Source organism: Hyaena hyaena, unplaced genomic scaffold, assembly GCF_003009895.1.
Source record: "Hyaena hyaena isolate Hyena2069 unplaced genomic scaffold, ASM300989v1 scaffold_379, whole genome shotgun sequence".
In the NCBI taxonomy this organism is placed as follows: Eukaryota; Metazoa; Chordata; class Mammalia; order Carnivora; family Hyaenidae; genus Hyaena; species Hyaena hyaena.
This window is the reverse complement of record NW_024081011.1, coordinates 1,061,499-1,349,856: the sequence shown is the minus strand read 5'-3', so window position 1 is coordinate 1,349,856 and position 288,358 is coordinate 1,061,499. Positions and strand designations below refer to the sequence as shown.

General features: G+C 41.3%; 2 protein-coding genes, 1 long non-coding RNA gene and 1 pseudogene across 9 annotated transcripts in view; 3 read left to right on the top strand and 1 right to left on the bottom strand.

Annotated features, from left to right (window-relative positions):
• Nucleotides 1-28,002, bottom strand: part of XPNPEP1 (X-prolyl aminopeptidase 1) — a 58,153-nt gene extending 30,151 nt beyond the window's left edge. The window contains exons 1-4 of one of the 2 annotated variants that reach the window (XM_039250719.1): nucleotides 27,912-28,002; nucleotides 16,381-16,469; nucleotides 10,810-10,934; nucleotides 160-223 (exon numbers count right to left, since the gene is read on the bottom strand). In XM_039250719.1, the coding sequence (XP_039106650.1) occupies nucleotides 160-223; nucleotides 10,810-10,934; nucleotides 16,381-16,469; nucleotides 27,912-27,943 (310 nt within the window). In that variant the 5' untranslated portion in view covers nucleotides 27,944-28,002. The remainder of the gene's footprint in view (nucleotides 1-159; nucleotides 224-10,809; nucleotides 10,935-16,380; nucleotides 16,470-27,911) is intronic. The other variant, XM_039250720.1, reaches the window with a different exon arrangement.
• Nucleotides 28,003-101,064: 73,062 nt separating this feature from the next.
• LOC120244292 lies at nucleotides 101,065-101,273 on the top strand (annotated as a pseudogene).
• Nucleotides 101,274-106,348: 5,075 nt separating this feature from the next.
• On the top strand, nucleotides 106,349-231,508 carry ADD3 (adducin 3). Of its 6 annotated transcripts, none has more exons than XM_039250711.1 (15): nucleotides 106,349-106,405; nucleotides 202,968-203,190; nucleotides 213,096-213,234; nucleotides 216,920-217,071; nucleotides 218,016-218,096; nucleotides 219,152-219,301; nucleotides 219,712-219,855; nucleotides 219,968-220,066; nucleotides 221,391-221,573; nucleotides 222,160-222,417; nucleotides 223,719-223,838; nucleotides 224,514-224,600; nucleotides 226,875-226,998; nucleotides 228,553-228,648; nucleotides 229,286-231,508. In XM_039250711.1, the coding sequence occupies exons 2-15, from the start codon at nucleotides 202,996-202,998 to the stop codon at nucleotides 229,576-229,578; spliced, it is 2,121 nt and encodes a 706-aa protein (XP_039106642.1). In that variant the 5' UTR covers nucleotides 106,349-106,405; nucleotides 202,968-202,995; the 3' UTR covers nucleotides 229,579-231,508. The 6 variants fall into 6 exon arrangements, with proteins under 6 accessions (XP_039106642.1, XP_039106640.1, XP_039106643.1 ...); XM_039250709.1 differs by lacking the exon at nucleotides 106,349-106,405 and adding an exon at nucleotides 108,309-108,583; XM_039250712.1 differs by lacking the exon at nucleotides 106,349-106,405 and adding an exon at nucleotides 157,662-157,769.
• A 4,847-nt stretch (nucleotides 231,509-236,355) lies between these two features.
• On the top strand, nucleotides 236,356-237,811 carry LOC120244307. Its single transcript, XR_005531524.1, has 3 exons — nucleotides 236,356-236,550; nucleotides 237,313-237,442; nucleotides 237,655-237,811. It is a non-coding gene; the product is annotated as an uncharacterized LOC120244307 (long non-coding RNA).
• Nucleotides 237,812-288,358: the final 50,547 nt, after the last annotated feature.

Genomic DNA, 288,358 nt, shown 5'->3' with positions numbered 1-288,358 from the left:
AGAGGATGCTGGGAGTTCACACCTTTCTGCGGACGCTCAAGGGGGAGTGTCCGGTTTGCATTCTCTTTTTGGTCTTATCACAGGCCGAAGCTTGGTCCCGTTATTATTGGGAAGGGAACAAAAGTACAGAAGGAACAGACAGAAAAGCTGGCAACTCACCCGCAGAGCCATCAAATCCAGAGATGAAGGCCCGCCGACAGTCACACGGGGCAATATACTCGCTCTGGAAAACAAAAGGGAGGACAAAATGGACCTCACCCAGTCACATGCCAACTGCTCTCCACACGCTCAGCTATGCGCAAGGGCCCGCAGGGACACAGGCTGACGGACCTTCCAGGAACAGACAGTCTAGCTAAAAAGTCAAAATGCTTTCTTTTTAAAAATTTTTTTAATGTTTTATTTATTCCCGAGAGAGAGAAAGGCAGCATGAGTAGGGGAGGGTCAGAGAGAGAAGGAGACACAGAATCAGAAGCAGGCTCTGAGCTGGCTGTCAGCACAGAGCCTGACGCGGGGCTCGAACCCACGAACCGTGAGATCATGACCTGAGCCGAAGTTGGACGCTTAACTGACTGAGCCACCCAGGCGCCCCATAAAAAGTCAAAATTTTTTCAAAAGAAAAAGTATTAGTGCATATTCCAGAAGACCCTAATTAATTAAGGGCTAAAAGAGATGCTCCCGCTAGCCTCTATTTCTTCTTCTGGAGAACAGAGAGCATCAAGATGAAACAGAGCAAAATCGCTCTTTCCTTACAGAGATCTTGAAAAACAAACCAGTAGCCTCTCCCTTCCTTGCCACTGGCATTCAGGCATCTGTTATTTTTCCGAAAAGAAAGGCTGAATTTCTGTTTTGGGTGCCAATACTTCTCTCACTTAGATCTGCTTGGCATTGGCTCGTTTCTGAACTTCCTGAAGCGTGTGTTCCCCTCCAAGGTAGCAGCCCCAATTGCTCCCACGCAGACCCTGTCCCTTCCTGTTGGGGAATAAATGGAAACACTTCCTCAAATCCAGGAGGCGTCAGCAAAAGGAAATATCATGTCCCAAACCAGGTTTTTCCCCCCCCCTTGCCTCTAAACGGAAGGGGTTAGAGACTGGGGAACACGGAAGGTTCTCATTCCTGCGCAGAGGGCACAGGGGCATGGCATGCCACTTCTGGTGACAGCCCATGAAACACAGACAGTGAAGGAACCTCCCCAAGGTCACACACGTAGCAGAGGCAGGATCCGAACCCGGGCTGAGGCGCCAGGCCATGCTGCTCCCACGTGACACATTCTCCGCTCCAGGATACACCGAAGTGTGATGATGGACTCTTTAAGCAACTTGCCCACTCGCAGGTCACCAGCACGGCCAGGATCTGGCGAGCGCGCCTCCCCGGCTGCCGCTCCTTCTACCATTAGTGGGTTTCTCCCGCGCTAACGAGGCCGGCAGCGCTCGGGAAGCTGAGGATGGAGAACGGGGCTGCTGGACCAAGGCGTTTGAGGTCAACACAATGACGGGGTGAGAAGGCGTCCATGTCTTGCTCCTGCGCCTTTCACCAAGGCAGCTGCGGTCACAGCCTCAAACCAGCCATGGGAGCTCTACCCATGGAGATGCCGGAGGGCCAGCGGAGGGTGCCGTCACGGCTCGAGGCCGCCCCCGGCCTCCAGCAGGCCCAGCTCTGTGGCCTGCAACAAGTCTCCCTGGGCCTCTCAGGCTCAGTTCCGTTTCTAAAACGGGTCCCTTCAGACTGCTGAGAGCGACACCAGGCACGAGCCTTGTCCCCAAACCATCGAGGAACACTTAACGGGCAGCACGAGGAACACAGAAGGGACTGGCCGCCAGCAGCATTTATGACCTGCCGGATTCTCATTTGGTTATTAACCCAGCAATCGCTGGTTGCAGAACTAAAGGGGGAAAAAAGGCAAAAATGGAGGGTGCCTATCAAATTCTTCTCCTAGGATTGCTGGGAGGAACAGTAAGTTAATGTTTAAAACAGAAAACTTCCCAGAAACCGGAGACTGCTGCATACATGCAAAGCAACAGATAGTATCAGTTTCTTCCTAAATGGTGAAAAAGCATCCAAGAGGCCGGGAAAACCAAGTAAACAAAAATAAATCTTGTACTAAAAATCACAGAACACGATGGAGAAGCCACAGGGGATGCTTCTGATGGAGAGGAGGGTCCCCTGATTGGGGCTCACCCAGCTGTGACAGACAGTGAGATTGCCAGCAGAGGGCTGGCAGAGAAGATACTACTCATCTCGGCCCAGCTAGACTCTCCACTCAGGGATTTGCTCTCGAGGAATGCCCTCGTCACCCCCCCATGCGGGCAGGGCGAGAGGAGGGACAGGGCCTCTCAAAGGAGCTCTCCATTGGCAAAGGCAGGAGGCAGGTTTCTCCAAAGGAAGGTGGAATTAACAGCAGGTGGACATGTTTGGTTTGGGATCAAGACGAGGTCTGGGCAAGAATGTCTAGACATGACCTAAGTAGTCTACATGCCAGGAAGCCGTCACTGACCAAAGCTGTCACCTCCACACCAACAGGCTAGGCAGAGGGCAGACGAGCACTGGGCCTGGGCCTCCCACTCTTCCCCCAGCAATGAAGCTGGCAAAACCCGAGAACACTCTCCCCAGAGAACAGCAAAAAGGTCTAAAATAAGCCAAAGCCTTAGCATGCTGGGAAAGGGCACAAGGAAGTAGGGCTATTGGCTTTCTCTCCAAAACCACCATTTCTCTCCACCTGAGACCAGCACTCAGTCCAAGCCTCCATCATCTCTTCCTGGACCACAAACCCTACCACCCATGCTTCACACACACAAAGTGAGCTTTCCAAAATGTCTGTTTGCACCATGTTAGCATCCTGCTCAAAACTCATCATAGCTTCCCATCACACTTATAAAACCCAAACCCCACCCCATCCCCAATGCACTGCTTGATCAGACCCTGCCGTCCTCTCAGAACTCCCCTCCACTCTCCCAGTCACCCAAGATGTTCAAGCCACCTCGCCTGCTTTCTGCACTCTGTACTTCTCAAGCTCATTCCTGCTTCAGGGCCTTTGCACATGCTCTTCCTTGTGCCTATCAAAGTCTCTCTCTGATCATGGCAAGTGGCCAGCCCTTGCAGATCACATGTCACCTCCACAGAGATGGCTTGTCTGGACTATCCAAAGTGGCCACCTCGCCTTTACCTCTCCGTATAGCACATTTTTCTAGATGCTTCTCTTCTTGAACTTTCTAACACTGTTATTGCATTATCCTGCCCCAACATTAAGTTGCATGAGATGGGGGTATTTGTCTTTTTTTTTTCACTGTCCCTGTCCCTATCATGGTACAGGTAACACATAGTAGGTCCTCAACAAACATTTGCTGACTAAATGAACAAGCACAAGGAAACATGAACCATTTTCCTTCAACCTAGTTAAAACCTTAGCCATCTCTCTGAAGATGGAGGAAGGGATACAACCCAAGGAATGCAGGTGGCCTCTAGAAACTGGAAAAGGCAAGGAAATAAGATTCTCCTCTTGAGCCTCCAGAAAAAAACATAGCCCTACTGACCCTCTGTAGACTTCAGACCTCCAGAACTGTAAGATAATAGATCTGTGGTATAGTAAGCCACTAAGTTTGTGGTAATTTGTTACAGCAGCAGTAGGAAGCTAATACATTATCACGGCCAGAAGCGATGGTTAACTGGGGTTTCAAAGTCAAATGTCTTAGGGTCAGGCAAGTAAACTAAACAAGTAAAGCAGGATAAGGCAGTAACTTTTCCAGAGAGAACAGCACCTCTCAGCCCTGACTCCTGTTATGCCAGAATGCAGGCCACGTGTTGCCAACCCTCAGTAATTCAGGAGGGGTTAAATATCTGTGTGTTCATAAGAAGTCACCCAACTTTTAAGTATTGGCATCTAATTCAAACAATGTAAATAATACACAGCCACATAAAGCACATCTGTGGACAAGAAGAAAAAAAAAAAAAAGCCTTAGCCATCTCTCAAAATCCAGCTCAAACATGCCCTCTTCCCCAAAGTTTTCTGACCCACTCCAGAGACTGCCCATGTCAGCATTTTACTAACATTTGTCCAAGTCCACCTTGAGTGATGAGAACAGATACTATTAGCTGCCTTTACTAAACCCCTACTGTAATGTCAACAACTATATTTCCATCTTGGACTTCATTTCCCATGCCCCCTTGCATCTAAGTGGAGTCACATGAGTAGCTGTCACCAATGAAATGTGGGGCCAAGGTGATGTCTGGATCTGGACAGTAAAAAAATGGGTGTGCCCTCTCCATACTCTTCCCCCTTCTAGCAGCTGGAATGGTGGCGTCAGAGGATGAAAAGAGCCTGAAGCTCTGAATTGCTCTCTTACTAGTAGAAGAAAGTCACCCACCACCCAGGAACACCCACTCGAGACTGCTACATAAACAAGAGATAAGCCTCCACAGTACCAGGTCACTGAAACTTTGAGATGTTACCATAGCTAGCATTACTCTAATTAATACAGTGGAGTGGATAAAATCACTCTGTGATAAAAATCACTGCTCCACCCTAGGAGAGAGTCTGTTTAAGAAATACAAAACAGGAAGCCAACTCCAGGAAGAATGGGAGTAGGACAGAGTTTAGGAAAATCTGATTCAAGTCTTCCAGAAGGAGGAACCGTAAAAATAGCCAAAAACCCAAGTTGGCAGAGTCACCTCTGACAGAACATGACCCTTTGATTAAATACGCCCAGGAACAGACTATGAAGCCTTACAGATGGGGAGGACAAAGAATTTGGATTTCTTAAAGACAGTGCTGGCACAGCTCTGGTCCCAACCACTGATTCTCCTGGTCTGAGGCCAATGGCGCCCACGAATCTCAATGTTTGACTTAGATGGTACATGAAAGCACCCAGATTACCAGAAAGAATGGACAATTCCTCACCTCAAAAGTCCCCCTGGGCCCAAACTCATGATACCACAACCCCTGTTCTGGGTTTACAAAGAAAGGACCCCTCAGAGTTGCAGAGGACAGTGAGAACCAGACCCCTGGAGTGCCGGGCCCCTGTGTAATTACGCATTTGGGGTGCATTTTCTCTCTAGCATGGAACAGTGTGTGGGTGTGTGTATTTGTGTTTTGGAAGGTACACAAAAGACAGAATTCAAGATTTTCCTTCATTCTCCAATATTCTCCCTTCCCCACCCATAGGAGAAATTCCATCAACTCTGAATCTAGCCTGAAATGAAACAATTAGGAACAAGAGCCACAGAGAACAGCGGCCTCTCTATTACTGAGAAGGCTGCTGCGGCAGGTCACAACAAAGCCAAGCCTTCCTCCTTATCCTCACGGTCCTGGCAAGGTCCCAGAGTCCCACTTAGCAGTCACTCCAACTCTGCCCCACCTCTCCACAGGAACTGAAACAAGGGACTCGGGACTTCTCGTTTGTTTCTCTGGACGGCATCACAAACCCTCTCGAGTTCCAACCTTCCCCAAACCCTCTGCCATCTGTCTCTCCGGTCCAAACTCAATCTGTGTTCTATTGCTTCTCCTCCAATCTTTCCCCTCTTCTCTGTTCCGAAGGCCGGCGCCATGTCCCAGCCCTCTGTCTGACTCCGGGATCCTACAATGGCCTCCCAATGGCTTCTCAGTCTCTAGTACCTTCCTTCTCCAATCCGCACTAACCACTGATCCTTCTGATTGATCATGCCGCTCACTTGTTCAAAAACCCTCAATGGGTCCTGACTATCTGACAAAAACTTAAATTCCTGACTCTCGGTTTCCTCATCCAGGGAGAAGCCATCCAATTCTGATATTCCGGGATATTTAGCAGGATGATGTGGTTTGGCCAGCCTCACTGCCATTCCCGAAGTTTAGCAAGGAATTGCTTTGGGTGTATTAGGCACACATTAGGGTACTGGGCCAGAAACAGCTTTATAATGATCAAAAACAAAACCAAAAACCCAAATTGGCTGACTAACAGCACCCAGAACCAAGATTATCAAGATAAACTTGGCCTGTCTTGGCTACAAGAATATCCCCTACTAGTAAACAGATAGATTATATTCTAACTCCAGGCAGAATAAAACAAACTGAAATACCAACCATAAAAAGCTTGTAACACCCCTTAGCCAGAAACTTTCAACTTTTAACTCCAAGAACACTCACAGATCCAGTCTTTTGCACACCGGAAGCCTCTCCTGGAGGTGAAGGCTCACAAATAAAGTAGAACCGTTAGGAGTCTTTTTTATTTTAAGCAGGCTTCACACCCAGTGCGGAGCCTAACATGGGGCTTGAACTCGTGACCCTGAGACCAAGACCTGAGCAGAGTTCAAGAGTCAGACGGTAAACCAGCAGAGCCACCCAGGCACCCCAAACTGTTAGGAATCTTTGGCTGGGACTTGGGCTGGCTTCCTCACATGCCACCAGCAACCCCTGTTCTGGATGGATCTTCTACTTTTCCTATACTCACATCCCACATTCTCTCGCCTCCCTCTTCACCCACATTTGCATGCAGAACCCTAGTCTACAGTGCTTTCCCCTCTTGACACAAGGATCTCCCTTACCTCTCACCTCTTCAATCCAGTTCTAATCCATCGTGGCATGAAAAGTGTTGTGAGTCAATGGACCAAGGAATTCCATGGAACACTGAGTCCCCTTAGCCTACCCCTAAGATGACTGTGGGAAATCCATGGACATTTAAGTCTAGAAAATGCTGAATACTTCCTCCTCTCCTTAGAGTTGCACAGTAAAGTGCAACTTTACAAAGGCCCTGAGAAGTCCAGCAGTTAAGAAACTGTTCAAATGGGCAAAGGACTCAAACAGACATTTTGAGTCCAAAATGTCCAAAAAGACATACAGAGGGCCAACAAGCATATGAAAAGATGCTCAACATCACTAACCATCAGGAAAATGCAAATCAAAACCACAGTTAATAAAAATGCAGTATTATCTCATATCTGTTAGGATTCCGCTACGGGGGGAAGAAGCAGAAAATAAGTGTTGGGAAGTGTGTGGAGAAATTGGAACCCTCATGTACAGTGTTGGTGAAAATGTAAAAGGGCACAGCCACCATGGAAAGCAGTATGGAGGTTCCTCAAAAAATTAAAAAACATTACTGGGGACCCTGGCTTGCTCAGTCTGTAAAGCGTGCAATCCTTGATCTTGGGGACATGAATTCAAGCCCCACATTGGGGTTAAGAGTTTGGTTAAAAAAATTAGCGGCGCCTGGATGGTTCAGTTGGTTAAGTGTCTGACTTAGGCTCAGGTCATGAACTCGCAGTTGATGAGATTGAGCCCTGTGTTGGGCTCTGTGCTGACAGCTCAGAGCCTGGAGCCTGCTTCGGATCCTGCATCTCCCTCTCTCTCTGTGTTCCTCTCCCATTCACACTTTGTCTCCCTCTGTCTCTCTCTTTCTCTCTCTCTCTCAAAAATAAATAAAGGTTTAAAAAATAAAAAAAGGATAATTACTATATGATCCAGCAATCCCACTTGTGGGTATAAATCCAAAAAAACTGAAAACTGGATCTCAAAGAGAGATTTACACACCCATGTTCCCTGCGGCATTATTCACAAAAGCCAAGAACTGGAAGCAACCCAAATGTTCAATAGATGAACAGTGTTTTTAAATGTGGCATATTAAAAAAAAAAATGTGGTATAGGGGCACCTGGGTGGCTCAATTGGTTAAGTGTCCGACTCTTGACCTCGGCTCAAGTCATGATCTCACAGTTCCTAGGTTCAAGCCCTACACGGAGGTCTGTGTGGACCACGTCAAGCCTGCTTGTGATTCTGTCTCTCCTCTCCACCCCTCCCCTACTTGTGTTCTCTCTCGTGTTTTCTCTCTTTCTCTCTCTCTCTCCCTCTCTCCCTCCTTCCCCTTTAAAATAAAAATAAACTTCAGGGGCACCTGGGTGGCTCAGTCGGTTAAGCATATGACTTCAGCTCAGGTCATGATCTCAGTCCCGTGTGTTCGAGTCCCGAGTTGGGCTCTGTACTGACAGCTCTGAGCCTGGAGCCTGCTTTACATTCTATGTCTCCCTCTCTCTGACCCTCCCCCCGCTTGCACTCTGTCTGTCTCTCAAAATAAAAGACAATAAATTTTTTTTAATAAATAAACTTTAAAAAATGTGGCATATACATATAATGAATTATCATTCAGCCTCTAGAAAGGAAATCCTATCATAAGCTACACCATGGATGAACCTTAATACGTTATGCAAAGTGAAATAAGCCAGTCACAAGAAACCAATCCTGTATGATTCCATTTATATGAGGTATATAAAGTAGTCAACTCTTAGAAACAGAAAGTAGAGTGGTGAGTGGTGGGAGGTGGGAGTGAGGGGTTGTTCAATGGGTACAGAGTTTCAGTTCTGTAAGATGATAAAGTTCTAGAGATCTATTACACAACAATGTGCATAGAGTTAACACTATTGTACTCTATGCTTAAAAACAGGACAATAAATTTTATGTTAAACTTTTTTATCGTAAAGATGAAAAGAAACTGTTCAGCTCATTTGACTGTACTCTTAACCACTGAACACACTTTTTGCAGAACATCTTATGAGACACAACAGGAAAACTACAGAATACCATTTGGGGAACACTGCTCTAAACATCAAAGTACATCAAATTATCCAATGCCTTTGATTACTCATTTCAGCCCTTCATTGCTCCTGAGGCCAGGAAATCTTACATTTCCAGGCAGGGGTCCAAGCTTCATGCTGGCCCAGGTTGACACTGGCCTGATATTGTCACAACCATGTGGTCTGGCACCCTTAAGGAGGGGCAGAAAGGAGGCTGGTTGAAGCAGACATCTTTTGAGAACTTGGCTCATCTTACAGTAAAACTCTTACGTGCCACCCCCACATCATGGTAGACCCTCACCAGTCATCACCAGTCATGTCTGCACCACATGCCATCCCACATATGTGTACACACGTGCGCAAACGCAAACACACACACACACACACACACACACACACACACACACACACACAAGGATAAACACCAAACTACTATGCTAATCAAGTTCTCACCCAGGACTCTGGACTTGGGATTAAGGTTCTGGCTCAATCTGTTATCTTAAAAGTAAAAGATCAAAAGACACAAATGTGGGAACATTGGCTGGCCCGGTTTACTGTCTACCATGTTCCCTAAGAAAGGGAGAAACTGAACTATGGCAAGAACTGAAACCCTTCCCACCTCACGTGTTCCTGGCCAGCTGCATTTGTGCCCTTGGGTTCCACGAGCCACTCCACCTGAGGCGCTGACATTGCACAAATCCAGAGCCTACCAATCACAACCTAGAGTTCTGCTGTTGCAGTGGCCCTGCCCCTAAACCCTTATAAAGCCTTTTATTGCTCAAAGGACCTCAGGACGGTTTCTGTTACCACCTCAGAGAACACCAGCTGTACCTCCCACTTTTGCTCATTACCTCCCTGGGCTTGTGCAGGGGAACCTGCCATGTTGTTTCAGAAAAGCACTCCAACCTTCCCTGCTCAGCTCCTCAGCCTTTGTCCGCACTAATCTGCCTGCCTAGAATCCTGTCCGTCCTTCCTCTGTTTATCCAACTCTACCCAACCTTCCACATCCAGTGCAAATGCCTCCCCTGCTCGTGAAGCCCTCGGTCATCTTCCCCTCACCCACAAACCTGTATAGCGCTCCGTCCAGATTTTCTTGATGGCATTGCCACATTCCACCTTGTAACACAGACGCAGGTATACATATCTTTACTCCAGTACTCAACTGTATGTTCTTGGGAGCATTACCATTGTCATCTTTGTGTCACGTACCACACCTAAGGCAGTGCCTCACACATAAGCAAAGGCTATAAAGACAGGTATGTATAGATGACTCCATGGGAGAACAGTACTTTGTATATTGTCTCATCCCTCTACTAAACCATCAACATAGTTAGGGCAGGAATTCAATCTTAAATTCATCTCTGTAGGGGCGCCTGGGCGGCTCGGTCAGTTGAGCATCTGACTTCAGCTCAGGTCATGATCTCGCAGATCACGAGTTTGAGCCCTGCGTCGAGCTCTGTGCTGACAGCTCGGAGCCTGGAGCCTGCTACAGATTTCGTGTCTCCCTCTCTCTCTGCCCCTCCCCATTCATGTTCTGTCTCTGTCTCTCAAAAATAAATAAATATTTAAAAAAATTTTTTTTAAATTCATCTCTGTAATCCTGCAGTACCATGACCATGGAATAGGCATTCCAACACTTGCTGGCTGAATGACCTAAAGGAGTAGATACTAGAATGCTTTCACCCTCTGCCCTTCAGCCCCATCACATGCAATCGCCACCTCTCCAAACCCAACTCTCCCATATTTAGGTCACTAGTGTTCTCAGAGGTAAAGGGCACTACTGAGCAACTTCCATCAAAGGCAGCAGTTGCAGGGGGAAAGAGGGTGTTATTTGGAACTATCCCTAAAACCTGCTAGGGGAGAATCCGTGACAACTTTCTGGCTGCTCTTCTGGCCATGTCAGAGGGACGGGACAGTCTTCACGGGGAGAAGGGAGACAGGAACAGACAATTCTGCTAAGGATAAGGTGCAACAGAGGAGATGAGGTTAAGTGTGTCAGCAACAGAAAGGTCCAGATCTCTGTACCTTCATTTGTCCGTTAATGCTTCCACAAGTTATTAAAAGCTGGCTATATTCACTGGAAATAAGGAAGTCTGGGCCAATCTACAAGCATTCAGTGAGACCCTACTAGACACAAGTCCCTGGTGCCAAGCCCCGGAGGACACACTCAGCTGTGGACTGACAACTAGAAACCTACAAACACACTGGGGGCGATGGAGGGAAAGAATGACAACAGAGGACAGGCTGATGAGATCCAGCACCAGCCCATGTCCACTCAGTACCTGGTGGGCGTCCCCCGACGGGATGATGTAGGCCTGGATCGGCTCTGTCACATACTCTGTGTTCCTCATGGCTTGTCGCAGCTGCCGAAGCAGCTCTGATGTTACTTTCGGAGCCATTCTGCCGTCTGCAACAACAGGAGAGTGTGTTCCAAAACCAGCCTGCCCTGGGCAACTCAGTACTAGTTCAAAGGCAGCCTCAGCAATGCACCCGCTAGCTGCCCCACCCCAGCTGCATTTTCAAACTGACCACACACACCCCCACCCCACCCCAACACCAGAGATCCCAGAAACTCTACAGTTTACAGTTCTTAAACACCACTTCCCAATAGCCATCTGCGGCAAGAAAAGCTGAGCTACTAATACTCATTTCCAAATTGATCAGTTACCTCTTTCATTTCCAGGACTATATTCTAAAGAGATAAACAGATACACAAAGATACCTGTTTATCTTTGTTGACAGCAAAAAAAAAAAAAAAAAAAAAAGAAGAAAATAAATAATTGGGTAAATGAACCATAATACATACAATAGGACACTACAAAATCATTAAAAGTTACACAGACCAAAAGAAAAAAATTACACACCTATATTTAACTGTCAGAGACACCAAAAACACTGGTGGTTGACTAAAAACAAATTACAAAAGAAGATGTACAGATTATTCTTTTTTTTTTAAGTTATTTATTTATTTATTTTTTAATGTTTTATTTATTTCTAGGAGAGAGAGAGAGAGAGAGCGTGAGCAGGGGAGGGTCAGAGAGAGAGGGAGTCACAGACTGAAACAGGCTCCAGGCTCTGAGCTGGCAGTCAGCACAGAGCCCGACGCGGGGCTCGAACCCACGAACCGCGACATCATGACCTAAGCGAAAGTCGGACGCTTAACCAACTAAGCCACCCAGGCGCCCCCAGATTATTCTTATTTGAAAATTTGTACGTGTATATTCAGAGAGAAGTTTCTAAAAGGCCAGTCACTTAAGTGTTAATTAGTGGTTACCTTTGAACTGCTTAAGTTTGACTGTATTAAAAGAAGTATGGTTTAGGGGCACCTGGTTTAGGGGCTCAGTCCGTTAAGCATCCAACTCTTGATCTCAGCTTAGGTTGTGATCTTGCGGTTCGTGAGATGGAGTCCTGAGCATCAGGCTCTGCACTGAGCCTCCTTGGAATTCTGTCTCCCTCTCTCTCTGCCCCTATCCGACTCATGCCGTCTCTCTCTCAAAATAAATAAAACTTAAAATATCATATTACAATATTTTTGTTAAATAGCCAACCACAGATTAGGAGATCAGTCCACTACAAGTTAAAAGCCTAAGTCACATGATCTGCTGAATACCTACTATCAGCTGGGTGTGTAACACTGAGGACTCAGTGGTCTGTGTTTGCCTCTCTAAAATATGGTGGGAGCAGAGTAGACCCAGGGTCTCCCAAATGAGCCCTGAAAAAGTCCCAGGGGTCCCCAAGAGTCTATCCCAATAAACTAGAGCTGGAGTCACCAGCTCAAGAAAATACAAAATTGAAACAAAAATATGAAAATCATTTTTAAAAGAAAATGTTAAATGTAGTCTTACTAGAAATTCTTATACTCTTACTAATCTGTAGTAACAAAATTATCAAAAGAATTACTCAAGTCCAAAGAAATTATCCAAAGTAACACTCAAATCAAAGTGTATTCTTGCCTCCTGGTTAGTACAAGAGACTATTTCTATGTGATAAAGGACAGATAATGCAAACTTTCAAATCACCTTAGCTGGTTTAAAAAAAAAAAAAAAAAAACTTTACTCAAAAAATACTGACATCAGCGAACAGTTCTGATAACTCACACATATGATAACTACAGATACATGAGTAGATAATGACTATATCATAGTTATTAATCCTGTGGGCATATAACAAAACAACTTCACAAAAAGCCAATTATAAAACAGGGACCATACATATTTTTCTACATCCCATACACTGGCACAAAACTGTACTATTAGAATTCAAGTAGAATAATGAGTTTTTCCAGCTCAGTTTTTAAATAGATTTTACTTTTTTAGAGCAGTTACAGATTCACAGGAAAAGTGAGCAGAAAATACAGAGAGTTCCCATATACCTCCCTTTTCCAACATACACATAGCCTCCCCCACAACCAAGATTCTCCATCAATGGAGCCAGACAGCATTATGCTAAGTGAAATAAGTCAGTCAGAGAAAGACAAAAACCATATGATTTCACTCATGTGTAGAATTTAAGAAACAAAACAAATGTACACGGGGGGTGGTGGGAAAGAGAGGAATACCAAGAAACAGACTCTTAACTATACAGAAAAAACTGATGGTGACCAGAGGGGAGGCTGGGGGAAGGTCGGGTGGGATCATAGTAAATAGGTGATGGGGATGAAGGGGAGAGTCATGATGAGCACTGGGTATTGTAAGTAAGTGCTCAATCACTAAACTGTACACCTGAAACTAATATCACGCCGTATGTTACCTAACTGGAATTTAAGTAAAAACTTGAAAAAAGTGACCTTATCAGCCACTGACTTCATCAATAAAGTCAACAGAACGAACAGCAAACACAAAATTCTCAGTTACAAACTGAAAATCATCAAAGGCCAAATGGAACTGGTCAAGGACGTCCTCTGCTTCAGGGACACCGTAACCTGCCTCCTCACCATCAGATTCTTTTTTTTTTTTTTTTTTAATATTTTTATTTATTTCTAGGAGAGAGAAAGAGAGAGACAGCGTGAACGGGAGGGTCAGAGAGAGAGGGAGTCACAGACTGAAACAGGCTCCAGGCTCCAAGCTGGCAGTCAGCACAGAGCCCGACGCGGGGCCCGAACCCACGAACCGCGAGATCATGACCTAAGCAAAAGTCGGACGCTTCACCGACTAAGCCACCCAGGCGCCCCTCCTCACCACCAGATTCTGACTTTCATCACCATCTCCCGCCTCATCCTCACCTTCTCTCTCTTGACTGGCCTCCTCAGAAACATCAGCACTGCATGCCTTACTCTACTACGGTGCCATGCCACACTTCCCTACACAATGCCACCTGCCATCACCACCTTCCGGGCTCCCTCCTCCTCTTCCTTCACATTTGGTTGGTGTCCTTGGTCAGATGCAGCCACTTCTCTGTCACCCGTATCAGACACAAAGAAAGAAATCCCAACACCGCAACCCACGGTTAGGACGTGGTAAGCAGCAGCAGCAGCCACAGCAAAGGTGAAGAAGACAGTGACGGGCAATGGCTAAAGCAATTGGCAGGGGCACTGAAGACAGCTTCCATGCACAAAGATGGCTGGAGCAGCTGTGGCCACAGGCACAACAGGCCTTGTAAGCGACTGAATGGGTGTGCAGCTGGCTAAGGAGGGGACGAAGCTGGTGCAATTACAAGACCCAGCCACAGAGGCGGCAGCGGTTGAAAAGGCAGCCACGATGGAGGAGATGAGAGTCACGGCTGGTTACCCTCGCCAGGTGATTTTTTTGAGGATTAGATAGGTAACTCTATACGTAGGATTCATAGAGTGAAATACACAATTAACTATGAAAGCAATGTGATAAATAGTGCAACAGGGGTAGATATTGCTTCTCCTTAAGATAGGGACCATGTCATCCTCATTCCTGAATCCATGTACCTAGCCCAGCACCTAGCACACACATATGCTTTCTCAAAGATGGCTGAGTCAAGGTCACAACTTTGTGTCATGATCTTTTATCAATCAGACTTACTATAACCAACAGCAAAGAACTTTCCATGAAAGAAGAAAGCTAGGATCTTAGAAGATGTCATATGACAGCACCTGCTCACTCCACATTCCATTACTTTTAGAAATCTAGAAGCAACCAAGAGTTAATCAGGGCGTACAGGAAGAAAGAAGCCAAGAGCAACAAGCCTAGTCCATGATGTAACATTAGCCCATACGCTGCCAGGTATTTTTAAATCATGCTTTAAAGAGAATGACTCATTTAAAAGTCTCTTGTACATGTGGGCCTGCTTTCAGAAATGAGTCCCTAAACCTTCAGCCTTTATCATAAACAAAACTTTTCACTGCTTAGAAGTACATGAAAAGCACACCATACATATTTACCTCACTGGGTGGCTAGGGGAATCTAACTTGACATCATGTGTTAGACCACCATGTAGAGCATCTAGTTACTTTATAAAAGCTCATGAAATATTATTTGAGTCTGGATCTGAAGCACCAGCTGGGTTTCCTCCACGCCTTGTTATAAGAATACAAGGGGCTGGTTTACTCCAATTTCAGCATCTTAGCACATGCATAAATGCCAGGCTGCTCTTCCAGCATCAAGAGCTTTAGAGGCAGTGGTTTCCTTCTCTGTCTCACTGCTGGGTGAGGACCAAGGGCTTTACACACATTAGTGGTTAGTTCTCACAATAACCCTCCAAGGGAGATTTCACTATTCTCATTGTATCAAGGAATAGGAGGTAAATACTTGCCCCAGTCAACTGGATCACCAAGCACCAAGACCCAATATCTATCCAATTCCCAAGTCTATGCTCTATTATAACATATTATCTAGGGAACGTAATAGAGGCTCTCTTAAAAGTATTCTAAGACCAATGGAATCAAACAAGTGGGTTCTAGTTTCCAGCTGGGATCAGCAACCTCAGACAACTGATGTTCCCTGAATCTCTATTTCTTCATACCTAATAAAGAGAAGTTCTCTTTAAACTCTAAATGTGATCATTCGTTCACTTTTTCCCTTTACTTACTTTTTCTCATTCCTTCTTCCTTCTTCCTCTCCTCCTTCCTAATATGACCCAAAATATATACTCTGGTTTCTCTTCAGATCCTAGAAATCTTTCACCTTTTACAAAGTGTGTTGCATACATTTACCTCTATTTTTAAAGAAAAGGGACCTGACTGCATGAAACTATAGCATTGCTCTTCCAGGGAGAGATCAGACACGGCTTATGTGCTCCAGGTGATCAATTTTTTTCAGTCAACTAAAAGGAAATGCTGTAGTTCTCCTGGGTGGTCCTCAGAAAAGCACTAGCTTTCAAGGGATAGAAATATACTAATATACCACTTTTCAGAATTCAGGATTCTGGCAACCCAACAATACAACCAGCCAGTTCTGGGAAAAGAGTATGGTTCCAGAAATTTCTCCCAAAAAGATTTTCCTGAAATTACATTCAACTTATACAGCAGAGCACTGTACTACAAACTTTTCTCATTTCATAATCTTATGACAAAAACTGGAAGCCACTCTCCAAGGCAGTCAATGAAAGCTCACATTAGAGAGGGGAAAAACCAAAAGAGGCCACTTTCAAAAATAACCTATCTCCTCCTCCACCACCACCCAATCCCCAGAAATAGGAAATATGAAAACTAAAATTTTCTCATGTGTTACCTAAAAACAGTGGTAAGTATATAGAGAAATGGTAAGCAACTACCCAGAAGCCAGAAGACAAAATGGGGTTTAATTTCCACATCTGTATCTGTCCCCTAAGTCCCAACCATGAGCAATTATTAATCCTTTAACCCTCTTCTCTTCTACTTGGGTTACAGTATGGGGACCTAAAATTCTTTTGAGATGTTCCATCTAATTAATAGGCAAAATTATTACCTGTTTCCGTGCCTGGGTCACCAGAGTGTGTCACCTCGTTAGGCTCAATTATTCTTAAGTTTTTCAGCTGAAAATCCTGGTGATTTGCCCTTAAGAAGAGAAAGAACAGGATATTGCACTTTGACCATAGGAAACGTGGCAAGGCTTGTTTAGAGAGGAGATCTACTTGACTTAGCAATTTTCCTTCGTGAGTCAGAAGGACTCTCACCCTGGCATCGAAACGAAATAAGTAAAAGTTTCAGATAAAACTTGAAGCTAAAACAGCACCATGGCAGGCAAACCTTCTCGGATCTAACCTCCTAATTCATGAATTCTCTTCAGCTATACCTAGTAGTGCAATTAAGTTATTCCTCCTAACTAGTCTAAAAAGATTTTATTTGCAATGACTATAATTTTCACATGTACAATTTGTATTTGGTTCTTATTCTTTTTTTTTTTTAATATATAGAGAGAGAGACCAGAGAACAGAATGAAAGAAAGAGAATTTATCTTAAAGCAGGCTCCATGCCACCATGGAGCCCAAGCCCAAGACCCTGGGATCATGACCTGAGTCAAAATCAAGAGTCGGACACTCAATGACCAAGCCACCCAGGCACTCCTGGTTTTCTTTTTTTTTAATTTGCCTGCTCTTACTTCATGGCGTCCCATTCTTTCACTGTGGTTTCTATTCCTTCTCCTAACTTCAATTATTTGGGGCCCTTATTTTATAATTCACTTCAGACTTTCCATTAGAAGGTCTTGGGGGCAACTAATCTTTGACAAAGCAGAAAAGAATATCAATGGAATAAAAGTCTCTTCAGCAAATGGTGTTGGGAAAACTGGACAATGACATGCAGAAGAAGGAACCTGGACCACTTTCTTACACCATACACAAAAACAAACTCAAAATGGATGTAAGACCAAAACATAAGACAGGAGGCCATCAAAATCTTAGAGAAAGCAGGCAAAAACCTTTTTGACCTCAGCTGCAGCAACTTACCTCTTACTCAACACATCTCTGGAGGCAAGGGAAACAAAAGCAAAAATGAACTATTGGGACTTCATAAAGATAAGAAGCCTCTTTCTGCACAGCAAAGGAAATAATCAGTAAAACTAAAAGGCAACTGACGGAATGGGAGAAGGTATTTGCAAATGACACGTCAGATTAAAAGATTAGTATCCAAAATCTATAAAGAACTTATCAAACTCAACACCCGAAAAACAAATAATGCAGTGAAGAAATGGGCAAAAGACACGAATAGACACTTCTCCAAAGACATCCAGATGGCAAACAGATACATGAAAAAATGCTCAACATCACTTATCATCAGGGAAATACAAATCAAACCAACAATGAGATGCCACCTCACACCTGTCAGAATGGCTAAAATTAACAACTCAGGCAACAACAGATGTTTGGCGAGGATGCAGAGAAAGACGATCTCTTTTGCACTGCTGGTGGGAATGCAAACTGGTGCAGCCACTCTGGAAAACAGCATGGAGGTTCCTCAAGAAGTTAAAAATAGAACTACCCTATGACCCAGCAATTGCACTACTAGGTATTTACCCAAAGGATACAGAGTGCTGTTTCAAAGGGGCACATGAGCCCCAATGTTTATTGCCCAAGTACAGAAAGAGCCCAAATGTCCACTGACAGAGGAATGGATAAAGATGTGGTGTATGTGTGTATATATATATATATATGTATATATATATATATTTATGTATATATATATGTATTTATATATATATTTATGTATATATATATATGTATTTATATATATATTTATGTATATATATATATGTATTTATATATATATATATACACACACACACACACACACGCACAATGAGGTATTACTCAGCTATCAAAAAGAATTCTTGCCATTTGCAACAACACAGATGGAACTAGAGTATATTATGCTAAGTGAAATTAGTCAGAGAAAGCAAATATATGACTTCTCATATGTGAAATTTAAGATACATTTAAAACAAATCAACATAAAGGAATGGAAGCAAAAATATTAAAAAACAGGGAGGGAGATAAACCATAAGAGACTCTTAAATATAAAAAACAAATTGAGGGTTGCTGGAGGGGTCTTGGGCGGGCAGATGGGCTTAAATGTGTGAGGGGTATTAAGGAGGACATTTGTTGGGATGAGCACTGGGTGTTGTATGTAAGTGATGAATCACTAAATTCTATGCCTGAAATCATTATTACACTATATGTTAACTAACTTGGATGTAAATTTAAAAAAACTAAAAATTAAATAAAAAAAGAAGGTCTTGGGATAGTAAACTTCAAGTTTTCTGGGTCTGCTGGCTTCCTCTTAGTAAGTTATTCCTTGTGTGTTTTGTCATCTTTTATTAAGAGCCTATCTCCAGTAGAAACGATTTTATCTGTGAAAATTAGACATGTCCTGGTTGTACCAGCACTACTGTCACTGCTCTTTGCTTATGAGACTAATTTCCACTTTAATTTCTTAGCTAGGAGATTTACACAAGTCTCCTATCCCCGTATAGGGAAAGTCTGATGCTCTGGACCCCAAGTATGAAGGCCTATAGAGTCTGATAACCTTCCCAGGCTCAGCTTACCAGCTACCATTAAAGCTTTAAGTTCCCCTAAATTTCTGGCACCTGAGGATTTCTCTTTCTTTCAAGACTCTTCTATAATTGAGGCCCTACTCTAGACACAACAATGAACAAAACAGACAACATCTCTGACCTCAGGAAGTTTACGTGGCTATGGGGATAGGGACTCGATGATGCTGAAAGAAAAGGATCCAGGAGGAGAGGCAACAGACACAAAACAAGAACACAGTTTGTCAAGGAGTATGTGTTCTGTAAAGAAAAGTAAAACAGGGCAAGGGGAAGAGTGTCAGAGAGGTAAAGGGAAAGGGTTATTTTACATGGGGTTGCTAGGCAAGATCTCTTCGCTAACAGATGACATTTTAGCAGAGTCCTAAAAAAAGTAAGGGATCAAGCCATGTGAATGACTAAGAACATTCCAGAAAAGGGGACTAGTAAGTGCAAAGGCCCTAAGGCAGGAGTATGCCTGGTATACATCAGAGAAAGCAAGAAGGCCAGGGTAGTATGCTGGCAGGTGGGGAGGTAAATGGTTAGGAGACAAGATCAGAGAGGCAACAAGAAGCCTGCTGTGGGTCATACAAAGGATTTGGGTTTTATTCAGCTATAAACTTGAAGGTAATTTTGTTACAATTTTACCACATTTTTATGTATTAGTAGAGGAAGAGGAGCCCACATTAGCTCAATCCACTACACAGCCAGAACCAGAAGACCAGACATTTTCACCAACCATTCCAGGCCTACTCTCTGATGGCTGCTACTTTAATTTTGTTGGACAGAATGAGATGTTCTGTATTGTGAATCACACATTCTTTCATTAAAAAGACATGTCAATATTTCTTATAAATCTAAGTGCAAATATCTTCAGCAAAACCGAATACATTAACATATAAAAATGATCATATACCACCACCAAGTGGGATTTATCCCATGAATGCAAGTTTGGTTCAACATACAAAAATTAATGTAATACACAATATCAATAGAATAAAGAATGAAAGCTGCATGATCACATCAATAGACACAGAAAAAGCATTCTGACAAAATCCAACACCTCTTCATGATAAAAGTACTCGGTAAACTAGAAGAGAAATTCCTCAACCTGATCAAGAATATTACAAAAATCCACATCTAACATAATCTTTTTTTAATGTTTATTTATTTTTGAGAAAGAGAGAGAGAGAGAGAGAGAGAGTACGAGCAGGGGAGTGGCAGAGAGAGAGGGAGACACAGAATCCAAAGCAGGTGCCAGGCACTGAGCTGTCAGCACAGAGCCCGACGGGGAGCTGGAACTCAAGAGCTGCAAGATCATGATTTGAGCCGAAGTCAGACACTTAAGCAACTGAGCTACCCAGGGGCCCCAACAGCTAACATCGTCTTTAATGTTAAAAGGCTGAATGCTTTCTGCCTAAGATCAAGACAAAGCTGTCCAATCTTGCTACTTAAGTCAACACTATACTGGTGACTCTATTCAGGGCAATTAGGCAAACACTGAAATACAAGGCATCTAAATTAGAAAAGAAGTAAAATTGGGGCGCCTGGGTGGCTCAGTTGGTTAAGCGTCTGACTTCGGCTCAGGTCATGATCTGATCTTGCGGTTTGTGAGTTCAAGCCCCACATCGGGCTCTGTGCTGACAGCTCAGAGCCTGGAGCCTGCTTCAGATTCTGTATCTCCCTCTCTCTCTGTTCCTTCCCTGCTCGCACTCTATCTTTCAAAAATATAATAAAGAATAAAAGAAATTTGGGGTGCCTGGGGGGCTCAGTCAGTTCAGCATCCGACTTCAGCTCAGGTCATGATCTAACAGTTCATGGGTTCGAGCCCCGCATTGGTTTCTGTGCTGACAGCTCAGAGTCTGGAGCCTGTTTCAGATTCTGTGTTGCCCTCTCTCTCTCTGCCCCACATCCACTCGTGCTCTGTCTCTCTCTTTCTCAAAATTAAATAAAACCAAAAAAAAACTTTTTTAAGAATTTAAAAAAAATTTTAAAAAGAAGTAAAATTACCTCTACTTGCAAATGGCATTATCTTCAATATAAAAAATCTTAAAGAATCTACACAAAAAAATTAGAACAAAGAAGCTCATCAAGACTGCAGGATACAAAATCAATATATAGTAATTAGCTGAATTTCTATATACTTGTAAATGAACAATCCAAAAATGAAATTAAGAAAAATTCATTTACAACAGCTCAAAAGAATAAGTACCTAAGAATATATTTAACAAAATAGATGCAAAGCTTATACTCTGAAAACTACAAAACCACTGTAAAAGAAATTAAAATAGACCTAAATCAATGGAAAGACAATCTACTTCACAAGTTGAAGGCTCAGTACTGTTAAAATGGCAATACTCCCCCAAAATAATCTAGAGGCAATCCCTATCAAATTGCAGCTAGCTTGTATATGCAAAAATTGACAAGCAAATCCTATAATTTATATGGAAATGTAAGGAATCCAGAATAGCCACATCAATCTAAAAAAACAACGTTGATTTCAAAACTAATAAAACTACAGTAATCAAGACAGTGTGGTATTAGCAAAAGGTACTGGCATATAGATCAATGAAACAGAATTAGCTCAGAAATAAACTCTCACACTTATACCCAATTTTTGACAACAGCGCCAAAACTATTCAATGGAGAAAATAAGAGTCTCTTCAGCAAATAATATTAGGACAACTGGCAATCCACATGCAAAAGAATGAAACTGAACCTCCACCCTCACACCAAAAATAAAAATTAACTCAAAATGGATCATAGACATAAATGTTTCTTGGAAGAATACATAGGCACAAATCTGCCTGACCTTGGATAAGGCAATGATTTCTTAGATATGACATCAAAAGTATAAGCAACCAAAGAAAACTGATACACTGGACTTTATTAATGACTTTTTTACTTCAGAGGATACCATCAAGAAAGCAAAAAAATGCGGCACCTGGCTGGTTCAGCTGATGAAGCATGAGACTCTTGACCTCAGGGTCATGAGTTGAGCCCCACAATGGGTGTGAAGACCACTTAAAATAAAATGGTAAAAAAAAAAAAAAAAAAAAAGAAGAAGAAAGAAAGAAAGAGAAAGTACAAAGACAACTGATAAAATGAGAGAAAATGTTTGCAACTCGTATTTGATTAGTCTAATATCCAGAGTATATAAAGAAGTATTGCGAAACACCTGGGTGCCTCAGTTGGCTGAACACCCAACTCATGATTTCTGCTCAGGTAATGAATGGGATCCAGCCCCATGTCCGGCTCCACACTGAGCATGGAGTCTATTTAAGAGTTTCTCTCTCTCGCTCTCTGTATCTCTCCCCGACTCACACTCTCTCTCTCTGAAAATAATATTAATAATAAATTAAATAAAATTTTTTATTTTAAAAATAAAAGAACTATTGCAACTCAATAATAAAAGACAACTCAGTTTTTTTTTTTTTTTTTTTTTTGAGAGAAAGAGAAAGAGAATGCACATGAATGGAGCAGAGAGAGAGGGAGAGAATCCCAAGCAGACTTCATGTCCATCGCAGAGCCCAATGTAGGGCTGGATCTCACAACCGGAGCTGAAATCAAGAGTCGGATGCTGATCCAATTGAGCCACCTGGCACCCATGACAACCCAATTTTAAAATGGTCAAGGGCATGTGAATAGTCATTTCCAAACACACATTTTTCCTAAGAAGATATACAAAGAGCAAATGAGCACATGAAAAGATTTTCAGTATCTTTATCCGTTAGAGAAATGCAAATGAAAATCACAATGAGATATAATTTCACATCCACTAGGAAGGTTATAATCAAAAAGAACAGAAAATGGGATGCTTGGGTGGCTCAGTCAGTTAAGCATCCAACTTCAGCTCAGGTCATGATCTCACGGTTCGTGGGTTCGAGCCCCACGTCAGGCTCTGTGCTGACAGCTAGCTCAGAGCCTGGCTGGTTTCAGATTCTGTACCTCCCTCTCTCTCTGACACTCCCCTGCTCACGTTGTATCTCTCTCAGAAATAAATAAAAAACATTAAAAAAAAAAAAAAAGAACAGAAATAACAAGTGTAGGAAAGGATGCGGAAAAATTGAACCCTCAGACTGTTGGTGGGAATATAAAATGGTGTAGTGAGTTTGGAAAACAGTCCAGCATTCCTCAAAAGGTTAAATACAGAATTATCCTATAACGGGGCACCTAGGTGACTCAGTCAGTTGAAGGTATGACTCTTGACCTCAGCTCAGCTCATGATCTCATGGTTCCTGGGATCAAGCCCGCACATCGGGCTCTGCACTGACAGCACATTACCTGTTTGGGATCCTCTTTCCCTCTTTCTCTGCCTCTCCCCCACTCACATACATATGCGCGCTCTCACACACTCTCTCTCTCTCTCTCAAAAAAATAAACATTTAGTAAAAAATAATAATAATAATTATCCTATGACCCAGCAATTCCACTCCTAGGTATGAAATATTAAAAACATAAGCCCACATAAAAACTTGTATATGAACCTTCATAGCAGCATGTTCATGATATCCACAAAGCAGAAACAACCCAAATGTCCATCAACTGATTAAAGGATAAATACCTGATCTATCCATACAATGGAATATTATTTGGCAATAAAAAGGAATCAAGTACTGATAACTTGCTACAGCATAGTAAACTCTGAAAATATTTTATGCTAAGTAAAAAAAAAAACCGGTCAAGGAAGACCATATGTTGTATGATTCTGTATGCAATGTCCAGGAACAGGCAAATTACCATAGAGACAGAAAGTAGACTGGCAATTGCCTACAGGTGGGGTAAAGTTGGAAGAAATGGGGAGCACCTGCCCATGTGTATAGGGTTTCTTCCGGCAGCGGGATAAAGATGTTCTAAAACTGCAGTGTTGGTGTACAACTCTAAGAATATTCTAAAAATCACTGAAATGCATATTTTATTTTAGTGTTTTATTTTATCTTTGAGAGAGACAAATAGACAGCGAGCGGGGGGAGGGGGGCGGGGGGGGAGAGACAAAGAGAGAGAGGGAGGCACAGAACCTGAAGCAGGCTCTGTGCTGTCAGCCAGAGAGTCTGATGCAGAGCTTGAACTCACGAACTGCAAGATTACGACCTGAGCGGAAGCTGGACGCTTAACAAACTGAGCCACCCAGGTATGTTTTAAATAGGTGACTAACATGGTACATGAATTATATCTCAAGAAAGCTGCTATAGTGTTTTACAAACAAGTGTTTTTCTTGGACAGAGATCCATGTGACAGTCTCACCTGATTTCTCTTGACTTTATGTACCCGTTTACCAGATGGTGAACCAAGGAAGTCAGTTTCTCTATACATTCAAAGTTAACTGGTCCCACAACCCAGTGAAGAAATGGGCAGAAGATATGAACAGACACTTCTCCAAAGAGGACATCCAGATGGCCAACAGACACATGAAACGATGCTCAGCATCCCTCCTCATCAGGGAAATACAAATCAAAACCACACTGAGATACCACCTCACGCCAGTCAGAGTGGCTAAAATGAGCAAATCAGAGAACTCTAGATGCTGGCGAGGATGTGGAGAAACGGGCACCCTCCTACACTGTTGGTGGGAATGTAAACTGGTGCAGCTCCTCTGGAAAACAGTGTGGAGGTTCCTCAGGAAACTAACACTAGAACTCCCCTATGACCCAGCAATAGCACTGCTAGGAATTTACCCAAGGGATACAGGAGTGCTGATGCATAGGAGCACATGTACCCCAATGTTCACAGCAGCACTCTCAACAAGAGCTAAAACATGGAAAGAGCCTAAGTGTCCATCAGCAGATGAATGGATCAAGAAGATGTGGTTTATCTATACCATGGAACACTACATGGCAATGAGAAACAATGAAATCTGGCCATGTGTAGCAACATGGATGGACCTTGAGGGTGTTATGCTGAGCGAAATAAGTCAGGCAGAGAAGGACAAATATCATATGTTTGCACGTATAGGAGGATTAGGAGGAACTTGACCGAGGAACAAGGGGGAGAAGAAGGGGGGAAATGGTGGGGGAAAGGGAGAGAGGCAAACCATGAGAGACTCTTGAATGCTGACAAAAACTGAGGACTGATGGATGTGGGGGGACAAGGGGGGAGGGGCATGGAGGAGGGCACTTGTGGGGATGAGCACTGAGTGTTATGTGGAAACTAATTTGACAATAAACTATTTGTAAAAAAAAAAAAAAGAAAAATATTCCTGAGCATGTAAAAAAAAAAAAAACAAAGTTAACTGGTCCCAGTGACTAATTAGGGCACAGGACAAGAGGGCTGGAGGGAGTTATTCAGAAGTAGCTCCATTCATTCACTTTTTACAAGAGAAGAAACAAAGATAACTTGCTACAGGTCAAACACCTCAGTAGCTGCAAAGTCAAGACAAAAAATCAGGTCTGACAGGTGAAGCTCATAGATTTTGAATTCAGTCTCACTCTCTGAGCATCACTACCTCCACCTTCCTATCAGGATCAAAGGGGCCATGAAGAAGCTAAACATTACAGTTGTTCTGTTCCTGCCATACCCTGGTCTGCAGAATCCAAGACCCAGCTACCCTTCACTTACTTGGACAGATACATTCCCAGGCTCTCAGCTGAAGCAGGGCTACCCTTAAATGTTAGGGGTACAGTGTACTTCAGGGACCATCCAACTCCACTCCCTCCCCTAGACAAAGGAACTGAGAAACAGAGACCAAATGACTTGCTCAAAGCCTCATAGCTAGTTGGGTGACAGAGCCAGTCTAGAATTACAGTCCAGGCCTCCCAACTCCCAACAGTGCTTCTTCGACCCATACCTTTTCAACATGCGGACATGCCACAAGGTGGGTAAGGGGAAAGAAGCGTGCAGAGAACTTCCTGTTTGATCTTTGCATAAGATGGAAAGGGCACATCTTTCTTTTTAAAGAAACCCCAGCAGGGCTGTGCTTACCCCCTTACCTGGGTCCGGGATGAGAATTATGCATGATTATCACTCAGGATGGGGCAAAACAAGGATCAAGATCCTCAATCACAACATGGGGCGCCTGGGTGGCTCAGTCAGTCAAGTGTCCAACTCTTGGTTTCAGCTCAGGTCATGATGTCACGGTTCGTGGGTTTGAGCCCCATGTCAAGCTCTGTGCTAGTGGTGTGGAGCCTGCTTAGAGAATCTCTCCCTCTCTCTGCCCCTCCCCCGCACACTGTCTCTCTGTCTCAAGATAAATAAAATAAACTTAAAAAAAAAAAAAGATGCTCAATCATGCCTATTAAGTTCACCTAAGAGCAGACTGAAACAAGTTTTAGGATGTGGAAGTGGGAAATGTGGTCATTTCCTACCCAAAATCCATCCCTCCCTCCTCCTTTTGGTCAAAGCACAATGGTTTCCATCTGAGACACTTCTCGTGTCCATTTTCAGTCCACAGAGTTGGGATAACTCTCATCCTCACCCACCAATTCTGGGACCCACGCCTGGGTAATCTATCTCTATGGTCACAACGACTGGTTTGGGGATAAACATAAGGTCAAGTCAGCCTACGGGAAATCAGATCTGGAACTTGTGCTCCAAGCATTCGGAAAGGCTCTATTTCTGCTGGGGCTGCTAGCTCAGAACCATCATACCTCCTATAAAGACAAAGCGTGCCTGAGAATGATGCCAACTTAAGAAAACAGAGCCAAGAGATGCAAAAAAAAAAGAGGACAAGTCGCATGCCAGTGTTGGTCTCCTGGACTCAGCTGCACTAGAAGCCAGCTCAATCCCTTTTTACCTAAGTCAGTTTTACCTGAAACGCAAGAAGTTCTCACTGTTACACTGAATAGCCCTCAAATTCCAGTAAGGGAGGGCTCTGGGGCAAATGGCCCTTCTCAGCCTCTCAGTGGCCTTCTGTGTGTGGAGGCTCTGACAGCTGATGCCAAAAGACCCTTCTGCCCCTAAAAAGTTGTGATTCTACAAATCTAATCTTGGTCCACAAAGCTATTTACATGCGTAGGATCTAATTCAGCATTAACCTAACCTCATTTCCAGCACTTAACATACTGGCAACTCCTTCCACACCAGGTTTGCCACAGGGCCCTACATCCTTCCACAAGCCAGATCTGCTTCTCTACTCATCCCAAGCATGGCATACCAAGGCCAAGGCCAGGTCAAGGTCAGTTTAGGATCTATTCACTCACAATCACAAGTACAAGCCATGGTCTGCGTTCAGCAAGCGGGCCTGGCCATGCTGCCAGGTGTATTTATTCAAGTCTCAACTGGTCTGAGGATGGCTGATCCCGTGGGCATGGCCAGGGAATTTGGCTTCCGGCCTTCGTGATCTCTGAACGTTTCTCAGTCTCCCACTCTGTTAGCTGCTGTAATAAGTATATCCTGGTTTTGGGAGGAGTATAAACTGAAATGTGTTTGAGAACGGGAGAGAGAGCCCAGGGCAGGTTGCTGGTGGGATCTTTCTAGAGATTATGCCAAAGTATACCCTTACACAGTCTCTGAAACCAACTGGGTGGGGATGGGCCTGCGGCTGCATATCTTCATGAAGGTTGAGGATGAGTAAGGCGAATTGCTGGTGTCACGATTGTTATTTGAGGATTATATTCCCCGGGAAGAGGGCGAGAGCAGGGGCTCTTCCACTTCCCAGGACACCCTGAGGTGCCTGGAGGGGCCAACTTCCTGCAACAGCTGGGGCCTTCCCGCTGGGCCGGGGAGAGAGGTGGGACGCGCCCACCGCCCCTCCGACAGAGCTCTGCAGCTCCGCGGACACGCTCATCCGGGAACCGGGATCCGGCTGCCCGAGGGTGCCCGCAGCCCTCCTGAAACGAAACGGAACTTGCCGGCTTGCATGGCTCCCTCCCCCTGCTCCTGCTCAGGGGTCTCCCGAAAGCCAAGGCCCTTGCCAGACTGTGGTGGGCCGCCTTCCGCTTCTCAACCCTCTCGTTGCAGCCCTCCGGGGTGCAACACGCGCGCCCGGGCCCCGGAATCACGCCCTGCCCAGACGCCGGCTACCCGGCAGAGTCCCTCACCTTACTCGCGGTGCCTTTCTGGAGGCTGCCATTCGGCGGTGACGTGCCCCGGCCCACGTCAGGGGAGCGCAGACCAGCTGATCACCCTGGGAAGAGCAGGAAGGAGCGAGGCGGGCGCGCAGGCTGCAGCAGCGCGAGCCGAGGGGCCACGCCCCCTTCTGTGGCGTGTGCCCGCGCCGTGGCCCCGCCCACCCTCAGGTCCCGCCCACAAGCCCGCAACTACCGGCGTACTGTCTGGGAGGCGGGAGGCAGGAAGTGTGACCGCGCTTCCACCCCAGCAGGCTTTGCCTCTTCCCCTGCAGCGAGTTAAGGGGAGGAGGCCGTGCCAGGGCGCATCGTTTCTGTTGGTTTTCTCGCCTTTTCCCAAAGAGGAAAAAGGGGGCTTTGCCGGCTAAAGGGACTGGGCCGCGAAGAGCTACCCTCCAGGGATGTTCCCGCCTTTAGGATGGCAGAGAGGAGGGGAAATGAGATCAGTTCCGATAGTATCCATAGTATCGCTGCAGTCTCACTGAGGCTTTAGAGATGTCCCCCCAAATCACTTCTTCAGGCAACTTCAAAATCCAGCTAGCCACTCCATTTGGAGAGCAAACGGGCACCTCAAACTTAACATATCTGAACCACGCTCCCGCCCAACGCACCAAAACTGTGCTCCATCAGTCTTGACCATCTCAGTCAGCGGCTACTCCATTCTTTCAGAGGCTCAGAACAACATCTTGGAGCCATCCCTGCCTTCTTCATTCAAACACTACATCCAATCGGTCAAAAAATCTTGTTGGCCTGTATTCAAAATAAATCACTTATCCCATCCCACAGGCCCCCCGCCTGGTCTGACACACTTGCGTAATTAATTACACTGGCCTCCCTACTGCCACCCGGCACAGTCTACCGGAAAAACTGCAGCCAGTGTTTCAATCCTTTGAAGTCTGAGATCACTTTGCTACTCTGCTTAGCACTTTCTGATGGTTCCTCATGTCATTCAAGCTAAAAGCTCTGCTTGATCTGCCCCTAATCTCACTTCCTTCTGTCCTCACCCTGCTCACTCTGCCCCAGCTAAACTCGCCTCCTTGCTATCCTTGAAGAAGCTGGCCACACTCATGCCTGTGGACTTGCTCTTCCTCCAAACGTTGCGACTCTCTTCCTCACCTTTCTCTCCTTGCCTTCAAATCTTTGCTTAGCACCTTCGCAAAGAGATCTACTCTGACAACCCTATTTAAAATGCATTCTCCCCACCACTCCTGATCCCCCTTACTCTGCTATATTTTTCCATAGTGCTTATCACCTTTTACTACAATAAAAATTTACTTGTGTGTATTGTATTGTGAGCCCTGTTAGCCACACACAAAGGCGCGCATGCGCGTACACACACACACACGTACACACGCGCGCACGCGCACACACAATTTAGCCATCAGTGCAGGGACTGTGTCTGTATTGTTTAATGATAAACAATTCCTCCCAGGTAGTAGGTTCTCATTGTATGTTTTCTGCAGGAACGAATGTGCAGTCCTCAACGGTAAGGGACCCTAGTGCTTAGAACAGCACCTGGCACAGAGTCAGTACTTAGGAAATATTTGCTAAGTGAAAGTGACCACGTTTTTATTTTTTATTTTTTTTTTTAATTTTTTTAATGTTTTATTTATTTCTAGGAGAGAGAGAGACAGCGTGAGCAGGGGAGGGTCAGAGAGAGAGGGAGTCACAGAGTGAAACAGGCTCCAGGCTCTGAGCTGGCAGTCAGCACAGAGCCCGACGCGGGGCTCGAACCCACGAACCGCGAGATCATGACCTAAGCGAAAGTCGGACGCTTAACCGACTGAGCCACCCAGGCGCCCCGAAAGTGACCACGTTTTTAAAAGGTGATCTATACTGGTTGCTTTGAACTTGAGGAAGGCCTAATACACTTATATCAAATAGGTTCTGCTGCCTATAAGAACTTAAAGTTCTGGTTCTTATTCAGTAAGCATTTAGAGAAGCTAAATTAGGCCCTGTAGAAAAAATAGGAAAGAATTAAAAGATGTGGCGCCTTGAAAGGCAGCAGACAGCTGTTCCGTTTCCCCAAATTTCTAGAGCCAAAAAGAGAGAGATTGTAAATAAAATGACTGGTTCCAGACCACATCTGATAGATGGTGGCAAAGATCAAGTTGTAAGAGAAAAAAGGAAATGTCAGAAAGACAGATAAGTGGGACATAAAAGAAACAGGTATTTCGTAATCACATTGTCTAGGAGGAGCCTGCTCAGAATTTACAGCATCTGGATTTAGAGGAGAAAGAGAAATACTCTATGTTCCCTAGACTGGATTTGAGTTCTGGTTTGCTGGAGAAAAAGGCACCCCTCCCCACTTTTAAACTTCTTCTGGGACAAACTCGGAGAGAAGTTATTGAACTGAATCGTCACAAAAGGAGAGAACACTCGGGTCACAGCAGACTCTTCTGACTCTTTGGTCCTCGCATACTTGAAGAGGTGGAACAGTCACTAACATTTACTGAACACTATGAGCCTGACCCACAACAACCCAATGAGTAGAGGACTGTTATCCTCATTTTACTAGTTAAGGAGACTGAGGTTTGCAGAGGTTAAGTCTCTTGACCAAGTGACTAGTCAGTGGTGGGGCTCTGTGGTCTGCATTCAGGCAGCAGGATGGATTCCTAGCCCCCAAACACTTAAACACGAAGGGAACTAGAGGTCACCTCATGTAACCTCCTAGCCCACACACTGGAAAGAGAGAGGCAGCCAGATTCATCATTCAAACTCAGACTGGATGGATCTTGGAGGAACCCAGAAACATTAAGTGTGTAAAAACATATTATAGGTTGAATTGTGTCCCCCCACACACAATTCATATGTTGAAACCCTAGCCCCCCAGTACCTCAAAATGTGATGGTATCTGGAAATAGAATCACTGCAGATATAATTATTAAATTTTTTTTAACGTTTATTTATCTTTGAGACAGAGAGAGACAGAGCACGAGCTGGGGAGGAGCAGAGAGAGAGGGAGACACAGAGTCCGAAACAGGCTCCAGGCTCTGAGCTGTCAGCACAGAGCCCGACGTGGGGCTCGAACCCATGGACCGTGAGATCATGACCTGAGCCGAAGTCAGATGCTCAACCGACTGAGCCACCCAGGCGCCCCGCAGATATAATTATTAAGATGAGGTCATACTGAAGTACTGGATCCCTAATCCCACATGACTGGTATCCTTATGAAAAGGGGAAATTTGGACACAGAGCACCAAGTGAAAATGAAGGCAGAGATCAGGGTGATACATGTCCATACAGGCCAAAGATTACGAGCAAACAACCAGGAATTGGAAGAGAGTCAGGGAACCCGTTCCCCTTCATGACCCTCAGAAGGGACCAACCCTGCTTTCATCGTCAAGTTTCAGCCTCCCTCCACAACCATGAGAACATAATGTTCTGTTTAAGGCATTCAGTTTGTGGCACCTTGTGACAAAAGCCCCAGGAAACAATACAGATGGGTTCTAAATGTTCAAGTGCATGAATGATGGGACTGTTTATTGGCCACATAATATTCATCCATTCTCTTCTGGTAACAATCCTTGTCCTTCCCTCCGAAGACCCATCCTGTCTTCCTTCCCTTGTTCCCTCACTCTCAATCTATGTTATTCTGGGGCAACACTTGGGATTCCAGGAGTCTTTCGTGACCTAGGCATGAGCTGCATCGAAGGACCAAGCGATGGCTATGGGACTAGAACAATGGAATTTTCATGCTGAGCCCTGGAACAGAGTTGTTTCCCTCCACCAGGCAAGAACCTGGATCCACGTTCTCTGGAGATGCTGCCTCTACATGCAACACGTGAGTAGCACCAAAGCAGCAGAAGGCAGAGCAAAGAGTGCAGAAGAGAAGCAGAAACTTCATAGCCGTCTCTGAGCCCTGAACCCTGCCATGCCCAGAACCAAATCTCCCACTGGACTTTTCACAGGTCAGCCAAAACATTTCCCTTTGTGTTTAAGTCAGTGTGACATGGATTTGCTGTTCAATGGCCTGGAAAAACTCCTCACTGAATCATTTAAGTAAGTTAGAGTCCATCTGTACAACTGAATTTATTTTATGTATGACGTAGATATAATTTTATTAATTTTGTAGTTATTTTTCTTTTAATGTTTTTATTCATTTTTGAGAGATAGAGAGATACAGAGCACTAATGAGAGAGGGGCAGAGAGAGAAAGGGAGACACAGAATCTGAAGCAGGCTCCAGGCTCTGAGCTGTCAGCACAGAGCCCAATGTGGGGCTTGAACCCATGAACCATGAAATCATGACCTGAGCCAAAGTTGGACGCTTAACCAACTGAGCCACCCAGGTGCCCTTAATTTTACTAATATTGATAGTTAATCATGAACTAAGAAATGGAAAAAGCAGCTTACAAAACAATGTAAAATCCCATTTTTATAAGTATATATACACATATATTTCTTCTAATGTAGATACGTTTTTTTTTTTTAGAATAAGAAGAAAATAACTTACAAAATGTTAACAATGTTTATCTTGAGGTGGCAGAATTTGGAATGATCTTAATTTTGCTCTGCTTCTTTGTTTTAAGATTGGTTTTGTTATTTAAAAAAAAAACTCAAAATACTACTCATTTCTCTGACCCTTTCTCCTTTAAAGACAGAATGAAGGAACTGTTCCATTCTCCAAATCTGAGTGCATCAAACATAGTAGTTCTCCAGTATCCAACTTGATAACTGGTTGATGGCCTGATCATTGATGGGGGAAAGCAGGCAACATCCCTTTTGATAAACCCGCTAATGAAAGGACTGAAAAACTAAAAATTCTTGGAGGATATCAAACAAAATTACAACCTCAGAGGAAGGGTTTAACCTTTTCAAACATTTCAATTTGTACTAATAAAATTGATAGTTATAGAACCAGTGATGAGTAAGGCTCTCATAAATTGTTACAATATGGCCTTATTGTTTTTTGTAAAGTTAACCAAAAGATAGGCTTGTGGTTACACCCTAGAAAGGAATGGGGGAAGAAAAGCCAACTTTAGGGATTGTAGCATCTGCCAAAACAATGTACTATAAATTAAGGGTGGGAGAATGCATTTGGCTCAGCTCAGAATCCAGTCACCCTTTGTATTCAATGAAAACTGAACTCAGACCTTTTGATATCTGAGTTCTATTTACTCTTGGCAAAGTTCAGTTCTTTGGTTCAAATTAAAAAAAATTTCTTTAACTTAAAGAGACTCAAAGGATTTCTTGGACATCAAATGGTTCTTGCACAAACAACATAATGATGAGCTAAGTGTAAATGAATCAGGAATATACAGAGTAAGTGACTGAAACATGCAGACCTTCCCATGATATAGCAAAAGAGGCTCAGGAAAGCACTATTTCCCTCTCTCTCTTTAAGGAGGATTCCTTTTTTACCATATTTTATCCTTTTCTCAAGAAGTCGTTGTAAAATGTGGGAAAGGGATGAGAGTATATCCAGCTGTTCCTGATGTTGACTTTTCACAATCCCTTCCTGGCTGTGCCTTGAAAGTTGGGCGTTGGATAGAAACAGCATGGCCTAGAGGTAAAGGTCAAGCAAGAGACAAGTTCTGGCCCTGGCTCTGCCACTAAATAGGCGTGTGACTTTAGAACCGGCAGATCACCCCCCTATCCAATTTCCTAGGAATTTGTGTTTGACCAGCTCCTTCCAGACCTGCTGTGCACTTGATCAAGTTCTAATCAAAAGACTCAAAGTTGGCGGCCTGGCAGATATGTTTTGTGTGGCTCTCACTATATTCCTTTTTTGGAAGAGTTTTATTGGGATATAATTCACTTTCACTTTCTATACTTTCCATACAATTTACCCACTTAAAGTATGCACCTCAATGGTTTTTAGTATATTCAATTTTAGAACATTTTCATTGCCCTAAAAAGAAACCCACATCCCTTAGCATTTACTTCCTATTTCTCTCCATCCTTTCTAACTCTAGGCAACCACTCATTTACTTTCTATAGATTTGCTTCTTATGGAGGTATCACATAAATGGATTTTTTTTCAATGTTTTTATTTATTTTTCAGAGAGAGACAGACAGAGCATGAGCATGGAAGGGGGAGAGAGAGGGAAACACAGAGTCCAAAGTAGGCTCAAGGCTCTGAGCCACCAGCATAGAGCCGGACACAGGGCTCAAACTCACGAACCATGAAATCATGACCTGAGCTGAAGCTGGACATTTAACTGACTGAGACACAGAATCTGAAGCAGGCTCTGTGCTGTCAGCAAAGAGCCCAATGCGGGCCTCAAACTCATGAACCTGAGCCAAAGTCAGACACTTAACCAACTGAACCACCCAGGTGCCCCACATAAATGGAATCTTACAGTATATGGTCTTTTGTAACTGGCCTCTTTCAGTTAGCATAATGTTTTTCAGGGTCTATCCATGTTGTAGTAATTCCTTTTTCTTCCCCAAATAATATTCCATGTAATTTTATTCATTCATCAGCCGATGGACATGTGGGTTGTTTCCACTTTTTCTGGATACTGTGAATAATGCCTCTATGAACGTTCATGCACAAGTTTTTGTGTGGACATGCTTTCATTTCTCTTGAGTATATACATAGGCATCGAAATACTGAGTCATTTGGTCACTCTATATTTCACCTTTTGAGGAAGTGCCAACCTGTTTTCTGAAGTGGCTCTACCATTATACATTCCCACCAACGATGGGTGAGGGTCCGAATTTCTTCACATCCTAATCAACACTTGCCATTACCTTTCTTTTCTATTTTAGTCATCTTGGTAGATATAAAATGGTATACCATGGTTTTGATTTGCATTTCCTGATAGCTAGTGATGTTGAGCTTCTTTTCACGTGCTTATTGGCCATTTATGTATCTTCATGGGAGAAATAGCTGTTTGATTCTTTGCCCCTTTTTAAATTGGCTTGTTTATTTCAGTATTGAGTTGTAAGCATTCTTTATATATTCTAGATGCAAGTCCCTCATCAGATACGTGATTTGCAAATATTTTCTCCCTTTCTGTGGGTTGTTGCATTTTTAAATTCCAGTTGGATAGCAACATTTAAAAATGGAAAGGTTTGCTATTTAAAAATCCCTATCTTCAGCTTCTTTTGGAAAGTCAGAAGACTGGTTTGGCAACACTGGCCCTTCCTTCTATGCAGCAACAAGCAACGTGAATAGGGCAGTGATTTCTCTCCGTAAGATGGGACTGGGCGTCCTCCCTTGGACCATGGAGCCTCTTCTATGTTACCTGTCAGGCCCCTAGAGACATCGCAGCCTGTGACTTTTGGAGAATTTGACAGAGCATGGCCAGAATTTCAACGGCACTGAAATTTTCCTTGCAATTGAGTTAAATCAAATACACCTTGCCAGATGTTTCGCCTTTGGCACTTAAACACAGAATGCCCTAAACTTTGCACCTACTAGCAAGTCCTTCACTCTTCCTGTTTAGTGATCTGGGTTTTGCAAGGCATGGGGCAACTCACTGGGGCTTGGCAACGTCTTCGGAATTCTGGAAGCCCTGTCGGTCGTGATGTCATGAGTGTCTCTTGCCATAATGCTTCCTCGTTAGTAACTCAAACGTGCCAAACTCAAGCAAATGGAATTTAAAAACAGAGTGATGGCCTGCCTGAGCTTCAAAACCCTGCATAAAAAAATCAGAAAAACGATTGCATGCTTAGGACCATAGCCAAGAATAAAAATCACAATTTCTGATTATTAAACATCCCTTCCTCTAATTATAATTTGCCTGCTAAAAGCAGCCCCTTCTCAGAATAAAATGAGGATCTCTAAAAATATGTATTGGTGGGGCACCTGGGGGGCTTAGTCGGTTGTGGGGCGTCTGACACTTGATTTCAGCTCAGGTCATGACCCCAGTGTTGGGGGGGTCAAGCCCTGCCTCAGGCTCCATGCGGAGTTTGAGATTCTCTCTCTCTCTCTTCCTCTGCCCCTCTCCTCTGCTCTTGCTCTCTCTTAAAAAAAAAAGAAAAGAAAAGTGGGGCACCTGGGTGGCTCAGTTGGTTAAGCATTCGACTTCGGCTCAGATCATGATCTCACGGTTCGTGGGTTCGAGCCCCGTGTCGGGCTTTGTGCTAACAGCCAGCTCAGAGCCTGGAGCCTGTTTCAGATTCTGTATCTCCCTCTCTCTCTGACCCTTCCCTGCTCACACTGTCTCTCTCTCTCTGAAATAAATAAAAATAAATACATTTAAGAAAAAGGAAAGAAAGAAAGAAATAGTTGCAAACACACAAAAATGAAGAGATTTCATCCCACCGCAAAGTATCTATTAAGATTGGGCTTGTAGTTCCTGCTAGAGTTTTGCAACAGACATGGTCAAGTTGAGCCATGCTACCTGCCTTGTTCCGGAAAGTACTGAGTTGAGGACTCTTAATCCAGATAATTGAGATATACGTGAAGCGTTAGTGCATTTGCTATCTGTACAAGGGCTCTAGGTAGTTTCACCATAAACATCTTTGCTGCAAGCATTTTGGCCACGTTAACTAATTAGCCATAAGACAATGTTGCTATAAAAGATAAAATCACAGGACACCTGGGTGGCTTAGTCAGATGAACATCTGACTCTTAGTTTCAGCTCAGGTCAAGGTCTCATAGTTTCATGAGTTCAAGTCTGATGTCAGGCTCTGTGCTGACCATGTGGAGGCTGCTCAGAATTCGCCCCCTCTCTCTACCATTCTCCCCTCGTGCTCTCTCTGTCTCTCTCAAAGTAAATAAAGTTAAAAAAAAATCACAAAAATAAACAGGACATTCAATAAAAAGGACATAATGAAACATGGAAGAGGAATAACCAAATTTAAAAGGCTGTTACAAAATGCCAAAGATATGAATATATTCGAAACATATAGTGTAGATTTATGGCAATACTGCACAAATAACTGATTTTGTGGACTGTACCTAAGCTCTTGTCTTCAAAGTCTTTTGTTTATAGTACTATATAGTTTTTTTTTTTACTCGTTAATTCATCTTTTCATTCAGCATCACACTTTTCCTTTTCTGCTAAAATTTCTTCCGTCATTAAGAGGGGTTGCCATTTCCAAATACAAGGATGGATATTTGTTACTGAGTTTGTGTTGCATTGTGAAAGCCTTCCCTACCGGTGTCACATGTCTGTTGATAGACGTCCCAAAGTTCTATGGGAAATATGGGTTCAAAAGTGTGCCAGGGCATCTGGGTGGCTCAGTCAGTTAAGCACCTGACTTTGGCTCAGGTCATGATCTCACAGTCCGTGGGCTCAAGCCCCACATCGGCCTCGGTGCTGACAGCTCAGAGCCTGGAGCCTGTTTCAGATTCTGTGTCTCCCTCTCTCTCTCTGCCCCTCCCCGACTCATGTGCTATCGCTCTCTGTCTCTGAAAAATAAACGTTAAAAAAAAATTTTTTTTAATGTGTGCCATTATATAGACCATTATGAGGGCTGAGATTTATATAACAAAAAAATGAGAGTACTGCATCAATTGAGAAATGAAACCAAATTGTCAACCAGTTATTTTTTTTTTCTTTTATGGCACAATTGCCTTATGGCCAATTACTTACACAGCAAAAATGTTTGTGGCAAAGGCGTCTACGGCAAAGATGCTTACAATGAAAATACCAGACGTGCTGCACCAGGGAGACAGACAAATACTGGTGAACAACTGAGATCTTTGCAGGCTTGGAGGGCTTCTCAGGGGGAGCAGATGACCAAAATACGAGCACCAGAGTGCAGAGAAAGGAAGAGGAGGAGGAGGCTGTTCACAAACAGCCTCTTGGCCCAAGTTCACAAAATAAGCAGCAGATGCTGCAAGACCTCCGCAGATTTCAAAGAGAAAGAAAGACAGTGTTGCTTCAGAGTACAAGTCCCCACAGGAGAAAGGCTGGGAACAGCATGCAGTCTGGGAGCTGGGGGGCCCTTCACCTCCTCCAGTGCAAGGAGCTCGGCCTTACTTGTTTCCAGAAAGTGCTCTCTAGTTTGCTCTGCTGTGCAGCACACCAATTCTTCTAATCAATTGCTAATTGGTGATTGAGAAAAAGGATACTTGACCCTACAGGCTATCTGAAGCCTAAAGGAATGCAAGAAAAGCACTTTGCACTGTATCTGGAGCCCAGAAAGAACACAAGAAATGTTAGCTCTGGTGAACTCTCACAGTGCATTTTAAAAATCTGGTATCTATACATCTTCATAAAATCACGACTGTCAAAACTGGAGGAGTCCTGGGAGACCTTCTAGTTTACTCAATGTAGGAGAAAAGTGGTTTCCTCCCCCCAGAAAGAGGTGATGGCCCTGACCAGTGTGTGGCCCTATCAATCTAGGGTTTTGTCAATGCTCCGATTGTGTAAAGCAAGGCTTGCCTGGGGATTGGAGGGTAGATTTGCCGTGGGGTAGGCCTCATTGTTATGCTGAAGAGTCACCTTTCTTGGCAGTTTTGGCTCCGTACTTAATAGTCAGAAGTTAAGAGGCCCCTGGGTAAGGCTCAGAGGCAAATGAGCTGGGAACTCATGGGGGAGGGAGTGATTTACATCCTCTCCCTCCCAGTCGCCAGAGCGTGTGAGGAGTGGGATGGACGGCTCTCAGGTTGGAGTTCAGCACAGCTGTAAAAACAGCTTGTCCCCACGGCGTCCCCCAGCCCTCTGGCACAAAAAAGCTATGGAGCGGCTGAAGGAAGTAAGAGCAAAGCAGGAACTGCTCGTAAGTGGAGAGAGTAAAATAAAACGTTTCTATTGTATGATCTCATCACCAACCAGGTCTTTCTTCCTTCCTTTAGAAATAGGTAGCATTGGAATTATGTGGGTGTTGAATATAAAATTTTTTTTAATATAACAGATTAAAAATCTCTAAAGAAGATTTTGTTGTATGTCACGATCACCAGTTCCCAGGGCTTATCAACTGCAGACAGGCTTTGGAAGTCTAAAAATCTTAAGCTGCTGCGCTGGGCAAGGTTCTGTCCACCCTCTGCCTCATAAATGCCCCTCCCTCTGGGCTATAGCCTCCCCTTCCATTTCCTCTTAGGGAACTTCCTTTATGCCTCAGGACCTTTGCACATTGTAAATGTCCCAAGGGGCTGCAGATTCCATGAAACAACAGTTGTGCTTGGATCACGAGGCTGGGACTGGCACAGAAGTTAAAGAAAGGAGGATTCCATGGGGCGCCCGGGTGGCGTAGTCGGTTAAGCATCCGACTTTTGCTCGGGTCATGATCTCGCGGTTCGTGGGTTCGAGCCCCGCGTCGGGCTCTGTGCTGACTGCCAGCTCAGAGCCTGGAGCCTGTTTCAGTCTGTGACTCCCTCTCTCTCTGACCCTCCCCTGCTCACGCTGTCTCTCTCTCTCTCTCTCCTAGAAATAAATAAAAAAAAAAAAAAAAAAAAAAAGAAAGGAGGATTCCAGCTCATCTCTCAGAGAAGCAGCGGGACAAACTGGAAGGAGCCTGGCTCTTAGAAGAGCTGACTCTGATGAGTGCTGAAATCAATGACCTCAGGAATCAATGCCCCAATGGGCCATAATTCATGGAGCTGAACTCTTATAACTTACGCACTTTCCTGTAAGCTTATTATACTTGAGTTAACACTTTGCTTAAAAATACTTTTAGAAGAAAATACAAGAGACTACCTTGGGGTAAGGAAGGATCCTGTGGTAACGACAATTTTCTTTAATAAGACACAAAGAACACAAATAATTAAGGGAAAAAATTGACTAATCAACCACATAAAACTTTTTTTTAATTAAGAGAGAAGCAGAAATAATAACAGCAGTGAACTTACAAATAGCTTCAGTATAATAAGGAATAACATTATGAATAGGTAACATTTATTTTGCCAAGAACTTTGCCAAGGCCTTTGCAAACATTACCCATTGTACCTTTTTAATGACCCTGTCAGGTCAGCACCGTGATCATCCCCTAGGCCTCTCCTCCTGGGGGTTGCCTCAACATGGCCAAGCTTGTTCCAGGCTCTGAACACAGTTTCCTCCATCTGGGAGTCCCTTCCTTTCCTCTTTTATCTAGTTCTGCTATCCTTTCAGGTCCACCCAGAGCCACACCTATTCTCCAAAGTCAACCTTTATCACTCTAGGCCAACACTGCCTACCAAAAATTTCTGCAAAGTAAAAATAATAATTTTGCACTGTCCAATATGGCGGCTACTAGCCACATGTGGCTACAGAACACCTACTGTGGGTGAGGATGACTGAGTAGCTAAGTTTTTCATTTTATTCCATTTTAACTGATTTACACATAAATATCCACATGTGTCTAGTGGTCATGCTCTGGACTATGCTGGGTCACTGTATTGCCTTGATTTTATTCCTCCTCCAAGAACTGAATACAAAGTTGGTTGGTTCTCTAAGTATTTTATGTGCATAAGTGTTGCCTTTGGGGCTGGACCATTAGCATAAGGAGGCAGTTACAGGTAGGAAAAAGCTACTTTTGTGGCCCTACTTTTGGTACACAGTGCTGAGCACAGAACAGGTTGGTCTCCTGCTAAACTCTGTTGTCATTTGGAGCAAGGAAAGGTAAAAATGCAAAGCCAAGAGCACCGGTGATCCAAAGTAGCTGATGCTCCACTATGGAGGGGTGAGGTTGGGGTGAGATGCAATTTCAGGGAAGAAGCTAATAGCTCCCGTTAGAGAAGCCAGTGCCTGGAGCCCAGATGAGGGCAGCTTTAGCCCTAGCCAAGTACTTAAATGCCTCTGAGACTCCTGCATTTCCTGGAAACCTCATTTTGCACCTCAGAAGTGGCTTACACTTTCAGTAAACACCCAGATCTGAGGCAGAGTGCAGAGATGGTTACATTGCGGCAGGGGGGAGGTAGCCCGAGCACCTCCAGGTGCTAACTCGAGGTGTTAACTGTGTAGCATTCCTGTGAGGCTGTGAACTCTCCCTCCCCTTCTCTGAAACACGCTCATTGAGATTTGCTCTCTGAAGTGTGGACTGAACAGCAGTGGTGGAAAGAGCAGGAGTCAGTCCAGGGATACCTCGATATGGGCCCTGCCCACCAGTCTGGGTGTTTTCCATGGGGACAAACAATAGGAAGGGGTCAGCAGGGGCGCTCCCCGTAAAGGAGAGGGGGCTCCCAGTCCCCTGAGACAGGAAGATGGAAGACCCGAAGGGGCTAAGGCCAACTGAAGAATGCTAATCAGATCCCCCCAAGGCACACACACTCCTGCAGGTCAAATGGAGATGTTGAAAAGAGGAAGTCTGAGTTGCAAGATAAAGATAAGTGTGAAAGCCAGATTTGGGGAGCCTGGACATTGCGGCAAGTAGTGTACATATTAGGCAGTCCGGGAGGTCCTTGTATGGAGTTTGAAGGGGCCCCAATATCTTCCTTTAGGGGAAGGGGGGAGGCGGAGAGGAGTGGAGAAAACTGCTATCACCCAGGCTGCCTGGACTGCCGCTAGAGGGTATCTGTGGGCTGGCAGGGGAGCAGTAAGGAACCTGGTACCTGGGGAGCTATCTGTCCCTACCCAATCTGGGAGAAGGAAGAACTTGGGGTGCATAGGCTGTGGTCTGCTGTCTATAGCAAATTCCAGCCCATACCTGCTTTGCCCACACCCGCCCCGTCCAGAGAAAAGAGCATCAATAGGTCTGATACAAAACGTACTTCCTCTCTAAGCCCCTATTAGGGAAAAGATAGCCGCCTCTGAATTCTGCCCTCTCTCCCTTGATCTTCAAAGACAGAGTATGCAGGGTGAGGTCCCCTGTCACTGCCACCACCGCCTCACTTCCCCTCTATCCTCCCTGACTCTCCTCCACTGACTGCATCCCTCCACAGAGGCCACCAATGACCTCTCAGCCTCAAACTGAACCGACACTGCTGAGGCCTCATCTAACTTGGCCCGCCTCCTTCATGAACGGCTCTTCCTCTGGGCCTTCTTGATACGGTGCGTGTTCCCTCAATTTCTCTAGCCTCCTGGGCCTCCCGGCTGCTTTTGTACTTGTTAGAGCTCCTTCTCACTCACCCTGCACTGCTCCTGGGCGCTGGCACCGCCCCTGGGCGCTCACCCGGAACCTACTTGCCTCCCTTGTCATGTCTTGAACTACCGCATCTACATCACCAGCTCAGACCGACTTTCTGCGTACTGTGTCCTTATTCCTAACTTTCTGCTCAACAGCATTGCCCATGTATTCTGCAGGCCCTTAAAACTCAACACATCCAAAACTAAAATTATACTCTCTGTCCTTGAAATTTGATTCTTTTGTCTTAACAAATATTTAATTCCATACTATTCATGAATAAAAAGCCAGAGCCTAATGATCTCATTTTTGCATTTATGTCCCTTCTTTTTGTTGACAGTACGTGGATTTCCATTCAGGCAAGATCCCTGTCCATCCCACCCCACCTCCAGCCCATGTGTGTCTGGGGAAGATGGTGCCAGGCATGGTCCCTCTTTACCAGCATATCCCATCCTCTGGGCCCAAAACTTTGGTTTAGGAATAAGTAGTACATCCTCCCCCTCTCTGAACCTCCCCTGCTCATGCAGTCTTTCTCTCTCTCAGAAATAAATAAAACATTTAAAAAAAAATTTTTTTTAAAGGGGCGCCTGGGTGGCTTAGTCAGTTAAGCGTCCGACTTCGGCTCAGGTTATGATCTCACAGTTCATGGGTTCGAACCCTGCCTCGGGCTCTGTGCTGACAGCTAGCTCAGAGCCTGGTGCCTGCTTTGGATTCTGTGTCTCCCTCTCTCTCTGACCCTCCCCTACTCACGCGCTCTCAATCTCTCTCTCTCTCTCTCTCTCTCAGAAATAAATAAAACATTTAAAAAAATGTTTTCTAAATGAAAAAAAAAAAAAAGGACTAAGTAGTACATGGCCCAGTTTAGGCTAGTGAGAAATGAGGAGATATTCTCTGGTGGAAAAAAACTGCCTCACCCTTATAAGTGTTGAACAACAAATGTTTTTGTCCTAAATGATGAAAATAAGGAAGCATGTGCCTCCCAGAACATTCTGTAAGCCATCTTATAAGACAGCCGGTCTTATGGTGAAGCAGAAAACCTAGAGGTCTGAGGAGAAAGACAAGAAACTGAATCTTTGGATCAAGCCTCACCTGAAGGCCACCTTACCATTGGGCTTATCAAAAACTTCCTTTTAATTTTAAGACTACCAGACCTGGATTTTCTGTTACTTGCAACCAAAAGTGCCCTAAGTGATACAACTAGTAATAAGCTCTCAGTAACTATTTGTTGACTCGAACTGAACCCTAAAAAAGCATTAATTGCGTTGACCTCCCAGCAACATAATGCCTTGATCCAGTTAAACTACATCTCATTAAGAAAGCACGTCACTGGCAGAGACTACTGGTTTTAGAGGTTTCCATGAAGAGTAGGCCTTACAAAGTGCCTTAAGTCACACCATGGAATAGCTAGTCATGCAGTCAACAAATGAGCCTGGTTTTCTCTCTCTTGTGTCCTTGTCTCTGAGTCCAGGTCATAAAACTTGTACTTCCTTCTACTGCCCTAGGTCACGACAAAGTTGGGAAATCAGAGACATTAAATTTTATAAGCTTTCTTTTCCCACAGCAAGTATGGATGCTATATATATGAAGCACACCTTAGTAATCTCTTCCTCACATACGGAGGGGTCTTTTCTTTCTTGGAAAACTTGTTAGAAGACCTCTTAGGTTGGCTTCTTACATTAAGAAAAACCTCTAACGAGGTATCAAAATCACAAACAAAACTTCAGCTCATGATGCCCATAGCAAACTTATCAAGCTATAAGAAAATCTGGAAAAAAGAGAGAGATGAAATAGAGGGTTGCCATCACACTTTTCTAACACACTGGTAAATCCCAACCCACTTGTGATAAGAGGTGTAAGTGTATTCTTATTAAAAATTGCCTAACTATCATGTTTACTATAGTGAACATCTGTTAGTTTCACCCACCCAGCCTCTGTTCTCCTGGTTCCTGGTAACAGCCCCTCAGTTTTCCTTTGGAATAGCACACACCCACTCTTAGGCTGCTTGATTCAGATAAAGCTGACCCTACCTCCATGCGGGATGAAGGTGGGGAGAGAAAATACAGTCCCTGCCAATCAGCACATCCCACTGGCCAAACCCAAGAGCTGATTCAGGAACAGCAGGCAGTACTTGCACGTCATTCCAATGAGTCTCAATCCCAGCATTTATGCTGGAACTATTCGGAAAATAAAGCTCTCTTTTCACAGAGAGTGCTAAACTGTGAGAATACAAGCCTAAGGCTTCCAGCAGTCGTTTATCACTCTTGAAGAGACTCTGTCTGAAAATGTCAATACAAAGAAAAGTAGAACCTAGAGATGGATAGTGTAAGTCCTAATGAAACCATTTGATCAAGCCCCTGGATCCAGCCATGACTGAAGCTTCTGGTCTTGGATGTTCTTTGATTATACATGTCTGTAAATTTTCTCTTTTGTTTAAGTCAATTTGGGTCAAGGTTTTATTATACATAAGGATCCTGAGTTGCATTTTTGGAAAATAAATTGAATGAAGTCAAGGTTACTCTCATAATAACATCTCTCCTGCTTACATTCTGATGTGCTTTCTTGAGTGAGAAAGAAAAGAGCCAACACCAGCAATGACATTTGACCTACAGTTTAGGTGCCTTTTGAAGTGAGAGACCAAAAATCTGAGCCTGCCAGAGTAATATTTCCTGTTCTTGACCACGATTCATGTGAGGGTCTTCACAAGACTAAGGCTGAAAACCTCTTTACTGTGTTATTTCATAGTTTCCTTCCAGATTGTGTAAATGACTTTTATCCTCATAGCATGTTTCTGTCTATAGCTTTTTGCAATTCGCAAAGCACTTTCCTGCTCAACACACAGGGACATTTGTACTTATACGACCCTATGCACCCTGCAGCAATTATGATACCACTTCACAGATGAAGAAACTGAACTTGAGAATGGTAAAGCGACCTGCCCAGCCCCAGAGCAGGAGAAATTCAGGTTTGCTCGTTCTAACCAGCAACCCTTCCTCCTCCTGTGAGGGCAAAATGAGATCATAAACAGGAAAGCACTTTGGAAAGAAGGAAACTCTATCGATGCCAGATGTATTACTATAAAGCCAAACTTAAGTACAGAATGACCTTGTTATCACCCCTGGAGTGAAGATGCTTACAGATTGGGCCTGCTTAATCTCCTGGTACCCTGGGGAGAGCCTCTGCAGCTTTCTCCAGCAGGGCTAAGTCTTGCGTGTCCCTGACATCACTTTCTCCAGAGGGGACCCATCGGGAAGAAAAGAGTGACATCTCCTTCATTCCTTGACAATATCACCCCCCCAATAATGCCCAACTCAGGCCAATCCAAACGTCAGAGGGTAATAGCATCGATGTCAAGATTCAAAATTTATAGACAGTGTGGACATGTGTGATGGTTTGTTTGGGGAAATGGATCCGTCATGTGCAAGATATATGGCGCCAGATAAAACATTCTGACAATATTACACGCTTGGGGATGGGGGTGCACGAGCATATTATTTTGAAAGCACACTGTTATGACATTTAAAAAATTCCAGAGTGAATGCTGAGCAGATCTAGAGGCTAATGCGATGTGGGGACGTGCAGCTGTGCTGAACCATGAAGAATGATCCGTTTTGCATCCCAAAGTGCAGTTTTCATTTTCCTCTCTCTCAAATCATGGAGTTCAGAGAATTTTAAGTAAGTTTGATGGGGATATATTTAAAAGCGGGTAATGTAGAAGTGATACTAAAGGCTCATTTTTGAAAGGTTGCAAATACAAATACTCTAAAATTAAGAATTTGTTCAAAATTGCAAAATTTTTAACCTGAGAGCCGGCAAATTGGAAACTCTTCTTATTCTCTTGCCAGCTGGCCAACATAAAAGGCTGCCATCCTTTGTTAGGAGGAGCCTTGGATCATGAGGTTTGTTTATTTTTTACTTACAAGAGGTCTCACAAAGTACAGCTCTCCTATAAAAAGCTTCCTTATACTCAGATGCACTGAATGTTTTAGAGGGCTTGTTATGTGTAGGCTTTCACATATCTGCTATTTTAAACTTCACACCAGGTAAATAATACCACCCTCACTTTCCAGAGGAGAAAATGGAGGCTTAGAGAATTTAAGTAACTTGCCCAAGGTTACTTGGGCAGGAGGATGCATGGTGAGGCTTCTAACCCCCCACGCCCAACTACCTCAACCCAGAAGAGATGGCAGACATTCATGCATGCATCTATTGATCTCCAGGCATGTGCAGGCCCTGAGCTAGGCACTGGGACGATGGGGACAGGAAGATTCCAGAACTGAGATTTCAGAGGGGCAGACAGCAGCAAAAGGTACAGGGACCAAAGTTCAAGCTGATTCCCGCAGACTTCAGTATCTGGAGATTAGTAAGACATAGGAGGTTGACCTGGGGATGTTCCTATCAACTGACCAACTGACCCACCTTCTCTCACTGAGTTCAGAGCCCTGAGAGACAACATCTGTTTAGGTCACTTAATCACTATTAACCCCCTCATGCAAAACTTTTATATCAGACTATCTTATAGTTTGTGGGCTAGCCTGTGGACTAGCTGCCTTTAGGACAGGTGTTCACCCCTGATCCAAACAGCTCTGACTTTGGGGGTGGGGTGGGGTGGGGGCGGGGTCTTCTGGTACGGAACCACCTGTGTATGCTTAAGAAAGAGCTTAAGACCATTTCTTCCGTACGGAACTGTAGATATCAGATTGCGAAATACAATATAAGACACACACCTAGATTTGAAGTTTAGATAAACTATGGATAAATCTGTAGTGTTAGTATGTCCCAGATACGGTGTGGGACTTACAGATACCATTTATCGCTTACCTGCTGTTTATATTTTAACAGGGTACCCTGTATTCTTACTGGAAAATCTGGCACCACAATATGGAGTTAGAGGGAGTTGCGGATGCCTAAGGCTTGGGCACTTCAAAAGAGAGAGGAAGTAGAAGAGCTAAGGTCACAGATTCAGAGAAAGGCATCCAGACTAAGTTGAAGATGAGGAAGAGGTATCAGGGACTGTAAGCTCAGGACTCCGCAGAGGGAATCCACAGCCGGGTGAACTGGTAGGTCCTGGGTACACACACCTCACGTAGAAAGTTACTGTCTTCGGGGCGCCTGGGTGGCTTAGTCGGTTAAGCGTCCGACTTTCGCTTAGGTCATGATCTCGCGGTTCGTGGGTTCGAGCCCCGCGTCGGGCTCTGTGCTGACTGCCAGCTCAGAGCCTGGAGCCTGTGTTTCAGTATGTGACTCCCTCTCTCTCTCTGACCCTCCCCTGCTCACGCTGTCTCTCTCTCTCTCTCTCTCTCTCTCTCTCCTAGAAATAAATAAAAACATTTAAAAAAAAATTTAAAAAAAAAAAGAAAGAAAGTTACTGTCTTCAACTGGCTTCTAAGTGACCTGCTTGCGCAATGTCAAGAAGGGGACACCGGAAGACAGGCAGGCAGAAAGAAGGGTTTTGCTTCTGGGTAATATGCTTATTTAGACAAAGGACCCAACCAGTACCCACCAACGGGAGGGGGATATTGTCCAGTTCCGAGGACAAGTAGGCTTACAAGATCTAGGCAGCATGCAGAACCCCAGCACAGAGAGTATAGAACAAAAAACTTAAGCAAAACCCCAGTGGTTTCAATTAGGCATAGGTAGTGCTGGGCCACAGTTCAGGGAGCAAGTGAGCCCCTGGATGAGCACTTTCATACTGGGCCCTGATGAGTACAACTAATTTGAAGCCCTCCTTCTGCAGACTGGAGCCTCCAGCCGACCGTCTGCCAAGATAACAGTGGGCTCAGGAACCAAAGAAGTTATAGCCACTGGTAGGTGGGCAACGGAGGGCTGACCCAGGCTGCTTCATTCATCCAACTTTCCCTTCCTAGGTGTCTAACCAGGCTGGACTTCCCAGGGCTGGGCCTGAGCCTAGAACCGAGAGGAGGAAAGTCTGAGATCTGAACAAGTGGGGAGCAAGAAACGCATACAAAACCACAGGTCAGCTAAGAAGATCTGGTGAGGTGTCAGGAACAGTTGGAGAGGCAAGGCCCAGTGAGACCTTCTGAGATGAATGTCCTCAGGGCCTGCATCAGACCCATGGGCCAGGAGGTAGGAGCAAAGGCCGTTGTGTGGTTTGGACTTTGGTTTGGCTTTTGATCCTTTTGCAACACAGTCCACACTTTATATACTGATGTCTACATTGGGCATAGAGCCTGCCTGAGATTCTCTCTCTGCCCCCCCCCCCCCCAAAAAAAAAAAAAAAAAAAAAAAAAAGACATCTCACTGTTAGTATTTCCAGAGTGCCAGATTGTTGATCTGTTCATATCCAAGAGCTTTTGTCTGGTTCCTGTTATAAGTAAAGAGGAAGGAGAGAGAGAGAGAAGAGTGGAAACTAAGGAGGTAAGTTCAGAGTGGGTGAGAGAAGTGGTGGGTGACTTAAAAATGGCAACATCTATCTACAGTTCCATTTAAGATTTTCACGACCATGGTTGTGAGCTCTTCCTCCATTTCTTCCTTTCCAGTTCTTCAGTATGAACTTTCATGCTCATAAATGATTGGTGTGAGGGGTGTATGTGATGCGTATGTGTGTGTGAGTCAGAAAAGGGTCTGAGTTTCACGTCTGGTCACTGTGGAACAGAATAGAGATGATTTGAGCTCAAGAAATCAAAAGGAAAAAGAATCCATAAGATCCAGTGGGAATTCAGAGACTTCATGGAAAAGGTTTTGGATACTCGCAGAACCAGGCATTGAGAGTTTATTCTAGTTTCATCTAGAAATCAAGGAAAAAGGAAATTCCAGTTAACATCTGGGCTACATATAGCAGAGCCATGACAGCCAGACTTCAGTGAGAGAGAAAGGGTTAAACAGACAGATAGAGGGAGAGAGAGAGAGACCATGTTGCTTCTTGGATTAATTAAGTAGGCTAAGCTGTGGTAACAAGTACACTTATAATTGTTCAAAAACAATAGTTTATTTTTTACTCACTCAACAGTTTGAAGACAACTCTTTTCCATGTGATGATTCAGAAACTCAGGCGCCTTCCAGCTTGTGGCTATACTGTCCCCAAGGGTCCAGGACTTCACCATTATGTATGTCCAGCCAACAGAAGGGAGATGAAGCAAGGTGGGGACACACAACCTTCTTGACCTGGAAATTTCCTGTATCATTTCCACTCACATTTTGTTGGCTAGAATTCACTCATACAGACACATCTAAACTGCATGTGTAGCCTGGGAATTGTGGTCTAGCTGTGCATTCAAGAAGAAGAAGAAATGGATTTTTAGTAAATAGTAAATAGTTGTCAATCTTTCAATCCTCCCTTCCAGACACAACTGTCCATTTGCACCCTCATCCCACATAGAAAGCCTACATCCATACCCTCCTTAAAGAAAACAACCCAGAGCTCCATTCAGTCACTGTGACAACTTCAAAATCTGGGACTCTGGAGAACACAAAGTCTCCTCAATCAGGTCTACATGTGGCTCCTGATGGTCCAACAATTATTAACTAAAGGACCCCGTTACCTGCTCCTCTAATCCCCATCTGCCATCGGGCAATAGGGACTTGGCAACTGCAATCAGACTCTCATTCAGAAAAGGGAAGAATGAGAAAGAGTCCTTTCTCATGCAACTTTAGAAACAAAGGACAAGCCTGACCAATTAAAGATGATTTCATCCCAGCTTGTGACTTCTTAGTAATACAATTCCCTACAAAATTTAGTAATTTTCTCATTTATTTGCTTCCTGTGGATTCCAAGTGCCAATAACCACACCCAAAACTTTTTCCTGTTTTGAAGCCTAAATTGTTTTTTTTTTCCACTCCTGTCCATAGCTTTCTCTCACCTTAGTGGCAGCTACCTTGAGGTCATCCGAATGACAGGCTTGAATGGAAAGGCTACATCCTCAATCTGATTTTTGCTGCAGGGGCTGAGCTGCTATATTTAACTGAGAATTCTTTTTTTTTAAGCTTTTTTTCAAGTTTATTTATTTTTGAAAGAGAGAAGGGGGGAGAATCCCAAGCAGGCTCTATGCCTTAGCACCAGCCTGACATGGAGTTTGATCCGATTAACCACAAGATCAAGACCTAAACCGAAACCAAGAGTCAGACACTTAACTGACTGAACCACCCAGGTGCCCCATATTTAACTGACAATTCTTAATGGGTTTTTGTCCTAAGTCTAGGATTAATTTTTTTTTTCTTTAGTCTTACTTCTTTCTGTTTGGAATCTAGAATCAATACACTTTTCCAGCTTTGGGGGCTGTCTTCATTCTCTTTCATTTCTGCTTATAAACTGGTCAGTTATTGCCAGGGGCCACATTTTTCTAGCAGCAAAACTTGTTATAAGCACCAAGGAGCTCAACTCTAACACACACTAACATTCTGTCTCTTTCTAATGGCTTCCCCTAGAGCTACGGGCTCATCTTGGTCTGCCTTCCAAATGATTGTAGGCAACAGTTTTAGCAAGTATTTTGACACTGCATAACATGGGTCACCAACCAACCAAACAAACAAACAAACATGGGTCACCATTTTTGCAGCCTACTCTATTTCCTTATCTCTCATGGCATAACTACTAAGTAAATGCCACCTATTTTAGGTGTTTCTTACATTAGCACTCCCTCTCTAACACTCATTTCTGTATTACTTAAGGCAGGTGAGCTATTAAAAATAGACCCAAACCATATAATGACTTGAGCAAAACCGCAATTTATTTCCACTCACATAACAGTCTGAGACAATTGTTCCTCTTTGCTGGGTAACTCCCTTGCACACAGTGATTCAGGAATCAGATTCCTTTGTGCTGTGGCTCTGCCCCTCCTAGAACTTCCTCATCAGATGCAACCAGTCTCAGAAGGTAAAGAGACAGTGAAGGGGCACACCTGCTTATCGAAAGGTTTGACCCAGAACTGCTCCACATAAGTTCTGTTGGCTAGAACACAGTCATGTGGCCGTACTCAATTACGAAGAAGCTGGGAGATTAGTCCCTGGCTGAGCAGCCATTTTCCATTTCTCCCCTAAATGTCTCTACACTTCCTACCTTCCTTGATGTAGCCTCTTCTCTCTCTTTAGTTGTGGAGTTTGTTCTGTCAAGTCTTCAGGTTGATTTCTTGGGTATTCAGAATGATTTGACAGTTATCTAGTTGTGTTCCAGGGACAAGACGAGCCTACCATCCCCCTCCTGCGTCACCATCTTAGCTCCCCTACTGAGCAGCTATTTTTTTCCAGTAACAACTCTGTAGTCCCAGGGATCTATAAACTATAGCTCTCAAGCCAAATCCAGCCCATTGCCTGTTTTTTATTTTTTTATTTTATTTTTTAAAAAATATTTTTATTTATTTCAAGGAGAGAGAGAGAGAGAGACAGCGTGACCAGGGGAGGGTCAGAGAGAGAGGGAGACACAGAATCTGAAACAGGCTCCAGGCTCTGAGCCAGCAGTCAGCACAGAGCCCGACGCGGGGCTCGAACCCACGAACCGCGAGATCATGACCTAGGCGAAAGTCGGACGCTTAACCGACTAAGCCACCCCCAGGCGCCCCTGCCTGTTTTTTAAATAAAATTTTATTGGAACATAGCCATGCTCATTTATTTACAGATTATCTAGGGCTGCTTTCACACTCTAACAACAGTGTCGAGTATCTGCAACTGAAACTATATGGCCCACAGTACCTAAAGTATTTCCTAATTGGCACCTTTACAGGAGAAGTTTGCTGGCCCCAGCTTTAGACTGCGGAGGCTGGGACTATTACGGCCACCTTGCCACCACGAGGGGGGTCTAGAACGGCCGGGGCCCACCACATGCCCGCTGAAAACAAGCCAATCAAACAGAAGGCAGAGCCTAGAGATGGCGAGGAACCAAGTCCCGTTGACCTAATTTGAGCCATGAAGCCAGCCCAGCCTTGGACTTTTTAGTTAGTTGATCAAATACACTTCCCTTGTCACTTAAACCAATTTGAATTTTTTTTTTTTTTTTATTTCTAGGAGAGAGAGAGAGAGACAGCGTGAGCAGGGGAGGGTCAGAGAGAGAGGAAGACACCGACTCTGAAATAGGCTCCAGGCTCTGAGCTCGCAGTCAGCACAGAGCCCGACGCGGGGCTCAAACCCACGAACCGCGAGATCATGACCTAAGCGAACGTCAGACACTTAACCGACTAAGCCACCAAGGCGCCCCTCACTTAAACCAATTTGAACCGGGTTTCTGTCTCAACAGAACGGACTTGACTGATAACCTCTCCCACCCCAGCAGTGGCAGGGAATGGTCTAGAAAGTGATGCTTATCTTATATTTAAAAGTAGTAGCAAAACTTCAGTCTAACTTAGCACACCAATGGGCCAGGCTTGAACTGTGGACAAGTGCTATTGAGGCGTAACCAACATGTGACACTTTCCCAATTTAGCCCTGAACCTATTGAATCACTGATCACTGGGAGCTTCCTTTGAATATTTCGTGTCTCTGTCTGAGTGGATCGAATTTCTCAAAGCAGGTGAATGTGAAAGGCAGGGGCTCAGCAAGGCAGCTGCTTAATCATCCCTCATCCCTAGGAGACCTTGGATAAAACCTGGATAAGAAACAAAGCAGAGATTTTTTTCAGTGCAGCCTGTCCTGGAAAGGCCCTGTGTCATCCACACAATGAAACATAATAAGCAGTCTCTCTTCCAGGATGAGCCCTCAGAGTTCTCTGCAGGTGCACTGGCAGAGCATGGAGGGGTTGGCAAAGGGCAGGTGGCTTTGTTCTCCCTGCCGCCTCCTCCTTAGATGTTGCTCATTACAGAGTGAGACGGTGGTGTTATATAACACGAACTCAGCCTGATTCCACCACTGTACAAGGAAGAGCAAAATACTCAATGTCCTCAACCAACACGCAGCAGACAGGACAACCATATGTAGGACTCTTCAGGCCTTGACAGATGGGCAGAACATCGAAGTCATAATACTCCCTGGACTTCCTGTGAGGTACCCCTTATTAAGGGAAACACTTGTTATATGATAAGAGTCTTGTAGAGTAGGTTAGCAAAGCCTGTGTTTCTAATAAGTCTTGGCATTGCCCAAGCAACCTCTCTCCATGGATCTCTAAGAGCTTTGCAAACATTTGCTGTAAAATAACGTTGCACATGCACGTACACACATACAACCGTACTTACTCTTTGGAATCTCCCTTGTGACTAAGTGAAAAGTAATTATACACACTCCCTTTTAATTAACAAACATGTACTCCTATAACCACGTATCTCCTGTGACATGAATAAGAAATACATCACACAAGAGATGGAAATGCGTCCGGATGCTTTTTAACCCTTTGTAAAAGTATGGGAACACTGCAAAAAATGTGATTTCTGAGGAAGTATGTAGGGCAAGAACGCTATACTCTAGTCAAGCACAAAAGACAGAAGCCCTGGAGGCTGTGAGTATGTGGACAGTTGATATCTGAGCTCAATCCTATGTGTCCAGGTCCCTTGGGGTCAATTAATGAGGTCTCAAGATTGGGAGCAGATCAGAGAAAGTTTGACTCAGGGAAGTAAGCACTATCTAGGCCAAAAGGAACGTTTAAATCATGGTCATCTAGGAGAAAAACACAGGTTGAAGCTAGAAATGTAGAGGTGATGGGTGAGGCAAGTTCATGTGTAGAAAAATAAGTCAGAACCTGAGAAGGTCAGGCAAGGAGGTCAAGTGCAAGGTAATCCAGGGGCAAATGGTCCAGCAAGTAATATGTATATAATGAGAGAGAGAAGAAAGAGAGATTTATTTTCAGAAACTGGCTCTGGCAACTGTGGGGGCTGACAACACTGGAATCTGTAGAGAAAGCCAGCAGGCTGGAAATTCAAGTAAGAGCTAGTACTGCTCAGGCTTGAGTGCGAAATGTGTAGGGCAGGCCAAGAGGATGCCAACTCAGGCAACATTTCTATGTTACAGTCTGGAGGCAGAATTCTTTCTTATCCAGGAAACCTTGGTCTCTGCCTTTTAGAGTTTCAAGAGATTAAATGAGGTCCCCCCACATCGTGGAGAGTAATCTGCTTTATTTAAAGTCAAGTGATTGCGTTAACCATGTCTACAAAGTACCCTCCCAGCAACATCTAGACTAGTGTTTGACCAAACAGCTGGGCACCATGGCCTACCCACTTTGACACACAAAATTAGCCATTGCGTTATGTTTAATGACACCCAACAGAACCAGGTGTTTACTAAGTTCTTTACATCATAGAGATTTAAGGCCAGGAGAGACTCAATAGATGAGGAATCTAAAAACCAGACAGAGGTGAAGAGTGACCCTTGGGCCATCCCAAAAGAGAGGCAAGGACTTAGGTCTCCTAAATCCCAGTCCAGTGCTTTTTCTCAAACTCTAGAGCTAGGCATCCTTAGCCCCAGTGCCAAAACCCACACAGTTTCTTTTTTGATCCAACTTGGTTGGGTGTAAAAACAGACCTACGCCTTTAAATTAGAGCCAGCTAGATCACATTCTAATCATCCAAATATCTAGTTCTTTAATAACTTCAGGAGGAAGTTAGGGATAGCAGAGGCTAAGGACAACAACAAAATGCAAGAGTTTCCAAGAGTCTGGAAAACATATGTGGACTTGGAGCCTTGCCCTTCTGGGTTTTAATTTTGAGTCAACCTCCTCTAAGCACCAATTACTCTGAGAATTCTCATTTGCACCTATGTTCATCTATCTGCAAAAATGAATTTCATCCACATGGGCCTACTTGTCAAGATAGGACTGTTCGCTTTTCCATTTGTTGGGGCTAAAATGGCAAAATCAAATTCTTTCTGGCTTTTTGTGAATGAAATAACAGCGCTCGCTGCGTGGAACCATCTGGCCCATGCACAGCATGGATTGTTTACATCAAACCCTGCCTGGCATTCCTCTGAGGTCAGAATCCTCCAATGGCTGCAGCCCCTCCAGGAAGTGCTCAGAGCAACAAAAAATTTGGCAGAAATAATCCACAAGAGCATCATGAATGCAAAAACCCTTTCCACAACAGAACAATTATCACACAGGCCAGGCACTTTTCTGTGGGAAACCAGGGTATACTTGAAGAGCTCACTCAGAGACCAAGGCAGAGAGAAACGATCTGCTACCATGTTCCCAATGTGGCTTGCTTTTATTTCTGTAAAATCACAGTTTGCGGTGTGTGGGCGTTACCATGCTGGTTTTTCCCCTAGCAGAAATAACAATCATGAAAACTTCCACACGGCACAGGAGCAAGTATTTGTCAATTTGAGTGGTATATATTGAATAATAATGGTTGTTAATTCAGTGCTTATTATGTGCCAAGGAATGTTCTGAGCATTTTATGTTAATTAACCCATTGAATCGTCACAGACCCCCTCTGAGATAGGTACCGTTATTATTCTCATCTTTTAACTGTGAAGATGACACAAAGAAAGGTTAAGTTAGAAGATTAAATTCCCTAAACAAGTGTCATAGTTCATCAATTCTAAAATTTTTGTCACATGTTAGCACCGCTGAAATTAGGATGTGCCCTACAAGTGATGGCGCATTAACGTTGTGTTCTAATTTAAGTGGGAGCTTTTTTTTCCTTTCTTTCTTAGTGATGCTTAAAACAGTGACATGACTTATGATCAATACATCTTAAATTTGATGAGATACGGATGGAGGGAGAGGCAGGGCAAAACTCAGGCAGTTTGGTTCTGGAGTCTATGATCTCAGATCATGAGAAGCAAAGGAGAAGCATAGGCTTTGATTTCAACCAGGAGTTCAGAAAGTGCCCTGAACCGGATTTTCAAGAAGACCACACCATTCACATAGCTTTCAAATTGGTCATTATAAAGCAAAACTTTACTTAGTTGATTTTGAAATGGAAAAAAAGCCACAGGCAGTCTAAAGTCAATTCTCGGGTCTTTTTATTTTTTTTAAATCCTCAATGCTTTTTGATACACAAAAAGCTCATACTGGTTCCTTCCTTCTGACACCCCCAGGAATTCTGATTTGCTGAACTTACCATCACCCTACTCAGTGTGAGAGTTTTTGGCCTGAAGAATATCCAAAAGTTTTCTTGTTCTGTGTACAATTATGCATGGGATATGATCCACCTTTCTCATTCCCTATCTTCTTGAGCATAATAATGTTCACATAGAACTAAACTTAGAATTAAGAAAAATTTGTTTTAATGTTTATTTATTATTTTGAGAAAGAGACAGAGACAGGGAGTGTGCAGGGGAGGGGCAGAGAGAGAGGGGGACACAGAACCCAAAGCAGGCTCCAGGCTCTGAGCTGTCAGTGCACAGCCCAATGCAGGGCTCAAACCCACAAACTGTGAGATCATGACCTGAGCCAAAATCAGACGCTTAACCAACTGAGCCACCCAGGCACCCCTAAACTTAGAACTTTTTAAAAAGAGGGAGGTGAATAAAAGAGTAGAGTGAGTTAGGATGTCTGTGTGTGTGTTGTTGTTGTTGTTGTTTGAGTTTCTTATTTACTTTTTCCTTAGTTTTATATTTGGGGTTGGTAGGAAGGAAATCACCATCTAAAAGAAGAAAGAAAATCTGTAATTTAAACCAATTTATTATTTCCAGTTTTTCCATCAACAAAACATTGATTTTTGTTGCCCAGGAAACTGGAGGGAGTTTCTGGAGAATTAATTACCTCATTCCAAACCCAGGGGTCACTAGGAACTCTCTTTTCAACTCTGTTTTCATAAGAAACAAAGGCCCTTCCTTGTAGCTCACCTGAGTCTCTCTCCAGCCTGAAACCTGAGCCTCTCCTCATTCCCGGGATTTCACACTTCCTGCTGCAAACCATATGTTAGGTTATAACGGGAAAACCCTACAGTTACAGTTGGGGAGGAGGGAGGAGAAAGGATGAGGTCACAAATCCCTGCAGGAGGCGATCACAGCTCTACCCCGAAGCTGCTAGAAAAACATGTTCCAATAAATTAGATTGTTTTCATAGCCCTTCAACTTCAACATTTGGCTCTTTATGGTTGGAACTGTCTCTCCCTCTCCTTTGTATAGTAAGTGGACTCTTTCTAGACATCTGCAAAAGCTAGCGGCCAGCCTGCCCTGACCTGCAATCTGCCTGGATTTTGTTCCCTGCACCTGGACAGTTATTTTAATTAGGTGCATTTTTATTCCTCTGCTTTTCTTTGGTGGAGACACCCTCTGTCTCCTGGAGACACAGGGCCCTCTGGCCCTGGGGGGTGGGAGGTGGGGTGGGGAGAGGAGGCCTCCAGAGTCACTAACTCAGACTGAGACTTCTTAGGGGGCTATGGTGGTGCTGAGAACCCATGGAAGATTCCAGCAAAAGATGCCTAAGGAATCTGGGTGAAATCAGGGGGGAATTCTCCCTCCCCCAGAACACAAGAAGGGGCATGAAGGCACACTGACACACGCCATTGTTGGGATATTCCAGTTGCCAATCTGAGCCAAAAGGAAGTCATCATCAGATGAAAACATACCCATTGTCTCCTAAGCATAGGACAATAGGTGTGTTTCCTTAAAAATGACTGGCAGAGAACTGACACATGTCAGAGTGGTGGAGGAGAAAGGAAACGGGATTTGAAATCTAGCAGACCCAAGGAAGTGTCAAAGAGCCTCAGTGTTTGTCCTCTGCTGGGCTTGGAGGCACAAGGAAGACTTGGAGGTGTGGGGAAAGACTGTTCTTATGAGAACAGTCTGCCCAACGCTTCTGCTCATCCTGTCCCCTTCCACCATTCCTTCACGCCAATATGATCCTTGGGCATCAAACATAGCAAGGTCTGCTTGCTTCAGCCCTGCTAAGGGGCAGGTTTCTTTCACTTCTCCTGAACCTGGGAGCAGATGCAGTACCAGCAGAGAGGGACTGCCTGGCCCTGCCTTGGCCTGGACCCCCCCCCCCCCCCCAGGGCTCAAGTCTAAGTGCTGAGCCCTCATGTCAAAGTTGTTACGTTTTTGTTTTGTTCGTAGCTCTTCTCCCGCCCCCCCCTTCCTGATGATTGATTTTACAAAAGAAAGGAAGCTGCTAAGAAGGCTCTGGAAGTGGGGAGGAGGGGCAAGGAGGATGAATAGCAAAAGTGGATGGGGGTGGTTTTTTGCCAAGAAGCCTGGGTACAACGGTCTGGATCAACTGATGCCCTACTGAGTGGGACCCCAAAGTCTATCCTGTATGGAAGATTCCCTGGATTTATTGGCCCCAGCCCTTACCCTCTCCTTCAGTCATCTTCATGGCAGAGACAGAGAAAATCAGAACTTTATAGCCCATTTCTCCCTAGAGAGGAAAACTTGTTATCTGGCTTTATGGAGAAGGTTCTACCTTATGCCCATATGACATTATCTTTACCATGTGCTAGGATAATTAAGAGGACAAAAAATGGGGGTACCTGGGTGACTCAGTCAGTTAAGCATCTGACTTTGGCTTAGGTTATGATCTAACAGGTCATGAGTATGAGCCCCGAGTCAGGCTCTGTGCTGACAGCTCAGAACCTGCTTTGGATTCTGTGTCTCCCTCTCTCTCTTCCCCTCCCCCGCTCACTCTCTGTCTCTCTCTCTCTCTCCCCCCTCTTCAAAAATAAATAAGCATTAAAAAAAATATTTTTAAAGAGGACAGAGAAATGTGAAATACTTGAACGAGCTTGTATTATAACATTAATATTATTGAGAGTAGCTTCTTTCCAGGCTGAAGCTGTTCATTCATTATTCTAGCCCTGTTTTAGTCCTTTGTAATTCATGGTAATTATGCTTTTCTTGTTAATGCAAAAAAAGTATAAAAATAAAAACTTGAAAAGGCAAAGAAAAAAAGAAATCTAGCAGATCCCAATTTTTTTAAGGTTTATTTACTTTTGAGAGAGAGAACGAGAGGGAGAGAGAGAGAGAGAGCATGAGCATGAGCAGGGGAGGGACAGAGAGAGAGGGAGACACAGAATCCAAAGCAGGTTCCAGGCTCTGAGCTGTCAGCACAGAGCCCAATGCGGGGCTCTAACCCACAGATGGGGAGATCCTGACCTGAGCCAAAGTCAGAGGCTTAACCGCCCGAGCTCCCCAGGTGCCCCTAGCAGTCCCAGATCTGAATCCTGGCTGGTCCCCTTGCTAGCTTCATGATCTGCAGGGGACCTGAGTTATCTGAACCCCTTTTTTCTCCTCTATAGAAGGAAGATTACAATATAAGTAGGACTCTTATGGGAATGAAATGATGTGTTTGCAGGTCCTGACACAAAAAGGTGCTGACTAAATGCTCTGCCCCTGTTCAGTGCACCATCCAGATGGTTATGACTTAATGTCTCTGCGTGAGGGGATTAGGGTCACACCTTTGCTTACAAGGGAGCATCTCTCCATGAGAGTGGTTATGCCCCAGTTTTTTCTCCCTAACCAAGCCCTGACTTATCCCATTCCTCAACACATCTCAACCGCTTTTCTCTGGAGTCCGTGGACCTCAGAACTTAGATCTGTGCTCACCTACAAGAGACCAGGAATGTGGGCACCTCTGGCCTATAGGAGCTATGTTGTTTGAACCAAATGGCACTCATGTTGTGAACAATTCACTGTCTTGCATACTTCCAAAAACCATGTAAGGGATATTCCTTTCTTTCTTCCAGTTCTGTTCTTTGAATTTACTTCCATAAAAAGTATAGTTTCGAAGCCACATGATCTATTGCTGCTTCCATTAATCCTTTATATGGCCTTTCTAGAAGCCTTTAAAATCCCCATTCTGCCTGATTTAAGAACCCCATCTCCTCCATGAAGCCCTCTCTGGCTGCCCGTCACTCGCTGAGCCTTCCCTTCCCAGAACTCCTGCAACACAGCTAATCAGCACCAGATGGCTTAGCAGGGAGCACTCTTCTTTCTCCACAGTGCTGTGGTCATTGTTCCTGATGGCTCTTAAGCCCCTCGGCTAGGGCTGCCAGATAAAATACAGGCTGCCCAGTTAAATTTGAATTTCAGAGAAGCAACAAATACCTTCTTAGGATAAGTATGTCCCAAGTATCGCATCCATATTTTTGTTTGCTACATCTGGTGACAATAAGGTCAGACTGTCATGCTTGCACAGCTCCAGCAGCACTCAGCATGGAAGTGAGACTGTTCTAGGCCACATGGTAAATAATTGTTGGTAATAACAACGACAACAATAACAGCTAACACTGACTAAACATCAAGCACCTACATTTGCCAGATACTGTGCTCAATACACACATGTCAAGGAGAGGACATATATACATAAGCATATAGTTGATAGATCAAAGTGGGATATGATTTTTCTTAAAGCAATGTAGCAAAAACCAAGGGAAGTTCCTCTAAGCCATATAACCCAGTTCTGTCATTTACCGTCCCCGTGATACTGGATGTTTACCTTCTCTTTCCTTACGCTCCTCATTCATAAAATGATTTCTTTCCTCCTGTAACTGTTTAATTGAGAAAATACACTGGAAGTAAATAAGATAACACATTAAGGATGAAATACGGTATCCAGCATACCATAAGTTAAGTTTTCAGGGACTGTCGAAGACATCTTGGTGGTGGAAATAGTGTCACTCTTGTTGAAGTTTAGAGAGGAAAGCTCTTTGGCCTGAGTTGTCAATAGAGTCTTCAAGGACTGATCAACTTGATGAGTTAGGGGCAATTCCCAAGAGAGGAGGAAAGTGGGAGGCAATTTTAGGAAATGGTAAGTAGACTTATTTGCCATAAATCAGCAACCTAGCTGCTTCAGTTTGCATAGGATTAATTAAAAATTTTCTTCACCACCAAAAATGCTCTGTTAATCTAATGAAATTGTAAATCCTCATAAAAAATTTGCTGTCTTGACTATGGCAATTTATTATATATCTAAGGACACAGTTTCATATTCAGTGATAGAATGAATTTTTTAAAAAGGAACCACCAGGTATCATTCTAACTTGATTTCTAAGCTTATCCAAATGAGATAACCAAGGCACTGAGATGTTATTGACTATGACTCTATCAACTGACAATAAAAAGAGTTGTAGTCTTTCGGTAAAGAACCTTGAGAATGCTCTCCAGAAATTTCTTTTGCCCCTTTTTTCATTCAGGGAGACTAGAGTAAAGAAGCATGGGCCTAGCACTTGGGACCTTTTTTGCAGGATCTGGGCTTCCGCTATGGTTTCTTGCTCAGGGCTGGGGCTGTGGGAATGAAACCAGAGAGGGTGCCAGATGGCAGGGTGTGGGAAGTCTCGGGCTGGAAAGGGATGGCCAAGATAAACAAGCGACTGGAGGTCTGAAAAATGAATGGATAAACATCCAGACCAAAGTCAACAGTGCTGGAGAATCCAACCCGGTCTCCACAGCAGGGAGGTTTTGACACATGAGTTCAATCTCAAGTCCTTGAAAGAACTTTTGTGCATCAGATTCTGAAGCATCCCTGCCTTGGGGCGTTGGGTGGGGGGAGATCACACAGCTCCTGTAGCAATGCGGGAATTGTTCGATTTTCATCAGTCTGATGAAATCTGTAAGATATCTGCGTAAAAATCAGTAGAAGATTAGACACTATTTGATATTTAAAAAGGTAAATGTTCATTTTTAAAGTCTGATAATGGTATTGTGCTTGTTTTTAAAAGGATCTTTATCTTTTAAAACTACATACTAAACATTTACAGATGAAATGGTATGATGTGGATTTGCTTCAAAATAATCCAGGGATGGAGCTGGGGATTAGCCATAAAATTGATAATTGTTTAAACTTGGAGAGCATTATATTATTTTCCCTTCTTTTATATATGATTCCTGAAGTTTCCCATGATACAAAGATTTAAATAAAGGCTGTCAAAGACAGGGGTGGCTGGGTGGCTCAGTTGGTTAAGTGTCTGACTTTGGCTCAGGTCATGATCTCATGGTTTGTGAGTTCTAGCCCCGCATCAGGCTGTGTGCTGATAGCTCAGAGCCTGGAACCTGCTTCGGATTCTTCGTCTTCTCTCTCTGCCCCTCTCCTGATTGCACTCTGTCTGTCTCTCTCTCTCAAAAATAAACATTAAAAAAAAGCTGTCAAAAACATAAGCATCATAAAAAAATCCAAACTAGGTTCTAATAGAACATATGTCTTTTTTAAATTTTATTTTATTTTCATTTTTAGCATGAAGACATTGGTTTTTGGTCTACATAGAACAAAATGAAATGGTACACTGGCAAAATTAAGCCATTTGGAGCTATGAAATAAACATATATCTGAGTATTTCACTGCAGAATGCCTATGCTGTTCTGCAAATTCACAGGTAATATGCATATAGTATTACAGTATTCTCACTTTCCTAGATAACTGGATTGTGTAAACCTAATCTTAGGGAACAATAAATTCAAGGAGTAGAATTTGTAGTGCGGATCTAAGAGATGCTACACACTAGCAGTAATCACTTGGTTGGCTGGTGGCCTCTCTGCCGTTCAATGTGGTCTTGACCCACTGGGGCAAAAAAGAGGAAACAACTTCTTGAAAGTAAGGAGCCTACCGCACTGACAAAAAAAATCCCCGCGGGAATTCTTCTCTGACTCAACTCATTTCCTCCCTGCCTTCTGGTACCATGGAGTTTTTTTGTTGTTATTGTTTATTTGGTTTGTCTTTCCAATCCCCAATAAATTTGAATGATAGTAACTCTATGATGCATGCAATGGGGAAAAAAAAAAGCAAAGGATTTAGAATCCCTTGTTTAAACAGAACTGATTCATCTTTGAAAGTAATACATGACCGTTTCCTGACCAGCAAAAGACCCCAAATCCTGTGAGACCAGGGTTAGTATTGAGGCAACTAAAATGCCTCGAGTTTGTTTGCTACCACTGGGTGCTGGATAGAAGTGCCCCACTGTTTCTCTAAAGTGTGGTTGGCACACTCATTGACTATATAATCTCCCTTAGCTTGCAACATTGTTAGAAACGCAGCACATGCCATATCATATTGTTTTTAATGCAGTAAAGAGTCAGATGATCTTGTACAGCTTGCACAGCACGGGAAGGCTGTGTGCTCTGCTCGGCAAGTCCAAATCAATTATGCTCTAATCAGAACTGTTTCCGGAACTGGTCAGATGGAGGTTCAGAATGAAAAGGAAAAATTGCTATTTCTCTCCAGATCCTGTTTGCATCAGCCGACTCCATCTGAGACACATCCTGTTTGACCTCTGGTGTAGCGGGGGAGGGCAATTGTTCTGTTTGACTTTTGACTGTCACCGATCTGAGGGCCTCTGCTCTTTTTTATTTTTAGGAAAAGCTTGAATTAGTATTAAAACTTAGCCATCATCCTCTGTCCGTAAGGATACACAGTCTGGGCTGTTTCTTTTTCTTAAAAAGTGGTTCCTGGTGCATCAGAATCCCCGGGATGCACATTTAGAATCCAGATTTCCAGCTCTACCTTAAGACATGGTCTCTAGGAAGGTGCTATTCTAGCCAGCTACCCATGTGATTCTGAAGTGCAGTCAAGTTCAAGAACTTGCAGCAGGATGAGAACTGTTCAAATGCAGCCAGGTCCAACTCCTCTATTTTTGTTTTAATGCTGAGAAGATGGTTTTGAAATTTGTGTACCTACAAGGGACCGCCGAATGAACTGTATGTAGATACAGGAAGGCTTCAAGGACATCACATCCGTACATTTCCAGGGAGTGGTCAGTGAGAACCGGAGGGTCAGCGCAAAGGCTACTGTTTTTACCAAACCATGTCAAAAGGAGAAAAATAAAGGTAAGACTAAATTTATTGAAATTATTTTGTGATTATGTTAGCCACATCTTTCTAGAGATGTTAAAATATCTGTCTTTCTCTGGGCTGCTGTAACAAAACACCACAGACTGAATAGCTTCTTAACAACAGAAATTTATTGCGCCCGGTTCTGGAGGCTGAAAAGTCCAGAATCAAGGTGTCAGCATGGTACGCTTCCAGTGAGAGTCCACTTCCTGATTCATAGCCAGCGCCTTCTTGCTATTTCCTCACACGGTGGAAGAAGCTAGAGATCTCGAAGAGATCTCTTTTATAAAGCATTAATCCCATTCATGAGGGCTTCACCCTCATGACTTAGGCACCTTCCGAAGGCCCCACCTCCTAATGTCCTCACCTTTGGGGGTCAGGATTTCAAGCTATGAAGGGGGGACACAAGTAACATATTTTCTTTGGGAGACTTACTTTCCATTTATTTATTTATTTTTGGAATGATTAATACATAATGCTCCTTGCACAAAATTCCAAATGTACATATTGGACATGTGGGACATCTCCCTTCTACCCAGAATTCTGGTTCCCAAACCCAGAAGCAGCCGCTGCTGCAGGTTTCTCGTATCTTTAAGAAATGCTCTATGCGGACCACCTGGGTGGGTGAGTCGGTTAAGTGTCTGACTCTTGATTTTGGCTCAGGTCATGACATGTATGTGCTCATGTTCTGTCTCTTTCTCTCTCTCTCAAAATAAATAAATTTTAAAAAAATAAAAAATAAGAAATGGTTTATGCATGCACAAGCAGATACAGATAATTTCTACAGAAATTCATTTTTGATATAGCAGGTAGCATCTTTCATCTTGCAAATTATAGAGATACTTCCATGTCTGTACTTTTGGGGATTTTTAAAAATTAAGTGATAGTAGTGACATATTTATATTTGAGCATTTAAAAAATTTTTTAATATTTTATTTATTTCTGAGAGAGAGAGACAGCGTGAGCAGGGGAGGGTCAGAGAGAGAGGGAGACACAGACTCTGAAGCAGGCTCCAGGCTCTGAGCTAGCTGTCAGCACAGAGCCTGAGGCGGGGCTCGAACTCACAAACTGTGAGATCATGACCTGAGCCAAAGTCGGATGCTTAACTGACTAAGCCACCCAGGTGCCCTTATTTGAGCATTTTTAAAATCCCCTGAAGACTACACACACGTACACACACATGTACACACACATACACACACACGCACATTTAGCAGCCTTATGCCGGAGTCCCAAAATACTTTAAAATTTTTTCTAGCTATGAAATCTAAAAACTGAAGCCACTGGCATAATAGTAATAAAAATAATAATTTAATAATTATGGTATTATAATATACCATTTTATAATAAAAGATTTATGTAATAATGATTAATTAAACTATTAAATAATAAGAATAAACATTTTAGAATCCAATAGTTTTACGCTAAAGTCCTACTTCTGTCCTTTCCTGGCTCAAAGAATTTGGATAAGTTACTAGTGTCTCTGAGCCAATTTCCTCATTTGGCAAAACTGAGGGTAGGATGGGAAATGAAACCTCCCTCCTGAAGTTGTGAGGATTAAATAAGTAATGAATAGAAAGCATCATGGAAGGGCTACAAGTGTGCATTGACTTTGGCAGTTGGGTGATGAATGAAGAGTCAGGCAGAACTCTGCAGAGTTTTACAAGCAGAAAGGGGAGCAGCAGCTGCTGGGGAGAGAAGGAGGTAGGTGGTGAGCACATGCATGGTTGTTGATTTTGGGCACCATACGTGGTCCAGTCTCATGGCAGGAGAGATCTTGGCCAAGGAAATACCATCTGATAACCAAAAAGAAAATTCAGCCCACTGGTTCTTTATTGGTGTTTTCTGAATACCTGGAAGGGAGAAACAGTGTGGAGTGATATTTCTTTTTCTTTTTATGCCCATCCAAATCCTACCTATAAATGGGAAGAAATGGAAAGTGGGTCCCTTCTGTGAGTACCCTGGGAAAAGAACAAAGGTTGGATACGTGCTATTGAATAAATTTTAAGGGGTGCCTGAGTGGCTCAGTTGGTTGAGAGTCCACCTTCAGCTCAGGTCATGATTGTGCAGTTCGGGAGTCCGAGCCCCATGATGGGCTCTGTGCTGACGGCTCAGAGCCTGGAGCCTGCTTCCTATTCTGTGTCTCCCTCTCTCTCTACCCCTCCTCGCCCTTTCTCAAGAATAATTAAACATTAAGAAATAATAAGTTTTAAGGTGGACTATGCAGTCTTGAAATGTTATTTATTGTAAGATATTCTTTTCAAACAACGATGACAGAAGTGATGCATCATGTTCTTTTCTCATTTTTTGTTTGATTGGGTTTTTATGGAGAATTTCAAACATATACTAAGTAGAAGAACAGCATAATGAACTATCAATTTATGGACAATTTTCTTGCATAGTCCCACATTTCCCCTCAATATTATTTGAAACAAACATGATATATCATATCATTTCATCTCTAAGTGTTTCAAGCATGTAATCCCTTCACATCATGAAATAGCCAGTAATTGTTCAAATGGCCAATGGTCTCATGGATGTCATACTTTCTTGTAACATGATTTGAGTAGAAATCCAGATAAGATCCGTACATTGTTACAAGTTTTTTTTGTTTTTTTTTTAATTAAATCAAGAGCAGGGTGCCTGGGTGGCTCAGTTGGTTAAGCATCTGACTTCAGCTCAGGTCATGATCTCACAGTTTATTGGTTTGAGCCCCGCATCGGGCTCTGTGCTGACAGCTAGCTCAGAGCCCGGACCTGCTTCAGATTCTGTATCTCCCTCTCCCTCTCTGACCCTCCCCTGCTCACGCTGTCTCTCTCTCTCTCTCAGAAATAGATAACATTTAAAAAAAATGTTTTTAATTTTTTTAACGTTTATTTATTTTGAGAGAGAGAGAGACAGAGCATGAGCAGGGGAGAGGTAGAGAGAGAGGAAGACACAGAATCCGAAGCAGGCTCCAGGCTCTGAGCTGCCAGTACAGAGCCCAATGCAGGACTCAAACCCATGAGTGAGATCATGACCTGAGCCGAAGTCAGACGCTCAACTGACTGAGCCACTCAGGCACCCCTAAAAAATTTTTTTAATTAAAAGAAAAATCAATAGTATTTCTCTCTCTCCATTTCTTTTTCCCCCTTGCAATTTATTTATTGAAGAAACATTTTTCTTTCCTTCAGAGTTTCCTTCAGTCTGCATTTTGCTGATTGCATCACCGAGGCATAGGGGAATATACTCCCCTCCTTCCTTCCTAACTCCTGTATTTCCTAAAAATTGGAAATTACATCTGAAGGCTTGGTCAGATCCAGCTTTAGTTTTGGGGGTGGGGGGGTGCATGTATGTCCAGACTATTTTTTTTATTTAAAAAAATTTTTTTAATGTTTTATTTATTTCTGAGAGAGAGACAGCATGAGCAGGGGAGGGTCAGAGAGAGGGAGACACAGAATCTGAAGCAGGTTCCAGGCTCTGAGCTCCGAGCTAGCTGTCAGCACAGAGCCCGATGCGGGGCTCGAACCCACAAACTGTGAGATCATGATCTGAGCTGAAGTGAGATGTTTAACCGACTGAGCCCCCCAGGAGCCCCTGTCCAGACTATTTCATGGTGTTACTTCCATCATCGGGGACTTAATGGCTACTTTTCTCTTTTTTGTGCTGTTGGCAGCTATTGATGTTCAATGCCAAGTCTCTCAGTGTGCTTTCCTTGTCTCTTTTGCTCACTGTCATCCAATGAACTGTTGTTTCTGAGAAATGTCAAGTCACAGGTTAAGGTCTCTAAGCTTTGGATTACTAAGAATTATCAGAAATCCATCACCCCAAAGTTATGCTTTTTCAAAAATTTCCCCCCAGTTTGTTGAGCTATAATTGACACATAACTTTGTATTAGTTTATAGCATGACACGTAATTATTTGACATATATCTTTATAGCAAAATGATCATTGCAATAAGTTTACTTAACATCTACCACCTCACATAATTACAAATTTTTTTCTCATGATGAGAACTTTTAAGATCTCCTCTCTTAGCAACTTTCAAATATACAATAGGGTATTGTTAATTACAGTCACCAAGCTGAACATTACATCTGCAGAACTTACTTATCTTACAATTGGAAATTTATACCTTTGAGTCATGTTCACCCATTTTCCCTACTCCTCACCCCCTGCCTCTGGCAACCACCAATCTGTTTTCTGTATCTGTGAGTTCAGTTTCTTTAGATTCCACATATAAGTGAGATCGTACAGTACTTGTTTTCTCTGTCTGTCTGACTTATCTCACTTAACATAATCTCGTAGAAGTCTACTCATGTTCTTACAAATGGCAAGATTTCCTTCATTTTATGGATGAATAGTATTCTATTGTGTATGTATTTGGGGTGTGTGTGTGTGTGTGTGTGTGTGTGTGTGTATGGTACATTTTTTTAATCCATCATTCATCAATAGACACTTAGTTGTTTCCATGTCTTTTTTTTTTTTAATATTTTTATTTATTTCTAGGAGAGAGAGACAGCGTGAGCAGGGGAGGGTCAGAGAGAGAGGGAGACACAGATTCTGAAACAGGCTCCAGGCTCTGAGCTGGCAGTCAGCACAGAGCCCGACGTGGGGCTCGAACCCACGAACCGCGAGATCATGACCTAAGCGAAAGTCGGACGCTTAACCGACTAGGCCACCCAGGTGCCCCAGTTGTTTCCATGTCTTGACCACCAAAAACAATAATGCATTGGGCATGGGGGTGCAGATATCTTTTCTAGACAGTGATTTCATTTCTTTTAGATATATATCCACAGAAGGAATTGTTGGATTATATGGTAGTTACACATATTTTTTTCAAGGAGCCTGCTTACAGTTTTCCACCTGGCCCATCTCCCTCCAACAGTCCATGAGTACTCTCTTTTCTTCAAATCCTCACCAACACTTGTCATCGCTTGTCTTTTTGATGACAGCCATTCTAACAGGTGTGAGGCAATACCTCATTGTGTGGAGATATATGTGTTTTGATTTGTATTTCCTTGATGTTGAGTGATATCGAGCATCTTTTCATGTGTCTCCTGGCTATTTGGATGTCCTCTTCAGAAAAATTTCTATTTTGTTCCTCTATCCACTTTTATTTATTTATTTATTTTTACAGTTTATTTATTTTTGAGACAGAGAGAGACAGAGCATGAGCGAGGGAGGGGAAGAGAGAGAGGGAGACACAGAATCCGAAACAGGCTCCAGGCTCTGAGCTGCCAGTGCAGAACCCAACTGGGGGCTGGAGCCCACGAACCGTGAGATCATGACCTGAGCCAAAGTCGGACACTCAACCGACTGAGCCACCCAGGTGCCCCCCTCAGTCCAATTTAAATGGGATTTTTTGCTTTTTTGCTATTGAGTTGCATGAATTCTTTATATATTTTGTATATTAGCCGCTTACTGGATATATGATTTGCAAATATTTTCTCCCTTTCAGTAGGCTGTCTTTTCATTTTATTGATCATCTTTACTGTGAAAAACCTTTTTAGTTTAGGTACTTCCACTTGTTTAGTTTTGCTTTTGCTGCCTTTGCTCTTAGTGTCAAATCCAAAAAGTCATTCCCAAGGCCAATGTCAAGGAACTTACCCCTATGTTTCCTTCCAGGAGTTTTATGGTTTCAGGCCTTATGTTCAAGTCTTTAATCCATTTAAGATGGTCCTTTATCTGCATTTCTCTGAACACCAAGAAGGGAAAAATAGTGTAGGGAGATATTTCTTTACACTCCACTCCTTTCTTTATGAACTTCACCTTGTTCTTATGTTTGTTTTACTAAAATGGCTCCTATCCTGCAATCTTTTCCAAAACCTTCCTTATTGGTTAATATGCCTCTTCCTCCTCTCTTCCTTCCCTTCTGATTTTGTATCAGGAAATCCCAAAGATCTATTCACCTGGCAATGACAGAATTGTTCTTAAAAGACAGAATGATTCACAGAAACACAATCCTCTTTGACTGTCAAGAGGAGGAAAAGGGTGGGATCTGTGCTGTATAATCATTTTTGTCCCTTCACAAATGAATGAAAGTTGGATTAAACCAGGCTAAACTCCAGCTGGGATGCAGAGACCCCGGAAATGTGCCAATGGGTGTATCTGAGCAAAACCGTGAGGTGCCGTGAGAAAAATGTGCCCATCACAAAGGGCACATTGCATTTAACATGAATTTGTTGATCACAGGCACCTTGCTGAACCAGTCAGTGATATTTGGGAACAGACTGTTCTGAGGCCTCTCCAGTAACTGTGTTAAGGGAGCTGGTTCTCTCCACATACGGATCTGGCATTCTTCACCCTGAACCACATATCATGCCTTGGTGTGCTACCTTTTCCCCATTTCTAAGTAAGCCATCCATGGCTAAAGCCCGACTGGTAAGTGCTGGGCAAGCTGCCCATCAACCCAAGGTGAACACATGATGGGAAAGAGGAAAGGAGCCAAGGGGAAAGGTCCAGGGCCTTAGCTCTGAAAGCATTCCAAGCTCTTTGGAATAGATGTCTCTCCCAGCCTCTTCTCCCTCCTCCCACCTCCCTCCTCCCTCCTGAAAGATGATTAGAGCCTAATTTGACAAAGCAGAAAGGTGGGGAACTTGACCATGTGTTAAACTTGCTTACTTTCAAAACAAGACTCTGGTTTACGTCAAGGTACAGTACGAAATAACTGGCTTCACTTTTCATCAACTCAAATGAAAGATCAGTGTCAATGTGAACTAAGTGATAACTCTCTTTTATACAGAGAAACTCAAATTAGGAGAGGCAAGCTAGTTGTGGGGCTGGTGAGAGCCCAGGCTTTGGGATTGGGCAGACCTTGTCACATCCTGACTCCATCACTTTTTATCTGTGTGCCTTTGGGGAGTTGCTTAATCACTCTGTGAACCACATTTTCCTTATCTGTAAAAGAACGCACCATACCTACTTCATAACATTGTTGTGAGCACATGTGTAGGACACTTGACATTGTGCCAACAGAGAATGGTTTCAATAAATAGTTTTTATTGTTGCTACTGGGAGTTCTTGGAGAATCAGACTTCATGAGTGTACAAGATTTTTAAAATAAACTTTCAATTTTTTTGGAATCATTTAACATTTATGGAAGGGTTGCAGAGACAGTCCAAAGAGTTCCCAAATACTCTTCACCCAGATTTACACTTTTGTGGTACATTTGCCAGAACTAAAGAGTCCATGCCGGCACATCGCTATTGCTGTAAACTGTTACTATTACCGTTACTAATACTATAAAACTTGACACTTTGTTTGGATTTCATAGTTTCCTATTCCAGGATATAAACTAGGATGACATATTGCATTTAAACTTTTTAATGTTTATTTACTTTTGAGAGAGAGAGAGAGAGAGGCGTGAGTTGGGGGGAGGGGCAGAGAGAAGGAGACAGAATCGGAAGCAGGCTCCAGGCTCTGAGCTGTCAGCACAGAGCCCAACGAGGAGCTTGAACTCACAGACTGTGAGATCGTGACCTGAGCCGAGGTCAGCTGCCCACCATCTGAGCCTCCCAGATGCCCCGGTCATATTGCATTTAGAAGGACATTTTTAATTGGCACAACCATCAACATTGTTAATCAATCTGTGACTCCATGGCCAAAACCTAAATGTGTCTTTCTAAAATTCTTTACAAGTAGGTCCTGAAAAGCATTTTTTCTCTTATGCAGTTTTTCCACAAATCTACTGACCTGTTAATTGGCATAGTAAATCCTTTTGCATCATCAGCGAAATAGTTAAATGCAGATTAGCATCTGCCAGAATTATCACAATATTCACTTTATTCAGATTTGAAATTCCTAAGTTTTACTGTGCACATACTCATGGCCTACCAAGAGATACAGTGTTTGGAACTTAGTAAGTGTTCAAAGCGTGTGTGTTGCTAAGCTAAATGTAAAAGGGAATTCGGGTCTCCTGACAGCTTGATCTGTTTAAAGGCACAGTTAAGTATATTTTGCTTTGGGCTGGGTCTTATTTTGAGTGATCTCTTGGAGCTTGCCTTTGCCTTTGCCTCTAGAACCTGTTTGTACAAGACTATGCAGAATCTGAGCAAATAAGACTCACTGTTTGGCAAACCATGCATTTCTCCACCATCTTTCACTCAGCAAGAATTGTCCCTTGGGGGAATCAATTCTGATGTTGAAAATAGGTCAGTTTCACTTTTTATCTCTGAAGAAAAAAATATTCATCTGGGTGAATTCACTGCTTGCAGGTTAATTGTGGTAGTTGCTGTTTTTCATAAGCAGTATTCACCAGGGATGATGAGAATGGCCAGGATAGCTGTGAAAATGAGAAAGACAACAATAAGGATGTCCAGCCAGCCATGAGCTGGTATGATCCAGTGGGTCTCCTGCAGCCTGCAGCCACACTGGGACCTCAGGGGTAAGATGCTACAAGATAGTTGTGGCAAGGGCATGGCTTCCTTCCCCAGTGTTGACAAATGCCATATTGCATCCAAGCCATTCATTTAGTCATTCTTGTATTCAACTTAAAATATCTATCAAGTGACTGCAGGCCATGTATTAGACGTCTGCTACTGAAAGTGTGGCCTTTGAAGCATCCACTTACTTGGGGGCTTGTTAGAAATGCAGAATTTCGGCCCCCTCCCCCCAGTCATCTGAACCAGAATCTGAATTTTTAACAAGATCTGTAGGTACTTCTCATGTGAGAAGCCCTGGACCACCTGAGAGGGGTAAGAGCCAGAATCCCATTAGGAGACAAATGATATATTTATTGGAGGGACTATCAATAAAATATCAATTAGTTACAGGATACCAATGAAGAATAGCAAAGCACACTGGCTCTAGTACTAGCAGAAAGCTATTACGATCGCAGCAAGAGCTACTCAACAGAACCAATGGTCTTTAGTAGCACAGCAAAGGGAAACCACATTACTAAAGTGTGCTTTGGCAAGGAGTGAGCTAGGAGATAAATACCCCAACTTTTCCTTCATTCCTCTGCCAGAGCCTCCCAACCAACACAAAGCCAGAGGGTGAGCCAGTGGTGTAGTCTATAAAAGTCATGCACCCTGGACAAAGCATAGTGGCAGAGGATAGAAGGTGTCCCTGGCGGGGCCAATAGGGAATGTCCATTGCACCATGAAACTTGGCCTCTGTTCTCCATAAGCTTGGTCTCTGGAAGACCTTAGGTACATTTGGGTTGGTGGTGATGATAGCCTCTACTGTTCCAACTTAAACAAAAACTACATTTTCTTTTTTTTTTTAATATTTTTTATTTATTTCTAGGAGAGAGAGAGAGACAGCGTGAGCAGGGGAGGGTCAGAGAGAGAGGGAGATACAGATTCTGAAATTGGCTCCAGGCTCTGAGCTGGCAGTCAGCACAGCGCCCGACGCGGGGCCTGAACCCACGAACCACGAGATCATGACCTAAGCGAAAGTCAGACGCTTAACCGACTAAGCCACCCAGGCGCCCCCAAAAACTACATTTTCAAAGTGCCCTTGAATTTGATATTCTAGGATTCTCTTAGATCATTCTTTAAGGACCTAACCATATTTCTGAGTAACTGTTATGTGAAAGGCACTCATCTAGATACTGAAAAGGAGATAGAAGTGTTAGATATGGTTCCTGCCTTCAAGAACTTTGTGATTTTATTTTTTTTAATGTTTTAAATGTTTTTTATTTATTTCTAGGAGAGAGAGAGAGAGACAGCATGAGCAGGGGAGGGTCAGAGAGAGAGGGAGTCACAGACTGAAACAGGTTCCAGGCTCTGAGCTGGCAGTCAGCACAGTGCCCGACTCGGGGCTTGAACCCACTAACCTCGAGATCATGACCTAAGCGAAAGTCGGACGCTTAACCGACTAAGCCACCCAGGCGCCCCCAAAAACTACATTTTCAAAGTGCCCTTGAATTTGATATTCTAGGATTCTCTTAGATCATTCTTTAAGGACCTAACCATATTTCTGAGTAACTGTTATGTGAAAGGCACTCATCTAGATACTGAAAAGGAGATAGAAGTGTTAGATATGGTTCCTGCCTTCAAGAACTTTGTGATTTTATTTTTTTTAATGTTTATTTATTTCTGAGAGAGAGAGAGAGAGAGAGAGAGAGAGAGACAGAGTGTGTGTAAGGAAGGGGACAGAGAAAGAGGAAGACACAGAATCTGAAGTAGGTTCCAGGCTCTGAGCTGTCAGCACAGAGCCTGGTGTGAGGCTTGAACTTACAAACCATGAGATCATGACCTGATCCAAAGTTGGATGCTTAACCCACTGAGCCACCCAGGCACCCCAAGAAGTTTGCGATTTTAGGCGATTGATGCTTCTTACATAAAACTGCAAAAAGGCTCAAAGCATCAACCAGTCCACTGAAGCAGGATATGGAGGTGAGACTCTGGAACCAGACTGCTAGGTTCAAACCTCCGTCCTGACATTTATTAGCTGTAGAGCTTACACATGCTGCCAACTTCTCTGTGTCTTTTCTTCCTCTGTAAAGTGGAGATGGTAAAACAATTACCTGCTTCAGTGGGTTATGGTGGCAGCAGTCAGGATTAAATGAGCTAGTATGTGAAAAGTATTTTCAATGGTGCCTGGCACATCGTCAACCCTCTATGTGTTTGTTATTGCAAGCTAAGAAATCACCATGTCCTCAGTGACAGACGATCTAAAAAAGCAGAGTATCAGGTCCATGACATAAAGGTACCCTTCTAAATTTATGTACTTAAATAAGTCAATTAAAGGATGAAAATAATGAATAAATAATCATACAGTTAGCACAAGGGTAAGGAAGTATCAAAACAATTAAGTTTGGGAAATCTTGACCCTCAGTTACTTCTAGGCCCCAGATCCATGCAATGCCTTGTCTAAGTGTTCTCAGAGGATTAAGGAACTTTCTAAAGGACAGATTCCCACAAAGCCTTCTGGGTTAAGGGAAAATGAAATGTAAGTACAAAAATAGGAGTGCTTTTAAGAAATTGATGTCAGTTATGTATTCAAAACCAATAAGGAGTGCCTGGGTGGCTTAGTCGGTTAAGCTCTGACTTTCACTTAGGTCATGATCTCGCGGTTCGTGGGTTCGAGCCCCGCGTCGGGCTCCATGCTGACTGCCAGCTCAGAGCCTGGAGCCTGTTTCAGTCTGTGACTCCCTCTCTCTCTGACCCTCCCCTGCTCACGCTGTCTCTCTCTCTCTCTTAGAAAAAAAAAAAAATCAATGAAAGGAGTTCTAAACACATATGGGGGTGCAGCTACCCTGGGTATCAAGTATGCTGTATAGCTGCCCCAGTGGAAATCACAACTGAGGGCAGAAGTCAGCTCCTGAGATTTCATTTAGTTACGTCTTTGTCAGGATTTCCAAAATCACAGGCTTCTTTTGTTAGATCCAGTACTGTTTACTGTTTCATTCTTTGCATTTTGATGAACTTTTGACCTAAATTATATTTCTGATCTCCAGTCACTTAGTGGAAGACCATTAGCAACCAACTAGTTAAACACACACTTGCACATGCACACACACATTCATATATTACATTTTCAGACCAATTGAATTACGGTAGGAACCCATCCGAAAAGTTATTGAATTAAAACCTTAGAAGGGAGTGATGGGTTTTATTGTTAGTGGTTGGCATGACAACTTAATATGCTTGAGACTAATATGTGCTGAGTTCATGTCTTGGAGACTTGGACAAGTTCAAGGCAAGGCCTTTGCCTCTAAATCTTGTTGCCAAGGTAATGCAGCATAAGGCCAGAGTCCACTGAAATGAATACCTCTGACAGCTCACGCCAGCAGGAGCTATCTGATTAAAAGAGATCTTTAAAAAAAAAAAGAAAGAAACAGTATTTTAACAAGAGCAGGAGGAGAATGCAAAGGCGGGATATTGAAATATGGACAACAAGAAATCTGAAAGGAAAGCAGTCAGTGGGTGCCAAGAAGTAACTCAGTAAAGCGGTCTGTTTTATCAGCAAGGGGTTGGTGATGTGTGAAGGTCTGCAAGCAGGGACTCCAGCCCGCAGGGCCATTTTGTTAGTGAAATGATACTGCCCCAGTTTGGTTCCCTGGCTCAAGTTCAACAGAATGATTTCACTTGATTGGTGGCTGCCCCCCTTCCGACCGCAGATTTTAATTTGACAGATTTCCTTCTCTGATAATGCATTAAAGAAAATGGTTTCTGAGGGACTTTTATAGGTCACACATATGTCTCAAAATGAAGAGGAGATCTACAGAAACCTCAATCCAGAGTAGAAGCCACCAAATGCCAAGCCTTCAGCCTTGAGAAGAAAGAATTCTCAAGTTCATGATCATATTTCCAGTAGGGATTTGATTAAGGCTCCAAGTAAGCTGACTCTCCTTTACACTTCCAGGGATTTAATGGGGATAATTAGTAAATGCAGGCATGTGGGTAAGAGGGTAAAAGGTGGAATCAATGGAATTCAGAATCTTAGATCAGCAGTTCTAATTTAAAGTTCCCATTAATTAGATCAGAGTATTATTTCATAAACAAATGAGGGAATGAAAATTTACTATCTTTGTCCTATCCTACCCAAGTAGAGTCTACATTATAATGAAGAGGCTATTGGCCTTAGAATTACCAAGATCCAACTCCTGTCTCTGTAAATGATTTGCTGAGTGAAGCTGGCACAGCATTTAACATGCTCTGTCTCTGTTTCTTACACTATAAAACAAGGGGGAATATCCTAGGCTTTTCCTGTAAGAAGAGTTTTCTACCTGGAGTGTATAGCCACATCAAAGAGAGAGCTCTTTTTTTTTTTTTTTAAGAAATTCAGATTCCCTGGGCCCTGCCCCAATTTCTACAGAATCAAAATCTATACCTTTCAAGAGCTCTACACATGATTCTGATTTGCATCTCTGTTTAAGAATCATCAAAGATAATATATGACTTGTAAAGATGAATAAGCCAATATATGGGAGTTGTATTAAGCTCCTTAATCAAACAGGAAGTGTTGCTAAGTTCAGCTATTGTTTTCCAGCTTATATATTTAATATCTTAAGCAGGGCAAAGAAATTAGGAATGTGGGAAAGTTGGCATACATAAGGTAGTTCGTATTTCCCTCTACCATTTGAGGTATTTGGAGATGTCCAAGCTTTAAATGTTTATTTTTTTATTTTTTTTTATTTCTAGGAGAGAGAGAGAGACAGCATGAGGAGCGGAGGGTCAGAGAGAGGGAGTCACAGACTGAAACAGGCTCCAGGCTCTGAGCTGGCAGTCAGCACAGAGCCCGACGTGGGGCTCGAACCCACGAACCGCGAGATCATGACCTAAGCGAAAGTCTGACGCTCAACCGACTAAGCCACCCAGGCGCCCCTGGAGATGTCCAAGCTTTAAAAGAAAAGCTCGTTGAAGTAACTCTCTTGGTTCATGGTTTGCAATATTCCCTTCCATCTTTATTGATCTGGACAGAATGATAATTGGTTTATCTAATGTTTACCGGCACTATTCTGAGTGCTTTGTAAGTGTTAACTCATCTGATCTTGCCCCCTCTTATACACGCTGTGGAGGGATGAAGTAACCTAAGGCCATTGGTAACAATGGGTGGAGATGGGCTTTAAACCCAAGAACCCTACTCCAGAGCCCTACTCTTAATCACCGTGTTGAAACCATTGGTGGGCCAAATATTTCCCGTGAATAAATTGCTCAGCCTATATTTGAATTTTTTTTTAGATCTGGACCTAAAATGTAGTCCTTAGATTTCCTATATCTGGACCATCTGACGTGCTTTTTAAATATCCAGTGTCCAGGGATCAATCCCAGACCTATTGTACTAGAATCTCAGGTATGAATAGGTGGCTGGAAATTGGCATTTAGAAAGTATACCCTTAGGTGATATCCCCCCCAATTTCATTGAGATGTGATTGGCAAAGAAAAATTGCATATATTTAGGGTGCGTGGGTGGCTCAGTCAGTTGAGCATCTAACTTTTGATTTCAGCTCAAGTCATGATCTCAATTTGTTGGCATACATAAGTTAGTTCATATTTCCCTCTACCATTTGAGGTATTTGGAGATGTCTAAGCTTTAAAAGAAAAGCTCTTTGAAGTAACCACGCTGACAGTGTGGAACCTGCTTGGGATTCTCTCTCTCTCTCTCTCTCTCTCTCTGTCCCTCCCACACACTCTCTCTCTCAAAAAAACAAACAAAAAAAACCCAGTTTTTAAAAGTTCCATAAATTTAGGTTGTACAATGTGATTTTTTAAACGTGTATAACCCTATTTAATATATACATATGTGTTGTGAAATGATAACTACAATCAAATGAACACACCATCATCTCACATAGTTACCCTTTATGTGTATGGGTGTGGTGAGAACACTTAAGATTTACTCTCTTAGCAAGTTGGGTGAGTAGGCCCAGTAAAGTTAAACCACTGGCATGGGATTAATATTTTGTAGGTCACCATTGTCGAGGATGAGTGTTGGTAGAGCATTCTGGGAGCCATCGAACCAAAACTGTTTTCCAGAATTAGACACCGGGCACTGCCGGAGTCGTTCAGTCTTGTGGCTAATGGATAGTTTGCACAAGGCACAACTTCTGCCCAGAAACAACTGGTTGTTGTCTGTTGTGGAGGGAAGCCAGTGAACTAACAATATGAATTTGCCTTCAGAGCCCAGATCTCTTTCCCCTCAAGGGGTCCCTACTTCTTGGTAGTGGGGCTGGCACTGGCCTATAGCTTTGATGTTTTCATTTGTAATATCCAAGTGCCAGGAAGGCTCTGTGTCACTCACTGCACACCCTGTCTCAGGCACAATGGCAGAGTCAGGGAGTGGACTGTTTGGAATGCAGTCTGGCCCCACTGAGGCTTTGAATTGAGCTGGAACTTGCAGACTCCCACAAGAGATCACTGTGGTGTCTTTTTCAGATGTGCAAAGAAAAGGAGGCCAAGAGGCTAACCCAGAAGGGTTGGGGATTTGTACTTTGGAAGACAGCCACGTGATATTTTTAAGAATTAAAAATTTTTATGTGAGGTTTCTCGGGGTATAATTTATATGCAGTAAATTCAGTTTTGGGTTTTTTTGGGGGGGTGGTTGTTTTTGTTTGTTTTGTTTTGTTTTTTTGTGTATGGTTCAGTGAGCTTTGAAAGCTGTACTCAACATCATACCACCAATGCCAGTTCTGTGAATTTGACTAAGGTCAGATAGCCAATACCAAAAAATACATAGAACGGGGTGCCTGGGTGGCTCAGTTGGTTAAGCGTCAGACTCTTGATTTCAGCTCAGGTCATGATCTCATAGTTCATGAGTTTGAGCCTGCATCGGGCTCTGTACTGATGGTATGGAGACTGCTTGGAATTCTCTCTCTCCCTCTCTGCCCCTCCCCGACTTCTGCTCTCTCTCTTTCTCTCTGTTTCTCTCAAAATAAATAAATAAACTTAAAAAAATTTTTTAAAAAGACATAGGATGCTATCAATTCTCCAAAACATTGCTTTGTACACCTTTGCAGCCAATTCCGCTCTCTTTCCCCCATCCTTTGGCTACCATAGATCTAATATGTATCTAAATCCCAGAATGTCACATAAATGAAATCTTATAACATGCAGACTTTTGTTCTTGCAGATATCAATAATTCTTTTCTATTTATTACTAAGTAGTATTTCATTGTATGGGTTACCACAATTTATCATTGATTCACCAGATGATGGGCATTTGGGCTATTTTCACTTTTTGGCAGGACTCGAGACTTAAATGAACACTAATTAAGCAAGTATACGCATAAGTAAATAGACTCTGGAAAACGAAATGGTTTATGCCCACAGCCTCTGATAAAAATCATCATCACTCTGGAAATTCCAACGAACACCTAAAGAAAAAGGAGCTTCAACTGTGGCTCTGGAAACACATGGGTAGTAAGAGAATGCATTAAATGGTGTTGGTGACATGATTAGAAGAGCATTTTAGGCCCTTGAAAGCCCTAAAATGGCACTACCACACTGAGACACATGAGGGCGCTCTCACCAGCTAGCATTGGCAAACACTCTTCATTCTAACAAAGGTTGTTTGTTTTTTAATTTATTGGAATGCTTTGTTAAAAACTCTAGTGAATTCTCACTCCCACCCTTGGTCTCATTGGCCACTCTTGGATGATAGAAAAGAATTTGGCATCCAGTGAATCTGTCTTTGACTAATCCTCAGGGGTTTATTGTACCCAACCACAGTTTTATGGTGAGGCTCCAGTCGGCTTCCCTACTTAAAGTTACATGGAAAGGCTTCCAAAGGAACTCAAGATCAGAATACCTCATAAATCACAAAGAGCACTGAGATTGTTCCTAAAGTTCCTTTTTTATTGTTATTGTTATTTTCAGGGCTTCCCGGAACGTAGCACACGAGTGTTAAAAAATAATTGCCGGGCAACACTTTAGAAAGGCTTGTGAGGCACCCCTTTCACCCGGTCAACAATTTAGCTGGTTGAGAGTTGTTCATTCTTGTCAAAGGAACCACTGTGATCCATATAGGGGAACGTTATCTTTATAGTGAAGCAGCAGGGAGAGAAGACAGGGTTACTGGTTTGGGCTTCTGAGAGGCTGTTCAAAACAAAAACCAAAAAAAAAAAAGGTTCTGGATACATTTAAAATTTTTTTGAAAATCAATGACTCATTTGTTACAGAGGAGCTAAGTCCAAAATAAAAGGCACTTCATATAAACTGCATTAGAAAGCTCTGATGGGAGTCCAAATGAATTTAATGCTGGAGGGTGCACGGTTTTCTTACCAGGTCTGGGAAGTCTTAAGGATCCCTCTCTTAGGGATAAGAGTTAGACTCCCTCATTTGCAAGGGCGTTTCTGAAAGGACTTTGTACAATTGACCAAATAAAATGCTTACTTGAAGAAAGAAGTCTTTTACTCAGTCAAACCTCCCGAGCATAAAATATGATTGTTTCAAGCAGAAAATTATCTTTGGCTGTTACATCCAAGTTATATAATAGCGTGGCCTTAAAATCAGGAAGAAGACAGTGAAGAGGTGATTCTAAGGATCACCTCGCCTGGGATCATGGATACTTGGCATCAACCAGGAGGACCACCCTGAGGTGCTCTCTCTCCCCATTTGAGTAGAATCCTGACCCACCAAACCTGGGCCCACACACAGTCCCCCTGTGGAATTTGTCAGTCATTCTCTTCAAAAGGCAATCTCCTGTTCTATCCTTACCTTATCCCTTGGATCCAAAGCTCACTGGCTCTGTGAGTATGGTGGTTAAAAGTTTGGACCAATGGATCGTAAATAAATCAATGTGATCTTAAATAAATTACTTTGCCTCTCTAAACCTCAAGGTCCCCTAATATAAAATGGAGACTGTAAAAGTCTCGATTTCACGTGTCCATAATAGTACCTACCTGAAGTTGTTGGGAAGATTAAATAAGATGATGCACATAAAGTAATATAACCCAGTGTCTAACACATAGAAAGCCTTCGAGAGATTGACATTCTTATTATTCATATTATTATTCTCCTCATCAACATTAGTAGTATTTCTGGTTTGCCCCACTGCACTGTCATCTGACCTCCCCATCCTGCTAAACCACTTTCAGACTTCAGTGGGAAGAATCTGCCTATCAATCAAGCTCTTAGCGTCTCCCCCAGGGATGGTCTTCCCCTCCTTCCAAGGCTCACAAACCAAACTTAGCCAATGCTAACAAACCTGTCCCATCACATGTCAGAGTTGTGCTACAAATGCCAGGAAAGGTCAAATGGCCATCACTTTAGCAACCCATCAGTTTGGGATGGATTTACCTTAAAAGAGGCATGCACTCCTTTCTATTATAAATCCCTACTCTATTCATCCATCCAGGCGAGAAATGTGACTGCAAGAGCATATTCTGTCCATCAGGAATCATAAATGAGATGGAAAAGCAATACAGTATGAATGGAAAGGTGTTCTTTTTAAGGAGAGGTGTTGTTTTCTATCATTCCGATTATGTCCCCAGAGAGCAATAGAGTCAAGACCCAAGATGACAATTATAACTCCAACTTTTGCAAGAGAAATGGGAGAGGAAATGGAAATCCAAAGAGACAGTGATCCCAGTTTAACAAAACTGCCTCTGGTGATACAGTTCTGCAAAAAATGAATGAGGAGCCTCAAAATAGACGTGTTAACGTTCCCTTTTTAAGAGTGGGAGGGGGAGGTTCAATTCAGAATAACATACACTTAAGTTGTATTTTAAATAAGTTTCTTGATTAGCTCATGTAGTATTTAGGAGTGTAGACTCTGGATCTGTCTAGCTGGATATTCCGCCTCTGTCTTTTCTCTCTGTAAGCCTAGGTTTCCCATAGGCAAAGTAGAAATAAAAATACTGTCTACCTCACAGCATTCTCCGTAGAACTAAATATAATCATTCATTTGTACCACCAAACACAGCTCCTGGAAATGAGAAAAGGGATGGGAGATGAAGGAGAAGAAAATAAGAGAGTAAGACTAAACTAAGAGTGACCTTGTCCAGACTAATGATGAGATTGCATGAACCCAAGAGTGCGATCAATTGAACCACATGCACTTGAGGTCCAAGGAAAGCAATAAGACGAAGGAGCTTTTTAGCCCATGGACTTGGATGTTGTGTTTCTCTGTTCAGCATCTTTGGGCTTATTTCTTCATGTTCCACTGTGACTGATTAGGTGAGATTGTTGGATAGCCAAGTTCCAGATAAAAGGAGTAGCAAACAAAAAGAAGATGAGACACTTATACATAGGCATAGAAATAAATCCACAAACTAAAGGAACTTCTGCAGCTCTTTAGGTCACCCCTCTGAGGTTGGAGAGGTTAAATGTTCTGCTGAAAGTAGCACATCTAAGGAGGAGCCAAGCCTGGACTAGAACCTGGAGGCATCTTAGGATACCTCCAACTACATCAGACTGCAAGAGAAATGGGGATAATAATAATAATGCTACTTTATTTTCTATCTTATGTCCAATGAAAAATGAAAGAGAAGTTTCTATGCAGGCACCTTTTGAAGTTCAACTCATAATAGGCCTTACACTTTAAATGGGTCACCCTGTATCACCATGGTGATTCTTCCAAGTTTTCCTGGAATCATCAGCTGTTTTCTAATGAGGGCACTCCTCAGAACTTGCAACTCCACCAAAGAGATAAATATTTCTTCAGTAGAAAGTATTTAGCTCCTTAAGCAGCTTAGTCAGCAATTGCTTTTCCTTCTCCACATCTCAGGGAAGCAATCTAAAGCATGCATCTGTCTGCATTTGCTTTGATGTTATAGAGTTCTTTTAAAAACCTCTTGATGCTACTGATGGCAAGTCTGCTTTCCTGGGTTTTGTATGATTGATAGAGTTAGAAACACCCACCGTCTTGCCTTCTATCTTTCTAACTGAGCAGTAGGTATATCACAACTAAAAAGCTTAGTCACAGTACGAATGCACCTCAAAAAACTTAAAAAATAATTACATGTGATTCTGCAATTCCAATTCTGGGTATCTACCCAAAAGAATTAAAATCAACATCTGAAAGAGAGATTTGTACACCTGTGTTCATTGCAACATTACTTACAATAAGCAAAAGCTGGAAGCAACCCGTGTCTATCAATGGATGAATGGATAAACAAAATGTGATACATGTAATAGAATATTACTCAGCCTTTAAAAGGAAAGGAGTTCTGACACCTGCTACAACATGGATGAATCTTGAAGACATTATGCTAAGTAAAATAAACCAGGCCCAAAAAGGCAAATACAGTATGATTCCACTTACATGAGTATCTAGAGTAGTCAAATTCATAGAGAGAGGAAGGAGAATGGTGGAGGAGCTGGCAAAGGGAGAGATGGGGAGTGTCTAGAGATCTCTAGAGAGATGTTGTAAAATGGGTAGAGGGTTTCAGTTTTGCAAGATGAAAAAGTTCTGAAGATTGATTGCAAGCAATGTGAGTAACTTAATACTACTGAACTATAAACTTAAAAATGGTTGCGATGGTCAATGTTATGTGTATTTTATCACAGTTAAAAGTTTTTTTAAATAAAAATAAAATGAGAGAGAGAGAGAGAGGGTGAGATGGGGAGTGTCTAGGTCCAGTATACTTATTATAAGCATATGGAGTCATTTTAACCGTCATTAGCCTCGTTATACTTCTCAGTCACAATGGTGAAGGTTCACTGGTAAAATCTCAGGGCACCCCAAAGCATCAGCTAAAGCAGCAAAAAGAGACAGCAGATGATAGACCTGCCAAGACCAAGTATTTGTATGTCATTCCCCCGAATTTCTCAAGCTTCCACTCATCGTGTATTGCTCTCCAGCAAGCTAGAGAAATCTGTTCTTCCAGGTTTGTCAATATTCCCAGAATTCCTTTGAGTGAAATATGATTTTGACCAAAACTTAGAATCTAGGGTATTGATAACACCAGAAACATTTGGTTAATGTGTAAAGTGAACAAACCAAAAATTCCTCAGTTCAAGTCCTTATGGGTGACACAGTCGAAAGAAGCGTTTACCCGTACTTTTTGGAATTGAATTATGTCTATCCCCCACCTCCCTGCCCACAAAATGTAGGTCGACGTCCTAATGCCCAGAACCTCAGAAAGTGACCTCATTTGGCAATAGGGTGCTTGCTGATGTTACTAGTTAAGATGAGGTCACAGTGGTGTAGGGTGGGTCTGTAATCCAGTACGACTGACATCCTTATAAAAAGGAGAAATTTGGACACAGACACACACAGAGAGGATGCCACATGAAGGCAAAGATTCACAAACCCAGGAATGCTAACAATTGCCCATAAGCCAGCACAAGCTAGGGGAGAGGCACAGAGCACATGCTTTCTTGTGGCCCTGGGAAGGAACTAACCCTGCTGAGACCTTGATCCTGGAATCTTGGCCTCCAGAACTGTGAGACAATAGACTTCTGCTGTTTAAGCCAATAACAAACAAAAAATAAAAATAAAGCCTTGGCATAAGCATTACTAACACCATTTCCCTTTTTTCTTAGCTCCTTTTCCTCCCATCTCTCTGCCTTCTACTTTCCCTCCTTCTCGAGGCTTTCACTTATTCTGTGCATCATGGAGTATTGAAAAATGCTCAGAGGCACCTGGGTGTCTCAGTGGGTTGAGAGTCCAGCTTCGGCTCAGGTCATGATCTCATGGTTCCTAGATTCGAGCCCCACGTAGAGCTCTGTGCTGACAGCTCAGAGCCTGGAGCCTGGATTCTACCTCTCCCTCTATCTCTGCCCCTCCCGCACTCATGTTTTCTCTCTCCCTCTCTCTCAAAAATAATCATTAAAAATTTTTTTAAAAATATGCTTTAAAAAATGCTCAAGCTTCATTTTTATTTAATTTTTTAACTTGTTTTCCTTTATTATAAAAGTAGTACATAGTCACATTTGAGCATTTGCTTTCACAAAATTCATAAAGGAAATAAAGTGAAAGGAAAGACTCCAGCGTAGACCTGTTAAAGTTGGGTGTGTAATCCTGTAGAATTTTTGGTGTCTATACATGCCTGCATATTTAATTTGTGCATTTGTTTTAAAAAAGATAAAACGTAATCAAATAATGCGTGCTGTTCTACAGTTTACTTTTCTTCAACTAACAATATATCCTAAATAGCTTTCTATATTAATATATATAGGCACGCTTCTTTCTGTACATTCTTTGAGTTATTTAACCAAGTGTCCAGTAAAGGATGTTTAGATTATACCCAGTTTAGTGCTATTGTAATTAGCACTGAGATCAATAGTCTTGTGTTTGTATCTTGAGCATTTATTTGAGTGTATCTATGGGATTAATGGTTCTGCATCTAATTTACAACAGGAGTGGGGGTGTCCTCACACCACCAAGCAATTCCCAGTACCAGCCGGGTGTCTTACAATTCAACTCACTTCTGACACGATTCTGACGTATCCACCCGGTGACAGCATCAGATTCTGCAAGTGAAGCAATCAGTCCTACAAGACTGCCTGCCACTTCAGATCCAGCTGCGATTCCAGGTGTTACTTGTATTTTTATCCTTCTCTAGATGAAAAGTTCCAACAACCCCATCATTGGGTTTTATTAATTTGCTAGAGTGGCTCACGGAACTCGGAGACACATTTTACTTACTAGATTATCAGTTTGTTGTAAAAGGATATAACTTGGGAAAAGCCAGATGAAAGAAATGTATAAGGCAAGGTATAGGGAAAGGGCACAGCGCTTGCATGCTCTCTGATGCTGCTGCTCTCCCCAGATCTCCATATTGTCATCAATCCAGAAGCTCATGGAACCCCATCCTTTTGGGTTTTTATGGAGACTTCATTACGTAGGCCTCGTTGATTAAATCATCGACAGTTGGTGACTAAACTCAACCTTCAACTCTTTTCCCCTCCCTGGAGGCTTGAGGGTGTGATTGGAAGTTTCAACCCTATAATCATATGCTTGGTTCCAGTGCAACCAGCCGCCATTCTTAGGTGTGGCCCCAAAGTCATCTCATTAATAAAATAAAGGACACCTTTATCTCTCTCATCATTTAGGAAAATCTGAAAGTTTAGAAGCTACATTGCAGAAACAGGATGAAGACCAAATATACATTTGGCCTTTTATATTGTAAATCACAATATCCCAAGGAAAAGTTCCTAGAAGTAAAATTACTGGGTTAAAGGGTATATGCATTTTATGTTTCCGTAGATTCTCTCCATGGACCTTATTATCAGAGAAAGCTGGAATTGAATCTGGGCTCTGTCACTTACCGGCTGTGTTACTTCAAACAAGTTACTTTATTCATTTTCAACCTCAATTTCCTTGGCTATAAAGTGGATATAACTAAAAGTCTATCTCAGAATTGTTCATGGATGAAACACGCTCCGTTCACAATGGTTAGCAGTTAGCTCACATACACTCACCCCTTTCTCTCTCCTTTACTGTCTCCCTCATAACTCTTCCTTGGATCTTTTTCAAAGATCACATTTCATTTCATGTCAACAAATATTTATAGAGGTCTAATATATGCCAGTTTGGACAAATGCTGAGGAGACGCTAATGTTTTTCTAAAGACACAGTCCTTTTTGGAGCTTATGATATTATACAGGAGAAAAACAACTCTTAGGTCTCCGTATACGGCAAACCCTTACTTAATATTGTTGGAATGGATGAGTAAAGGAAGGAAGGAATGTTGTTGAATAGCACCACCCACTCTGGAAAAGAGCTCCACGGAGGTGCTAGCATCCATAGAGTGGAGCGTGGAGTCAGGAGTGATGGAGTTGAGGCATCTCAGAATTTTCTTCTGAATTCCACCTAATGGCAAAGGACACATCGGGGCCAACGGCCAAATCATCTGGCTAGAAAATCATATGGAGTCTATTTTACCTTGGAACTTCACATGAAATTTGTATTCTACTCCATTGTATATAATTTACTTCCATATAAATAGCATCCTTCTTCTCAATCCTAGGGTAAAATGGAGACTCTAGCAAGATGTACCATATTTATCAAGTGATTCAGGTTCCTCCTGACATACTGTCATGGGTGCATGCCTGACTTTGAGAAGTATGAGGTTAATATAGACTCTAAATGAGCTCTCACTTCGTGCTTCACCAACTATCTCCCCATCCATCTGCCCTGCATACCCATCTCACACCCTCAGCAGCCCATCTCCCCACGGTCTCCTCAAACTCTCTCACCCTGTTGTCTCTTCAATCCTGATGTTGTTTTCCTAGCTAATCTAAACTTTATGTTGAAACTCCATGACTCAAAATACATTTAAGAAGAATCACTCAGCTGCAAAACTCCTCCGGTAACCATTTGAGGTCATTAAAGTTTCGTGGGACACCCTCCATTTATCCCCATTGTGTTGGCTTTTGGTCTGTCTCATTCCTGTCATCTCTGAAAATAGACTCTTAGAGGGATGCAGCTTGTTTCATTTAAGTCTTGACAAGCACCCAAACTAATGCCGTGGCCAATTAATGTTGCTCTGGTTCTGAGCACTGTTATGTGCTCTCCTCTGTGCTTGAAGGACATTGTAAATGGAACATATGTTTTGAATTGCTTCTCCAGAGCTCAGGGTGACTCTCTGATCTATCTGCCTCTTCTCCACTCCCACTGCCCGGGCTCTGGGTCAGGCCCTCATCATTTCTCACTTAGATTATTGCTCTAGTTCCCTCATGAAATTTCTCGTCTTTCCACTTCACCCTCCTCGAGGCTGCTGGAGTGATTTTTCCAACAGAGGTCAGCCCACACCATTCCCCTGCTTAAAACTTAGGTGGCAATGATCTACAACTACCTGCAATGACATTACGTTTCACTTATCAACATGAGTGAAGACAGCAGACACAAAAGAGTATGTACATTGAATAAAGCACGAAACCCAGCAAACCCAATCTGAGGTGTTATGAAGCACAGTAGTGGCCAATAGGTACATACATGGGAAGGTGCTCAACATCACATCATCAGAGAAATGCAAATTAAAACCACAATGGGATGTCCCCTGTTAGGATGGCTCTAAAATAAAATAAAATAAAATAAAATAAAATAAAATAAAATAATACAAGTGTTGGCCAGGATGTGGAAAAAAGGGAACCCTAGTACACTGTGGATGGGACTGTAAATTCATGCTACCACTGTGTAAAACAGTGTGGCAGTTCCTCAAAATTTAGCAATAAAATTACTGTATCATCCAGCAATGCCACCTCTGGGTATTTTTCCAAAGGATCTCTACAAGTAACTGCATTCCTATGTTAATTGTAGCATTATTCTCAATAGCCAACATATGGAAACAACCTATTGGCATATGAATGAATAAAGAAAATGTGGTACGCATTACAATGGAATATTATCCAGCCTTCAAAAAAGAAGAAAATGCTGCTACTTGCAACAACACGGATGGACCTGGAGAACATTTTGCTAAACAACATAAGCCAGACACAGAAAGACAAATACTGCATTATCTCACTTACACTTGGAGACTAAGAGTCAACCTCATAGAGGCATAGGGCAGAATGTGGTGGCCTTGGGAAAGGGAGATGAGGCGATGACAGTCAAAAGGTACAAAGTTTCAGCTCTGTAAGATAAATAAGTTCTGGAGATCTACTACACAGCATAATTCCTATAACTAACAACATTATATTGAAAACTTACAACTTCATGACATGGTATATCTTATGTTAAATTTTCCTACTACACAAGAAAAGATAATGATACTAAAGGGTCAGAGTAGGTAACTTTGGGAGGTGTTGGATATGTTTATGGCCTGGATGGAGATGGTGAATACACATATCCCCAGACTCACTGAGTTGTATACATTAAATATATACAGCTTTTCACATGTCAATCAGACCTTCAAAAAGTGGTTAAAAGAAAGAAAGAAGCAAGGATAGCAGTTATCCTTGGCAGGGGTGGGGAGCGGTAGTGACTGATAGGGATTGTGAAAGGAGATTCTTGGTTGTTGTTAATGTCTTACTTCTTGATCTGGGTGCTAGTAAAATAGATTTAGTTTGTGAAAAATCTGTCAAGCTGTACATTTATGCTTTGGGCACTCTTCTTTAGATCTATTCCTTCAGTAAGAAGTAAAAACAAACAGTACTGGTTGCCTCCCCTCAGCCTGACACACAACCTTCCACAGGTGTCCTACATACCCCCTTCCCCTGGCACCTCCAACCACCTTCCGCAGCACCCTGCCTCACCAGATGACGCAATCTTCTCCAAACACAGCATGCTTTCTATTTTTTCCTGATGCGCCTCACTCTGACAGGAAGTCCTTCAGTTAGAAGTCAACATACCCTTTGATTTCCGTTCAAATATCACCTCCTCCATGAGATCTCTTCCTGACCAACTTCAGCAAAATTAGTGGCTCCCTTCTCTGTACTTTCATAGTACTTTGTCACTCCTTCCCTGTAGCCGCAGTGACCCTACTTTCAATATTTGAATAAAAGTTCTTGCTCTGAGGAGTATGAATTATACTTAAGGGGTCACTGGAATAGACTGCTGGGCTCAGGACTGGCGTGGAACATCCAGGCTGTGTATAACACATTGTATTATAGTAACTTCTCTGGATTTTTGTCTCCCTCTAGACCAGAGGTTCTTAATCTCTTTTATGCCATGAATCCCATCGGCAGACTGGTAAAGCCTATGGACCGCCTTTTATTTATTTTTTTATTTTTTTAAAAAATTTTTGTTTTTAATGTTTTATTTATTTCTAGGAGAGAGAGAGACAGCGTGAGCAGGGGAGGGTCAGAGAGAGAGAGGGAGTGACAGACTGAAACAGGCTCCAGGCTCTGAGCTGGCAGTCAGCACAGAGCCCGACGCGGGGCTCGAACCCACAAACCGCGAGATCATGACCTAAGCGAAAGTCGGACGCTTAACCGACTAAGCCACCCAGGCGCCCCATATGGACCGCCTTTTAAAGTAAATTTTTTTCGAAGTACAACAGCTATAAGTCCAGAAATTATAGATGGATAGCTCAATGAATGTGTACAAAGTGAACACATTCCTACTAATATCTGGATCAATAGATGATGAAAAAGCCCCACATACCCTTCCTAGCGACCACCTCACAGAAGGGTAAACACTATCTTGACCTCTAACTTCAGAGATGAAATAAACTGTTTCTAAACTTTCTATAAACTGAATCATACAGTACATTCCCTCTCGGGTCTGGTTTCTTCTCAATCTTAGCTTGTGAGATTTCATCCACATTTGTGAATGTAGCAATTGTTTATTCATTCTCATTGCTGGGTAGTATTTCATTGTATGAATATACCACTGCTGATTTATCCATTCTTCTATTGATGAACATGTAGTTTGTTTTCAGTTTTATGCCGTAATGAATAGTGCTGTTATGAACATCCTCACACATGGAAAATATACGTTACATACTCACTTCAGATCACTGTTTTTAAATGCATAAAGTAAGAGACATAGGAGCACAAAATAATTAAACTAACAGATAGCTTTCAAAATATAAAACAAAATTTGAGGGATGCCTGGGTGGCTCAATCAGTTAAGCATCCATCTTTGGCTCAGGTCATGGTCTCATGGTTTGGGAGTGAGCCTGGAGCCTGCCTCAGATTCTGTGTGTCTCTCTCTGTTCCTCCTCTGTTCACACACTCTCTCTCAAAAATAAATAAAGATTTTTTTTAATTAAAAAAGGAAATGTCCATGATTTCTGTTGGTAACAAAGTCACATATAATATGAGTACCTCTGATTTGTTGTATAAATTCATAATCGAAGGAATGTTAAATTTCAGTTAGAGATTACAAAAATGTAGAGATGTGATTTCTTTTTTCTCCTCCAAGTTCAGGAAATCCCTGAATTCACCTCTGATCTAGACTTAGCCCTCTTAAAGCCAGGATCATATCCTAACCATATTAAAAATTCAGAATATGACACAAAACTTGGCATACAGTAAGTGCTCAATAAGTGGGTTTTTTTGAATGACAAACTCACAAATAACGATAACTCACTTGGGTTGAGCATGTAATATGTGCCAAGTACTGGGCTAATCTTGTTAAATATTCTTCTTAAAATCTTCACAACAGCCTTTTGACTATTGCCCCCATTTAACCAAGCCATGGAGGCGTGGCTAGGTTATATAACTTGTCAAAATTTTACAACCAGTAAGGGTTAGCCCAAGAATTCAGATGCAATTATTTCTAAATCCATATCCCTCAGCTGACTGCTAACTTCTATGCTTTACTGCTGACAGATGAATGAAGAGATAAATAAATAACTAAATAAGAATTAAACAGGACGGTTTCTCAGTGCTGAGATTCTTTTTATCCAAAGGAAAAAGATTAACTTTAAACATTTCCCTGGGAAAGCTATTCTCTGAGGGGAGCCTCTGCTCCTGAAATGTTACCAGCTGGGAAAGGTAACCAGCTGCTTACATATATACATGTGTGTGTGTCTGAGTTCAGCTATTCTCATTTCATTCCTTTTTTTAATTACACAAATAATATTTATACATATATATATATGCATTTAAAGTAAAAAAAATTAAACTTTCACTTACCCACTTAATCCTACTCCTCAGAAGTAACTATGAATATTAACAGTTTCTTATATAGATTTGCAAACTTTTTTCTAAAACATACACCATATATTTATATCTATATTCATGTACAGATATATAGACACACATACATATTCATATGGAATTATTCTTTGCATATTGTTTTACAATCTACTTTTTTCCAAACCAACATAGCATGGACATCATGTTGGCTTAGTATATCCAAGGTCAATGTCATGTTTCATTAATGCTGCATTGTGTTCCATTTTATGGGTTTATAATTGTTTTTACTATTCTTTTGAAAGATTTAGATTGTTGTTTCTTTTCTTTGCTGTTGGAAACCACATAGCAGTGAATATCCTTGTAAGTATCTTGCTTAAATGCTCATACAGGAATTTCTGTAGAGTAGCTTCTTTTAAGTGGATTTGCTTGGTTAAAGAGTCATGTTTTTATTTTTTTTCTAATTATGGCTAAATTCAAGAGGAGGCACTTTGAAGCTTTCATTCCTAAGGAAACTTTCTATGAGGTTTTGACTGACTGTGGGATCCCCAGCTCTGGGTTATCTTACTTCTAAACCCACAGAAATCTTTCACAATAGTAAAGTCCACATGCTCTCTCTATTGCCACCCTCTCTCCTCCCAGTGCACATTGCAGCTCCTGCCCAAACTAACATTTACTTTAGAAGCAAATGATGTCTTTGCAACAAAACTCAGAAACCCCTCATGTTTCAGAGTGGAGACTAAATTCCACCTCGACTGCAGATGGTTTCCCTAACTTGTCAACATACAGTCAGCTACAACTTCATCAAGTCCGTGTTCAGACTCCCTTCTCCTTTTCTAAGTGTACAAGCAAAAGAATATGTGAATTTATTGGGAGTGGAAATGCATGGAAATATGTTGGAAGTGATTATTTATTTAGGACTGGGAGCAGGAGAAAAGTTAAGAAGATTTGAGAACAAACCATTGCCAAGAGGACCTGAAACCATGCCATCAACTCCTCAGGCCTAATCATTGATTTCATTATAATCTAAGGAAAAGAAGCCTCCCAGTCTTCTTTATTAAGCACTCTCTATATAAAGGCATTTTACATAAATTATTCCTAATTCCATCAACAAATTTTCAGGGTAGGTTGCAATTTCTTCATTAGACCAACAAGGGGACTGAGCTTCGTACAACTGATACCATGTGGTTAAGATTCTACGGCTAGGTAAGTGCTTGAGATGGGGTCCAGACTTGAATTTACCTGATTCTCTTTCCATTGTACTATATCGTTCTGTTGCTGTCCAAATTGCCAACTCAGAACTTCAGAGGAAAAAACCAAGACCAATGAATGAAAGCCCTGATATGCAGAATTTAGCTTGGCCCAAGAGGGATAAAAGAGATGAGTGTCCTTTCATGATCAGAGGGTTGGGTGATTGGTTTTCTCTCTGGAATATTGCAGACAAAATCCCTGTAGTAGATCAGAGGCTGCTAGATCAAATGACCTCCAAGTCCCCTTCCAAGTCTACAAATGTATAGTTGGACTCTCATAACCGTTGTACAGATAGGGAAATAGAAGTTCAGAATCATTAAGTAACTTGCTCAAGTTCATAGCTGGCTACTGCAGATCTCAGAGGTCCATGGTGATTCTTCTGCTGACTTTTCCGTAGAATACACCTATGTCCAAGATTGCAGACTTTCTCACATTTTGGCTACATAATTTATGATCTCTTCACTCATTGTTTCTGACTTTGGCTAAACTGCATTCAGCCTTGGTTTCCTACAACAATATATGATTGGGGCCGGGAGAGTTTGTTTTCCCTTCCCGTCTTTTCTTCCCTCCTACCTTCCCCGTCCTACCTTCTCTTCTAAGAATAAAGGCACAAAGTGCAGAACCATTTGGTGTTACCCCACATTCTTATTTTATTAACAGCCTTGGGTTCCTAATCTAGCAATAAAAGTATTAATGCTGTATATAAGGAAAGTAAAGACATGAACAAAAGGGTCTGACATACTCCTAGAAAATATAAAAGCCAAGCCCAACCAGAGGTACTTTCTGTAAGAACCCTGGCAATCTTTTATTTATTTTTTAAGTTTATTTATTTGTTTTGGAAGAAGAGACAGAGCACACAAGCAGGGGAGGGGCAGAGAGAGAAGGAGAGAAAAAGAATCCCAAGCAGGCCCTGCTCTGCCCGTGCAGAGTCCAATGTGGGGCTTGAACCCCACATGAGATCATGACATGAGCCAAAGTCAAGAGCCAGAAGCTTAACTGACAGAGCTACCCAGGCGTCATCTCCCACCTGTCCTATTCCTTCCTACTCCAGTGGTAGAACTTTGGTCAATCTTTTTTTTTTTTTTAATTTTTAATGTTTTATTTATTTCTAGGAGAGAGAGAGAGACAGCGTGAGCAGGGAAGGGTCAAAGAGAGAGGGAGACACAGACTCCAAAACAGGTTCCAGGCTCTGAGCTGGCAGTCAGCACAGAGCCCGACGGGGGGCTCGAACCCACGAACCACGAGATCATATGACCTAAGCGAAAGTCGGACGCTTACCCGACTAAGCCACCCAGGCGCCCCTGGTCGGTCTTTTAACAAGCAGTCAGGGTTGAATCAATTCTACATCCCCTTTCATGAAAAAGTAAAAAAAACAAAACCAACTAAGAAAAGTCTTCAAGAAACTACCACCATCTAGGCTGAAGCATGTTGTGCCATGGCCAGAATACAGGGAAACTAGCTCAGAAAATCCACACTGGTATTCAAAGAGCCTCTGAATGTTTGAGAATAGCTTGTTTAACGTAAGTGTCACCCACACTCCATACCCAGGTTACTCCCAGGTGGGTCCAAGTCCCTGCTTGGCCTCTCAATTACTGCCCCTGGCCGAGAAGTAACAACCACCACTCAGAAAAAGAACTCACTTTTTGGAGAGAGATTGCCACTCATTCCACCTTCAAATCCACTGTAACAAAGTATAAACCCTTCAAGGGAGTTTGAAAAGCCAAGGCCTTGTTCATGCATTTGGAGACTTAGATTAGATCCTTAAACTCTTGCTGCTTTACTTAATATAAAATCTGGGTGAGTAAATTTCTGTCAGGGCTGCTGGAAAGGCTCCCATTTAGTTAACAATTAACATCCAGCAATTAGGCTCCTAGAAAGCCTGTTTGTTTTGATTACCTGGTTCAGGTCATTTTTTAAATGTCACTTTAAGCATTCAAAATGAAGGTTAGAAGGAAGTCAAATGCAGGTAGAAGGAAAGACCAGGTTTTGTTTCACTAATTGGCCAAGCAAGGTTGGAAGGTGGTAAGAGAAGTCCAGATGGGGGGTTGAGAGTCCAGACTCTGGAGCCATTTTATTACCAGGAATTTAAACCTAGACCCACCATTTGCCAACTCTGTGATCTTGGGGAAATTACTTAACTTCTCAATACTTCAGTCCCCTTATTTCTAAATAGGGATAATAGGATAATACCTCATGGGGTTGATGCAGAGATTAAATGAGATATCTACATCAGAAAGTACTTTGAATAGTACTTGGAAGGTAGTAAGATTCAGCAAATCTTAGTAATACTATTTTATGTTTTAATAATAAGAATAAGTGATTTCCCCCCAAACTTTAAATGAAAATGATTGGCCATGCAGACTCTATCAGATTTATATTCATATTTTGTTGTTATTTTTCATTTTTACGAAGAGCAGACCCTGCTAAAAATTAACTAGATTGATTTTTACATTTCAGTTCCATCTACACTGCCTACAATCGTCAAGTGATGAGATTTCATTTTTATCAGTGCTGTTAAACTATAACATGCTCCTTATCTCATCCTGGGTGTGGCTCACACTCAGAGTGCTGTTGGCTTTCTGTAGCATCCTATCTACTGTGACTCGATTCCAGTAATCACTACCAATAATGTTGTGAGAAACTCCTCTTGTTCAAAAGACTATTGCTTATAAGACATGAGTTAAGTCATTAATTTCTCAGAGTCTTAAAGAGTTATAGGTCTCTTTTTTCAAATGGGGGAGGGAAGGGGTCAACAAATGACTAGGATTTAACCCAAATGATTAAAAGGACAGGATGTTCTTTTTCCCCTAGGGGCCACTGAAGGAAATGAGAACTAAATTTAATATTACGAGTTCTCATGTTCATAAATTTATGTCATAGGCTTGTGGCCTAGTAATTATGCCCTGCTTTGGAAAGGCTTACTTGGAATGTTTAGTCTGATGATAGAAATTCAGGGGCTGGGAGGACTAAGTAGAAACTATGAGATAAAAGAGAGCTTTGAAATTTTTTAGAACTGTGTTTATCGTATGAGTAAACTCAGAGCAAATTTCAAACGAGATTTATATGTCATGTCCCAGCCATCCTATTCCCTCCTACCTCAGTGGTAGAACTTATATCAAGCCATGGAGCCCTTTCACTGGCCTCTGCCTGTTGATGTGTGTTATTCAGGCTCTGCTATCAGACATTGACACTTTAGTGAAAACAGAGGTCCATGTGTTACTGCTCCCAAAAGGATTTGTTTCCAAAGTCTTAGTTACAGGTGGCAAGTTTGTTAATTTCTGTGTCATAGGTTATATTGCAAACAACTGAAGCCACCCTAAGCAAAACAGAAATGTACTGGAAGAAAAAAAAGTTCACAGCTTGTAGAATTTTGAAGAAGAAGCTGAAGAACGAGGTCTTTGAAAGGACAGGAGCCAACTCCCTTCTGTGAGATCTTATCACATCCTCTTCAAGGACCTCCCTCAAGATAAACTCTGATCTTCTAAAGTCTCTGTATCACTCTACTCAATATTCAAATGCTAGGGAAAGAACATCTGGTTGGTCCAGCTTGGAGCCAGCCCCTTGGCCAGCGGAGGACAGGGCCCTAAGACTAGAGCAGTGGTGCAGAAAAAAGTTCCTCAAAGGAACTTATTAAAAATGGAAATAGATGCTATGCAAACAAAAACATACATTTACTCTAATCACCAAGTAAAGGAGTTTCACTTACCTGCAAATAGGTGTGGGGCTCAGACACATGGGAGGTATGATAAAAGATAAGGATTGGCCCAGCACTTAGGGAGCTATCTTTCTTTACATGAAGGACTCTCCTAAGAGACTCCTTCCTGGGCTCCAGTGATAGCATATAAGTCAAATGAGATGGGAGGAACCTCAGGATTCTTTCAATGGTTTTCTCTCAAAAGCATTTAAACCAACACCTTATGATTTGACTGTATTTAAGAACACCATTGAATTCTATGAAGCCATACTTTGTAACCTTTTGGGATGGTGCTGAAATATGGTTTCTAAGGTAAATGTACGAATGAACACTAATATATCTAAATCACTGGTTTCAACTATAGACCACTGGCCATCTATAGTACTGGCAAATATACATTTTCCTGAGTACAACTATTAAAGCAGAGTCATAGTGGGGAGGGGGTGGGATGGGGACTGATTCTGAACTTTTAATAAGTTTGTACAGGAGGTTTTGATGTATACTTGAGAACCACTGAAACAGACTGAACCAACCCCAATATTTAGTGAGCATATTCTCTGTGCCAGAGTTCTAGACCCCTGGCATTCAACAAGGAATAAGGTTAACAAGGTTCTTTTGAAGGTTCTTTTGGGGAGGAAGTTAACAATGAACAAATACCAAAAAAAAAAAAAAATTAACTGACAAGATAATTAGAGTACAATAACTATTCTGAAGGAGGAAAAGAGTCATCTCAAGTTTAACATGATCAAACGGTAGTGTTCACCTTTATCTAGCATGCTACTTCTTCTCAACTCTCCTCCATCTCAGATAGTGGTGCCCTCATCCACCCAAATGCTCCGGCCAAAGCCCTGGAGATCATTCTGGATTGATTCCTCTCTTTCCTTCCATTTCCTTACCTACCATGTGCACTCTAAAAGCAAGTCACATCAGCTCTACCTCCAGATCTCCAAGTTCATTCACTTCTTATCTCCACAGCCACTCCAACAAGACCCCATTTCTTCTTGTGTGGATGGCCTTAATAGCTTCCTAACTCGCTTCTCTGTCTGATCACATCTCTCCAGAGTCTATTCTCCATATGGCAGCCAGAATAAAATTTCAAAACTATAAATGACACTCTGTCCTTTTTTTGCTAAAATCCACCCAAAAGTCAAACTCTCACCCTGATCTACCAGACCTATATGATGTAGCCCCCGCCCAGCTCTCTGGTCAAATCTGGGGCCCTTCTGTCCCTTTCTCACAGTGCTTGACCATCATGCCCTTCTCTCAGTCTCTCAGACATACCAAGCTTGTTGCTGCCTCGTGAACTTTTTTTTAAATTTTTAATGTTTTTTATTTATTTCTGAGAGAGAGAGAGAGACAGCGTGAGCAGGGGAGGGTCAGAGAGAGAGGGAGACACAGACTCTGAAACAGGCTCCAGACTCTGAGCTGGCAGTCAGCACAGAGCCCGACGCGGGGCTCGAACCCACGAACCGCGAGATCATGACCTAAGCGAAAGTCGGACGCTTGACCGACTAAGCCACCCAGGCGCCCCGTGACCTTTTTTTTTTTTTAAGTTTATTTATTTATTTTGAGAGACGGAAAGACAGAATGTGTGTAGGGGAAGGACAGAGACAGAGGGAGAGAGAGAATACCAAGCAAGTGGGATTCTCATTCTCACAATTTTAGGCTCAATCTCACAAACTATGAGATCATGATATGAGCCAAGATCAAGAAATGGACACTTAAGTGGCTGAGCCACCCAGGCACCCCCTGTCTCATGCTCTTTGAACTTGTTTTTCTCTACAGCTGATAACTTCAGATCATTTGGGTCTTGGCCCAAATGTTACCTCCTCAAAGAGGCCTTCTTCAGCCATCCTAACAGCACCCTGCCTCCACGTTAGTCATTTTCTTTTTTGTTTATTTGTTTAAGTTTATTTATTTATTTTTGAGAGAGACAGAGATAGTGTGAGTGGGGGAGGGAAACAGAGAGAAGGAGGGAGAGAACCCGAGCAGGCTCTATGCTGTTAGTGCAGAGCTCAATGTGCTGCTCAAATCTATGAACCGTGAAATCATGACCTGAGCCAAAATTAAGAGCTGAACGCCTAACCAACTGGACACCCAACCGCCCCACCCCAGTCATTTTCAATAGTCTGTTTTATTTTCTTCATAGCCCTCACCATCTGAAAATAACCTTATTTATAGTTAACATCTGTGTTTTCCCAGTGCAATAAAAGTTCATGAGTGCAGGGGCGCCTGGGTGGCTCAGTCGGTTGGGTGGATGACTTCGGGCTCAGGTCATGATCTCACGGTTCCTGGGTTCGAGCCTGCGTCGGGCTCTGTGCTGACTGCCAGCTCAGAGCCTGGAGCCTGTTTCAGATTCTGTGTCTCACTCTCTCTCTGACCCTCCCCTGCTCATGCTGTCTCTCTCTCTCAGAAGTAAATAAAACATTAAAAAAAAGTTCATGAGTGCAAGGATTTTTGTCTGTTTTATTTACTGTGCTATCGCTAGCACTCAGAATAGAAGCTAGCACATAGTAAGAGTGTGATAAATACTGTTGTTTCAATGAATGAAAATAAGTGGGTGAATTAATGGAAAGTAACTCGAAGTTGGACTACTAAAACAGGCTGTCAACAAATGAAGGCTGGGTTTTGAGGGTTATGGGTTTGGGGACTACATAAATTCTATCTTTGCCCTACTCAAACTCTTCATTCCAGACAAACAGGTTTACTTGCTGTTCTACCAACACACCTCATACTTTTCTGTCCTTATTTAGTGAAGAGACTTAGGTCATGCATTCACTGTGAGCATGGCCTTGACTCAGAAAACTCACATACACACTTCTGCTCCTGCCACATCTGTCCTCAAAGACTCTGCTCTTCCATCTTTCCCCGTCACAGTCCTGCCCTTCTTCCTACTCGGAGATGTCTTCCCTCCTCTCTCCAGCAAAAAATGACCTCCCTCTCCCCTGATTCCTTTGGGACTCTTTGTATCTACTATTTACCCTGAATCTGGTATACTTACCAAATGTGTGGCTTGGGCAAGTTGTCCGACCCCCCTGAGGCTTCGTTTCTTTATTTGAAAAATAGAATTATAATACTGATTTAGCAAGATTGATAAAATGATCAAATATAACAAACATAAAATGCCAAGCACAATGCTTGGCACGTAATCACTCATTAAATGATAGCATAGCAAATTTTATTTCTTCCTATTGATAATAAAACTATAATTATGTCTTAATTATTAAAATGAAAGCAATGTTATTGACAATAAGACAGATACTTACTGAGTATTTACCTTTTTCTAGGAGCTTCACGTTTATTATCTCATATCTTCACACTTATTATCTCATACATCTATTATCCCAGATGATTTTGCAATCTAGTTGCTTCATACACTTGTATTTTATTTCCCAATTAGATGTTTAGGGAATAGGCTATTTCTTAAGGTTTTTGGGTTTTTAAAAAAATCTTCTGAGGGCCAGACTAGTGCATAGTTCACAACATATGCTCAGGAATTATTTGTTGCAAATGATATGATGATCTGTAGCTCTGAAATTTAGTGATTTGCTTTATGCCAGAACATAAGCTGATCTGGAAAATAGACCAGTTTGGCTTGCAGTTTAAAACTTGGGGTTGGGGCTCCTGAGGGGGGGGTTCAGTCAGTTGAGCATCTGACTTTGGCTCAGGTCATGATCTTGCAATTCATGAGTTCAAGCCCCACATTGGGCTCTGAGCTGTCAGCACAGGAACCTGCTTCAGATTCTGTGTTTCCCTCTCTCTGTCCTTCTCCCGCTCACACTCTGTCCCCCTCCTCTCAAAAATAAATAAACATACAAAAAAAATTTTTTTAATTTAAAACTTGGGTTTAGATATGCCAGCTGCTTCAAAAGTTGCTGGTGAGAATTCTGCCTTCCATTCATTCAATAAATACTTTGAACACCTGCTACATGCCATAATCTGTTACAGCCAATGGTTAAAATAAGGAAATGATGACATTCATTATTGATGAATGTATTACTGGCATGCTTATGAAGTCCACTTTTGCAGTTGCTTATTCCTTCCAAGAGACTGGCTCATAAGCTTTATCTAAGCACTTAGAGAATATGCAAAACATACACCATAATGAATAGGTAGGCTCTGGAGTCAGAAAGCCTCCGTTTGAATCGCAGCACCACTAATGCTTTCCTTTGAGATCCTGGACAAGTTACTTACCCTCCTTAAGCCTCAGTTCTTTCATCTGTAAAATAAAAATAATAATAATAGTACCTACCCTTAGGAATTATTGTAGATATGAAATAAAATAATGCATATAATGCATTCATTAAACAAGTAGTTCATATTCCTCTACCAAGCATACTAAGGACTGGACAAGAAGAACACACCTTTAAACTCATCTTTGAACAAGGAGACAGGGAATGAACACGCACTTAGGTTCCATTATATGTCAGGTATTAGAGCAGAAGTTCCCCATATGTTATTTAATCCTCACAATAACACGGTCAAATGGGTATTATCTTACAGATGAGGACGCTGGGACTCAGAAAGTTTAGTATCTTGTCCAAGTTATGCCTTAGAAAGAGTGAATCCAGGGTCAGTCCTCCTCTGAACGCCTTTCTTATAATGAAAAGGGACGCACATCCATTTCACTCATTGTGACTCTGAGAATCTACTCATGTTGCATTGTCCCTAAAGAATAGCAGTGCCCAAATTTTGGGATTTAAGAATCCCTTAAGCTGCTTTAAAAAACCCTCAACCCAGGGCTCACCCTAAAAGATTCTAATTCAAGGATAGGACCCAAGAATCAGTATTTTAGGAAATAGCCCCAGGTATTTCTGTGGCAAGTAGTTACTGATCACATTGTAGAAATAGTGCCCTAGGGAGTTTGCTGCTCCGGCTGTCACCATGGTAAAGCTGAGCGAAGAGGACAAGCAGAGGCTGCACCGGCACTTTACAGGGGCGCCAGTTTGCCATCTGCTGGGGCTTTATTCCTCTCGTGATTTACCTGGGATTCAAGAGGGGTGCAGATCCAGGAATGCCTGAGCCAAGTGTTTTGAGCTTATTTTGGCGATAAAGGTCATCTGGATTTGGAAGCAATCAGTGGATTGGAACAACACGGAAGGTGTGCACTCTGGCCAGGATGAGGGATGGGACATTGTTCAGACATTCATCAGCTGAATGGCACAGGATGCCAGATGAATTGATGGCAGAGTGGAACCTCTACTGACTTATTTATCATAGATTATATCTAAACAAATGTTTTCAATAATGTTTAAAAAAAAAAAGAAAAGAAATAGTGCCATAGGGATTAGAACACCTGTTTTTATTCTTTATTTTTACTTTTTTAAGTTTATTTATTTTGAAAGCAAAAGAGAGAGAGGGTGTAGGAGGGGCAGAGAGAGGGGAGAGAGAGGGAGCATCCCAAGCAAGTTCCACACTGTCAGCATAGAGCCCAATGTGGGCCTTGATCATGACCTGAGATCATGACCTGAGCCAAAACCAAGAATTGATGTTTAACCAACTGAGCCACCTAGGTGCCCCTAAATCAGGTGATTTGGACATATAAAGATTAGCAGCTGATATCTTGAGGTCTATGACCATATGATGACATGTAAAGGTAAACTGATATATTTTAGACTTCACACAGCACTTGCGTACTTCGTATTCATTTTACAGTTTTTCTACACAGAAACTGATAACTTAAATTGATTTTGTGTAAGTTTTTTTAATTTGTCTGAGTTTTTATGTCCTACCTGCAAGTGTACTTCTCATTCAGAGTATCTTTTTTATAGTGGTTGTTTGCTTATGAGTTGCTCATTTATTGGCAGTTATTTATTTAGCTGTGATGACTTTAAAAGTCTCACCAAATGGATCAGGGCGCCTGGGTGGCTTAGTCGGTTAAGCGTCCGACTTTCACTTAGGTCATGATCTCGCGGTTGTGGGTTCGAGCCCCGCGTCGGGCTCTGTGCTGACTGCCAGCTCAGAGCCTGGAGCCTGTTTCAGTCTGTGACTCCCTCTCTCTCTGACCCTCCCCTGCTCACGCTCTCTCTCTCTCTCTCTCTCTCTCCTAGAAATAAATAAAAAAAACATTAAAAAAAAGAACAGAAATAAAAAAGTCTCACCAAATGGTAAATGAATAAATGAGGATAAGTACCTTTTTTAAAAAAGAGGAGGAGATCACTAAGGATGATATTTCATTAATGTTATGAAAATGTATCAGGCCTGATTACTTAAACAGTCGTGTAAGGATCTGTTGGGTATTTAACTGAGATAATTCCTTTAAAATAAACCATATAGGTACTAGAGTACTAATAAAATATTTGATGAATCTTTGAGTATTGTCCTGATTATGTCTCCTTAGTTAATGAAAAGCTCATTAGCATGAGTTTCAGTCAGTTCTTCCATCTCTGTTCCCCAAGTACTTTCTAGATAGGCCCGGCGTAAAAGGGTGCTCAAAACGTACATAGGATGGCAGAGTTTCAAATGAACGGCTCCTCTAACCCCTTTGATTAGGTACATGACAATATGTAGTATGGAAAGGCTGTTGTGCTTCACTGAGTTTACTTTTCTGAGAGCTTCTTTAAAAAGGTAAATTTGGGAGAAGGAATGGGGGAGCAGTCTCCAAGATAAATTTTTAGCGCTTCATATTCAACTGCAGATGCCTTTTCTCTAGTCCAGGGGAAAGCCTCAGAGCCTCAAAGCTGTTAAATTGGAAGCAGCAGGGTGAGTTGCTGCACACATGCACACGCAGGGAGAGATAAACCTGTTTGCTTTCTGAAACAATAAGTAGTAAAACAGGTTGTTTAGGCTAAAGTCCCTTGAACCAGGTAATTGATTTTAAATACATCTGCCTATAATAATACCTTATATTTACATAGTCCTTTGAAAACTTCAAAGCATTTTTACATTTATTATTTCATTTGAACTTCACAACAACCCTGTGAAGTAGGTATAACAGGTATAATCTGCCACCACCACCACCACCTAAGAGATGGGCTAGACTGAGGCATAAGCATGTCAAGAAACTTCTTTGAGGTCACATAACCAGTTGGTGTCACAACTAGAATTGGAGCACTGGAATTTTGAAACTTAAGCCTGTGTTTTCTTGGCAGAAAGTGTCTTGGCTACTGCTCGGTCTACCCAGAGTTCATGTGGAGATTTGCAGCTACAATTTAATTGGAGAATACAAATCAGGCATGCCTAAAGAGCTCTACAGAAAGGAGATTGTTTCTCTTAGATCATGACTGTGTTAGAAAAGGGAGGTAGAGAATAGAGTCAGTTGTTTCAGACGATGCAAATTACAAACAAACAAAAACACTTTGTCATCAGTTTCTGGATATTTGGGGGGCTATTCATTCATTAATTCGTGTATTCATTTTTTAAAGTATCTTCTAAGTGCCTTTATATAAGAGACTGTACTCAGCACTTTGGGGATGATACAAAGAAATGTATTTAGTTGGGGGGGTGAATTATGCAGATAATTGCCATTTTATTCATTGTCTATTACCACTTGGTAGATGAAATGAAATGCCTTCCTTGCAGAAGAGCAAGATAAACGAAAACAGATGAAGAAATTGGGCAACTAATTTCCTTCAGTTCTCTCCCTGTTGGAAGCATTCTTTTTTTAAATCAAGGTAATAAATTGTCCTGCCAGATACACATAACACCAAGTTTGCTATGTCATCTAATATAACACAGACTTTAAGTATAATGACCCCTTGAAACTAGGGAGAGTAGGCTTAGGTTAGTGCCACGTTCTTCATCAGGAACACCAGATCAGGATTTAAGGGGAAATGTTAGTATCTAGCACAAAAAGTGACTTCCAAAAAGCATCTCTGAAGGCCAGAATTAAGTCTATAATACTTTCCGCTGTCTGGCTCCTAAACAAACTTTTTCTCCTGGCAGACATGCTTAAGGTTGTAGACAAAAGGGAACAGAGGTACCAGTGGGTGCAAGGAAACAACCAACAGAATTGAAGGCCCTGTCATTTGAGCAGAAGATAAGCAAGAGTTGGCTAATGAGTGTTGTTTCCTTGGCAGTCACTTTATTTATTTATTTATTTTTATGTTTATTTTTGAGAGAGAGAGACAGAATGAGAGCAGGGGAGGGACAGAAAAAGACAAATCCCAAGCAGGCTCCAGGTTCTGAGCTGTCAGCATAGAGCCCGATGCGGGGCTTGAACTCATGAGCCCTGAGATCATAACCTGAGTCAAAGTTGGAGGCCCAACTGCCTAACTAGTTAGGCCATGCAGGCGCCCCGAAAGTCACTTTTTAAAAAAATCATTTTCCTGGACAAATTTCTTCACTTTCTAGTGTAAATCCAAAGGCAAAATTTGTGCTAATATTTACACACATTGTAAGTACTTGTTTGACATTCCTTAGTTTATACTAAATGTACACAGATAGTGTCACTGAGTCAGACTACTGATTTTTGTTGTGACAGGTCCTGCTCAGCTCCCCATGTGGGTATGTGAAAGTGTGTGCGTGTTCACATGTGCTATTTATTTGCCTTGTGTGTGTGTGTGTGTGTGTGTGTGTGTGTGAAGAGTGGAGACTCAGAGTAAATCCCAGCTCTGTCCCCATTTTGCTTCGCTGGGTTTTCCATTTTTTCCATTTATACAATTACAAACTGGAGTCCATGAGCTGTAAACTCTGTTCCAACTCTACCATCCAGTGATGCTCAGTTTTTAAATGTTTTCATTACTATTAAACAAACATCATATACTCCATTCAATATCATTAGCAATATCAATATCAATATCAATATCAGTAAGGTCCTGTTTCAGGAAAATTGGTCATAGTTAGATACAAAATCATAAGTCAGATAATTTTAGGCTTATTCATTTTATAATAATGATTATTTGATTTGCAAAATAATTCCCAAAATGGCAGTGAGTAACAAGTTCTGGTTATACATTTAAAATAAAGATTTATTTTTAATCCAAGTTTTCATGAAAGGTAATTTAGAATGAGACATACTTGCATTAAATTAACAAAAAAATATAAGCATATAAATGTCAAATGTCATAAAATCATTGTATTTTGGAATGCTAAAGAAAATTTTTAATCCAACTTCCTCATTTTACAAAATAGGGAACTAGGACCAAATAAGATTACTTATTAGCTCAAGATGACATATGCACTCAGCAAAGGCCCTGAAAAGAAAATCAATTGCAAAATAATTTCCATATTTTTCTCTATTCATATTGTGACCCACACCTCTACATTTACTTATGAAGAAATTAATCACAGCTGTCCCGTGCTTAAATCAAGGCATATTAATCATTGAATAAAATGTAACGTTGTAATGTAGACTGTCAAGTTCATCCTGTATGGGCACATCATATTTTAATTGTCTAAATAGTAGATTCACATGCATTTAAAGTAAGTTAACCTACCTATGGGTTTCTTAATTTTGCTGACTTTTGAATTGTCCCTGAAATAATTGTACTCTATTATTGTCCAGAATTATTTTAGATATATTTTTCAATTTTTCTATAAATAATACTGTGATTTTTTTATAACATGAACACACACTGAAATCTGTCAATAATATGTTTTCTAATACCAACATTCACTGAAATTCCAGGTATCCTTATAAATGTTAGAAGGCTTGACTCGATTGCTTCGAGTCACCAAAATGAGTTTTATTTTATTATTCTTTTTGCATTCTTGTATTAAGTGGTAATAACTTCCTTTTATTTGGTTATCATTTTAGTGCAATGCTTGGAAATTAAATATTAGCACAAAATACTAATTTCCAAGCACACCACTTTATTTTTGCCATGGACCCCGATGTTTGAAGTTAGTAGGGCTCTTTAAAGCTAATATATGCCGCCAGCAATTCATTGATTCATACTAAATCAGTCCAGTTAATTTTAACCTTGACCTCCCACAGCTGTACTGCTTTACTCAGTCCCAAAAAGTCCCGGTTTCTGCTTCTTATGAAGCAATAGTAGAGAGGAGAAACAAAACCCATTCCTTTAAGAAAGATTCCGCCTCCTCTTTTGTAAGTAAGCGCCTAATGGTAACTAGGGAGTCTCTACTAAGTCACACACTTTACTACTCAGCTTTGGGAGAAGCTGCTGCCGCTGCCGCCGCCGCCGCCGCCGCCGCCGCCGCCGCCGCCGCTGCCGCTCTGTGGCTGCAGCGGGTTTCTGTGCAGCACTGCAGAATCCACACCTACACAACAGAAGACACACACGTCAACTACTCTGGACGCAAGAAAGCCTTGCATCTTCAGCGGGTGAGCCGATCTTTTATCCATTTTGTCCAGAAACTGTGGGAAAGGGAATGATCCTGGAAAAGGTTGCTCATCAGACAAGCTTGAAATGGATTATGTTAATTTGTCTTCCTTTGGGGGGGGGGGTGGTGGTCTAGATTTGTGACTGGCAGATGCTCTATATAGTGGAGACTATTGTCTGATAAGTGCTCTTAACATACTTTTTTTTTGGCTATTTATTAAAAGGCTAACCTTGATGCATGCAAAAGCTTTTCATTTTTTGCTTTATAAATGCAAGAAAACATCCAGCCACTCCCAATATCTCTCTCAAATCCTGCAGATATTTTTAAATGCCAGATAAAATGACAGGCTGGGCGTTTTCTAAATATTTTCTGCCCAAAACCAGGAAGCCTTCCCCATGATCCTTTAGGGGTATTTAAAAATCATAAGGCATGGTTAGATTTTGAGCAGATGGGAGATGGTGGTAGACTCAAATTTCTATAGCCTTAGTCCAGTGGAGAGAGAAAATGAGGATAAATGAATCACAGTTTGTGCCAACACAAGATTCATTTTCCACACTTCATATGTGGGAAGAGGAAACTACATTTTAATTAGCACATTTTTAGGGAAGAGGGAGGGGATGAAGATGAGGGGGATGGCATGAAGTATTTGAGGGGGAAGAGAAGAGTCTGCAGAGGAGGAAGGAAATGAAGTGGACTGTCGCCAGTGCCTTGGAAACCAAGGGAGATAAGGGTGGGGAATGAAGTTTGTTCTGCTTGGTAGGGTGGGGTTGACTCGAGGGACCATGAATAACCAGAATGGCGCTTGGAGGGGTGTGCTTGTGAGTGGATTCGTGCCCCTGGAGCACACGTGTGCGGGAGGGATGTACAAGTCGTAGGTGGCAGAGAAAGATATGCATTACTGGGAGGTCTGTTTCGAGAAACATGTCTGGGCGACGGGGGTGGGGGTGGGGGCCCCAGTGTCACCTGTGGATGGATCCACATCCCTGTTATTGCGTGTTGCAAAAGTTTACCCAGCCCCGAATTCAAGGCTGGCGCTGCCTCCCTCGGCTTTTTCCCTGTGTGAGGTCAGCTCTCATAAGCTCACAAGGCCAGGGGCCAGAGTAGGGGGGAAGACCCTCCATGGTCCAAGTGGAGCAGGATTGAGAGAGCCCCTACCCTGCCCCTCTGTGGACATGAGTAGTGGGGGGAGGAAGCGCCCAAGAGGCAAGAATGCTGAGAAGAAAATCTAGGCCCCTCCTATGGGGGGCGTGCGGAGGTCGAACCTCAGCAGTGGCCTCCCCCTCAATACCCAGCAGCCAGAGTAGGCAGCAGAGGCTGACTGAAAGCGGAGGTTCAGCCTCGGGACGCGGAGGGTCGCTCAGGTTAGGGTGGGCAACATTTCCGAGGTGTCCCTCCTCCTCCTCCTCGTACTACGGTTTCCGTATCGGGGTCGCTTCCCCCTCCGACCCTCAGGGGACGCCACGGATCGGAACTGCATAGCCAGAGGAGGACACTGAAGAGGTGCCAAGCAGCCGCTCAGCATCGGGCGCTCGGAGAGGCCCGGCCGGCCTGTAGGTCCCGGCGGCCGCGACCGCACAGATGTGGAGCTAGAGGGCGGGGAGGGGGCCGCCGCGGGTGGAGCCACGGCTCCCGAGGGGCCGTAGGGGCCGCGAGGGGCGGGGCCGTAAGGAGGCGGGGCCCAGAACGTCCTGTGATTCCGAGGGGCGGGGCCAGGACGCTCGGGGGCCCAAGGGGCGGGACCAGGGGCGTTCGGGGGCTGCGAGGGCGGGCCTTTAGGGGGCGGGGCCAGGGGCGCTGGGGGCCTAAAGGCGGGGCTTAGGGGGCGTGGCCAGAGGACGTACCGGGGGAGCTCGGCCAGTCCCGCCAGAGCGCGAGCCACCCGCCGGTAACGGTCGCCAGGGCGAGGGGCGGGAGGGGAAGGAAGGGGGTTAAGTTATTTTTTTAAAAACTGTGAGCTAGAGCTAAGGGCATCGCGACCCAGGTGTCGCTGCTTCCCGCAACCGAGGGCTCGTGGCCCAGGTCCCTCCCTCCTCACGCCCCCACCCCTTCCGCCCTCCCCTCTGGAGCCTTGAGGCGCTTAAGAGGCGGCGGCGGCGGATCGAGCGGCCGCTGCAGTCCCGGCGGCCGCGGAGAAGGAGAAGGGGAAGCACAAAGCCCGCTGCCCGAAGCGAGCTGCGAGGTAATCCTGACGGGGAGAGAAGGAGCCATCGTTGAGCCCCTCCTCCCGGCGGGGACAGAGGGCGCCCGCGCGGGCTGGGCTGCGGGACCCTTCAGCGGGTCTCGCGGGGGCGGGAGCGCCGCGGGTTGCGAGGCCGAAGGGACTTGCTACTGGGTGTTCCTGCGGCCTCAGGTGAACGTCTCTCCGTCCCTGCCCCGGGGGGGGGGGTCCGGAATGGGATCTTGGGCTGGTGCGAGGGGAGTGGACCTGCGAAGGAGGGCCTCGGGGCGCCGCGGGGTGGGCCTGATTCTTGGGCGCCCTCTGGTTTCCCTCGAGAGGTTGAGGAGTTCTGAGATTCGTGAGCTGGTTGAAGCGTCAGTGAACTGGGGACCTTAAGCCCTGAAGGTGCGCTCCCGGAGTGTGGGAGGTTGCTGCACTTGGAAAAGGTGCGGGGAGGTAAGGGAGGGAGTGTTGGTTTGTTTTGCTTTCCTCATTTAAAAAACTTCTGTTACATGTCGAAAGTGTTCAACTACCTTTCGCCTGTGATCCGCGCGTCCCCATCCTCCCGGCGCGCACACACAGCCCTACAAACGCTTACGCGTTAGGTTGTGCTTCCTGCCTGGGGTGACCAGCAGAGTTGGCAGCGGGTCCACTTTGCTGGTGTTTGGGGCACGTCCAGCCTCTTTGGAGGTATCTTATAGGTGAGGCAACACCACAGAGACAGGTAGAATAAACTAGGCCTCCATTAAATTGGCAAGAATGGCCTCAGGTGAACTTTTTTGTTGCAGAGATTTAATTGCAGGTAGTTGCCCGCTTAAAATGGGAGCGTAGTAAAAAAACCACTCATTTCTTTGGCACATGTGCTGTTGCAGTTGACCACTATGGTGGTAAGGAGAAAAATGGAATTTCACTCAACCAAGGGGTTTTGAATTGGGATTATATGCAAGTTTGGTGAACGAGTTGGTAACATTCTGGGGTTGGACCCAGGCACATAAACGTGTGTCCATGTTTATGTTAAATTATACAACATTTTAGATTTAGCAGTACGAAGTGCCTCTGCGGCATACCTGGTGTATCCTAATTTGGACTTCAGAAGACTTCTAGAGAGGGTGTTATTAAAGAGAATAAAATAAGAGTGCCGTGTAATCTGTCGTTAAGATGTTTGACTATTAAAAATTTGTATGGTCCCAACACATTTAGAAGGTTAAGTTACTTTGGGACATGTGTGTAAACTTTTTTGTCTCTAAATCTTGATTGCATTGTAATTATCTTCTAATTCCTTTTCCTTTGCTTAAATTGAGCAGATTAATTTTGCAGAGTGAGGGCCAGAAAAAAATGGCCACTACGTTTAACGTTTCATCTTTTCAAAGAGTTCAGTCTATTATTATTTTTTTTTAGTGTATATTTATTTTTGAGAGGGCTTGAGAGAGAGACAGAGCGTGAGCAGGGGGTGGGCAGAGAGAGAGAGAGAGGGAGGGAGATACAGAGTCTGAAGCAGGCTCCAGGCTCTGAGCTGTCAGCACAGAGCTCCACCTGGGGCTGGAACTCATGAACCAGGAGATCATGACCTGAGCCAAAGTTAGATGCTTAACCGACTGAGCCACCCAGGTGCCCCTCAAGAGTTCACTCTTAAAATTGACCTCAAGTACTGGCATGTTGGTAATAGTTCTTAAAGAAAAAGTGGTGTATCAATTTTGAATGTTAAATGTAATTTTTTTTTTTTTTTTTTTTACAAATAGTTTATTGTCAAATTAGTTTCTACATAACACTCAGTGCTCATCCCCAAAAGTGCCCTTCTCCATGCCCATCACCCCTCCTCCCCCCCACACCCATCAGTCCTCAGTTTTTTATCAGCATTCAAGAGTCTCTCATGGTTTGCCTCCCTCCCTCTCCCCAACTATTTTCCCCCTTCTTCTCCCCCATGGTCCTCCGTTAAGTTCCTCCTAATCCTCCTATACGTGCAAACATATGATATTTGTCCTTCTCTGCCAGACTTATTTCGCTCAGCATAACACCCTCAAGGTCCATCCATGTTGCTACACATGGCCAGATTTCATTGTTTCTCATTGCCATGTAGTATTCCATGGTATAGATAAACCTGTTAAATGTAATTTTTAAAATATTTATTTATTTTTGAAACTTGTAAAAAATGTTTGAGAGTGAGAGTGTGAGGGGGCAGAGTGAGAGGGAGACACAGAATCCAAAGCAGCCTCCAGTCTCTGAGCTTTCAGCACAGAGCCCAACATGGGGCTTGATCCCACAAACCAGGAGATCATGACCTGAGCCAAAGTTAGAGATTTAACCAACTGAGCCACCCAGGCGCCCCATAATGTATGTTTATTTTTGAGAGAGATCGAGAGAGTGCAAGAAGAGGAGGGGCAGGGAGAGGGAGACAGAGGACGAGAAGTAGGCTCCCTGCTAACAGCAGAGAGTTCAATGTGGGTCCCAACCCCACAAACTGGGATTATGACCCTAGCCGAAGTTGGGTGCTTAACCTACTGAGCTACTCAGGTGCCCTGAATGTTAAAGGTTATTTAAGAGCTCTTGAGATTTTTGGTTATGGGGCATTCAATATGTTATAGCTTTTTACATATATAACAGAAAATGTTTGTTGATAAACATCTGACATGACAGGTGATCATAAGATACCTGGGAAATATTTATTTTCATGCTAGAAGGATTGTATTTTCAAAATAGGTTTTGTATTCTAAAAATGAGAAAATTGTAACTTTGCTGTTTCTGGCCCCTTTTATCAATAATGTTATACTGGGAAGAATGTGAGCTCCACTCAGTGATGTTCAAAGTGTGGATTTGGTCTTTGTAAAACCAGAATGTCTTTTGAGACTAAGAGGACATTAGCATCAGCTCCTACACACAATCCTAACATCTAGACTCAGGGTGAGCCCCAACTTGTGTGGTTGTGAGGTTTCCTAAAGTAGGTGTATCACGTGTGTTTTTGTTATACCTAAGCCTGTATAGGTTGTTAGCTGTTTAAGCTGTTCTGTTGCAAAGCAGGTGGTTAGCAGTACTGGGCAGCACTTATGCATGTCATCGGGGTAGAAGAAGCATTTGTATTGAGGGAAGAAGTCCTATAAAAAGCACAGAAACCCATCTGTGAACAAATTCAGTTTGTACATGTTAAGGAATGATAATAGCAGAACCTTAACCGAGTTGTGTTATGTAAAGTGTTTAGAATATAGTCTGGTATTCAGTGCTTTATGTGTTTATTATCATTAGTATATAAAATGACTCTTTCCAGATGGTTATATTACACTACCTAGCAAGCAAAGACTCAGCAAATATTTGTAACTATTATTTATTTCCTCTGCCTCTACACCAGTTTTATATGTTTTAATTTACTTATTCCTCACGACAATCCAGAGACTAAAGAGACATAGAGAGTGTAAGTATTTTGTCCAAGAAGTATAGTTACTAGGTGCTACAGGCTGGTTCTGAACCCAGAGTCTGACTCTAGAGTGAGCCCTGCTATTAAACTTGGGGTAGTAGTTACAAATCATTGAAAGGTCTTCGCCGTGTTCCCAAGACTCCAGCTGTGCCTGTGTCTTGTTTAGCCACAACTTGCTGTATTAATACCACCAACAGGTTTTTAAATATGAAGAGTGGTGATTAAGTGGAATCACCTTTTGACTTTGGAAGAGGATTCTTTTGATTCATACAATATATGTTTAGCTAGGATGCTAGGATTTGGGCTTGAGTATCTTATCTTTCTAGTTACTAAAGATATTTAGAGTGTTTCTCTCTCTCTTTTTTTTTTTTTCCTTAAAGCTTACTAGGTGTTGTTGGGCTCCACCAGGCCCAACAGGCACTAGTCCCCTTGGAGAGATTCTGGTTCTGTGCTAAGTCAGTAGGCCTAATCTTATGATTACCTTTTTTTTTTTTTATGTTTTTTATTTATTTCTGAGAGAGAGAGAGACAGACAGACAGCGACAGCGCGAGCAAGAGAGGGTCAAAGAGAGAGGGAGACACAGAATCTGAAGCAGTCTCCAGGCTCTGAGCTGTCTGTCAGCACAGACCTGAACACGGGGCTCGAACCCACGAACCGTGAGATCATGACCTGAGCCGAAGTCGGATGCTTAACCGACTGAGCCACCCAGGTGCCCCACCAGTCCTCTGATTACCAACAACCTATCAACCTGAGATGAATTTTAAATTAAATTTGTTCTAAATATCACCTTAGTTGCCTTCTAAAATTAGCCATAAGATATAACTTGTGGCTTCTACTTTGTCACCTTAGTTGCCTTCTAAAATTAGCCATAAGATATAACTTGTGGCTTATACTTTGTCACATTCCTAAGGACTTGTGTGTTGCTGCTTTACCAGTGTAGTTGATAGGTCAGGCAAATAAACTATAAGCTAAATTAGGAGCTGTTTTAAATAATGTTTAGAAGTATTAGTATAGGGGAGCCTGCATGGCTCAGTTGGTTGAGCATCCGACTCTTGATCTCAGGGTCATGAATTCGAGTTCCACATTGGGCTCCATGCTGGGCTTGGCACCTACTTAAAAAAGAGAATTACTGGAGAAGACTGAAGTATCCTTTTTTGATAGTTTAGTGAAATATGATGTTAGGAAAAAATGTTTTAAAACAAGCATATGTTGAATTAAGCAAGCTCAAGCTATATTGAAGATAACAGGTTACTATTTCTTGTCTAAATAAGTACTGAAGTTTTTGGCTAGAATTAATATTCAGGGTTGTTTCCAAATCCTTTGGAAACTTCCAGATATGTAGAGTTAGAATAGAAAAAATCTTAAATGTATAATCAGAGTCCTATTCTTTCTATTAAACAGACACCTTATTTTAAATTGACTAGTTGTAGACTGTGTTACTCAAATGTTACTCAAAATGAGTGCCCTAATCCTTTCTTTCATGTCTTCTATGTTAATATTTATCATTTGATGTTGGGGTCCATCCCAGCATATTTTTCAAGTGTATTTAGAGAGAACAGTGAGAGTGAGCTCGTGCGTGCATGTGGGAGGGGCAGAGAGAAAGAGTAAGAGAACTTCCAGCAGCCTCTACACTGTCAGTTCCAAGCCCTTTGCAGGTCTCAAACCCCCCAACTGTGAGATCATGACCTGAGCCAAAATCAAGAGTTGGACGTTTCACTGACTGAGCCACCCAGGCACCCCTCTACCATATTTATAGATGAGGTTAATTATGAGGTCTTTTGGGTTCTGCAAGTGACTAAGCTCTCTGGCCAGAAGCCAAGACAATCTTAAATTTTTACTGTAATGGGTTGTATGTATTCAAAATCCTCTATATCATACAGGTTAGAAGTCTTTCATTGACTATAGCTTGAAAGAAAACATGTCGATTATCCCTTATATATAATAACTAGATGAGTCTATTTTTTTTCTTCTGGCATTTGCTGGCTATGAACACACATGTGTGTAACCATCCTACTTGGGGGATACTCTTCCTTTCATGTAAAGTTAAAAATTATTCACTTGGCATTCATGCAATACATAATTTGAGTGTCAACACTATGCACTGGACAATTTTAACTGAAAATTAATTGTGTTAATTAAAATTAAGTGTTGGAGAAAAAAGGTTTGTGGGCTCTTTATGCCATGTGTATTTTAATATTGATCTTTTATATCTGGGCAAGTTTCAAAATGCAGTTCAAAATTAATTGCACAATTGAAAACATTTGAATGTTAAGATGGTATTGTTTAACTTTGAAGCCTTAGATGATAGTACAGATAATGAGAATTAGAGTCTTTTGTTTCCTTAAACCAATTTTTGTTGGATATCTTTGAAAAGCTGTATTAATAATCTCAGGTTTCTAGGACATTACTTACTACACTGAAGGAGCAATTTAATGAGGAGTATCCTAGAAACCTTAAAGAATGACTGTGGCTTTCAGTGTTATCTAGCATAACCCCAAAAGTGGTACCATTATCACCATTTTCTAAAATGAATGAAACCCATCTTTGATATTAAGAAGCTTACTGTAGATTTCCTTCTTAAGAAGATAGTATTGCCTGGTTTCTAACTATGCCAAATCTGGACTGTTGTTGTAAAAGATGTCTAGGCTTTGACATATAGTTACATCTGCTAATGAGTTTGCATGAAAATTGAGCTTTTATCCGATGTAAAACCGATCCACATTGCCACCATATACTTTACACTTACTTGTTTTTAAAAGTTAGCATTAGTTAAAGCTTAATTGGAACTCCCTGATATAAGATGAACTTTGGAACTCTTTGTTTCTAATTGTCCGAAACTGGGCCTGAGGATACTGGTGTATAGGCAGTACATTAACTAGCATTTAAGATTGCTACCTCCTCATACAAGGCTACATTTTGAAGCTGGGGTGATGAAACTCCCCTTTTCTGCAGTAGGCATACATGGTTTCCATAGGATAAAAGTTTCTTACAACTAGCCATCCAAGGGTAAAAACACTTTTTGGAAGCTTAAGGACAGTAAAACCAGTGTCTCAAGAAGTATAGATTAATAAAACCTTTAATGCTTACAAGGTGCATTAAGGCAGTAGACTTTAAGGCAAGCGATTCATTAAACAAGATGGAAACCTAACTCCAGGTAACATACATGAAATTGTTACTTTGTTCTTTTTGCTACTTTTCATACTTTAAATTTATTCTAATAATTTTTTTATTTTAACTCCCCTATCCCCTTACCTCTTTGGAAGAGGAAAGGACTGTGCAGGTAGGAGTTCAGAAGTCTGTTTAATTCAGCTCCCAGGCTGTCGTTGGTTGCCTCCTAGGGGAACTGGAATTCCAACAATGTAGAAAGCAATCAGGTTGGTGGAGTGCTGAGTTTTTCAGTATCTTGGAAGTTGGTGTGTGCCTTTAATTTGTCACCATCAGCAATGTTTCTGTGACGTTTTTCCACAATGGCTCATCTATCCTGTACAAGGACAACATTTCCTTTTTCCATACAATATTCTCATCCTGTCATCTTTATATCTGCTGGAATGACTAAATGCCATAGCAAAAAAAAAAAAAAAAAAGAGAAAGGAGGGGGGTGAGGTTTACTCCGCATCCTCATAGAAAAGATAATTAGGCTTACTTGGAATGTCTGAAGAAGTGTATTTTGGGATCAAGTCCTTCCCAGGGACTCTTTAAGAACACTCTATTTTTAATCCTTCAGAAAGTAGAGCCAGCAACTGTTAGCTGCATTGTCACTTCTAATCTCATTTGTCTTATTAGTACATAAAAAGATTCTATAAGGGCAGTCTTTCTTAGTATCTAAGGAAGTGGTTGGGGAAGAGTGATGGTCACAGCTCAAGTGGAGTTGTGAATGGGCTTAAGTGCCTAGGATGAGCAGCACAGATAAGAGTAGAAAGGGAAAGAGATCGGCAGGCAACGGAGTTGATATTCTGGCCTTGTTCTTTGTCCCACTCCCAACTTTGTTTTCTTTTTTCTTTTTTCTTTTTTTTTTTTTTAACTTTAAACCTGTTGTTTTGTTATGGTTTTTGTTGTTGCTGTTGTTGTTTTTTTTTTTTTTTTACCTTGCCTTCCTCCTGTAACTTTTATTGCCAGGACTGAGTTTTATCTCTCCTACAGAAAGGTGGAATTTTCAAGGTGATTCCTATCTGATTGCTGAAAAGTTTGGCTTTCAGCTAGAATGCACTAAGAGGAATTTCCTCCCATCACTCTCCTCAACTGTCAGTTTTTTAAGTTTCAAAAAAAGATCTCTAAATCACAAGTGTGAGAAACCTTATCATGTAATAGTTGGAAACCATTATGCATTAATGTAAGATACATGTTATCAATGAATCAGAAATCCATACTGTTCAAGCACTTTTTTGCAAAACTAAATCTACAGTAATTTTGTATTAAGATACTTCTTTTTTTTATTAAAAATTTTTAATGTTTATTTTTAGAGACACAGAGTGTGAGCGGGGGAGGGGCAGAGAAAGAAGGAGATCTAGAATCCAAAGCAGGCTCCAGAATCTGAGGTGTCCCTACAGAGCCCGATATGGGCTCACGAACTGTGAGATCATGACCTGAACCAAAGTCGGATATTTAACCGACTGAGCCACACAGGTGCCCCTTAGGATACTTCTTTTTAGGTGGGGATCAAAAACTATTTTTAACCAAAACATGTTGAAAGTAGTATGAAAGAAATACATCTTTTATTGGTCTTAGTGCATGTTGACAATGATTTAAAAAATCATAGTTTTCTAAAGTATTATTAAGTACTCTAACAAAATACTAGAGAGACAAAGATTTGGTCACTAGCCACTGAAAGACAAACACCTCTAGAGTAGAAAGTAATAGGAAAGGAACATTTTATACCTGAATAAAAACAGTGTATCTGCTTGACATAGTGAAGGCTCTGCGAAGCTGATTACTTGGTAATCACTTGAGTGAGTTTATTTTATATTGTATTTGATGTTATATAATCTGGATTTCCCTGGGCTCTTTAAAAGTGTCCAGTTGGGGCACCTGGGTGGCTTAGTCGGTTAAGCGTCCGACTTTCGCTTGGGTCATGATCTCGCGGTTTGTGGGTTCGAGCCCCGCGTCGGGCTCTGTGCTGACTGCCAGCTCAGAGCCTGGAGCCTGTTTCAGCCTGTGACTCCCTCTCTCTCTGACCCTCCCCTGCTCACGCTGTCTCTCTCTCTCTCCTAAAAGTAAATAAAACATTAAAAAATAAAAATAAAAAAAAAATAAAAAAAAAAAATAAAAGTGTCCAGTTGGACCATCAGCTTTTGATGAATGCGTTTCTGGAGGGATTGTGACTATCGTTAAGTGCTTTGAAGAGAGAAACCCTGTTTTGTATCACACCTGACTCACAAAACCTGCTTCTTGGAGCTTGTTTAATTTGGGCTCAAAGAGAAGAGTGCCATCTACTGAATGGCCAGCATCACATTGAGCAGCCCCAAGTTTTTTTTTACAGAGCTCTCCAGACTACTGGAGATACCAGACTGAGCTTCATTGAAGAATTCGACAGGATCTTAGTACTAAGTGGAATTGTTGCTTGCCTAATTTTAATTATACTTTCCAGCAGGAGGCTGGAAACCCATGATGAAGAACTAATTCACTATTTGTTGGATTGCATGGGAACGGAGAAGCTTCAAAAAGTTGTTGAGACTTTATATTAAAAAATAGCCTAGCGATGATGAAATCATTATTAAATCAAAAGTGGTAAAGAAAGTTATTTTAATGAGGCATTTTTCATTAGTAGTTCTGCTTATTAATGGCTTCTGCAGACAACAATGATATTGTTTAAAATTTCGGCCTAAAAAGCAAACAAGTCATTTGTTTACCTGGAGGTAAGGGTAATTTGATTATTTTTTTTCTTCTGTCCCTTTGTCTTTGTGTCTTTTTACTTTGTCTCCGTCTCTGAGGCAGTGATTTCTGCTTGAGTGATTTCACTGTTTCAAAGTGGATTTTGTTGTTTTCCTTTACTCAAGTAGCCTCCTGGATTGTTCTGTCAAGTTTGTCCTAACTTCCAGAGACTGCCAGTGATAGTAGTCACGGATAGAGCTAGAGGTCACAAAACCAGTAACAGGTCCGTGAAGGATTATGGTCCCTGGAATAGGCCTATCAAAGCCAGTCAAGAAGGAACTTTGACAATATGAAGTGAAAAACAGCTTTGAAATTATGATATCCTTGCTGTTATATATCCTATATAATTAATCAGTAACCATTTTTCTCAGCCCTTAAAACCTGCCAAGGACCATATTAAGTGCTTTATATAAATGATCTAGAATATAGTTAATTAACTTGCCCAGGATCATACAGTTGATAAGTGGCAGAGACCAGGGCTAACTGCTTTCAGTGGAATGCTTTGATTCTCATTTATTTAAGTTCATTCTTGTTTGTGACTACACAAAAGACTTGAACCAAGATTAGAGTAGTATTTATGTCTCTGCTTGAAAATATTGGTAGGGTTTTTTTTGTTTGTTTTTTGAAAGGGTGATGAAATGGGTAAATAGGATTGAAATTTCAGTAGGATCAGGAAGTATATATGAGGTAGACCATCAAATGTTTGCTACTTGGTTTTTATCAAAAATATTCATTTCTTTATTCCTTTCTCTATATTATTAAAACCACAAGAAAAACTTCTGATTGAAACAGTGAATTGTTTCATGTTGCTTAAAATATGCTACTTCATGGGAGGAGGGGTTGGGCTACAGAAGGGTTTTATGCTGAGGTTTTGGGGGGGGTTGCTGTGGGGGAGGGTTGGGAATCATTGTTTTTGGATAAGCTTCTAAACCTGCAGTTTAATACTGGTTGTGCTGTGTATTCTAAACCCAATCACTCCTTTAAGACTTCTGACTTCCCTTTCATATGTAAGAGAATTATGCTTTGCCTTTCAGAAAAGCCCCATGGGAATATTAATTCCATAACCCCTTGGATTCTGACTCTATATTCCAATCAAATGTAGGAAAGGTTATCAACAACTAAGATGACAACACAAAAGATGTTACTTGCCCATGTGTGATAAATACAACAAAAAGCTATAGGTCATCTGGTCAAGAAAGGAGCCCCATAGATGAAGTGGCCAGAAAAAGTCTCCAGCAAAGAGGACACGGGTAGGCCTTGAAAGGCAGGATAGGATTTCATTATGTACAGGTTATGGAAAGAATTTTTGGCAAAAAATTATTGTCCGTGAAATTTTTTTTTCTGATGGGAGATAGTTTATAATAGTGGTTCACAATCTCTTCCCACCGTAAGGCATGTGAGGGCTACAATATTCTCTTGTCAGTAATAGTGCCAAGGACATACCTCCCTAAGAAGTATATTAGAATACTGCAGAGATGAGAGGGAGAGAGTGGTGGTGAAGGTTATGTAGATTTTAGTAACGCTCCTTGTAAACCTGACGTGAAAATGACTGGGTCATAGAAACCTCCTAATACTACTATTTTGAAATAATGCTTAGGGAAGTTGATACTTAGAAGAAAACTTCTCATCATTTCAGGACACCTGGGTGGCTCCGTCCAGTAAGTGTCTGACTTCAGCTCAGGTGATGATCTCATGGTTTGTGAGTTTGAGTCCCTCATCGGGCTCTTATGCTGTCTGCAATGAGAAGGGGCACAGAGCCCACTTCAGATCCTCTGTCCCCCTCTCTCTGCCTTTCCCTCTACACACATGGGCTCTTTCTCCTCTCAAAAATAAATGAACATTAACAAAAATTTTTTTTAATTCTCATCATTAAAAAATTTTTTTTTCTTTTTTAATGTTTATTATTTTTGAGAGCGAGCAAGACAGAGAGCAAGCAGGGGAGGGGCAGAGAGGGAGACAGACTCTGAAGCAGGCTTTAGGCTCTGAGCTGTCCGCACAGAACCGGATGTGGGGCTCAAACCCCTGAACTGCGAGATCATGACCTGAGCTGAAGTCAGATGCTTAACCAACTGAGCCACCCAGATGCCCCAAATTCTCATCATTTCTAACACTGAATAAGAAAAGCCTCTTTGGGGGAAGAGATGTGGCTTTTTAAAAAAAAATCCCAATTTGTCCATTATACACCTTGCTGAATACTAGAGTGTAATTCTTTTGATCACTCTGTTATATCTTTTAAATCTAATCTATGGATAGAGTTGTTGATCTTATGAAATACAATCATTTCTACTTAGTTTTTGTTAATAATAATGTCTGGTTTGGGATTTTAGAGGATTTCCAAGTGTTTCAAGTCTTTGAATTCTCTTAGATTTTGTAGTACTTGTCACTATTTTTTGAAAAATACTTAGTTTGAAAAATTTTGAGCAAGTCACTTCATTTCTTTTTCACTTTAGTTTTCTTAATTATAAAATATATGAGGGGTTGGGATAGATCATCTTAAGATCCATTCTAGTTTGAAGATTCTGTGGTTTTATTTCCAAGGAAGGTAAGTTCACCAATTAGTGATTTTACTTGGAAGGGGGCCAAGAAACCTATGATTGAACTGTGTGAAAGTCTTGGGCATGGGTCTAATGGAAAGCCAAAACCATGAAAGTCCTTGGCTCTGTGTATATGTGGCAGTTGAGAAAAGGACATTATCACTTCACATCCCCCAGAGTTTTAGTTCCATAGAAACTAAAGGCCTTTGGCAATGGACAATAGATAGATCCTTGTCAAAAACCATGAAATGAACAGGATAGCAATTTTTCCTAAAGCAAACTGTATAAACCGTGGTGTATTTCCCCAAAAATGGTGTTTTTCCATTCCCATTCCATCTTTATGATGTTTAGCGTATTGGTTCCTTATAAATATTTCTGACTTCTCTTTAATTCTTCTTAGCAGCTTTATATTTCCTTTTATTCATTTATTCATCTAGCAAATATTTATTGAGCACTTAATACATGCCAGGCCATGTTCTAAGTTCTGGGAATTCTGTAAGCAGAACAGAAGAACTCTCCCATCCTAATGGGGCTTATATTCTTGAAGGTAAATAGAAACAAACAAGTAAAATGTGTGCTATATTGGTTTAAATGTTATGGAGGGATACAGAGCTGGGAATGAAAATAAAGGAAGTGTTGAGGTGTATGGCAGATTTACATAGTGGCTTGGTGAAGCCCTCATTGAGAAGGTGACCTGTGAGCAAAGACTTGAAAAAGGTAAGGAGTGTGTATGTGATATAAAGGGGAAGATTGTGGCAGACAGAGGGAAGGTCCTGAGGCCCAAGAGTATCTGGCATGGATGAAGCAGAATGAGGGATGGGTGTTGAGAAGCCATTGGATGACTTCAAAGAGGTGGGACATAATCTGACATAGATTTTCCAAGGATTATTTTGGCTGTGTTTTGACACTAGACCTTGGTGGTGTGATAACTTTGGTGAGAAACTATGTATCTGGTAAAGGTGGTGAGATGTGATTGGATTCTGGATATTTTTGGATGGATGATACAGCCAACAGGATTTGCCCACTGGGATGTGTGGTATATGTGAGGCCAAGGTTTGGTGCCTAGGCAAAAGTTTGCAAGAGGAACAAGTTTGGGGGGCAAAGGGAATAGGAGTTCAGTTTGAGACTTAATGAAGTTTGAAATGTCTATTAAATATCCGTTTGGAGATAACGAAGTAGGAAGTTGCTGTGAGTGAAAATATAGTTATCAGCTTGTTATATAGACTTGATAGTTGTCATTATTTTCCTCTTTCACTTGAAAGTATTTACGTATTTAATCCCTTTGATGACTAGAATAAACTTTGCTGCAATAAGGGTTTGATGTCTTGCTATACATCTTTATGCTTTCAGGGAGTTTAATGTATCATGTAAAACCTTGCATTTATTTTAACTTCTAAAGACAATTGGTCCCAAAGGAAATCTTTTTCTCTAGGGGTAGAACAGTTTGCGCTTTTTTAAAGTTTATTTATTTCTTTCAAGATAGAACGTGAGATCAGGGGAGGGGCAGAGAGAGGAAGAGAGAGAGGATCCCAAGCAGGCTCCTCCTTGTCAGCACAGAGCGGCTTGAACTCATGAATCATGAGATCATGATCTGAGCTGAAATCAAGAACGCTGATTATGGACGCTTAACCAACTGAGCCACCCAGGCGCCTCTAGAACAATTTGTTTTAATCAACATGTGAAACTTGTTGCTGCCCTTTGAAATGTGTGTGTGAATGTAAAATAGAATAGTTTGGCTGTTCCTCAAAAAGTTAATACAGTTTAATGGTTAAAAATAGTAACATATAGTTACCATTGTGACCCAACATTTCTACTCCTAGGCATATGCTCGAGGGAACTACAAAGGTGTTCACGCAAAAAACTTGTATACTAATGTTCATAGCAGCATTATTTGTAATAACCTAAAAAGTGGAAATAGCCTAAATGTCTATCAACTGATTAATGGATAAATGTGTATCCATGCAATGGAATTTTATTCAGTCATAAAAAGGAATGAAATACTGATACATTCTACAACTTGGGTGACCCCTAAAATTCATGCAAAATGAAAGAAGCCAAACATGAAAGGCTAAACATATTGTTTGGTTCCGTTCATATGAAGTGCTCAGGATAGGAGTATCCAGCAAGCAGATTAGTGGTTGCCAGGGGCTGGGGGTGGGGAAATAGGTTTTGACTGCTTGATGGGTACTGGGTTTCCCTGTGGGATGATGAAAAAATTCTAGAATTAGATAGTGTTGATGGTTGCACAGCCTTGTGAATGTACTAAAAACCACAGAATTGTACAGTTAAAAGAGTGAATTTTATGGTATGTGAATTATATCTCAATTTAAAAAAAAATAGGACAAAAGTGTGTGCACACATGTACACAGGAACAATATATGTAGACCTTCTTTCTTTCTTTTTTTTTTTAATATTTTTATTTATTTCTAGGAGAGAGAGAGAGAGAGAGAGCGAGCGAGCATGAGCAGGGGAGGGTCAGAGAGAGAGGGAGTCACAGACTCTGAGATAGGCTCCAGGCTCTGAGCTGGCAGTCAGCACAGAGCCCGACGTGGGGCTCGAACCCACGAACCGCGAGATCATGACCCAAGCGAAAGTCGGACGCTTAACCGACTAAGCCACCCAGGCGCCCCTAGACCTTATTTCTAAAATGGAACTGCTTTCCCATCAAAAGTTGATGAAGTACAACTTACTGCACTAAACCTGGTTTAGCTTGGTTTGCCTAGAGAGGCAGAGTTAGGTACTTAGATCATTCAGATAGAAATCAGGAAGAAGTCTGTGATCCTATCCTTGGCAAGTCCTAGATGAGTCTGATTTTTTTTTTTTAAATACCCAATTTCATGGCGATGGCCTATATGTGCAAAAGAAAGCTCTAAGATTATCATTTCTGTGAGTTTCAGAAAATAGGAACTAGTTTATAAATGAGTTTATTAGGTCTTAAGTCAGTAAAGATGGCTTCTTTCTCTATACCTATAATTTAAAAATATGGAAACTCAAGTCCCAATAATTTTCTTTTAGCCACGCCAAGATGATATTTACTTACTTTTTTTAATGTTTATTTATTTTTGAGAGAGAGCACAAGCTGGGGAGAGGCAGAGAGAGGGAGACTGAGAATCTGAAGTAAGCTCCAGGCTCTGAGCTGTCAGCGCAGAGCCTGATGCGGGACTCGAACTGAGAAACAATGAGATCACAAACTGAGCTGAAGTCAGATGCTTAACTGACCAAGCCACCCAGGTGCTCCAATGATATTTAACTTCTTAAAAACATTACCACCATCACAGAATTGTCTGCTAAAGAAGTATATGAAAGGATTATCTTTAACTTTCATATACCGCTACCCTAATGTTATTTTTTATTCAGATACAATTCACACACCATAAAATTGGCCCCTTAATTTTATTATGAAAAAAATATATGTTCATGTATTCCTTTATTAAAATGAAGGCTTCTGAAGAACAGCAGTCCCTATTACTTGAATGGTTTGAGAGGTTTTCAGCATTTTTTAAAATGTTTATTTTGAGGGGCGCCTGGGTGGCTCAGTCGGTTAAGCGTCCGACTTTCGCTTAGGTCATGATCTCGCGGTTCGTGGGTTTGAGCCCCGCGTCGGGCTCTGTGCTAACTGCCAGCTCAGAGCCTGGAGCCTGTTTCAGAGTCTGTGACTCCCTCTCTCTCTGACTCTCCCCTGCTCACGCTGTCTCTCTCTCTCTCTCTCTCTCTCTCTCTCCTAGAAATAAATAAAACATTTAAAAAAATGCAAAAAAAAAAATAAAATGTTTATTTTGAGAGAGAAAGAAACAGAGCACATAAGCAGGGGAGGAGCAGAGAGAGAGGGAGAGAGAGAATCCCAAGCAGGCTCTGCACTGTCAGGGATGTGGGGCTTGAACTCAAACCATGAGATCATGACCTGAGCCAAAATCAAGAGCCAGATGCTTAATCAGTTGAGCCACCCAGGTGTACCTGCTTTCAGCATTTTAAGGACAACATATGAACTGGACAAGAAATGTGGTGGGGAAGATGGACACTTATGTAACTGACTCCAGCACTAGCCTGAGAGCTGTGCTAAGGCAGCAATGTAAAGGAAGTCCAGATGGGCAAAAGGAATGGAAATGTTTATTCCACTGAGAGAAACAATTCATGAAGGAGGTTGACATTTGAGTTGAATGTTACAGGACCTCCCAAATGTTGGAGGAGAGTGAATTACAGACAAAGTCGGTAGAATGGCATGTAGGTCTGTAGGATGAATGTGATGGTGAGGAAACCAGAGTGGTAAGGTTGAGAGCACTAGATCATGAAAGCCTTGGGTACTGTTTTAAGAAATTTAGATTTTACTCCGGGGCACTTATTTTAGCTGATGACCGGCATAATTAGATGTGTCCAAGATTGGTGGTGTGAAAAATGTTGTCATAGAGAAAGTGTTGGCCAAGAGACAAGTTAGGCATTTAGAGATGAGCAAATGAAGTAAGGCAGTGGCTTTGAGATTAGAAAGGGTGGAATGGGACATTTTGAAGGCAAGAATCTGTACAGCTTGCTGAATAACGCAGAGGTGGAAGGAACATTCCATCACCATGGCAAGAAATTTAAATGTCGCATTTTATTCCATTTCCAATTCTGATTTATGACAGAGGGAGATAGACCTATACTACTAGAAATGAGGAAGATTCTTAAAGGTAATTTTTCCTTATACATTAAAAACTTTAGAAACTTGACTACTTTTAAATTTTTAAAAAAATTTAATTTTTACTGCTTGCCAGTTATTACCCGATTGTTCAGAGTTTGGATTTGTTTTCATTTGTTCCTTTGGAAATGGTTGAATAGTCGTCATTTTGGCTTAATACTCTTTTTTTTTTTAAATTTTTTTTTAATGTTTTATTTATTTCTAGGAGAGAGAGAGACAGCGTGAGCAGGGGAGGGTCAGAGAGAGAGGGAGTGACAGACTCTGAAACAGGCTCCAGGCTCTGAGCTGGCAGTTAGCACAGAGCCCGACGCGGGGCTCGAACCCATGAACCGCGAGATCATGACCTAAGCGAAAGTCAGACGCTCAACCGACTAAGCCACCCAGGCGCCCCAGCTTAATACGCTTTTTGTTTCCAAAAGAAACTTCCTCCCTATGCTGTGCTTTGTATTTTAAACTTTTGCATAGTGGAATAATAAAGAATTAAAGATATTGGGCATTTTAGTATCAAGTATTGCATGCTGTCATTACAGGAAGTCATTGTGCCATCTTGAGGTTTCCCCTTGCTAACATTTAGTAGTTTGTCTTGTAACTTCAAAAGTAAACATATGGCAGGGCACCTGGGTGGCTCAGTTGGTTAACTGTCCAACTCCTGTTGGCTTAGTTCATGATCTCACAGTTTGTGAGTTCTAGCCCCGCATCTGGCTCTTTTCTGTCTGTGTGGAGCCTGCTTGGAATTCTCTCTCTCTCTCTCTCTCTCTCTCTCTCTCTCAAAATAAAATAAATAAAACTTAAAGAAGCTTTCAAAAGTAAATATATGGTAAGTTCTTATAGGAAACAGAAAATGTCAAAAGAAGCACATTCAAAATAAATTTTTTGGTTGTAAATTTAGTAGAGAATCCAATCCATAAGAGCTTTTGCATATTTGCATAATGAAACAAATAATATCTGTCTCTTCCTAATGTTTCCTACTTACTAAAAGGCATGGTTGGCTATTTTTGTTGGTTTATAGCTCCCTCTAGTAAGACATGTAACAAAGATGGTGATATAATAGGACATAGTTATTATATAAATGGATGGAAGAAAATACCAGATTTAAAAGAACTAACTTCTAAAATATCACAGGATAAAACTTGCTTTTGTGCTTAAAAATTTTAAGTATTAAAATAGCTTATTCAAAAGCAGTTCTTAAGATTAAAAATACTTAATTGATATAAAATACTCTTGAAAATTTTGGGTCAGCTGGGTGGCTCAGTTGGTGAAGCATCCAACTTTGACTCAGGTCGTGAATCTCACGATTCCTAAGTGTGAGCCCCACATTGAGCTCTGCACTGACAGTGCAGAGCCTGCTTGGGATTCTCTCTCTCCCTCTCCCTTTGTTTCATAATAAATAAATAAACTTTAAATAATATACTATGAAAAGTTTGAAAATCAAAAGAATAAAAAGCACTGTCACTGATTATTTAAAAGCAAGAATTTGTTAACTTCATTTCTAAGGTAAACTTACTATGAGTCATATTTTTATAAAATCATTTTCATTTTTAAATATTTGAAATTAATTTTTGAGTAAGAAACTTAAGTACATGGAACAAAATCCAAAGGCACAAGAGTATACAGCAAGAAGAAAGTTGTCACCCCACCCCAAACCACTCAGGTCTTTTCCTTGCTTGTATATTCCTCCAGAGATATTTTATATTGTTTATTTTTACATTCCTGAATCAAGACTTTGCCTGCCTACACCTGATGAATCGCTGCATAAAAATAGAGTCTTAGGCTCAGAACAACCTGGAGAAATAGCTAGTGCTGTTCTCCTAGGTGTAGTTTCCAGACCCATTGTATTGTATCGTTTCGTATCGTTTCGTATCGTTTCGTATCGTTTCGTATCGTTTCGTATCGTTTCGTATCGTTTCGTATCGTTTCGTATCGTTTCGTATCCTATCCTATCCTATCCTATCCTATCCTATCCTATCCTATCCTATCCTACTCTCTTTAGTATCCTTTCTTAGCTTTCTCTCCACTTAAAGCAGAGGTATGGAAAGTGGGAGTTGGAAATTGTAATCTCTGTCACTCCTGTTTCACCCTAGGTAGGCAATGACAGTTAATTTTATGAAAGAATACATGCTAACAAAGCAAATTTTGTTTGAGAAGTGCTCCCATAGAAAAATGATCTTTGCCTAGGGAGGGCATAAAAGGGGTCAGGAATGGTCAGCCCTTACAGTCTTTGTGCATCTACCCTATTTTGCCAGTTCTAACTGTATCTCTTCTAAAACTTTTAATTTTTAGTACTTGGCATTATTTTGTTGACTGCCTTTGGCCACCCATTAATTGATAATATTTTCTCCCAAGTCTTGGGATTGCCTGACTCTAAACTTAAAGTTACTAGACTTGGTTTCTTTTCTTGTTTTGAATGCTGTTTAATAGGAATGTCATTCCTATGCAGATACTGTAAATTATAGTCTTATATGGGGGGGGCAGTTCTTTCTAAAGTTTCCAATATATTTAATTTTATACCAGCTACCTTTTATTGGGTATTAATTCCCAATTGGGCTGTGAAAGGATTCAGCAAAGATTGAGTTCCTCTAGAAGGTGTGCCAGGCCACCCTCCACACTGGGTACTCACATAGCCATTCTTGTTTCAGTTCCTTGTAAGAAAGGCAGTAGTTGAATAGCACATAAGCTGTCAGCACCACAGAAAGCCCAGCAGTTCTCCCTTTCTTACGTTGGCGCACTTGTAATATTGGTGATAACCTTTTGGACACCCTCCAGCAGTGCCTTTACGGATAAAGTCCTGCATCAGTATCCAGCTTGCCAACTTCCCCGTTTTAACATCCATGAGTTTCTTCTTCACTAGTACAACTAAGGCCGTCTTGGAGTCCAGGGTGTCTGGTGTCTTCCAGTATTTTTTGTTGTGGTAAATACAACATGAAATTTACCATCTTAGCCACTTTTGAATGTGTAGTTCAATGGTAATATCGTATAACCATCACCACTATCTATCTCTAGAACTCTTCATCTTGTAACATTGAAACTCTATACCCATTAAACCGTAATTCCCCATGCCCCCCTCTATATTCTTAGATCAAAAAAAAAAAAATTGTTTGGAGGCACCTGGGTGGCTCAGTTAGTTGGTTAAGCATCCGAGTCTTGCTTTCGGTTCAGGTCATGATTCACTGTGACATCAAGCCCTGCATTGGGCTCTGCTTGGGATTCTATCTCTTGATCTCTCTCTGTCCCCTCACATGCACACTCTCTTGCTTTCAGAATAAATAAACATTTTTAAAAAGTATTTTCAGGTCAGTGTTTCAGGTGATACAAAATCTATTATTTTTATACCCACTCAAGATTGTCATTTGAAACTTTATATAGATCTGGATTATGCAGCAAAGATCATGTTTGGCATTCAAGCCCCTGGAGTTGAGAAAAGGGGCACAGAACCTATAGCCTTTGATTCATATTTTTAAATTTTTAAATTTTTTAAATTTATTATTGAGACAGAGACAGAGCATGAGTGGGAGAGGGGCAGAGAGAGAGGGAGACACAGAATCTGAAACAGGCTCCAGGCTCTGATATGTCAGCACAGAGCTGGATGCAGGGCTTGAACCCACGAACCGCAAGATCATGACCCAAGTCGAAGTCGGATGCCCAACCAGCTGAGCCACCCAGGAGCCCCTGATTCGTATTTTTAAATGAATCTTCTCAATTCTTTTTTTTTAAATTTTTATTTATTTTTAAAGTTTATTTACTTATTTTGAGAGAGAGAGCAAGCGAGCTAGCAGGGGGAGGACACAGAGAAAGAGGGAGACCGAGAATCCCAAGCAGGCAGGCTCTGTGCTGACAGCAGAGCCAAACTCCCCAGCGCTGAGATCATGACCTGAGCCGAAACCAAGAGTCACACAGTCAACTGATTGAGCCACCCAGGCGCCCTGTGCAAATTCTGTTAGTGGGTTGGAGATAGTGTTTGATAATTATGGAATAGGTGGAAATCTGCAGAATGCTACTAGCTGAACTCTGCCTTCATGACCTAATAAAAAGGATGTTTCCCCATTAATAAAAGTAGGAGCTCCCCAGGTTTGCAAGTTTCTTTGGATGCTAAAATTCTGCCTTTGCGTGAATCCTTTAGATTTTCTATTATTTTAATGATTGGAAGTGGGAACTCTCTGTAAACTAAAGTTTGAGGAGGAATTTGGGGTAAAGAGGGGTACAAAATCCAGATTCAGAATTTTGGAAACCCCTACCTTATTTTATGGATGGAGGACCTGGTGGTTGAGTAAAGTGATGTGCCCAAGATAATGTTACTTGTGGCTGATCTAGACTTAAAACTGTGCTGCTGCTCTCAGTCCAGTGTCTTTTCTACTTTATGACTTTACTAACAATCTTAACCCATTCATGCAATTCTTGGATAAGGGAGTTCACTAGAATTTCACTCGATTTTTCCCTCGAGCAGGATTTGGACAGGATGAGAGACCTCACAATCTCTTAGTGATTTGAAGCTGCTTTTCAAGAAATAAGTTGCTACCTGTCTTTGTTTTTTAAATCTTGAATTAGGAAAAGTTTTTTGAAGTTAAAAGAAACTCTGGAATGTGTCCTGCACTTTCGTATTATTTTGACAAAGAGCTGTGCTGATCTTCTGTATATTGTTCCAGTTTTAGTTTCCTCACCCCTGAAGCCAGTCATGTGCATGGTAAATGTTTCCGACATGCTTTGGAACATTATATAGAAAATTCAAATTAGATGTATTTAGCTGCCTTCCTTTTTTTTTTCTTTTGGAAAAGAACATATTTAAATGAGAAACAGTTCCATACTACAAAGAAAAGGGAAAGTTTTAGGTCATTTGTTTGAGTAAAATAGATTATAGGGTTTATGGCCCCAATTTTCCATTATTTTCAACTAAGTGGGCCATTACATGAGGCAGTGTTTTGTTTGAGGCAAATTATGTTCAGAGACTAAGGTGGGTCTTTGCCAATAATTTAACACAGGTTCACTGCATGAATTATATTTTATAATATTTTACAACCAGTAGCATACAGGACAATGCCTCTTAATTAGCCAGTGAAGAAATAACATACTCCAAACCAATGCTAGATCAGTTACACTGTTTCAGACAAAGGGGAGACAAAAGATATAGAGTCTAGATTTAGTTGAGGTGTACCTTTCTATGAGCTGGTTCTTGGTAGAGTCAGTCCTTTCGACAAAAAACCTGAGTGTCAGTTGCTAGCTCAGGTCCTCATTTTTGGGGCATATGGCTAGTGGGTGATGGCACCAGTATTGGTCGCAAAGTGGATTGCTCTGAACGTCATTACTCCATGGAACATTATACGATTTGCACCACTGTCTATAAGGAGTAGCCTTGCCAAGGCAGGGAAAGGTAGCCCTTCTTTTCTGAGACTGCTGCATTTCTTTAACACAACTGCTGGCTCACCCACGAGTAGCCTGGTCACAGCAGGAGCAAGCGTCTCAAGATCTTCAGAGAGCTGTTTAGATCAGCAAAGAGTAGCCTTGCCCATACTGAGCATTCTTAGTAAGTCCTCACAAATTCTTGATATTTGAAGTTTAAATGTCTGTTACATCATAGCCATTCTCCCATATGTTCTTATCCATACGTCCCCAGCAGCACCCTCAACAGTTGAACTATGGAGTGCTTATCAACAAGAACAGATGTCAATGGCAACATCCCAATGCAGATTCCTCATTATAAACAAATTCACCCTTAGATCAAAACAACTTCACTTAAGTCCTAAACAAAGTGGATTTGAAATCCTAACAAACCAATACACAACACAGTAAAGGAAAAAATCTGTCATATTGAAAATGTTAGTGTTTTAATCTAATTTGGTGATTAAATTTATTTATCAAAGCTTTTAGCCTTTAAGAATGCATTTTACCTATGTTGCATCATATCAAGGACTTTGAATAGAATTTATCAGATTTGTTTTGATTTTATTTTCCATGTTTTGCTCTGACTTTTGGTTTCATGATAGTTTTAGAAGGTAATTTTCAAGATCTGTCTTTTCAAAATAATGCCTTCAATAATACATCCTTCTGAGGAACTAAAAATATTCATTATTATGGTTGGGGTCTAAATAAAATATAATTGCTTTTGACTTTACTGTGAGTATAAAAGCTGTCCTTCAATCTATTTTTAAATCAGTTTTCATAGGAATAGATACAAGGTCAAGGAAGTTACTGAAGAATTTTGAATTAATTGTTTTATTTATTTTTAAAAATTTTTTGTTTTTAAGTTTTTTTTAAATTTTTTTAAACAATTTTTAAAAATATTTTTATTTATTTCTAGGAGAGAGAGAGAGAGAGAGAGAGAGACTGCATGAGCAGGGGAGGGTGAGAGAGAGAGGGAGATACAGACTCCGAAATAGGCTCTAGCCTCTGAGCTGGCAGTCAGCACAGAGCCCGACGCGGGGCTCGAACCCACGAACCGCGAGATCATGACCTAAGCGAAAGTCGGATGCTTAACCAACTAAGCCACCCAGGTGCCCCTAATTTTATTTTTGAGAGACAGAGACAGCGTGAGCAGGGGAGGGTCAGAGAGAGAGGGAGACCCAGAATCCCAAGACAGGCTCTAGGCTCTGAGCTGTCAGCACAGAGCCTGACACAGGCTTGAACCCACAATCCATGAGATCATGACATGAGATGAAGTCGAACGCTTAACCGACTGAGCCACCCAGGTGCCCCATGAATTGTTTTAATAAGTTGATTTAAACTGCTTGGGTACTAGCTGTGTTTCATGGTGACAAAGTTTGTGATTTTTTGTTAGGTTTAAGATTCCACTTCCAAGTAGAATCATAATGGTTATTGAATTTCTCAGTCTGACTTATTTCACTTAGCGTAATATCCCCTGGGTCCATCCATGTTGTCTCAAATAGTAAATGGTGCCAATATTTGTATTTAAAATCAGTTTTTATAAAAACCATGTAATATTTAAATTAATGGTAAATTTTTAAAAAGCTTTCTATTGGTACTTTTCCCTGAGATTTTGGTCTATAGAGAATAAAACATTGATTAATAGAAACTTCAATTACCTGAAATTCCTTGGGTCCTCCAATGAGAGAAGACCAAATGATTAAGACAAATGAGTTGGGGAGTCTGGGTGGCTCAGTCGGCTAAATGTTCCGCTTTGGCTCAGGGCATGATCTCTAGGTTCCTGAGTTTGAGCCCTGCGTGGGGCTCTGTGCTGACAGCTCAGAGCCTGGAGCCTCCTTCAGATTCCGTGACTCCCTTTCTCTCTACCTCTCCTCCTCCCCTGCTTGTGCTCTGTCTCTCTCTCCAACTCTCTCTCAAAAAATAAACATTAAAAAGAAATACAAATGGGTTTCAGGATCGTACTAGAAGCAGTAACTCTTAGGTGGGTCTTGATGCACATTGACTCATATCTTCTATAGTCTCCTGTACTTGGAATCAATATTCGAAATAAAGGCCCTAATAATATCTTGCCCAATTTTTGAGCAATAAAGAAAATATGTTCATGAAAATATGTGAAATCAAACATTGGAAAGATGGCTTTTTAATATCTAGGGGGATGTTTATGGGAGAAAAGGTTGTATTTGTTTGGCTTATTACTATAAAAATCAACATTTAATTGCCATTTTTGATCAGAATAATTACATGGATTTCCCCAAAGTGTTTTTGTTTGCTCACTATCTTTTCTTTTAAGAGGTTTAATTGTAAGGGTTTGGGGCTTCTGTTCAGAGATGGTGTTTGTACAAACTATCTGCATAGTCTGATTTGAAGTCTCATAGGAAGGCACTAGAATACTGCTGTCCTCTCCCCCAAATACATATGTAATTTCAGATTTTCAAGTATCTGTGCTATTAAAAAATGAATATGAACATTTACAAATTTATATTTTATTAAAATAGATTTTTATTAGGCCCAGTATATTTAAAGTATTAGTTTTTAAAAGTTTTAATGTTTTATTTATTTCTGAGAGAGAGAGACACACACACACACAACATGAGCAGGGGAGGGTTAGAGAGAGAGGGTGATACAGAATCCGAAACAGCCTCCAGGCTCTGAGCTAGCTGTCAGCACAGAGCCTGATGCGTGGCTTGAACCCATGAACTCTGGGATCCTGACCTGAGCTGAAGTTGGACGCTTAACTGAGTAAGCCACCCAGGCGCCCCTAAAGTATTATTTTTCAACATGTAATCAATATAAAAAGTTAGTGAAATATTTTGCTCTTTATACACCAGGCCTTTGAAATCTTTTTTAAAAGTTTATTTTGAGAGAGACAGTGTGAGCGGGGAGGGGCAGAGAGAGCCTGAGAGAGAGAGAGAGACAGAGAGAATCCCAAGCAGGCTCCACACTGCTAGCACAGAGCCTCACATGGGGCTTGAACCCATGAACTGTGAGATTATTACTTGAGCCAGAATCAAGAGTAGGATGCTTAACCAACCAAGCCACCCAGGTGCCCTGAAAACCTTTGAAATCCTTATGTGTATTTTTACACTATAGCACATTTCAGTTTACATTAGCTCCATTGCAAATACTCCACAGTTACATGTAATTGGTGGCTACCAAATTGGACACCACAGCACTAGAATATCTTTCTCCTTTGTCCCACATTAGTGTTGAGAGTTTTTCCAGTAGAAGTTTATTTGGGGGTACTTAAGCTGTCTCTGTGTATACTCTTCTATAATTTAATGGAAAATGGAACACTTCTGAGATAAGAAATAAACCATTCTTGGTCCTTAGTTTTAGCCATTTTTCCCCTTTATAATGTGATAACCAAAAACTAGTACTGATAAAGAAATGCAGATGTTACTGAATGAGAACTTTAGAGGACAGGTTCAGTTGGTTGAGCTATAGTGAGGCAAGCTGGAATAGAAAGAGGAGTTGGCATAGGGTAGTACAAATAAGACAGATCTGACTTAAAATCCTGCTGGTCTTGAACAAGTTACTTCTCTGAACCTTTTTACTTTACTTGTATATGGAATTGGGATAAAAGTACCCATCTCTTAGGTTGCTTTGAGGATTAAATAGGATGACATGTTAAATATGTAATATGTATTCTGGTACATATGAGGTGATCAGTAAATTTGTTTTGAATAAATGATCGTTGCTACATCCACCCCTCCCAAATCTCTGTTTGTGAGAAAAGGAAGAAAAAGGAGGCATGCCTAAAATGAATATTGTAATATATTAAAGAAACTTAGCCAGTTTACCAAATTCAGTGTTTGTCCAGAACAAACTAATTTCTAAGCTGTTGTGGTTAACTGAGATTTTAATTCAGGACCATTATCTGAAAGTTTCAGGGAGTAATGTTGTGAAATAGTCCATCCTCTAAATTTAATACTAAGAAATGAATTTTTGCATTTAATTTTATTTCCATATATTTACACTATTAATCAGTAAGCATAGCATCTATAAATGCTTCTAAATTTCAGTTATTTAAGAGAAAAACTTCAGTTATTAAAGATACTTCTTTTTATTTTTTCCTAGATATGATACAACTGCAGTCATGGGTTATTGCAGTTTTGGAATTTAAATGTGTTTTACATCTATGTTGGAAAGCTAATCTGCAGAGTTCTAGGTTAGAGATGATTGTAAACTTTTTAGGAAGAAAACTGCCACTTGGTGACTAAGCTTTATATTATATTCTTATTCAAGCATTAACACCAATGCATATTTTTAGGTAGAATGGGATTTTTTATGACATTAGCTGTATGGTGTGTTCTCAGTCTGTTCAGGAGGAGGCAGTTTTTATATCATGTGTATTTCTGATTTGCTCTGCGTTTTGAGAAATTTACTTTATTTGAAAATTTGAAACATCACTGAAATGTGGGAAAGCATGGAGAGTTCTGAATAGATGATTAGATTAGATGTGAGCTCTTCAAAGCTTTATACTCACCCAGTGTGTAGGCCACATCTGTGGTGATATTCTTGGAAATCGGTCACATTTGAAAATCCAGTTCTTTGCCAACAGCATCTGGTTGCACTTTACATTACATACTTTGAAAGTACTTTTTGAATTGCAGAAAAGCAAACCATATGACACAGACTTTTCTTACCTGATTGAAAGTTGTTTACAGTTATAGTTGAACTTTAAACAAACTTAACTGAAGGCATAATTGTCCAGATGCATGAATTATCACGATACTTCAACAAGAAAGGATTCTTATAGTTATCACCTTTTAAAATTGTTCAGACTTTTACATTATTCTAGTGACCCCTTACAGAGGTATTATTTACTAAAAGTTCTTTCAGGTTTCTGGAATTTTAAAGGTGCTGACCTGATTGGAATACACTCCACTAATGGGCAATCAAGAAATGGTGTTGATTGATGTGATTGGCATTCTTCTACCAATGTCTTACAGCTCTCGCCAGCTGTTACTAGTTATATAGCATGTATGTGTTTGTCATAGCTGTGTGAGCTTTTGATATCCAGCTATCTTATTATAGTAATCTAGGGTTTGACAACCTAGAGAGGATTTGTGAAATGATTTTAAGTGGCATGGATCTAAGCTAACTTGTGAACTAAACAAAACATGTTTTTGGTTTCCTTAAGATTCCCTTCATGGCACCCCCCCCTTTTAGTTTTCCTCCTTCTTGACTTCCCAGGTGGCTAATTTGTGTCATATAATCCCTGTTGAAATGTCCACTGATTAGTTCACTGCTTTCCCAGAGATGTTTACATTTAAAAGTGAGATCTTCTGACCAGGCTTTTAGGGTCTTTAGTAGGATAGTAGAGCAACAAGCATTAGCAGAATCTTTGGACTGGGCCCAGACTTGATGCAAGGATTGCAGAGCCCCACTGTTAGCATGGTATCCACTGGCTGCATTGAGCTGTTTACTGCTTGAAATGTAGCTCAATTTCATTGAAGTGTTAAGTGTAAAATACGAAATTTCTGAGACTTAATACAAGGAAAAAATGTAGGGACACCTGGGTGGCTCAGAGAGTTAAGCTCCCAACTCTTAATTTCAGCTCAGGTCATGATCTCAGGATTCATGGGATACAGCCTGCATCAGGCCCAGTACTGAGAGTACAGAGCCTGCCTGGAAATCTCTTCCCCTCGCTCTCTGTCCCTCCCACTGCATGCACGCATCTCTTCAAATAAATAAGTACACTTAAAAAAAAAAAAAGTGTAAAATAAGTCAATTTTTAAGGTTTATATTGAAATGATATTTTGTTATATTGTGTTAAATGGAATATATTAAAATTAATTTCACCTGTTTTACTTTTCCATGTGGCTACTTGAAAATTTAAAAACAGCTGTGGCTTACATTATATATATATACTGGAAAATACTGTTACAAAGATAAGAGAATTTATGTTGTATGCTTATGAACTTGTAGAGGGTCAGGGAAATGCTCCCTCAAAATGCCTTAGCTACAGCTATTCTGTCCGACTTGGCTGAGCTGCTTTGTGTTACAGTGCTGTGTTGAGAGCTATTGCCTAAAAGCAGCCACTAGTTCTCCTTTAAGTCCCAGTTTATGAGATCTGTTCTTTTAAAAGTTTGTGTATTTATTTTGAGAGAGTGTGTAAGCAAGAATGAGCAGGGGAGGGGCGGGAGAGAGAATCCCAAGCTGACTCTGAACTGTCAGTGCAGAGCCAGATGTGGGGGTAGATACCATGAACCCTGAGATCATGACCTGAGATGAAATCAAGAGTCAGACGCTCAACTGACTGAGCTACCCAGGTGCCCTGAGATCTAATTTTTTGAAGTTACTCTGTCTTCTACCTTTAGTGGTTGCTAACTCCTGACCAGCTGCTTCTTGAAGACAAGTGACTTAAAAACTATTTTTTTATAGCTACTGTTAATCGAGTGCCTGCCATATACCAGGTACTGTGCCCGGTACTGCACATAAGTCTTGACTCCTCACATCAGTTCTGGGAGATTGATATTAGAAACTGAAAAAAGAGATTCAGATACATTATGACTTTGCCCTGGGTCAGCTAGTATGTGGCAGAATCAAGATTTCAACCTGTTCTGTCTGCTTCTAGAGCCATTGTTGCCCCTGCTATATTATGCTCTCATTGTGTTTTCCATTAACTGTGTCCTTTAGCATGCAACAGAGTGCTGTATATAAAGGAGTCTCTTGCCAAATGGTATTAGCTGATCCTTTGTTTCTTGGTGAACAACTTCATTGCCCCCATTCTGGCCAGGCCACCCTTTATTTCGTTCTAGTGCCTAGTGAGTGGCCCAAACATTAATGAAGAGACATAAGCTTATTGACAGCCTGTTGAGCAGGATAATCTAAAAGCCTCGTATGAAAGAGCATCTCCCACCTTGAAACTCAGTCAGCAAAGAATGTTTTAGATGCCTTCAAGACGAGATACAGAAGAGTCTCCTCCTCTAAGTTGCCCAGAATATGAAATCTTAGATTTTAAAGAGTGACCATATAAGGAAAGGGCTTTTTATAGACAAAGAAGGTTGAAGTAAAATAATGGGATAGAATAAGCGTATTGAGCTGGATAAGTCTTGAGTAATCCTAGGTCATCTCTTAATGGCTATGTCCTTGACATTGTTGCATTAAGAATGAGAGCATGGGGGAACAGTCCATGTGTTCGCATGTTGGTGTGTAAGTTAGAGTAGATGTGATTCACGAGTGCTCTGATCAGCTGCGTACTGCCTTTACTCACTGCTGCTTTCATTCAGGTTCAAGCAAGTGGTGGTGACTTTGGGAAGATAAGGAGAGCAAAGGAAGAACAAATAGGTTCAAGGAGTAAAACTAGACTGGAGGTGGGCTTCACGGAAGTTTGGACAAGTTCAAGTTCAAAGCTTTTTTATACATATACATGCATATTATATATTTATGATATTAAAAGCTATGTGAGCTGTAAAATATATTATTTCAGGAAAGAAACTGAAATACTAGGAAGAAAAGAAAATTTCTAACTAGAAACCATAGATTAAATTTTCCCAACTCTACCATTACCATAACTGGATAAAAATTATAGAATGTGAGGTAATCACTGTCATTCTACCTCTTTGACTGTCCTTCATGATATGTTAAGATCATGATGAATTTGAAAACCTTTACTGTTTGCTCATATGCCCTATACATGTTGTTACTGTTTTCTGCTGTTATTTAGTTCATCTGAAGCATTGCTCACCTGAAACTTCTTTGAGAGGAAAAAATCTGTACCCAAGAACACCCACGTGATTAAGGGAAGTTAGAGTTAAATGACCAATTTAAATAGGGCTAATTTGGCTCTCAACCCTAGGTTTATCAAAGGGACAGTGGCAGCCTTGTGAGTGAAGGGAACGTGGACCTAATTGCTTATTTAATTTAATCATTCATCCCTTTAACCTCTTTTAAAACTTGACTTTTGTAGGTTGATTATATAATGTGTTAGCGTGCAAGCACACAGTGTTTCTCTAAAGTGAAAAGCCCTATTGAATGACTGTTTAAAAAAAAGATTTTGATATATTCATAGTAATAAACCTGGTTTGCATATCTTTGAGGCTCATGGTCTTCAACTTCCGATCAAGTTAGAAAAGGTTGCTATAACTACCAGATTGCAGTCTCTTCTAAATCCAGTGTTAGATGCCAACAGACTAATACAGAATAAATGTAAGCAGAATTCAAGCACAGAATTTGAAGTATTATTTAAACTGCTCAGCTGGCAAATTTAGCATAAAGAGGGTAAGTTGAATATATTCATGTTACTATACAATTGTTTGGTTCTCAAGGCAATTCTAGAATGCATTTGTAATTTATGTTCTATGTAAAATCCTGGGTACAGGGATGTTTTGCCAAATGCCAGGCCGAAATTTACTTGGGACCCATCCAGCTGGCAGATCAGTTGTGTACTAATCAGATGAGCCCACTTCTGGGGAATGGGATTTCATAGTAGCAGCAGTGTTCTTGAAGTATAGTTAAAAAGAAATTAATTTTTAAATTTAAAATTTGCATATGCTACAGCATATAGTGTAAACACTGTCACATATAATATAAATGCTTTATACATTTATGTAAATAATAGGGACAGTAACTTCATTGTATTGTACTAATTTATTTTTCATTTCTGTTTTGAGTTTCCTGGGCTCGTAACTTGCTTCTCCTTTACTCCCTGTGAACAAGAAAGATCCTGAAGTGCAGATGAATAAAGCCTAGTATCTTTAGGCAACTTTCTGTGTAAAATGAACTCAGTACTAATACTCTGTTTAAGGTGAGCAGGTCGATAGGCTCAAGACCACTTGGCACAGATGACCAGGAATTCAAACATCATAGGAGATTAGATCTGAAAAACTACTATGGATTCTTTTTAACCTCAGAATTAACCCCATATAAGTGTAGTACATTTTCATTTTCATATTAGAAACCACATTTCTCCAGGTAACATTTCCCACACTGTGTTCTGTAGTTCTAAGAGATTACCCAGGAAAAATAGTTTCAAATATGTTTGGAAAACTACTTTCTTACCCCTCTCTCTTAGAGGTTCATCATACTGCACATTATCATAGCCAACACTGAGAAATATTGCCAGGTACTGAGTTTACCTTTAAAAAACAAAACAAAACCTCAGTCTGTCTCAAATTAAATGTCACATAGACTAGGAAATTAATCTCTGTATGTGATAAATTGTATTAATATCCTGTGGAAGTCTTGTTTCTTAGAACATAGCTGGGGAAGAGGCACCTGGTTGGCTCAGTTTGTTAAGCGTCCAATTTCGGTTCAGGTCATGACTTTGAGTTCGTGAGTTCGAGCCCTGTGTCGGGGTCTGTGCTGACAGCTTAGAACCTGGAGCCTGCTTCAGATTCTGTGTCTCCCTCTCTCTTCCCCTCCCCTGCTCCCTTTCCCCCTCTCTCAAAAATAAATAACCATTAAAAACATAAAACATAGTTGGGTAAAACAAAACCCTTAAATTAATGTGCTGGCAGATTTCATAATTTATTTTTGTGATTGCCCTTTTTTTAACAAAAAAAAAAATCACAATTAAGATTTAGTTGACAGTTACAGGTATCTTGGGCTTGGAGATATAATGCTTGTGTTTGTAAGTTTTGTTTTAATATCAGTATTGTAAAGCAGTTTTACAGAGAAATGTTCATTTCCTTAGGATATGTCTTTAAATTGATAATTACCATTATTTTGTAGGGGGCATTTTGATGCTTTTGTAAATGTAACTTTCCTTGTATTTAAAAATTTACATTTAGGGGCACCTGGGTGGCTTAGTCGGTTAAGCGTCCGACTTTCGCTTAGGTCATGATCTCGCGGTTCGTGGGTTCAAGCCCCGCGTCGGGCTCTTTGCTGACTGCCAGCTCAGAGCCTGGAGCCTATTTCAGAGTCTGTGTCTCCCTCTCTCTCTGACCCTCCCCTGCTCACGCTGTCTCTCTCTCTCTCCTAGAAATAAATAAAAATATTTAAAAAAATTTACATTTACTTTTGATTGGCCAGGTAATTTCTCTTTTCTAATTTCTATTTTCTTTTTCTTTCTTTCTTTCTTTCTTTTTTTTTTTTTTTTTTAAATTTATTTGAGAGAAACTGAGATGGTGCACTTAGGGGAGGGGCAGAGAGAGAGGAAGAGAGGGAATCCCAAACAAGGTCTGTACTGCCAGTGCAGAGCCCCACTCGGGGCTGGAACTCCCAAAACTCTGAGATCATGACCTAACCTGAAGCCAAGAGTTTGGATGCTTGACCTACTGAGCCACCCAGGCACCCCACCTACAATGTATTTTCTAATTTAAATTATATAAATATTTTAAGAGTAAAATAAAATGTAAGTGTTTTTAAGTTCAACTATTAGGTAAAAGAGATGTTTTAGTAGCAATTAAACTAGTCTGTTTTCATTTGAACTGGAAGGAAAACCAAAGATTTCAATAACACAAGATACTGCCACATATGTAGTTAACCCTGTGAAATGAGATTTTGAGACTGTCAACTAAGAAGACACTGGCACTCTGAGGATAAACAAATTACTTATCTGTACCAAAGTCTACTGGTTCTGTTCTCTAACTTGAATATACATCAAGGATTTTAAGCATTTCTTTGCTTTCCATGAATTCCTTAAAAATGACATCTGAGCGTGTTTTTAAAAAAATGTTAGAGCTAAATGTGGATCTTGAATCATCCCTAGGTTGAAAAATTAGAAAGTTGTGTCATATTGTGAGTAATAGAGAATACTAAATATATTCACCCTTCTAATTGTGAGCCAGTGCTTAAATTCAGTTAAACCAAAAAAGCTTAGCCAGCTATATTTCAGGTTTTGGGACATGTAATGTATAAATGTAGTCTCTTACCAGAAAAAGTTCTCTTACCATTAACTGCCAAACCAAACCATGAGATAATGTTTTATTTTCAGTTGTATTTGGAAGACTGTGTATCTGTTAGCTTTGGCTTGCCATTTGCTGAATAACTAAAAATGGCATGTTTAATGCTAAGTAGTATTTACGACGAGACCATCAAACTCCAAATGGATTTTGAGGGAGGGATTCTTTCATACTGAAATATAAAATAAAACATTTTTTTCCTGGTGTGTTACGTTAGTATTAGATCCTTACACTTACTCTCTTGGTAGTTATCTCACCCAAAGTGTTTTCTTTCTTCTGTGAGTCCATCCACGCAGCGCCACCTTGATGCTAATAACTTCTTGGTTGATATTCCCTTTCTACCTCCATCCCCAACCCCACTCTGTCAGTGTTCTTTGTTTTAAAGGAATTACAGGTAGTAGGGAGCAGATTCATCTGAACAGTCTTTATTCTGAAGGATATTGCTTGGTGGGGATGCCTAAAGATGAGAGCGGTAACTCTCTGCAAGAAAGGAGCTTCAGCAATGAAAGTAGGATCAAAAGCTTTAAAGCCAAGTGGGGCCAGCTGAGTAAACAGAAACTGCACTGGTGGAGCTGTCTAGGCTCCCTGCAGGGCGACTGGTGCTCTTCCTACCAACTGTGGCCTGAGTCCCTTTAGACCAATGGTTCTCAGACTTTAGCATGCTCCAGGAAGTACCTGGAGGGCTTGTTACACCATTGATTGCTGGGCCACACCCTATACTTTCTGAAGCTGTAGGTCTGGAGTAACTGAGACCCAATAATTTGTTTTCTAGCAGGGGTTTCCAAGATACTGCTGTTGCTATTGATTTGAGAGCAATTTTGATTACCACTTCCTTTTTTTAGATTAGGAAATTTTTTGGATCTTCTCTTTTTCCTTCTGTCCCCATCAAAGCCTGCCATCTTCTCTTATGGACTATCCCAGAAGCCCTCTTTCCTTTTTTTTTTTAATTAAAAATTTTTTTTCTATTAAAATTTTTTTTAAATGTCTATTTTTGAGAGAGGAAGTGAGAGTGTGAGCGGGGGAGGAGCAGATAGAGAAGGAGACACAGGATCTGAAGCAGGCTCCAGGCTCTGAGCTGTTAGCACAAAGCCCGAAGCAGGGCTTGAACTCACAAACTGCAAGATCATGATTGAGCCAACGTCAGCTGCTTAACCAACTGAGCCACTCAGGTGCTCCGCAGAAGTCCTCTTTTCTTATTAGCTCTTCCTACGTGATGTAAAACTTTTGCCAAGATTGAGAGGTGATTAATGGGCCAGCTTACCTGAAACATGACTGAACAAATTGCACTGGCAGGATTATACAGCACATACCCAATTAATATATGTGCCAGTTAAAATATATGTATACTTGTACAGTAGTTTGTAAATGGTTATCCATAATTAGTAGTTAACTGCAAATTTAAGTACTCATTCCATTGTAGTGTAAAGCAGATATTGGTTTTATAGTAAAGATTATATCATCAAGACATTTACATACCACGTTAAAGAATTTAGACTTTATTCTTTGGTGATGGGAAACCACTGATGGATTTAAAGAGGTGGAGTGATGTGGTCAGATTTGTTTAAAAGGGTCTCATTTTGGCAGCAGTATTGGAAGTAGATGGAAGGAAAGGGGTTGAAGGCAAAAAGATCATTATAGTACTCCATGAGAGAGAGAGCAAGTGCCCAAAGTCAATCGGTCTCTTAGGGGTGGAGAGGAAGAGAGTTGACTTTGCGGTGGAGAGGATTGTCAGAGCAAAGACACTCCGAGGTTTTTGGCAGAGAAAGAATACCAGAACGAAGATCTCTTCCTTCTCCCTCACCCTCGAGTGTGTGGGCAATAAGGAGTTTGATTCTTCAACAGGTAAAGGTGGAGACTTGTGCAGCAGTAAAGCAGTAAGAGATACAAAGTGAGCAGTGGGACATACAGATCTGGAGCACAAGCCAGAAGTTTGACTGGGCCAGACATAAAGATTTATGAATTACGATCAGAGAAATGATAGTTGAAGTTGTGGGAGGCAGATGAGGTTGTCCAAGGTGAACGTACAGAGTGAGAGAGGTGTTCCAAGGATGGAACTTTATCAAATACCAAGGTATAAAATTGTCCTTCTTATAGCCACACACTAGGCTAAGAAAATACCAGCGTAGACACGGATTCTAATCCCAGCACTGGATGAGGTTACATTGATTCAAGTTTCAGGACTCCTGTGTGACTGAACAAATCCCTTAATCTCTGAACCTAAGTTTCTTCATCTGTAAATCAGGGGGTGGTGCAAATCAGCAATTCTCAAACTTTTTTACCGTTGAATTACATGTAACATGAGTTCACATGCACAATACGTTCCCACAGGTGTGCTCTGAATTATGAGCAATTTCATTGCTCTGTCTCTGTCATACAAGAAATGCAAGTAAATGGAAGTTATATTAATATAAAGGTTACTTTGGGTCTGTTCCATTATATATTTCAAAAAGCAAGTATTTCGCAAACATGGGTACTTAATCTACCAAGTTACTTGTGGTAGGTACCTCACAGCTGATAGGCATGTACTGATGAAAGCAGACTTAAAACCCCCAATCTGGTTAGATCACTTCCTAAACTGTTTTTGGAGTCACAAGCACCCTATGAGAATCTGATGAAAGCTACAGGCTCTCCCCTAAAAAGTGCACATTTAATTTTTTGTTTTCATTTAAGAGAGCCCAAATTAATTTTTCTGAAGTTTATCCATGGAATCTCTTGGGATTCCCAGACCCTGTGTTAAGTTCCTTATTTAAAAAAAAAAAAAAAATTCTCCTTGAAGATTTTATGACTTCATGTGTTACAGAAGGAGGCCTCATTCTTTGGAAATACACTTTGTGAGTAGATAATTGTAGGTGAGGAATTCTACAGTAGTTTATAAGCAGGGTTGTTTTGGCAAGGCATTATTATTTATCTCAGAGCTTGCCATAATTAGGAAACAGTTTCCCATTCTCTGGGCAGGGACACTAACAAAAAAAATAAGGTGATTTAAAACATAACTATATTAAATAATAATTAGTAATTTTAAACTAACATTCTCTGTTCCCGGGAAGGAGGCAGTGAAGGCAGGGGTGGTAAGGCAGCCAGAAAGTGACCAAGAGTGCAGGCATTCAGGGGGTCTGACTAGTTCAGAGGTGTTCTGTTCATTCACGGCAGTGTGTTTGTGAAAGGCCGTCTTGCCCAAGTGACTTGGAAGTGTTGAGTGAAGTATACTTAGGTGAGCTGAGAAACAATCCTATAAACCTTCTTACAGAAAACTTCATGCTTTAGAAAGAGAAAGAGAAAAAAATAATTCATTTCAATTAAAATAATGGTATTTTTAAAATTAGGAAATATTCTGGAACAACAGGAAATATGGATTCTAATTTAGAATTAGGACACTAATATATTAATAATAATCTGATAACTGAATCTGTTCTGGTACTTTTTTTCATCAATTTTTTCTCCCCGCTTCTTAAACTCAAAGCCGAATTTTAATTCTCCTGATAATTAGAAATAAGTACTACTTCAACAGTTTCCCTCATCCAATTATTTTGTAAGAAACTTCTGCTAATGATGAAATAATTTGATTTTGTTCTTTGTCTAAAATTATATACTAGAAATTTTAAATTAATGTGCTAAACTAGTTAAAATTCAGAGAAAAAAGTAGAATGCATATTTTACTTCAGAGTAACAGTTGGTCACTTTTTATTTTATTTTTCATGAATTGTCATGTATTTCAGCTTTTTGGCAAATTGTACGCACTGGGCCAGTAATGATTTATCTTGGTTCAGTGGTCAAGAATGTTGATTTACAAAACTTATTTCCAGGCTGTGGAGGAGCCCGGTGGAAGACGTAATAATTTTGTTTGCATTTGAATTGTGTGCTGGAGTCCTTAGTCTCTGTGGTTGGTGGGCCAGTCCACTTTTCTTCCTTGGACTGCTTCCTCTCTACAGGTGGATTTCTCTTCCTGCTCATCTTTCTTTTTTGGCTTCTAGTACTTGTAAGTTTACTTGAGGTAGTCTTAGCCTTTAAGTACAGATGAGTTGTTTGCTTTTGGAATAATGTTAAACATTGAAAAATAGGATGAATATATCATCAAACTTTTTTCATTGTTTTAAAATCATGTAATAGGAACTTCTCAAAGTTGCACATGTATATTTTCGAGAAAATGAGGATTTATTTTTAGCTATATGTAAGTTTTTAGAGAGAGTTGTAACATTATCATGTAAAGATATTGATCCCCTCTCACTTTTTTTCTGACAACCTTGTTTATTTTTTGAGTATAGCTCATTTTTTCTTTTGACTTTACTGTGCATTGCATTTGAATGTTTCTGGATATTTTCACTCACCATTTGCTGTTATTCCACTTTATGATTAAATTACCCAGTCTACTTTTTTATTTTTATGTTGCAACCGAGGCTGAATAGCTCAGGAAGAATGACGTGGCAAAAAGCACATATCTTTCTCTGAGGGGGAAGAAAATATCACCTTGGGAGCCATAGTTTTTCACCAAATAAGTTCTCCCAAGAGTAGTTTGGGAAATTTAAAAAGCTGCATTAATCCCTTGAATCTAAAATGCTGTTCTTAGATTATCATATAGGAGTTCTAAATTCTTCATTCAATAAATATTTTCTTTCTGGTACTAAACAGGATAGAGGATACAAAAATAAATCAGAAATAGATTGTTTCCTCAAGGAGCATTGAGTCACTTGGGGGAAAATATGCTGTTCACTTAAATAATTGCAATATAAAGTACAAAACGGTAAGAAGGCACAGATCAGGGGCTGTGGTAGCTCAAAGGAAGGACTGATTAATTTTGGTTTGGAGAAACACAAGTGAAGTAGGGAAGATGTTCTTAGGCATCTTTTATGATAAAATTTGTTAAACACTTAGTAGGATAAGGAAACTTTTTAAAAAAGTTTATTTATTTATTTTTGAGAGTGAGAGAGAATCCTAAGCAGGATCTGCACTGTCAGTGCAGAGCCCAATGCGGGGCTCAAACTCACTAATCACGAGATCATAGCCTGAGCCAAAACCAAGAGTCATTAACTGACTGAGCCCCCCAGGCACCCCAGAAAAGGAAGCTTATGGCTATATAAATTAACTTTATAGTTTGTGTATATCCTATGGGAAAGAAACCTTAGGTGAGACTTTGTTTTTGTGTTCTTATAGCTTCTGGCCTCTTAGCCCATTGGCTCCTTGACAGTGAGGGTCATATATTTTGTCTGTGTTTTTACACAACTTCATACTTGATTGATGTTTATTACATGATATTTGAGAGAAGGAACCAGTCAGGAACCCAGAAATTTCCACACTGAATCACACAATAGTTTTGTCCTCTAGTCCAACAAAGATGCCAGCAAAGATGCTGCCCTCTGTAACATGAGTTTCAAAACACTAAATATATTCATAGAACACCCCTAATTGATAAGTAACACCAGTGACATTTTTATTTCAGGGATAGTTAGTGATGTCATGGAGAGGGGAACAAATATACACCTTTACAATAATATTGTAAACTACAGAAGTAATGATACAAAAGAACAGTTAAGCAGTGAAGGCTTCAGATTTTTTCCATGAAATTAAAAAATAATGACCTCTTAATTAAAATGCAAAATTATTGTAATTTATACTTTGGAACTAGATAACCTTACTTATCAAATGCTATTTCTAAAAATGCTATACGTATAGTATTCATTGTGTGTGTGTGTGTGTGTGTGTGTGTGTACACGTACTAGTAGTAGTAGTAGAAGATATGCATAGTCATGTCTCAAAATAGATTGGTATGTGCATTTGGCAAAGATTGGATATTGATTGCAGTCTTACGAGTGGAGGCTAACTGTAAAGCACTCTCTGGCCTCAGGAGGAGCGCAGGGAGATAGCTGATTGCTTTCCTTGAGTTTCCCCACACAGAGTTTGAAATCCTGTGCTGATGCTGATACTTCCACCAGGACTTTGTTCCTGGTGAAAGTATAGATTGTTATAGGGTCCTTTATTGCTAATTAGCATTTTTGACTTATTATTTATGTCCATAATATGTAAAAGTTTTATCTATTTATATAATTCAGGGAGGATCAAAAGCTTTGAAGAGTATAAACTCCCATCTAAATGAAGTTTTTATGTATAGGTTAATTGGAAAGCAGTGGTTATAAGAGTATGGGATTCAAATCTAGTTATTTACTGTTATGACTTTGGGGAAGTTGCTAAACCTTTCTAGGCTTTGTTTTCCTCATCTACAAGGTGGAGATCGTAGTTATCCCTTTAAGTTAGTGGTGAACATGAAATAAAATATATATGTAAATCGTTTAGCATGGTGCGTTGAACATAACAGCTTCAAAAATATTAATGAAGCATTCTAAAATACTGCCTTGAAAATACTTGGTTTGAAATTGAAAAAGAATAAAACCTGAAATACTGTCATAATCCAAGATAATTTGTCTCATTTTTGGTTTCTTTTAGGGAGTTTACATTTAAGCAGTGTTGAGATCTAGTGTGATTCTGAAGTAATGTCTAGTATAAACCATGAGATTTGTCTGTAGGTCACAGATGTTAAGTATCATTATCCTAAAGACACTGGAATGGAATTTTCACCAGACTACTTGGTGATACGTGTTTTAAGGGTCATGCTTTCCTAATGTGGCAGAATGATAAAGACAGCTAGTTCAGATTAGCTAAATATATTATTCGTTATTCTTTAATATTTATTTTTAGAGCAGTTTTAAGAGTCTTTCTTTGGGTAGAACATTTATCTGTTTAAAACTCACATAGATAACTTGTAATCTTCTTAGAATGTAGATTTACCAAATTAACACTTAGCAGCCTTGTGTGTAATATTGGGCTTAGACAGTTTTGTGTAATATAGTTTTAGGACTTAGATTCTATTACATGACCTTGGACAACTCACTTGGCTAACATAGCCTCAGGTTTGTCATTGATAAATGCAAACTGAACACAGAATTACTACCTACAATTGTGATGTCAAATATTTCTAGTGGTTCTTAAGCAGGGAGATACATTAGAATTGGATTCTACATTTTACAAGTCTGTGTATCTGGGTCCTATCCCAGGTCTTCTAAATCAGAATCTCTGTAGGTTGAGGCCTAGACACTTTTTATACGGACTTATGGTTAAAAACCATTTTATAAATGAAAAATTTTACAAACCCTATCTTATAATATTCTTCTTTGAATCTTAAATTTGTATTTTGGGGCCAGCAGACAGAAACCCTTGTTACACAACTTATTGTTGATCTTTGGGGAAAATAAGAAAAGACAGCCACAGTAAGAAGACTCAGTTGCAGAGCAAAAAGTGACTGAGATAGTTTCTTAGAAGCAGAAATGAAAAAACAACCCAAATTCCAGTGATTTATCACCTAAAAAATAGTTTTGTGTGCATCCCCAAAGAACATTTTATGAGTATCTTGGGTGGTAGAGTAAAAATGAGTATGTTTTAAAATGATATAAAGGGGACACCTGGGTGGCCCAGTTGGTTGAGCTAATGTATATGGCTCAGGTCATGATCTCGTAGTTCATGGGTTCCAGCCGGTGTTCGGCTCTGTGCTGACAGCTCAGAGCCTGAACCTGCCTTGGATTCTGTGTCTCCCTCTCTCTGTGTCCCTCCCCTGCTCATGTCTATCTGTCTCTCTCAAAAATAAACATTTAAAAAAATTCTTTAAGGGGCACTTGGGTGGTTTAGTCAGTGAAGTGTCTGACTTTGGCTCAGGTCATGATCTCACAGTTCATGGGTTCGAGCCCCGCATCAGGCTCTGTGCTAACAGCTCAGAGCCTGGAGCCTGCTTTGGATTCTGTGTCTCTGTGTCTCTGCTCCTTTCCAGCTTGTGTCATGCATGTGCATGCGCGCACGTGTGCTCTCTCTCTCTCTTAAATAAACATTTAAAAAATATTTTAAATAAAAAAATAAAATTCTATTCAACTAATGAAAACCACCACCCATTTGAAACAAACATTTTACAGAAAGATTTACCTAAGTATGATATTTACAAACTTATTAAAATACTTAAGAATGATATGAAATATATTGTCTCAAGCTGTATTTTATTGCTTTCAAAAATATCTCTGGATGATATGGAAAATGAGCCCTGTCCTGTGTCAACAGGAGTGTAAGTTAGTATATCTACTTTGGATAGCAATTTGGCACTGTGTAAATGAATATTGCCACAGAAATTAACCTTGAAAGTTAATTTGACAGGGGCCCACCCTGTCAAAAGTGGACTCTCTCTCTCTCTCTCTCTCTCTCTCTTTTTATATATATATATATATATATATAGTTTTCTTTTTTAGCTTAAAAAACATTTCAGAGGGTATATGTATATTGATAATAAAGAGCATGACAGTGATTCAAAAGAAAGGAACCGTGTTAGGGTCCTACAGAGAAATAGCCAATAGAATTATTGATCTGTCAATCAAAAGAGACTTTGGCTCATGTGATTATGGAGGCTGAGAAGTCCCATGATCTTCCATCTGCAAGCCACAGACCCAGGAAAGCTGGTGGTATGATTCAGTCCAAGTCTGAAGTCTTTGAGAACCAGGGGAGCCAATGACACAAAACCCAGACCAAGGAGAGGTGCTGAGATGAAATGTTCTAGCTCAAAGAGGCAGAAAAGAGTGCATTCTTTCTTCCTGCATCTTTTGTTCTGTGAGGCCTTCAGAAGATTAGATGATGCTCATCCACACTGGAGAGGGCAGTCTACTAAATCTACCAGCTCGGGTGCCGATCTCATTCAGAGACATCTTCACAGACACACCCAGAAGTAGTGTTGAATCTGGGCACTCTGTGGCTAGTCAGGTTGACACATAAAATTAATAGAGGCCCTATCGGGCCCTTTAAGAGATAGGGTTGCTGGAGAAGTTGGAGTAGAAAAGAGGAATTTCCTAAGAGCTTCAAGAAACCATTGTTCAAATACAGCACAACAACAACCATATTGTAAGGAAGTGTAGAATATTCTTTTCAGTTAACAAATAATAATGAGAGCAATTTTCTGAGGTGGGCAAAACACCTGGTTTAGAAAATGAAAACACATAGGAATAAATGCAAGCCCAGTAGGAAAGATAGAGCTTTTACTTTTGCTAGTGAGCAACTGTAACTTCCCAGTGGTACAGTAAATACAATCCAGATGGCTCAGAGAATAAGATGATAGCAGAAAGGGGAACAATCATCTCAACAATTTACCATACCACAGGGATGGTTCTACATTTTCACATTTAGTTCAGTGATAATAAAAAGGATGCTCTTAGGTTTACTTTAAAGTAGGTGAATTTAAATAATGCCATTTTCTGCTTGAACTTAATTTGACTTTTTTGTGGAAAATAATAATGGGATATGATCTAGCTTTTCACTTTTTAATGAGTATTTCCTAATATATCATCAGCTGTCCATGTGGATTCCTCTTTAAGTTTATTTTGAAAGAGCAGGGAAGAGCAGAGAGAGAATCCTAAGCAGGCTCCACACTGTCAGCATAGAGCCCGACACAGGGCTTGAACTCATGAACCATGAGATCATGACCTGAGTTGGACATTTACCCAACTGAGCCACCCAGGCGTCTGGTCCATGTGGATTTTTTAAGGTCACTGTTGGGTGTTTACTGTATTTCTAGTAATACTCTATTAGAATCTAGTACATATATTCTACTATCCCAGACTGTGTATCAGCTTAAAATGGTTTACATCACAGAATGTACTTCAGTTATTCATCTGTTTTTATATCTTTATTTCTTGTTGGTGTTTAACCTAAAACATTGGTAATTGGAACCTAAAAACAAATAAAAACAAGCACTCAGTAATTAAATTAGCAGTCTAATCTTGCTGTGAAGTTAATAGAACCCCTGATTCCTTTTCCTTTGAGCTTTAATGTTTTAAGTGAATATAGAAATAAGACAGGATAAGATTTCCCTGGAACAGATATTATAAATGAAACATTAATTCCAATTTATACACTGGAAGGAGACTGTTAAGTTTAAATTTCATTGAAGGCAGTTTGTCAATATCAGAGACTAAAATGTGCTTACCCCTTGAACCATCAATTACATTTCTAAGAATTTACCTTACATTTTACTTGCAAAAATGTGCATATGTATATGGATAACTCATGAATAAGGATCTCCATTATTGAAGAATTGGTTATGATTTTAAAAACTGAAAATGGAGGATGACTGTGGCATAATCCTACACTGCAACCATTGGAGAGTGACATCACTCTGTGTATCAAATTCCACTATATAATTGTTAATGTAAAAACTAAGGTGTAGAACAAAATATTAAATGCAAGGAGTCATTTTTAACTGTGAACAAGAATGTTTGTTTATATATGCCAAGAAAAGGTATGAAAGAATATCTGATAAACTGATTAAAATTTACTTCTGGAGACTGATATGTAAATATGAATGTATATTACTTCTGTAATTTTCAGAAATTAAGAATGTAGCATAAAGATTAAGAGCTGTAACTCTTATTCACAAAATATTTTAGTACTGTATTGTCAGATAATGCTAATATTATTTGTATCAGATGGAGCACTGGGTTTAGAGTTTGAAGCAATAGATTCATATTCCAGAACTACCACCCAACTAGCTCAAGACCTTGGAAGAAAGCTAATCTTTGAGAGACCATTTTTCTTGTTCTTAAATCCGCATAAACTATTTAGCATCTAGTGAGTACCCAGTAATATTAACTGTTTTTACAGTGCTGCTGAAATCTTCCTTGATTGACATAAACTGGAAAAAAGAATGCCACAGTTGTGGACAAAAAACAGGACTAAGCTATGGTGATAAAACAGCCAAGGAGATGTATTCACAATATTTGACTAAACTGCCGAACTTCTTGCCCAAGTGTTCAGAATTGTTTTGGCATGGTTTGGATATAGAAAAGAATGGTAAATCATTCTTTTCATAGACCACTCAGCTGCTTATCACTATTATCTTTAATTTCAGAAATACTACATGTGTTACTTCTTGAACATTAATTAATTATTTTATTTCTGAGAAAGAAAGACAGCATGAACAGGGGAGGGTCAGAGAGAGAGGGAGACACAGAAACTGAAACTGGCTCCGGGCTCCAAGCGAGCTGTCAGCACAGAGCCCGACGTGGGGCTTGAACCCACGAACTGTGAGATCATGACCTGAGCCGAAGTCGGACACTCAACCGACTGAGCCACCCAGGCGCCCCAAACATTAATTTAAAATATGCATATTTTGGGCTAAGTGCTGAGTACAGTGTCCTGCATTTGGCAGAGACCTCAGAAATCTGAGTTGCCCTTGAGTCCATTGACTGATGAATGGAGAGGCAAAATGTGGTATATGCATAGAATAGGATATTCTTCAGCCTTAAAAAGGAAGGAAATTCTGATATATACAACAACAAAAACGAAACTTGGGAACATGCTCAGTGAAGTAAACCAGTCACAAAAAGACAAATACTATATGATTGCACTTAATATGATATACTCCAAGTAATCAAAATTGTAGAGACAGAAAGTAGAATGGTGGTTGCCGGAGGCTGGGGCAGGGAAAGATGAGAAGTTGGCTGTTTAACTTCCTGTTTAACAGGTATAGGGTTTCAGTTTTATAAGATGGAAAGAGCTGTGGAGATGGGTGGTGGTTATGGTTGCACAGCATTATGAATGTGTTTAATACCAGTGAACTGCACACGTAAAATTGTTTAAGATGGTAAATTTTATGTTACACGTATTTTATCACAATAAAAACTGACCAAAAAAAGGAGGTTGCCAAATTTCATCATATAAGTTATTGGAGGGATAGTATTAGCTAAGGTCCCAAGTCCTTATAAATATTTACAGTATTAAAAATTTACTGTTTTCCCCTGGCTTTTCAAATTGTAAGTCTAAGAAAACCATGAAGCTTGGGGTGCCTGGGTGGCTCAATTGGTTAAGTGTCTGACTCTTCCATCCCAATTCATGTCATGATCTTGCAGTTTGTAAGTTTGAGCACCTCATCAGGCTCTGCACTGATAGCACAGAGCCTGCTTGGGATTCTGTCTCTCCTTCTCTTTGCCGCTCCCTCACGTGTGTGCGTGCACTCTCTCTCTCTCTCTCTTTCTCTCTCTCTCTCAAGATAAATAAACTTTAAAAAGAAAAGAAAAACCAAGCTAAAAGTTTGAGTAAAGTATGGTAACTCACCTGCTTAAGAATAGAGGCCGATGTCAGAAGACTTGGATTCCAGGCTAATTCTGCTATTTATTAACTCTGTGTCCTTGATGGATTTTAGTCTTTGTAATGGAGGTATAATTTTACAGAGTTGTTTTAAACATAAAATGAAACAATAGATTTGAAAATGCAATGTAGCCTAGAAGGCACTCTGCACGTAGAAGGAGCAATGTAATCATTTCGTAATCTAGACTTTCTCTGCATAGTATATTTTATTAGATGACATAAAAGCCCATCGTGCCGATTTTCTTAATGGAATGAAACTGTAATGGTAAAATGGACACTTATTGTAAATCCATGCTAACCACTATGAAAACTTCATGCAGAGTAATATAATGCTTGTGGTAGCCTGTGACTTTATGACCTAAAGACTATTAAATTGCAAACAGATTCTTAAAAGTCTGTAAAGACCTTAACCCAAAAAAAGAAGAAAAATGCATCACAATTCCAGGTGTTCTTAATGAGAAGACTAGCTGCATCAGTGTCACTGTCCTTCAGTTCCAAGCTTTAGGGCTGGTAGGGGAATCTTAATCCTTGAGCTGACATAATTCAACAAGAGTTCTTTTTTTTTTTAAATATGATTTATTGTCAAATTGGCTAACATACAGTGTGTAAAGTATGCTCTTGGTTTTGGGGGCAGATTCCCGTGGTTCATCGCTTCCGTACAACACACAGTGCTCATTCCAACAAGTACCCTCCAAAAGGATTCTGATTAACTTCAAATGTATATAATTTTTAGTTCCATAAATAAATTGCAAGTCAGAGTTACTCCCTTCCATTTTACATTTGTAAATTTTCTGTTCCTTGATTGAATATGTTTTCTTTTTTCTTTTTTTAAATGTTTATTTTGGGAGAGAGAGAGCACAAGCAGGGGAGGGGCAGAGAGAGAGGGAGACACAGAATCTGAAGTAGGCTTCAGGCTCTGAGCTGTCAGCACAGAGCCTGATGTGGGGCTGGAACTCACTGCTGTGAGATCATGAACTGAGCCGAAGTTGGACGTTTAACCAACTAAGCCACCCAAGATGCCCCTGAATGGTGTATTTTCTAAATAGTTGGTTCTTTAATGATCAATTTCAGGCCTGAACAGCAGTATTTATAAAAAGCAGGAAACTGTGAGTGAGAAGTAGCAAGGATTTAAAAAATTAAGTCTTTTACCTCCTTTCATATTGAGAATTAAAATTATTTTGAAGATCACAGCCTAGCTTAAATTGAAGGTTTTTCCCCTGCAACAGTAGACATAATTTTTATAAGTAGAATCCTTTTCCTTCAGTTTTGGAAAGAAATGAAATTGTTTTGCAAAGTAATTCGAGAATTTGGAAAACAAAGTGAGAAATTAACTTCATAATGTAGAGTGTTAATTTATTTGCTTTGATCATGAATTAACAAAGGGAAATGGAAAATGGTTGAATCAGATTTTTTGTCTCGTCAGCACTGAATAGATTCAGAAATACCGAATGTGAAACTACTGGCATAAATTTGAAATCCAAGGTCTTTATCCCCTACCCCTACCAAGTGAAATTTGATGAAGTTACTTTTTATAGTCTGCCTTCCTCAGAAGTTCCCTCACCATGCATCTAGAGCAAATGGAACACCCTTTCTTTTGATTGGTGGTCTGCAGCCTCCAAAAGGACTATTTGGACAGTGACTAACCTAGTGGGAAGATGGAATATAATCAGATTATTTTTGGTTCTTTCCAGACCCGTGTCTTTATTAGAAAGTTGTTTGGATTCCTGTAGTCAGTGTTATAAGGAAACACTAGATTATTAACAGTTTCCAGTGATTTCCTCAAGAGTTCCTTTGGTTGTAAAGTCTCTTGATGCCTTTTGTTGATAAGAGGTGGGTGTGGTTAGTGACAGTGACACAGATTCTTAAGAAATTTGTGATACTTGTATATTCTTCCCTCACACCCTGAATTCTCCTCTTCCCTACCCCATTCCACCTCACACTTTGTAAATTAGATATTATGTGGCAACTAACTTTCCTCCATATTGAATATATTACATTGTTGCTATGTATCAAAAATGATTGCCAGTAATTTTCCTTGATAATTGCTTTTGGAAAATTCCCTTTCCTTTGAAAAGAAGCAGGAAAGCTTTTTTTGTTAAGAAAACTTAACCAAGAGTATTTTTGTTTTCACCACTAAATCTTTTATCCCAGAGTTCATAGATTAGAGACATGTCTTAAACTTGGAAGGTACTCTTTGTAACTTGTGTTGAACTGTATAGGTAAACATTACAGGTTAAGTGTATTGTTTGCTCACAGGCAGCACACTATAATGAATGGTCCTACCTTCTTAGAAATGGGGATTTTGTACTTTCTGTTTGTATATAATGTTAACTTTTACATTATGCCATTTTTAACATACTTTTACTAAGTATATTCTTGGGACATTATGATGGACCTTGCTTACAGCATGTAGAATATTCATATAGAAAAGAGGTATACTAAAAACTGAGTATGGTGGCTATTACAACACATGCTATAAATATTGAGAAATGCTGTGATTCATGTCTGAGCTGAAAACAACCAAGAAAGGAGGGATCAGTGACATACCTGTGTTGGTCCAGGATGGGAACTCTTTAGAATTTTGTACATTAACGTTTAATCATTAATGATATATGTAAGTGCAGGGAATGACCTTTTTGGGGAAAAACTTAGTTGCATTTTGCTTTTTACTAGTTGATTTAAATTGCTTTTTAAATAAATTTATATAGCAATATGGAATTTATAAGAATTATATTTTGCCCTCCGCAGGGATTATATTTTGACTAGGGCAAGGGATGGGGGAGGTGCTATTGTAGATAGCAAGTATATCTCAGCCACTGAGTAAATTTCCCTGTGTCCCCAGTGAACCTTCTGGCTTTGGGTTGGTATGATTGGGAGAAGATAGAAGACTCTCTTTCTAGGGATTCTTTGTTTTTATTCTCCATTCCTTTAAAGACCCAAAGTTGAGAACCAATACTCTAGTTCGTTAGTACTCCAATAAAATGTTTTTTGGAGTCATCTAGGAAACTTTAAAAAAATTCTGATATCTGAATCTTAAACTAAGAATCTAGGGTGCAGCCTGGGTATTGGGATTTTTTTTAAGCTCCTCATGTGATTTTGATTTCCTATGAAAACTGTATAAAGTTTGAAATCCACTGCTCTGGTCAGTAAGGCAAAAGTAGGCAAAGAGATTTTTAAAATATATGCTTCACAGTTGTGAATAAGGTAAGCTCCCTTGAGGACAGGAAACTTATTGTCCACTGTGTCTATGTCATGTAAACTGGTGCCTAGCACTTAGTAGGCACTCCAAGAATACTTTTTTGTGGAATGAAAGAATATACTTGTTAAGAATCCATATATTTTAAGGGTGTCTCGGTGGCTCAGTCGGTGGTTAAGCATCTGACTTCTGCTCAGGTCATCTCATGGTTCGTGAGTTTGAACCCCACATTGGGCTTGCTGCTGTCAGTGCAGATCCTGTTCAGATCCTCGGTACCCGCCCCCTCCACGCTGCTGTCCCCACTTTCCCATGCTCTTTCTCTCTCAAAAACAAACATTTAAAAAGTCAATATGTTTTATTTAAAGAATAAACTATTTAAACATTAATTCTTTGAAATAATGAGTTATATGAACCAGAGATAAGTTAGTGATGAAACATAGATTCTTTTTGTGTGTATGTGGAAGAAAAGCTGAAACTAGGTGTTTATTTTTAAAATAGAGATAAGAATCCCTGCATGAATAAGGGCAAATATGTTTTTATCATTCCCCTTAAGTGTATTTGCACTTGAGATAACCCACTGGGACAAAGTGATTGTCCCACCGAGGCTAACTCCTACCATGAACATTTCCTCAATGTGGTTTTTATCCTTTATCTCTTGAAAAAAATTTTTTCTGCTTGCTGTATGCATGTATTTTGCTCTTCCTGTGTGTGTGTGTGTGTGTGTGTGTGTGAGTATGTGTGTGTTTTAAATAAAGGCAGTACTCTGTCTCCTTCCTTCAGGAAACACCTTTTTTTTCTGTGCAATACACAGTTTTTGCCGTTTCCACTTTAATGTGAACTAAGAAGTCCTCCTTTTCCTGTGAAAAGGAAATTTCCCAGCTGTTCATAAATTGTGGAGCCTGCTATGAGAGAGGGCAAGACCTCAGAAAGAGTTCCTTCTCTCTATTCCATGTGTTCACTTATTGCTTTTTCCATACAGCTTATCTTTTCATTTCTAATCTGTACCATCTACTTGACAAGATGGTGACTTTCTGGTGACTTCCCAAGATGGTTTGAGAGTTCGCTCTGTTGTTGTGTGTCACACCTGGTGCTAGTACTTTGTGAGAACTGTGGCGACACTGCTTTGCTCTCCTCCAGTTCATTGAAAAGGTAAGCTGGGAAAATTGAAAGGTTGAAAGGGGTATTATTTTGAAAGAGATTTTATGGTGTTTTCTTGGTTAAAACGCTTACCACTTCCTCTCTTCTATACACACGCCCATTTGAGCATATCTCAAATTTCCTGTGTTTTGAGCCTCTCATATATGTATGTAGAACTACCATTTGGAATCTGATCTCCTGTTGATTCACCAGAGCACCTAGTGTCCAGCTAACTGACTCTTTAAGATCACAAACCCATTCTAAAGTGGAACTGTGGGAAGGATCTGCCATACAGTTAAATGATTGTTGGTCCCAAATATACTGTTGTTTTTGCTCATGCTGCTTCTACTGCCTAGAACATTCTCTTACTGCTTCTTTTCTTGGCTCTTATCTTTTTAAATTCTAATTTATAAGTCATATGTATATAATATCTAAATCACTTATGAATCGCAAGATAGTTTCATTGTAAAATGCTCCCTTTCCACCTCTGTTGTCTTGGGCCTGGGTTAGGTACCTGATGTTTAGGAGTTTACATAGTGGCCTGCAAAGGATATAAAAGGAACTTCTGAGTTTTTTTAGTGAGTTTCTATTTTGGGGCCATGGAAACAACTTTCAGAAGGGAAACTAAGGATCATACGTAGAAGTATGAACTTCTTAAAAGCTAAGGCAGCTATTGTCATTTTTGTTACAATCTGTTTCTTCACAAGGTTTTTTTATTTGGGGACATCATGATTAAAGGTTATTCTGTGGATTCTCAAAATACTTGTCATCCATAGATTTACTGACATGTGACCAAGGCTGTTTTAATGGGTGTATTACACAGGCTTGGTTAAAGGGTGAGTATATACTGGAAATGAGAAGTGAAGGGAATAGAATTGGGGCTTGGGAACATTTGTATTTTTTTAGATTGCTACTTCCTGTTCAGCTAAGCAGAATCCTGTAACTTTACTCATAGTTAAGGAGATAGTCCTATAAGCTTGACAGATCACAGCTGTATCCTGTACTTTGTGTGAAAATGCATTTGCTTTCTCTCCTATTCATTTGATTTTTCTAATTTCCTCATATGTTCAAGCTTATTCCAGTGTTTCATGGAGGAAGAGGTTGGATATGTGCCCAGATGAGAATGTGAACAATGGTTAAATACTAGGTTATAGGCAGAGAGTGAAATAAATACAGGGTATATGTGCTGCAAAAACTGAGTGACAAGGAGAAACCCCTTCTGAATAAAATTTTAAAACAAGGTCCCAAGAGCATTTGAATGTTTTAGATTAGTGCTATAATTAGTTTTTTTCTTATAAACCACATAATTCCTTTGCAAAGAATTAAGTACTTGCTTTATATTCTTTTTTTTTTTTTTTTAAAGTTTATTATTTGGGGGTGGGCAGAGAGAGACAGGGAGAGAGGAACAGGGAAGGGGTGGTGGTGGGGGGAGAGAATCTCAAGAAGGCTCCACACCATTAGCATAGAGCCTGATGTGGGACTCAAACCCACAAACCATGACATCATGACCTGAGCTGAAATCAAGTCAGACGCTCAACCAACCGAGCCACCCAGGCATCTCTTACTTGCTCTGTATTCTAACCATTCCACCATTTTATTCTCAAAGTTTTAGAACACCCTCAGGATGTTATTTCTTTTATCTAATCATCCTAAACATCTTTGATTGCCACTGGAATAAGATGAATTAACCCAGAGTTGCTTCCTTCCTTGAAATTTTATACTCTGATGTTAAAGGTTAAGTTTAATGTACTGGTAGGTTGTGCACATTAGCACAAGTTCATTTTGACATTGTTCAGATAGGTTTGAGATGTTTTTTGAGATCTCAGTTGAGGTGCAGTGTTTCATTGGTGATTAGAAGAATGACAACATGTCCATAGGAGAGAGGATTCCAATTTGAGCATTCTGTCCTAAGCAGCAACTTTTAACTTTGACAGAGTGGAAAAAGGACTGGTCGAAGTCTGGAGATAAGTACTTTGAATGACCTTAGGTGATGACCTTAGGTACCTATGAATTCTCACAAGTGCAAAGAGAGAATTGGACTAGATGACCTATAAGGTCTTTCCAGCTATTTGGTATGCATAAAGGCTGAGCTCTGTTAGCACAAAATGCAATTGGGTCTTTCATTCTATTTGTGTCTGTTACTCTCAAAGACTCACTATATAATATGAAAGATAAAAAGAAGATGAAAATCCACAGTGTTCCAGATGGTGGGCCTCATCAATCCGAACCAAATAGTAAAGCCCAGGTAGACACAGGTAATGCTGATGGCTTCCTGACAGTGTAGGGTAGTGGACAGAGGCTTCTGGCTGGACTTATTCAGTGACACCAACTTTTGTTGGTATAGGACAATCTAGAAAAGGATTGTATTTTTTTTTTCTCTTACTGCTGGTTGGTCTTGGAGAAGTCTAAGTGAGAGAACTGACTGAAGTCAAGCCTTTCTTTGGGAACTTAAAATGGGAGCATCTCCAAGAAGAACTTTTGTAAGGGAGGAAGCAAATTGGTACCGTAAGTTCTTTCTGTAGTGCACATAAAAACTGAAATACACAGATGGAGTACAGGTGCTTGTAGAGGAAAATGAAATATCCATTTACATAAAGACCTTCCCTAACAAATGGACTGGCTAATGAAGGATTAACTTTTGTTTTGTTTTGTTTTGTATTACCTTGTTTAACTAGGTAGTATAATCGTCCATGTAAATGTTTAGTCTGAGATACATTCCTTTAGTAAACTCATCATAAAATGTTTCATTGTATGAAATCTTTAAGGACATCTAATTTAGCCTCTCATTTGTAGTTGAGGAAACTAAGGCTCAGAAAGAATGAGTAACTTGCCCAAAATTGTGCTATAAATTAGAATCAGAGTTAGAGCTGGAACTAGAACCCAATCCTGCTTACTCGTAAATTTTTGTTATTGAGAATACATACCTATTCTTTATATATTTGAAAATGTGAAGTATACCCACAAAAATTTGCAAAAATGTATGCAATTTTAGTAAGTTACTGAATGAGACTAAATCTTCAACTTTTTTTTTTCTAGGAATCCTCCCCTCCCCCTGAGCCTCTTTGCTCTTCCGTAACATCTGAATAGCATTCTGCCAACAGATACATTTTCATGTCACATTCTCTATGAGATTCTTGGACCATGAGATAAAATAATGTTAACCAAAAGTAAGATAACATAAAATGTAAAGTTTCTCTACAGTAAAAATCCAGAAAGTTCTCATATGACAGGGCAAGAATGGATAACACTGAAATGTTAAATGTTTAAATAGGAATTTCAGAATCTTAACCCAGGAGAATGTGATAAAAGAGAAAAAAGAATTCCCAATTATTTGCTGTGCATTAGTAATTATGCAGTTTTTTGCTTTTGTTTTACATAATTAGTTTTGGATGTCTTCGTTTTTTAATAGCTAAGAGGCCTAATTTATATTTAAGTGTTTTGTGAATATATTGGGAATATTTCTTCTCACTGAAAAAACGGTAGCAGGTTCTGAAGATGGGAGAAGCTGTTGAATAGCTCAGATAATGGAATGTATTAATAAGAGCAAGTGGGCACGAGAGGGGGAGGGGCAGAGAGAGAATCTAAAACAGGCTCTATACTTCATCAGTGTGTAGAGCTTGATGTGGGGCTCAAACTCACAAAACTATGAGATCATGACCTGAGCCTAAACCAAGAGTCATTGCTTACTGACTTAGCCAGCTAGGTGCCCCTGGAATGTATTAATACTAATGTTGCTATCAGCCAGTGTTTGAACGCTGTGATCATTTCAGCTATACTGTACACTTCAGTCTATTCACTATATTGTTAATGTGAAGAAGTAGAGTATGTAGCGTCCTTATTTAAGACCTAAATTCTGTTTGAGAATCTCTCAATTTATTCCTCCATGCTGAAGGCTTAAAATGGATTACTTAATTTGTTCTTGTTTTTATAGGAAATACACAGTTTAACATGTGAGAGCTTGGATTACTTCTTTTTTTTTTTTTTTTTTTTACAAATAGTTTATTGTCAAATTAGTTTCTACATAACACTCAGTGCTCATCCCCAAAGTGCCCTCCTCCATGCCCATCCCCCCTTCCCCCCCACATCCATCAGTCCTCAGTTTTTGTCAGCATTCAAGAGTCTCTCATGGTTTGCCTCTCTCCCTTTCCCCCACCATTTCCGCCCTTCTTCTCCCCCTTGTTCCTCCGTCAAGTTCCTCCTAATCCTCCTATATGTGCAAACATATGATATTTGTCCTTCTCTGCCTGACTTATTTCGCTCAGCATAACACCCTCAAGGTCCATCCATGTTGCTACACATGGCCAGATTTCATTGTTTCTCATTGCCATGTAGTATTCCATGGTATAGATAAACCACATCTTCTTGATCCATTCATCTGTTGATGGACACTTAGGCTCTTTCCATGTTTTAGCTATTGTGGAGAGTGCTGCTATGAACATTGGGGTACATGTGCTCCTATGCCTCAGCATTTCTGTATCCCTTGGGTAAATTCCTAGCAGTGCTATTGCTGGGTCATAAGGGAGTTCTATTGTTAGTTTCCTGAGGAACCTCCACACTGTTTTCCAGAGGGGCTGTACCAGTTTACATTCCCACCAACAGTGTAGGAGGGTGCCCGTTTCTCCACATCCTCGCCAGCATCTAGAGTTCTCTGATTTGCTCATTTTAGCCACTCTGACTGGCGTGAGGTGGTATCTCAGTGTGGTTTTGATTTGTATTTCCCTGATGAGGAGGGATGCTGAGCATCGTTTCATGTGTCTGTTGGCCATCTGGATGTCCTCTTTGGAGAAGTGTCTGTTCATGTCTTCTGCCCATTTCTTCACTGGGTTGTTTGTTTTTCGGGCGTGGAGTTTGGTGAGTTCCTTATAGATTCTGGATATTAACCCTTTATCTGATATGTCATTTGCAACTATCTTTTCCCATTCCGTTGGTTGCCTATTAATTTTCTGGGTTGTTTCCTTGGCTGTGCAGAAGCTTTTAATCTTGATGAGGTCCCAACAGTTTATTTTTGCTCTTGATTCCCTTGCTTTTGGGGATGTGTCAAGTAAGAAGTTGCTGCGGTGGAGGTCAAGGAGGTTGTTTCCTGCTTTCTCCTCTAGGGTGTTGATAGTTTCCTGTCTCACGTTCAGGTCCTTTATCCATTTTGAGTTGATTTTTGTGCATGGTGTGAGAAAATGATCTAGTTTCATTCTTCTGCATGTTGCTGTCCAGTTCTCCCAACACCATCTGTTAAAAAGGCTGTCTTTTTTCCATTGGATATTCTTTCCTGCTTTGTCAAAGATCAGTTGGCTGTATACTTTTGGGTCCACTTCTGAGTTCTCAATTCTGTTCCATTGGTCTATGTGTCTGTTTTTGTGCCAATACCATACTGTCTTGAGGATGACAGCTTTGTAGTAGAGGCTGAAGTCTGGGATGGTGATACCTCCCGTTTTGGTTTTATTTTTCAGTATTACTTTGGCTATTCGGGGTCTTTTGTGGTTCCATACAAATTTTTGGATAGTTTGTTCTAGTTTTGAGAAGTATGCTGGTGCAATTTTGATTGGAATTGCATTGAATGTGTAGAGTGCTTTAGGTAGTAATGACATCTTAACTATATTTATTCTTCCTATCCATGAGCATGGAATGTTTTTCCATTTCTTTGTGTCTTCTTCAATTTCCTTCATAAGTTTTCTATAGTTTTCATCATACAGATCTCTTGTATCCTTGGTTAGGTTTATTCCGAGGTATTTTATGGTTTTTTGTGCAATTGTGAATGGGATCAGTTTCTTGATTTCTCTTTCTGTTGCTTCATTATTGGTGTATAAAAATGCAACCGATTTCTGTACGTTGATTTTGTACCCTGCAACTTGGCTGAATTCTTGGATCAGTTCTAGTAGGCTTCTGGTGGAGTCTGTCGGGTTTTCTATGTAGAGTATCATGTCATCTGCGAAGAGTGAAAGTTTGACTTCCTCTTTGCCAATTCTGATGCCTTTGATTTCCTTTTGTTGTCTGATGGCTGATGCTAGGACTTCCAGCACTATGTTAAACAACAGTGGTGAGAGTGGACATCCCTGTCGTGTTCCTGATCTCAGGGGGAAAGCTCTCAGTTTTTCCCCGTTGAGGATGATGTTAGCTGAAGGCTTCTCATAGATGGCTTTGATGATGTTTAAGTAGGTTCCTTCTATCCCAACTTTCTCGAGAGTCTTTATTAAGAAGGGATGCTGTATTTTGTCAAATGCTTTTTCTGCATCTATTGACAGGATCATATGGTTTTTATCTTTTCTTTTATTGATATGATGGATCACATTGATTGATTTGCGAATGTTGAACCAGCCCTGTAACCCAGGAATGAATCCCACTTGATCTTGGTGGATGATTCTTTTGATATGCTGCTGGATTCGATTTGCAAGGATCTTGTTGAGAATTTTTGCATCCGTATTCATCAAGGATATTGGCCTATAGTTCTCTTTTTTTGTTGGATCTCTGTCTGGCTTGGGAATCAGAGTGATGCTGGCTTCATAAAATGAGTCCGGGAGTTTTCCTTCGACTTCTATTTTTTGGAATAGCTTGAGAAGAATTGGGATTAATTCTGTTTTAAATGTCTGGTAGAATTCCCCAGGGAAACCATCAGGTCCAGGGCTCTTATTTGTTGGGAGATTTTTGATCACTGATTCGATTTCTTCACTCGTTATGGGTCTGTTCAGGTTTTCTATTTCTTCCCGTGTGAATTTTGGTAGTGAGTGTGTGTTTAGGAATTTGTCCATTTCTTCTAAGTTGTCCAATTTGTTGGCATATAATTTTTCATAGTATTCCCTGATAATTGCTTGTATTTCTGAGGGGTTGGTTGTAATAAGTCCATTTTCATTCATAATTTTGTCTATTTGGGTGCTCTCTCTTTTCTTTTTGATAAGCCTGGCTAGAGGTTTGTCAATTTTGTTTACTTTTTCAAAAAACCAACTCTTGGTTTCATTGATCTGTTCAATTGTTTCTTTGGTCTCTATGTTGTTTATTTCTGCTCTAATTTTTACTATTTCTCTTCTTCTACTGGGTTTAGGGCGTTCTTGTTGCTCTGCCTCTAGCTCCTTTAGGTGAGCTGTTAGATTTTGGACTTGTGCTTTTTCTAATCTCTTGAAATAGGCCTGGAGAGCAATGTACTTTCCTCTTAGGACTGCCTTGGCCGCATCCCATAGATTTTGAATTGTTGTGTTTTCATTTTCATTTGTTTCCATATATTTTTTAATTTCCTCTCTAATTGCCTGATTGGCCCATTCATTCTTTAGAAGGGTGTTCTTTAACCTCCATGTTTTTGGCGGTTTTCCAGACTTCTTCCTGTAATTGATTTCAAGTTTCAAAGCATTGTGATCTGACAGTGTGCATGGTATGATCTCTATTCTTTTATATTTATTGAGGGCTGCTTTATGTCCCAGTATGTGATCTATCTTGGAGAATGTGCCATGCGCACTTGAGAAGAAAGTAAATTCCCTGGCCTCAGGATGTAAAGTTCTAAATATATCCGTCAGATCCATCTGGTCCAATGTGTCTTTCAAGTCCATTATTTCTTTAGTGATTTTCTGTCTGGTTGACCTATCCATTGCTGTAAGCGGAGTATTAAAGTCCCCTGCTATTAGCACATTCTTATCTATAAGCTTGTTTCTGTTTGTGATTAATTGTTTTAGATATTTAGGTGCTCCCATATTCGGTGCGTAGACATTTATGATTGTTAGTTCTTCCTGATGGATGGACCCTGTAATTATTATGTAGTGCCCTTCTTCATCTCTTGTGATTGTCTTTAATTTAAAGTCCAGTTTGTCTGATATAAGTATCGCTACTCCGGCTTTCTTTTGATTTCCTGTAGCATGATATATATTTCTCCATCCCCTTACTTTTAATCTGAAGGTATCTTCCCGTCTAAAATGAGTTTCTTGTAGACAGCATATTGATGGATTTTGTTTTTTAATCCATTCTGCTACCCTATGTCTTTTGATTGGAGCATTCAGCCCATTTACATTCAGTGTTATTATTGAAATATGTGGGTTTAGAGTCTTTGTATCTTTTGTAGGGTTCATGTTTGTGGTTGGATTACTTCTTAAAAGAGTTTAGATTAGGAAAATGCTTTGGTTTTGTAAAGGAGGATCCAGCAGTTTTCCTGGAGAGCAGAACTAGCCAACAGAAAAGATGGCATCAAGTTGTGTGCTCCGCCTATGGGGAAAAAGAGAGGCTTTTCTCTCTTGTAGCTTATCTTAATTTTTTTTAAGTAAACCATTAAATATAAGTTTAACATATCTGTGGAAAAGTACACAAGTCATAAGATACAGCCTGACAAATATGTTCAAAATCAACACACTGTATAACAGCACCCAGATCAAGAAATGGAGCAGCAGAGACAGCTTGATGTGTCTGCCTTCCTGGGCATTACCTCCTCCTTGCTAGGTAGCCATAATCCTGGCACGTTGTAGGTTAGTGTTGCCTGCTTCTGAGCTTTATATAAATTGAATCATTCAAGAGCTTTATATAAGTTGAATCATTCAATATCTGCTCTTTTGTATCTGGCTTCTTTTGTTCAACATTTTTTACTGTAAAATTCATCCATGTCGTTGCATGTAACAGTAGTTTTTCTAATTTTTGTGTGTATTCCTTTTTATGGATGTACAATAATCCTTTTTGTGGATGGGCATTCAGATTGTTTCTGCTTTGGGGCTATTAAAAATAATTCTGCCATGAATATTTTTGTGTATGTTTGTAGTGTTCATATATATGCATTTGTTAGGTGTTTTCCTAGGAGAGGAGTAACTAGATGACAGAGCATGTGTGATTCCAACCTCGGTAGTGATGCCAAAAGATTTTCCAAATTACTTGTACTAATTGATATGAGGATGTGTACTGTTTAAGAAGTTCAGATGCTCCACATCCTTGCCAATACTTGGTAATAACAGTTTTTTGTTTTTGTCTTCATTTTAACTATTATACTGATAGGTAGATAGCATATCTCATTGTGGTTTTAATTTGTATTTCCCTGATGATTAATGATGACAGGCATTTTATACATTTATTGCTCATCTAGATATTCTGTTTGGAGAAGTACCTGTTTAGACCTTTTACTAATAACCAGATTAAGCTGTCTTTTTTTAAAGTAATCTTTAATATATATTATGGATAATCTTATCAGATTAAAGTTTTATCAGTCTACAGTCAATAGCTCACTCTTACCTTCTGAACAATACAAGGATCTTAAAACACTTTTAATTCTCATTCTTCATTTCAGTCTTATGTGTATAATCAGGATTTTAGTTTCACCTTGTTTTTAACCTTCTACATTTGTTATTGCTATTATTGTTTTATATAGTATTTTAAAAATTACTTGTTTACCATTTTGTTTCCTTTTTCTTCCATCTCTGTTCTTCCTTCTAGTTTTAATTTTTCTTAAATTGTTTTAAAAGTTACTTTAATGACTATAGAACTCTTTAGTAAGGCAGTTTTTTGTTTTACTTATTCTTGATAATTTTGTTTGATTTACAGTTCTAGGCTGACCTTTCGCCACAATTATTACAATGTCTCATGACATTTTTTCCTTTTGAAGTCTACTGCAAATCTAATTATCAGTCCTTTATACGTGATTTGTCTCTGAAAAATTTTAGCCATGATCTTCTCAAATAAGACCTGTCCCCCATTCTATTTCCTCTCTAGAAACTCTGGTATGTTAGACCTCTTTTCTCTCAATGTCTCTTAGTCTCTTGCTACACATTCCATTTGTTTGTCTCTCTATGCTTCACCTGGCCAGTTTTTTCAAATTTAGGTTCCAGTTTTTCTTCCTACTTGGGTCTAGTCTACTGTTTAACCTGTTCACTAAGTGTTTCACAAGTGCCCTCCTTCATGCCCATCACCCACTCCCACCTCCTCTCCAGCACCTCTCTGTTTGTTCTCTATCATTAAGTCTCTCATGGTTTGCTCCCTCTGTTTTTATCTTATTTATTTTTCCTCCACTGCCCCTGTGTTCATCTGTTTTGTTTCTTAAATTCCACATATAAGTGAAATCATATGGTATTTGTCCTTCTCTGACTGACTCATTTTGCCTAGCATTGTACTCTCTAGTTCCATCCATATTCACTAAGTTTTTTAGATTATTCAGTAGTTTTTCAGTTCTACTTGTCTTCCTTTATAACGTTAATCTTGTTTCTCATGCTTCCATTTCTATCTCTAAGGATTTTGAACATTGTAATACAGTTTTATATTCTGTGTCTCAATATTCCACTGTCTGCAGTTCTTGGGGGGAGATATTAAATTCTACTCTCTTGTTTCTGCTGACTTTTATTTAATGTGGTTTGTTTACTCATATGCTTTGTAATTTTGAATTTTTAACTTGGCAGGATTTTATCTGTGGGGATCCTTAGGCAGCCTATTTTGAGAGCACCTTTCTCCAGACAGAACTTCTATTTCCTTTTTGTAGGGTGTCAGAGGTGCTGCCAACCTAAGACCATTCTCTTTTCTCTTGGCTTAAGATATTTTAGGCCATGATGGGTGGGTGTGTGTGTGTGCGCGCGCACACCAAATTCTTGAAAGAGTAGGCCTATTGTTACGGATTCTCAGGGGAGACTTCTTCTTTTCCCACTCAGCATTCTGGAAAAGACAGATTTAAGATTTTTTTGGTGTGTGTGTGCGTATGCACACACACGTTTTTTAATTCCTTCTGTTAGTGGGCACATTTTTGTGTCTGCCTTTTAACTGAAGGTATTACCTTTTAGGATTCTGGGTTTGTATGTATATTTGTGGTGGGGGTAGAAATAACTCTCTATCCCATAACTTATGATATGAAAAAACCCAGTTTCTAATTTAGCAATTTTTTCTTCACAACATTGAACTCATCATTTTCAGAAAACCAAGCAACTTTCATTTTTCATTTCTGATCTTACTCATCCCAATAAATCGACTGTGGCTATGATTAGGAATTCTTTCATAAGTGTTAAGCACTTATAATTTATATTGTTTTGTGATATAATTAAATTGTCTAGTTATTTTGGAAATTACTGAAATAAAAGTATTTCCATGAATATTTCCCGGTAATGGTATGATCTGTATAGCAGCTTTATTTTGAAAAAGATTTGAATGCTTAGATTCCTCTTTTGAGCCCTAAGTACAAATTTTTGTTTTGAAGCCAGTGAGCCGAAACACTAAAGCTGTGGCTGGTTGTTCTGTTCCGACTGTACTAAAAGCATTGGTGCGCTGATTGCTTACTGGTTTATCGGGTACATCTTGACCTATGTGTCATAGCAAAGGCAAACCCTTGTTGAATGCACATTGTCCCTTTTTTCCAATTCCTGGAGGAAGGTATTAATTAATGCTTATAAGAATGAATAGATTTGATTGATGTAGTAAATCATCTGCAAAAAGCTTGAAATACATCCCCCCCTCCCCCCGGCTTTCATTTCTGGGGCTGTAGCAAAGGTAATAACTGTTTAAACTTGAAATTGAAGAAAGTAGTTTACTTCTGGCAGAAGTCCTTTCTAAAATCCTTTCTGTGGTTTCCAGGCACGTGATTGGAAAATATAGTAGTAAATGTGTACTATCATATTGCTTCCAGTTTTGTTTTTTTTTAAACTGAAAAGCAACTCCAAAGGTCCTAGTTTGGGCCTTCTTTCTTCCCTCTCCCTCCGTATCATTTATTATATTGGGCCAGCAGGAATCCATTTAAAGGGGTTGAGGGCTGTTTTAGATTAATGACTTGGCAACTTGGAAATAGCCCACAGGAGTCACAGTCCTGCTTATCTTGGAGTAAGTTTTAAAAACTCAGCCATTAAGAAATGTTTCCATAAGCTGCCTAATTGAAAGTTGAAGTGAAGAAAAACCTTACACTGATTCACATACTCTCACATTCTTATCAGTGTGGTCTGTGGGGATCTTGTTTGAAGGATGGCATAGTCCACAGGATAAAAAGCTTTGTGGTGACGATCAATAAACATTGCAGCTCTGGGTTTGCAGAGACTTTACACTGCTTTTCCTCAGAGTTCTCAATTTTTCACTTTCATGTATTACAAGATATACCCTTTTTTAAAATATTTTTTTAAGTGATAGCCACTTACTACGTCCTAACTTTCTATATTGGAAAAACACTCTCCGTTTTCCCCATTTATAGGATTACACCACCTTTCAATTAAGCAAAATCAAGCTTGTCCACTTGTTGCGTGTTCCACCCCCTTGAAATAAGCCACATAGCTCCCTGCGGGTGTGCCCGGGCTCAGGCCGCTGCCTCGGTTACTCGGTTATATGATCCTCCTTATCTCTTGTCACTCTTGGCCCCTGAGCCTGTCTCTTCACCTGCTTTCTTACTCTTCCTTTGCCCGCTTGCCCCCAGTTAGTGTACTGCCCTACTTACCTCCCTTCTAAAAGGCCTGGGAGCGGTTCTCATGAGGGTTTTTCCTCCTTTTCTCTGAATATTCTGAGGAGGTTACTTCTACATTGTCCAAAGTTAAGTATTTCACTGAGAGGGTCCTACTCCTGGATCAGCCCTCTCAGTTTGAACATTTTGCAAGAGGTTTTTCTTTTTCTTTGTCAGAACTTCAGTATTATAGGTGTGAATTCACAAATGTAAAGTACAGATGGCTTTTGCATCCGGGTGTAATCAGTTAAACACAAGGGATTACTATTTAAAAGAACTGACGAGGCATCTTTAAAGAATTCACATAATATAAACAATCCTACCTTAATTTCCCTGCTTTAGGTGTTTGTCACTTAGATTGTCACACAGGGTATGCTGTTAATAATCTTCGTATTATTCTTCATGAAAATGGGAGATTTGTTATTTAGGTATACTTTCATGTGGAAACATATCTTAAATGTTAACCTTATGCCGTTTTCACATCAATAGTAACCTGATCAAAATGGATGATCTGTTCTTGGCAATTTCATGTGGTATCCCTTTTACTTTTGTCAGATTCGCCCAGTTTTCCAGTCCACAAGAGTAACCTTTCTCATACGTGTTAACATCTTTCTGAGCCTTGAATCTGAAAATTTAACCAACTTACAAACACAATGTTTGTGATTATTTGTGTTTTTCTTGTTTCTTCCCAGCCCTTCCCATTAAGTCCTTATATTGAAACCTTTAAGGATTTGAGCCCAGGGGCGCCTGATGGGTCAGTCAGTTAAGCATGGACTGTTGATTTCAGCTTAGGTCTTGATCTCGGAGATAGATAGAGCCCCGCATCTGGCTCCACACTGAATGGAGCGCTCACTTGCTTTCTCCCAAAAGAAATAAATAGCCATTAAAAAAAAAAAAGGATTTGAGCCCATAGGGTATGGTGTACCTGTCCCACATTAACCATGCCTTTGTTTACTGACCTTGGTATTAACCTAGAACATTCTTACTTCCCCTTCCATGATGATGTGGTAGCAGATCACAGTTTGACTGGCTTCAAGATAATTGGTCTTAATTATTTTTAAGTCATTGGTTAGTGCACTGTAAGAACAAACATCGTTCCAAGAAAGGATATAAATGGCTTTTGAGATTCTTTTCCTAGCTTGCAAGTCAGAAGATTAGGGTGAAAGAAAAAGTTCATGATACAAAACTGTATGGTTTGCTAGTAGATTGTAGGGTTCCTGTAGTTTAAATTTTACAAACTACTGTAAGTTGTTAACTTGTGACAATTTTTATTTTCCTTTGTTGTTAGTTGCAATTTGTGATACTTTTATTTAAAGTAAAGCCATGAGTTAAAGTACAAGTTTATTAAGAAGGATGCTATCTTTTCATATCTTTTCTGCCAGAGTTATACACCACCTCAGCCCCCTTTCCCCCATTCTTTTAAGACCAAGATCAAGTAACCTCTCAGGGACCTTTCAAATTGGCTCTTTTCTCTGAATCTGTACTTTGTCTATTATAACATAATAATGCTGTGGGCTAATATAATTGTTAAAGAAGCTGTCTATCCCTTCTTCCTCCCCCAGCCCACTATGTGGCTTTGTGTTTTAGGATCTGGAATAATGGCTCATTGATTTTTTGCATTCTCCACCACATTGCCTCTTCATTTGTAGCACATAATAGGTGTTGAATGAATTCTTGTTAAAAGAATAAATGAATTTAACCAGAAAGTAGAGCAATTTATAGATGGATTGACTTACCAACTTAGAGTTTAAAAAGAAGTTTTTAAAATATAAAACCAGAGTAGGTTAAAATCAGTGTAGCTATAGATTTGGCACAGAACAAGTTGATATTCTTCAATTTCAGTAATACTTGGGGGCAGAAAGTTGAGCTGAAGTGCCTCTAAAATGCTCAGAAGAGATGTGTTGATAGACTAGTTTCGTTTTTGTGTTTGAGTTTTTTTTTTTTTTAAGGTTTATTTATTTTGAGAGAGAGCATGCTTGCAAGCAGGGGAAGGGCAGAGAGAGAATCCCAAGGAGGCTCTGAGCTGTCTACAAGGAACCTGACATGGGATTCAATCCCATGAACCTCAAGATCATGACCTGAGCCAAAATCAAGAGTCAGACACTTAACCAACAAAGCCACCCAGGCACCTCTGTTCATTTTTGCTTCAGTGAAAGCTCTTATCCTACTACTAGTTTGCCTGAGGAAGTAGAAAGGTGGCAGATCTACCAAGTATCCAGACACCTTCACTTGAGTGCTGGTGGAACTGGAGCAGTTGAGGAATGGGAATGAAGAAGGAGAGAACATTTCTAAACCTGTTTCTTGCATTGTCTTATGATAGTATTTGGGGATTTGGAACTTTTCATTCTAGACTATGGGATGGGATTCTTGTAGTGAATAGGTAGCAAGTGTTCTAGAATGTGTTGAGGGAGAAATAAGATGGGTAGGACTTTAAACCATGTGATTTGTCAGCTTGGCTACCTACCTATCTTACAGCAGTGTTGAAGCTAAGTACTTGATTATTTATTTATTTCTGAGAGAGCGAGAGAGAGAGAGAGAGAGAGCGAGCGACAGTGTGAACAAGGGGGGTCAGAGAGAGAGGGAGACACAGAATCCAAAACAGGCTCCAGGCTCTGAGCTGTCAGCACAGAGCCCGACGCGGGGCCTGAACCCATGAACCATGAGATCATGACCTGAGCCAAAGGACACTGAACTGACTGAGCCACCCAGGTGCCCCAGAATTTATTTTTAGATGAGAATACTTAAATTTCCCAAGATTTAAAAAAATGGCCTTTTTTAATTGGATAAATTATTTGAAAAGTGAAACATATTTTTCCAACTAAAGAGATTTTTGTCTCGTATTTAGAAAAAGAAACAATTAAAAAATGCCTGCGTTAAGTCTCATACTCTTGGACGGGGCAGATCAAAGCAACAGTAATATTTTAAATAAGAAATTGCATATGTCATGAATGTTTCCTATTTCATGTGGCCATATTACATTTACTTGTTTGCTGTTCTGTTTTTTGGACTTTTCCCCAAGGCAGAAATTATTTATGAATGTAGGCTTTTTAATAGCACATATACATATATTTACTCTTCACTTTTTAATTTTTTTTCATTTAGTTGGGGTCCCTGGGTGGCTTCATTGGTTAAACCTCCGACTTCAGCTCAGGTCATAATCTCACAGTTCATGGGTTCAAGCCCCACATTGGGCTCTGTGCTGACAGCTCAGAGCCTGGAGCCTGCTTCAGATTCTGTGCCTCCCTCTCTCTCTGCCCCTACCCCACTTGTGCTCTGTCTCTGTCTCAAAAATAAACAAACATTAAAAACTTAAAAAAAATTTTTTTTCCACGTAGTCTTTGTCTTCCTCCAAGAGGGTGTTAATAAAATGCATTATTTTGGGGAGTATTATGCCATGGAAGAGTCAAAGCCACATATCCTTTTTCTACTTCCAAGTTTGACAACCTTCAGATACAATACAGGCTGACTAGTTTGGGCATGAGCCCCATTTAAAACAAAAATTAACTAATCTTTAGACCTAATGATTTTCTGAATTTCTGCTTCAGCTTGATTAAGCTTAACTCCCCAATCATTTTAGGTTATGTAGTATACATTTTTTTAGCCAGCCAAAAACAAAACCAAAATCAATTTTGAACATTAACCCATATTTCACTTATTCCCAATTTTGCCTTTTCTGCAACTGCTTCATCTCTAAATCCTGGATTATTCCTTTTAACAAATAACCATCTATTAGATATTAAACAGGCAAAGGATATTATTCATTTACCATCCATAATATTTGAACTTGCCCTATGCTAGGTGCTGAGGGGCCCAGCCTGCTGTCACACGTGACAGCTATACCAGCAAACATTTGTGAGGCAGTGCAATGAGCGCTGTGTTGGAGGTAAGCCAGAGAGCTGTGGCATTTTCGGTATTGAACTTTTAAACCATCTTTGCAAGGGAAGCAAAACCAGGATTTGCCTAAATGGGAAATTATGGAATATAGCCAGATGCAGGCAGACAAAAGTTGAATTTCACCATCTTGCTGAGGCTTTCATTATCTTCTGAAGCATGACACCATGGTTGGCATTTTTATCAATGTTGTGTTATTACTTCTAAGAACAGTTGGTTTTGGGGGACAAGCCATGACAGTAAGAGTTGTAATTTAGAACTACTGTGGTTCTAGGGCCATCTCTGACTTAGGTTTCATAACGTCCAGAGGGCAGACTGTTTCATGGAGATGAGTCCTACAGAGAGTTCGCACTCGTCTTACTGTCTCAGCTTTCGGTCTGTTTTGGTTCACATCTTTTTTCTCCCTTGAGTTTTTTGTTTGTTTAAATGTTTGTTTATTTTTGAGAGAGTGCGTGCATGAGAGTAGAGAGAGGCAGAGAGGGGGAAACAGAATCCCATGTAGGCTCTGCCCACTGTTAGCCCAGAACCCAATGTGCAGGGACCATGAGATCATGGCCTGTGCTGAAATCAAGGTGGGCATTTAAGCAGTTGAGCCACCCAGGCACCCATTGAGTTTTTGTTCCTTCAGCTGAATCTCTTGTGCTATTTGCTTGCCCTTCAACTGTCTGGGTTCTCTTTAACGCAGATCCTCCCACACTCTGTAAAATTGGCCTATTATGAAAAATACTTGTAATGAAAAATCACTTCTCTACTTTATTTCCATTGCCATTAGTTGTGTGACCTTATATGCTTAACCTCTTTGAGCCTCAGTATTCTGATCTATAAAAGGAACCTAAAAGTACTGCCTGATGGAGTTGTGGGTGGTAAATAGGAGTATTTAAAGCACAGCTCAGTCTGAATTACTCCAGTGGCACTTTAAGTGCTGAGCGGCCATCACTTCTCTAAGAACACAAAAGTTTGCACAGAGTTGACTTTTAATCTCGTTTTAATTGTGGTCATCTTCCCTGCCTCCCTCCCCACTTTTCTAGTACTTTGCTTTCCTTTTTGGTGAGTGTTCAGACTTAGTTTGTTTGCTACTTTGATCATAACCAAGTACCCATTATCTAGGCATATCCATTCAGCAGACACTTACAGACAGTGTCCATGTGCTAGGCATTGGAACACGAAGGTGCCCCCATTCAAGTACAGGAAACTCATGGAAGCAGCCATCTGGCACAAGGAGTCCTGTAACGCTGTTATTTAAAGCATTATGGAAACACGTGATGGAGTGGCTTTAATTTTGTTCTGAGTAGCTCAGGGAAGTAGGTTAGATTTTTAACTGGGCCTTGAATTCTCACTTGGTGATTAAAAAGAAGATCACATTAGGCAAATGGAGCTCTTTATACAAAGACTGGTAAAAATCTAAGTATATAAGCTATAGTCACTACAAAGTCAAAAGTCTTTGCTTCCCTCCCCCTACCACTCCAGTTCTGTCACAGTAGGAAGGCAAAGAGAAAACAAGTAGCCTTTTCTTCCCCCAGACATAAAAAATTGATTGCGTCAGTAGTGAATAAAGAGTTCTGATCTATTTGTTATTTTTTCCTTTGCATATATGAGAGCAAACATGGAGGGGGGGTCCTGGGTGGCCCAGTTGGTTGAGTGGTTGAGCATCTGACTTCAGCTCAGATCATGATCTCCAGGTTTGTGAGTTCAAGCTTCACATCGGGCTCTGTACTGATAGCTCAGAGCCTGGAACCTGCTTCAGATTCTGTGTCTCCTTCTTTCTATGCCCCTCCCCGACTTGTTCTCATTCATTCTCTCTCTCTGTCTCAAAAATAAGTAAACATTTAATGCACTAAAAATAAGGTAGATTAATGGATGGATAGAGGAATGAATAGAAGAAACGTGATAAAATAAGCATAGTACAATGTTAATGGTAAAATCTAGTTAGGGCTGATAGTGCTTACTATAAAATTCTTTCATATTTGCTATACATTTGAAATTTTGAATAAAATAACAAATATTAGTATTAAAATATTATTACAATAAATTGTAGGGGTGGGGAAATCACTTTTCAGATGCCTTGACAATTTCATACTAATAGCCACCTCCTCATTGAAGAGTCTTTTTAATACCATCTCAGGCTCTAGTTGGACTATCATGAATTAAACAGCTTAGAGAAACCTTTTCTTTCCATAACCAGTTTTGTAGATGGGGAGGTTCCTTCTCTCAGACATTTCAAGTTAGTCTGAATGTTCCACAGAACTGAAGCTTGCCAAGCAAAGCTCATCTCTATGGCTCTTTGAGTCACTAATGGCTCTACCATATTTCTAGAATTTGATGTCCCCATCTGCCAGAGATTAAACTTTTGTCTCCTTCTCCCTCCCATCCCAGATATATCCTTCATCAGGTGATGCTTGTTAAGGGAAAAGTTGTTTTTCTTTTTTTTTTTTTTTTGTGGTTTTCAGTCTACCACAAGTTTGAGATGCCTTGTGTTTCTTTAACAAATGACACTTCATGCTTTCCCAGCACTTGAGTTGGAGACAGCTTCTCATTGTGCTAGTTTGAATTCTGGCACTTGAGAGCATCTTCATTCTGAAGCCTATGGAATGTTCCCCCACGTATTTGAAGTAGAGAGCTTATCTTCTGTTCTTTGGTTAATTAAGCCCTAGCCCCTCGTGCTGCCCCAAATGAGTGACTCATTCAAGTTGTGTTTGAGAATGAGCATTGGGAGGGCATGAACTGTTAAACAGCAAAAGTAGAGGGGAAGCCCTTAGAGCAATGAGTTCAGTCATGGAGATGCCTAATTTCATATAAAAACCAATAAGATAGCTAAAATATGTTTTTAGTTAGTCTCTCCTAAAAATGTCATCTCTTTTCCTAACTTTCATAATAATTGGCTACAAGTCATTTTACATACTGAAAATACACATTCTAATACTGTGTGCTTGAAAATATATGACAAAATGGCATTTTACAAGATTTACATGAAACACATATTTGAAATAAAATTGGAATTGGAGGGCAGGGGGCCAGGGATCAGGATACTTTGAGTCTCACAGGAGCCCATATAATAGTTGTCAAGCCTTTGGCACTTTGTAGAGAGAGTTTTTATTTAAAATCCACAAAACTGGGGGCACCTGGGTGCCTTAGTCGGTTAAGCATCCGACTTCGGCTCAGATCATGATCTCACGGCTCGTGGGTTCGAGCCCTGCGTCAAGCTCTGTGCTGACAGCCAGCTCAGAGCCTGGAGCCTGTTTCAGATTCTGTATCTCCCTCTCTCTCTGACCCTCCCCTGCTCACGCTGTCTCTCTCTCGCTCTCAGAAATAAAACATTAAAAAAAATTTTTTAATCCATAAAACTGGTAGGGAGAGGGAAGGAGAAATTTGATTGCTTGAGAGTTACCCTAGAAGATTGGATCTGTAAATTTACATGAATCTCTGAAACAGGGAAGTGTATATGAGTGCCAAGTAATGTCTGAACTAACCAAGAAAAACTTGCTTTTCTGCATGTCTGTGGTGAAAGCATTGATTCCCAACAACTTTCACGTTTATAAGGATTTCTTTTAAAGGGACTAAGTACACATTGGGCAGCAACTGTGTTGTCCAAAAAGTATTGGCTGAATGTAACGTATTGGGGCATGTGGATTCCTAAGAATGTCACACCTTGTCTATGCCAATAAATCAGAGTGTCTATTCTTGATACTAAATCTGATGTCATTGGCAGATTTTCCTCCTTATTGGAATGATAGTATTCAGAAGGGAGAATATTTTTTCATGTATTTTGCTCTCTCTATGATTGGGGTGTTTTTAGGATTTTTTTTTTAATTTTTTAACTATGAAATAATACTGGCAAATCCCAAAATAACTAGATCTGGATTTCATTTTGTCTTTTCAACTCTGTGTGATCTTGTGCACATTCCTGACATGTTACAAACAGCTTGTGTCTCTGAATGTGCAGTATCAATTTTCAGTGGTGAAAGCCCCAGAAGGAAACAGACTGATTCTTCCATGCACAAACAGCTGGGCAGTTGTGGATGGAATTAATTGCTGATATATATTGGCTGTGTTTTTCTTCTCTTGTCATTTCCTTTGCAGCTGTGAAAGTGAGGTTTGACTTGAAAACAGGCATTTCCAGCAGTGCAAATCCAAAAAATATCAAAATGGGATTCTTCAAATATAATATCTGCTACCTTGGAGTTCAGTTTGGGGGTGAGATGGAAAAGAGTAAAGGATGGCAGAGTGTTCATAATTACATATATGGTTGAAAAATAATTAAATCAGTCACATGGACTATGAAAAGTATTTTTGAATGGATTTATTTTATGACAAAAGCAACCCCATAATCCAACAAAAAGCTAGATCAGTCAGGAAGCACCCCCTTCCTAGGATCCTGAAAGAAGGTGTTCTAGGCCATCTCTGAAAATATTGGGGGGGAAAAAAAAGAAAATACTGAAATGTTCATTACTCCAGACTGATTTATTGTTCCACTGTAAAAAAGTAGCAACTGACAAGGGTAATGTGACAACATGTATCATTAAAAATAATATTTTCCTGATCTTTTCCAAAAACCTTTGCATTGTTGTAATTCAGTGTAAATGATCATATAGCTTATTTTTTTTACATATATGAAAATTTCACTAAAAAAACAACAGAACTTTTTTTATTCCATGAGTTCTAGGAGTTCAATTAAGAGTTACTGTTGGCTGTGTGTCACAAAGTACACATATAGGAAGTATTGATTAAAATCACTTTGAACAAAAATGAGATGTTTGGTAACAGTTTCAAAAACTGATAAATTATTTTCAACACTAAGTTTTTAGACAGTATGTATATATCTTACAGAACATCTTATTTGGAAATAAATCAGAAAAAAATCAAAACTTATGAAATTATTTGCAGAAGTAGGTGATTACAAAATTTTTAAGTTTGGTATGGAGATTCTTGATTTTCATCAAAATAATTGTTCCTTTTATGTATTTTAATGTTCTACCGAACCAAGTTTATAAATCAAATCCCTTATTAAGGCAACTCTTGCTCGTTAATGGATAAGAAAATGCTTTTATTGTTTCTGCATTGCCAGGAGAACTAGACCGTTGACAGAGAAGGTTAGGTCATGCTTATGTTCATGATTGGGTCCTTGTTTGGCCAAATAGGTCAAAAGTAAAGTTCCAGAGTGAGCTGTGTTGCCAACACCTTGAGATATGCAGAAACTTCTGTTGCTAAACTTAGAAGCTGGCATGGTTGGACTTCCTCTGTAGTAGTCCCCTTCCTCCTCGCGTTTTGCTGGCTGGGCTGCATGATCTACCTTGCATTTTATCTTTACTTTCTTCTCAAAAAAGACAAGAGTCCATATTTTATTTCATGGCAGGAAGGCTAATCTACAACATGAACTTTGCCCCCCTTTCTTTGAGGAGCATTAGCCAATTAGTTTTGATTCAGAGGTCCTGAAAAATGTTGTGGCAGTAGTAACGTGCAGTTTGTGTCACTGAAATCTGCTTGGGTGTGTTGTTTCCCCCAGAGTGGGCTCCACCCTTGCTCTAACCACACCGAGTGTGGATATCTCACTGTTTAAAAAAACAAGGTTCATTTTTAGGGCAGCATTGCTTCAGAATTGCCACATGAAAACCAGCTTAAGAAATGTACAGCAACTTCAAATTGTTTTGTAAGTAATGGCTTGTCTATTTGTAAAGCTGATAGTGCATAGCTTAGGGGGAAGCATAGATAAGATAGATGGTTAGTTTTGTGTTATTAGCTGCTGGTAAGTGCAATGTTCTTGGGAAGGGAGCCTGTGGCTTTATCGTTCAACTAAACTTTGTTCCTATTAGTTCACTTGTTTGCTTCTTTCTTCCTCCCCTCCTCAGTTTACTGAACTGTTGTTTTTGTTTGGGGGATAACAATGATTGTTTAAGGAAAATACTGGTAGTTTCCCAAATGTGCTAATTATTTAACATAAAAATGCTTGAAGGTAGTGTTTTGCACTAAACTTATTGGACGCACTAACAGCATAATCTAGCGGTACTGTATCTCAAGACATCGTGACATGAACTTTGTGTGTAAGAGTGGGTTCATTGAATTAAAAAAAGACAGCATCTAAAGAGCCTTTATTTCTTTCATAATGATGCTTTGTCCTGCTGCTGTTGGGTATTTGTCAGAAGAGTTGGGGAAGGCTGCAGCCCAAAGTCTGTTCCATGGCTTGTCTGTGCCTCTGTCCTTTCTAGAGTTTGTGACGTGAACAGTAAGTTGAACTATAGGACAGAATCGCTGTTATTCAATGAGGTCCACATTCAGCAGTTTTTTCTTTGCAAATGGATCTGACGTTTTCCCCCCTTACATACCGGGGTTCCGTTTGTAGCTAGGTTATCATGCCTGTGAAGTGTTTAATCATGCACTGACCAGTGTAAGCATGTTGAGATAGAGACTGTGCTTTGTGATCTCTTCTGTACTGACTGTTGTCTTCCTCTCGTACGTGTTTATCATGTACCCCTGTGGGATAGACACACCCATTCAGTACAAGCAAGATGAATAGCTTGCTTCAGTTGAAATCAAAGCTGAGTGTTGAAAATGTCAGATTTTCGTAAAGCTTGCAGGGGTGATATTGTGTCATCCTTTTTGGAGTGTGAACATTTCCTTTAGCTTCCTCCTTGAAAATTAGTAGTAATTGTGTTTAGCTATTTTCTAACATCACAAAGATGTAAGAATAAAATAGAAGCTTGATATCAGAAAAAAGCCCTAGCCTAGGAATCAAAAAGGCTGTTTTTTTGGACACTGGTTTCCTTCACTTAAAAAAATTTTTTTTGAGAGAGAGTGTGTGCAAATAGGGGAGGGGCAGATGAAGAAGGAGACACAGACTCTGAAGCAGGCTCCAGGCTCTGAGCTGTCAGCACAGAGCCCAAGGCAAGGCTTGAACTCACAAACTGTGAGATCGTGACCCGAGCCAAAGTTGGAAGCTTAACCAACTGAGCTACCCAGGCGCACCCCACTAGTTGCTTCAGTTCTAAATTTGGGAATTTGGGTTAGCTCTCTAAGATCTTCTCCAGGTGAGAATACCTCACTTATTTTTGTAAAGACACATGCCTTTTCCAGCAATACTAAAGGGGATGTATTAGAATTGAGGAAAAAAAATGTTTAGAGGTTAACCCAGAATCATTTTTATAAATAACATGAAAGCTAAAGCTTTACTTTAAATTAACTGTATATATCAGAAATTTTGGAAGTTTACTTTTTGATTCTATTTCTGAGCAGTAGAATTGGCTAATAAATCATCACCTCAACAAGAAAAGATTTTCAAATTGTGTTTTGCATTCTGACCCAATACATGAACCACATGCACACCACTTTATTTCTGAAGTAAGTTTCCCTTACAGCACAGAAAACACTCTATTTTTTGTTATATTTCATTTTTAAAATGTTGGTTTCAGTCCACTGAACTAGATCATCTCTACTGTCCCTTTGAACTCTTGGAGAATACACTTACAATTAGACTTTTTTATAGTTGCTCCAGAGCAAAGTTTGCCAACCAGTTGGCTGTTAAATATTGAAATCGGGAGATTTTCTAAAGGGATTCTATTTGGAACTTTTGTAGAATGTCAGTAGTTAATATCTCCAGTAATACTTCATCTTATTTTTTTCTTATAATTATGTAATATGATTACTTTTAGAATTATAAAGATTATATATCCTCATATCCTCTCATGTTTATGCCAGTATGCTATACAAATCTTATTCATACATACCATGTTAGTAAAAACTAATATACATAGCATAACATGAAAAGAGTTGAGAAGTCTTTTCTGGAGAATTAGATATAATGTATCATGTAGATTAGATGTAGAGCATCAGGTTACTATTGATAGACCCCCATCTCTATCCTTCTCACCAGAGGTTTCCTAGGCCTCTACAGAAGTTCCCTTCTCTGCTTTAACATACCTTTAAAAAGGTAACTTAAAAATACTTAAAAAAATATTTTAAAAAATACAGTAAAAGGATGAAGCCATACAAAAGGCATATGACAACATGTCTCTTTGCAACCCTAATCCCTGAGCCCTGCTCCTTAGGGAGGAAATTTCTTCTTTCTTTTTCCAGAAAATTTCTTTGGATGAGTGCACGTCTTTTTTTTTTTTTTTTTTTTTTTTTAAATCAAGGAAAATTATAAAACACATGCCATTATGTATCTCATTCTTTTTAATGGCTCTGTGGTACTTCAGTGTATGGGTGGGTGTACTGTAATTTATTCAGTCGCTCTTTGACAAATAACTGGATTATTTCCGAGTTGTTCCCTTTCTCCTCTGTCAGATATAGTATCAGTCCTTTCTCCTATCTCCATCTTGGGGTAGAATCCAGGTACTCTAGGAAAAGGGTGATAGTGCTGTGTAAAAATAGAGAGATCCTCATCAACCTCTCCTCTGACTAGAGCATCCAGGGTAAGCCCCTCTGTCCCAGACATTTATGAGTGGGTAAGAACTATCCTGGGAGTAATTTTTCAGCAGATTAATGGAATAACATTGGGCTCAGAGTCTGATAATTTGAGTGTAAGATTGTGGGCAGGTTACTTAGTCTCCTTGACTCTCAGTTTTGCCATATATAAAATGAAAGGTTGGAATAGATGAGTTTTAATGCCCTTTCCAACTGTAGTATTTACCTACATTTTTGTTGGGGTATTGATTTAAGCTATATAACCCAATTTATATTAAGTTTCTGTTCTTTAAATTGAAAACCTCTTTTGTGTATATTGTGTGATGCGTAATTTATTTGACCTACCATATGGGCTAAGCTATTTTAAAGTTTAAGAATGTGAAAAAGAGAAGTTGAATATTATATTTTATATAAACTCTCTTTTTCTAAAGAGTCCATTTCAAAAGTATAAAACCCATTCTGGAGAAAAGCAGATCCTTCTATCACACTTGAATACTTGAGGAGAAGATTTTGAGTGAGGTGATGTTTGTTTTTAAAATGGATCCTTGTAATTTTCAATGAATCTAACCATAAAGGGCTAATCCTCAGGGCTTTGAAACTTGGCATTTGCCTCCTTGTTTAAATTGTTTTCACATTCTAGTCCTCTAATCCATCTCCTTGTTTCAGTGAATGCTAAAATTGGTATTGCCTGACATAGCTAAAGTTTTCTGATTTGGTGCTGAGGAAACAGCCTAGAGAGGTGAATGGGACACTGTCATCCTGCCGGCAGAGTTACCAAGTTACATGGCAAAGTTATAAAATAGCAGAAGCAGGAATTTTTGCTGGATCACACAGAAGTTGTTTAGGATCATCTGTTTCACCATTTTATTCTTGTAATTCTATCAAATGACAGCTGTCCTGAGAGCAAAATGGTAAAGAACTTCACTGTTTGATTTGTTTAATAACAACAAGAAGAGAAATTTTCTCAGCCTGGAGATAGGGGAGTGTGTGTGTGTGTGTGTGTGTGTGTGTGTGTGTGTGTGTGTGCGCGCGCGCGCGCGCGCATGCGCGCGCACGCCCGTGCTTGTTTAGCCTAGTTTGTTCTTAGACCTTGAATAAGTATCCTTCTCTAAGACCAGAGATGTTATTTATTATGTAAGCAGTGCTACATAAATACTAATATTCTGTGTTCGTTTTCATATCAGTTGTTTGACATATGGTTCCGTTTAGCAACATGTACTAAGGACCGTCTAGGAACAGCACTGTTCAGTGGTGAGAGTACCGAAATGACAGACCGTGTTACTGGCATCTATTAAAATGACAGCTCTTCTTATTTTTCCCATTGTTAGAATTTTCTAATAGCCACTGGTTAAGTGTAACTGTGGACAGAGAAAGTTCTTCACATTTTTACTGTGGAAATGGATGAAAACAAGGAGGGGTTTAATATCTTGGGTGGACAGTGTCATTTACTATAGAGGCACACTCTTCTGTGTGTGGTTCTGCTAGTGACATTGGTTTCTCACTAATCAGATTCTAAACAAAATAAAGTTACAATGGTTGGACTAATTGAGCCTCAATTTTTGCCTAGCAAAATGTATCTGATAGGTAAAAACCTGTTGTAAAAATTGTACCTCATATGACTACTTCTATTGCTTGTATGACACTAACCTTGAAAATGGTCACACTATGTCTTGATGACACATCCTGATATCTTCTTTGTCAAGTTACCCCATCCGTTGTGGCATTTACGATGAAGGAAATTCTCTGTAGTTAGAAATATACAGGATACTGCTGTCTACAGGATGTTGAATAGCTTTGTCTAAAACATTCGCAATCATTTTAGAAAAACAATCCTATGATAACACAGTCAAATAGATTATAATTTGAGCTGAAGCAGAAAACCATTGTGTGTGTGTGTGTGTGTGTGTGTGTGTGTGTGTGTGTAAAAGAGGAGGAAAAAAATCTAATTGTTACTCTGGTCTCTTATGCAATCCTAGAAGGGACTGCTGTTTCTTCTTCAGAGCCCAGCTTTTGGCCAGGGTCCTGTGACACACAGAGGGAATTCACTTCCTATCAGGAAACGTTGTTTTTCAATGTATTATCTTGTTGAGACAACCACAGTGAACAATAGGCTATTAATGTATTAGAACAACAAGTGTCATAACTAAGCCAATATTTGCTTTGTTTTGCATGTTATCCTAAAAAAACAAAAGCCTTTGGCTAGGCTTCAGAATGCATTTGACCATCAGTAACTGCTGGGCATAAAAGCCATGACAGTTAAAAAAAACAAAGAGAAAAATGTGTTAATACCGGTGATGAGCTTTCTGCAGGTTTACTCACTTCCTGCCAGAGAAACAAGAATAAATAAAATGGTTTCAAACACATCTTTCAGGTATGAAAAATGTCCACTTAAAGGCCCATTTTGAGTTTTGGAAGCCACACCAAGAAGCTGGTATAAAGAAAAAGCCTCAAACTCAAGTTCTTTTGTAAAACGTCAAACCCTCTTATGAGATATATCGCATTCAATTTTGGATATTTGTATTTAAAATAATTTTATAACCATCTCACTTTATACATGAAGAACATCAGACCTTACCTTTCATTTCAGTCTTCCTTTACTGTCTTAACCCAAAATTCTGTTTAACAGCAATTCTCAACAACTCTTGGATATTTTATATTTATCTTTCATTTGACAGTTGCCATAAACTGTTTTGTACTGTTTGTTATCTTACCATGTGGTCATCTTTTAGTTCTTTCTAAACTGAAAAGTCCTTAAAGGCAAGACTTAGACCTGTGAGCTATATTTCCTTGCAGACTTTACCTAACAGCTGAGTTACTGTTTGCTGATTGATTGGATCAGTAGTTGTTTTTTGGTTTTTTATTATAAGATGACATTTTTGCACCATGACTTGTATCTAGTCTCAAAACCCAGGAGAAAATACAGATTTTTAAAAAATTATTCTTTTTATATCTTCACTCTTTTTGTGATTTCTTTTCAGTCAGCTTAAGACATTTCATATGCAGGTCACAATATTCATTACATCAACCTCCTTGGGTACCTGGCCATTCTGAACAAACCATGATTAGCCCAGTTTTCTAGGGTTGCTCTAAATTCTCTGCCCTAGTTTATTCTAAGACAAGTAGAGAATGGGACATTATGATTCAATAGTCCTGCTCACCTCCCTCAGTTTAATAAACTCTTATTGTAAGCAGACAGTAAAGAAAGGAAAAAGATGTTGACCCAATTACTGGACCAGACAGACTTACTCAAATATTTAAAGGCAACACAGACTCTGAAAAATTGTTTGGGGAGCAATACTGGTGTGGGGCTAAGGAAGGCTAATTCTTAGTTCTGATGGAAGAGCTTGGGAAGGCCATCATGGAAGGAGCTGGCTTTGGAGTAAGACCTCAAGTATGGATGAAGAGTTGGATGGATGGGGCATTTGGGTGACTCAGTCAGTTAAGCGTCCATTTTCAGGTATAATCTTGTAGTTGATGACTTTGAGTCCCATATCAGGCTATCTGCTCTCAGCACAGAGCCTACTTGGGATCCTCTCTGCTCCTCTCTCTCAGCTTCTCCCCCCGCCCCCACCTCAAAAACAGGGGAAAACAGTCTGAGTGTATGAGAAATAATGTGAGCGAGGCATCAATCAGGGAAAAACCTTCTCTTTGGAAAGTCCTCACTTTCCCCTAAGTCTGTGGGAGATAAACTAGGAAATCTTTTCCATCCTATTTTCAGAGCCTGAATTTTAGACACCTCCATCCCACCCCCCCAGGCTGATTCCTAAATATTTTTTAAAGATAGGAATCCTAGGTGGGTTTTTTTTTTTCTCAAAGGAGGAAAAATTATGGGTTTTTTAAAGTTAATTTTTTTAATGTTTATTTATCTTTGAGAGAGAGACAGAGTGCGAATGGGGGAGCGGCAGAGAGGGAGACACAGAATCCAAAGCAGGCTACAGGCTCTGAACTGTCAGCACAGAGCCAGATGTGGGACTCAAACTCATGAACTGTGAGATCATGATCTGAACCTAAGTCAGACGCTTCACCCAAGCACTCCAGAAAATTGTATTTTTGGAAAATTACAGTAGGTAGCTTTGTGCTTCTCAGTTGTAACCATGAACCCCAAGGGTTATAGTGTCCATACTACCTTTTAGATATTTAAAAGAACATTTTCTGACACCTTACAACTCTACAGAACCCTTCCTTGACAGTAGAGATTAAAAGTAGAAACAAAATAGTTAACAAACTTTGGAGAGCTACTTAAGTTACTAAGCTCCATGAAGATTGCTTTTTATTTGACAATAAAGTACTTGATGTAGGCTTTAAGTCCAGCTAAATAGGCACTATAGAACTAAGCTGTGAGTCTAGTCTTTGTGAGCCTCAGAAAAACAAGCATCCTACCACAAGCCTGAATTTAAAATATAGCAAGCAATTTAAGTGGACCCTCCAGGCATGTGTGAGTGCACACAAAAAGCTGAGTCATAGAGTTTATTCTCTCTAGTGAATACGATGAAAACTTGAAAAAGCATTCTCATCATTTTAAAAAATGGTATTAAATGGTTCTAAATTCTTATGAAAATACACAAAAAATCTGTTTTGTGTGTTAACCTTGTATCCATATCTACACACTATTTAAAATCAAGAAGTGGGAGCTTGAGGCATCAGATGACTTTTCTTTTGCATAAGAGTTAACATTTAATGCATAGTAGCTTTGTTAATGTTTATTATGAGAGAGTGAATGTGTGCACACATGAGCAGGGGAGGAGCAGAGAGAGAGAGAGAAAGAGAGAGAGAGAGAATCCCAAGCAGCCTCCACACAATCAGTACAGAACCAGACAGGGGGCTCAATCTCAGGAACCATGAGATCATGACCTGAGCTGAAATCAGTAGTCAGATGCTTAACCAACTGAGCCACCCAGGTACTCCAATGCGTAGTAGCTTCTAAAATTAGTTTATTGCCAAAACTCTTAAAGGAATGTTTTAATGCAGTTTATATTTTAAATCTTTTCTTACATGGACAGATCATATGATCTACTTTCTATGTATTACATGCTAGTCTAGATAATGTGAAAAGTCTCAAGTAAAATAAATTGAGGGACACACTGAGAAGTCACATTCTTGGGACCTATTCATATGGAGAATTGAAGGGGTGGGATTAGATACAATAATATCTTATGGCCTATTAAGCTCTAACACCTTCAGGTTTTAAAGATGCTATTCTTATTTTGGTTCTAATTAGGTAATATTAGGGAAGGGCAATATTTATTTCTTGGGACAATTGTTATTGGGGTTTATAAATGTTTTGTTTCTCTGCTATCCTTAAAAAGGTATTTTGCATCCTTTAAAAATCTGCATTTCTGTTCTCTTTGTTAAATTTTCCTCCATAAATTAGAAGAATTAGTTTAATGCTTTCTCTTTTTTCCTGAATTTGACATTAGACTTTATAGGTCTTCTTTCAAATGTTCTTAGTTTTTATTAAGACTTAAGGTTTCAGCTCTGGATTAGAGACTTGGATTACTATCTTTCTCTTCCCATTATATCCAGTCTCCTCATTGTCTCCATTTCAGAAAAGAATCTCCATCTCTTTTCTCATATATGAATTAATTGTCATAAAATATCAAAAATTATGCATACATTTTCAAGGTTTTTATTCATATCAACTAAGTCTACTTTTCTAAAGTTTTATTTAAGTAATCTCTACACCCGACATGGGGTTTGAGCTCACAACCCTAAGATCAAGAGCCACACACTCCAAGGGCACCTGGGTGGCTCAGTCGGTTTAAGTGTTCGACTTCGGCTCAGGTCATGATCTCACGGTTTGTGGGTTTGAGCCCCGCATCGGGCTCTGTGCTGACAGCTAGCTCAGAGCCTGGAGCCTGCTTTGGATTCTGTAACTCCCTCTCTCTGACCCTCCCCTGCTCGCTCGCTCGCTCTTGCTCTCTCTCTCTCTCTCTCTCTCACTCTTACTCTCACTCTCTCTCTCATAAATTAAAAAAAAAAAAAGAGCCACCCACTCCTTTGATTGTGCCAGCCGGTGCCCTTGACTTTTCAAGGCTAAATCTTACTTTATACTTGGTCAGAACCTAGACCTCTTTAAATGACAGTAAATGTCCAACACAGTTCTAGATGAAATAATACCATATATAATCAAGGTATTAGGATCCAAAGAACTCACCCACCACTACCTTTTCTTCCTAAAGCTTACAATTACAGTTGTAGTTGATATTACACTTGGTGGAAGATTCAACTTGGTGAATGACCAGGGAAATTTACTCATTTATTATTGACTTAATAATCTAATTCCTGAGTATCAGGTCCTGTACCACATGCTTTCATGTTCAGGTAAACCTTGTTGTAAGAAAAATCTAACCTATAAAAATAAATATTTTGCCGAAGAATTCACATTAGAGATAGGGACTTAGATATGGTGGTCATTTCGGTGGTTCGCTTAGAGGTGTAGGCAGGGGTAAGAGAGGAGTTGGAAACATTTACCAAAGGATCTTAATAGGTATAAATTTGAAATGACTAAAAGCTTTAAAACATCATTGGGGATTAGGGGGAGGAATGGAGAAAGGTGGAGGTACAAGCACAGTTAGGGGTGCCTGGGTGGCACTTAAGCTTCCGACTTCAGCTCAGGTAATGATCTCACAGTTCATGGGTTTAAGCCCCGTGTTGGGCTCTCCGCTCAGGTAATGATCTCACAGTTCATGGGTTTAAGCCCCGGGCTCTGTGCTGACAAAAATTCTCAAAAGTGAATAAAAAACATTAAAAAATTTTTTAAAAAACATAAATAGCACAGTGCTTAAGAACAGAGGTTCTGGAGCCAGTCTTCTTGAATTTATGTGTCTGCTCACACATAATCTTTTGTGACCTTGGATAAGTAATTTCTTTGTACTGTTAGTCTGTAAAATGAATATGGTAATAGCATCTACCTTTCTAGGGTTATTATGAGACTTAAAAGAGTTAAAACATGCTACATTCTTTTTTTCTTTAATTTTTTTAATGTTTCTTTATTTTTGAGAGAGAGAGACAGAGGGTGAGTGAAGGAGGGGTAAAGAGAGGGGGAGACACAAGACTCCAAAGCAAGCTCCAGGCTCCGAGCTGTTAGCACAGAGCCTCATGTGGGGCTTGAACTCATGAACCACAACATCATGACCTGAGTCAAAGTCGGACACTTAACCGACTGAGCCACCCAGACTCCCCAAAACATCCTACATTCTTAATACCAAAATAGACAACATTAGATGGTCAAGAAATGTCAACTGTTAGCCATTATCCCTCTCTTTGCATAAAAACATCTTCATCAAAAATTTTGTTTTTAAAACTTCTGTTGTAATTTGTTTAATGAAAATAAACCACACAAGCTAAGTACTAAGAAGGATAGTGTGAGGAATGGAGTTGAGTGGCTGAACATGCCTGACAACGATTTGGAATCTAGGCAGATCCTTGAGAACAAGGCAGAACCCTAGCAACAGGCAATGGGAAAGAGCTCAGGTGTGTGGACTGTCAGTAAGAGTTTAGTAGTGGGTGCCAAACCCTGGCACATAGGCAGAGCATAGGAGCCGGGTATTTTGGTAATTGAGAGAAGGCGGCTTGCTGGGGAATCCATACCAGCAACCTCTGCATGGCATCAGAAATCCCGTATTAGCCAAGGTGCTAGCTATCCCTGAGGTATGACCTCGGGGAACAGTAGAAACATAGAAGGGTCTAAGACTGAGATCTAGGGTATCAAGTTCAGGTATAGACTTTCATTTTGAAAGTATTTGGAGTTACCTGATAGAGAAACAAAAAAGAGATATAGGCTCTTTTCTAGTGAGTGGATGGGCTGAGAGAGTTTGATTTTTAAGAAGCAGGTAAAAGTATTGCTCAAGTGAAAGTCAAACAACAGAGTGGAAACAGCAGCAGCAAGATTAACTTGATACTGAGCTGCTTAACTAGTTTCTTAGGGATTTTCGTAATCCTAGGGATCTGGAGCCTATGGCACGATGCTGAATCTGCATGTTAAGGGTTAGTGGTCCCTCATGTGGGGAAGTGGGGAGAAGTACAGCATGTATATATGCATGGCAAGAAACCTGCTAATCTGAGCAAGTGGCTTTTTAAATCCATCCTTGGTTAAATGACAAAACATTACATCAGACTGTAATATTTTATAGTTTGATAACTGCTTTAATACTGCTTCAGCTATGATAAAAGTGGTAGAGCCCACTTCATCTTTGTGGTTCGCATTCATTGTGAATCCCTTTTTTTTCTTCTTTTTTTACAAAGAAATTTCTGTTGAGCTTCTGATGTGGCAAAAACATTCAGATGTTCCTGGCCTCAGATTTTCTTGGAAACATTGTTTTTCAGTCTAAAATTGTAGTTTGCAGAAGTCATGCCACTGTGAAAGAGATCTGTGTTGCATTGCCCTTAACATATATCAAATGTCATTCAGGTTGCTGTTTTGATTTCTGTTATTTCTAAAGAGATAACTTTGATTCTGCAAAAATGTGATTCTGCATCACATTGTTATGATGGTAAACTGCCTCCTAAAATTGGTATTGTCAGGATGGAAATTCCATTGGAACAGCATGTGTATTTGTTTCCTAGAACTACCATAACAAAGTACCATACAATGAGTGGCTGGAAACAACAAAAATTTATTCTCTTACAGTTCTTGAGGCCAGAAGTCCAAACTCAGGGTGTCGGCAAGGTTGGTTTCTTCTGGGAGCTCTGAGGGAAGACCTGTCGTGTGCCTCTCCTAGCTTTTGGTGCCAGCAGACCTTGGTGTCCCAGGCCTGGCACAGCATGCATTTAGCCTCTGCCTCCATCATCTAGCTTTTTTCCCCTGTGTCTCCTCTGTGTCTGTGTCCACATCTCTCTCACTTTTATAAAGACACTCGTCATTGGGTTTAGGGCCTCCCCTAATCCAGTATGACTTCATCTTAGTTTGGTTACAAATTCAGGCCCCATTTTCAAATAAAGGTCACATTCTGAAGTAATGACGTGAATTTGGGTGACACTATTCAACCCAGTACAGCATGTAAAGTCAAACTTTAGATCTAAAGGATGATTCATTTGAAAAAGCTAGTTTCGGGGCACCTGGGTGACTTGGTTGGTTGAGCATCCAAAAAACTTTGGTTCCGATCATGATCTCACGGTTCAGGAGTTCGAGCCCCACATCAGGCTCATTGCTGTCAGCTTGGAGCCCACTTGGGATCCTCTGTCCCCATCTCTCAGCCTGTCCCCTGCTTGTGCACGTTGTCTCTCAAAAACCTTTTTTGAGAAAGAAAAGGCTAGTTTCACAAAAATAGATTTTTTTCCTTTTTTTTTTTTTACAAAAGCAGTTTTCTGAGGTTGATGAACATCTCTTTTTGTGGACTGCTATTTATAGCAATGATCAGATTTCTAAAATGGCAGGTTATGACCAAATATTTTTGAAAGTGATTTTCAAGTACAGTTACCTAGGCTTAATAAATTTCATTTTCATGGCTCACTATTAGACTTTTCCATAGAAGGAAAACAGATGGGGTTGTGATGATCTTGAAATCCTCCTTACTAGCCAAAATCTGAAGGTGGGAACTCCTTCAAATCAGACTTCCTTGCAGTGACAATGTATTGAGTTACCTACAGCTTTTGGATTGACTTTTGCAGCTGTATTTTATATGTTATAACCATAAAAGCCAACATTCTTTAGTTGAGATACCTGAAATGGTAGATGAGGGTGAACTCTTGGGACTTATTCATACCCTGTGTTCTTTAACCTTTTATATATATATTTTTTGTCTTCAGGGTGTTTTTTATGTTTGTTTATTATTGAGACAGAGAGAAACAGAGCATGAATGGGGGGGGGGCAGAGAGAGAGAGGGAGACACAGAATCCGAAGCAGGCTCCAGGCTGCAGGCTATGAGATGCCAGCACAGAGCCAGACATGGGGCTTGAACCCACAAACCGTGAGATCATGACCTGAGCCGAAGTCAGACACTTAACCGACTGAGCCACCCAAGCACCTCAGCCTTCAGTTTTTAAAGTAAAGAACTTTGCCTTTTGTGTGTGTGGCCTTCCAGGATCCCTCCTATTTCTCACTGGTCACTGTGACCCCATTAGGAATGGACCATTAGAAGTATTGTCCACAGTAACAAATCAGTTTTCTAGACTGCACTTTTGGGTGATTGTTTTATTTTGCAAACTCAACTCATTTTTAATAATGAGTTTTGTAGGATTGTTTGCATTTCTTCAGAATGAGGAACTAGAATTTCTTGAGTTAGGAATCCTTGAGAAATAAGTAGATGAAAGATTGGAATTTGAGGGAGTTAAGTTTTCCATATTACTTATATTCTGATATTCACTTTAAAGTTTCTTGAGGTTTCTAGATAGATGTACAGTATTAGGTAAGAGTAAATTTGACCTCAGACATTGTCTCAAGAAAATGTCAAAAGCAAGGTCTTTAAATTTTTCAAGCTCAGTGCACACAAATAAATAAACTTTAGTTTATGAAGTATGTGAGAGTTGATGTTTCTTGAAAAAAAAAAGAAAGAAAAAAAACTTTTTGCCCAGAAGGACTACCAAATAGTAAGAGCCAAACATTTAAGGTATCTCCAGAAATTGAGAGCAGTGAATCTTTTTTTAAAAAATCACAATCTCCAGTGATTCCACTTTTTAAAACCTCTCATTTATCATGAGCTGTCAAGTCCTGGATAGTTTCCTGGATCTCAGTTTTAAAAGTTTCACTGATACCAGGGGACTCAATAACAGAAACTAAATGCCTGAGAGGTACATTCGAGTAATCAATCCACTAGTCTTGTCAACTTTCTCTTAGGAGAAGAAAAAATCCTCCTTTTGTTTTTTCCCAATCATTTCCAAAAGTTCCATGTTAAAGACAAATGATGACTGAGGGAATATATACAGAACATTCATCAAGTTTCATAGAAAAGAGGGTAAAGGCATCAAGGCCATGTGTTTTTGGATTCTGCAAGATGTTCGAGGGATCGCCTCTCTGTGGTTGATTGTTTTACTTAGCATTTTATAAGGCTATATATTTATTTAAAGATCAGTTTTGGGTGCCTGGGTGGCTCAGTTCAGTGACTGACTCTTCATTTCAGCTCAGGTCATGATCTCACAGTTGTGAGATCAAGCCCCACACTGGGCTCCGTGCTGGGTGTGGAGCCTGCTTAGGATGCTCTCACTCTCCCTCTGCCCTCCTCTCCCTCCCTCTTTTTTTCTCTCTCTCCCTCAAAAATTTGTTTTAATAAAACTTTTAAAAAATCTGTTTCAGGGGCACCTGGGTGGCTCAGTCAGTTGAGCATCCGACTTCGGCTCGGGTCATGATCTCATGGTTTGTGGATTTGAGCCCTGTGTCAGGCTTTGTGCTGACAACTCAGAGCCTGGAGCCTGTTTCGGATTCTGTGTCTCCGTCTCTCTCTGCCCCTCCCCCACTCATGCTGTGTTTCTCTCTGTCTCAATAATAATAAACATTAAAAAAATTTTTAAATCCGTTTCATATTTGCTTTTCCAAATGATTCATGTTGGGCACAATTTGAGCTAAATCTAGATAATGATTGAGTTTGGGCTTCAAGAAAATACACTTCATCTGAATTTTTTATTATATATTTTCACGTTTGTAACTCTGCCTCTTGCATGGCCATTTTATTTGGTAAATTTGATCTATTTATAATGACTTTTTTTTTTCCAACCCTGCCAATGTCTAAGCAAGTAACTGCCTCTCTTTTCCCCAGTCCCAGCTCTTCAAATATTGGAGCCCAGTTCACTGTTCCTTGTAGCAAGTAATATTGATCAATAAAATATTCTTCATCAAGTATTGGTACTTTAGTGAGAAAGAGGTTAGGTTTATCCTTTGCTTTGTCAGGCAGTTGAATACTTGGAGTCTTTGCATCACCTGCTGAAGTTTGACCTAGCGGCCACCTGCTCAGGATTTTTGCACTTACTGCTCTGCACCTAGATGTTGTCATATATACATTATTCAAAATATAACTGCTGTGTTCCAGCTGTATGAGCACAGGATGTAGTTTTCATGTTTGCTAAACTAATTTATCTTAATTAGCAGTGTATTTTTTTCTTTATAAAACAAAGTTTGAAACCATAACATTCTCAAAACTATGCCCTTCAATTGACAGTTTTCGTGTGTGTGTGTGTGTGTGTGTGTGTTTATGTTTATGAATACTGAGCCAGCTATCAAATTCCATTAAGGACATTTAGCAACATGATGGATTGTTGTTACCATTACCAGTTTATTTTGTTGTTGTTGTTGTTTGGTGACTTTCAGTTTTGATTTTAACCAAGGCTTAGATCAATAGTATTTTTTACTAATCAGTTGTAGATTCATTGTTTCTTGACTTTTATATTAAAGTTTAGAATTTATAGTTGTATTTAAAGATATACTCAACAGAACTCAGTTGAAAAGATTCTGGCAGTTGGCCAGAGAGAGTTAAGTTTCTACATTTATACCAGTTTGATAGCCATACAAGACTTGACTTTACTACTTTCAGAACAGTTACCATTTCTATTTTGGTGGTAAATATTGTGATCCTATAATGTATTTTCAGGCACCACAATAAATAAAGGCTGTAATCAAGGCTGTAATAGCTGTATATTCTTCTAGGAAATGACAGTTTTTTGTCATTCCTTTTTTTTTGTCAACTCTTTCATACCTATTAAGATCTGTAACCATGAATAATTACATATTTGGTGAAGAACATTTGGTAATATGAGGCAAATTATTACACTCAGCATTCTTATCTGTAAAGTGGGTATACTTCCAACATAATCTTTTTTTGAAGGTTAATTTATTTTATTACAAATAGTGAAAGGCTCTCAATGCTTTCAAAATGATGCTAAATTAACTTTAGGGGTAAAAGTGTAAACTTGAACAACATTTATTGTTACCCAGGGCCCAATCAGTGTCATTTTGATAACCTCTAGTTAAGACATAGTATTCATCGGTTAGGTTAACAGAACTTCAAAATACTGATCAATGCCCATGTGGCAGTCTCTTCGGATGAACTTGAGCCAGCTTAAGGGGCTTTCCTCTGCATTTTGTTCCTTTTTGTTTGGAACTCAAAATTGTGTTGAATGTTCCCTGATACTTTATGACCCCATTTTTCTTTGCCTACCTCATGAAGATACTTGATTAGCATAGCTCCTGATACTCCTTTTCTTTGTGCATCTTATGTATCTGGCTTCCAGAGTACTGGTGAAAAGACCAAGATACAGGGTGACAAATTATGAGGAAGCAATATCTTATCATGGAAAGAGCTTTGGACTAGGAGAACCTAGATCACCCCGATGATGCTTAGTGTATACTTTTGGGTACATGTCTTTATGAAGACTTCTGTTGTTATCTAATCTAGAAAACAAGAGCTTTGGACCAGATATTCTTTTAAATTTAACTTCAAAACCTTCAAAGAATTAAGTGAAAGGTAGTTCTTTGACTTATTGGTAATATGTTAGTGGATACTTCTTAATCTTTAAAAATCTAGTTACTTAAACAAAATGTATTCCTTTTGTATTTAGGTGAAGCAGATTACCTCTAAACAACTGGTTAATTTGTACATCTACTTTTCTGTGCATGGCAGAGGGACACCATGCAATGAAGTCTGTTCACAAGCGCTAAAATTTTTGGCCCTTCCTTATAGCCTGTTCCACACAGTCAATGGTATTTATAAAATGCCTGCATAAACTGTATGTGACAGGCCTGTTTTTCTCCATACATTTCATTGAAAAAGTAAATTTTTACCATGAAGCAATCTGTGAATGGTATGGTAGTGCTAAGACATAATTATGATTTTATAGTAATATCTAATACTTGAGCATTGTAGCTTTAGAAAAATCACTCAACACCTCTGAGTATAGTTTCCTCTCATCTGAAAAATGTGATTCTTGAATCTAGTCTGAGATATTCCAAGAGAACTCTATAGAATCAATAGCCATTATAGCAATAAGACTCTAGTGCTTTGTGGGATAATTAAATCTTCCATTGGGGCACTTAGAAAATGTCATCTGTATTACTTGGTGCTAGTCAGTGCCCATAGTTTTTCTTTCTTGACTCTTATCTATGTGTAGTTCAATTGTTCCAAGTCTGCCAATTTTCGTGTCAGTTGTATGTAAAATCTTGGCTAGCAGATGAAAGTAAGTAGTTCATGCCTTTTTGAATTTAAAATGAAGAAAACGTCACTGGCCGATCTGAGGATGTGTCTTGTTAGAGTTAAACTCTAAACTGTAAATACCTTCACAATTTTACAGTAAATTTCATTAAGACAAATGCTAACCCAATAAACTAGTATGCGTTGCTGCTGCTGTTGTTTTAACTGAATATGCTGCCTTGAAATCTTGCCATATCTTTGGCTTTTGTTTTAAATATGGAACAATAGGCCTAGTGCTTCAAAGTACAGCCATCTTTTTTGCTTATGTTCTAGAGAAAGCTGTTAAAACTTCCAAGAATTAAGTTTGGAAAGACTTTTTATAATTTTCATAAGATTGTTTTTACCATTCCCAGCCTAGAACTAATACAAACCAGATTGCTTTGGGAGGAGTTGTGATATAGTAAAATAATTCAAGTCAGCCACCACTTAGAGTCCCCTGCCATTGTGTGGACTACAAACATAAGCAAAGGGATCTGGAAAATTGAGCTAGAAGTAGCTACGAGTCAAGAAAAAGTGAAAAACAAATGGGCATTGAGTAATACAGGTGGCATTGCCTATGTGCCCAGATGGAGGAAAATTTAAATATCACCCAAATCACTAGGATGTTACTGCTATAGCCAGCCATAAACATTTGTTTAATATCAGAGAATCATTTCCGATTCCCTTCCATCTCTAGCATATATTCATTTCCTCCTCCCCCATCTCAAATACACACACACACGCACACCTTTTTTCCTTTGTGTTTCCCATTTGACCATAACTTAAAGTTTCTGGAGAAGTATTTTTCAAACTGTGGGTCATAACCCATTAGTAGAACAAGAATCTATTTGACCAATTTTTTAATGAAAAAGATTAAAATAGAAAATATCAGAATGTACTACATAGTAAGGGAAAATATCATGAATTTACTTCAGCTAAATATCTCATGTATTTATATGTGATTACACTATAAAATGTATTTCTTATTGTAGATTGCCAGTTTTAGAGTTGGAAAGCCATCATTCTAGAGTGTTTCATCTATTTGTGCCTTAAACCTAAATTTCTTTAAATATACATGTTGGGTGGTTACTGCATAAATATTTGGATAAGATTTTTAAACTAGAATTTTTGTTTATGCCTGATATCTTGTTTCTAACCTGCATGGCCAGAGGAAAACCCATAGTGTTGACAGTGTTTTATAATGTTACTTTTTAAAAAGTCTGTTTTTCTGCATCATTTTCAATTCAAAGAATCCTCTTAGAATACTAATATGTTTCCCCTAATAGAGTTCTTACTGGTTTATATTGGTCTGAAGTACTAGAAAGCATGCCTATGTATACATAGCATTAAAAATAGGATTGGTTGAGGGGTGCCTCGGTGGCTCAGTTGGTTGAACGTTCAACTCTGGCTCAGGTCATGATCTCACAATTCATGTGTTCAAGTCGCACGCTGGGCTTGCTGCTGTCTGCATGGAGCCCGCTTTGGATCCTCTGTCCCCCCCTCTCTCTGCCCCTCCCATGCATGTGCTTGCTCTCCCTCTCCCTCTCTCTCTTTCAAAAATACATACATACATCATACATACATACATACATAAATGGATTGGTTGATTAAAACCACAATGAGATGTCACTTCACCCCTGTCAGAGTGGCTAAAGTCAAACACACAAAAAATAACAAGTGTTGGTGAGGAAGTGGAGAAAAAGGAACCCTCGTGCATTGTTGGTGGGAATGCAAACTGGTGCAGCCACCATGGAAAACAGTATGGAGGTTCCTCAAAAAATTAAAGAATAGACTATAGTGGGAGATTCTAGTTTTTCTTAATCTTGAACAACTAAACTAAGCATAAATATTTCTGCTTCTAGGGATATGAGAAACAATTCAGTTCCAGGGCTCCTTCTCTTTAAAATTAACCAACCCTGGGGCGCCTGGGAGGCCCAGTCGGTTTAAGCACCCGACTTCGGCTCAGGTCATGTTCTCATGGTTAGGGGTTCGAGCCCTGCATTGGGCTCTGTGCTGACAGCTAGCTCAGAACCTGGAGCCTGTTTCAGATCCTGTGTCTCCTCTCTCTCTGTCTCTCCCCTGGTCATGCTGTCTCTCTCTCTCTCTCTCTCAGAAATAAATAAAACATTAAAAATTTTTTTTAATTAACCAACCCTATTTTTTTAAAAAATTCAAGTATAGGTAACATACAATGTTATATTTGCTTGGGAGTGTACAATATGATTCAACAGTTCTATATGTTTTCTCAGTGCCCATCAAGATAAGTGCACTCTTTAGGGCACCTGGGTGGCTCAGTCTGTTAAGCATCTGACTCAGTTTCAGCTTAGGTCATGATCTCATGGTTCGTGAGTTCAAGCCCCATGTTGGGCTCTGTGCTGACATCATGGAGCCTGTTGGGATTCTCTCTCCCTCTCTCTGCCTCTCCCTTGCTCATACTCTCTCCCTCTCTCTCTAAATAAATAAAAAATTTCTTTAAAGAGAAGTAAATAATGTATATAAAGTTCAGTGGTCAGCACATAGTAGGAGCTCAGTAACTGATAGTTGTGGTTTTTTAAAATTTCTTGAGTGTAGTTGACACAGTGTTATATTAGTTTCAGGTGTACAATATAATAATTCAACTCTATATGGCTTAGTATTCATAACAACTAGAGATTTTCTAACAGTTACAAGGTGCTTCTTTAGTAATGGGCCATCATAGCTTTAAAAGAAGCTATCAGCTTCTCTCTAATGAATAACAATTGTGGCTATTCTAAGGTCACACAACAATTGAGGGAAATGCAAAGACTTGAATCCTGGTCTGTATCCTCAGTCTAGTTCTCTGTACCATTCTGATTTCTGCTTGAAAGGATTACATAGAAATTTTTAGAATGTAATTAAAAGTTTTTTAGTCTAATAACCAGCTATAGTTCTAGAATATTTTAACCATATTAAAGTGAAAATACTTCATTAGAGAACAATCATACCTGACCACAGCACGATTTTTTAAAGTTTTATAACAAAGCCAACAGTTGAATAAGTATTTCACTTGTGTCTTCTGGCTTACAAAGACTAATGCTGAAATCTGAATGCTAAAAAATTAACTACTTTTTTACAATATTTTGTCTACCAGCGGCTTCATATTTTAACTTTTTTTTTTTTTACTCGCGTAAACTGCTATGTAACTAGATTTTAAGTACTCCTTGAAATTTCTTTGTGTTAGTAAACTGTTTTAAGGAGTTCACATTGACCTATTATAAACAGCTTCTAAGAACACTAGGTTCAAAAGATTGGTTAGACTTCTGGACTACTGATAAAAACCCCATTGGATATGAAAAAAGTTTCTTAGAGTTGGTGCTCTATTGCACCACATTTTAATAGCAAGGTGATGATAAATACTATGTTTGTAAGCCAAGCTGATAACAGTACAGCAAAACCCAATTTCTGAAGAATATAATACGGTCAGAGTCATTCTATTAATAACGGATGTTGTAAAACAAAACAAAACAAAAAACTTGCCCCTTTATCCTGCGAGGTATCCATTTAATCATCACATATTCATTGTTCAGGTGCATGTTTTCTCAATTTTTAAATTACTGATTTAGGATATGGAAGACTCACTTATATATAAGCTCTCTTTTCTTCCCTGATTAGTTGCTTTGTAGTCACAAAATCAGAGTTGCGCTAAAGTGATATGATATAAAGTGCTTCAATCCTATTTCATGATTTTTTTGTATAGTACATGAAAGTGATTTAAACTTCTAGAATGTTGTGTAGTAGATTGATGTTGTCAAGTAGAAGCTAACAGAGTTTTAACATGTTCCACAAAAATTATTTTTGACAAAATTAGCTTACATTTCTAAGACCAGAATTAATATAAGATTTAAAATTTTTATTTATTAAATAAATAACATACAGTGTTATATTAGTTTCAGGTGTAAAATATAGTGATTCAGTAATTCTATATGTTAGTACTCATCAAAATAAGTGGACTCTAATCCCTTTCACTTATTTTACCCATCCCCCAACCAGCCTCCCTTCTGGTAACCATCTGTTGTTTCTCTATATTTAAGTCTCTGTTTTGTCTCTCTTTTTCTTTTTCCTTTATTCATTTGTTTTTGTTCTTAAATTCCACATATGAGTGAAATCATAAGGTATTTGTGTTTCTCTCACTGGCTTATTTCATTTAGCATTATACTCTCTAGCTGCATCCCTGTTGCAGATGGCAAGATCCTGTTCTTTTTTATGACTGAATAATATTCCTCTGTGTGTGTGTGTGTGTGACATTTTCTTTACCCATTCATCTACTGATGAACAACACTTAGGCTGCTTCCATAATTTGGCTATTGTAATGTTGGAATAAACATAGGGGTACACATATTCCTTTAAGTTGATATTTTCGCATTCTTAGAGTAAATACCCAGTAGTAGTGCAATTACTGGATCAAAGGGTAGCTCTATTTTTAATTTTTTGATGAGCCTCCATACTGTCTTCCACAGTGGCTTAGCACCACCAATAGCACGCAAGGATTCCTTTATCTCCACATCCTCACCAACACTGGTCTTTGAGTTTATTTTAGCCATTCTGACAGGTGTGATGTAATATCTCATTGTAGTTTCTATTTGCATTTCCCTGATGATGAGTGATGTTGAGCATCTTTTCATGTGTCTTTTGGCCAGCTGGATATTTTCTTTGGAGAAATTTCTGTTCAGCATGTCTTCTGCCTATTTTTACTTGGGCTATTTGGGTTTTTAGGTTTGAGATCTGTAAGTCTTCATATATTCTAGATACTAACACTTTATCAAACATGTCATTTGCAAATATCTTCTCCATTCAGTAGGTTGTCTTTTATTTTTGTAGGTTTTTTTGCTGTGCAGAAGCTTTTTATTTTATGTAGTCCCAATAGTTTATTTTTGTTTTTGTTTCTCTTGCCTCAGGAGACGTATTTAGAAAGAATTGTTACAGCCGATACCAGAAAAATTACTACCTGTGCTCTCTTCTGGATTTTTATGGTTTTAGATCTGACATTTAGGCCCTCTATCCATTTGAGTTTTATTTTTGGGTATGGTATAAGAAAGTGGTCCAGTTTCATTCTTTTGCATGTTGCTACACAGTTTTCCCAGTACCATTTGTTGAAAAGACTTCTTCTAAATGCCTATTATTGCCTCCTTTGTTAAAGATTAATTGACCTGACCATATAATTTCAAGTTTATTTCTGGGCTTTCTATTCTCTTTCATTAATCTGTGTTTATTTTTGTGCCAGTACCATACAGTTTTTATTACTACAGCTTTATGTTATCACTTGAAGTCTGGGAATTGTGATGTCTTGTTTTGTTTAACTTTTCAGCATTGCTTTGATTATTCGGGGTCTTTTGTGGTTCCATACGAATTTTAAGTTTGTTTGTTCTAGTTCTGTGGAAAATGCTGTTGGTGAGCATGAGATTGCATGAAATCCTTATTAATTAGTTTGCTTGGTCTAAGTTGCACCAAGGCAACTTTAGAGATGAATTCTCTCAGAGAAGACTGTTACTAGAGACCAGTACAGTCTCACTGGTTGTTACTGTGTTTTAAAGATGAGACCAGAAATCTTGGGTCTTTAGCAGAGATTTAGATCCTTAAGAGGAAAGTGGCCTGTACTTTCTCCCTCCTGGATCTGTCTAGAAAACTGTGATTATACCGATAATTAAGTGAATCATTTGTTCATATAGTTTCTGAATAGCTTTTTACTGTTTCTTGGATTTGAAGCACTATGTGCTGAAGGTATTTAGTCTGGCAACCTTAATAATTCCTACATTTCCCCTAGGAAGTCGAATCATTTGAAAAACTTATAGCTGTGTTTCTCTCATATGTTAGTAAGTTACATTCATTATAAAATGTAGTGGTCATTATATATGGCCAAAGTGGGGTCTTTAAAAAAAAAAAAAAACAAAGCACGAATAAGAGAAAAGAGAAGCTCTAATGACAGTACGCACTATTGGGGAAAATTTGCCATTTTAGATGTGATTTTTTTAAGCTTATTTGTTTATTTTTGAAAGAGAGAGCACAAGCTGGGGAGAGGCAGAGAGACAGACAGACAGAATCCAAAGCAGGCTCCAGTTTCTGAACTGTCAGCCAGAGCCCAACGTGGGGCTCAAACCCATGAACCATGAGATCATGACCTGAGCCGAAGTCAGACGCTTATCCTACTGAGCCACCCAGACAACTCTAGATGTTACTTTGGAGATTTTGATAATTGCTCCCTCTAAAAATTTAGGTAGCAGTTGATGACATTATTGTAATTGAATCACAAGTTGTCATTACCTCTGAAAATATAAATTTCCAATTTAGCATTATAATCAAAGATATTTTTACCTTAATAAATTGTTCTAATATTTTTTGAGAAGCTACTTTTTAAAGAAAGCTGCCACTGTTACCCTCTGGGGGGAAAAAAAAGTTCTGTTTGACTTCCATAAAATCCAAATTTAATAATGAATTTTTCATGAATGTCTTCCTTTGTGTTTATTAATGCAGATAACAAGGGAGTCCGTCGACTTGAAGCATGAGTTCAGATGCCAGCCAAGGCGTGGTCACTACTCCTCCCCCTCCCAGCATGCCTCACAAAGAGAGGTATTTTGACCGCATCAATGAGAATGACCCAGAATACATTCGAGAGAGGAACATGTCTCCTGATCTACGTCAGGACTTCAATATGATGGAGCAGAGGAAACGAGTTACTCAGATCTTGCAAAGTCCTGTAAGTTGAAATAATCAGGCTATAATTTTTCTTCTCTCTGGAGACCTTGATACAGGGAGGTAGGAGGTATCTTAGAGTATGCTCCCATTAGAAGAAGAGTGAAGGAGGAGTGACTACTAGTTGCCCCTGGTCTTTCAGAAGTGAAATGAACACCTAATTTATAGATTTAATTTGCAAAGCTTTAATAACAAACTAGTAATGTCTTGGTGGTGTAAGTTTTCTTTGTGTGATTTCTGAGTGTAATGCTTCATTAAAGGAGTACAAAAGATGTGGCTGAGCTAGGATTCCCAATTCAGAGTGAGGCATGACTGAATTGTCAGGAGCCAAGAAACATATTTTCTTCTTTCTTTGTGCAGCCTGACACTCAGAGCCACATAGGAAGACTCCAGGCTTCTGTGGTGGCGTGTGATCTGGCAGCCTGATGTTACGTGCACCTAATACAGGCACACATAGATGCACACATACCAAACTAACTGCAGTAAAAGCGGATTATAAACCGAAGCTGAAAATTCTTTCTGCACAGTAATATTCAGACTCCGTAAATCAAATTGAAGTGATTTGTTAGTTTTCTTACAAGCCCTTAGTGGAATTGAAGTGGTCACCTATCAGTGATGGAAAATGAGAGAGAATAGCCTGATTTAACATGCAGAATGAATTGATAACCTTATGCCTAATGAAGATTGTAGACCCCTTAAGATAGAGTTCAGCAAACATAGACACACGAGGCACATGTTAGGGTTGATTAGGTTTACAGCTTAGGTACTAAAATGAGCACGAAGGCATAGAACTGCCTAAGGTGGCCCTGGTGAATCATTTTTGTTGTGCCCTTGTGAATTTAATCACAGAGGTTGAGCCCAAAGCCAAAGGGGAATTCCACTCTGAGTAGTTCTGCTATACCAGTGGCCTAGATAAAAGCAAGTACAAGTTATAAAAGCAATGCAAGCTTTGAGGAATTTAAGTATAGCTTAACTTTAAACCTATACTTTAAATAAACCCATAAAGAAATCTTTTCCCAATAGAAAGGGAATTAACCAGAGGATTCATCATGAGGGAGTAAATGTTCAGTGCCTTCTTTAATGCAAACCTAAACTTTCTGTGTTTATAAATACTTGAAGGGCACATTAATTATTTGGATCAAAATAGCTATATTTCCTCTTCTAAAGAAACTCACTTCACTTTTAAGAGCTAACTTAGTAGCCAAGTGATTAGAATAACAGTATAAAGTAACAGAGAATGAGATAAAGTTCAGATTTTGTTCAGAGTTGTGAAATATTGAGATTTTTCTGGGAAGTGCTCCAAAGAGGACCATTCAATTTTAACTATAAAGTTTAAAAGGAAAAAGTACTAAGCTGCATTTCTATGCCACGGTTTTCGTTTTAATTTCCCCCATTAAATAAAGACAGCATAACTTTGAGTAGATGATCTAATTTTTTTATACCTAAAAAAATTTCCATTTGTAAATTGGCTAGAATTATCAATTTTACTTATGCCTTAGGGAGCTTAATGAAATAATGGGAAAAGCCAGACATATAGATTGTCATTTCCATATTCACATAGCAAGAGTGGTAATTTTCAGCCCAGAGAGGAACAAAGAAGATTTAAAAGAATTGTGGTTTGCCTGTTTTTTTTCCCCTAGATCTTTGCTAGTGAATTTCAAATCTCGTTTGTGAAAGACTTAGAAAAATATATAGATTTTGTTTTCCTGCCATGTTTTGGGGCAATGATTTTCAAATTTCTTTTAATACAACAAAACTTACAACAAAGGAAATGATCCTTGGTGATCTGCATTAGTATCTATTGCTAATAACAAATTATCCCAAAACTTAGCAGCTTAAAACAGCAAGCTTTTATTATCTCATTGTTTCTATAGGTCAGGAATTCAGGAGTAGCTTAGTTAAGTGGTTCTGACTCAAGGTCTCTCACAAAGTTGCAGTCAAGACATCAGCCAGGGCTCCTGTCATCTGAAGGCTTGACTGGCCTAGAGATTTCTGCCCTTGATATGGGTCACTCACATGGCTGTTGACAGAAGGCCACAGTTCCTTCCACGTGGACCTTTACCTGAGGCTGTTTGAATGTTCTCCTCCAGAGCAAGTATCTGGGAGCGAACCAAGAGGAGTCTGCAATGCATTTTATGACCTAATTTCAGGCATTAAACACCAATCACTTCCACCATATCTGTAGTTAGAAGTGAGTCACTAAGTTCAGCTCAAGCAAGAGCTGAAGAAGGAAAGAGGGATTAAGATCCACCTTTTGAAGGGAGACTTGTCCCCCTCTCTGAGCACAATTTAGTTGAAAAGCTTTGCAGTCCACCACAATTTATTTACCTTCCTCCCACATGCAAAATACACTCACTCTCTCCTAACACTCCTGCAAAAGCTTCATCCCATTACAATATTTGCCTGAGTCCAGAATCTTATCATCCATCTCTGGTCCAGCTACAGATGGTACCCCTCAGGTGTGATTCCTTAAGTACAGTTCCCTTCAATCTGTACACTTGAGAACTAAAGAGATGATTTCTCTTCCCCCCCCCACAGCCAATGGGTAGGGCAAGCAAAGATAACTGCTATTCACATTCCTATTCAAAAAGGCAGGAAAACAAGGGTACAGAGGAATAACTGGTCCATAGCAGTTGTGAAATCTATCTGGGCAAATGTTTGGAAGTTCTCTTAATGAAGACATAGTCCTTCTACGTCCAGGGGTGAGCCTCGCTAGGGGCTCTGCCCTCTGGGCTTAGGGTTCCACCCTCTGAGTCATCTTCTCTTTTCCTTGAAAGTTAGCCTGTGTTTGTTCTTTCCTCGGGCTTCTTCTTTCTTGTAGACGTTTTAATGTTCAAAGACCTCTTCTTTTGGAACTTTGTTCCTTCAGGCCCAAAGCTTGCAGTGTTTCTGCAAATATAATTCTCTTAAAACCTATGTGGGTCTCCTATGAATATTGGAGTTCACTCTGTTAGACAAAACCCATAACTACTAATGATCAAAGATATGACTAATTCTTGTTTGTAAGCCTTCTATTTAAAAGGCTGAGTTTCTTTGGGAAGAAAGGAAAACACTTGAATGTTGTCCATCAAGCTCCTGCTGAACTTGACAACTTAATATGCAAAACAGTTGGTGAGTTTCAGAAAAAGAATGAATGTTCTTAAATCCCACCACTATGGGAAGCTATTTAGTCTGGGTGATGGAAATGTGCAGTGCTACTCTGAACGATAGAACAGCAGGAATGTATAGGTAGTGATAGCTCAGGCATGTGACACACTAACATTTCTTAATAATAGGGCAATATGTAATGCTACAAGCTTATTTCAAAGATAGGAGAAACTTCAAAGCCTTTTACATTTCAGAATATCACTATAAGTAAGGCCTAAAATGTTAACAGGGCACCTTATTTAGAATAGTTGGTCAGAATCACCATGATTTATCTGGTCACTTTAGAAGCTTAAGATACAAGTACTCTATTAAATATGTTTGCATTTTTATTATATACCAGCTTTAAGAAAAGATATTATTCTAACCTTTAGCTTCATATTAATTAAGATGTAGGTAGAGGAGAAAGACCATCCAGAAGAAAATTTGGTTTATTTGTTTTTTCTCCTTTCAACAGGACCAGTGGTAATCTATTTCCAAATGAATACATTTCTTAATGGAGAAATTCTAAGTAAGTTTGTTATGCTCCTAATCCCACTTTGGGAGAGATCTAATAACATAATTGTAGGGTGCCTTGGGAGCAGCAAGTCTGTAATCTGTTTTTTCTTTTTGCTCCAATTTTTCTCTCTAGTAATTATTATGAGGTAGAACATCCAGGTGTGAATATTTAAAATCTATCTCTGATATTTATCAGTAGTCCGTTACTTGATGTCCATAAGTTAAACATTACTTATAAATCAGCATATGTAATTTTCTTTTCTTTTTGTTTTTGTTTTTTTAGCCTTAACTGAAATAATTCTATCAGGTTATTTTGTTTTATCAAATTGGTCCTCTTTTCTGTGACTTAAATTACTTTTCATCCAACACCACTTCTCCTGAAAGCTCTGATTTTAGATACAGAAGCTAAGATCTGATACTTTGAGGTAATTTTACCTTTGGTTTTTAGTACACATGAATATGTATGTACTTAAAGAATAATCTTACCTACATGAATCTCAGGTCTCCAAATCTTTCATGTTTTTATGATCACATTTATTTTTATCCATACTTCATGAATTCAGAAATTATAGAATTGCTCCATCAGTATTGACAGATGATGTATAAAATAAAAGGGTATGAGATTCTTTTAAGATACGCTTTTTCTAATTTAAACATTTTGTTTTTCATAGAGTGATCTTTTTTTTTTACCATAATTTTTTGGCTATGTGTTCATGAGAGAGCTGTCCAGACTATAATACTCTGAGTACAAAACAAGTTTTCAAGTAGAATTTTGTTTGAGTTGAAGAATTAAATGACTTTCCAAAAATTTATAACATTCAGTGAAGATTCATTTCTCATTTTTAAAAAAACAGATGAACTTCTCCCATTATATGATGGACAGACCTAATTACACAAGAGGAATTTCTCATTCAAGTAACAGAATTTTTTTTAGTGTTTATTTATTGTGAGGAAAGGGGAAGGGACAGAGAGAGAGGTAGAGAGAGAATCCCAAGCAGGCTCTGGCTGTCAGCACAGAGCCTGACGTGGGGCTCGGTCCCACAAACTTTGAGATCATGACCTGAGCTGAAATCAAGAGTCAGATGCTTAACCAATTGAGTTATTCAGGCGCCCCTCCAGTAACAAACTTTTAAGACTTTTAGAGCTTCAGATTCTAATGCCAAAAACCTGTGAAATGGATTTTGCTATCATTAATTCAATTAAGATTGAGATCAGATTCTTTACTTTCTTTCCTTATATTCTAGGAAAGAAAAATACTCTCACTTTACTATTTTGTTAATTGAGCACTGCACTAGACCCTCAGGGAGACCCTAGGAATTGTGAGAGACAACAGCTTCAACCATCAGATAATCATAGCGTAGTGGAGTGGGAAAAGTAAATCACAGTCCTACGATAGGTATCTTAAGTGTAGTAAAGGCAAATGTTAAAAGAATTAGAGTTGGGTGGGAAAAGAAGAAATTGGAGATCCCACCTATTTGGGATGATTAAAGGAGAGACTTCAGGAAGATCACATTTAAGACAAGTATTAGATAAAGGTTAAGAATGATTAGGTAGAGGAACAGTGGAAGCCAGCATTTCTCTTTGATGAAATAGAGTGAGAGCAGGGATAGAAAGTATGGCTGTAATCAGAGAGTGATGAGCAAACCTTATATGCTAAATCAGAGCACAAGGTAGTAACAGTAGATACAGCCAAAAAGTTATATGATGAATTAGAGAGATCCTGGAGTACCAGATGCTTGACCTAAAGGGTCAGCCCATTTTCTCATCATTTCCAGTTCTAATCTGTTTATGCAAATGTTTTGATATCTACATATACACGCACACAGTGCTTGCTTTGGATCTGGGTTCACCACCATGTATTAGTTATGTGACATGCAGAACTCACTTGAGCTTCAGCTTCCTTGTGGGTAAAATGGACCCCGTGGAGTTGTGACAATTAGATGAAATAACATAAAAGCAAGTTGTGCAGTGCCTAGCCCATAGTAGGCAAGTGTTTTTGTGAAAATTGTATATATAACGATTTGTATACATAACTGTATATACATGTACAGTTTATGACAGCAGTTTGAAGATTATGTAATTAAAATTCCTTAGACTGTATTTTGGTTTTTTGAAGGCCTCAGAGAATCTATCCTCCTAATGGCAGTCTGGTTTATTCACGTTCATGTATTCATGCATTCAGGGTGTAACAACTCCCGCTGCCTCCTCTGCTCTGCTCTTCTGTATCTAAGATGGAAGACATGGTTCATGCTGTGGTTGTATGTATGTTGTTTATCTTTTACCCTGACTCTTCTGTAGTGGATGTTCTAGGGAATTGTTGGATTTAGAAGCCAAGTGTGTAACCTTGCTGCCCTATGTATAAGTTAGTTTTTCATTCTGCTTTGATGGAAAAATTTCCAGCTGTTAAGTATTTTGGTACTTGAGGACCATCCTAATCTGCTATGTAATTTTTTGCTCTCTCATTATAACCTAATGCTCTAATCTAGCCTAAGAGGTTTACTCTGTATTTCTGATCACAACACACCTGCTGCCTTATTACTTATATTTGGTTTCAGTGATGCAACCCATCTCCCATAAAATTATGGAAATATCCTATGCCTCACTGAGAGTTCCAGATTTCAACCTTTACTCCATTTACTTGTTAGCTGTGCAGCCTTGAGCAAATCATTGCCTATCTCAGGACTTTGTTGTGAGATTCAAATGGATAACTAAAAGGGTTATTTTATTAATATTGGATTTCAGAGTATGATTAACTGTCGTCATAAAGATAAATAAAATTTTTATGCTTTGAATACATTATTTTAAAGCTTAACATGTTTATAGATAAATTTTTAAAACCTGCTGACATTTTATCATTATTAATTTTTACACTGTCTTATGACTGAGGTAATTATCTGAATAATATTCCAAAAATATTTGAAACATTAGAAATGTTTATTAAAAATAAGTGTTCATGACAAAAAATATTAAATCTTTTGTAATAGAAGAATTCTTACCTCTGAAGCACTTTCAACTGTATAAAAAGCTAGGGAAATTTCATTTACTTTGAAAATTATTTTCCCACACTTTGTAGAAGCTAAATTCATATTTTTCTCTGAATTGATTTTAGAAGGGAGGGCTTACACATCCCCCTATGATACCATGGATCATCCCAAAGCTTTAGGATGGTGCCCACCATATTGTGGGATGTATGGAAGTGGTAAAAGCATTTTCACTAGTGAAAATAGCATTTGACCTGAGGTCTTGCCTTTAATACTTACTGCCTTTGACAAATTCTTCAGCCTTTCTTATTTAGCTTTCTCATTCCACTCAGCAAAAATGTCTCATTAGCTCATAAATAGTTGTGATTCTCTTGAGCAACTGGTTGGTTTTTAATCTTAAAGCCATTGTAAATCAGCGTACTGAGCAGATTATCTTAATTCATGTTGGCTGCTAGAGAGTTTAGATAAAATTTGGCTAGTCTCTAGCAAATGCCTATAGTTTTATAACATGAACTTCGTATCTTAATCTCATTGCTGGCGCAAACTAACCTCCTTATACTGTGTCTTCTCTTTGGCTTAATTAATCTATATATATCTTTTTTATAATTTTAGTCTGTAGAATCTGCCTTAAATTCTTCCTGGGACAACATGAAGTGGGGCATTCGATAAAATATTCCCATTTCTCAGAGTTATTGCAATGTAAATAATGAGTGATACACATCATAGGTGTCAAATTTTTTTTTTATGGAATGAATATTGGTTATAGCTGCTTTCAGCTGAAGAAAGTTCAAACAGAATATGATTTTGAAGGAAAAATAAAGTTTCAAAAGAGCAGATTGGCCCATTGCCAGGTATCCAGAAGTTTTCTATAGCTTATAAGAGATAAATCAGTGTATCTGAAAGATTCTTCTCCTTTCAGCCTTAACTGTGGTACAATACTCCTGTTACTCATCTGTATGAAAGTGTCCATCCATCTTATATATAGCTCACAACCATTTTATGTTCACTAAGTCTTAGAAATGTATTAATGGAGTTTTCTGATCAATTCAATGTATCTTTGTAGAGGATATCTTATAGGATAGTGTCTCTGGTTTAAATCATATATTTAATTAAACTAAGTACAGTCAATGGACTTAGATGTTTAGAATTTTGTTTTAATGTTTGTTTATTTTTGAGAGGGCAGGAGCAAGGGAAAGGCAGAGAGAGAGAGAGGGGGACAAGATGATCTGAAGTGGGCTCTACACTGAAAGCAGCGAGCCCGGTGTGGGACTCAAACTCAATCCTGAGATCATGACCTGAGCCATAGTCGGGAATTCAACCAGCTGAACCACCCAGGCACCCCAGATGTTTAGGATTTTTATAACTGTGCTAATGATTTACATTGAACAACTGTCAAATTTGTAAAAGAAAAATGATGTTTAACTGGTATAAACTGCTCCATAAACTCAGGATTCAAATGTGGTCACTAGTATTTTTTAAGTTAGTCACTTAAACATCCACCTGCTGTATTAGCAGAAAGTACAATATCTTCCTTTTGGAATTCCTACTCTCCTTTAAGTTGTCCCAAGAACCTCAGTGGCTTACACAGTCCAAAAGGGTTCATCAGTGACTTCTACATCCAAGAGGTTGGGTGTACATATGTCCACGTGTGCACACGTGAGTCATGCTAAAGTTTCTTCAGACCACCACAGCCACTGTGCCTTCCTGCCCACATGGTAATGGTGTTGAAAACCAGTCTTACCCTGTCCAACAGAAGACGCAGGTTCACTGCTGATACAGATGTCTGCACAGGCTGCCATGGTGCATCAGGGAAGGATGACCTCCCTCTCCCTCTTACTGTGCTGAGCTCAGTTAGGGTGTTCTGTGGTGCCCCATGATTGGGCTCCCAAGATTATAGCTTTTCGCACTCAGCTCTTTCAGTTAAGATCTTAACTTTTCAGTTAAGATGCCTCAACTGTTGCTTTAAAAGCAGTGCAAGCACTGAGTCAGGACTCATCCTGATATTTACTGCCTCATAGCCTCAAACCACATCTCCCCTTCCATCATGGGCTCCTAGGCCTTTTTTTTTTTTTTTTTTTTTTTTAAAGAAGTCCTTTCTGAAAATCTCTGTCATTCAGCCATCCACAATGCAAGTCTACATCTAAGCAGGTACTCCAGGGGATCTTATTCTCAGCCTTACAAGGAAGGCTACTGTTGGTGACTGAAAGGAAATTCACCCTTCTGAGAAAGATTTCTCCAGTGATCTCCAGGGTGTTCGTGTGGACTCCTGTTGAAGGTAGTGATTCCAGAGCAGTTTTCTGCCTTCTTCCTCTTAGGTGAAGTGGTTAAAATTTGAACAGTTTTAATTTCTGGCATGGCATTCTGTTTCACATGTAACCAAGAGCAAGGTTTAGAGGACTTAATGTTGCGAACGCTTTTGTTTAAAATGAATGACAAAAGGTTTGAGCAAGAAAACAAATGATGAATTTAATAAAGTAAGTATTGGTTAGGTGTTCCGGAAATAAAAAATGAGCTATTTCAAATAATGTGAGAAGGATTGAGACAGGTTTTGAATGATGAATCATATTAGCAACTGAAGGGTTACCAGAATAGAGAATTTCTCGTAATGTTCGGAATTTTTACTGATGCGAACACCGTTTCTGACACATACACATATGCCCCCAAAGGAAGAGATAGAGTAGAAGTCCAGAAAGGAACATATGGTACCCAGAGTTGGGGGAAATGTCCTTTCTTTAGCACAGTCTTGCAAAAGGGGAGTAAACAGCTCTCAGCCCTTATCAGTTTGCTTTCAATGTTTGTAGAGCTCAGGGAATCACCATGGAATTCTTAAAATGGAAGCGGTGGTGTACATAGTATGTCTTAGTGAAGACCTCTGTGAGTCCGTTTATAGTCAGCCTTGCCCCATCCAAACAGGGACTCTAGCCCAACCTAGATAATGAGGCCACCGGGCAAGGAATGCCTCTCTCTTTGCAATAGTCTGTACTTGGTACTGTACTTCCATATTGTTAACAGAGTTGCTTTATATATATCTGTTGTAGATTATATAGTAGCTCGTTTTCTATGAAAGGAAGACTTCCTAATGATTTTTTTCTCCTGAAGGCAAGCTTCTTGCTTCCTTCTTCCACTGTTTTGTTATTTTATATGTTATATTTGTCTTAAAATAGTGTAGATGAAACCTTATTCAAAAGAGGAATGGGGAAAAGGCTGATTATAGAGAAAGTTATGTTTGGGTTGTTCTTCTCCAATTGAGATGTATGAACTCAGTGGTTATTTTTGTGTGTTACAGGCCTTTCGGGAAGACCTGGAATGCCTTATCCAAGAACAGATGAAGAAAGGCCACAACCCAACTGGATTGCTGGCATTACAGCAAATCGCAGATTACATCACGACCAATTCTTTCTCGGGCTTTACTTCCCCTCCTCTCAGTACGTCAGTTTTGAAAAGTTTTAAAAAGTATAATTTTATCTCTACTTTGAACCCTGCCCATCTCTAGCAGTGTATTCTACTCTGGTTCAGTCCTTAAGTTTACAACATCCAATACTTGGAGTAACATAGTGTTAAACTCCCTTACCTTTTGTTATCAACCAGCCATTTACTAGACTTTGTGAGATAGTAAAATAGTTACAAGACATGAGCCCTGTCCTATATAAATGAGTGATTTTAGTTGAGGAGACCTACCATGAATGCAAAAAAAAAAAAAAAAAACTGCAAGATAACTATAAAAGAAAAAATTACAAAGCAGTTCATAAGAAATTGTCCAATACCCTTTTATAAGTCACGCTATGAACTGAGAGTTGGAATTGATTATTAGTTGAAGTGGACTGTGAAAACTCTGAAAAAGAGAAGCCTGAACTAGCCAGGATGGAGTGGTTAGAATTTGGTGTAAAAGAGGGGTTAGGACATTTTTAGGGGTTAGGACATGTAACAGCTCTTTAGTAAGAGCACCAGTTTGGTGAGCTGAACACTAAGTACTTCATATCTCAGCAAGATCTGTATAGAACTCCCTGCAATACCAGGACAGGCACAGAGTGCCAGAAGGTACTGTCAGGGACTGCTTCGGGTCCAAGTCAAGGGATGAGACGTCATGTCAGCATTAAGGGATTTTCTTTTCCTCTTTTTTGTTTTCTTTTGTTTTCCTTCCTTCATTTCTGCCTTTCTTTGGTTTTGGTTTGGTTTGGTTAAAGATTTATAAGTAGGAGTCAGTAAATTCAAGTACTTCCAAATAGAGGAATGGCATAACAATTGAGATATGATGTTGAAAACATGCTGGGTTAAGGGTATGTTTGTAGAACTCAAAGTGGACCGGTATGTCAGCACATATATACTAGTGAGGTATAAGTGCTTGAACTAAAAGGAAGAGATCAATGAGAAAGGCGTAACCAAGGAAGAGTAGAAAAGACTTAGTAACAGTTTGCTGTGGGGAATATTGTGCAGATAGTGGGGGAGAAGAATTGTGAGTTCCGAAATCACTCTTCTAGCTTGGAAGAAACGTTCTATCAGAAAAATTCAAAGGTTGAGCTAGTTATTTGTTTGTTTGTTTTTTGCTCTTTCTGTAATATTGAGTATCTTTTATGTTCCAAGCACCCAGTTAGAGATGGGAGATAGACGGATAAACAAGACAGACAAGATTCTTGCCCTTGTGGAGACAGAAAACAGACTAAATAAAATGGTCAGATAATAACCAATGCTATGCAGATAATTAATAAATGGTGATTTGATAGGAGGAGCTAGATGACTAGATTAAGGTGATCAGAGAGAATCTCTCTGAGGAAGGGACATTTAAACTGAAATCTGAATATGCAAGAAGGAGTAAACTATACCAAGATCGAGAGAAAACAGTCCAGGTGGAAGGAACAAATAAAAGTGTCAGATGGAAATAAGAGGAGAATGAATTTGGCGGTCTCTTCAAGGAGCAAAAGGTAAAGATTATGGTCTGGAGCATGGTTTGGGGAAAACCAGTAGAACAAAGTGAGGTCAAAAACAGGCAGAGAGGCTGAATCAAGTATGGCTTCGTGGCTAGGGATGGACATTTGGATTCTATTCTAACTTTGAAAAGCCATTTTAAGCAGGAGAGTGATATAGAAAGATCTCAGTAGTTTCTGTGTGAAGAATTAACTGAGAAATTTCATGGTGTTATTGGTAGACAGAAATAGGAAGGTCCCGAGTTGGGGATCGCTTTGGCTTGGGAAATGGAGGAAGTTGAACTTGAGGCATGCCAGGGTTGCCCACAGTTGCCAAGACACTGCAGCAGTTTGAAATACAGTCCTAGAGCCTAAGAGGGTGACTTAGCAGATGATATGGAGAAGTATTCTTCAGGGCTGTGTGTGTAGATTAAATCATACAGGAGGGTATAGGCAGAGAAGAGAAGGGCCTAAAGAGAAAATTTTCAAGAGTTAGAAGAGGAACACTGGTTTGGGAAGGCCAAAATAAGAGGAGCTATCCTGTGCATGTCCTAGATAACACAGCAGGAAGGGGGAGCCGCTGAGGTTGCTGCCTGGAAGGTACAAAGCCATGGCAGCCGGAAAGCTGTGTCCCACAGCTCAGAGGTCAGGGAATAGAAACGAGTGAGCGAGTTTGGCTGGTAAATTGATACTGTGTTGTGGAAAGTGGAAGTTAAAGTTGACGAGTAAAGTGGGAGATCCGTTAAATGGCTGACTGAAATTTTGTTAGAAATTACATTGTTTCGTATGGCTTACATGTTGAAACTATTTCTTTGAATTAGTTCACAACATTCCATGAGTAGATCTCCCATCAGAGTGTTGACTTGGGGCCCAAGTTTAAAGTTTAAACTTTCTGACAGCCCTGAACTCAGATTCTCACACGGTAGCAGCTGATTGTGGAGTCATAGCCACCCCTTCAGCCCAGGCCGGTGACGTTTCTAGTGGCCTACAGGCCTACAAGCTTCAGGCCCGGTTTATGCACTTACATGGATTTCTTGGCCCCTTGTAGGCCTTCAGGGTTGGGGCTTCTGCAGAACTTCGAGCAGGGGAGTAGTGAGACTAAAGGTGTTGCTTTTCAAACTCAATCTGAGGGCTTTATGTGGAATGGCCAAAGGCAAGGACAAGGAGAAGGCTTATTGCAAGCATTACGTGTGAGGTGAGGCCTGAACTCGAGGATGGAAAATGAGGGAACTCAAAAGAAGAGGGTGGTGGAACATGGTGACAAATTACATCTGATCGCTCAGGACAAGTTAAGAAGGAAAGGTTACTTCGTGTTTCATCCTGTGGGAATTGTAGTACCATCAATATCAGAACACTGAGGAGAAATGAGAAGGTGAGCAAAAGCAGGGAGATAAAAATCACTTTCTACTCTTAATTTGTATCTTATTGTGTTGCAGGCAGTTAGAAGCAGCAGGCAGAAGCGGGGCAGGAAGGCCTGCTCACAGGTAAAGAGAGGGTGTCTGAGTCTGCAGTGCTTTCATGGAGAAAAGGAACAAGAGAGAGGAGCGTAGTGGAGGACCCAGCTTCGGGAAGAGGCCACAGATAGGAGAAAGGGCCGAAGGAGAAAGAAGCAGCAGGTGAAAGGGGAACAAGGGATCCAGATGGTGCCACACAGGCCTGTGGACGAACTCCAGGGAAGACGTGACGAACGGTGTCAGGGAGAACAAAGACTAAGTAAAGCAGAAGTTGATCACATCTGAAGTTAGCAATTGGGTCACGAAAGCCCAAGACTTAGGTTTTGTTGCTTAAGGACAACAGAGGCACGCTGTGGTTTGAATGCCTTCTTTTCCATTTTAACTAATTTTTGTCTGCATGAAAGTCAAAAGAGCTGTTAGAAAAGTAGCATTCTGTTGAGATCTTTTCATCATAAAATTAGCAGTAACCTCAGGATTAAGAACACTTTCACCATTGGGATCATGTGACCATTTGTCCTCAGTGGTGTGAACCTGACTCCCTACCAAGTCCCTCCCCCACAAGTACGGCACTAGACGAAACGAAACGGTAGAGAAGATTGCTGATGCGCATTTCTCCCAAGGAAGATAAGCTAATGCAACACTGTGCGGGCACAGGGCACATCCGTATATACAAGGCTGGGACACTCCCAGACTCGGCTGCTTCCAGGTACGGCAGTGCTTGACTTGAAACCTCTCTCCACACCTTCTCCTTGTAGGTCTCGGAATGGTCACACCTATCAATGACCTCCCTGGGGCAGACACGTCCTCCTACGTGAAGGGAGAGAAGCTTACTCGCTGTAAGCTTGCCAGCCTGTACAGACTCGTGGACTTGTTTGGATGGGCACACCTGGCAAATGCCTACATCTCTGTGAGTTCTTCGGCTTTCATTTCCTTTTTTTAAAAATGTCCCTCCCGAGAAAGCAGCTGTTCGCTCCTCCCCGTGACTCCTAAGTCTGGTCAGACTTCATTTTCTGAACCTAGCATGTTAAGTTACAACCTAGTCCTGATATAAACCTTCTCTCCAAAGGAGAGGCTGTGGTTAGCCTGGCTTTCTCCTCCATTTACTGTCTATCTTGTCTCTTTAGTTCAGACCAGTTGCGGAAACCGTCAGAAAAGAAATCCTTTTGGCAGTTTCTCTCTCCGTGTTAATTCTGTATGAGCATGAGGGTCACCGAAAAGCACTTGGAGCAGGCAAAGTCGAGGGGTCAGGGAAGTTTCCTTCCTGGTCCTTATTCTCTTTAAGTGTATTTTTCCCATTCATTATCATCTGTGCTTTCATGTTATCACACTTGGAAAGCAGACAATATTTGGAAGCAAAAATGTACGAAAATACTGTAATGGAAGTGGTGCCGGTGCAGGGTGCTGTCTTCCCAGAGCTCTTCTTCCCTCCCAGCCTCCCCCATGTTTCCCCTTCCGTCCCCACCTCCTTCCTGCCTTCCCAGGAAGACTTCTCTCTCCTTCATTTCCATGTTGTAAATCGAGATTATAGCCATTACCGCATTCAGTTAATATTTTCTCATTGATATAGCTGACCCTAAGCAGCCTTAGAACTCCCCGGATAACGCTTCAGGGAAGTCCAGTAAATAAGAAACTAATGTCAGAACTTTTTAGCAAGTGCTTGAGTATTGAAGGAAGAAAACTTTTCAGGGAAAGTTCCTGTTGCACACCTTTAATTTTCTACTTTGCTGCTTTCCCCCCTCCCAGATCTCTTACAGTTCTTCACTACAAGTATATTCCTAGTCGTGTTTACACTGCAAAATATGAACAACCTCATAGTAATTGTCTATTGTCTGTTTGTTTTCTTTCTCCCAGGTAAGAATAAGTAAGGAGCAAGACCACATAATAATAATTCCTAGAGGCCTGTCTTTTTCTGAAGCCACAGCCTCCAACTTGGTATAATTTTCATTCCTATGTTACTTAATCTGTGCTTCTTTGTCCTTTTCTAACAGTTTTCAGCTTTTAGTACAGGACAGAACAAGAAAAGGTATAGATGGAAAAAACATTTCTTAATGAACAGGAGCTTGGAAGGTTATGTAGATTTTAAAAAAAAAAATTTTTTTTAACGTTTATTTATTTTTGAAAGACAGAGAGTGTGAGTGGGGGGCAGCAGAGAGAGAGGGAGACACAGAATCCGAAGCAGGCTCCAGTCTCTGAGCTGTCAGCACAGAGCCCAATGCAGGGCCCAAACTCACAAAATGTGAGATCATGACCTGCACTGTAGTCAGCCACATAACTGACTGAGCCACCCAGGCACCCCAAGTTATGTTGATTTTTAAGAAAAGCTTTCAAGGTCAAGAAAAACAAGGTAGTTGAAGAGACTAATTAGCTTGGTCTTATCAGTGAACTATCCATGTTTTGAAGGGAATCTTTTGACTTTTTTCCACCCTGTACACTCTGGAACTTTTTAAAAACACACACAAAGTCTATTGTATTTGACAAATAGATTTCAGTAGAGTTCAGTTGGTGTGAGCAGAGCAGCTGTCTGTGTAGCAGTTTATTTCCCATGATTGTGCTCAGAGGCACTGCCATTGGGCTCTGGGATGAGAGGAACTCCATTGGTTCTGGGAGCTACAGTGTCAGCGAATGGAAGTTTTCCAGCCAATTCAGTAAACACCGGACTTGTTCAGACTTTCAGTGAAGAGTTTAAGTTATTTGGTGTTTTGGAAACTACTTACTAAATTCTAAGTTTTATTGCAGACTACCTGTTTTTATAAATAAAGTTTTATGGGAACAAAGCCACATCCATTCCTCCATTCTTCCACAGTTCTGAGTGGCCCTACATCAAGTGGCAGAATTGAGTAGTTGTATCAGAGGCCCACAAAGTCTAAAATACTGACTCTTTGGCCTTTGACAAAAAAGGTTGCTCCCATCCTCCAGTTTAGTTTGTGGATCACAGGCGAACTTTGATACATGTGTACTAATTAAATATGTCTCTCTGGTTTTTCCAGGTGAAGGTCAACATCATAGGAGAAGTGGTTGATCAGGGAAGTACTAATTTGAAAACTGACCATACAGGCTTCAGTCCCCATGCTGCGATCTATTCAACACGTCCTGATGTTAAGTGTGTGATACACATCCATACCCTTGAAACAGCAGCTGTAAGTCACTGAAGGCTAAAGCCAGCAATGGCTCTGGGAAGTGTATTATAGTGGAAATATTAATCCTCTGCATACCCAAAAAGCAAAATTTCCTTTGGACCAAATGCTGACATAATAGGAAACAACCAGAGAAATAGCATTTGCATTTTTCACTAATCAGCTAATAATTGGGTTCTGAGTTCTTTGGAGTAAAGTTTCTTTCATAATATTCGGCACAACATTTGAGTTGTATCCCCAAGTCCCTTTTTTTTTCTTTCCAGAAGAACTGAAAAGCTAAAGTGAGAGATGGGTGGGAATGGTGAACTCAGTGAATTAGGCCAGTGCTTCCTGAGCTGACTAAAGAATCAGGTTCCTGGGAAAGTGTAACTAGTAACTAAATGTGTTCTTTTGACATGGACCCAATCAAATAGGTATCCTCCATGAAGTGCGGGATCCTTCCAATTTCTCAAGAGTCCCTCTTGCTGGGAGATGTTGCCTATTATGACTACCAAGGGTCACTTGATGAACAGGAGGAGAGAATTCAACTGCAGAAAGTTCTGGGGCCAAGTTGTAAGGTATGCAGTAGAGTTTCTATCAAAGGAGCTATTTTTGTTGCTGTTGCTGTTGATGAAAACAGTGTGAGCTATGCCAGTTATTTAAAGTGATTGCTTTGTGATTCTATTTTAGGTTCTGGTGCTCAGAAACCATGGTGTGGTAGCCCTTGGAGAAACACTCGAGGAGGCTTTTCATTATATATTTAATGTGCAGATGGCCTGTGAGATTCAGGTAGGAAAGTTATCCCCCTACATACTTGTTTTTTATTGTAATTTGCGTATTGAGTTGGGTTTTGTGTTATTTATTTTCAGAGTCTTATTGGTGGCTTTTTGTTTTGTCCTTTAAGGGATCTGCTTTACTAGAATAAAAAGGGTCAACTTGGACACCTGGGTGGCTCAGTCAGTTAGGCATCTGACTTTGATTCAGGTCATGATCTCATGGTCCATGAGTTCGAGCCCTGCATCAGGCTCTGTGCTGACAGCTCGGAGTCTAAAGACTGCTTCAGATTCTGTGTCTCCCTCTCACTCTGTCCCTCCCCTGCTTCCCCCTCTGTCTCTCTCTTTCAAAAATAAACATCAAGGTTTTTTAAAAAGGGGGATCAACTCAGTTATCTTTGAATTGAAAACAGGAAAAAAATTTAAATTCTCATATAGACACACACACACACACACACACATCTGAGTGGCTCATAAACATCATTTTCCTCATATCCTGCTTAATTGTAATTGTCTCTGTTTCTACCCTGTAGTGGTTGTGGTCATACTAATTAGAAACAGAGTCAACCATCCGTCATCAAAGATCAAATGTATTATAGCCACTTTTATAAAAATTGCAAGAGCAGAGCCAGAGTTTTACAAGCTCCTGCAGTTTCCAACAATTCCATGGCCTCAACCTTATTATAATAGGTTGGCTATTTATTAACCACTTTTTTCCTCTGAGAAGCTGAATGTATTTTTAACAGACCTAATTTCCCTCTTCAAGAAGATTCTCTTGAAGCAAATGGTAATAATCTTAATTTATTGGAAGGGCCACAGAAAAGGAGAAAAATCTTTTCTGTCTGTTGTGTTTTAATGTCTTAACAGCCAACATTTTTTTCTCTAGCAGTCCCTTCTCTTCTCAAAGGAAACTGTGAAAAGCTTAATGAAATTAAGATGATGAGCTGCTTCTGCCTAAATATCCTTAACTTCATGGTGTAGTGTCTATATTCCTTTAAAATTATAACTTTCAGGAAAAAAAATGGATAGCCATGGGAAAACTGCAAGATAACTTTAAAATTTGGCAAGAGAATTCAGTTTCTTGCAATATGTTAAAAAGAATGGCTCTAAATGTGTTTTCCATCAGGGAGGATCAGAAGCCTGGAAGGTATCTTTTTCAGATCAATGGAAAAGATACTTCAGCTGCCTATTTTCACAAGTATATTGCTTTATTCCTGTTGTTAGTAGCCTGACCAAGTGTTACAGGTATTTGCTGAATTGAAATCATGCCTTTTTAGAGGTGAAATATTCATTATAATCTTTTACAGTCTTGTGCCTCTATATTTTGCCATCGATTACAGGTGAAGGCATTAGCAGGGGCAGGTGGAGTAGACAATTTGCTTGTGCTGGATCTTCAAAAGTATAAACCTTTCACTCATGCTGTAGCAACATCTGGAGGAGGAGGAGTGAATATGGGCTCCCATCAAAAATGGAAGGTTGGCGAGATTGAGTTTGAAGGGCTTATGAGGACTCTGGATAATTTGGTAGGTGAAAACTTGAACATAAACTTGGATTTCATGTCTTCAAATTCAAGAGCAAATGCTTTCATCTCCCTATGGTCTGGGAACATGCTTATGCCTCTGGGAACTGAGTTTGACTCTAGGAAGCCATTCCAGTGTAATTTTACCACATTTTTCAGAATCAAGCAGTGAAACATGCAAATGTTGTCTTACTTTAGATTTTACCTTCTTCCACTACGGGTCAGAAGAAGATTGCCTTCAGACTGAGGAGCAAAGATTTAAATGAGCACTGAGATTTGGCTTTCAGAAAACTGGAAAATAGCTAGGAAAATGTTTCTGGTCAGCAGTTTTGAAATTACCTTTGTCAGGAACAGTTGTGTGAGTGGAAATCACATTGTCAGCTGGAATCCGTTTTAACCAGATCTTGAAATTTGCTTAATTTCAACTCTAGTGTTATATGGAGGTTACGTGAGGTTTGACAGATATTTTCCTCTTTGTCTGTTTTTCAGCAAAAGAGTCTTTTTGATCATTTGTTTAAAGAATTAAGAGTCCAAATGCTGTGTTTGGTTCATGTTTGATTATTTCAAATGCGGTTTTTTTGCTCCCTTAGGGATATAGAACAGGCTATGCTTATAGGCATCCACTCATTCGAGAGAAGCCTAGGCACAAGAGTGATGTGGAAATCCCAGCAACTGTGACCGCTTTTTCCTTTGAGGATGACACGGTGCCACTCTCTCCTCTCAAGTACATGGCACAGAGACAGCAGCGTGAAAAAACCAGATGGCTGAACTCACCAAATACTTACATGAAAGTGAACGTGCCCGAGGAGTCTCGGAATGGGGAGACCAGTCCCAGGACCAAAATCACAGTATGGTGCTCTTTTATGTGGTTTGCGTCTACTAAATGTTTTGCCTAGTTACTTATGAATTGGATGTTCTATGTTTAAAAATTTTAGGAGAGCAGAATATAATAATACCAGCCTGTCATTTATCAGGTATAAACTTTGTTTCATGTGACTTAAATGAATTATCTCATTTAATACTCTCAGTATGGAGAGGATGCGGTTTTTCTCGAAACCTTGTTTCATAGATGCGAAAACTGAGGCACAGAGGGATTGACTAATCATTTGTGAATAATAAAGTCAAGATTTGAATGCATCCAGTGACTCTGGAGCCCAGTTCTTAATCCACTACTTGGTAGTGCTTCGCAGTTTGTATTGTAACAGTTAATCATAAAAGTTACTGACACGTAATAGTTCCAGAGTTTCATGAATTACTGCATATAGTTATCCTTAGCAAAATATTAGAGTGAGAAATGGGTTGTCTTACCTTTTTCAACATTTTGCTTCAGATTTGGTTTAGTTTCAGAGTGCTGATCGCCGAATATTCTCTAGTTACTCAAAATCAGTTTATCCTATCATATGAATCAGTAACATTCACTATGGAAGTGCCTAGACATCAAAGTGTTTTTCCCTAGTCTATAAGATTTCTTATCTCCTAGTAAAAGTAGGTAATTCAACTCCTAAGTTACCCAGAATTTTATTGATGAAGACTGATGGCCAGCCATTATTGATCTTGATGAATATTAGGCTTCTTTAAAGGATATAATAAGGGGTAAAGAAGAAAATAAAAGGCGTTTCCATCTCTATAGTTCTGTTATATTATGGATTACTACCAGATTACCCACTTTGTAAAATGCTGGTCAGGGGATTGGCCTGTTCTGGCAGCCAAAAATAGAAGAATGAAGTCTAGAAAACTAAATCTGAAGAGATTCCTTGAGTCATTTTTGGTGACTTAGCCATCATCAGCTGATGAAACTTCAGTGCAGGTAACAGCTCTGAGCATGAGTTAATAAGAAATCAGACTCTGTATCTATGCTTGGAACATTTCCAGCAGCCTATTTGAAAATGCCAAAAGGAGAAAATTTAAATAGTCATATAAATGAATATTCATGTGAATAGTAATCACATTTTTTAAGTGAGTGCTGATCATGAGACTTTTTCTAACTAATATGAGTTATACAGTAATTGACCACTAAATACCTCTTAGTGAAATTCTTTAGAGTATTGGCAGCATATCGTCCCCCTCCTTGAGCCAGTAAACAGTTACCAAGAACCTACCATACTTCCTTAACACAAGGCTTCATTCTAGAAAATTTTTTATTTTTTAGTGGATGAGAGCAGAGGACTCTTCTAAAGTTAGTAGCGGAACACCTATCAAAATTGAAGATCCAAATCAGTTTGTTCCTTTAAACACAAACCCGAATGAGGTACTAGAAAAGAGAAATAAGGTAAGATGTGGTCATCTGTGGCTGGGGGAGGCATTTTTATACTGTTTTATGTGATTAAATCTGATTAATACCAAGCTTAGGGGGTGTGAATACAGAAGAATTTGAAAAGCAGTATAATTTTTTAATGAGTGCATTTATTTATTTGGGGGTGGAAGCATGCACATGCAAGAGAGGGAGGGGCAGAGAGAAGGAGAGACAGAGAATCCCAAGCCAGCTCTGCACTGTCAGCACAGATTCAACATGGAGCTCAATCTCATGAACCGCAAGATCATGACCTGAACCGAAATTAAGAGTCGGACGCTCAACCAACTGAGCCACCAGACATCCTGAAACTCAGTATGTTAGCTTGTATTGAACACTCCAGCTCTGTGGTAGTCACTGGTGAACGAGCTCCACGGGGAAGAAGTATTAAACATATTGCTCCTATATTAGTGAATAGTAAGCCCTAGTGTTAGTGGAAAATGTAATTCTCCAACCACACAAGACCATCAGAAATCACACATCAAGGAGAGTGGAGGAGATGAATGTGAGTTGTTGGGATGGGAGGAGAGAGCTTTTTAGAGGCACGAACGAAAGAGGCTCTGGGTGGTCCAGTAGCAAGCCTGTGGGAAAAGAGAGGAAGAATCAGCTATCTGCATAGTTGCCCCCAAGAACTTGTTACTGTGTTTCATTCAGATTCGAGAACAAAACCGGTATGACTTGAAAACAGCTGGACCACAATCTCAGTTGCTTGCTGGAATTGTTGTAGACAAGCCCCCTTCTGTAAGTCCATGAAACCATATGCTCTTTGGTTTTGATCTACTACATTAATTTCTTTGCTTTTTAAATATGAATATTTATTTTTACTAATGTTAATATAAGCACAAGTTAAAAAGTCAAATAATTGCAAGACTTAAAATGAAATGTCACATTCAGCTCCCAATTTCCAGGGGCAAGGACTTTCTTCTAGTTTTTACCTTCATGTTTCTAAAGAGCTTCTTTGTTCTGCTTTTTCTTGGCCTGTCAATTTTAGACCTCAGCTGACTTCATCGAATTTATGTCAACAACTCCAAGAAGTACCATTATTTTGTAGATGACTAACAGAAAAAACCCTGACCGTTATAATTGTAGGAAGTCATCAATTATTGGATGAGTCCAGATTTCAGAGATGAAAAAATGTTGGGGAAAGATTATATTACAATTTCTTTGTTAAATCCGCTGTCAGTGTTCACAGTATTAAGTGTTTACTGGTCAGCTAGGTAGTATCCCATGATTACATTTCCTTTCTTATTCTACTTTCCTCTTCCTAGAGTTAATAATTGCCTATGTTTTTCATTGGCTTAGTGTTTTGGGTACATTGGCTTAAGAGTTTGGGAAGAACTATAAAGCTCTTAATATTACTTTCCAAAGGATCAAGGGCAACAGATAATCTCTCATTGCTCTGTCATTCCAGCCCAGATGTGGACTGGTGACTCTTCAGGCCAGCGGCACGGGCTCATCCTGGGGGTTTCCTCTGCCTCTTGCCTGTGTACTGTCTCCTGTTTCCTGCCTTGTGTCTTCCAGGTTCTTGATTTCCCCCTCTGTCATTGAGCACATCCTCTAATAGCTTTCTGAGAAAAGATTCATCGGAGGTAACAGTCTGAAATTCTGTATTCTACCCTCAAAGTTTAAATGATAGACTGAGAATTCTAGTTTAGAAATAATTTACCTCAAAAATATGAAAAACACCAGTCCGCTGTCTGCTAACTCCTTGTTACTGGTGAGATGGAGGAGCGTTGTGATTCATGTGACTTTGTATAGGTCCCTTTTCTATTCTTTTACACCTTTTCTGCATCCCTGCTGTTCTGCAATTTTACAATGATGTGCTTTGTAGTAGGTTTCTTTTTTTTAAATTTTTTTTAATGTTTATTTTTTGAGAGAGAGAGAGAGAGACAGAGTGTGAGCAGGAGAGGGGCAGAGAGAGAGGGAGACACAGAATTTGAAGCAGGCTCCAGGCTCTGAGCTGTCAGCACGGGGCTCCAACTCATGAACCACAAGATCATGACCTGAGCTGAACCCGGACACTTAATTAACCAACTGCGCCACCCAGGAGCCCCTTTAGTAGGTTTCTTTTAGTCTTTGTTCTTAGCATTTAGTAACCCTTTTCAATCTGCCAAGTCATATCCTTCAGTTCTGGGAATTTTTTATTATTTTTTTAAAGGTTTATATATTTATTTCTGAGAGAGAGAGAGCATGCTCAGAGGAGGGGCAGAGAGAGAATCCCAAGCTGGCTTCTCATTGTCAGCCCTGATGTGGAGCTTGAACTCACAAACCATGAGATCATCATAACGTGAGCTGAAACCAAGAGTTGGATGCTTAACTGACAGAGCCACCCACATGCCCCTCTGGGAATTTTTTAAATATGTTTCTTCAGTAGTTTTTTTCCTCTAATTTCTTTTTCTGTCAGGATGTGCTGGTTTTCCCACTGTACATCTCTTTTGTCTTCTTATCCTACTCTCTGGGAGATTTGTTTGACTTTATTTTCTCATGCTTCTATTTAATTTTTTATTTTGATATATTTTCTAAAAAATTTTAAGACTTCTTATTCCTTGAATGTTTCTTTTTTAAATAATATCCTAGTCTTTCTTGGATACAATAGTTTCTCTTATTGTTCTCAGGGAATCAATTTAAAATTTTCTTCAGCTGCCTTTATTGTCCTTGTTTCTTCTGAGTTCCCTTTTTCTTGTTTGTTCTGATCTTTCTCTTCAATGTTGGAAGCTTTCCTCAGGTGTCTAGTAATACATGATAGTCTGTTTATATTTACGAATGGGACACTGAAAAGCCAGTCTGATGCTCCAGGTGTGGGCAGAGCTTGGGAATTCAGTGAGCGTCACTGTAGGATGATCGGTTATCTCTCTGGGGAGTCCCCAGATGTCAATATCTGTAGTTCTTTTATCTGAGGCCATTTCATTTATCTGGAGAATTCTTCAGCCTCTTGCCTGTCTCCCACTATCATTTTGGGAACCCTCTGCTCTGTTTTGTGCCTTCTGATCTGTCGATGTTTTTCTTTTCTCTAAGACCATGCAATTTGAAGACGACGATCAGGCCCCACCACCTCCTCCCAACCCCTTCAGTCATCTCACGGAAGGAGAGCTTGAAGAGTATAAGAAGACAATCGAGCGTAAACAGCAAGGCCTGGAAGGTTCGTTCATTTTTAGATTAAGCCTGATAACCATGCTACCAACAGCAGAACATGTTGAGTTGGATGATAGAAGGCATTCAGTATTTTTTTTTAAATGTTCCTTCTACAGTCGCTTGTTCCCTGTCATCTCCCCCAGACCTACCGAGTGTAGGTGGAGCTAAAGTGCAAAGAGCCACCATAGTCCATGTATGTCGACATGTAGAGAAAAGTTTTTCTCAGAAAGTAGTCTGATACCAGCAAAAAATCTTCTATAGTAAAGTGAAATGCACAGATAAGTAAAGAATTACCCTACTAAATACAGATACAGTAAGAGATTTAAACATTATAGAATATATATATTATGTGACTTTAATACTTTTTGGGCCTCGCAAGGTGCCAATATATAATCTTGAAATCAAAATATAAAGCAAACTGCCAGAATTTTGATGTGACTTTAAGTCCATGGGCACTCTAATGAGGTTGAGTTTTTCTGACTTCAGAACCCTAAGTAAGGATTCTATTTAAAAATTGTTCATGAAACCCCAGCTAATTAAATACTAGCTCCCTTTTTCTCAAGAATAAGAAATTCTCTATAGCAGGGGTTCTCGATTTTGCGTCTCTGGATACATTCCCAACAGTTCGGGAGCCATCTGAAAAACTTGTGCTTAATTATGTATGATACACATCTGGGAAGGGGGGCATTTAGGGCAAGGGGTAAGAAATCTGTGACCCCAAAAGAGGGTAAGGGCCTCGGCTTTAGAGCATCTAAAACATACAGTTGAAATTTTTTCCCAAAGCAGAACAGAACCCATGGTTAAAGAATTTCTGTCCACATTAGACACCCTGTGGACAGAACTGACATCTAGATCATCCATGGAACAGTTTGTATCAGTGTGCTGGTGTCATTGTCACAAAAGGGAGTCATCTTGACTATGTTAAATATTCTAAGTGATATTAGATTTGTTTATTCCTTTCTAAGCTAAGGTTAGAAACTTTCTCTATTTTTCTATTTTGTAAAATGTGCCTCTTTAATCTCTTATTTTTTGAAAGCCTAAAGATGCCAGGTAACAAATACTGCACTCTAGAACCGTTAGCTTTTATTTTTTTATAAGTAGTTTCTTCCACATTCATTATGGCCTTCTGAATTAGCTCACTAATACCACTCTGACAGAAATCACTAATTGGATATTGTTCAGAGATTCGGAGGCACTCTGCCTCTTAAACGTAGCATCATTGGTGAGGTGTCCTAATTCTTTTCACCTGGCTGCTCAATGTATTTTGGTTTTCTAACACTCTAGCAAAAGCTAAATGCATACGTATTATTTGCCTGGGCTGTCTGTAACCATGCTTCCTTATTAAGCATGTATGTAACCTCACTGTTAGCAGCCAGAAGTGTTAACACACTCACCTCCTCCTAATGCACAGTTATTGATCGATGGGGTAGCCGTTAGCATGCTCAGCTCACTGCTGAAGAGTTTATCGTGTGTCTGCCGGCGTCTGATGTATGCACTAACCCCCCCGAAACCTTATGCTTCTTTGTTTTGCATGGCTTTTAACTAAACTCTCGTCCAACAGATGCTGAACAGGAATTACTCTCAGATGACGCTTCATCTGTTTCACAAATTCAGTCTCAAACTCAGTCACCGCAAAATATCCCTGAAAAATTAGAAGGTATTCACTGTAACTTCCCATAGCGTTCCCTGAGTCAGTCTTAAGAGTTTGTCCTCTGTCGTTTGTTTTCGTGTAAGGAAATTGAACACCTGATTGCAGTGAGTTTGCCATGGATTTTACTGAAAGCTCCCCGTAATTTTATATATTTTGTAATCAAGTGGTGTGCTAATTTTGTTCAGCATTTATGTTGATTTACCTTAATCCAGATTTTGGTAACTGGTAGTTCTTAAGAATTTGTGAAATTAAAAGTGGTTTGTCATACATCTTCTAATCAGGAGCATGAAATCTTTTCAGTTTTGATTGCCAAATGACCCCCAAATTCAAGAAAAATGCATGCTGTCTTTCTCATTTATACTGACTTGATTGACAATGCAACTGTCAGATCATTAAACCAGACTTCTCTAGCCTTCGTTCCTTGGTCTAACAACTTTGTCCCCTTCCCCTTCATACTATTTAAGAAAATTTAGCTTCATGCTAATACATCCATAGTCTTTTAAGGTAATGATTTCTCTTTATTGAACTTTAAGTCATGCCTTAGTACATTGCTAAAACATTTCAGTTTTGTAAAATAAAGCAAAGTTGTTAACTGTATAAAATAACCAGAAAAAAAAAACCACCCAACCCTCCCCTTTTGTAGAAAACCATGAGCTGTTTTCCAAGAGCTTCATCTGCACGGAAGTGCCTGTCATGGTGGTGAATGGCAAGGATGATATGCATGACGTTGAAGATGAGCTTGCGAAGCAAGTGAGTAGATTAACTACAAGCACGACCATAGAGAACATCGAGATTACCATTAAGTCTCCAGAAAAAATTGAAGAAGTCCTGTCACCCGAAGGCTCACCTTCAAAATCACCATCTAAGAAAAAGAAGAAGTTCCGTACTCCTTCTTTTTTGAAAAAGAACAAAAAAAAGGAGAAAGTTGAAGCCTAACTAAACTCTTTTTATAATTGTTACTATTACAATGTGACATTGCACATTTAAATACCATATTTAGGTTGATAATTAATATGCAGTGGTAGAGAAGACTGGGGGTATGTAGCAAACTGGACTTTAAGAACTGGAAAGAGATTTTACTAAAAGAAAAACATATTATGAAAAAAATTTCAAATTCATCTCTCATTTTATATGTCCAAAAAAGGTTTTGAATTTTTAAACAATTGCTAGTTTTAGTTAGCTCTGCCCTCATGAAGTATTGCTATAATTCACCACAAACAGATATCTGTCTGAATTGCTTCAGGCCTTCTCCACATATCTGTTGGAAACAAAATACCAGTGCACAAGTGAGAGAATTTTTATTTCTCAACATGTGCTTCACTGAGTAATCAGATTATAATTTTTTACCACGATTATTGACTGTACCTTTTGGGTTCCCATTGTTTCAGTGGGCATTAACAGAACGCTTTAAAAGCTTCTAAGAATCTATAGCATTAGTATACACTGGCACAGAATTTTTTTAAAGAAATTTAAGAAAAGATTCATTTGGAATTTTATTCGTAGTATAAAACTTCCTCACCTGAAGTAACTTTCTTTGCCAAAAAAAGAAATCATTTTAGTAAACTATAATTTTTGAAAACTTCCTTTTTTATTAGTTGAGAAAGCCCCTTATTTTTCAACAAAGGGGATTTTGTACACGTAACATGGGTTATTTAGTTTAATTCTGGCAAAAACGATTTTTGTATGTTGAGATGTTTGTATACCATTCAATATAACAGCATCATAAGCACATTAGCCAATCATATAACAGTAGAGCATATTTGAAGCTGCTTGGTACTAAGTATACTTCAGTATAATTAAAAAATCCAGGGACTTGGTATCAAAAGGGGATTAGAGCATTTCAAGGTATACCTAGATTCATATTTGAACCTTATAATGTATTTTTCTCTTAGTATTGCTAATGAATGAGGAAGGTCTGCTAACGTAAACAAGTGAAAGGGAAGAGAGAAAGTGAAAAATGAAGGGAACAAAATCAGTGTCATGCCAAGAGCTCTAGTTTGAGGAAGACCCATAGTCATGACAGGATTGGAAGCATGGTTTATTTGACACATGTCCCAAATTTCTAAAATCTTGCTTCTCTGCCAAAATCGTTGTATTTCTTGGTTTCCCTTTAACTTCTCTATCTTTAGAAGGCAACACTAGAAGAAATCAGTGGGTCTAATCCCCCGACGAGAACACCTACCACTTCTTGATTTTTACAAAATTTTCTTACCTTATTTCAGTTAACTTTCTTTCTAATGTAAATACAAATTTAAACCTAGACTTAATATAGTTTTTTTTCCCCCTTCACCCAAGTGATGTCACAAATCAATGTAAAATCGATGATCCGAAATGGTCTGTGGGTAAAAGGAATCCAAAGTGTTTCTGGAGGGTGTGTTGGCGTGTAAAAATCACATAACACATCACACTGTGCTCTGGGGCTGGTTCTGTGTACAGCGGTGCAAAGTTGAAACAGAGCCTGGAAATTTCATTCTGGATCTCACTAACTACTGGAATCAGTGTTTTAATCTCTTAGCAGAAACTTTCAGTTGCTCAATTCTGTATTTGAGGATTTTTTTTTTTATGTTCTACATCATTTATGTTGTATTACAATGTATGTAGAAACAGTAACCTGTGAACTATGCTTTTCCATAACTTTTTAAATATATATATATCTTAAATGAATGCAATGTGCATAAATATTTTTTAAACGCAACAGTGAACTATTTGCACCTTTTGCTAATGCCTCTATTTACTTGCTTTGGCATAAAGAATGAGCCAATGAACCTCTTGTGTCCTGTGGAAAATGTATAAATGTTATCTGATATTGCTCTTAGATGTAATGCTAATTAATGTTAAATCACAAATAAACAGTATTTTAAATAGATGGATTTGGCATCATTTCAATTCAGGGGTGGTTGCTTAGCCTGAATTACTTTGTGGGATGTTGAATTTGTTTTATTACAGTGAGATTTTGAGTAGGACTGTTGCTTCTGAATAAGTGATATCCTGGTAAATTTATTTTCAAATTAGTTTAAAATTCACTCTACAAAAATGCTTCTTATTTCAGCTCTCATGTTAGAAGAAATGTGACCTGTTTTTTGTCTCAATAGTGTACGGTGACCTCAGCTGCATGTCTGCGATCTAAAGATCTTTGAAGGACTTAGGACTGATTCTGCCTCAGGTCTCCTGTTCAGATCTGTGGACGTAGAATAGAAAATGTTGCAGAATATGTGCTGAGCTTATACATCACCCTTCTCTTTGCCTTTTATTTATGCAACAATGTGACACTTAAAAAAAAAAGGATAGAAAATAGATTATAATTTTAGCACATTAGCATTCAAAATAAACCTATTCCCTTCCAACCCTTGATGATCTATAGCTGTATCTCCTATATATTGGTTATCATGGTATGAATGTAATTTTTTCTGGGTTTTTTTTTCTCTACATAGCATAATTCATCCTAGATTTTCAAACCCAGTCCTTCACATGAATGACTTCTTGTGATTTTTTTTCCACTTTGTCCTAAAAATAGAGTGCAAGAGGGGAAATCATGTTAATTGAGGGTTCTGGTTAATTGAAGTTTTTACTATAATTACCCATTATAAAAATGAGGGGTTTGGGCAGAAAAGAATAGATTCATAGTCTTGGGCATATTTAATTATTACCTTGGTTTGTAAATAACCCTGTGGTGAAAAATTGCTGCTTTAGAAAGATACACATTTCAAAATTCCCTTTCGTAAAGCAACAATGATGATGAATTCTAGTTACATTTGAAAGTCAGTATAGAGTCAATACAGAGTGAAAGGTGTGTTGCCTGTGTCTTGTCCTCTGGGATTTAGTATTTTCATTCAGCATGGAGAAAAGACAAAGGTAAAAAAAGAAAAAAGGCCATAAAGGGAAGCTGATTATTTTTTAAGCTCAACGGTGATACATACACATACACATCAGAATTGCAATCTTGACCAAACCAAGATTTTTTAAAAGAACAATCTTCTTTTTGGCCACTAGAGGGTGTAATAGACCCAACAAACCACGATGTTTCTAGTCCTTGAATTTAACTTCCCCTTTTTAGTCTGTAGGCACCATGTTTGTTTTGAAATACCCAGAACTTAGAAGAGGAGACATTTCCTTTGTTGCTTATCATTCTCCTTCTAGATCATTCTCAGCGTTTTGTCTTGGCGAGTCCCATTTCACCAATACAATTACCACCAGCAAGGACTCTAATGCCTGTGGTGAACATGATGAAACCATTTTTGAAGTGATATCTCAGAAGTGATGGTAGAAAATGACTCCTCGTGGCTGTGAGTGGAGATATAATGCCTCCTTCAATAATTGGCATGTTTTGACTGGGGATGTAATTGATAATCTCTCTCTCTTTTAATGCCTTCTGTTATCAAAATTATGCTAAGTGCTTTTCATATACTGTCTAATTTGGCTTTCCCAACATCCCCAGAAAGTAGATGATATTATCCCCGTTTTGTAGATTATGAGACTAAGGCTTATGGGAAATGAAAAGGAGGTGCTAGTATTTATTTCACCCATAAAAATTGAGATTTCTAAAATTACTTGTGACATCTGTGTGCCAAGCCCAGTGTCGCTCCAGGGTACCTTTTTGTGAGGTTTTTTTTTTTAAGGCACTTTCCTTAGTTTGGATTTTAAGTCCATCCACTGTGATTTCATGTTTTGATAGAAGATGGGATATAGTTTTGGGATAAAACATAAACTTTTGATTTGGAAGACTTTGCTTTTTTTCAACAAATCACCCCAAGAATGAAGAAATTAGTGAATACCAGCAAAGTAGGAATGATCTATGGTGATATTATCCTTTAGGGTAAGAACCAGCCCTTGAATCTTCACCGAGACACCTGGAAGACAAGGTATCTCTATCTTTAATTAAGATGCAAAAGAGACTTTTTTTTTCCTTTTTGATTTTCAGTGTTGGGGACAAGGAGAGCCATTCCAAGGAAAATGTTATTTTAAAACCTTTTTCAGACTGCTTAATCTAGTTACAGAAGTAGTTTTATTTAAAAAAAATAATATTTTTTAAATTTATTTAAGTAAGCTCTAGGCCTAGTGTGGGGCTTGAATGAACTCTCAACCCTGAGGTCAAGAGTCACATGCTCCATCAACTAAGCCAGCCAGGCACCTCTAGTTCTAGAAGTAGTTTTAAATATCAGAAGTCTATGTTAATTTACCTACAACTTTTTGTAAATGAGTACATTGAAAGATGATCTTTTGTGGAGAAAAATCTAGTGTCCTGACGATCAGAACAGAATCAGCCTTTTGGCGAACTTGTAATAGAAAAAACTTGCAAATTCAGTAGTATTCCAGGGGATTTCATTTCTAAGAGATGACCATCAGAGGGCAATTCTGGGTCTAAATTTAGTTTTAATTCATTGCGGGAACTTTCTTCAAAATACCTTTCAGGCTCCATTTGGGACTTTATTCTGATTATGCATTGCTGGATGCTGTTTAAGGCTGAGGAAAGTTTATGGATACCAGATTAGTCCATTCATTCCTTCAGCCTGGTTTCCTTGTTCTGACTTCAGAAGAGTCCATCCTCAGAGAAGTTGTGCTTGCCTAACATCACACAGCTCCGGCCGCTAAGCCAGGATTCCGGCAAAGGGCTTCAGGTCCGCATCGCCTGCTTTTCTACTGTACCGTGATCTCCCTTGGAAACTCATCAGATCATAACCTAGGAATAAATACGCATTTTGCACATTCTATAGTGCAATTAATGCTTAAAATGTTATTATGGAAATCATTAAGAAACATGTTGCAAAACTGAGCCTGTGTATTATGTAATCAATAATTGTTTTCCTTAATGTTCCAACTCTGTCAGATGTGTGTGAGAATTTTGTGCCTTTTCTCAAGTTAATCAAAATGCTGATTTTCTTGCTGCAACCTGAAATATTTTAAATGTCATTTATACCTTAAGTGATAAACTCTGGTACCTTTTGATATTCCTTTCATAGCAAAAAAGTTATGTATTTTATCTAGCAGAAAGATAAATGGATATATATGCAGTCCATAATTATTTTTAAGGCCTGTATCATTTCTGGTTGGGTAAATCTTGATACTGAAGCAATGGTGAACGTTATTGATTAAGCTAGCTTTTGTTTTATTCCCAAACTGCTTTAAGATTTGTCACCCACCAGGCCAGCTTTGACCTTGCTCACAATGGTAAAATACACACACACAAACTTATTTTCAGTCCCAGGTAATCCCCATCACTAGGCAGAACACTAGTTCTTTGCTAAACTCCATACCTTAAAATCAACAGCATTGATTGCATTAATCTAATTTGGTAAGAAGCGAAAGAGGAAGCAGAGTGGTAGTATGAATCTAGCTTGGACGTGCACTGATAAATACTAAGTTTCTAAGAAATTATTCCAAAATTTTTTGGCTATGCTTTCGAAATGACAACCAATATGTAGTACAAAATCTTGTCTGAAATGTTGTCGACAAGATTGTGTCCTGTTTGTCTACTTGTAGAGCAGACTGCAAAAAGCCAGGAAATGTATGAGCCCTATGGAAAGACCAATTTGGAGTATTATTTAATTGGACTTCTCAGACCAGTGTCCCATCAGGTTGATATTTACACTTGAGATTTATCCAGAAAGACTTGGATTTCCCACAGCAGTAATATTCTAACAGATGGGTTGGAAATGAGGAAGTGGTGTGGTTATAAAATGCAAGAGTTAAGAGGTAGACAGTTTTGTGGATTTCCCTCTGGTACTCTTGACTTAAATTATACTTTTCTGGGTTTAGAAAAGGTTGGCCGTGACTGTCCCAGCCCAGGCCTGGGGCTGCAGTGCCGCTAGACCCTCTTCAAGGATTTGCCAGTCTGGTGTCTGTCCTTGATGTAAGAGCATTTTCTCTCACAGACAGGATCTAAACTAATTGGTTTTTCCAAAAGCAATAGGTTCTGAGCAGGAGCCGTGGAGGAAGTCGTTGTTGCGTTCTATAACTCACCCTTTCCTGTTGAGTAATGCTCTAGGGGCTGGATTTCAGTGGTGGCTGGCTTGATAGACTTTGACTTCAGAATAGATGACCCCGCTCGGTTTGAGGAGAAAGCAGGCAGATACCCCAACTTGCAGGCAGGCACAGGCCCACTCTTCCAGGGCTGTTTACTAGGCTCACAGGTGAGGGTTAAAGATTCCTTCCTACCCAATTTCTATCTTGGAAGTGTGGCTTCATTTGTTTCAACTTAAATAAAGGTAATCTGGGGCTATTAAGACCACCAGAAATGTTTTCCAAAATAGTAGCTACTTGTCCACAGCGGAGACGGTGGGCTTCCATAGCACTGGATGTTGGAGACTGTTGAGTCTTTTAAAATACGTTGTGTGGTAACTGAGACGTTTCATTTTTAAAATATATTTTAAATAATTTTCTCTCTTTAAACCGCGTATATGAAATGATTTCATATAGGTATGATCTCCTGTCTCCACTTTGACCTTTAGGTTAATATTTAGCAAGAGTCCATGCACATGTACTTGCCACAGTCGGGCTGAGCATGGCTCTCAATTAACTGCAGAAGAACGGGGCAGACCGGATGGGGCGAGCTCCGGAATCCTCCCCACTCACCGAGCAAGGTCAGGCCCGGGGAGAACAGCTCAGGCTGAAGCCGCTAGTAGGAAGTCCAGGCCCGCAGGTGAAACACGGACTCGGGGGGGGGGGGGGGGGGGGGGGGGGGGGGGGGGGGCAGTCCACCAAAAGCACAGTCTGGTAAAGCGGTCTTCATCAGGGAAGTGTCCGTCCCAGTCAGGAATCCGGAGCAGGAAGGCAGGCCAGCAAGTCTCCCGCGTGTTGCGGGAGCCCCAGCCACGGGCTCAAGAGCAGCATTTCCTCTGCTTCCTGTGGGGCAATGCCAGGATCTCCAGCCCAAGGGGCCCCAGGACAGTTCCTTGGGACAGGAACTCACAGGTAAGGAGAATGACAGGTGGGGACCCTGCTAGCAGCCCCGAGGTACACAATACCACTCAGAATTCCAGAAGCAAGGCAGTGCTGGAGGCAAGACACAAGGTCATGACTGGCCTGGGGACAGGCGTGGCTTAACGCCGAGCGAGTCCCCAGAGCCCTGTAGCTAGAGCCGCCTTAGCTCCTCCTGCCTCATCGGGACCAGTCCTGGAGGCCACAGCAGGTGAGGGGGTCTGGGGGCTCCAGCCGTGGAGGGAGAGCTGTGCTGCAGAGATGGGAGGGGGCCCAGCCTGACTGTCCCAGTGGAGGGAGCCCTCTGTGACAGCAGACGCGGCCACGTAAGAGTGCCACGGGACAATAGGAGTGGTTATTACCCCTGCAAACCAGAACCTACCTGAGAGAGGACTAGCAACGACTGACAAACAGGGGCCAAGTGCTTCCAAAACACTAGCTGTGAATCCGGCCCGATGTTCCTTGTGAACTCTGAAGGCACAGTCTCACCACAGAAATTAGCTCTAGGGATGGCTGGCCCCCCCTTCCGGGAGTCACCATAGGATGTTCCTCACGAGCACCGATTGGGTTGAATGAGAATTGAGTCTGTATCTTCCTCCTCCTGGAATAAATGAAGCTATGAGTTTAGCAAAACAGCTTTGATTCTACAGGCCACATCCTCCGTGACGCTGGTTGTGGCAATCACCTTTTGCCACTGACTCAGAGGCCCCTCTGCGACACTTGCCCAGATAATGACCTCTCCATTCACTCCTCCAGCCTGCTGCTAGAGAGATAATGGCTTCCTTGGGCCCTCACCCGTAGGAGCTCAGACCTGTCATCAGTATCTGCTTGAATCACTCAGTCCCCTGAGCCCCAGTGGTCTGCAGAACACCGTTCCTACGCCCTGGTAAGCAGACCCTCTTCACCCCTCTTCCTAACCCACACGCCCGGCTGAGGGCTTGCACCCTCTCAGGTGCCTTCGTGGCCACCACCTGACGGAGGACGTTTCTCTCATCAGAAGGACTTTCTTCCTTTACAAACCCCAGTAGCACTCTGGGATCATGCTTCTCCCAGCCTGTCTTAAATTAGCATTATTGATTATGTATCCGTCTCGTCCAGCAGGCCGTGCGCTCTGGGAGCACAGAGACTGCACCTCGCCCATCCTTTGGCCCTCCACCCTGCGTGGCCAGAAATACGATACGCATTTCGGTTGCTCACGATAGACAGTACTGTTCATGCTGATGACGGTGAATAAAATGTACCTCACCAAGGGGCACCTGGGTGGCTCGGTCAGTTAAGCGTCTGACTTCGGCTCAGGTCATGATCTCGCGGTTCGTGGGTTCGGGCCCCGTGTCGGGCTCTGTGCTGACAGCTAGCTCAGAGCCTGGAGCCTGCTTCAGATTCTGTGTCTCCCTCTCCCTCTGACCCTCCCCTGCTCATGCTGTCTCTCTCTCTCTCAGAAATAAATAAAACATTAAAAATTTAAAAAAAAAAGTACCCCACCAAGATGTCCTCATATATATGAAATAGTGAAAGTCAGGAAGTGGCTTAGGATAAAAGTCCCTAGTTGACGTTATTAGTCTGATCTGTAAGGCAAATCATGGCTACGGTTTATCAAGTGCCTACCACGCGTTGGCACTGTATTACGTGTTTGAATTATATGATCTCATTTCATCCGCACTCCTGCACTGTAGGGTGAACTCCACTGAAGGGAAACCGAGGTTTAGACAGAAGCTAAGTAATTTCTCTTACGTGAGCACCTAGGAAGTGGTAGATCTGGGATTCAGACTCCAAGTCTGTTTCTTACAGTCATGACGGGTTATTCACCAAATGCAGCCTTCTTATCAGCTAGTAGGAAAATCAGGTATTAGAACTTGCAGGGAAGCCAGAGAAGCCTTCCCCTACCTTCTCTCTCAGGGTGCAGTGGCTTCTAGCTAAGGCAGAGTTTACCCCCAGGGCAAATTGCCTGGGCAGCCCTCAGGCATTCACTAATCCAGGGGGGGAGGGGCTTCCTGTGCAAGTGTACCCTGAGGTTTTGGTTAGGGACCCAAGGACAACTTAGAGGATCCACAAAGAGCTGTGCCTGGTCTTTGTCATAGCCAACCCTCCTACAGATATGTTTTGAAATGAACAGAGATACAGTACCACATCCTGATCACAGTGTGGTTTTTCAATTCATGTACTGCCCTTTGGATCTTCGATAATTCTTTATTTAACTGAAGGCTGCTGTCATTGACGGATATTGACACGTTATAACTTGGTGGGTTAAATGTTAAGAGCTAGAATTTACTAAACACCAAGTGCTTAAAATGGATGCATTAACTTATTTTCTTTTAACATTTTAATTTAATTTTGGGAGACAGAGCGTGAGCCAGGGAGTGGCAGAGAGAGAGGAGAATCCAAAGCAGGCTCCAGGCTCTGAGCTGTCAGCACAGAGCCCAATGTGGGGCTCAAACCCATGAACCATGAGATCATGACCTGAGCTGAAGTCAGATAGTTAACTGACTGAGCCACCCAGCCACCCCTGTATGCATTAATTTAATACAACAAACCTCTGAGGTAGATGCCATTATCCCATTTTACCAATAGGAAAACTAAAGTGTAAAGCGGTTGCCTGAGGTCACACAATTAGTAAGTGGCAAACCTTGGGTTCGAAACCAGCATAATCAAACGTGAGAGCTTATACTTTTACTATTTTTAATTTCAAAAGATAACTCCTATCCTGTCATCTCAATTTACATGAATCTCTGGGGACAGCAGACATCAATTAAATAAACTTGCATTGTCCTAGGCTCACGTTTTCTTTCCCTCTCAAGTCATTTTGGTGCTAGAATATGGCATATGACCTGTCACATATCTTATTAAACAATTATACTAATAAGACCTTGGAATTTCCACATCTGACATTGTTGTAGCATTTTTTTTCTTTGTCCAACAATAAAGCATGATAGTTTAAAAGTAAGAGTTTATGCCCTGGAGTCCTAAAGACCTGATTTTAAGTCCTAGGTTTTCACTTTTCTATAAAATGGGCATAATTGCACTAACCCCTTTGGGCAGTTATAAAAACTAAGCAAGATTATAATGTACACAAAACTTAGCCCAATAGCAGTAAGCCCTGAATTAATGTTAGCTATGCTGGTGTTATCACCCCACCCCCACCCCTGTCCCATTTATCTGCTGGAAGAAAATTAATATTGGGGAAAAGATTAAAACTATAGCTAGTTTATCCCTTTCACTGTTATGCCTTTAAAATGTTGTCATTCCTGGGGCGCCTGGGTGGCTTAGTCGGTTATGCGTCCGACTTTCGCTTAGGTCATGATCTCGCGGTTCGTGGGTTCGATCCCCGCATCGGGCTCTGTGCTGACTGCCAGGTCAGAGCCTGGAGACTGTTTCCAAGTCTGTGACTCCCTCTCTCTCTGACCCTCCCCTGCTCACCCTGTCCCTCTCTGTCTCTCTCCTAGAAATAAATAAAACATTTAAAAAAATTAAAATGTTGTCATTCCTGTACTTTCCAGAATTCTTTGTACAGCTGTGACCAGATTTCCAATCTTTGAAAAAGGACAGAAGATGACGAGGAATGAGTGATAACCCTGTGTAACTTGCCCTTTCCCAGTAAGAAATCGCACTGGGAGGTGTGATGGAGGAGGTGAACTGTCATGACAATTCCTCCCAGGCAGGGAAGCTCTGGAGCAGCAACTTCCTTCGAGGTCAAGGGGAACGCCTCAACCCAGAGCAGCTTCCTGGAGAACCCGTAGGACTAAACTGATCACCGTGATTCCAAGACACGTTCAGGGGAGCAACTGACTTAGGGGCTCTTGTTAACAAGGCTGACCTTTCCTAGCTCTCTCTGCCCCTTGACATCAGACAGGGGGTGGGCCATCCACGGGCTTCATGGCCCCAGCCGTCTCATCTTGGCGATCTAGAAAGGTCCTTTGTGAACAAGCCTAAATGATGCTTCACAGTCTCTGCTGCCCATCTTGCAGGTGCGCTGGTGACAGCAGCTAGTCTGAGCTGTTCAAGCAGCAGCCTGGAGAAGACCCGGAAGAGACAGGCTCACCTCAGTCCTGGGCTGGGCAGAGCACTCTCGAGAAAATAAATGTGCTTCTAAGAAAAACCTGAGAGGCCCCTGGGGGGCTCAGTCAGGTAAGTGTCCGACTTCGGCTCGGGTCATGATCTTGCAGTTCATGAGGTTGAGTCCCGCGTCGGGCTCTGTGCTGACAGCTGGGAGCCTGGAGCCTGTTTCAGATTCTGTGTCTCCTTCTCTCTGCCCCTCCCCCGTGAGCACTCTGTCTCTCTCTCTTTCTCTTTCAAAAATAAACAAACCTTAAAAATTAAAAAAAAAAGAAAGAAAAACACAATATGATGGTTAGTGGTAAGAGAGAGAGAATGGGAGTTTGTGAAAGTAAATAGTAGGTGGAGCCCCTGGGGGGCTCAGTTGGTTGAGTGTCAATGTCAGCGTTTGAATAATAAAATAATGAAAACTCAGAAAATCAAACACTGTGATAATTAAGGGAAATGTTATCTTTAAGTCCTCTATCAGTATTGAATAATAAAAGGCACAATGCTGCACCACGCCTACAGAGGGCTACTGTTTGTGTAATAAAGGGAGCAAACAGTATGTATTATTTCTTTGCATATAAACTGTCTCTGGAAAATTAAACCAGAAACCAGTCACAGAGGGCTGACCACGGGAAAGGAAACTAGCCTGTGGGGGACAACGGTGGGTGGAGACTTTTCCTATAAGCCTTTTGATACTTTGTGTTTTATCTAGTACCTATGTAAAAAGCTTACGAAACACAGTATACATTTTCCCCTGGCTTTGTGATGCCAAGAGTTTCTGAAAACTGTCAGAAAGCGCAGCATTGAAAGTGTTTCAGACCTGCTCAGTGCGATCTACGGCAGGCACGCATCTGCAAGATACCGAGTATCACCAGCCACCATTCTGTGGTGCTATTTAGCTAAACACCCACGTGTCAAAAGCATATCCTTATTCTGAGCCAAAAGGAAAAAAAACAACAACAACGCAGTTTTAATATGCCCTTTAGGCTTCCATTTTTACCTTGGCTTGTAAGAAGACTTAAAGCTTTACTTTGTCTTTAACCAGATTTTCTCGAGCAAGGAAATGGACTCTTCGGTATACGTGCCCCGTTTATTACTTCACTCCCATCTTTTAAATCTTGTTCCGATAGCTTTCCGTGTAGCTATAGTTTGCCTTTACCCATATGCAGTTTCAGAGCCTCTTTGGACATGAACGGATATGTACTAATCCATTGCAGCCTAAAATGCAGAGGCTTAACACAACAATATGCTTTTATTATATCTCTGGGTTCCTTTGGGTCAGAAATTCAGGAGCATTCTGGCTTGGGGACCTCTGAGGAGGTTGTAGTGAAGGTGCCAGCCAGAGCTGCAGCCATCTGAGGGCTGGGCCGGGGCAGGAAGACCTACTGCCAGGAGGCTGGCAATTTGGTGCTTGCTGTTGGTGAGACACCTTCTGTCTTCCCCACGCACGTGTGCTGCTTGACTGTCCTCAGGGTGACCCAGAGAGAGACAACCCGAAACAGGATAAGGCGGAACCTACGATCCCTTTCATGACCTGGCCTCAGAAGTCACACCTTCACTTCTGCTGTATCCTCCCCGTCAAAGGCAAGTCACTAGGTCCAGCCAGCCTTCAAGGGGAGGAATAGTAGTTTCTGCCTTTTGAAGAAGGGAGCGTCAAAGAATTTGTAGTCCTATTTAAAAACAAACACGGGGTGGGGAGCCTGGGTGGCTCAGTCGGTTGAGCATGTGACTCTTGATTTCGGCTCAGGCATGGGGCTCTGCGCTGACAGTGCGGAGCCTGCTTGGGATTCTTTCTCTCCCTCTCTCTCTGCCCCTCCCCTGCTTGCACTCTGTCTCTCTCAAAATAAATAAATAGATTTTAAAAACAAACATATGGGATAATAATCAGAATTAGAATGCCTGGGTGGCTCAGTTGGTTGAGCCTGTGACTCTTGATTTTGGCTCAGGTCGTGATCTCACCATTGGTGAGTTCGAGCCCCATGTTGGGGAATCCCACTTGAGATTCTCTGTCTTTCTCTCTCTGTCTCTGTCAAAAAATAAACAAACATTTAAAAAAGAATTAATCATCGAATATCAAATTAGTCAAATGAGAAGGTAAAGACCATGAGAAATAAAGGAAAGGGGGGTTTCAGAAGGAGGGAACACCTATTGAGCACCTACTGTACTCTGTCTTAGCATACATTATTGTGTATAATTTCAATATTTTCTTTTTTAAAATGTTAATTTTTGAGAGAGAGGGCACAAGCAGGAGAGAGACAGAGAAGGGGACAGAGGATCTGAAGCAGGCTCTGTGCTGATAGCAGAGAGCCCGATGTGGGGCCTGAACTCATGATCCGTGAAATTAACACCTGAGCCGGAGTCAAGACACTCACCCAACTGAGCCACCCAGGCGTCCTTTGTGTTTAATTTCATAAAAACATATTCTCAGTTTTACAGGTGAGGAAAGTGAGACTCTAAAGGTTTCCAACTTGTCCCAGGTCGCCTAGTGTCAGAGGAGCATGTCAGGCACATGTCAGCCTGAGATCACAGCTGTACCATCATCACTCTACATCAGTGGAAAAAGGAAAGCATTCTTGATTATTTGCCACCTTGACATACCTAAACCATGACCATTTTGCCACCAGGGAGAAATATGATTAATACTTCCAGCTGAATGAATTCTGACAGAGATGTTTAACTCGTTTCTGAAGCCTCTGGAATCAAACAGGTGTTAACTCTCCTTCAGAAGCCCCTCCCCTGCCTTCTGCCATGGCCAGTGTTTGCCCAGTGCAGGTAGTGCCATGCCTCTGCTCACCCCTGACTTTGAAAGCCAGCCAACTCCTCTTCCCATTACAGCTGGTTGTGACATGGAGGCTAGTGAGGTCAACGGAGTAGGCTGGCACTGAGCACAAGGGTGTGCGAGGACGAGGCCCTCCCTCTCATGGGACTGAGCCAAGTCCAATAGGGTGGAGACTGGACAGCCCATCTGTCCCGGTGCCATGCTGGACTGCACGGCCTTGATAAGGCCAGAGAACCACCCGCCCAACTTCGTGTCCTCTTCCAAATATAGACTTCTCCCAGCACTGCCCTCCAGCCGTTGACCGTCACATGGGTACCTTCCTCCAAAGGTAGCTGGTGGCCTCTGCCACCGTGAGATGGGACAAGAGCAAGGCCAGCCCTGTGGGGTGCCAGGTCGTCTGGCCATGAGCTGTGGAGAAAGCACTGTGAATTCTTACCTCCTCTGCCCACACTTCCCCTTCTCAGCAATGGCCTCTCCATTCCTCTTAGGGAACAAACTTTTCTGATGGGTTCCCTGGCCAATACCATCCTCTCTTCTGAGAACTTATGCCCGGATTATCACTGGAGCTCTGTGTCACCGGTACTCTCAGCTCCCAAGGCCCATTTCCTCATGCAGAGAATTTTCCTTGGGTTGGAAGCTTGAGGAACCAGCACTATTTGTCACGACCAGAGCTTTACTGTCTTACTCCAGAGCTGGAGTAAGAGCTAGGCCAACTGGGCATCAACCAGGCTCCTGTCTACACAGACACTAAAAAGCCATCCTGATAAGATAAAACATGGACTCACTGGAATTCCTCTTAAGAAGTATGTTTCAACCATCTAGGAGTGAAAGAACACTTGATGAAGTATTCTGAGGTGAGGGAAGGCATCAAGACCTCTTCTATCAATGTGCTGCCAGAGGGGAAGATCTGGTTAACACCAGGGCTGCTTTTTCTGGGTGTGGTCTGTGCATTCAAAGACCATTACTCCTCCTACCTCGCCCTGCTTAATCCTCCACCCTTCTGTCTGTGCTCAACCTCCTCTTTAAGAAAAGGAGTAACACTTGTTGGGATGAGCCCTGGGTGTTCTATGGAAACCAACTTGACAATAAACTATAAAAGAAAAAGAAAAGAAAAGAAAAGGAGTAACAGGTATTGAGAGTTTATCAGCCTGGAATGACCACCAAAGTGTTAGCACAGGCCCCAGGCGTGTGCACCCTGGTGGGAGCAGGGTGTGCCTGGGGCGAGCTGCCCTCCGAGCTGCCCCCAGGGTTGACCAGATGTACCACTCACTGGGACAGCGGGAGGAGACCCTGGAAGGGGCTGGACCCAGAAGCCACCTTCCCCTCAGATCTCCTTCTGGCTTAATGGTCTGTAATTAGGATTAAGTTTTCCCTCTCCTCCTAGCTGGAGCTGAGCCCTCCCTTGAACGCATTCGACAACTGACATTGGTGGACAAAGCAGGGTGAGCCCACAGTCCTTCCAGAAGGGCAGCCTTGAGCCAGGGCCAGTCGTGTTATGTACAGGTGAGTGACGGTCCTGTGGAGTGGCCTCGCGCCCTGACCATCAGCGATGTTGCCCTGAGACCCCTGAAGTGTGCAGTGTGGGCCCTGGGAGAGGTCGGCCTTGGGGTAGAAGGTACAGGAATGATCAACTCCACTAGTAGGCACGGTGCCCCTTGCTCTAAGGCAATGAGCTATGTGCTTTAACTGGAAGATGGACTTTCAGACAATGTCCCCCCTCAGGGGTTGGGGGGATAGGCTCCAATATTATTTACCCTGTCTTAGGAGCGAGGAACTTCAGGCCCATAGAGGCTAAACAACTTGCCCAAGATGGTGATCAGTGAGTGAGGATCAGGAATGAAAGACTTTTGTCTCTGAGCCATTGTGTCTCTCCTGAGTGTCTCTGAGCCACTGTGTCTCTCCTGAGTGTCTCTGAGCCACTGTGTCTCTCCTGAGAGAGAAATAGCTTCTTCAATGCTTGGGCCTCCCAATTCTTGCCTCTCCTGCGCCTCTGCCTGTTCTCCCCTCCTTCGAGGACGGAGGCTTCATCCTGGGAAGCTGGTGGGCAGCTCGAGTGAGCTTTGCTGTGAGACAGGCTTTTCCAGAACAGATCTGGGACCTGAGACCCAGGCGCGAGCGTCCCTCCAGAAGGCAGAGCCCCGTTTGGTGAGAGGGCACAGAGCTGTGCTCGGGGCCCATGGACTCTATCCCAGGACGAGAGAATGAGGCGAGGCAGACGCTGAGTGGCCAAGGAGAACAGAGTAACATGAACTTTGGAGCCAGAAGCTCTGTCACAGGGCAGCTGAGAGACCTTGGGCAAGTTTCTTCTCTGAGCTTGGTTTTCCCAGCTGGAAGGTGAAGGTGAGCATACTTGCCTCGTGGAGGTGATGTAGGGGATGAAACAAGCGTGAGTCAGGTGCCTGCCACTGGAGCTGGCCCACCCCGGTGGCCAGAGATGGTCACTGAAGACACGTGAGGCCCCGCCCCCAGCCCCACCCCCACTGCACCTCTCTGTTCCTTTCTCCGTCTGCTTCCTCTACCGTCTTTCTCCCCAACTTCCTCCTTAGTGGCTGGAGGCCTCAGGGAGGGGTCACCGGACATACCTTTTGGTGGCCTAGAACACTTCTGATTGGACAGGTTGATAGTCGGGGAATATGGGGAAACACGTGTCCTGTGACCACCACACCCCCTCACCCACAGCCCCTGCTGGCCACCGCCTCTCCTCACCCCTGCCTCCCACCCCAGGAGTTCCAGCTACGGTCTGGGAGAGACAATTGACTGCAAAGAGACCAAGGCCACAGTCACTCTTAACTAAAAGGGAGACTACAGACTGCCTTTCTTCCTCCCACCCCTGACTCCTCACCCCAGAGGAAGGGAGAGGCATGGGGAGGGAGCACAGGCATCGCCACGCTTGGCTGGCTGGCTTTCTGTGCAGGGCATTGAGGCCGCCTGACCGACAGACAGTAAACACGAGTAAAGACTCCAGGGCAGAGAAGAAGGGGTAGTTGGGCTGAGGCGGCCATGGCCCTGGGGACCGGGAGGTTCAAGGGTCTTGGGAGAGGACCAGATGGCTCCCTGCCATGTCCCCATCTGGGCCTCTGCTAACTTTAAGCCGAATGAGCAGGGCCTTTCGGACAAAGGCTGACGTGCACAGGAAGGCGGCCACGGGGAGTATGGGAGCGGGGTGTGTGGAGACAAGGGGGTCCCCCTCAGTGTGAGGCCTGGCAGCTTAGGACTCCCTTCTGGGCACCCCCTTCCCCATGCTCTGACTCAGCGAGGTGGTCTTGTGCCCTCTCCACACCGCCCCTCGGCTCCCCTGCCCCTGGGAGCAGGCCTGGGACAGGTCCCCATGCTGTGGATTTTTCCAACAAGGGGTTGGAGACTCTGGCCCTGCTGAAGGGAGTGTTCGGGGAAAGGCCCTGGCTGTGAGGGAGATCCAGCCTCAGCCACCAGCCCCGTGCCACCCCCCCTCCCCAGGTTGGCCCCAAATCCCGAGGATCTAGGCTTCTGGCCAAGGATGGGGTGCTGAATGAGGCAAGAGCTGCCTGCTCTCCGCCTGGGCCTTTGTGCCAACCTCACTCCAAAAAGGGCCGGCTGGCTGGGTCACGGTCTCCATTCAACTAGCTTCTGTCTCCAAGGCTTCGTGTTGTGCCCAACCCCCTGAGGAAGAGGGGGATCAGAGACATCCCGGCTCCTGTTGGGCAAATCCTCCTGTGTCACCGTCTGCCTTGTTCCTCAGAGAGGCCGTGCAGCCCTTAGCCTGACCCACCTGAGCTCTGGGCTACCCGCCAAGCCCAGTGAGCCTCTCAGAGAGGACCTGCGTCCCCCGCTTTCCCTCCCTCCTGCCTCCCTCCCAGGCTTGACAATGCAGCCAAGTCCTTCCTAGAGTGGCCAAGACAAAGACAGCAGGCCGACCTGGGTTCAAATTGTATCCCTCTGTTATGGCTCTGGGCAAATCTCTTAGCTTCCTTTGAGCCTCAGTCTCCAAATCCAGTCTTGGAAAGTGGTTACTTCCTTGCAGAGCTGTGAGAATTTACAAAGGTGAGATCTCTCGGGCAGCCTGCGGGCAGAGAGGCCACATGGCCATCACATCCCATTGACGCCCCCTCCCAAATCTCACCCCCTTTGGGTCCCTCTTGCTGGTCCTGTTGTCGAAGTGCTAGTCTAGGCTCTCATTTTTCACCTGGATTCATTTCAACAGCTGCCTTGCAGGGCTGGCTGCTACTGTTGAGCGCCTCCCCCCCCCCCCGTGCAGCCTCACCTTGCTGGAAAGGGAGACCTTGAACATGCAAACTGGTCCTGTCCCCTCCCTACCTGGAGTCTGTGACTTGGAGGAAAGGTGAAACTTCCTTTGCACACAGGAGCCCCTTGGGGACCTGACCCCACTGGCTTTTGGCTTCATTTCCATGCTGCACCCGCTCACCTCACCTCAGCCACATGCTTTCATGCCTGTGTCATTGGTGTGTCCCTTCCTCGAGGGGCGTGTCCTTCCCCAGCTCATCTGGGAGCCAACTTTTCGTCCCTCTGAGGAGATGGGGAAAAGGACCCACTATGTGTCTGGAAACCCACTGTGCCAAGTGGTTTACTTGTGTTATTTCATGAGGTGGGTTACTGGTTCTCAGCCTTTGCTTCGTGGGTGGTTGAACCAAAGTCTCCAGGGGTTGATGGTGTCCCCAAAGCCACACTCTGCCTTTACAACTGTCTACCAGTCCAAACTCTTCCTTCCACACAAAGCCTTCCCCCACTCCAAGTACAAAGGCTGGGTCTGCCTTGGTGTTTGGGGGATGAATCGTGTAAATGAGTTTCAGAGAAGCAAAAAGTTTCTGTTTGGGGAAAGCGCATGATCAATCCAGCAAGTGTGGATTCAGCCATTCCTATATGTAAGGGACAGGTTTGGTGTTAAAAACCACTTGGTGGACAAAAATAAGTGATGGCCCGGAGGTGGAGAAATTGGAGTATCCACACTTTGCTGATGGGAAGGTAACATGGTACAACCACTTGGGAAAATAGTTTAGCAGATCTTCAAAGAAGTGAAACATGAAGTTACCCTACGATCCACCAATTTCCCACTCCTAGGTATATGCACCCCCAAGGTGAAAACATATGTTCACATAAAAACTTACACTCAAATGTTCATACCAGCATTATTTGTAATAGCCAAAAAGTGGAAACAACTCAAGTGTCCCATCAACTGATGAATGTGTAAACAAACTGTGGTGCTATCCATACAATGAAATGTTACTCAGCAGCAGAAAAGAAGTCGTGATATGTGCCATTATAAGTGAATAAAGCCACATACCATACAATTCCATTTATATGAAATCTCAAGGATAGAAAAATCCATACAGAGTGTAGATTAGGTTTCTGGGAGCTAGGAATATGATGACTGGTGGTGGCCATGAGCTTTCTTTTTGGGGTGATGAGAATTTTCTAAAATTAGTGATAATTTGATTGCAGAACTCTGTAAATATACTAAAAACCCCTCAAGCATTCACCTTAAAAGGATGAATTTATGGCATGTAAATTATATCTTAATAAATCTATTTATAATGTGTATGTATGTATTTTGAGAGAGAGTTGGGGGTGGTGGGGACATAGAGAGGGACAGAGAATCCCAAGCAGGTTCTATGCTATCAGTGTAGTCCCCGATGTAGGGCTCAAACTCATGACTTGTGAGATCATGACCTGAGCTGAAACCAAGAGCCTGGTGCTCGACTGAATGAGCCAGTGAGGCATCCAAAGCTGTTTTTCAAAAAAGAACTAAATGCAACCTAAAGTCCCAACAATAGGAGACTGGTAGAAAAAAAAACATGATACAACCGATGGGACACTCTGCAGTGATTTCCAGCGAAATAAAATGTTGATATGAAAATATCTTAAGATCATTAAGCAGGACTAAAAGCAGTTACAGAATTCAAAATAGAAGAGATTCTACTCTAAGTAAATGTGGTGGGTGTGGGTGTCTGCCTAGGAAGATGGAAAGATCACCAAAATGCTACAAGTCCAAGCTGGCACATCATGGATACACTTTATCCATTTTTGCTGGAGAGGGCTCTCTGAATTTTCAATTTCCAAACAGCAAACATATGTTAATTGTATAATTTCTAAAAAGAAAAAAAAAAAAAGTGACTAAGGGCTCCTGGGAGGCTCAGCCAGTTAAGTATCTGACTCTGAATTTCAGCTAAGATCATGATCTCATGGTTCCTGGGATGAAACCTTGCATCGGGCTCTGTGTTGACAGCATGGAGTCTGCTTGCGATTCTCTCTCCCTCTCTCTCTCTGCCCCTTTCCTGCTCATGTGGTCTCTCTCTCTCAAAATAAATAAACTTAAAAAAAAAAAAAAAGCTTTAAAAGAGTGATTGAATGGTTAGCCATGCTCCTCCAAGAGCTCACAATCTAGCAAGGAAGAAGTACAATAATATACCAAAGGAAGGCTAAGAGATTAGGTGAGGGTAGAGTTAAGTCTCACTGAGGGGCCCTTGGAGGGGTAGCAGTTTGAAAATATGGCTGGAAGAAGGATTTGGGGGGTAAATGAGAAAAATGGCCCAGTGATGTTTGGTTTTCCATGGGACGGAGGCAGAGAGGGAAACTGTCCCCAAAGATCCTGTGTCCCGTGATCCAGTCCTCTACCAACAATGGTTGAGTACGGTCCAGAGTGCAATCACGCCTTCCATACCCCCATGTCCATCGGTGGGACTGTGGGCACATTTGTCAAAACCAGTAACCAAGACTCGTCTGGGCTGCCCCTGGCAGTGTTTGATAGGGTCTGGACCAGAGTTCCCTGGGGCTGCCGTACTGGTGGGTGGGTAGACAGTCCCCTACTTCCCAGCACAATGGATGAAGAGACGCAGGACATGGACCCGCCATACCCAGCTCCTTCCCACCTTCCATCTTCTGTTGGTCTCTTTTAAATGCTGTTTCCTCTCAAGCTGGGTGAGTGCCCGTGGGCTGTCAACAGGAGTCAGAGGCTGTGAAATAAAGCCACCTTTAAGATCAACAGGAAGCAGAGAGATAAACCACGAGAAGAATGACTTGGGGAGGGCACGTGTTGGGTTTGGTCTCATTTTTAGTGGTCTTGGTGGTGATGGTGGTGGGGAACTGAGGCCAGAAGCAGGAAGCCGGGTTTCCCAGCCTCAGCTTTTGATGGTTTCCGGGTCGCTTGGCCCTGCAAAGAAGGGACATCTCTGCCATCAACCAGCTCTTTTAAGTTGCCTTTGTCTGTGAGGGAGGTGTTAATAGGTTCTTGTGAAACAGCTTCTCCTGTGAGGGGTCCCTCAAAGCTCAGGGAATGCAGAGCAGGTTAACCAGGGTCTGGGCATGGCCCTAAATCATAGGATTGGGAATGAGCCCGGTGCACACACATGATGTTTACACACAGCAGGGGGAACCTTCCTAAAGGGACCCACAGTCTGACTCGAATTAAGAATCACTACTATGAGGGGCACCTGGGTGTCTCAGTTGGTTGAGTATCTGACTCTTGATTTCAGCTCCGGTCATGATCTCACAATTCATGAAATCGAGCCCCATGTCTTGCTCTGTGCTGACAGCATGGAGCCTGCCTGGGATTCTCCTTCTCTCTCTCTCTCTCCCTCCCTCTCCCTCTTTCTTTACTCCACTCCCACTTGCTCTCTTTCAAAATAAATAAATAAACTTAAAAAAAAAAAAGAGAAAAGAATCACTACTATAGAAAAAAGAGCACTGGACTAGGAAGTTTGAGTCTCAGCCTTGCAAGTTACAAGCTTTGTGATTTTAGGCGAGTTATTTAACATCTCTGGGCCTTTGTTTTCTCATCTGGAAATGATATGTAAATGAGCTATAGCACCTGAAAACATCTACTCCTGATTCTTAGGTGCCAAGAAACATCTGCTGTACCCAGCGTCTCTGGGTGGGGGGAGGCGGTATTTGGGTCAACTGAGGAACACATGCAATGCAGCAGGAAGTAATCGGGGCTTAGAAACTGTGCAAAGACACTGCCACAAAGAACCACTTCTTTTTCTTCTATTTGTCCCTCCCCTGCCTCCACCTCCCCCCACCAGTATTTCACCCAGAAACACTCCATACACCCCACCCACGGAGCACCTTGTTCCTTTCTTACTGGTCTCTCTGGCTGCCACGTACATGGGCTGTGGGTCTGGCTCTTCCAGAATTCTGTGAGCTTTCCCAGGGCGGAGAAATGGCAGAGTGGGGTCAGGCAGACCTTGCCCGAAGACTGTCTCTACCAAGTAGTGAGATCTTGGATCACTCCGTCCCTTGGAGCCTCGGTGTTCTCATCGATAACGGGGGAATAACTAACTAGGAGTACCTTAGTTATATCTGCTGAACGGTGCCTCTCCAGACGCTGGAGTCCAGCGGTGACTGGGACCCACTAACCCCCAGTCCACGTGGAGATCCTATTTTTGTGGAAGGAGATAACAGAGGCAAGCCACATGGCTCAGCTGGCTTCTCCCAAAGAACAAGGCCAAAGACCAGGTGCTAAATGAGCAGTGTCTCCAGAATGGAGAGAAGTAAGAACAGGTTAGTGCCGCCCTTACCCATCACGGGGAAACTCACCCAGAACACGTGTCAGATTCATAAAGGGTAAGAAGCTACTGGGTCCCCATAGCTTGTGCTCCAACACCCTGATTTTACAAAGTCAGGGACACATCCAGGTTAGATATGTACCTAAGGTCACAGAGCTGGTTCAAGACAGGGCAGAACCACACCCCGTGTTTCCTGAACCCAGTATCAAAGGGAAACCCCACGTCTCTTCCTGGGATCCCCCGACCAGAGCAAAGCCACCAGGTATCCCCTAACACCACCTAAAGCAGTTTCTGTGCCTTGACCCAGCAATTCCATATCTAGGATTCTAGCCTACACACATGTTCAGGCGTGCATGATTATCCCCTGAAGCATCACTTTTTAAAAACATTTTAATGTTTCTATTCCTTTTTTGAGAGAGAGAGAGAGAGAGCAGGGAAGGGGCAGAGAGAGAAGGAGACATAGAATCCAAATCAGGCTCTGGGCTCTGAGCTGTCAGCACAGAGCCCAACACAGGACTCAAACCCACGAACCACGAGATCATGACCTGAGCCAAAGTCAGACGCTTAACTGACTGAGCCACCCAGGCGCCCCTGAAGCATCATTTCCACTAGAAAGCACTGCAAGTAATCCATGTCCATTAGTGGGAATCTAGTTAAATACAGTGTGATGCATCCATAAAGGGCTATATTCTATAAAGCCGTAAGAGAAAGCTCTTGTGTAGTAATAGGGAACAGTTTCCAAAATCTATCATTAAGTTTAAAAGTAAGATGCAGACAATGTGCGCAGTATGTGAATTTGTGTTTAACAGCTAACTGTGCACGGGGGTGTAATACATATCTTTCTCTGCGGAAGCACAGATTTTAGAGACTGGTCAATTGGTCAGCTCTAAGGAGGAACTGGGTGATTATATAACTGGGATAAAGAAGAAGTTTCTCGGGGCGCCTGGGGGACTCAGCTGGTTACATGTCCGACTCTTGGTTTCTGCTCAGGTCATGACCTCACGGTTCATGAGTTCAAGCCCCGCATCAGGCTCTGTGCTGACACCAGGGAGCCTGCTTGGGATTCTCTCAATCTCTCTCTCTCCCTCTCTGGCCCTCCCCTGTCTCTTTCTCTCTCTCAAAAGAAATAAACTTTAAGAGAAGAAGAAATTTCTTCATTTTTTACGAGAAAAAATTTTATCATTATCTCTCTGTTTCTTTTGTATCCAGAGAAACAAATAATTATTTGTTTCAGAATAATTATTCCGAAATAAGTAATAAAAGAAACCAGCAGAAGGGTGCCTGGGTGGCTCAGTCAGTCAAGTGTCCGACTTGGGCTCAGGCCATGATCTCACCGGTGGTGGGTTCGAGCCCCGCGTGGGGCTCTGTGCTGACAGCTAGCTTAGAGCCTGGAGCCTGTTTCAGATTCTGTTATCTCCCTCTCTCTCTGACCCTCCCCTGCTCATGCTGTCTCTCTCTCTCTCTCTCTCTCTCTCTCTCTCTCAGAAATAAATAAAACATTTTTTAAAAACTTAAAGAAAAAAGAATGCCGCAGAGCTGTTTCACAAATCCAAACACGGGGTCCTCAGCCAAGGTTGATCTGAACCATAACAGGATCTAGAAGTCCGGGAAGTAGGTGGCTATTCTGTCCGCACAATGGCTGGTGAGGTATTGAACCCCTGTTCAGGAGTGGCAACAGGGAAGAGAGTGACAAGGCCCCCATCTCCTTCTGGCCTTCAGGGAGACTGAAGAGCTAAAGGGCCTTCAGCCTGAGCTTTGAACCCTTCCACTGTCCCTGCATGCATGTCAGGGTGGGGAGATTTTCTCTGCCCTTCCAGAAAGTAGCCCTTCAGGAGCATGGGACTGTCTGAGGCCTCCCCCCTCTGACTGAGAGTCAGGAGATCTGGCTCTGGTCTTGCTCCGCGCCTCCCCCTTCCACGTGGGGAAGCAGACAGGTAGGTGAACTGTCTTTTCCAACAGCATTCCCCTAACACCTGCCTCTCTGGCCGCACAGGGACAGGGTAAGGCTCACAAAGGAAAATGTGAAGCTGCCAGGCCCTGACTGGTTTCTGGGGAGCACCAGTGTGCCCATAAGGGAATAAGTGGCTCTGTGGCCAAAATAGCCTGGGAAAGGCTGGATAAACAGAGTTAGACTGGTTCCTTCACGGCGGGCCTTCTCAGAGCCTTGAACATCTAACCTCATTGTGGCATGTCAGGTGTGGCTATGGTATTTATCATTTCCCAAACTTGTCTGACCATAGAACCGCTTTGGAGGAAAACATCGACTAAAAATCTCCCGGAATAAAGGAGAATATCCATGGAACAACAGTCTGAGAAACACGCCAATTCGATGAATGTGAGGTAAACACAAAACATTATTCAAAGGCACAGTGGTAGAGATAGTGATTTCGGTGTAAATTCCTGTCATTAACGCCGCCTGCTCAGTTTCCCTGGCCCTTCTCACCGCGCTAGATGTTTTTTAAACTGTGGATCATAGACCCTTAGCAGTTAGTGAGATCAGTTTAGCTGGTCACAATCAGCTTTAAAACGAATTTGGATAGAATGAGAAACAACAGAGTGTACTGCCTTCAATGCAGGTAGGTATTGTTTTCTGAAATATATATACACACTGGTCTGCACTGGGTTGTGACAGAATATGTATTTCTGGTAGTCAGAAAGTTTGGAACGTGCTGCTGTGAGCCCTCCTCCCGGAGAGAAGGGCCACTGCGGAGCGAACGTTACCCTCGTCTTCTGACTGAGGCTGTGTGACTGTCTGGGGAAGGCTTGGGGGACAGGGGCCTCTCCCTGGCCGGGTGATTGTGGGATAGATTTTAGGATTAGCAGTGTCACCTTGCTGGACCCAGGGAACGACAGAGGCCCCCTTTGTTATTCACTGTGTTCCAGAAATGCAACTGATCTTTCCTTCTTTTTTCAAATGCTGCTTAGCCTCCACAACCAGAAAGCACCTCTCCACCCGGGAAAACAGGCTTGTTGAGACTCTAGCTTCTTGGTTCACCTTAGACATTCACCGTGCAGCTTAAACACTAAGATTAATTTTGACCCGCTCTCTGTTGAATTTGTTTTTTTTTTGTTTTTTTTTTTGTTTTTAATGCTGTGCCTTAAGTCATTTCCTCATTCTGGTTCTGCATTCTCTGTGACAGGTGAGCATTGTTTAAAAATGTTGGGACATTTTGCATTAACCAATTAGAGAAAATATCCCGAAGATCTTTATTCCTCAATTAAGGGGCAGGTGACCTACTCCCTCTGTGCCTCTGTCTTCTTATCTGACCAATGGGAGTAATGAAATCTGCCTCAGAGGGAAGTTACAGGGAATAAATAAGACACTTAACCACAGCCTGTCACAAAGTAAGAGCTTGATGAAGGAGGAATTTAGTTGGCCATTCCTCCTACAGCGTCGTAGAGTGTAATTCATCTGTTTTCTTGAAACTTGAGGTGATCTGGTCCAGTTCTCTGCCTTTCAATGGACCTTTCAAGGTTTGTAAAAAGAGCCCGGAGTATTCAGAAGTGGGTCCCAAACCTCCAGTCTCCCCAGCTATCTTTCACCTCCTGTCTGGTGGAGAGGGAGTCTGGTGTCTTGAAGGAGTCTTCTGTGCCTTGGGGGAGCTCTCAGGGCCTTCCAAATGTGCCCTCCCTGTAGGGTCCGCCCAGGACTTTCACTGAAAGTGAAACCCCCTTCATCGCTGCCAAAATGGTGGGTTAGTCACTCTGCTGGCAGGTGCCCCTCTAGCCATTCACTGTAGCCTCTAATTGGAAACACCTCCCTCCCTCCCCGACACCCTCTTTCCGGCGCTCTGGGCTGCGCTCTGCGCTCCCACAGTCCCCCGGTTTCAATGCCCCAGGTTCACTGACATTTCTCACTTGGTTTGTCCACCTTCTCAACTAGACTCTGGGTCCCTTGAGGCCAGGAACTGTGTCTTGCCCTATCAAAGTCAGTCTCGTATCCCCCGACAGCTCGCCAAGCTGAGAGCAGAGACTCAGAAGGAGGCTGGGTAAAGGCCGCAGAGTGGAGGCAAGGGAGAGGGGAAGGACAGGCCACACTGCCTAGAATTAGGGAGGAACAGGTGTAAAGTAGGTCCAGGGACTCCCTCTCCTTTCCTTCTGCTCAGGATCCAAGCCCGCGAGCCCCTGCCCCCTCTCTCACACCCATGCCACGGCTCCAGGCACGGGTAGAATTCACCAAGAGTCCTCCTCTTGATTATAACAGTGGGCCAGGCGGGTAATGTGGACTCTGACCTTGGTCAGTCTTTGCCAATGGGCCTTTCTTAAGCTCTTGAGACCTAAAAAGAATGAAAATCTTGCCATTTGCAACAATGTGGATGGAACTAGAGGGTATTATGCTAAGTGAAAGAGTCAGAGGAAGACAACTACCATATGATTTCACTCATATGTGGAATTTAAGAAACAAAACAGATGAACATAAGGAAAGGGAAAGAAAAATGAGATAAAAACAGAGAGGGAGGCAAACCATAAGAGACTCATAAATATAGAGAACAAACTGAAGGTTGCTGGAGGGGGTGTTGGTTGGGGGGGATGGGCTAAATGGGGAGGGGCATCAAGGAGAACACTTAATTGGGATGAGCACTGGGTGTTACATGCAAGTGATGAATCACTAAATTCTACTTCCGAAGGCATTATTACACTATATGTTAACTAACTTGAAATTAAATTAAATTTTAAAAAAAGAATATTAAAAAAACCCTCAAACTTAATCAGAATCCTTGGGGGCGGGGCCCAGCAGTCTGCTTTTGAACAGGTGATTCTGATATAAACAAAAATTCCAGACACCTGCTATCCAGTTACAGCACTTCCTGCACCTGCCAAACTCCCAGATACCTCCCCTGGACCGAACCCCTGGATCACGTCTTACCTCCCCGGATACCCATCCTGGATCGGAACCCTGGATCACATCTTACCAGAAGGGCAAATACAAGCCCAATATCTTCAGGGCAAGGGGCCAGGTAGGAGATGGAGCTGCCCAACGGCATGGTCATTCAGAAAGCAAAGTGTAGCTTACCTGACCTTTTCCCTAGCCTTTGGGGTAGACCCCAGACTCTAGAATCGGCAAAGGGGCAATTTTCAGGCAAGCTTCAGAGCAGCCTGGCCACAGGCTCTCGGCCTGTGCTCCCCTCTTCCAGTACATGGTTTTCCTGGATGTATAAAGCCAAATCTTTGGGTTTTGATTTTTTTTTAATGTGTTTTTATTTTTGAGAGAGAGAGAAGGTCAGAGAGAGAAAATGCAAGTGGGGGAGGGGCAGAGAGACAGGCAGACACAGAATCTGAAATAGGCTCCAGGCTTCCAGCTATCTGCACAGAGCCCAATGCAGGGCTCGAACTCATGAACAGCAAGATCATGACCTGAGCTGAAGTCAGATACTTAACCAACTGAGCCACCCAAGCGCCCCAAGTTTTGATTTTTAAACTGATCCGTAGGTATTGTTAACCTAGAGCCAGACCCCAAAAGAGGGTTTCAGGAAAACCCCAAATTCCCTGTATGGGGTGGGGGTGGGGGGCCCAGTCGTAAGTATGTACTTCCCTGGAATAAGGCAATATAGAAAAATGGTTAATAACGTAAACTTCAGAGTCAAACTCACTGAGTTTGAAACTTGGTTATACCAGTTTACAGCCTTTGGCACAAGTGACTCCACCTTTTCAAGGCTCCATTTTCTCATCTGCTAAATGGGAATAATGATAATACCCTACAGGGTTGTTGCCATGACTGAATGAATCAGTACATGAAAAGCACTCAGAGCAGGATTAGGTAAATAGTAAATATCACTGATCATTAGCTGTTAGGACAAAATAATAGCTTTGAGCACGTTGTCAACAAAAGTAAATAATACAAAATGAAGTTAAGAATCACTAGCGGCACCTGGGTGGCTCAATCAGTTGAGCATCTGACTCTTGATTTTGGTTCAGGTCGTGATCCCAGGGTCGTGGGATGGAGTACAACATGAGGTTCCGTGTCGGGCTCTGCACTGAGCATAGGGCTTGCTTGAGGTTCTCTCTCTCCACCCTTCTCTCTCTCTCTGTCTCTCTCTCAAACCCCCCCCCCAAAAAAAAAAAAAACACTGAAGTCCTCAGGGGGCTGTTTGGAGTGTGGCCTCACCATCGAGATCTAAAGGCTCTGCTGCTCAATGTGGGGCTGGGCACAAGTCACCTCACTCCCTGATTAACTCCCTTATTAACTCTTCTGGTAAATGGGAGCAGTCGTGGTACTTACGGGGACTTTTGTGAGGATGACAGAGGCCTCATGCAGGGTGCTCAGCATAGTGCCTGGCACAGAAGAAGCATTAGCACTCCTGAAGGTCAACAACCATGGCCACCATTTTGGAATGGGGGGATTCCCTACAGCATCTCCTCTACTCTTTCCCCCAAAGCCATCTTCCATCCCCCCAAAGCCCATGTGGGGGAAATGGCCCATGGAAACCTCCTTCTGCCCATCCACACTCTGATAAGGGATAACTCTTCCTCAAGGAAGGGCTGAAACGAAGATCAGCCTCCCAGCTGTGGCCTCTGGGCAGAGAGAATCACCCTCAGAGTCTGAAATGAAAGGCCTTCTGTGTCTCCCCTCCTCCCCTCCCACTCAGCGACTGTGGCTTCCCTCTACTGTCCCCTGGCTCCCAGGGCCCTTCCCAGCCCTGCTCCACACACATATCTCTGGGGCATCAGGGCAGCTCTAAAGACAGCTCAGGTGCCCTGGAGCCATCAGAAGGTGCCAGAAAGTCTGACACATCAGTTCAGGAAGGACTTGCCTAAAAATAGAATCACAGTGTCTCAGGCCACACAGAAGCTGAGAACCCTGAGACGACATCTGGTGCAGCCTCCTTTCAGGAAGGACTCCCTAAAGCCAGGCCTCCGTGTTCCCAAACAGGCTCTGGGGCCCTCCCCAGAGATTCGGCTGTGGTGCTGGGGTGACGCCTGGGCAGCTGGGTGCTGAGGAGCATCTCGGGTGATTCCTGGGATCAGGCAAGTTACAGCAGCCCTTGAATACCTCCGGGAATGGGGAACTCACCAACCCCTCTCAAGGGTGGGGGGGAGGATGCACTTAATGGTTAAGAGTGTGGATTTGCAGCCAGATGTGGGTGGGAACCTCAGCTTTCCCACATGCTAACTCAGCCACATTCAACCAGTTACTTTAGTGAGCCTAATTTCTCATCTGTGGTGTAGGGACATTAATTAATTGCAGGCATCTACTTCCCACATGGTCAGGAGGTTTACTTTAGCCCGTGCGGAGGAAAGCACTTGGCATCATGCTTGACCCCATCCTCAGTAAACGGCAGCTGTGAGAATATTAATAACAGCAACCACAAGAAAATAGTCTTCCGTGCTTTCTGAGGTTAGGCTGACGTGAGCCTCTCCCTGCTCTCCCAAGTCCCCCTTCCTAATCTCTTTTTTGGGATAGCTTTTCAGGCAGATGCCACTTTTTTCTTTCCAGCTTCACTGAGATCTGATTGGCAATGCGAATTGTAGATTTCAGGTGTATAACCCCATGTTTTGATACACACGTACACTGTGAAATGATCACCACAGTCAAGCTAATTAACATTTCCATCACCTCACATACTTCCCTCTGCGTGTGGGTGTGGTGAGACCAGCTGAGATCTGCTCTCTGAGCACATTTCAAGTATCTGATCCAGGGGCGCCTGGGTGGCTCAGTCGACTAAGCGTCCGACTTCGGCTCAGGTCATGATCTCGTGGTTTGTGATTTCGAGCCCCACATCGGGCTCTGTGCTGACAGTTCGGAGCCTGGAGCCTCCCCCTCTCTCTGTCCTTCCCTGCTCATGCTCTACCTCTCACTCTCTTTCAAAAACAAACAAACATTTAAAACAAAAATTTTTTAAGTTTACAATTCAGTGTTATCAACTCTAATCACCACACTGTACATTAGGCCTCCAGAACATATTCATTTTATAGCTGAAAGTTTGAACCTTTCGACTAACATCCACCTCCCCCATCTCCTGTGCCCACCCCAGCCCCTGGTAACCACCAGTCTACTCTCTGTTACTAGGGGTTTGGCTTTTTTTTTTTTTTTTTAAGATTCCACATATCAGTGAGACCATGGAGTACTTGTCTTTCTCTGTCGCTTATTTTACTTTAGCATAATGTCTTCCAGATTCATCCATGTTGTCTCAAAAGGCAGGATTTCCTTCTTTGGAAGGCTGAGTAATATTCCATTCTGTATGTGTGTGTGCTTATATACAAATTATATATATAATAACTATATATATAATACACACACACACACAAAACACAACACATTTTCTTGATCTACTTTGTCTACAGCTCTTAGGTTGTTTCCGGATCTTGGCCACACACAAGGTTTTTTCTGCCTCTCGAACATGAGGGTCTTCTAGACTGGGTGGCCACCTCCAGGGTTCAATTTGAGATCTTCCTTCAGACCTCCTGTGGTGCCACAAATCCTCAACACTTCACACCTTTACTTCTAGAAGGAAGACCCCGTAAAAATGCTTGTGACGGAAAGGAGGAAACAGGTGACTTAGGGGCACCCAACAGCCCATGAGAACACTTAGCTTAGAATGCGCTGCAGGAGGACATCAAGTTGCCGAGGGGAAGACCCAGGAGTGGGATCAGCATCCAAGGGGTCTACAGCAGCTGACAAGCCAAGGTGGCTGGATCCCAAATGGCCTCCTGGTGTCAAACGTGCTCTCCCCTCCCCCACCCACTCTAACGCCCCCTCCTGACATTAACATGTGCCCCGTGATTTCTGGAGTAACTGTTTCCTCTTTTTTCAAGAGGGAGAGGGACCCCTGAAAACTTTGCACTGACTGGTCATCGTAGGATGGAAGGCATGGTGAATTTTTTTTGCAGCTCTGAGATGAGCCCAGGATCTGCCCCTCGGCATGGGTGGCTCTGGGGCCAAATGGCTTTGGTGCTGATCGTGCTTCACCACTTGCCACACTAAGCCTCAGTTTGTTCATCTGTGAAAAGGGAATAATAACAGGTATCTACGTTACCTGGTTACTTTAGGAATAAATGACAAACCAGATAAAAGTATCTAGCAAGCGTTTGCTCCTGTTACTTATAGAAGCTAAAACTGTCCCGACCTGTATGGAGAATCGGATGAATGTGAGGTGTCTTTTGCTTTGCTTCTCATGGTTTGACCAGCCAGGGCTGGTCTGCCTATTTCCACAGTTGGGACATATCTGGTCTAAAATATTTGGTCATGCTGGGTATCAAAGCATCACAGTGTCCCCTAGAGTCGGAGGGCTGGCTGGGAAGACTAGACAGGGAATTTGTCCACAGATAGAGAAAAATCACTGTGGACCAAAGGCTAGGGCTCTGCCACCAGTATCCCAACTGGGAGCTCACGTGCAGCACTGAAGTGGTAACACCTCCATTCCTGGAGGTTAACTGTCACTGGGGCTTTTCCTTGAGTGGCCCCCTGGAGCCCTTTGTGACCCTGGGCTATGTCCATGGCTGCCGCCCCAGGAAAGGGACAATCAGTCGCCATGTCCTTTGCTCTGTGCTTACAGTAGGACACTCTGGGGGCCCATGTGCAGGCCCATCCCTGGGGTGGGACTGGGCCTGGCTTTGCAGCAGAAGAGGATTTCTGGCGACCTGGTAGCTTCCAGGGAGGGGAGGGGGTATCTTTTCTCTTCCTAACAGCCTTGAGCTGGGATTTGACACCAGCCGGGGTTGATTTTCCTTGTGTTTGCATTTACGCTGTGGAAGTGAAGCCTGGTGTGTGGTCCTCCCAGGGCTTCCCAGAGAGGACCCCCACCTTGCTGCCTTCCCCCCCTCCCCCCCCATTTATTGTGTGACCGCCCTGGGCTGCTGGGGCCACCAGTGGCCAAAAAGAAAATCTTTTAACTGCTAATAAAGATGACTTCCTCTATCCCACACTGCACTGAGGAGCAGTAAATTTTCTAACAGGGATGGAAGATCAGGAGTCAAACTATGAAATCAGAAAAAGAAAAACCCTGTTTCCCAGGGACTGGCTGAAGTAACCCCAACTTTGGGATGTCAGTACTCTCCTGTTCAGGTCTGGTAGCTTGAGAGCCTGACGGGGCGTAGGGGGTGTCCTGTCTCATGATGACGGGTCCCGGGAAGGCAACAGCCCCTCTCGGAGAGCAGGATCCTCCTTTCTTTCTTCCGGGTCCAGCGATTCAGCCCTTCAGGTGTTCGTAGGCCCCTCCCTGCTCTGGGCTGGGGAGGAGATCGGCACCACACAGGGGGCCCAACCCTGCGTTCATGGGTGAGGAACCTGAGGGGAAATGACTCACCCAAGATTACAGCCAAATGAATCCTAGGGGGAAATCATACCTCATATTTCAGAGTTGGACAGAGCTGCGTCCAAATCGCGCTGTGTGATGCTAGATATACAACCCATCTTCCTGAGATCCACGTTCATCCATATAAAAAGAATACCTCCTTTTGCAATGTTGTTGTGAGGGTGAAATTACTGTTTACCATGCCTGGTCTGTGGTAGGTCATCAACTAATCATCCTGCGAGCCCTCCCCTCCCCCTACCTCCACACAGAGTTATTAGTCATTCTCTTCTCTGCCTGGTTCCCACAATACTTGTATTACTCCTTTTGGGACATTTTCCATTATTTTATTATAATAACTTAGGTAAGTCTGTCTCTTTGTCTCTAACTGTGAGCATCTCTAGGGATAGATCAAAAAGGATCAAATTCCCATTCCGTTTCTGCTCCCATCCCAGCCTGAGCCCCCAAACTCACACACAAGGGCCCATGCATACACAACCCCCAAATCCATTCTTAATAAGATGGCAGACATCGTACATCATTGGCCAATGGTGGCAGAGATGGCGCCGGTAAAGTTGGGTACAAAGCCCTTTGCTTTCTGGTGTTGACTTCTCCACTAGAGGAGGGGGACCTGCCCCCTCTTCCTCAGTATCCTGCGTTCTTCTGTTCTTTCTCCTTCCTCTCATTTCCCCATTAAAATAGGAAAATGACCCCTAAAGTTTCAAGGAGCCAAACATGGTGGTAAGGACTGGGTTGGGTTTTAAACTTTTAAACAAATTGAAGTGTTTTAGTTTAGCTTCTCAAAGTAGGGTCCTGGACCACATGCATTAGCATCACATAACAGGCTTTCTGACAAATAGTTGTGGTCTGAGTCAGAATAGATTGGTGGGAACCTGGAATCTGCATATTTATGCATCCGAAGACATCTCAGACTAAAGTTTGAGAATAGATGGATTGAGTCTCACGCTCTACATTTTGGGGGACTAACCACAGGCTAGAGAAAGAGTTTAGAGGGGATGGATGCACTGGCCTGTCTTTAATCCTCAGAAACACCCCACGTTGAACACCCTGATAATAAAACTTGGCTTTTCGAAGCAGTGGGATGCCCAGCTCACCTTTCTTCTTCCTCATCATTATGTGGTGTTTGCTGTTTATATTTAAAAACAAAACACTTGAATGAAGGTTGAAGACCAGGCATCCACATGATGAAGAGGCACTGATATGAACTGAAGGGCACCAAAGAGACCTCCCTGCACCCCCAAACTCTACCCCAACATTCTGGCCCCATGTCTGAAATTCCGTCATAGATACTGCTAATGTTCTTTGAGTATGGCTTAGTGTTTTGGGGGTCCCCAGCAATGTTCCTAGGAATGCCGGCTTGGCTGTGACCCATCGTGAAGCTATGCATAACAATGCCCACAGTTTTCCCTAACTCCCCCACTGCTGTGCACTTCTGGTGTTCTGCATAGTGTTCTGAAAGCCAGATGATGTGCCTGTCTCTGTCATGCTACTTTCTAGATTTTTCATTGTATTTTAAGCTAACATGACCAGAAAATTATAGTCATGCCCACCTACCTTAAAACAACTATTTTTATTCTGTAATGCTTTCCTATAGTCACTGTCACTGTGCACGTAAGACTTTACACACATATCACCAAGGTCTGCAAGCTGTTTCCATGTTCTTCATTTACCTGATTCTATTTCCTCTGCACGTCTCCATGGATCCACTTAGACTTCGCTATCATCCTTGTTAATCGTGAAGTAATGTCTCATCAGTTTGATAAAGCAAACTTTGCTTAGCTGACCCTCTATGATTGGGCATGTGGGCACTTTCCAGATTTTCATCACTCTGAATCACACTGCTATAAATATCTTTATACAAATGGCTTTTTAACTTTTAACCACTTTCCTGGAGATGGCTTCCCAGAAGGGCATTTCCCAGGAGCCTTTTGGATTTTGAGCTCCTGGAAGTCAAGAACTGCACTTACTGTTTCCCTAACATTTTGTATCCCCTATGCCTACCTCTCAACCCCCAATCTCACCCAGGACAGAAATGTGCCCATCGGGAGGTTTCTGTATCTGCTGTCTGAAATTGCAGAGAAGAAAGAGAGTAGCCCTACTGTCCTTCTAGAAAGGAGCGGATGATCTCTATTCAAGAAATACATGAATCCTTGAAAGATTCAATGGCTGGGACATTGTCCAGTGGTCATTGGGGAGGACACTTTCAGCAACTGATGAAGGAAAGACCTTCAATGCACTAGGCTGGCTGCCCACATGTCAGCCTCAGAGTTTAACTTGGCTAGTTCTTCCTGAGAACTGTTGTGGGTCCTTTTGTTTCCTAGCAGTAAGTGATGACGACAAGGAGACGTTCTTTACCCCAGAAAAAAGCCTCCCTGAACTGAAAGAGCCCAAAACCCCAGTCCCATTGGTGGGACTCCTCATGGGTGATAAGTGTTGTAACAATCTGCATATTGGGGTCAGCATGGGCCCTTGGAGTCCCAGCCTTGCCACTCACCAGCTGTGTATCAAGAGGCAAACCACTGACCTCAACAATTTCCTTGGAACCTGTGCAATGGGAACAATGCTGGTCCTCGGGGGTTCTACAGAGTCACTGTGAAGCTCAACAACGTAGGTACAAAAGTGCTTCACAAACACTAAGCAAATGGCATGGATTTCTGTTGTTCATCGGTATTTGGATTACCATTTTGGCTGATTGGAGAATACTTCCTTTGTGCTTTTTGAATGCTATGACCTGTGTCTTTGCTTTAGAGCATCATGTAATTGAGTTTAACAGCTCAACCTAGTCAAGAAAAGTATGATTTCAATCATCATGTACTGAATGTTACTTTATGTGTAAGACACTGAACTTCCTCTGGAAAGAGGAGAGTCTGGAGACCAGACTCTTCTCCATCCATTACTTTATCCGTACTACAGCCTGTATGATCGAAAGGAGTATTTCCATGTAATAGAACAGAAATGACTTGCAAAATATCCTATCTCTGTACATGGCAGTGCTAAGATTTGAACTTTTTCTGTCTGTCTCCAGGGCCTATTCTCTCGCCCCAATATCTTGCTCCCTACCCATCCCTGGGGTCTTTAGTCTAGATAGATAATAATAGATCAAGGCATAGAGATAATAAGTGCTGGAGGAAGGAGAAAGTACAATAACATCTTGCTATATGCATCAGTCAGTTGTTGCTGCTTAACAAACCACCCCAAAATTTAGTGGCTTAAAGTAATAAGCATATATTTAATTTTTGAGTCTGTGGGTTGGCTAAGTGGTTCTTCTGGTCTAGGATGGCCTCACTCATACTCCTGTGGTTAGTTGTGGGTTGCCTGTGGGTTGACTCATTGATCATGGCTGGGCTTCCTCACATGTCTGGGGCCTCAGCTAGAACAATAGGGCTAACTCAGCTCTGCTTCATTTAGCCTACTGGATGTAGGCTAGTCTGGGCTTGTTCTAATGGCAGAGGCAGGATTCCAACAGAAAGAAGTAAGACTACTTGGGGTGTAGGCTCAAAAGTGGCCCACTGTCACTTCCGCTGGCCAAAGAAAGAAAGAAGCTGGCTCCGTTTCAAGGAGTGGGAGAGTAGACTCTTCTTCCTGATGGGAGCTCCTACAAAGCCACATTGCAAAGAGCTAGATGCAGAGAGGATGATAATGAGGCCATCAGTGTAGTAAGTCTACAGTCCAATGGTTCTGTTCTACATACCATATCTACATTAAGGTGTGTAATCTTCATAACACCTGTATGGAATGGAAACTTCTAGGAGCCTTACTTTACAGGTGGGGACATTGAAGTACAAATGAATTAAGCAAATTTACCCAGACTGCTACAGCTGCTAAGTGACAGAGGCAAAATTAGAACCCAGAGCCCACTCTGTAGCCATCCATGTCTCATAGTCAGGTGTGTTCACTGCACAGTCCTTCCCTGGCGAAGGACAGAAACCAAGACCATCAGGGGAGACTGGACAGGTTACACATCCCTGAATGCCTGATTGTGCAGCGCCAGCAGGCGGTCAAGTTGGCCAACTTATGTGACCACCCTCTTCTGAGACGGTGCTGAGGGAAGAGAGGTAAGCGGTCCTACAGGACGGCACAGTTCAGCCTGGAGCATCGACCCCCCAGATCACTGAAAAATGCTTGTTTTGTTGCATTTAAGTTTTTAGAAAGGTCCCCTGGCTGGGACTTCCCGTGTCTGGCTCCATCTGCGAGCTGTTTGTCTGGGAAGCGCTGGGAAGCCCTTGGACCTCAGAGGCCTGACTGCCACGTCAGCTCAGTATTGTCACAAAAATAGCCTTTCTCGGGGAAGGCAGGTACTTCCTCTGGCTGTGTTTCCACCCCCCCACCCCCCTGCAGCCCCGCCTGGCCCTCAGAAGAAAAGAGACAAGAAGCCCAAGGATTGGGGCCGGCAGTGAGGGGGCTTTATGGGGACTCAGCAGTAACAAAGGGAGGAAATGAATATGCAGTATTAGTAATTACACTGTACACATCCCAATTTGTATTTCAATATGTCATTTCCATAATAAAACTGCCAAAGCAGTAACTAATGACACGGACTCATGTCAGGGAGTTGGCAGAGGAAGGGAGGACAGGGGCTTTCTTTTCCCTAATAACAAAATTGCCTTCAGTGAGAAACTCTTTCATGGCAGACTGGCTGTTTCCAAGGTAGATGTATTCCAGGAGATGAGGCTGCAGCCCAAGCCTTCCATGGAAAAGGAGTCACGGTTGGCTGGCCAGCTGTTGGGAGGTCCCGGAGTGCCATAACCGTATGGAGTTGTATTCCAGGGAAGAGCGACAGCCTGTGGGACCCCCTGGCCAGAGAAGAAAAAACTGAGATGGGCTTTGGGCTTTGGAAAGCCCATAACACAAAAGTATGAGCTCACAACAGCCTTGCGAAACCGACTGTGTGGTCCAAGGCTCCCCAACCTGTTCTGTCTGAAAACTTCCACACCATTGCACCTGCCATTTCTTCGATGAAGTGCCCTTTCCCCTTTGCCTACCAGCTTGTTCGTTTGAACTCAGTGTATGGTCACCTCCCTAAAAGCCAGCCCTGACCACGAGTCCTCAGTGTCAGATTCTTGTTCTGGAGGGATCTGCTCTCCACAGATTCAGATGACTTCTGCAGCACTTACCGCAATGCATGTCACTGTCACTTCCTTTCCTCTCCCCAACCCCCTCGCGTCCCCCTGGACTGTAAGCCCCTGGAAGACAGAGAGCCCCAGGGGGTGAAGCAAGAGTTCTAGGGCCCTTCTGAGGAAGAAGCTGGGGAGCAATTGTCACAACCTTCTTTCTCCACCTCCCCTGATGGCCAGGTGAAACTTACCTGGCTTTGCCCAAAACTCAGTTCCCTACTTAGAGATGGAAGAGAATGTGATATTCAGGAAAAATAACAGAATAAGTGTCTGGGCATGAAAAAAATAATAGTGCCCATAATTGTATGGTGCTTTCCCAATTACAGAGCTCTTTGTGGACGATTTCAACTGATTCTCTCATAACAACACTGTGAGGTAAGCAGGCAGGTATTATAATTATTCTTGTTTCACAGAGAGGAAGCCAAGGCTACAAGAATAAATGATCTATCCAAGGTCACAAAGGTGTGTGTGTGGAGCTATGACCTGAGCCTGGGTCTTCAATTCTGGTTCCAGAGTTCTTTCCACCAGTATGAAATGTGTCCGAGGTGGTGTCATAAAGTAAACTGGTTGTCCGGCTCCTACGTCATCATAGCACTGGAACCAGAGGGCTTCAGTCAGTTACCTTTTGCCCAGATTTTTTTTTTGAAGAAACCAATACAAAAAGATTTTAAATAATATATATAAGAAGAACTTGCTTTCTCTGAACCTGATATTGGGTGAGTGTTCTTTAGAAACACCCTCTGCTGAATTTGTTACCTCAGAGCCAGAAGTTTGGGCCAGAATAAAAGAAAACAAAGGAGGTTCTCTCTCACTGCAAGACTCGTCAAACACTAGTTTTTTAAGTGAACGAATTACATAACCTTAGTTCAATCTCTAATTCCTCAAGACCTCCTTTTTCATCCATTGTCTCATCCCCTCAGTGCAAAACCACATTGAAGCCCTTTATTTTATTATAAAACATAAAGCAAAATCAATATGCAAATGACAAACATGTTTCTTCCACTCCATCTTCCTTTTCTGTTCTGCCCTAGACTTCTAAAAAGGTCTTTCTCCAGGTCTCCGCATCTTTTTCAAGTCCACGTGTCTGCTCCATCTGCAAAACCACCTGCCTCAGTTGAACCTCCTCTTCTCCATCCTGGACTATCAGCCTCCAGAGGAGCTTCCCATCTTTACGCTCTCCCCGAGGCTCACAAGATGAGACGCCCCCAGCCCCCATGTTACAAACAGTCCCTATCCATAACTCAGCCAGGTCCGAGGTTCTAACACGGTTTAATTAACAGGCCTGCAGTAGGCAGAAAAAGGGCCACATCCTAAAATATCCATCCCCTAATCCCTGGGACCTGTGAATAAATTACCTCTATATCTACTTTGCAGATGTGATCATCTAGGCAGATTACCCTGGATTATCTAAGTGGGCCCAATATAACCTCAAGCATCCTTATAAGTGAAAAAGGGAGGCAAGAGAGAGAAAGATAGATTTGAGCACAGTGCATGGCTGGCTTTGAAGATGGAGAAAGGGGGCTACAGACAGACCAAGAAAGCTGGAAGAGGCAAGAAAAAGGATTTTTCCCTAAGGTCTCTAGAAGGAACAGAGCCCTTTGGGCACCTTGATTTTAGCCTGGTAAAGTCATTTCTGGCCTCCAGATATGGAAGATGATAAATTTGCATTGCTTTAAGCCACTACGTTTGTAGTAATTTGCTACAACTGCAACAGGAAACCAATACAAAGCCTTTCATCATTTTCCCCTGACTTATCGTTGCATATGTCATCTCCTGGTGACCCTCCTTCCTGTGCCACTAGCCTCTCGGCCCTTCAGTCACTCAGACTGCCCTACACCATTCTCTTTCACACCTTTGTGCCTTTGCAAAGGCTCTTCCCTCTGACTCAGTGCTCTTCCCCATTTGGCTGCCTCTGAATTCCTCCTAGTCCTTCAAAACTGATCTCAAGGGTCATCTCTATGTGAAGCTGTTTCTGGCCCGCTAGCTGATCTAGCTGTCCCAGCTACTATGTGTCTCTCTTTATTTGAGCCCTTGAGATAGATTCTATGCATCTTTGTCCATTTTGTTTATTTGATGAATCCTTTGTGTCTATATAGGAAGTCAGTAAATATATGTTGAATGGCTGTGTCTTTCTCTCCTAATTGAATAGGGGATCCTGACACCTAAACTTATTCTTCTTTGCATCTCAAGCATCTAACACAATGCCTGGTACCTGATAACTCCTCAAATATATTCTGGATTGATTGATAGCAGTAAATGATGGCTTGAAAATAGATTGCTGTAAAGTCTCATCTGGTTCAGAAAAGTAAAACTTAGAATTTTGCCCTACTTCCTGGGAAAACTGGCAACCTCCCTGCCCGGGCAGTGCACAGAGCAGCTTGCTCAGCATCCCATCACCTGTTCCAACTGATGGTGCACTTACCATGTTGTCTGTTGCTTCCACACACATTGCCTCATAGTTTCTGAAGAACGACCCTGTGTGGTGCTTGTGATTACCACCACCACCACCACCATCCCGCCCTTTGCCTATAAGGCAACTAGGAAGTCAGCCTTAAAGGCTGGAATACAATCCATGTGTCCTTATGCCAAGGCCATGATTCTTTCCACCCAATCTTACTGCTTTGGGGATGATTGGCACTCACCGGGACAGTTCTCTCTCTCCTTCAAAGCTGCCCCCTGCCAATTCACGTGGGTATGGGAGATGGAGGGAAGAAGATGGTGAGGTGTTGTATTTAAGTCACAGACTGTGTTGAAAGATATGCTTGTGTGTGCACAGAATACATCCAGAAGGATACATAGGAAACCAGGAGGCTGGGGGGGTGGCCGTCAAGGAGTAGGAAAGAGATACCCTCTGTTTATTGGGTCACTGTGTCAGGCACTGTTTAAGGCACTGGGGATAGACCAGTGGATGAAACAGGCACAATATATACCCCTTTGTGCCGTTTGGCATATTCTGTGTATATATTCTCCTTCAAAAAAAATTCTAATAAATAGAGAGGGGGAAAATCACAGTCATATTATGAATAGTATTTACTTATTCAAAAGAATACCACGGTATATTGTTGCATGGAAAAGAGTCACAATTTATATCATATTCTTTGTGCATAAACAAGTATACATCTACAAAATTCCATATGTTTATGTTTGCAGAGATGAATGCAAATATATGAGGAAAAACCTGGAAGGATTGTGGTGAGTGATCTGAGGAGGTGTGATAAGATGAACGAGAATTGTACTTTTTACACTACTTATTTCTATTTAAATTTTTTAACATTTATTTATTTTCGAGAGACAGAGAGACAGAGCATGAGCAGGGGAGTGGCAGAGAGAGAGGGAGACACAGAATCAGAAGGAGGCTCCAGGCTCCAAGCTGTCAGCACAGAGCCCCATGCAGGGCTCAGACCCACAAGCCTTAAGATCATGACCTGAGCTGAAGTTGGCCACCCAACCAACTGAGCCACCCAGGCGCCCCTATACTACTTATTTCTGTATCATGTCAAATGTCCTTATATGTAAAAACATGTAACTTTTAGATTTAAAAAAAAAAAAGATTCCGAGACCCTGAGGCCATAGCTGGTCTAGAACATGAATCCTGGTGGGCAAGTTCCATCGATCCTTGAAGGCTGCTTCAGCTCCAGGTTCGCACTGGCCATCCCACATCAAGACAGGGCTGAAAAAAGCTCTCCCTCCTCTTTTCTGGAAATAAAGAAAGCCTGCTGGCTTTGATACCTGAAGATAAGACCAGAGCCCGCAGAAAGGCTGGAGGGGGTGAGAGGGCCCTGGGGCTGTGAGGATCCCCATTGTTGATGGTGTCACCCAGGCTCCCATTCCAGGAAACAACAATGAAAAGATATTGGCAACTTTGACATGGAGGAAATTGCTTTCTTCTGTAGGAAAGAAGAGTTCTGTTTTGAGGACAAAAAGCCACTTGCCCTGACAAAATGCTTAATTAGGAGATAAGCCAGGGAGCAGTGGGAGGGGGGTTGTTTGCCAGGGGTCCTGGGGAGCGAGAACACAGATGCTGTCCTGGCTTCCCACTGCTCGGGGCTTTGCTGGCCGCTGGAGAAGCGGTGTATGAGCAATTATGGTCAAGGTTCTCCTGGCCCTGGGACAAGCCATCAAATCAGTTTCAGGACCTCAGTTTACTCATCTGTAAACTAGTGAGTGTAATGCCCACTGCACCAGGAGTGAAGAAGATGCAGTGAGACTGCCTTTCAAGGACCAGATACCTAGTTTATCTGCTCAGTGGCTTGTGGCTCATGCCACTGGGATTATTCTACAGGCAGTTCTGTTCCACACAGTGGCTAGAATGTGGGCTCCGGGGTCCTGAGGCTCTGGGGTCAAACCGCGTATGTCAGACTTCTAGGTCCCTCACTTACCAGCTGTGGGAACTTAGACGATTCCTTGACCTCTCTGTGCCTTAGTTACTTACCAGTAAATTGAGGGTAAGGCTGGGACTTAAACCTTAAAGAATTGTTGCTAAGATTAAATGAGCTAATAATACCTGTTCAGTAATCTGTGCCTGGCCCGTGGTGGGCAGCATGTGGCACATGGTAGGGGTCATTAGCAGCACAATGGTAATAAACACAAGGTAAATGTGTCCTGAGGGCTCAGAGTCCTCTTTCTCACCAGACAGTCTCCGGCTGGTCAATCCTGTGAGGCTGGAAGAGATGTGGAACAGGAGACCCCTCCTTCCTGCCGCCCAGCTAGACGAAACAGGGAGTGGAGGGGCCTGGCCTCCACATCTCCCTGCTGGAGAGTGAGACCCAAGACCTCCATTTCCCTGGTTTCAGGATCGATGTTTTCTCTAGATGTGGCTCTAAGGTGGCCCAGTCAGGGAGGACATGGAACGTGTGCCCACTTGAAAAGCCCCCATGAGTTGGCCAGTGTGGGGCCTCCTGCATGGGACTTTGAGATGATCTAGAATTGGGTGCTGTGGCCATTGAAATTGGCAAAACTGGACATCTGAGAAGGGATGATGCGTGTCTGTCCTGGTGGGTGGGCACCTCTGGGGACTTGGGCTTGGCTGTTTTTAATGGATTCACTCCTTCTCAAAAGGAGTAGGGAGAGGGGTGCCCCTGGCAAGCCACCATCCAGTGTGGTGAGCAGTAGTTGGGGACACCCGGAAATACTTTCCTCTGATCGCTGACTGCCAGCCGCAGGTGTTACAGAGGCGTGGCCCATTATCGAGGCCATACCGCCCACACCAGCCTCCGCAGACACCCACATCTAGAGTATAAATTGTCACGGGAAGGGTCCCAACAGGTGTCATCAGCCTGAACTCCTTTTGCATCACTTATGAGCTAATGAAGAATTAGGTGGCAGCTCCTTGAAAATAAGAATGGCGCCCAAGTGATGGGGACACTGCATATGGTGGAGAGAAGGGTCAGGACATCTTCATACACAGCTAGCTGGTGGGAGCAAATTAACTCCAGGACAATTTGACAAAACCTTTTTATAACCTTAAGAATGTGCAAACGTATACCCAGCTATTCCTTTCCAGGAACATATCCTAAGGAAATAATTAAGGACTTGGCGCAAAGATTTTGCTACAGGATGTTTATTGTAACATTGTTTACAGCAGCAAAAAATATTTGGAAACAATTTAAATGTCTACCATTGGGAGGCTGGTTAAATAAATGATGGTACAGTCATACAATAGAATACTGTGCAGTCATTAAAACATTGTAAGAGCATATTTATTGACCTGGAAAGATGTTCATGATTCATTATTGAGTGGGAAAAAAAGGTTACAAAACAGCCTGTTCAGAATGACCTCATTTTTTGGTTAAAAAATACATATAAATATAAATATAAATATATAAAACTATATTCATATATAATATAGCTAGGAAGAATTTTTTTTTTTTTTAGGGAAGACTGCTAGAGGCACATGTAAAACAGGGCCTTCTACAAAATGTTTCTGGATTATGGTAATAAAGCTCTTCACTTACCATTTTTGACTTTACTCTGGAGGGGAAGGTGGTACAAATTAAGGGCCTGAAATGGGGCAAATAGGTGTGTTTGTGTGTATCTATCCACCAAAATGTTATCAGTAGCAGCTGGGACTCAGGTAAATTTTTACTATCTTATTTTTTCTTCTCTATATTTCTGCGATGATTATTTACTTACTTTAAAAAATTAAGTTCTTTAAAGAAAAGACTAAAGGAAATCCAAACTAGATGACTGGAGGGCCAGGAGAGCTGGGTTGGAGGGGAGGGGGCTGACGGAACAAGTAAGCCATCTCCAGTTGCTTCAGCATCTCACCCAGCCTCTCAGGGACAGCGCCCATGACCTTACCTGGGACTCCCAGGGATATGTGCCACTACGCCAGACCCTGTTTTCTGTAGCCACGTGTCCTTAGACCCAATCCTGCAGACATACACTAGACTGCGCTTCTGGGCGCTCTGGATCTCCTTGGCTTGACTATACCAGGCGGCCACCTTGGGCTTGGAAAAGAGAAAAAATGAAACCAAACCTGCTGGGTGTAGGCAAACTCTGCCAGGTCACGTGCAACAGAGAACTCCAACCCAAGGACCAGGATAACATTCAGAAAAGGGAATGCCTGCCTGGTAACATCTTGCAAGTATACACGTGTTTATATATGCAAAGAGTGGGTCTTTTTCCCCAGCTTTTCTGAGCTGTAATTGATCTATAACATTGTACAAATGTAAGGTATACAGTGTGATGATTTGATATACATATATATTATTGTGAAACGATTACCAGAAGAAGGTTAGTTAATACACCATCACATCACAAAGTTACCTGTGTGTGTGTGTGTGTGTGTGTGTGTGTGTGTTGTGAGTACTTCTAAGATCTGCTCTTTTAGCAACTTTCGAGTACACAACAGTACTGTTAACAGTAGTCACCATCCTCTACCTGAGATCCCCAGAACTTATTCACCTCGCACCTGGAGATTTGTACTGTTTGACCACCTTCACCCACCTCTCCCATCACCCAACCCCCCACCCCGGCAACCACCAATCTACTCTTTGTTTCTATGGGCTCAGTGTTCACTGCTGTTGTTATTGCTCTTGTTGTTGTTGTCTGGATCCCCCGTATAAGTGAGATGATAGAATACTTGTCTTTCTCTGTCTCACTGATCTCACTTAATGTAATTCCCTCGAGTTAAGTTTCATCCATGTTGGTAGTTTCATCCACAGATGGCAGACTTTCCTTCTTTTTTATGGCTACATACTGTTCCATTAAAATATGGATATATACCATGCTTCTTGATCCACTCATCTGTGGATGGACACTTAGGGTGTCTCCACGTTTTGGCTATTGTAAATAATGCTGCAGTGAGCGTGGTGGTACAGATATCTCCTTGAGATAGTGGTGCCATTTCCTTCTGACATGTACCCAGAAGTAAGATTGCTGGATAATATGGTAGTTCAAATTTTAATTTCTTAAGGAAACTTCATACTATTTTTTATAGCGGCTGCATCAATTTCCAGTCCCACTAACGGTTTGTACGTCCTCACTGGCACTTGTCATCTTTCTGATAAACCATTTTAACAGACGTGAGGTGATATCTCATTGTGGTTTTTGGTTTGCATTTCTTCGGTGATTGGTGATGTTGAGCATCTTGACATGTACCTGTCGGTCATTTGTACATCTTATTTGGAAAAAAAATGTCTATTTAGATCCTTTGCCCATTTTTAATTGGATTATTTGAGAGAGGTTGCTATTAATTTGTATGATTTCCTCGTATTAAAAAAAATTTAATGTTATTTATTTTTGAAAGAGAGAGAGACAGAGAGAGAGAGAGAGAACAAGCTGGGGAGGGGCAGAGAGAGACAGAGACACAGAATCTGAAGCAGGCTCCAGGCTGTGAGCTGTCAGCACACAGCCCAATGTGGGGCCCGAACCCACAAACCCTGAAATCATGACCTGAGCTGAAGTCAGACATTCAGCTGACTGAGCCACCCAGGTACCCTCTCATATATTTTAGATTTTAGCCCCTTATTATATATATGATTTTCAAATATCTTCTCCATTCTGTGGATGATATTTGTTGATTTTTTTTTCCTTTGCTGAGCAGAAGCTTTTTAATTTGACAAGTTCTACTTGCTTATTGTTTCTTTTGTTGCCTGTGCTATCGGTGTCCTGTGCAAAAGACCTTTGCCAAGACAAGAGTGAACAAGCTTTCTCCTTATGTTTCTTCTAAGAGTTTTAGTTTCAGCTCTTACACTTAAGTCTTTAATCTACTTCAAGTTAATTTTTGTGAGTGATGTGAGATAGGGTTTATACGAAGTCTTGAAATCAAGCAGATTGAGTCCTCTCACTTTAGTCTTCTTTTTCAAAATTGTTTCAGCTATTTTATTTTATTAAAAAATATTTTTTAAATTTTATTTATTTTTGAGAGACAGAGAGAGACAGAGCAAGAATGAGGAAGAAGCAGAGAGAGAGGGAGACACAGAATCCAAAGCAAACTTGAAGCTCCGAGCTGTCAGCACAGAGCCTGGTGTGGCTTGAACCCATGAACTGTGAGATCATGACCTGAGCTGATGTCAGACACTCGACAGACTTAGTCACACAGGCGCCCTGTTTTAGCTATTTCAATTCATTTTCTTTTCCACAAAAACTTTAGAATAATCTTGTTTATATCTGCATTTTTCCCTGCTTTCAAGATTTCTTTGTCTTTAATTTTTAGATGTTTTATTACAATGTGACTTGTCATAGATTTCTTTGGATGTATTTTGTTTGGTATTCACTCACCTTCTTAAAGCTGAAGTTTAGGGGCACCTGGGTGGCTCAGCCGGTTGAGCGTCCGGCTCTTGATTTTGGCTCAGGTCATGATCCCAGGGTCATGGGATCAAGCTCCGTGTTGGGCTCTGTGCTGAGTCCACAGAGCCTGCTTGAGATTCTCCATCTCCCTCTCTCTCTGCCCCTCCCCTGTACTCATTCTATCTCTGTCTCTCTTTCTCTCTCAAAAAACAAAACTGTAGTTTATGTCTCAGCAAATTTTAGAAGTTCCCAATCATTATTTTTCAAGTATTTTTTCAGTATTTTTTTCCCTCTCCTTCTGGGACTCTGGTGACATGAATATTAGATTTGTTGCTATAGTCCTTTGTGTTCTTGAAGCTCCGTTTTTGGTTTTTCAGTCTATTTTCTCTAAGTTGTTCAGACTGGGTAATTTCTATTGTTCTATCTTCCAGTCCATGTATTATTTCTTCTGTCCCCTCCATTCTGCTGTCAACCCATCCACTAAGCTTTTTATTTTGGTTATTGTACTTCTCAGTTCTAAATCTTCCATTTGGCTTTTCTTTAGATCTTTAATTTCTTTGCTGAGACTTTCTGTGCTTTCATTTGTTTCAGACGTGTTTGTAATTGTTAATGGAAACATATTTATGTTACTAGGCATTCGTTGTCTTTTTTCATTCGATTTGAGATCTTCCTGGTTCTCGAAATGATGAATGATTTTCTGTTGAAACCTGGACACTTTCATATTACATTATAAGACTGCATCTTATTTAAACCTTCTGCTTCATGTAGCTTCAAGTGACTATGCCAGGAGAGGAAGGTAGGTAGAGATAGAGTCCAGGTTTCCCTCTTGACCTCCCCTGGCACCTGAGGAGGGGGGCACATTGTTAAGCTGTGCAAGGGTGGGAGTCCCCTATGTGGTCTGCACTAAGACTGCAGGGAGTGGGTCTTCATTAATGCCAGTAGGGATGATGCCCCTAGCTCCATACTCTGCCCTCTCTGACGTCACTCTGGCAGCAGGTATTAGGGGAGCCTTGTTACAACATGGCTGAAGTAAAAATTTATTCTCCCCATTTGGCCTTTACTTGTGTGGGTGTGGGTGGCTTACAGTGTTACTGTGGTATTTGGCTGAAGCAGAGTGGTTATTATCTCAAAGTTTTTAGTCTTGCCAGGATGCCCCTTTCCTGGCCCTTTGGTTCCAGAGAACAGAATTTTGTTCGGCCTTTTTCTGTGTGCACTTCGTGTTCCAGGTTGCTGAATTCCTTAGCTCCAAGACTGAGGTAAATAAAGTAAAAATGAAGCCCAGAGAGCTCACTTCAGTGTTGTTTCTTGAATCCTGAGATCCCTAGCCATTCTTCCTTTCTCTCTCCACTGCTAAGTCTTCTTATGTTTGTTTTATATATAATGTTCAAGGTTCTTTGTTGTGCTTAGTAGAAAGAATAGAAAAATTATGTCTACACCATCTTCCTAAAAGTGGAAGTTCTTTGCCCCCTATTTTTACTTATACCTCTTAACCAAAGCGAAAACCCACTGAAATTTCAGTATCATGGTACTTTTGGCTTAACTCGCCAACATTTTTAGGTGATCAAAATCCTTTGCTAATGGAATATCTCCGTGAGAGATTTTGGGCCCATCTTTCCAGAGAGATAATTGTGCCTAAATCATGTAAGGATCCTCTCCTAGGTAAATCTGTTATCACAGTAAAATTAACCCGAAGTGGAGATACTTTTACATCCAAGATGGATGTCCTAAAAACAGCAACATGACTCGTTGTTGGGTCTTGCTTTACCATGCAAAAACTCTGGTGGCTGACAACGTCCCTCCACCAAAATTAATTATCTGCAACACCCTCCCCCCCAACCTTTTGGGTTTGATTTCCGAGAGATATTGACCAAATTCCCATTTTCTTTCTTTCTGCACAGTGAGTTACCAAAACCAAATTAGGAACAAATCTCTGAATTATATTAATAAAGGAGGAGTTTCCTTTGAACTAGACTCTTTTAACTGTGTTTCCCAGAGACTTCCTGTGCAGCTTCAAAAGGAGTTCATGACCACTTTGATTAGGACTTTATTTCAAGCCCTAATGGAAATGGGCATGATCTCAGAATATCCATCAGCTTGAGTGTTACCCAGTTATGTCCCCTTGTAAAAAAGCAGTACAGCTCCTCCTTGGGATCCACACTAATAAAATGATTTTCTTCACTGGAGGTGAGAGTCAGCTCTTTCTCCAGCTCTGAGCCCTGTGTGCAGCGGGAAAAGCTCTGAAAACCAAAGAAGATTTTTCTATTGTTACTTGGTTTGCTCTTAGGTCCGTCCTTATATTGAACACACATGGACAAAATGCTGTCTGTTGCAACTAGATCCTTTTATTGCACTATTACTTCAGTCATTTAGGGGTTTGGAGGAAGATGGGGGGGCAATATGGCTAATGGGGACAGATGGCCAATGTAATTATCACTTGAAAAACAGGTTTGTCCTTCAAAAATGGCAACAGCAGTGGACTCTCAATGGCAGGTGAAATTTGGAAAAGGATTAGGAAAGGATTACCTTAGAGAAAAAGAACAGGTGTATCCAGGGTGTTCCAGTTTGGGTTGTCATTCATCTTTTGAATGACACCCTCAAACTGGCCTCTTCACATTTCAATTCCATTTGCACCCAGGGATTATGACAATGGTCAGTGTTAGTTACCTTAAATAAGGAAAAAAGATAAAGTGAAAGCAAAAGTTTCCTTCCATTCTTTGAAGGGAGAACATAACTTAAAGGGGAGGGTATGCTGTACTTTTTTTTAGCAAAACAGAAGAGTATATGTACCTGAAGGGAAGATAGGGAACCCACAAGTCTCAAAACTCTCCACCCTTCACGAACACTGATGTTCCACTTTGCAACCCTGGGAATAGGTAGAAAAAAGAATCAATTCTCTGGGGACAGTGTCTGTGGAGTGAAGGCCAGAATTTCTGCAAGTGAGCTGATCACAGAGTATTATGTGATACTCTGCCCTATATCCATTTTATAGGTGAAGAAATTTGGCCCAGAGAAGTGCAATGACCTGCCTAAGATCATGACCAGTTAGTGATAAAGTCACAACTGGAATTTAGTGCATTTCCTTTGTACTATGAGTAATTCTACCTTACAAGGCTTGGCCAAGGGCTCAAAGACAGAAGGTGAGAACAAGGAGGTCTGAGCCCATGTTCTGCCAAACAGAGGGATTCTTTGGGGAGCTCCAGGTTGTACTGTGCCGCACCCATATTATCTCTTTTTACTGCCAAGCCCTGGGAGAGGAAGATCTGCAGGGGGCATCTGGGAAAGGTAGCAGCAATGAAATAATAATAGCAATTAAATAATAATAACAGCTACTTATTGAATGCGTCTTCCATGCTAGACAATGTACTAAGCTCTTTACAGGCATTATCCCATTGGATCCTCACAATGACCTTGTGAAGTACGTATAATTATCATCCCCATTTTATAGGTGAAAAACTGAGGTTCCGAGGAGTTCTACAACTTGCCCAAGCCTACATACCTAAGTAAACGACAGAACGAGAATTTGAACCCATCTCTGTCTGTCTCCAAATCCCAAGCTTTTAACTCCGTGTTGTATGACTTTTCAGAGGCAGACTGCACTCCAGGCCCTCCACGTCACAGTGGAAATGTGGGTGCCTGCTTAACTTAGATCCACAGAGGAAATGAAGTCTGATAGATGCTAGCCTAGCTGCTTTAGGATGGAGGGAGTTAGGGAGGATTGGTATCTTTGGAGAGTGACGAGCTCCCTAGAGATGGGGGTAAACCCCTCAATGGCCCAGTCACTCTGACTCTGCCTCTTTTGGCTGCTGGGATATAGCCCAGCAGAGCCCCAGGAAGGCAAAACCTTGGTAGGTGAGGCTTGTGACATGCTGGTTATATCTCCACCACTTCCTACTCGGGGGTCATCCACCATTGGCCAAGTTCAATTTTTCTTCCATTGCCCTCCAACATACTACGTGTCCTCTAGCAGTAATTCTTAAACATGGTTGCACATGAGAATCACCTAGAAGCTTTTTAAAATTAGTGGTATCTAAACCTCATTTCCAGAGACTCCAATTTAATTGTACTTAATCTCCCAAACTAAAGTTGCCAAATAAAATACAGCATGATTATTTAAATTTTCACTCATAAGTGGAGCAGGAGAAACTTAACAAAGGACCATAGGGCAGGAGAAGGGGGGGAAATAGGGGCGCCTGGGTGGCTTAGTTGGTTAAGCGTCCAACTTTCGCTTAGGTCATGATCTCGCGGTTTGTGGGTTCGAGCCCCGCGTCGGGCTCTGTGCTGACTGCCAGCTCAGAGCCTGGAGCCTATTTTTGAGTCTGTTTCTCCCTCTCTCTCTGACTCTCCCCTGCTCACACTGTCTCTCTCTCTCTCTCTCCTAGAAATAAATAAAAATATATTTTTAAAAAAAGAGAGAAGGGGGGAAATAGTTGGGGAGAGGGAAAGAGGCAAACCATGAAAGACTCTTGAATCTGAGAACAAACTGAGGTCTGATGTGGGAGGGGGAGAGGGAAAAGCAGATGATGGGCATGGAGGAGGGCACTTGTGGGGATAAGCACTGGGTGTTATATGGAAACCAACTTGACAATAAACTATAAAATAAAAATAAATAAATTTGAATTTCAGATGAACAACAAAATTTTTTTAGCTTAAGTACATCCCAAATATTGCAAGGGTCATACTTATACTAAAACATGATTTCTTGTTTATCTGAAATTCAAATTCAGCTGGGCGTCTTGCATTTTCATTTGATAAATCCGGCGATCCCATCCCTGGGCTGTTCTCATGCACAGGCACAGGCTGAGACCCTCTGTTGTATACGGCCACCCATCTTTCCAAATGCACCACACGTTGCTCCCAGCTTCAAAACCTTTGGGCAAGACAGCAAATACATGTGGTTTCTCGGGACCTTCTGTCTGTCCTGTAACTCAGCAGTGGAGTTAACTGTGTAAAAGGAAGGACAGACCGTGAGAGGCACTTGGTGCCGACGGCAGATTAGTGATGTCTGAGAAATAACACGGAAGGTACTTTTCTGTTTCCCGAGTGGGTCCCGTGTGCTGAGCTTCAGTTTTCAGTGTCTATTGAAACAGGTTTTCTATGCATGGCATTTGTTAGGCACTGCTGGAGGCGCCATGGAAGTTCTGGAAGAACTCACAGCCTGGGAAGGGAAAGCCCACGTTTCCTTTATTGGAGAAATTTTCAGTCTATAATCTAATAAGGAATTGGAACAAGCACCCTTGTAATGCACATAAACCCAATTAGCAAGACCACATAAACTCATACCCGACGAACGCGCGGCTGGACAGAACTGAATGGAGGTAAGTGGGTTATAAACAGGAGGAAGGAATGTTCTGCTGTGCCAGGCTGGAGACCATGGAGTGCCCAGCTCTGCCACTTGCTAGCTGTGCCATCTGGGGTAAGGCATTTATTTTTCCCCAGTCTCCATTTCTTCACCTGTCAAATGGGGGTGAGAATAATAGTTCCTGGAATGGCTGTCAAGCTGAAATACAATTGTGGTTGGAGAACGGGGCCTGGAATGTTATAAGCATTCTATGAATACTAGCCCTTGTGCATACAGTGTCTCTAAGATAATCTGGGACCACATCACATGTTTTATAATAAACGCAAAAGCCTTCGTTCCCCAAGGATGTAAAATTAAAGCTAATGAGATGAGAAAACATTTTCCTCAACATCAGTTCAGCCTAAAATTTGATAAAGATCAGTTCTTCCAAGACTTTAAAAAGTACACAGGAAATGCCTGGGTGGCTCAGTCAGTAAAGCGTCCGACTTCACCTCAGGTCATGATCTTCCATATCAGAGGTTCGAGTCCCGCATCAGGCTCTGTGCCGACAGCTCAAAGCCTTTCTTCAGATTTTGTGTCTCTCTTTCTCTGCCCACACCTACTCACACTCTCTCTCTCAAAAATAAAATAAATATTTAAAAAAATTTTAATTACACAGGAAATGCGGATCAATTTCCCAATTCCAGTGTTTCTTATGGAGGTGATCTACTCAATTCAACTTTAACAATGATGCAATTAAGTATCAAAAGTCTAAGACAGATTCTTGCAACTGTATACCAACATGTCATTCTCCTGTGCTGGCCTGTCTGGGATGGGTGTTTTTAGGGTGTAGTTATATGGAAATAGCCTCTGATTACATTTCTGACTTTTCCAGGTAGGTTATAATTTTAGACAGCTGTTTTGACGTGACTGTTTGGCCCGCCACACATATCTGTGAGAGCCTCAGAACTCTGTGAAATAGGATGCCATGAAATTTTTAAATAAATTAACTGTTCTGATGCATAATGTAGTATTCCTTACTATGTGGAAACATGCTAAGGGTCAGCCGTATGCAAACAAAAATTAATGTCCAACGTAAGCGAGAAGCTAGAGAAAGGGAAACATGAAGGTAAACCCTTCCTCACTCTTGTTTATGACTAGTTCTTTGATGTGGAAGAGGATGTAATAGTCCCTCTGTATGAATCCCATATTCTGGCTCCAACTTAAGGTTTACATTTCATTTTCTGAAAGACACAGGAATAAAGAAGCCTGTCTCTAGATGCACGTGTGTGACTATATGTACATCTGTATATGTATAATTGGTCCTATGTCTTCTATATTTACACCTGGGGTAAGAGATGAGTCCTGTGAGGATAGAGGTTTTGGCTCTTTCTTACCGCTGTGTCCCTATAACCAGAACAAGCCTCTCACATGGAAGACTATGTCTTCTGATGGAATGAATTAATCTGCCTGTTGAATACGTGCCCATGTATCCATTATCCCTGATAAATATACCCACTTCATTACTCATCAACCTTTTCACCCATGAGAACTGAACTGTGGATCAGGGAAGAGAGAGGGCAACTTGTAAGCCTCAGAAAGGAGAGATGGAAAATGGAGAAAGAGAAAATAGGCTTCAGAAGGAAAAGGGGGGTGGGGGATGGGCAGGTGTCCAGGCAGAAAGTCAGGAACTAGAAGCAGCACCATTCTAGGTTGCTTCTTTCTGAGATTTTGTATCTTCCCTAGTGTGTGCCCTTCCTGATTATGGAGCCTGGGGATTCACTGACTGGGGACCTGGGCCTTCAGACCTCATTGAAGACAGAAATGGGGCTCCTCTGACTTTTTGTTGATTTGTTTTCAAAACAAAAAACAAAACAAAACAAAAAAACCCCAAAACAATGGGAAGCAGGTTTTTCCCAGAGATAAGGCAGTTTGGGATATCCAAGGTTCCAGTTTCTTTGCTTTTGGCTGGAATTTTACTAGCTTAGTGGGATCTCCCCTGCTAAGCCAAATAGGCAGTAGCATCCCAGTAGATCCCAGTAGGATCCCAGTAGCATCCCTGCATTAATGAACATGGGGGAGATGAATTAATAATATTTTTTGGAATGGGGGAGAGAGGAAGATGGTGCCAACAGAACTCACCCTTCAGAGGTGCAGATGATGGGATTTTTATCCAAAATTACCTGGTCATGCAGTGGAAGAGCTGGCCCAAAACTCTGGGCTTGTAATTCTTTTTCCCATATTTTTGTCATTGCTTTGTTTTCCCTGAAAATCTTCCAGGGCCCTCTTAGACTAATACTATACTGACATGTACATAGCACTTTACAGTTTCCAAAGCCCCTTTATATATATCCCATCAGCAAGGTAAACATTGTTCTTCCCACTGAGTAGGTGAAAATACTGAGGTTCTAAAAGGTTAAGCGAATTACGCCAGTTCAACCAGCTAATAATAAAAAGGAAGATCCTTTGCTGCCTGAATATTACCCTCTCCTTCCATCTCCTGATGCTGAAGATTTTACCATTCAGCTTAAAGCACTGGCCATCTTTTAATTCCCAATGCCTCTGGCCATGGTCATATTTAAGCTAGCATCAGTCACCGGGACCTTAATGTATGTGAATTTCAAATCTTTGCTGAATGCAGTTTTAAAATATGGAGATGTTAAAGAATACAGGGGCCCGAAGGACTGCTCTCGGCTAATAGAAACCCTAGAATGAGAATATGTGGGGTGAGAAAAAAGTTCCACATAACTCCCACTTTGGTCTCAGGCCATTGCTTTCATCATCTGGTGATTTTTGAAATATTTCCATCAGAAGCATCTTATTACGGAGGAGACCCATCTTGTCACAAGATCCATAGAGCAGTGAGGACAGGGCCAAGGGTGACTGAGCCTGTGCAGTTTTGGGGAAGGGAACCTCAACCATCTGGCTCAATGGGTTTCTGGCTTCTTGACAGACAGTATTTTGATATTTAAACTTGAATGTGAGTGACTCAGGAATAGTTTTGCAGACAGTGTCAAATGCCTCTTCTTGCCATGCTGGAGCAAGGAAGCCATGTAGGGCCAGCACCAGGGTTCCAGCCAGTCAGGAAAGAACATTCATCACCTTGACCCTCATGGCCTAAGCCCCTGTCGTGTGCCATGTATGTGCTGTGCTAGGTGCCATGGGCTGGGGATGCCAGGGGGAGAAAGGCATGCTCCGGGCCCTTGATGAGCTCATAATCTAATGAACCCTGTAAGTACTGGGCGTTGCATAGGAGAAGCCCAGGAGTTGGTTGAGACAGGAAGAGTCTGGCAGCTTGGAGGTCCAGGAGAAGGGAGGGCAGAGTCCAGAGGAGCAGAGATAATGCCCCAGGAGCAGGTGACACCCGGGTGAGCTCCAATGTAGGGTGGAGGCTATTTATCCTCTGTCCTTGTCTACACCCACTGGTGAATGTGTGGGTGGAGGTGGGGGCATGGGGAGTGGTTGACGGAGGCTGGTCAGCACTTTTAAGGCTGTTCTAGGAGCCCGTGGGAGAGGCAGTCAGTCACACAGTTCTCCTCGTTCCTGTCATTCTGCTGGCTTCTAACCAGTCCCTAAACCTCTACTCCCGGGCTTTCCTTGAAGCCACTTCTCCTTCCTCGTAGATGAAGCCAAGGTGAGGGCTCCCAAGAAAAGAAGAAATCAACTCCTCAGCTCCTCGCTGGACATTCCCTTTCCAAAGGGAAAGGTGCTCAGGAAAAACCTGGCCAGGAAAGCTCTGAGGAATTAGGACATGAGTGACAATATAAGGGAGAGAAGATCTCTTGATGGTGTTTATCAAGCCTAAGTACAAAGACCACAGGTCAAAGAACAGGGAAAAACCTGACCTGCCATGCTGGCAAGGTCCAAGGAGAAGCTAGATGGTGGAGTAGTGGACTTGGGCAGAAAGGTCTAGGGAGGGAAGAATGGGTAAAGAGGAAGAGCGAGGCTAAGGAGCCTAAGAGAACCAAAATGGCCCCAGGGCTGGAAAGGGCATCCCATCCACATGCAGAATGGGGAGGTCTGGGGGCCACTCTCCTTGGCTCTTAGTAATTAACCAGCCTCTGCGTACCTGAAGACATAATTAAGAAGCAAAACAAACTCCTCTGATATAAGAATGTAGAATGTGGGGGGGGGGGCGAGGGGGTAAATAATACATGTGAGAGTGATCTGGCTTTAATATGCAAACAAAGTTGACAGAAAAATATTACCAACAGGCAAATAGGCCAAACAAAGAAATAGAAGTTTGGGGAAACAAGACCCTGACTAAATAGGCATCCAAGATATCTAGGGCCTTTGGAAGCATCTTGGCTGGCCCCACTGGGCCCTGCAAAAAGTCACCACTTTCCTTTCAAAAGATTCACATGTTTTTATCAGGCCAGCTGCCTTCTCATCCACTACCTGTTCTCTGCAAAAATTGCCAGTTAAGTTTCCAAAGAAGTCTGTTTATTTATGGAGTCAAAGCCCCGGAGAAAGTGAGGTGCAAAGGGCTTGAATAGCTCCTCCTGGGAAGCAAAGCTAATCGGGAATGGAGCTGAGCTTGTAACCCAGCATCCTTGGATGCCTGTCCTGTGATACAACCCCTGAAACACCACTCTTTCTGTGGGGGCCAGTGTTAGTAGAGGAATCTGTTAATTGGGGGATAGTGCGGGAGGAGGGAGAGAGCTATATGATGCTCTCAGTTTAACACTTGTTGGGCTCAGGGGAAAAAATAAGGAAGGGGCTTGGAGCTTTAGGTTGGCATATTCATCATTCCACATACATGTTACCAAAGTGCATACATGCAACTGTGCTATATGTGGTCTAGAGTCTGGGGCACAAGAGCGCAGACTTTGTGAAACAAAAAGGCATTTCTCCTGCCTCCACCACAATGTCTCTTGTGGTGCCATTGTCTGATGCTAAGAACTCACATAATAACAAAAAACAATGCCCCTATGAAGCGGGGGGAGACTTGATTTGGCACCGGCAGTGGTGTTTTCCATGGGAATGATGGTGGGGGCTGTGGCGGACTGTGGGAATACTGCAAATCAGCACTTTTTTGTAGATTTTCTTCAAGCCATTGTTTATTTTGGCTTTGGTCAGATCCGTGGCCCAGCTTGAAGATTCCCACTGGGCTTTCTGAAGCTCACAGACCTATGAGAGATGAAACAGGGATAAATAAATAATTACAAAACACCCTACCCCCGCCCAGGCACTCATGTGTGGGGTGCGCCTATCTTGGTGGGTGTGGGTAGACATACTTGTAGGCCACAGTACTGCATATGTACGCATTTGGCACCCACCGGGGAATTAGAGACCAAGGTTTTCTTGGGGCTTAGCTGGTTCATTGTCTCACTATCATCTTTCATCTAGGGCAAGGGAGATCAGGGCTGTCTTACACATGTGCCGGATTTTGCAAAATGGTATTAGATAAAACTTGTTTGAAAATATACCTTCCTAAAGTTCTTAGACACTTAGGGACTTTTAAACATGGGTAACTCAGGTTGCGGTCCCAATAGGAATGAAAAGTCAGTAGTCAGTCTGATCATGGAAGGTGAACTTTTATTTCACAGCTCCTAGGAGCTTCTACTCTCCCCTAGCTAAAGGATACAGAGACCAATCATGGAAAATTTGTCACAGGATGAAAAATGAACAGTGTGTGTAGTATGATTATGTCCAAATGTGAATTGGAAATGTGAATACGTTTGCTTTAAAATGCCAATTACTGGGGTGCCTGGGTGGCTCAGTCAGTTAAGTGTCTGACTTCAACTCAGGTCACGATCTGCGGTTTGTGGGTTCGAGCCCCCATCAGGCTCTGTGCTGACAGCTCAGAGCCTGGAGCCTGCTTCAGATCCTGTGTCTCCCTTTCTCTCAGTGCCCCTCCCCCACTCATGTTCTGTCTCTCAAAAATGAATAAAGGTTAGAAAAAAATAAAAATGCCAGTTACTGATTGGTGTCGTCATCTCAGCAGCAGTTTATTATATTCTAAAAGTACACAAGACTTTAGTGAATGTTTTACAAAGAAATGTACTTTCTCTCCTTTTTTAAAAAAAGTTTCCATTTCCAGTAAGAGCCCTCTGGACAAATGTGTGTGAAGCTGCTCTGAGTTCTAGGGTGGCTGGGTTGCTCAACTGCAGGGGGCAGTATTCGATGCGTCTTCTATGTCAGTGGTTCCCCGGGAGGAAAATTCCAGTTGACTGCAAAGTGACAATATTTGGATGGGTTTGCTGCAGAGATGTTTCCCAACAAAGTGAATAAGAGTCTTGTTTCCTGCAGCTTGCTCCTCCCCACCCCTTAGATGCTAGTAGGGGACCCAAGTTCTCACCTGGGTCTGGAATGAAAGAAAAAGATCTTACTAGGGGCCAGGTAATGTGCTAAGTACAGATATGATTTAATCAGCACAAGAATCTTACTTGATGTTTCGTGGATGGGGAAACAGGCCAGAGAGGTTGGGGGAACTTGCCCAAACTCACACAGTCTATGTGCTTCAGAGCTGGACTTGAACTCTTCTCTGTGACACTCCCCAATGGCCTTCAACTAGCCCTCTGACTCCCACTGTACCTCCCAGGCCTGGAAAGCATCCATGGTTCCAGCAGACGCTGAGTGGGTGGGTGACAGCAGCAGCAATAAAGGAAATATTGTCAACTTGGTAGGAGTCTTCAGAGCCAAAAGGTGGAATTCAACTGGGGGGAGTGGGGGGTGGGGTTGGCTGTCAAATAAAAGGGTGCCAGGTGTGGAGGCACCCTAGTGTGGGCTTTGCACAGCTGGACCAAGGCCGGGAAGAGGAGTGTGGAGAGAGATGCTTACATCTCCTCCCCCTTCCTGGAAAATAACTTTGCATTTGAAGGGAGAAAAAGAGTTGAGTAAATCTGTAACCGGGATTTGGTGGCCTGGGGATTTCATTTGACCCCGTGAAGGCACAGGCCTATGTCAGTCTATGTGTAGGGGTGTGTCAACTTTGGGGGGGGGTGGGGGGAAGGAAACTTCAGGTTACGGTACGATGGGGTTTTTTGGATGGGGCTTTTTTTTTTTTTAAAGTCATACCAGCTACCATTTATTGGAGATCCACTCACTATGTGCGAGGCATTGTGCTGGACCCTTTACGAGGTATTTTTATGTGAAGAAAAAAATAGCTT

Excerpts from the sequence above, each read along its gene's own strand:
- ADD3 (XM_039250711.1), top strand. The coding sequence starts at position 202,996 with ATGAGTTCAGATGCCAGCCAAGGCGTGGTCACTACTCCTCCCCCTCCC. Across the intron at positions 219,302-219,711 it reads ATACCCTTGAAACAGCAGCT|GTATCCTCCATGAAGTGCGG; the intron begins GTAAGTCACTGA and ends CCAATCAAATAG. Across the intron at positions 219,856-219,967 it reads TTCTGGGGCCAAGTTGTAAG|GTTCTGGTGCTCAGAAACCA; the intron begins GTATGCAGTAGA and ends ATTCTATTTTAG.